The sequence below is a fragment of the Odocoileus virginianus genome, chromosome 31 (genome assembly GCF_023699985.2).
Source record: "Odocoileus virginianus isolate 20LAN1187 ecotype Illinois chromosome 31, Ovbor_1.2, whole genome shotgun sequence".
NCBI lineage: Eukaryota > Metazoa > Chordata > Mammalia > Artiodactyla > Cervidae > Odocoileus > Odocoileus virginianus.
In genome coordinates this window covers 1,659,446-1,909,169 of record NC_069704.1, presented here as the reverse complement: position 1 = coordinate 1,909,169, position 249,724 = coordinate 1,659,446, and the positions used below count along the sequence as shown (strand labels likewise).

The window sequence follows — 249,724 nt, the reverse complement described above, 5'->3', positions numbered from 1 at the left end:
CTGCACACTTGTACCCTGAAACCCTCTCCTAGTCCCCGCCTGCCAGGGCCACTCTGGCAACCACTGCCCCTTTCTAGCTTGGCTTCCTCAGACCCACATGAAAGTTACAATCAGCGTCTTTCCGTTGGATTATCTCACTTAGCTTATGACATCAGGTAAAAAGCAGTCAATGAAGGACGCCCCTCCTCCTCATGACTTGAGTATTTGATTGCACATTTCTATCTGTAACTTTTATCCATTTGTCCCATGACAAGAAGGTAGGTTTCGGTATCTTGACGATTGTGAATAACGCTGCACCAAGCCTGGGAGGACAGACATCCTTTGACGTTTTCATTACTTTTGCATAAATACTCAGAAGTGGAATTGTGTGATTGTACGGCAACTCTTTTTGAGGAAGCTGCATGCTTTTCTGCAGTGACCGCACTGACACACATTTCCACCAGTGTTAAATACTTGAGTTGTTTTCAAGAGTTGTTACTCCATTCTGTTACCTGTATGACCAGCATTCTGACAGGTGTGAGGTGATAGCTTGTGGTTTTGATGCGCATTTCTGTGATATTAACTTGCGTATTTGAAGTACATTGTAAATTACAGCTGTTTCTAGATCATAAATCGCGTTTATACCTGCCTTGCAAACGAGTACCAAAAAGCCTCCAGCATCACTGGTGCTTCTCCTCTGGGGCCTCCGGTCTTCCTCTTCTTCACCCCACTGACCCCCGCCCCAAACTGATCGCCAGAGAGCCGGGCCACTTCCGAGGGTTCGGACGAGAATCTGGCCCACGTCCCAGTTATTATTTACATTTCTCAGGCATAACTGAGACATCTGGACACACACAGCAAGCCCATGTGTCTCCAGCTGGGACTCTTCCCCAGAGGTCACCTCTGTGCAGCCGTATCTCCGGACACTGTCCACGAGGACGCCAACCTCGCCCGCCCTCCCCTCAAGGCTCTTCTCCAGAGCTCCTGGCGGCAGAGGGACACCAGGCCACCCGCCCCGGCCCCACGGCCTGCTGGCTCAACACAGGCGCCCAGCCAGCACGGGCAAGGACGCGGACGTGGAGCGCACGGGGCCCCGTGGTGGTGAGAGGCGTCACAGCGTGTGACACCGGAAGGTCCCGAGGTCGTATGACAGGAGGCGGCTCACAATCGGCTGGAGGGCTTTGAAACCCTGGAGACGGCCCATCCCTGCAGCTTCAGCTTCCGGCGGCGGGCGCAGACCCAGGTGTTTCCCTCCAACGAGCTCCGGGCTTGTGGGTGCCACTGCAGGCCCCACCACAGGGCCCCCACGGGAGGCAGCTCTTGATTCCTCAGGCCACGGGCGAGGAAGGATGGGAGGAGCAGGGGCGGCTCGGAGGCGGTCAGTCCACCAGGAGGCTGGGGCAGCGGGGCCCTCGGCCAGTCATGGACCCCAACACAAACCCCGCGTGGGCTCGTAACACAGACAACCACCACTGAGGGCCTGCTGAGGGCATGTGAACTACACCCGTGAGTGTGACCACCTACAAGAGGCGGGAACCAGAAACACGGACGCACGTGTAAGGGGGCCACTGTGCCGTGCACCCCGACACAGGGCCCCGACCACAGGCGCTGTGGGTCCAAGGCCCCCACCTGGGCAGGAAGCGCCGCGGACATCCAGACAGCTCTGCAGGTCCGAAAGCCACGCCCAAAACAGTACTGTGAATAATATTTTATTTAGTCATTTGTTTACAACTGAAACTCTGGGAATTCAAAATTAACGTCCTTGCCCGTGAGCTTCTTATAGACACCAGAAAATGTTTCAACCTAAGAGAGAAGAGATAAATCATCACAATAAAGACAGGGGACGCGCCGTCTACAGTCCCAAACGGGGCAAGCCCGTCTTTGGTGTGGGGAAAGGACTCCACACCCTCACTGAGCGCGGCTCCGCTGGGGCACTCGGAGACCCTTGGGTGACGGTTTACCAGGAATGAAGCAAAAGGACAGTTCTCCCCAGGTTCTATATTGACCACCACCCACCCAGCCCTAAGTTCAGCCTAACACACAGAGGATTACTTCACTTCCATTTCTCCTAACAAATTAAAAGAATTCCAGTGTTTAAAACATCTCCCAGTTTAACCTGATCTGCAGCCCACAAGGCCGGCGGCGCCGGGCCCACAAGGCGGGCTCCGGAGCCGACGGGGAGCGCCGGGTCGCGCTCCGCCAGCCTGCGTCTGGGCCTCTCCCCGGAGGCCGGCCACTACCTTGTGCTCCACGTTGTTCTGCTGAGCCTTGTCCAAGTGGACCTTTATGAGTCGGCTGCCATCCAGCTTCACGCGAATCCTCTTGCCCACGATCTCACTGGGGAAAACCAAGTCCTCCAGGATGGCGTCGTGCACGGCGGTCAGAGTGCGGCTTGAAGAACACAGCGACAGAGGTGAGAAACCCAGCAAGGTCTGCCTCCTGGGAACCCCAGGGCACCTCTGCAGGTCAAACCCCGAGTGGACGCGCCAGGTTCCTGAGGCCACAGCAATACGAGCTTTGTAACACGAGTCACACCCTCCGGCTCGTGTCACAGCAGAGCCGCTGTCACACGAGGAGAGGGAGACACACACGCTACCCTCTCACTTCAAAAGCTCAGCGGGTTGTAAACCACACACACCAGCTGCCACCAGTGGTCGTCTCTAGGAAAAGGACACTGGTGATGACCTTCACTTTTGGACACACCTTTAGGTTGTCATTCACATGACTCTCAACTACATCACTGCAGTAACCTCTTTTCTCTTCCAAAACAATCTTCTCCAGTGTTGTCAAATGATTATAGATATCACCACAGGCTTTACCTACCGAAGACCCTTTGAGGGCTCCCTGGCCTCTAAGATGCACCAAAGCCCCTCACTGTTACTGCAGTGGAATGAGGCGACACCCCGCCCAAAGGACACTGCTCTATCCCAGACTCTAGGATGCAGCCCCTCCCATGAGGGTCCCAATTTCAGCCCACCCCATCACAGACTGCCAAGGGAGCCCTGCTTCTCTCCTGGCTATGACTCAAGTTCACAACCCATCTGGCTGCCTGACAAGGTTCAATTAACCCCAAACTTCTAGCCTATCAGCTCTGTACCACAGGATACCAGGCATGAGAGAATTAAGAGACTGTTCTCATTCCCAGTGTTTGCAGGGCTCCCTTTCATTACGGAATGCGTCCAGGTCTTATTCACCCCTCAGTGGCTCAGACAGCACGTCCGTCTCTTCCTGTCCAGCAGCTCCGCACACAGAAGGGGCTCCGAAATGACCGAAAAGCTCACTGTTTCAAGGCCAAGAGCAGCTTCCTCACCTCCCAGCAAACAAATCAGACAGTCAGCCCCGTCACCGAATGGCTGCTAACCACTGGCTAACACACCCTTACGCGTTAGGAAAGCACCATGGATAGTTAATTATTTCCTTCAAAAACAGTAAAAAAAAAAAAACAAAAAAAAAAAAACAAACAAACCACAGAGTAGGAGGGAATCCAAGCTGGTCTCAAATTCTAGCCTGATCTAAAATCTCTTTCAGGGAAAGCAGTGGCAGCACAACTTAACAATCACGAAGCAGCAGAACGAGTCTGCTTCAGAAGGAAAGTAACCGGAACCCTGCATGTAACTCATGCAGGAGAAAGAGGAGCACAGAGACGGAAAAGAAGCCGAAGGCAGGGAAGGACTGGACATGGGTGGGATCGCTCAGTGCAGGGGAAGGAAGATTCTCGGGTCTGGACCAGGTCACTGGGACAGGCTGACGTCATCAGCCGAGAAGGGCAGACAGGTTTGGGACGAGGGAGAACCAAGGCTACAGATCTGGGGGTCAGCGCCTTCACTGTGTGCCGAGCAAAGGACCTTCACTGTGTCTGCTTTTATATTCAAGTACTAATTCAGGTTGTCAGAGCCGAGGCTATGAAACTGCTTTTATATTCAAGTACTAATTCAGGTTGTCAGAGCCAAGGCTACGAAACTACGTAAGTATCAGCATTAATAAACTGAACGTTCTTGATTATCCCTGTATTTGATCTCCTGCAAACTATCCAGAATAGCCGTTCCCCAAAAAAGTTCTACATTCCAATGCTACCCCAACTGCCCTGAAAACAAGATCAAAGCAGTTACAGTGCAAGTTCCATAACACCCGGCACCTGCCTTTCCGGCCTCCCCACTGCCTCTCCATCCTCCACACTGGCACCGGCAACACCTGTCCACAACACTACAGACCCCTCACACCCTGCTTCCAGGCACTCCCTGGTTCAAGACAAGACTGAGTTCAGACGCCAGCACCACGAACACCAGCTGAATGGAGGGAGGATGAGTGATACCCTTTACCCTGTCAGCAGGGATGCTAAAGCCCTTTCTCAAACTGCCCAAGTGCAGGGCCTGCAGGGACCCAATAAACCAAGTGTGTGGAATCAGCGACTTCAACAAAATACCAGTAAGCTAACCAAGAAGCCAACCTCCAGTATCTAGTTTACGGCAGATAACCTGCAAGTCAATCAAGTTCATAAAACATGCATCTAAAATGCCAGCAACAATAAAAAAAACACGCCAGCAACACCTTTAACCTGTGCCGTGAGCCAACAGACAAGCCCAGTTTTTCAACCTCAAATCCACAGCAAAAGTAAAATCTGAGCACACACGTATTGCCCACCTCCACATGGGCGTACTTCACCCCACCGCACTCAACCAGATGCCTCCTCACTGCTCCCACCCTTCACCCAAAGAACTGGATCAAAGTCTCACCTCTGTGAGCACAGCAACCTATGTACCACCTACGTGCCTGTATGTAATTCTTACCTCCAGAATCAACCTTAAAACATTTCACACATAGTTACAGAAACCACGTTACTTGATAAAAATCCCCATGTGAACGGCTTTCCTCCATCACCCACACTTAATTTTAAAAAACTTACTATAAATCTTACTATAAACAACCCATGCCAATCAACATTTTTGATGCTGATAAATAAAACCTACCTCCTGGGACGTTTCTGCTTATTTTTCGTACGGCTTTTTCGAGTTGGCTTAGGCAGAATTCTCCTCTGTAAGGGAAAAATTATCAAGCAACAAACTTTTAACAAACAACAAAGGACTTAATGGCTGAATAAATTCAAAGCTCCAGAAAATTAAACAACCTAGATCCAACAAGTGAGTAAGAATCTCTGAAGTACTTCCTGATCTCATTTATTCTTTCAGAACCCACAGCTTATATTAAAATGTAACTGGAAAAATGTGACTGATCCCCCAAATATTACATGCCTGTTCACATTTCATCCAACCCACCACCCACTTACAGGTACTAAGTCAGAATACTACTCCTTGACTTCCTCATCAGTCAAGCACTTAAGTCCTATAGATTTGTCTGCAGGAAGGCCCAATCTAACTTAAAAAACAAGAACAGCCTCTTAACCATTTTCTCCTTACCCTGTCAACCATTCCTTAGCATGCCTTTTCCTCCCAACATCTACATTTAATTCCCCAGGATGGTGTGAGCCTGCTGAGAAATCCCACCAGGCGGAGGAAGCACCAAGTTCACATCTTACCTTCATCACCTCTGCACAACCCACTACCTTTATGGCACTGCAGCCAAGGCAGGCACTGAGGCCGCTTTAACATTAACAGCAGTTTAGTTCAGTTGGGTCGCTCAGTCGTGTCCGACTCTGTGACGCCATGGACCGCAACACACCAGGCTTCCCTCTCCATCACCATCTCCCAGAGCTTACTCAAACTCATGTCCATCGAGTCAGTGATGCCACCCAACCATCTCTTCCTCTGTCGTCCCTTCTCCTCCCACCTTCAATCTTTCCCCGCATCAGGGTGTCTTCCAAGGAGTCAGGTCTTCGCAAACAGGTGGCCAACCAGCAGCAGTACCCCTTATCTCTTTAACCTGGTGCGAGCACCGACCAGTGACTCTACCAACACAAGCCCTCACTCCAGCGACCCGACACGACGTGCCCCGCGGGCGCACCTGGGCAATGAAGACGACGTGCTTCCCGCTGAACTTCTTCTCCAGCTCGCGCACCAGGCGCACCTGGATTTTCTGGAAAGACTTCAGCTGCGGGACGGGGACGAAGATGATGATAGCTTTCCGGCCACCGCCAACTTCGATCTCCTAGTGTCAAAGCGGGAAGAAAGGAACACACGCAGTTAGGTGGGGAGAGTGGCCCCGGCCCTCCCGGCGGCCCGAGCACGTGCCCGAGCCCCGCCCCGTCCTGGGGGGACCCGAAGCCCACCCCGGGGGCCCCCCTTGCCTTGGCGGCCGTGATGTTCAGCTCCCGCAGCTGCGCCTTGAGGTCCGAGTTCATCTCCAGCTCCAGCAGGGCCTGCGGGGCGGCAGAGGGCGCAGCCCATGTTCAGCGCGCGCAGCCTTCATTCACCCCGACCCCCATCGGGACCTCGGCTCGCCCGCCCCCTCACCTGGGAGATACCCGACTCGAACTCGTCCGGCTTCTCGCCGTTGGGCTTGACGATCTTGGCGCTGGAGCTGAACATGGCCGGGACCTGGAAGCACAGGGTACTCAGAGGGAGCGGCCGGCCCCATCTTCCCCCCGCACAAGCCATCGGGGCCCCCAGGCCGGGCAATCGGCCGCATCCCCACCCGGGGGCCCCAGACGTGTGACCCCCGAAGCCGGCAGACCGGCAAGGCGCCCACGAATCACGTACCTTGTAGAGGCGGCCAAAAGTTCTTGCCGCTGCCGACTCGAGCAGGCCTAGGAAGAGGCCTAAACCTCGCGAGAGTTCGTTAAATCCCGGCGGCTCAGGGGAAGAGGCGGGAATAGCGAGAGTAGAGAAACCGGAAGAACCACTGAGACGCGGAGGCAGCCTAGAGGGTCCCCGGAAAGGGCTCCTGAGGGCCGGAAAGCTGGGAAGGCTTTTCGGCTCGGCCGTTATTTTTGTCTCCGCTGCTCGCGGGAATTCTCGTGTGGGCTATCGAGGTTCCAAGCGGGTGGTGGGCGGGCCCGGCGGGAGTCTGTCGGGCGACCCAGGTCAGCCCGAGGAAAACAGCTTGGGCTACACCGGAGACAGGACCAAAAGTATAACTTAACACGAGGAAGCTTAGCGTCCCAGCTGAAGCAATGGAAAGGAACCAGAAACGGGTTCCGTTTGGGCTGTGGAGGACCAAATGAGATGCTTGTGAAAGCGCTTTGGGAACGAATTGCTTTACGAATAAATGTGGTTTTCCAAACCACACTGGGCTCTAGTATCGACTGCTTGGTGCGGCCGACGATTCTGAGACGTCTAGAAACACCTGTGGTGGAGGCGGCCTGGAGCTGAAAAACCACCCCAAGAGGGGAAGTTCAGCTCAGTTCAGTTGCTCAGTCGTGTCCGACTCTTTGCGACCCCATGGACCGCAGCACGCCAGGCTTCCCTGTCCATCACCAACTCCCAGAGTTTACTCACTCTTGTCCATTGAGTCCGTGATGCCATCCAACCATCTCATTCTCTGTGGTCCCCCTCTCCTCCTGCCTTCAATCTTTCCCAGCATCAGGGTCTTTTCCAATAGGTCAGTTCTGTGCATCAGGTGGCCAAAGTATTGGAGCTTCAGCACCAGTCATTCCAAAGAACACCCAGGACTGATTTCCTTTAGGGTGGACTGGTTGGATCTCCTTGCAGTCCAAGGGACTCTCAAGAGTCTTCTCCCACACCACTCCAGTACTCTTGCCTGGAAAATCCCATGGACGGAGGAGCCTGGTGGGCTGCAGTCCATGGGGTCCCACAGAGTCAGACGCGACTGAGCGACTTCACCTTCACTTTTCACTTTCACGCATTGGAGAAGGAAATGGCAACCCACTCCAGTGTTCTCGGCCGGAGAATCCTAGGGATGGTGGAGCCTGGTGGGCTGCTGTCTATAGGGTCGGACACGACTGAAGCAACTTAGCAGCCACAGCAGCAGTGTAATGTTCTAAGCATCTTCCACAGCACCTGGCCCATGTGGATAATTGCTCTGGTAAACTCGACAGGTGAGGAAACTGAAGTTCAAGCAGATTATCTCCCCACAGCCAGGTACTGTTTGCTAGGTTGGAAGGGCCCTTCTCCCTAGTGACTCTCTGGCACCCCATGGACCGCAGCACACCAGGCCTCCCTGTCCATCACCAACTCCCGGAGCTTGCTCAAACTCACATCCATCAAGTCAGTGATGCCATCCAACCATCATCCTCTGTCCTCCCCTCTTCCTCACCACAGATTAGTTTCATCTCTTCCACAGAATTCCCTGGTTTCTTAAAGCAGGAGTCCTCCTGGCCCCCTTTACTCGTCTTACTCGTGTGCACTGTTATATCATTATATACTCAGTCACACAACTTACGTTTCCTTCACTACACTGCCTTGGTGAGCTTCCCTGGTGGCCCACCTGGTGAAGAATCCACCTGCAGTGCGGGAGACCTGGGTTCGATCCCTGGGTTGGGAAGATCCCCTGGAGAAGGGAGAGGCTACCCACTCCAGTATTCTGGTCTGGAGAGTTCCATGGACTGTGTAGTCCATGGGGTTGCAAAGAGTCGGACACGACTGAGCCACTCTCACTTTCATTCTCTAAACTGCCATCTCCCAAGGGCAAGGGTCCAGTGGGTTTTCCTTATAGCTAGTACAGAACACACACCTAGACAATTATTTGTGAATTGTATTTTTCGCTCCTCTCTAGGGCAGGAAGTCCTTTACACATGTGTTTCAAGTGACAGGATAGTAAGCATTTTTCCAATAAAAAATTCTGTGTCAAATTCTTGACCCATTCTCAGGCCATTTGCCATCCCCGAATCTTTCACCACACCTGGACTGAATTCAGTTGTCCAGCTCGAGCCCTGACTTTCCCTAAGCATCCCTCATCCTCCTCCTGGAATCACGCCCTGTTTGGCCCCGGGTCTTTGCAGATGGTGACTGCAGCCATGAAATTAAAAGACGTTTGCTCCTTGGAAGGAAAGTTATGACCAACCTAGACAACATATTAAAAAGCAGAGACATTACTTTGTCAACAAAGGTCCGTCTAATCAAGGCTATGGTTTTTCCAGTAGTCATGTATGGATGTGAGAGTTGGACTATAAAGAAAGCTGAGCACCAAAAAATTGATGCTTTTGAACTGTGGTGTTGGAGAAGACTCTTGAGAGTCCCTGGGACTGCAAGGAGATCCAACCAGTCCATCCTAAAGGAGATCAGTCTTGAGTGTTCATTGGAAGGACTGATGCTGAAGGTGAAACTCTAATAATCTGGCCACCTGATGCGAAGGGCTGACTTATTGGAAAAGACCCTGATGCTGGGAAAGATTGAGGGCAGGAGGAAAAAGGGATGACAGAGGATGAGGTGGTTGGATGGCATCATTGACTCAATGGACATGAGTTTACATAGGCTGTGGGAGTTGGTGATGGACAGGGAGGCCTGGCGTGGCTGCAGCTCCTGGGATCACAAAGAGTCGGACACGACTGAGTGACTGAGCTGAACTGATACTTCTCTAATGTTAGGGGGAGAGGGGTCAACTGATAATCTCACTGGAGTCAGCTTGGAACTTGTTGAAGAGAGAAAATAGAGCTAACCTGTGATCTTACCTGGGTCGTCATTCCAAACCCCTTTGATGAACCATTTCCATTCCTTTGCCCACCTTTTCCATCTGGCTTCTGTGTCTCCCACTCCACGAAAGCAGCACTCCAGAAGTTCATGCAGTAAAATTCTTTCTGGTCTCCAGGACTTTGTTGGAAGGCCTGGTGGGAGAGGACATTCTTGCCTTGTTCCCCATCCTCAGGGAAAGCACTCTTTCATCACATCAGTGAGTATGATGTCAGCATTAAGTGTTTGTAGGTGTTTTTTATTTTTGAGGAAGTTCCCTTCTATCCCTGTTTTCTGCGTTTTTATCATAAATGGGATTATGTCAAATGCATTTTATGCATCAATTAGTATAATCATGTGAGTTTTTCTTCCTAGCCTGTTAATATTATAGACTACTTTAATGGGCTTTCAAATATTGCACCTTCCTTGAATGTCTGGAATAAACCCTGCTTGGTAAAGGGGTATAATTCTTTCTCACTGGGCTCATCATCTTAGTCTCATTTAGTTTCTCATCATCCATTTATTAATATTTTGTGGAGGATTTTTAATGTCTGTTCACAAGAGACGTTGGTCTCTAGTTTTGTTTTTTGTACTCTTTTGGTCAGGTTTTGGTTTTAGGTTAATACCAGCATAAAATAAGTTGGGTGCTCCCTTGTCTTGTATTTTCTGCAAACAATTGTGTAGTTATCAGTGTTAATTCTTCAAATATTTCGTTGAATTCAGCTGTGAAATTATCAGGGGCTGGAGATTTCTTTTTTGGGGGGATTTTACTATGATGAATTCCATTTCTTTAAAAGTTACAAGGATATTTAGATTACTTCTTTCATATTGGATGAAATTTGGCAGTTTGTGCTTCTACAGGAACTGGTACATTTAATTTATTTATTTTTTTGGTATTTTGTTTATTTATTTATTTATTTATTGGTACATTTAATTTGTTGAATTTATGCCAGTAGAATTGTTCATAATATTCCCTTATTATCCTTTTAATGTTCAGAATATTAAAAGATGTATTTTTAAGAAGATTCCACAGGAACCTTCAAGTCAGTACATTATTTCGATTTCCTGCAAGAGGAAAGTACTACGTGGAAACAGAACTTGTACGTCCCAGGATTAAAGGACATCTGGGCAGTGATGGGGAGAGCAGTGTCTGTTGGGGGGGCGGTGAACAACAAAGCACCCCTTCTTTAGGAAGATCTACCTTCCAGAGGTCAGAAGAAGGTCACTCAGTGCTAGAGAGGTCAGGTTTTTCATTTGTTCTGATAGCAGATGCCTTAAGTGTCAAACCTGGGCTTGGAAAAACTGCTGTTCTTCTTTGGTAATCCTAGGTCCCTTTATGGATAAAAGCATTAGCAAGTGGATGCTGTCTTCCTGAGGGGAGGCTCAAGAAGGAGAGCAAAGAAGCAAATCTGTATGTTGCAAGAGAGTAGAACCTTGGGAAGTTTGTAACACCCGGGTCAGCCTTCAGGATTTGTGAAGAATGAGGACTGTCAGTAAAATCCTGAGGCGTTACTGTCCCCGAATTGTTTTTTCTTTCAGGTGAAAGGGATAAGGTACTGGCCCGTTTCATTAACTGGTATACTAACGAAATGGAGATATTGAGAAATGGAATATTGCCTGCCTCATCAGTAAACAAAGAATGTCACAGTCATCAGCAGTTGCAGCCAGCTCTGGAGGTGAGTTGGCCAGCCCTGAGGGAACTCAGGAAGGAAACCGCATCAGCCAGGAGAAGCTATCAGACTGCAGCTTCTCCTTATAGTGAGCCCTGAGGAAATCAGGGTGTGAAAACACTGAGATGCATATGAAAGGAGTGATTTCAGTGAGCCCAGACTCTTGCATCTTCCCATACACAGTTGTTCAGTTGCTAAGTCTTGTCCTCTAACTCTTTTTGCAAACCCGTGGACTGCAGCACACCAGGCTTCCCTGTCCTTCACGATCTCCCAGAGCTTGCTCAAACTCATGTCTGTTGAGTTCTGATGCCATCCAACCATCTCATCCTCTATCACCCTCTTCTCCTTTTGCTTTCAATTTTTCCCAATTGGCAATGCAATAATGTCTCTGTCCAGAAGGAAAAGGCCAAAAGCAGGAAAACTCAGCACTACTTTGTCTGAAGCTGTGCTATGTGCTGTGCTAAGTCTCTGGGACCCTTTGGACTGTAGCCTACCCGGCTCCTCTGTCCGTGGGGTTTCCCAGTCAAGTATACTGGAGTGGGTTGCCATTTCCTCCTCTGGGAGATCTTCCCAACTCAGCGATCAAACCCATGGCTCCTGCATCTCTTGCATTGCAGGCAGATTCTTTATCCACTGAGCCATCTGGGGAGCCCCCATTGTCTGAAACACCCCTTCCCAGGAACCAGGCCAGTGGCATTTTCAGCCAGCTTTGGCTGAAACGGTCTGATCTCAAGATGAGACTGAAGTGCCAAAGGCAAACTCACATACAGAACAAGGCCTGAACTGGAAACAAACCTTTACACAGATCCCAAATAAAGCCTGGAGGACCTCACACACAAAGAGGGTGTGAGCTTGGATCCACAAGAAAGATGTACCTTCAAACTCCAGGGTCAGCAGGGAAAGCAGTGAGCCCAGCGGGGCAACATGGGTACCACCTCTCCTTGTTCACCCAGTGAAGGAGGAAACAGAACAGGCTCCATCTTGAAAGCAGGACTCCATCTTGGGCCAGGCTGTGAACTTTGAGCTACATGCCCAGTATCTGTGAAAACATACCAACTGGAAAACCAGGCCCCCAGAAGGAAGAGCCCCAGGGCTCACACCTAGACTCTCTGTAGCGTGAAAGAATACCCTAATTATCTGTGTAACCAAATAGAATCATAAATTCTATTATGCTTATTGGGGTATGACCACAGGCCTATTAATTGTCCACTGTTAACTACCTAGGCTTAAGGCATATGAATCACGGGTTAACTTTGATTGTATCTTTCTTTTCCTTTATTCAGACTACTTTCAGGGACTTAGGGGAGGTGGATTTGGGCATGTACGCTTAGGGTATATAAGGTTTTCATGAAAACTGGTCAGGGTCCTTGGCTATGAGGAGACTCCGCCTTGGCCCCGCTGGTGTAACAAACTGCACTCCACTATCTGCATTGTCCTTCTGAGTGAGTGTTTCCCGGAACGCGTGGCTACAGCACCAGATGTGCTCTGGAGCCTTCTCTGGCCCCTGTAGGGAGAAGAAAAGTGACGGCCTTGAACAAACAGACTGCCAGGTGTTTCTCCAGCAAAGATGGGGTTATTCGGGGTCAGCAGAGAAGTGCAGTTCAGGATCTGCCACCGTGGCGAGCCACGTGGAGTTCTGGCGCAGTGAGGGGGAGAGCGCGCTTCTCTGGAGAAGAGGGAGGTGGGGGCTGTGGAAGACAGCCTGTGGCTGTGCGCTGGCCGAGCCTCTGCCGGGAAAGGAGAGGCGTCTTCTTCCTCTTGGGCTCTGCCGTTGTCGCAGGGGAGAGAGAGCCCATTCTGGCCTCCCAGGTCTACTTAAGGTTTCTGCTGATTAACTTTTCACACTGGGTAGTTCTGGCCCAGGATAGAATACTGCCAGGGCAGAGGGCACAGTTAAACAATCAAAATCAGTTCTCCTTTAAAAAGTTAACTTGTTTATTGTATAAAAGTCCCCATGAGAAAGGATCCTGTGTGGGGAATGCTTTGTCTCAGCTCCGTGAGGCAGAAAGCCTAGAGGTCAAGGGGGGGAGAGAACTTAGACTTCAAAACAATTCTCTTCCCTGCAGATCACAACTCCTGATGTTCACAATAAAATGACAAGAGATGAGTTACTGATGAGTCCTTGAATGTAAAATGAATTTATGGACCTGCCTGTCTGATCAAGAATTAATGGACTGAATTTAACAGAAGGTTTTCTCTCCCCTCCACTTAGAGCTGGCAGGATTTTTATTGTATTATCTATCAGCCAGTGTAAGGAGCATGTGAGTAAAATAAATGTGCAAGTCTGTAATGAATGTGAAAATCTTATGCATTTAATTGAAGCAAGGTCACTGGCTTCTTCTGGAGAGTCTCAAGGTCACTTTTCCTGTATTACAATAGGTGGCCTGTAGAAATACCGGTGAACTATCAGTAGGCAGATGGTGATCGCTGAGATATTATCTAAAGTATAGAAATATTAATACATTTGACTTTTATCACAAACTGATTACTTGCTCATCTTCAATATATCTCATAAAATGCAACACCATTTTCCCCAGGCATCTTCATGAAACACACACAAGATGAAAAGAATTGGTGCATTTGTGGACACGCTGTGTATCGACCACATTATCCACACACAGTCTGGATACTCAGCCACTGGACACGGCAGCAGCGTCTCCATTTTTCAAACCATAGAACAGAGACTTTAAGCAACTCACTGAATTAATACAGATGGAAATTGTGGGGCTGAAATTTTCAGTCAATATTGTGAACTTCACAGCTCAAGGGCAGAGAGCAGCAGGTCTGGGGGGCCGAGTCACAGCCGCACTGCATCACTTCTGCCACTCAGCCCCACCCCCCACCCCTGGGCAAATATCCCCTGGCAGTATCTTCTGACTCTGGTCCAGGGCTCAGTACCTTATTGAGAATGGGCCAGTTTTTCCCAGGGTAAGTAAAGTCATACACTTGGAGCCAGAGATTAAGATAAAAAAATATTTACAGTTATCAGTCAACAAAAATGCCAGAAGAAACAGTTTTCTAATTGCAGAAAGCCACTCAGATGATTTTCTGAACATACTCAGATAATTCAAACAACAACTTTGTAGGGATGATGAGTACTCTGTGATAAAGGACCACAGTCAGCTAACTTACACAAAAAAACAAGTCTTAATTATGTAGGTCAGACCCAAGGGTCAAGCTAGTGGGAGGCGGGCAGCAGTCAGGCAGCACTTTTCCAGGGGTCCAGCCTCTTTCCTCCTCCAGGCAACACTGCAGTCCACAGCTGTGTCTATATCCTGCACAACTGTTATCATTTCATATCTGGCTGACAATCCCAGTTCTTTCCAAGCTTTGAAGATACTTGCCTTTGACTCACTGCCCTGACTTACTTCCTCTTCAGCTTCTCAATCAGAAGTCAGCTCTTCCAGGTGCCATCTGTGTCCACAGTTTAACCTGTACCACTGGGAGGAGGTAGTTGAGTGATGCATCTAAAGAAAGTAGGTCAAAAGTAACATTTCCAAGGCCCTGGTCTGTGCATACCAGGAGGCTACAGGAGCTCCCGAGCCCTGGGCAAAGGGAGAATGAACAATCTCGAGAACAGGCTCTGTGGTCGTCCTGAGAGCAGTCACTGGGCCGTCCCTAACTCTCATCATATATCCACGGAAGAGATGTGGCCATCAATCATTACTTGATTTTTAAGGGCAACTTTTTGAAAGAAGTTACCTTGAAGTGCAATAACAACAGGGACGAGCAATGGACAAGAGCCAATTTAAATTAGTAAAGCTGAAATTTTTTTAATGGATATTTATTGAGTTCACAGGCAAGAACACACTGATCACACGTTTGCTGCTCCTTCTTCCTGGAGTATCAGACTTCCTTCTCTGCCTAACTCATCTGAGTGAACGCTCCTTTTATCCTTCAAATCTTACTCTTGCACTACTGCGTTCCCTGGCCCTCCAGGCACTGGTTCACTCCCCCTGCCTGGCACACACTTTTCTCTTGAGATGTCTTCTGTCTGTTCACAGGCCTATCTCTGTCAATTTTGTATCCCTGGGGCTTGGGTCACACAGCATAGGTGTTCAGTAACATTTGTTGAACTGAAGACTTCAAGAAAGTTGTTGTTTTTGTTCAGTCGCTAAGTCCTGTCTGACTCTTTTCGACCCCAGGAACTGCAGCACTCAGGCTTCCCTGTCCTTCAGTATCACCCCGAGTTTGCTTAAACTTGTCCACTGAACCAGTGATGCCATCCAACCATCTCATCCTATGTCATCCCCTTCCTCTGCCCTCAATCTTTCCCAGCATCAGGGCCTTTTCCAGTGAGCCGGCTCTTCACATCAGGTGGCCAAAGTATTGAAGCTTCAGCATCAGTCCTTCCCATGAATATTCAGGACTGATTTCCTTTAGGATGGACTGGTTTGAAAATTAGGTAGATTAAAATTATTATTTGAAAAGGAAGGCTTGGCAATGGAGAGGACTTTTAAAGAAGTCCATTTGCTTACAGAACAAAATGTGAAATATTGGGTAGATTATAGTCTAAGAGGCCACCCTTATGGCAGAAAGTGAAGAACTAAAAAGCCTCTTGATGAAAATAAAAGAGGAGAGTGAAAAAGTTGGCTTAAAGCTCAACATTAAAAAAACTAACACCATGGCACTTGGTCCCATCACTTCATGGCAAATAGATGGGGAAACAGTGGAAACAGTGGCTGACTTTATTTTTCTGGGCTCCAAAACCACTTCAGATGGTGATTGTAGCCATGAAATTAAAAGACGCTTACTCCTTGGAAGGAAAGTTATGACCAACCTAGACAGCATATTAAAAAGCAGAGACATTACTTTGTCAACAAAGGTCCGTCTAGTCAAGGCTATCATTTTTCCAGTAGTCATGTATGGATGTGAGAGTTGGACTATAAAGAAAGCTGAGTGACAAAGAACTGATGCTTTTGAACTGTGGTGTGGGAGAAGACTCTTGAGAGTCCCTTGCACTGCAAGGAGATCCAACCAGTCCATCCTAAAGGAGATCAGTCCTGGGTGGTCATTGGAGGGAGTGATGTTGAAGCTGAAACTCCAATATTTTGGCCACCTGACGTGAAGAGCTGACTCATTTGAAAAGACCCTGATGCTGGGAAAGATCGAGGGCAGGAGGAGAAGGAGACGACAGAGGATGAGGTGGTTGGATGGCATCACCGACTCAATGGACATGGGTTTGGGTGGACTCCGGGAGTTAAGTGATGGACAGGGAGGCCTGGCATGCTGCGGTTCATGGGGTCGCAAAGGGTCGGACATGACTTAGCGACCGAACTAAGTCTAAGACATTAGCGTTCCAATAAATTTCCCCTTGGGTCTCACTGCGTTAAGTACTGGACATCCCTCTGGTTACAGTGCCTGGGTGGAGGTGGAGAAACGTGCCCCCCCACAACTTGAGGGGGCCATGAAGGCGGCGGCGGGGTGCGGGCTCACCCCCTTTCCCCCTCTCTCTCTGCCGCACCCACCCCTCTTTTCCCTTGTGGACCCCAATGTCTTTCCAGCCAGGACAATAGTGGGTGAGTAGACCAGCCCATCCGCGTGCCTGGCTGGCCCCGAGTGTACCCCGCTCCCCGGGAAAGCCCCGGAAGACGGAGGGCTGGCCTGGGGCCGGGGGCTGGGGACCCGATACCCAGCGCGCAGAGCCTCCAGTGCCCACCACAGCACCAGACCCCCAGAACGGCTGCCAGGGGCGCAGGCGGGCGAGAGCCGGGCGGCACGCCCCCCACGCAGGCCCCGCCCCCAGGCCTCTCCGCGGGGCCCCGCCCCGGAAGTCCCTGTCCCTGCTTCTGCCCCCTGGGCCCACCCCGAGACTTCCGCCCAGGCCTCGCGTCCTCAGGAACATCCGGCAAACTGACGAGTCAGAAGAGCGCTTGGCTCTGGGCCCCACCCTCGGCACCGGGATTTGCGTCATCTCCCTGCGCCGCCGCCGGACATTCGGGCACTGTAATGGCGGCGCTCGGCCGGGAGCTGAGGTGGTCGGCGGTGGCCTGGAATGAGCGATGACCCGGCTCCTGGGCCTGGTGCACAGAGTGGCTTTGGCCATTGTGGGCTGCAGTAGCCCGAGCTGCCGCAGTCTTGCCATGTTCTATGCCGTGAGGAGGGGCCGCAAGGCAGGAGTCTTCCTGACCTGGTGAGCAAGCCGCACCGCCCCAAGGCGGTGTGGGCGGCTTCGCGGCGAGGGGGCGGCAGTCACCCCCCGGAGCCCGCGGCCCTCTCTTGGGGTAGGCGCGTGGGGGCCCTGACGTCGTCGGCCTCGGTTCCCCTTCGTGTTTGCTGGGAGTATCGGAAACGTCACTTACCGTCAGGGGGTGACCAGAGGCTTACTTCTATTTAATCCTTCCTGGGGGCTCAGACGGTAAACCGTCTGCCTACAATGGGAGAGACCCGGGTTCAATCCCTGGGTCGCGAAGATCTCCTGGAGAAGGAAATGGCAACCCACTCCAGTATTCTTGCCTGGAAAATTCCATGGACTGAAAAGCCTGGTAGGCTACAGTCCATGGGGTCATAAAGAGTCGGACACGACTGAGTGACAGCACTTCACTTCTTCCCTTTGCACGGAAAGTTTCCAAACGGTGACACATAATGGAGCTCAACGCCTAATGTCATTTTCTGCTTTTAAAAAGAGAAATTCTTGTCAACTAGTGTTTATATCCCCATAACAATCCTGTGAGTTAGATGGGATCCTCATTTTTGCGTGCAGTTACTGTTACAGAAATTCAGGGGGCGAATAAGTGACAAATGTAGGTCTTGAGCCCAGGTGTTATGATTCCAGGACCAGGACTCTTCCCCCTGCATTATCGAGGTCTGTTACCTGTGGATGTGTTGTGAGTGCGCAGTGTTTCCCCCTGCGGCTATGCTTTGAGGAAGAGGCACCTCAGAAGCTGATCTTTATGTTGTAATGAAGTGATTAAAGACTCAAAAGTTCTAATATGCTTTGAGGAAGGCTACTTATGGTGTGAGTGCACTGTCTGGCTGGCACATAGCATGAAACAGGGTGAAGGGTTGGACATGCAAGATATACTACAAACACTAAGGCATGATCCTTTGCCTCCAAGGAGCTGACAGCCTCACCCTTTTTCACACTGTTCCCAACCTGAGAAAGTCGTCCATTAAAAAGTAGGGTAAAGAACAGAGCAGGGAAGTCGGTAACACTGCCCTTTGTTTCAGGGATGAATGCAGAGCACAGGTGGACCGGTTTCCTGCAGCCAGATTTAAGAAGTTCGCCACAGAGGAGGAAGCCTGGGCCTTTGTCAGGTCTGCAAGCCCCAGTGATTCAGGAGGTACTCACAGCTCACATCTTTGTGACCTTTTAGCCTGTTGAATGGAGACGGCAATGGCAACCCACTCCAGTACTCTTGCCTGGAAAATCCCATGGACGGAGGAGCCTGGTAGGCTGCAATCCCTGCAGTCGCTACGAGTCAGACAGGACTAGGCGACTTCACTTTGAAGTCGTTCATGCATTGGAGAAGGAAATGGCAACCCACTCCAGTGTTCTTGCCCAGAGAATCCTAGGGACGGCGGAGCCTGGTGGGCACACAGGGGTCGCACAGAGTCAGACAAGACTGAAGTGACTTAGCAGCAGCAGCAGCCTATTCAAAGCTTGTCAAAGCCCAGGATGCTCTTGATCTATATGTTGTGGTGGTTCAGTTGCTCAGTCTGCCACTCTTTGTGACTCCATGGACTGTAGCATGCCAGGCTTCTCTGTCCTCTGCTATGATCTACATAGCTACTCTTCTAAATGCAGAGAGGAGATATTTTGGTCGTTTTTATTTTACAGATTAGGAAATGGGCTGAAAGCATTTTAGTTTAGGGACTGCTGTTGGTAACAGTGTTAGAGACAAGCCAGGACTCAGACCCCCTACTTAGGCCCCTCACTGTGCTTAATCTCACCTTTAAGAATACGCACTCTTGTTTGTGGGTTGAATGGGCTTTAGTTGTAAAATGACGAATGTAGTTCTTTTCCCAGCATGCACCTCTGTGGCATTTCCTTTTTACCTTAGACGGAGTCCTGCAATTGGAACTTCCCCCAGTTCACGTGTTAGAAAGTAGAGTTAATTGACGTTTAAGAACTAACATAAGGGACACTGAAAGTGACTGCTTTAGAGCACAAAAGTTTAAACTATAACCTACCCTGAAGAAGTGTTTTTTATTTTTATGAACTTTACTCAGGCATTTTTTACGGCAGTGGATGAAGGCTGAGAGGAGAATATTTCAAATCAGCTTCTTTTGAGCAGTCTCTGGAGCTCACTGAGGTGCTCAAGCTTTGAACAAGTGCTCCTCTGGGCTGTTGTGACCATTTTGGGCAGAGCGGAGTTCAGGGAGAGGCAGGTCCTGCTGGGAATCTGCCCGGAAATGCGAGTTTCCGAAGTAGAGGAGACCCATCCTCTTGTGTGGCCGCTGCCTCCTCAATCTGCCAGCAGCCTTTCAACAGAGGTGTGATGTGACAGTTCCATTTTCTCCCCAGATGGGAAATCTGCTTGGCATAGAAAGCTAGTTTGGAAGTATCAGTCTTGTCTTGGCTGGGTCCTTTTTTTTTTTTTAAGATTTATTTTTGGCTCTGCTGGGTCTTCCTTGATGCAAGGCCATGCTCTCTAGTTTCGGTGAGTGGGGATAACCCTTGGTTGTGGAGCACGGGTGCTAGGCGCGTGGGCTTCCGTAGTTGTGGTGCAGGGACTTAGCTGCCCCTTGGGCCTGTAGGGCTTTCCCAGACCAGGGGTTGAACCTGTAACCCTTGTATTGGCAAGCAGACTCATAATCACTGGACCACCAGGGAAGTCCCCTAGAGGAATATTTTCAAGGTAAGTATGAGGAAATACAAGTACATCAGAGTGGAAATAAGAGTGTTGCTCTGGAGGTAGTGGAAACTTCCCTCCAGTTCTCCCAGGCTGGCCTTAGCACTCCTCTGAGACGTGTGGGGCGAGAGGCTGCGCCAGGCAGGAGGCTTCAGCCGATGCCTGTCTAGTCAGTGCTCAGTAAATGCACTGGTTTAGGGGTTAGGGTAGGAAGTCCCCTCCAGTGTTGGGTTAAGGTGGTGGTTTTCGAGATCTCTGTGTTCTTATTTCTGCTCCATGAAAGGGAAGTGCAGGGAAAGCGGCTTCAGGTCACCGAGTGCCTCCTTGTACAGCAGCTGTGATGGGTGAAGTCATTTGACGGAGTTCACAGCTGATGAAGGGTAGAGCTCAGATCGAAACCAGTTGTTTGAATCCTGTTCTCATTCTTCTGCGTCAGCTGCCATAAGTACATGAAAGAGTTAACCGAGCTATAGCCTGAGTGGGTATGAGTATGCCTTGAGGGTCACCCTCGGGTCCACTCTGGAGGGAGGGCTCGGCCGGTGCCACCCCTGCCCCGCGCGGTGCCCACCAGTGTTGTCCCCCCAGGCAGTGCCGACCCCCTCCCTCCCGTGCAGTGCCCACCAGTGCTGTCCCAGCAGGGCTCCAACCCTAATACCTTTTGGCTTCCACTTCCCTTTCTTAATACGTCTCATTGTCTGTTCTCAGCTTGTGCACAAACACTGGGTCCTTGTTTTCTCTTGGGAAGGAGCTCTCAGATTTTCAAACTCTGAGCCCTAGAGGGTTCAGCACCCATGGTATCTCTGCCGTCTGCATGGCGACCAGTGTTCTTCTTTAGCAGAAGCTTTGCTGTGGTCTTCACCCTGCCCTTGTGGAGCTTCTTAAGGAAAATTTAGAGTCACTTTTCAGGACATTAGTCTTTCCCTTTTTACAGAGCCCCACACAGGGTGTTTAAGCCTGACTTCGTGAATTTCTGGATTCTCCATCATTTCATGTTGTGTTGTTTCCAGTTTTTGAATAGACTCTTATCTTTCAGGGCAAAAAACTAAACACGTAGAAGAACCACAAGTGAAAGCAAGCAAGCGACTCCATGAGCCCCTGGATGAGGGTGAAAAGGCAGAGCTGTGTGCAAAGCACGTGAGACAGAGCACAGAGCCACCACCTCCAGTTAGCAAAGACAGCTTTTCTTACATGGGTATGTCTGTCTGGAATTTTTAAAATTTTAGTAGTGTAATTGTTTATGTGTAAAAACTTTTTCCACTTCATAAGGGAAATTTGAGCTGATGTGTAACATTCTTACCTGGAAAAGTTATTTAAAAATCTCTGAGGTCACTATTTTATAATCGATCAAATGGTGCAGCATTTTTAGAATTTTAGACATTCACTGAAAACTATTATATAAGCTACACATAAAAACTCTGTGATCTTTGTAAACACCATTGTTCTCTATGGACACAGTATTTCTGGTCCCTAAGAAAATGGAAAGACTTCAGCTCTTCAGATAAGAAAGGCCCTGGACAGAGCTCCTTTATATGTTTACTGGCACCAATATCTTAACCATTTATGTGCCATCTTTGCAAAACAGACATGATCCTGTCATCTCCTATGAAGCAAGATAGTTGTGAATGTCTCCTGTGCCTTTAACTCTAGGAATCAAGTATTTGTATTTAGTGACTTACGGTACATGGGTCTCCTTTTTGTCTTTAACATGTTTAAATAAAAAACAGGAATAAGTAGCAATTTTTATATAAATCAGTGTATTTGGGGGTTCCAAGTTTACCAAAGAAGAAGCCATTTTAAAATTCAAAAGTGAAAAAAAAATAAAATTCAAAAGTGAAGTCGCTCAGTCATGTCTGACTCCTCGCGACCCCGTGGACTGTAGCCTACCACACTCCTCCGTCCATGGGATTCTCCAGGCAAGAGGACTGTTCAAGGGAATTATAAATTCAAGGGAAACCAGTAAAAAAGTTTGGTCAGACCGTGTGGAAACTGTGTTTGAAGTTATGTGAAAAGCAGAATCAAATGGTTTAGATCAAGTGAGGCAGATACTTGTGGGGTGACTGGGAGATGAGTGTGCCCAGCACACCAGCAGGTGCCTGAAGCGCGAGGGTCCCCGACTCAGTGCCTGATGGGTCCTCACAGTGGGCACAGGGCTGAGGACTCAGGAGGCCGTCGTGCTGAGCGTCTCGTTCACTAGACCATGGTCTCCAAGGCTGCCAGCCCTGCCCTCACGCCTCACCTCCGCCCTGCTTGCCTTCACCTGTTGAGTCTGCCCTCCTTCGCCGCACAGACACAGCCTCCGCTGCCCCGCACCCCTGCTCCCCGGCACCTGGTAGTCCGGGGCCCCCGCCCTGCTGAGTGCCCTGTTGGCCCTCGGCGGCCCGAGAGTCACTGCTGCTCTGCCTTGTTCTTTATACAGCGTGGGTGTGCTGATCAGACTCTGTTTTGGTGGAAAGAAGCAAACAGGACCACAGTTCACTGTAGCAGAAGGCCCAAGACAAAAGTTAGGTCCGCATCTGTCAGAGGGCTTGCCCTTCAGGCAGGGAGGACGTCATCACCGTCAAGGCACTGGTGTCTGCAGGGGCCGCTTCTGGGGTAAACGCACCCCCGGCCCCTGTGGCGAGGGGGCGGTGGCACTGCTGGTTGGCCTCTGAAGCAAGCATTGTAAATAGCAGCAGGTTCTGGGTTCACAGAGCGATCGCTTTCACTTGAACTTGCCCAGCAGGCAGGACTGAAATATGAGTGGATTCCAAGCAGGAAGTGTCAAGTGCCTCCGTGCGGCATTAGTAATGTTCTCCTGCACAGAAAACTTCCGAAGCATAAGTACCCTCTTGAAGTAGAATGCTAACTCAACTGTAGTAAATCTTTTAGATGAATTCCAGTTTTTCATAACGCTGATCCTTGACGCGCACTCGGTCTCCCACTCACAGGGGACTCTGTGGTCGTCTATACCGACGGCTGCTGCTCCAGTAACGGGCGCAAGAGGGCCCGAGCGGGAATCGGCGTTTACTGGGGGCCGGGCCATCCTCTGTAAGTAAGCCCGAAAAGCAGTTTTTATTAAGCTTCACAGTTAACTGAGTCATGCTTCAAAACCTGGGAAAGGATGAGGCAGCGTCTGCCACTGTTTGATTATTTGGAGGCGTTGGCAGGGCTAGCAGGAGGCTCCCGAGCCCCTGGGAAGTGGTTTTTGCAAGGATGCACCAGGGGCGGGTCACCAGATTGGGACCCTGTGCCCCCGCCACTCTTGAAGATGAGTGAGCTTAGAGGTCACCCGTGGTTTTCAAAAGGCAGAGAGTCAGGGTGAGGGGAAGTGAGATTGTTCACATACGCCTGCCCCAAGTGCGGAAGAACTTGAGTAACTGATGGCCCAGAATTCACGTGAAGTAGGGATTGGAGCCCTGTGAAGTAGCCGCTCACCGGTTCCTCAGCAGCCCCAGGCAGGAGTGGGGTCAGCCGCGCGGCGTGCTGCTCTCGCGCCTCCTGGCCTGTCCGTCCTCCGCCTCTACTTGATGCCTCACTTAGCCTTGAGTCCTCCATGGGGTGGCGAGCTCGGGTGGTGTGAGCACCTGGAGGGTTAGTACCCGATCAGGACCACATGCTGGCGTGTTTCAGGTCCAGAAATTAATCTCGGGTTTTGCCTCCTGGTCCAGGGTTCTCCTACAGGACCACACCATAGTGCTTCTCAATAAAATGTAGGGTTTCTTGGTTTGATTTTTAAAGGCTGTGTTCTTGAATGATGCTTTCATGTTTCAGATAAAAAGTGTATACAAGCCTGTTAGCTATTAAGAGACTTATAGAATGAATCACTTTGAGAATTAGTGTTATAATTTTATTTTCCTTTGTACTGTTTTGAAACCAGAAATGTGGGAATTAGACTTCCTGGGCGACAAACCAACCAAAGAGCAGAGATTCGTGTAAGTTATTGAATGTGTTTTTCTAACAAATGTGTCAGTTTATTGTTCTTGACTATTGACTAGAACATATCAACAAACTCTCTACTCTCTGTGTATGTAAGATACTCAGAGTCCAGAAGTTTAGGGCAAGAATAGTCCTGATGAACAGGATATTTCTAGAAAAATAATAAAACTTGTTTCAAATAGATGTATAAACAGGAGAATTGTATGTGTAGCATTATTTTACATAGACAATATTATCTTTACAAGTAGCACAGGAAAAGGAATTTAAATTTTTTGGTAATTTTGAACAACAGTGTCGAAAGTTGAATGGTCTTTTCAGCATGAAACTGGTGTGTTTCTTCCAGGCAGCCTGCAAAGCCATCGAGCAGGCTAAGGCTCAGGACATCACTAAGCTGGTTCTCTACACGGACAGTATGTTTACCATCAATGGTAAGCGGCTACGTTTGACTCCTCCTAGGGCTTTTGGTAATAATTATGCAGGGAAGTAGGTGTTTCCTTCCCTGGAGGAGGTGTGGTGTCAGGGCGGGACCCAGGCGGTAGGGGATGGCGCTGGTGTGTTGGGGGTGAAGGAGGCCCGCACAGGTCCGGGGTTGGCCCCAGAGGCTCGGCCGTGATGGGCATGTGCACTTCCTCTGGGAAGTTCTGCACATGGGACCACGACTGCGAGGGGCTGAGGGGTTGTGGAGGAGGTGGGAGGAAGCGGGGCCTCAGCCCCAGAGCCGCAGGTTGTAGGTAGAGTGGAGGGGTGGAGGAGCCAGCGCCCGGCCCCGTGGGAAGGAAGGTCCAGTGACTGGGATGCCAGCGGAGCGGCGGTCAGAGGGCCGTCTAGGGAGGAGGGAAGAGCGGCGCGTGCAGGAGGGACCTCTGAGCGTGCGTGTCGTCCAGGCATCACCAGCTGGGTGAGGGGCTGGAAGCGGAACGGCTGGAGGACCAGCACCGGGGAGGAGGTCACCAACAAGGAGGACTTCGTGGAGCTGGAGCGGCTGGCGCAGGGCATGGACATTCAGTGGGTGAGTGCCGGGCCGCGAGGACCAGGCGCATCCGTGAACTAGAGCGGCAGGGTTTGGGGAGTGACGTGATGACTGGGTCCAGGCGGCAGCGTGTGTGAGAGCGCCCCGTGAGGAGTGCTGCCGCTGCAGGCGGGCCGCCGCGAGAGCCGCCTCTGAGCGTCAGCCCCTGGCTTCTTTGGGAGCGGCCGTCCCGTCAGCTAAACCAGTGTGTAATGTGTCTCGTTAAGAACGTAGTTGCATGCTGAAACTTTAGTAATGTGATTTTTTTTTCTTACGCTAGGTCACTTTTATTAAAATCACCTTTTCTTTTTTTTCACTTTTTGTTTTATATTGGAGTATAGCCGATTAACGATGGTGTGGTAGTTTCAGGTGGACAGCAGGCTCGGCCCTGTATATACACTGGATGTATATATATCCATATCCAATAGAGAATATATGTCCATTCTCCCCGAAAGTTAATAGTCCAGTCACTTTCTTAACCCTACCTGGCTCTCCCAGCCCAGGACCCTCTTGACCATTCGGCAACCCGTTTGTCATTTAAACTTGCCTTTCAGGGACTTCCCTGGTGGTCCGGGGGTCAGGACTCCATGCTTTCACTGCTGAGGGCACGGGTTTGATCCCTGGTCAGGGAACTAAGTCCTTCAAGCCTTGCAGTTCAGCCAAAAAATAAAATAAAAAAATTAGTAAACTTGCCTTTCAGCAGCCTAAGTGCAAACAGTGGTTCAGTTACACAGGGGCACCCCTTCCGCTTAGCAGCCCTGAGGGAGAGTAAGGGGTGTGTGTCTGAGACCTGCATATGCCATCCCTGCCTCCACTCGGCCTGGAGAGCTCACCACTGAGTGGGGGAAAACCGGGGCAGCGCTGGAGCCCAGTCTGGGGAACAGTGGGTCTCTCCCGGCGTGTCTGGGGCTCGAGTGCGGCGGGCACACGCCTTGGGCTGCTCCGAGCTGCGCTGAGGGGGCTGTGGGGGCCCCGCGCTCGCCCTCCCTGGGGGCTTGGCTCCTACTGCAGTGGGCGTGTTGTCATGCGCTGCTTGTGTAAACACTGGTAAGAATGAAAGGAAACTTTTATTTAACAGATGCATGTCCCTGGCCATTCGGGATTCAGAGGCAACGAAGAGGCGGACAGATTGGCGAGAGAAGGCGCGAGGCAGCCCGCAGACTGAGCCGGTGCTGTAGCTCCTGAAACCCTAAGCCGAGGCCCATGTCCCCTTTACTTTCCGGGGTGAAGAATAAAGCTACAGGCTGGGCCCCACCGTCTGTGGGCAGACCCACCTTTCAGACCGAACCCAGAAGGCGGGCTGGTGGTCTGTGGTGTGTGCAGTAAAGCCGGTCGGATGGTTGGTAGATTGAACATCCGTTCAGATTTGAGAATTTTGTGAGATCTTAGCATTATGCTTTATCGGGCTCGATACTGTTCTCATTAGCTGTATTGCAGTTTGGACAAAAATGTCAGGGCCTTGATTTCACAAGGACAAGGTCAACACGGGTTTAAAAACGCAGGCGAGAAGTCTAGATGTTTTCTGAAAGTGTTCATTTTCCTTCCAGTTGGCAGGATGGAGTCAGGACTCTCAGGTGGACCTGTGCCTACATGGGTTGGAGGTGGGTGCAGCGCACCACCCCCCCCCCCCCAGGACCCAGGACCCATGCCCAGCCAAGGGGATGTGGCTGCGCCTGGTGGGCATGAGGGGGGCCGCCTGCTCCCGCAGTCCCGGCTGCGTGCCCGCCAGGTAGCAGCGGTCATGGCGTCTGAAGACTGCGGTTGTAAATGGATGCTGTAAAGGTGTCTTTGGTTATTTTTGTTAAAAGCACCTTGAAAATTAAAAACTTTAACGTTTTTTTCTTCTATTACAAATATTGTCATAAAAGCATGCAGAAATGATACAAAATAAATGGACAGATTATTGAATTACTGTTACTACTACTACAAACACCGTTACCATTATGGCGATTACTGCAAGGTGAACACCCTTGTGACCACCCCCCTGGGCCAAGAAAGAAAACCCGGCCTGGTGCCTCCACACACAGCACCCCCCCCCCACCCCCCGCCGCCTCCCCGAACCAACCCCACTTCTACAGAGGTGACTTCCTGCTTTTCTCCGTGGCAATTTAGTCTGCTAATTCTTTACCTTGATGTTTCTTTTTTTTTAAATTTATTTGTAACTGGAGGCTAATTGCTTTACAACATTATGTTGGTTTCTGCCTCACAACACAGGGATCTGCCTTTAGTATACATATGTCCACTCCCTCTTGAACCTCCCCTACCCCCTAACTTGACATTTCTTAAGTTGCTTTAATTCACAGCTTCTGCCTCAATCCATCGGTCTCCCTACAGTTAATCTGTTAAAGAGCCTGAGCCATCTGCCCTGCCAGTTCCCACTCTGAGGTCTGTCACTTCCCATCTTGGGCCGTCCAGAGTGTTCCTGCCCCTCTGTTGCCTACAGGTTGGCAGCGGGGTCCGGAGGCCTGGTCGCCACGGGCTCCTCCCGTGGGCATGTGTGTCCCGGGCGCTCATCAAAAGGCGGCGGCGGCTTCGTCCTTCCCGCACGGGCAGCTGCGGCGCTCAGGGCCCAGGTCTGTTAAATCTTGCAGGTGGCAGAACGCTGATATCCTGTCATTCTGCTTGTTTATTAGCTGGAATGGTTTCAGAAGCTCCTTCCCCTCATCTGATTTTGGTTTCAGGGGGTAGAGGTCACATACAAAAGGCAGGATAAGTGCTAAGGTTGGCTCCCTGTCATCCTGAGAAGGTGACCAATTAGGGGTTTTTCTCTGTGTGTTTCTCTAACACGTAAAGATATGTATTGCTCATGAACTCACGTACTTGAGCTGCCTTGGTGGATTTCAGTCCAGGCACCCAGCTTGCAGCTGGGGGGAGCCTTTCAGTTGGCTCTTGATTGCTCTTCATGTTCACGTGCGTACATTTCCTGCTGGTCCGTCCCCAGCTGCAATCTAAGTTTCCTGTTTGGGGGAGTGCCGGAGCCTGCCAGCAAACGAACTGGTCGAGAACGCAATTACCAGAGTACCTAAGAAAAATAAGACTCAGAAAGACTTAGAAAGATGGGGTTGAGAGGGACAGAGTCAGCTTGCGTCCGACTCTGCCAACTTTATTGAAGAATACCACACCTATATATACGCTAACAGGAGTTACTATTAGATCAAAGGTTTGCACATGTGCAGAGCTACAGGCACAGGTGTTTTAAATTCCTCCACTTAAGATCAGTAAAGCATCACCCTAGCACCCAACTGAAATCAATAGAACATTAACTGGATAGAAAACAGGCTTCAATCATGACGAGTTTATCAGCAACAGGTGAACAGGTGAAAGATCGCTACAGCAATTTCCTTGATGGAGGTGAGAAAGGCCAACCTGTGCTTTAATAAATCAGGGGTGGCGGGACAGAGAGGGACCTCTTGATCTCTCTCAGAGCCAAGAAGGAGCCTGAGCAGTCAGGCTGGCTCCCCGCAGGGGAGATTTTACATTTTTGTGTCTGTGATGAGGGCCTCAGTTCCTCCTGTGTTCCCTCTGGGGTTTAGATGTGTCCTGTCATATCCCAGTGCCGGGCATGCCCTGCCAGCATCTCCTGGATTAGGGTCGTGGGGGCTGAGGGCCCCCGGGGAAGTCAGTCCAGGCACCACTGCAGTTTAGCAGTTTCAAGAAATCAGGGTCTTACAGTCAGGGATGTGTTGTTCTTTAGCAGTATTTTAACTCCTCAGGGCCTGAGAATCAGCTGCATTATTTTGGCTGGGGAGGGGGGGTCTTAATTTGTTGGCATAGGTGACTTGATCCACAGGCAGTGTCTTAGGTCTGGGGTGCTGACATCCTGCCACGGTGCACCCTGCCCTGAGTTTGGAGGGGCTTCAGGTAGAAAACAGACCCACCTTCTGCATGTCTCGTGGAGGGCGTGGGGTCCTGAGAGCCCAGGCAGGGGACGTTGGTTGGCATCTGGGAAGGGTGGTGGGGCTGGCGGACATGCAGGAGAACTACCCCACTCGGGACAAGACAAGACGGTGCTGTGTGTGTGGGGGGGCGGGCACAGCAGCTCAGTCAGGGCACAGAGCACTCCCTGGACAAACCTGTCCAGTCATCAGGGCCCAACTGGAGGACGCTGAGCTGCATGCGAGCATGGAGGCTGCAAGGGGCTGAATCATGCCCCCAGCACAGGGTGTGACTGGGTTTGGATGCTGAGCCTTTCCTGAGGCGGTTGCATTAAAATGAGGCTGTTTGGGTGGCCCTAGTCCACTCAGGACCCCGGGGACACCTGCAGAGGGAGGGCCACGTGAGCACATGCAGGACGGAGGCCGTCTGCAGGGCAAGGAGGGAGGCCTCTGGGAAGCCAGCTCTGCTGACATCGTCATCTTCGAGCCCAGCTCCAGGACCAAAAGGACAAAATTCTGTCTCAGCCCCAAGGCTGCAGTGTGTTGCTCTGGACGCCCGAGCAGACGGGACAGTTCTGTACATGGAAGTTTGGAAGGTTTCCAACTAGAAATGGTGACCACAGGCCACGGGGTTACAATGACAACTAAAGACTTTCAAGGTTGTTGGCTAAACTATTCTTTGTAATTATTCTCAGGTAACTTGTCATGTATGTTTAATACGAACACATGCAAATAGAATATAAATATTAAGGAAGGACTTCCCTGCTGGTGCAGTGGATAAGAATCCACCTGCCAGTGCAGGAGACACGGGTTCGATCCCTGGTCTTGGAAAATCCCACGTGCCTTGGAGCAGCTAAGCGCATGCACCACAGCTACTCAGCCAGCACCCTAGAGCCTGGGAACCGGAGCCCCCACTCCCTGCAAGCAGAGAGAGCCTGCGTGCAGCAACAAAGACCTAGTGTAGTCATGAGTTAATTAATTTACAAACACTAAGGAAGAATCGCCTCACCTGTCAGAATGGCAGCCAGCAGACAACTGTCAGGATGCAGAAACAAGGGGCCCCTCACACACTGTTGGCGGGAATGTCAATTGGTACAGCTATTGTATGCACCTGTATGGGAAACATTATGGCAGTTTCTCAGCTAAAAATAGAACTATCCTATTACCCAGCAATTCTACTCCTGGGTGTTTATCAAAAAAAAAACAAAAACAAAAACAAAAGAATTTGAAAAGATAACGTGCGCTGCTATGTTCATCAGTTCAGCTGCTCAGTCCTGTCCGACTTTTTGCGACCCCATGAACTGCAGCACTCCAGGCCTCCCAGTCCATCACCAACTTCCAGAGCTTGTTCAAACTCATGTCCATTGAGTTGGTGATGCCATCCAACCAACTCATCCTCTGTCATCCCCTTCTCCTCCTGCCCTCGATCTCTCCCAGCGTCAGGATCCTTCCCAATGAGTCAGTTTTTTGCATCAGGTGGCCAAAGTATTGGAGTTTCAGCATCAGTCTTTCCAATGAATATTCAGGACTGATCTCCTTTAGGATGGATTGGTTGGATCTCCTTGCAGTCCAAGGGACTCTCAAGAGTCTTCACCAACACCACAGTTCAAAACCAATTCTTCGGCGCTCAGCTTTCTTCACTGTCCAACTCTCACATTCATACATGACCACTGGAAAAACCTTTGTTGGCAAAGTAACGTCTCTGCTTTTTAATATGCTGTCTACGTTGCTCATAGCATTTCTTCCAAGGAGCAAGTATCTTTTAATTTCATGGCTGCAGTCACCATCTGCAGTGATTTTGGAGCCCCCCCCAAAATAAAATCTGTCACTGTTTCTGTTGTTTCCCCATCTATTTGCCATGAAGTGATGGACTGGGTGCCATGAACTTAGTTTTCTGAATGTTGAGTTTTAAGCCAACTTTTTCACTCTATCACTTTCATCAAGAGTCTCTAGTTCCTTTTTGCTTTCTGTCATAAAAGTGATGTCATCTGCATATCTGAGGTTATTTCTCCTGGCAGTCTTGATTCCAGCTTGTGCTTCATCCAACTCAGCATTTTGCATGATGCACTCTGCATATAAGTTAAGTAAACAGGATGACAATATACAGCCTTGACGTACTCCTTTTCCAATTTGGAGCCAGTCCATTGTTCAATGTCTGGTTCTAACTGTTGCTTCCTGACCTGCATACAGGTTTCTCAGGAGGCAGGTCAGGTGCTCTGGTGTTCCCATCTCTTGAAGAATTTTCTACATTTTGGTGTGAGCCACACAGTCAATGGCTTTAGCACAGTCAATGAAGCAGAAGTAAACGTTCTGGAATTCTCTTTTTCAATGATCCAGGGGATGTTGGCAATGTGATCTCTGGTTCTTCTGCCTTTTCTAAATCCAGCTTGAATATCTGGAAGTTAACAGTTCATGTACTCTTGGAACCTGGCTTGGAGAATTTTGAGAATTACTTTGCTAGCATGTGAGATGGGTGCGATTCTGTGATAGTTCGAACGTTCTTGGGCATTTCCTTTCTTTGAGATTGGAATGAAAACTGACCTTTTCCAGTCCTGTGGCCACTGCTGAGTTTTCCAAATTACCTGGCATAGTCCAGCACTTTCACAACAGCATCTTTTAGGATTTGAAATAGCTCAACTGGAATTCCATCACCTCCACTAGCTTTGTTCGTAGTGATGCTTCCTAAGGCCCAGTTGACTTCACATTCCAGGATGTCTGGTTCTAGGTGAGTGATCACACCATCGTGGTTATCTGGGTCATGAAGATCTGTTTTGTATACTTCTTCTATGTATTCTTGCCACCTCTTCTTAATATCTTCTGCTTCTGTTAGGTCCATACCATTTCTGTCCTTTATTGTGTCCATCTTTGCATGAAATGTTCCCTTGGTATCTCTAATTTTCTTGAAGAGATCTCTAGTCTTTCCCATTCTGTTGTTTTCCTCTATTTCTTTGCACTGATCCCTGAGGAAGACTTTTTTATCTCTCCTTGCTATTCTTTGAAACTCTGCAGTCAGAGTGGTATATCTTTCCTTTTCTCCTTTGCCTCCAGCTTCTCTTCTTTTCACAGCTATTTGAAAGGCCTCCTCAGACAACCATTTTAACTTTTTCCATTACTGCTTCTTGGGGATGGTTTTGACCACCACCTGCTGTACCATGTCATGAACCTCTGTCCATAGTTCTTCAGGGACTCTGTCAGATCTAAACCCTTGAATCTATTTCTCACTTCCACTGTATAATTGTAAGGAATTTGATTTAGGCCATACCTGAATGGTCTAGTGGTTTTCCCTACTTCCTTCAATTTAAGTCTGAATTTGGCAATAAGGAGTTCATGATCTGAGCCACAGTCAACTCCCAGTCTTGTTTTTGCTGACAGTATAGAGCTTGCCATCTTTGGCTGCAAAGAATATAATCAATCTGATTTCAGTGTCAACCATCTGGTGATGTCCATGTGTAGAGTCTTCTCTTGTGTTGCTGGAAGAGGGTGTTTGCTATGACCAGTGCGTTCTCTTGGCAAAACTCTATTAGCCTTTGCCCTGCTTCATTCTGTACTCCAAGGCTAAATTTCCCTGTTACTCCAGGTATTTCTTGACTTCCTACTTTTGCATTCCAGTCCCCTATGATGAAAAGGACATCTTTTTTTTTTTCTTGGTGTTAGTTCTAGAAAGTCTTGTGAGTCTTCATAGAACGGTTCAATTTCAGCTTTTTCAGAATTAGTGGTTGGGGTGTAGACTTGGATTACCGTGATACTGAACGGTTTGCCTTGAAAATGAACAGCTTGAGTTCTGCATTTCAGACCCTTGTCGACTGAGGGCTACTCCATTTTCTTCTAAGGGATTTTTGCCCACAGTAGTAGATGTAATGGTCATCTGAATTCACTGATTCCTCATTCAGACCTGCCTGTGTTCATAGCAGCATTATTTACAATTGCTGAGATGTGAGACAACCTAAATGTCCATCAGCAGAAGAATGGATATGGAAGATATGATGTGTATACATACATACAGTGGTATGCGGTATATATGTGTGTATGTATGTATGCATACATAGATACAGTGGAATAATAGCCGTACAGAAAAAGAATGAAAATTTCCCTTTTGCAACAACATGGGTGGGCTTGGAGGGTATTATGCTTAGCGAAAGTCAGAGAAAGACAAATACTGTTGGATATCACTTACAAGCAATAAACAGCATGTACAGCACAGGAAATAAGGTCACTATTATAACAACACTGAATGGGTATAACCTGTAAGAACTGAATCACTGTGTGTACACCTGTAACTTACATGATGTCGTACCCAGCTCTGTAACTTACGTGAAGCCTGCGCCGACTCTGCTACAGTATTTTTTAAAAGTGGAAAATGACTGAGGAAGAACAGTGCATGTAGAGCTGGGATTCCGGGCTTTGTGTCCTGCCTTCTTCAGTTGCTGCCTGTCAGACAGCAACTAGTGCTGGGCCTGGGCTTTCAGAGTTCAGCTGGGAGGGACCCCAGACCCAGTGGTGAGGAAATCCCAGGGCCGGAGCCTGGAGGAAGCCAGGCCCAGCTGAAGGGGCGTCCCTGGACCGCAGCAGGAGCAGCCTCGCGCTCAGCACTCTGCCCTTTCCCGCTGGCCTTCTCCCTGGGGGGCTCCGGTGTCTGCGAGATGCAGACAAGTCCCCGTGGCCACGGGCTTCCAGCCTGGACCCACCCCAAGCCCCAGGCCCGACTCCTCAGCACCTGCCCGGGGACATGGGCGCATCCCGTGGATGTGTGCCTGGCCAGACTGGGGGCTCTGCTCCCAGCCGCCCCGCTATGGTCCCATCTCCAGGTACCAGCCCTGACCTCCCGGGTGCTCCGGCCGAGACCCTGAGAGCCCTGAGCCCCAAGCCCGCTCTGCTGCGGCAGATCCTGCGGCCTCCTCCCTCTGGGCCCACAGCCGGCCCGCAGCCCCTCGCCCTCTGCCACCCAGACCCCTGCAGTCGCCTCCAGTCGGGGTTCCGCTTCCCCGGGATGCTCCGCCCTCACCCCTGCAGCCCCCCGCCCCACCCCGCGCCCCCTGGTCCTACACGCTGGCCCCTCTGGGCCCCCGGCCCCTCCCTCGGGCCGCGCCCGCTGTCCTCTGGCTGGCATCACGCTTTCCTCCAGGTGACCCAGCCTCCTACCACGCCTGCCCGAAGGTCACTTCACCGCCAGCCTTCCTGGCCGCTCCTCTCAAGTGCAGTTCTGCTTCCCCATGGCCTACACCGACTCTGTGTCCCTCCCTGTCCTGTCTCACACATGCGTGTGCACACACACACACGCGCACAGGGCTGGCTCCCTTCCTCCTCTTGGCCTGTGCCACGATCCCACCTGGCACCCCCTCCGTCTGCCCCATGGCTGTTGCTTTCCTGTGTGCCCCCCGCATGAGAACCCAACTCTGAGAAGGCGGGGGTGTTTTCCTGTTTGCTCACGGCTGCACCCGGGGCGAGCACAGCGCCTGACCCAGAACGGTTCTGTAAATATTTGTTACGTGGATTGAGAAACACTGTAAAGCCAGGGGCGGTTCTCAGCCCGAAGGAGATGCCGGATTGGACGGAACAGGGGGACTGAGGATGGAGTGAAGTGGGGGGTGGGACTGGGCCCTGGCTGAGAGGAGACTGCCTCACATTCCCTCGGGGGTGACCTGGGATGGCTGGGGAGGTGGTCAGGTGTTTAAGGCCCAGAGGTGCTGAGTCACTGTGCACCTGACCCGTGCGAATCTGCCACTTTGGCAGAAGTTTACTTTTCATCCGAGTGAGATTTGCTTTCTGAGAAAACTTTCCTGTAGTTCAGATTTCAAGATCTATTATTTTTACAGTCTTGTGTTTTTTTATTCCTAAGAAGATTTGGTCCTAATACTTCACTCCCTTGGCCTCAAGTTTCTACTTCCTTCCCAACGTGGGTGGCATTAAAATGAAAAATAGCCCAGGACCTCTCCTGTGGTCCAGTGGTTAGAATTGATAGCTTATGGTGAATAAGGTCAGATTCATGATCTCCAAAGAAGATTTAGCTTTGGGACCAGGGACCAGGCTGGATCACTCGAGCTTTTGTGTAGCAGAGTTATATTAAAGTATAGAAACAGAGAAAGTTTCTGACACAGACATCATCAGAAGGGGGACAGAGTGCCCCTTCCACCCCGCTAGTCTTATCAAGACCAGATATACTTTTACCGGACCCACTCCCACAACATACATCTTAAATTAACAAGATGAAAATTAACAATAGAAAGGTCTTACCCACTCCCACATAAAATGTCAGTCAGAAGGTTCTTGTTAAAAAGGAGAAATGTGTCCTGGTTGTTATATAATCCTTACTACAGAGCTTCTCTTTACTAATCACCTTCTCTGATTGATTATATTCTTTGCAGCCAAAGATGGGGAAGCTCTACACAGTCGGCAAAAACAAGACCGGGAGCTGACTGTGGCTCAGATCATGAACTCCTTATTGCCAAATTCAGACTTAAATTGAAGAAGGTAGGGAAAACCACTAGACCATTCAGGTATGACCGAAATCAAATCCCTAATTATTATACAGTGCAAGTGAGAATTAGACTCAAGGGATTAGATCTGATAGACAGATGCCTGAAGAACTATGCAGAGGTTCCTGACATTGTACTGGAGGCAGGGATCAAGATCATCCCCAAGAAAAAGAAATGCAAAAAGACAAAATGGTTGTCAGAGGAGGCCTTACAAATAGCTGTGAAAAGAAGAGAAGCAAAAGGCAAAGGAGAAAAGGAAAGATATACCCATTTGAATGCAGAGTTCCAAAGAACAGCAAGGAGAGATAAGAAAGCCTTCCTCAGGGATCAGTGCAAAGAAATAGAGGAAAACAACAGAATGGGAAAGACTAGAGATCTCTTCAAGAAAATTAGAGATACCAAGGGAACATTTCATGCAAAGATGGACACAATAAAGGACAGAAATGGTATGGACCTAACAGAAGCAGAAGTTATTAAGAAGAGGTGGCAAGAATACATAGAAGAAGTGTACAAAACAGATCTTCATGACCCAGATAATCACGATGGTGTGATCACTCACCTAGAACCAGACATCCTGGAATGTGAAGTCAACTGGGCCTTAGGAAGCATCATTACGAACAAAGCTAGTGGAGGTGATGGAATTCCAGTTGAGCTATTTCAAATCCTAAAAGATGCTGTTGTGAAAGTGCTGCACTCAACATGCCAGGTAATTTGGAAAACTCAGCAGTGGCCACAGGACTGGAAAAGGTCAGTTTTCATTCCAATCCCAAAGAAAGGCAATGCCAAGTAATGCTCAAACTATCACACAGTTGCACTCATCTCACACACTAGCAAAGTAATGCTCAAAATTCTACAAGCCAGGTTTCAACTATATGTGAACTATGAACTTCCAGATGTTCAAGCTGGATTTAGAAAAGGCAGAGGAACCAGACATGAAATTACCAACATCTGCTGGATTATCGAAAAAGCAAGAGAGTTCCAGAAAAACATCTACTTCTGCTTTATTGACTATGCCGAAGCCTTTGACTGTGTGGATCACAATAAACTGTATAAAATTCTTCAAGAGATGGGAATACCAGAGCACCTTACCTGCCTCCTGAGAAATCTGTATGCAGGTCAGGAAGGAACAGTTAGACCTGGATATGAAACGACAGACTGTTACCACATCAGGGAGTAATTAAGGCTGTATATTATCACCCTGCTTATTTAACTTATATGCAGAGGACATCATGAGAAACGCTGGTCTGGGTGAATCACAAGCTTGAATCAAGATTGCTGGGAGAAATGTCAATAACCTCAGATATGCAGATGACACCACCCTTATGGCAGAAAGTGAAGAAGAACTAAAGAGCCTCTTGATGAAAGTGAAAGAGGAGAGTGAAAAAATTGGCTTAGAGCTCAACATTCAAAAAATGAAGCTCATGGTATCCAGTCCCATCACTTCATGTCAAATGGGGAAACAGTGGAAACAGTGACAGACTTTGTTTTCTTGGGCTCCAGAGTCACTGCAGATGGTGACTGCAGCCATGAAATTAAAAGATACATACTCCTTGGAAGAAAAGCTATGACCAACCTAGACAGTATATTAAAACGCAGAGATGTTACTTTGCTGACAAAGATCTAGTCAGAGCTATGATTTTTCCAGTAGTCATGTATGAATGTGAGACTTGGACTATAAAGAAAGCTGAGCACCAAAGAATTGATGCTTTTGAACTGTGGTGTGGGAGAAGACTCTTGAGAATCCCTTGGACTTCAAGGAGATCCAACCAGTCCATCCTAAAGGAAATCTGTCCTGAATATTCATTGGAAGGACTGATGCTGAAGCTGAAACTCCAATACTTTGGCCACCTGATGTAAAGAACTGACTCACTGGAAAAGACCCTGATGCTGGTAAAGATCGAAGGCGGGAGGAGAAGGGGACGACAGAAGATGAGATGGTTGGATGGCATCACTGACTTGATGGACATGAGTTTGAGCAAGTTCTGGGAGTTGGTGATGGACAGGGAAGCCTGGCGTGCTGCATTCCATGGTTTGCAAAGAGTCAGACATGACTGAGTGACTGAACTGAGCTGACTGAACTGAATCCTTAGTACAGAGCTTAAGGAAAAACATACCCTTGAACAAGATGGGTCATTTTGTTGTGTAATCATTAGCTCTGGGCTTAAAGAAATTTAGTCTTAAAGATTGTTGTCATAACAACTCAAGAGTTTAAGAAAAAAGTGTCTCGTGTGAGTAAGACAAAGCAGTGTAGAAGAAAACATTTGTCCCTTTCTCCTCTCTAGAACTCTAGACCCCAGAGGACCCTGGACTCTTATCAACCTACCTAAAAATTAACTCTCTCAGAACTCTGCTTCCCTTGCAGGGAGCCCAGATTTAAGCCCTGGTTGGAAAACTAGGGTCCTGCATGCTGTGTGGTGCAGTCAAAATAAAAACAAAAACCAGAGACTTGCCTTGAAACGCTCCTGAGAAGACAAAAGCACTCTGGTCCTACAAACAAAGCAAGAGACCAGATTGACTTGGGTCATTTCTTTTCTTTTTTAAAATGTACTGAATTCGTTACAATACTGCTTCTGTTTTCTGTTTTGGTTTTTCCGCTGCAAGGCATGTGGGATCTTAGCTCCCTCGACCAGGGATCAAACCCGCATCCCCTGCCTTGGAAGGCAAAGTCTTAACCATGGACCACCAGGGGAAGTCCTGCCCTGGGTCCTGTCTTGCTTTCTTGCCTGTTGTCAGGAGCTCAGCTCTCTGCGACCCCACGTACTGTGGCCTGGCAGGCTGCTCTGCCCGTGGGACTCTCCAGGCAGGAGTGCTGGCATGGGTAGCCACGTCTTCCTCCTGGGGACCTTGCCCACCCCGGGCTGCGCTTGCTCCCGCCGCGTGTCCTCCATTCGCACGCAGACCCGTTACCGCTGAGCCGCCTGGGGAGTGCCATTTCCTGCTTCGGCGTCTGCAGTCATGGGGAAACGGAAATGGTTTCCCCCAAACTGGCTATGAGGCAACTACTGACCAATTCCCTGTTTTTTAAGAGACTGTGGTGTTGCGAGCAATCACTGTGAAGAGTCAGCCGTCACACCTCCTGGCTACATGCACACATGCCAGCCTCCTTCCACCTTTAGGGTGGAGTCCTCCGGTTTGCAGACTCTCTGTCTGGGTGTGTGCACAGGAAACTTGCCGATCACCTCTCTGGCACTGCATTGTCTTTACTTGTTCTGTCTGAACTTTGGACAGTGTTTACCAAGAATGTGCATTTGGAATTAGCCAGTGCCTCTCCCTGATAGTTCAGCTGGTAAAGAATTCGCCTGCAGTGCAGGTGATCCCGGTTTGATTCCTGGGTTGGGAAGATCCCTTGAAGAAGGGATAGGCTACCCACTCCAGTATTCTGGCCTGGAGAATTCCATGAACTGTATAGTCCATGGGGTTACAAAGAATAGGACACGACTGGGCAACTTTCACTTTCTTTCTCCAGAGCATGAATAAGTTTTGTCTCCAGGAGACAATTTCTCCATGACAAACTTCACTACTTCTCAGAAGGGAAATAATGCCAGCAGAGTTTCCTTCAAGTGTTTGCCCTTGAAAACCCTTTCTCGAATCCCTTTCCTCACCCTGTGTGACTTGGCGCACACTCGGGAAAAGGCTTTATTGGAGCGAGTGTTTTGGGGACACTCGGCTAGTAAAGCTGAAGATGGCAGAAGTGATGCACTGGAATACGCATCGGTTTTATCTTCATGCCGGAGCACAGAAGTTGGGATAATTTACCGACATGCTGTATACACGCCCACACCCCCCAGGACAGGGCACCTGCCGTCTTTGACCCCATTTCAAAGATATAGTAAAACTGCGAGAAACACTTTCCTTTTAATTAGTTTGAATAAAATTTTGCTGACTGGGGCCTCTAGGCAACTGGTTCCAAATATGACTTCTTTGTGAAGAAATCCAGGCTCATGCACAGACGGCTTGCTTCTCAACTCAAAATCCCATTACTTTTTGTAAAAATTAGCATCAGAAATGTTCAGATATACACACTGGGAAGACCCAGAGGGATCGGGTGGATAGGGAGGTGGGAGGGGGGACCGGGATGGGGAATACATGTAAATCCATGGCTAATTCATTTCAATGTATGACAAAAACCACTGCAATGATGTAAAGTAATTAGCCTCCAACTAATAAAAATAAACGAAAAAAAAAAAATACACAACAGAGAACAGCTTCACGAAGTTTCAGTTGTGTCCCCCGACTCTGTTCTGTTCACGTTCTCGTCCTGTTCCGGGCTGTGTTAGTGAACTTCTCATGTCTTTTCACTTGCGGGGTGTGAAACCAGTGGGCCCCACTGGATTCCTTCTGTGGCCCCTACTGTTAGCTCCACCTTTATTGACCGATGAACCCTTGTGTCTCACAGCAAACTCCTGTTTCTAGCTCTTTCCGTTAAAATGCTCCTGAAGCTGTGCTTTTTGCACAGGTGCTCCTCTGAGGCTTCTGCCCTCCTTATTTGTGGCATCCACTCTCCCTGAGCGTTTTCTGAGTATTCCAGAAGACCCTGCAGCTCCTGCCATTGAAAAGACATTCCCGGAAGTTGGGCCCTGAGGAGAGGAGTTTAGACACAAGGGCGCGGCGGACTGGGGATGCTCGGGCTCGGGCTCGCTGGGGCTGGGAGGGCGCGGCGCCCGCTGAAGACGCGGGAGGGCGGAGCCGAGAGCCGCTGTGCCTTCAGTCTCATCCTTTTATTGGAAGCTCTCCACTGGGGGAGAGTGTGTGCCCGTCAGTCTCTCCTCCCCTCCCGGGCTGCCGTCCCCCGCCCGGCCTGACAGGCTGTGACGACGCTGCCGGGCCGCGGCCTCCCCGACGGCCACGACCGGGCCCGGGGCTCCTGCGGAGACACTGTGGGCACGTGGACGCGCCGGCCACCTGGAAGCTTCCGGGAGGCCGGATGTCCGCACAGCATGCCGGGAGTGCTTTCCCCTGAACCCAAGCGAGCCTCGTTTCAGGGCTCCTGCCACTGTTTCCTGTCAGGTCCGCAAAGCTCGCCTGGCGGGTGAGAAGCGAGTCCACGCTCTGGGCGAGCTGAGCTGTGAGGGACGAGCCGGGTGCAGGCGGGCCGCCCAAGGCCAGGGCCGCCCGGGGTGAGGGGCGCTTCCGGCCTTCTCAGGCACGTGAGACAGGACCCCGTGGGGTTCTGTCTGCTCCAGCCGCTGGCTGCGTCTGTCACCTGCGCCCTAACCAGGAGAGCTCAGAGCTGGGTCTCTTTTTTTCTTTAAGATCAAAGTAGAGTTGGTTCACAGGGCTGCGTCCATCTCAGGTGGACAGCATCCTGACTCAGTATTTTTGCAGATTATACCCCATTGTCAGTCATTACCAGATGGTGAGGGTCAGTCCCCACGCCGGGTGCTTGTCTGTTTTACACGGAGTGGCTATGTCTGTTCCCGAGAGCTACATTCTTCAAGGGCAGGGGCGCCCAGGAGGACAGTTTGGTGAGGAGGCCAGGTCAGCACCTGCTGCCCCGCCGTCCCGCTAGGCTGAGCACTGCCCCAGGGGTCACACTGTTGGTGCCCTGGGGATCACGCTGTTGGTGCCCTTGGGGGGGGGGGTCAGTCACCCTGGAGGTCACTCACACTGTTGGTGCCCTGGGGACCAGTCACTGTTGGTGCCCTCGGGGGTGGGGGTCACCCCTTTGGTGCTCTGAGGGGGCCACCCTGTTGGTGCCCTAGGGGGGTCAGTCACCCTGTTGGTGCCTTGGGGGGTCACCCTTTTGGTGCCCTCGGAGGGTCACACTGTTGGTGCCCTGGAGGGGTCACCCTGTTGGTGCCCTAGGAGGGTCATTCTGTTGGTGCCCTGGGGGGGTCACACTGTTGGTGTCTCAGTGTGGGTTGGGCTGCAGCTCCAAACTACCAGCAGTGATCGTGTTTCTCACAAGACAAAACAAAACAGCCCAGTTTCTCTTAAGAAGGACCCAAAGAAGCAATCACATTTCCAATTTAATTAATCTTGACCCCTGAGGACCAGTGTTTTTAATAGCCTCTGGGACAAAGCAGGAAGTAACAGAAAGCCTCTCAGATACTGTTCAGCAAAGTGCCCTGGTGGTTTTGAGGCAGAAGCTTTTGTATGACAGCTACAAACCCATCCCGCCACAGGTAACCATGGTTATTCCAACCAGGGTGTTTGGCAGACATTCCCCAAAATAGGGTGAGCCTGTCTCTTCAGGTCCAGGGACTAAGACTCCAAGCTTCCACTGCACAGGGTGTGGGTTCAGTCCCTCATCAGGAACTAAGATCCCACATGTCTTGAGATATGGCCAAAAAAATCAGCAAGTAAACAACTGACAATATCTATGGCCAATTCAAGCATTCAAAAGAAAATTCAAACATTGTGAAACTGTTTCTGCCCTATGATGTTTACAGCTTTCCTACTCCTGGATTTTTCTGGTAAGCCTAGTGGTATTGTAGACCAGGCTGTGTCAATATTTGGAAGAGACACATAACTTTGTGTAACAGTATTCTCAAAAGGACTAGTGCATACTGTTCCACAATCATGTACAAATTAACTATTCAAAGTTCAAGACACATGGATATAACAGAGTTTGAAATCATTGCTCTAGTTGTCAGATTCCACATTGCAACTAACTTTTAGGAAACCACCAACTGTCAAATTTTGGTGTAGTAGCAATATCTACAAATTTGGTGTAGTATGAATATCCACAGCTATCCAGAAGGCTATTAAATACTCCTCCGCTTTCCAACTATATACCTTGTGAGGCTTGATCTTCTTCATACAAGTCAACCAAAATAACATATATCAAGAGACTCTTTGCAGAAGCAGAGGAGAGTCCCTCTTCCGTCTATTAAGCCAGACAAGAATTGTAGAAATGTAAAAAAGAAAATGCTACTCTTTTCATGTTTTATTTGTAAAATATGACTTCTTCACTAAAATGTTATTTGTTAAGACATAATGGTGATCACTGTTATGTTTAGATGAATTAATACATAAAAACGTATTTTTTTCTCCTTTCAGATGAATGTTAGTAGATAGAATCCACATAAGCAAAGCCCCTGGGGGTTCTGTGAATTTGTGGGTGAAGGAAGGGATAACAGCCACAAGAGAAGGTCATAAGCAGAGCCATTTTAGCTCCTGGGTGGGAGGATCTGGAAGACTGAGACTGTTGATCTCTGTTTCATTAGCTCATCCGCATTGGCCTACTCTGGGCATTCAGGAGTGAGTACCAATATGGGCTTTCCAGATGGCGCAGTGGTAAAGAATCTGCCTGCCAGTGCAGGAGATGCAAGAAAACTTGGGTTTGATCCCTGGGTTGGGAAGATCCCCTGGAAAAGGATGGCAACATGCTCCAGTTTCTGGCCTGGGAAATCCCATGGACAGAGGAGCCTGGAGGGCTACAGTCTGTGAGGTCACAAAGAGTCGGACACGACTGAGCGTTCACACATGCCCCAGTGCTGGCAGGTACCTGCCTCAGGAGTTAGGCTTAGGGATGTTCAACCTACTCGTTGATCTCCATCCTTCAAAACAACTAGTAATGAACTTTAGAGCCTACTTTTCCCATTCTAGACAGCCTCTGATTCCTGGAACTCAGAAACTATCCTCAGTGAGCCAGACTGGAGTATTTTTCATTCTCATTAAAAGAGCTCATGAATGAAGGAGCTTAGCTCATAATAAGCACCCAAGAAATACTATTCATTATTAGTAATAAACAATAATGATAATTATTATACTATTGTTCTTGGAGTTGAACACTCCAAGATGATTTTTTTTAATCTTTGTATTTAATAGGTTTAAACTCCAGGAAAGAAAATTTCTGCATCGTCAAAATGACCAAACTTACATCAACCCCGAAATAGCTGTTGCCCCCATCGTTGTATTACCTGCAAAGTTGAACATGAGGTCCCCTCCTTCCATGACACTGGGTTACTGCAGCTGCGGAGACACTGAACTGGGGACCAGCCACGCTGAGCCCCCGCGTCTGGCCTGGGGGACCATGAGCTGCTGGGGCCTTTCCTGGCTGTGCCCACCAAGTGCAGGGCAGAGGAGCCGTCCGGAGCGGACGCTAGGAGACCGTCCCCCCACTCCGTGGGGCTCTGGCGTTTCTGCACACCCTCAGCTGAGCCCTGAGTATCCCTTTTCCCAGGCCCTCCTCCAGGGATGTTTGTACAGTGAACGCCTGGAAGACAGGGAACTGGTCCCTGGAGCAAGGGCAGGACGCTTGGCGCCCAGAACAGGCAGGATTTTGGCTCCCTCTGAAGGGCAGCATGCTGAGCCCTGGGCGTCATCTGACCCCCTTCATGTCCACCCCCTCCTTAGGACCCGGTGCGTGGGAGCTCTGACAGCTGCCGTAGGAACCCTGGGCCAGGCCCACCTGTTAACCTACTCTGGGCTGAGACCCCGGACCCTCCACATCTCTTCCCACAGGCGAGGAGAATCAAGTACTTGACAGTGAAGTCAAAGTGTAATATTATCATATTTCTAAATGCTTTTGGCTGTGCCACGGGGCTTAGGGGAGTTTTAGTCCCATGACCAGGGACTGAACCCGGGCCCTGGCCAGTGAAAGCATGGAGTCCTCACCACTGGACTTCCAGGGAAGCCCCTGTAATATTATTAATGTGATACACCTGGGTGGACAGGCCCCAGCCCTGCGGCAAATCCAGCCTGATGCCTGCATTTGTATATTCCACAAGCTGAGAACGGTGGGTACATCTTAAAGTGCTTGTTATTAAAGGGCCCGCCCACCATCCCACGTGTCGCCTCCTGGCCCCCACAGCCCTTCACAGAGGAGGCCCCCAGCCCTGGTGGAGGCGCCCGCCCACCTCCTGCGTGTTTCACAGCTCAGGTCCCAGGTTCTCTGCGGCTCTGCCGTATCCACGTGGTTTGAGAGTGGACTCGGGTTGGGAGAGCTCTCAAAGCTGGGATGGGTGAAGTCTATGCAGGCAGATCTGTCCTCGAAAATCCAAACACATTCTCCCCAGCTTGCCTACATCAGTGTAAACAGAGAACAGAGGGGCCTCCGGAGACCCCAGCTCAGCGGGGACCTAGCCATCAGCAGCTGCGGTCACCGGTGAGAGGAATTGGGGTGAAACCAGGACAGGGCCCCTGTGCTCCGGTCAGCAGGCCCCCTGGGTAGTCAGGTGTCCGTCCCAGGGAGGACGTTAGCTCTTGGGCACCCCCGTCACAGTGAAGAACTAAAATCACCACTTGGGGGGCCGCTCTGGGACCAGCAGGGCTCTGTCACCGAGCCATGTGCTTGCCCGCGCGTGTCCCCAGTCGCGCCCGTGTGGACAGGCGTCTCCCTCTGCCCCTCGGAGCAGCCGCCCCAGAGCTGTCCCGCACCTACGGTCCCCGGGAGGACCCCGACAGCACCCGGGTCGCAGTTCTCAGGGGGAGTGCTTAGGTGACAAATTGTGGTCACAAAGGAGATTCTTGGGCTGCTGCTGGCTCTTCTCCTGGAAGGAGCAGCTCAAGTCCAAAGCCTCCCCTTCAGAGGAGGGCCGCGGGCCAGCAGCGCTCTCGTGACGGTGGGGAGGGCTGTGCTCTCCCGGCTCTGCCTCGGGAACTGGTTCAGGCAGCAGCGCCGGTCAGGGACTCCCAACCATCGAGCCTTTCCAGAGTGTGCTTTTTGTGACGTGAAGCAGCTCTCTGCCTTCTCCCGAGTACGAAGGGGGGAAATGCATCTGCTTGAGACCCAGGCCCACCAGTAGCGGTACGTGACTGCTGCTGCCGCCGCTGCCTCCAGGGGCTGGAAGGGGTTTTGTAGGCCCTCTGCAATTCCCGGATGCAGTGATCCCCGGCCGGAGGAGACAGGCACCCTTACTGCCCACGCTGTATTTCAGCAGTTCTGTCTACTGGCTTTTGGGCTGGGCTCCCTGAGCTCAATCGCTGCCCACCCCCGACTTCCTGGCCTTGTGACCGTGAGCAGGTGAGCTGAGCAGGTGAGTGAGTCTCCTGTCTGTCTGAAGTGTGGGTCGTAAGTGGCGCCCTCCCTGTGGTGTGCAGTGAGGGGGATCACACCTCACACCTCCAGTTGCTGTATTACCGGGCACAGGGGCAGCCGTCTTTCCAGGGGACAGAAGAGGCAGTAGGCCAGGCCAGGAGATGGCCCCGGTGGCACCTTGAGGACTGCTCCAAGTGTTTCTCGTCACACCTCTCCCATTTTCGTTCAACAAACCTAGCAAGCTGCCTGTGACACCTGGACACCCAGACGCGGGTCTTGGGAGACTGAGCAGACAGGCTCTCGGATGAGTCGAGTGGAGCGCAGTTGCTCGAGCGCTGTTGTTGCTCCGTCGCTAGGCGGCGTCCAACACCGTCACCCTGCGGGCTGCAGCATGTCGGGCTCCTCGGCCCCCCAGTCTCCTGGGCTTCGCGCGAACTCACGTCCAATCCTCTATCCTCTGTGCCCCCTTCTCCTTTTGCCTCTCAGCGATGCAAGTGCATTCATTCATGCAAGTACCATGAACGCAGGACTGATGGCCCTCGGGGAGGCAGGCGTTAAACAAGCACCGTGAGCACATCTGTCTGGGAAACCACACACCCCACCCGCTGCGTAGGCGTGTCCGGAAGACCTCTCTAAGGAAGAGAGGTTGGAATTCCCTGATGGCCCAGTGGTTAGAATTCTGAGCTCTCACTGCCAAGAACTAAAATTCCCCAAGCCTCACAGTGTGGCCAAAACAACTTAAAATAAATACATAATTTTATAAAGGGATGTTTATGCTGAAAATGGAAGGATGGAGGAGAAAAGTGCTTGGAGGAAGGGAGAGTAAGGAAGGAAGGTGGGTCAACTGCATGTCAAAGGCCTGGTGGTCAGGAGGAGCAGGAGATGCAGGCGGAGACTGGGTGTGTGGAGTGCAGAGAACAGGAGGGGAGGGTGGTCAGGAGCCAGCCACGTGGGGCTGTGGAGCCAGGACTGAGTTAGGAAGGAGGGGGAGAGGAAGCAAGTAACGTTATCTGGCTTGTGTTTTTAAATATACGCTGAGCATAGGATGGACTGGGTTTCCCTGGTGGCTCAGCTGGTAAAGAATCTGCCTGCAATGCAAGAGACCTGGGTTTGATCCCTGGGTTGGGAAGATCCCCTAGAGAAGGGAAAGGCTACCCACTCCAGTATTCTGGCCTGGGTCACAAAGAATTGGACACCACTGAGCGACTTTCATTTTCATTTTCACAGGATGAACTATTGTGGGGCAAAGAAAGGAGCAGGCGGTCAATTTTATTAGGCCAGAAGACATGCAGAAGGAGCTGGGGTGACTGCTCTTAGAGTCCAGTGTAAATCCCATAGGTTTTCCAGTTACTCGATTCCCTGTTACAGACCCTAGGGTGAACGACTGACATAACCTGACCTCTTGATTGAGTACTTTGAAGAGATAAACCTATTTGTTGCAGGAAGGGGACCCCCTTGCAGGGCCTGAAAGTGGGCTCTTGTCTAACACTTGGAAGTGAATTGTTCGAGGAGACACATGTGCTTACAAAGCAAGGGACTTTATTGGGAAAGGGCACCCGGGCAGAGAGCAGGAGGTCAGGGAACCCAGGAGAACTGCTGTCAGATGGCTTGCAGTCTTGGGTTTATGGTGATGGGATGAGTTTCCAGGTTTTCTTTAGCCAGTCATTCTGACTCAGAGTCCTTCCTGGTGGTGCAGCCTTGTTCAGCCAAGATGGATGCCAGAGAGAAAGATTCTGGGAGGTGGTTGGACATGTGGTGTCTCCTTTTGACCTTTCCTGAACTCTTCTGGTTGGTGGTGGCTTATTAGTTCCGTGTCCCTTACCAGGACCTCCTGTTGTAAAACAATTCATGCAAATGGTTACTGCGGTGCTTGGCCAGGGTGGGCGGTTTCAGCCAGTGTGCTTCCCCTGACACCTGCAGAGAGAAGGGGGACTTCTAAGCTCTCCGAAGGCTTGCATGTAGGGGACCTCGAACCATTTGCCATTCCATTTGAAGAAGTTAGTGAGATCTGATAAAATATTGAAATCAGAAGTCCTGAACTCAGGCCAATGATTTTGGTCACCCAATTTGTATTGAGGCCAGATTTGAGTACAAAGTGACTCGAGTTTATGAACCTTGAGATCAGTCAAGAGCAGAGGTTTGAGGGTTCGTTGTATGCAGGCCAAGGGACAGTTCCGCGGGACGGATTGGCTTGCTGCTGCTAAGTTGCCTCAATCGTGTCCGACTCTGTGCGACCCCATAGACGGCAGCCCACCAGGCTCCCCCGTCTCTGGGATTCTCCAGGCAAGAACACTGGAGTGGGTTGCCATCTCCTTCTCTAATGCATGAAAGTGAAAAGTGAAAGTGAAGTCGCTCAGTCGTGTCCGACTCTTAGTGACCCCATGGTCTGCAGCCCACCAGGCTCCTCCGTCCATGGGATTTTCCAGGCAAGAGTACTGGAGTGGGGTTCCATTGCCTTCTCCGGATTGGCTTGACCCCATAGCAAATGGCTAATGACTGTCCGGCTGAGAGAAAAGGTCGTCACCTAATCTTTTGACTGGGCAAACGGAGAAAGAGAGAGACTCTTAAGGAGGGAGGGGTGTCCCCCAAGTACCTCCCCAGAGGGCCTTTGGGCCGGAGGGTTCCCTGGGAATGCAGAAAGGACGATAGTCTATGCGCCCTAGAGTACCATTCGAGCTTCCCTGGGCTACTGGGTCAGGCGAGAATTCGTGGTGGATGGAGGGAGGTCGAATGGCAAAAGGCCTCTGTCCTGGAGTTGGTCAGTCTTGCAAAAAAGAGAGTGTAGAGAAAAGAGGAGGAGAGAGAAAGAGGCCGATATTCCTTGGGGTTCGTGGAAAACCAATAAAGCCCTTACCCAGGGCTTGTACCGCTCACGAAGGCACAGGGCATCTTCCCGAGGAGGTATTGAAAGCCCAGGCGGGGAAAGCGGGCTTGGCAGGTTTCCACGCTCCGAAGAGCTGGCCGTGGAGAACGAGATGGAGAAGGAACCTCAACCGCCCGGGTTTCGGCACCAAAAAATGTAGGGTAAGGGAGTTAGAGAAGGCGAGGTTTGGAGAAAGAAGGAGACCTGCACTTTACAGGAACAGATCACCTTTAATGAGCTGAGAAGGGGCAGCAGTCAGATGAGTGGGCTGCTGCGTCAAGTCAAGAAGAGAGTAGGTATATACAGAAACATATGTGCGGAGATACAGCGTTTTGAGGGGGTCTATTTTTCCTCAAGATTATTTTTGATTAGTTAACTTTCAACAACTGGGGCAAGAAATTCCTGAGACATGCTGGAAACTGGGATTGGCTGGGAGCTGAACGTAATCAATCTTAATGTCCATTCCTTTCTTTAGGGGAGAAAATTCTTGAAAGTTGAGTGCCAAAGAATCGATGATTTTGAACTGTGGTGTTGGAGAAGACTCTTGAGACTCCCTTGGACTGCAAGGTGATACAACCAATCTATCCTAAAGGAGATCAGTCCTGGGTGTTCACTGGAAGGACTGATGCTGAAGCTGAAACTCCAATACTTTGGCCACCTGATGTGAAGAGCTGGCTCATTGGAAAAGACCCTGATGATGGGAAAGATCGAGGGCAGGAGAAGGGGACGACAGAGGACGAGATGACTGACTCAGTGGACATGAGTCTGAGCAAGCTCTGGGAGTAGGTGATGGACAGGGAGGCCTGGTGTGCTGCGGTCCATGAGGACACAGAGGCAGACATGACTGAGCCACTGAACTGAACTGAACTGATAGAATGGTGGGGAGGACCTAGAGGGGAGTTTTAACTCCAGGCTATTTTGAGCCCCGGAGCTTTTCTTCAGGGACACCGCTTCGCGCCCTGAGCCTGCCCGCCGGCGGGAAGGAGGCGCTCCGCCCGGGCTTCCAGGCGTGCCCCGCCCGCCCTCCCGGGGAGAGGAAAGGAGGGAGGAGGGGAAGGAGGGGTTAGGGGTGTGGGGAGGGGCGAGGGGAGGAGCGGGGGAGGGGCGAGGGGAGGAGCGGGGGAGGAGGGGGGAGGAGGGCGGGGAGGGGTGGGGGGAGGAGGGGAGGAGAGCGGGGAGGAGGAGGAGGGCGGGGAGGAGGGGAGGTGGAGGGCGGGGAGGAGGGGAGGAGGGGAGGAGGAGGGCGGGGAGGAGGGGGGGAGGAGGGGCGCCCGCCTGCGTCCAGGTGCAGGCCCCGGGTCACCCCTGCACACTCCCGCCCAAGTCCCGCGCTCAGTTCCCGGCCCCGCGCTCAGTTCCCGGCCATGGTGCAGGCCTGGTACATGGATGAGGCGGCCGACGACCCGCGGCGGCCGCACCGCGCCGAGCCCGCGCGCCCTGTTGGCCTGGAGCAGCTGCGCCGGCTCGGGGTCCTTTACTGGAAGGTACGCGGGGCCCGCGCGGCGGCACAGGCGCCCCTCCGGCCCCCCGCGCGCCCCGCCTTCCGGCCAGAGGGGCTGCGGAGCCCGGGGGCCCGGGCTCAGTGCGCACGCTCGGCGCGGGCCTGGCCGGCCTCCGGGCCTCCACGGCGGGGCGCGCCGCGCGCTCGGTGCAGGGGATCCGGGTCGGGCGGGGGTCGGGGGTCGGGGGGCGGGGATCGGGGGTCAGGGGGGCGGGGGTCGGGGGGGAGGGCGGAGGGGTCGGAGTGAGAGGGGGGCCCGGGGTCCGCGGGTCCCCGCCGCCTCAGTGGGAGGCCGGGACCGGGTGGGCGCGGGCCTGCCCTCGAGGGCCGGGCGGGGAGGCCGGAGGGCGGTTGGGGGTCCCTGTGCGTCTCCCTGGGGTGGGGGGCGCGGCTCGACGGGAGGCGCCGTCTGTTCAGACTCCTGATCTTTGGTCTCGCTGTCCACGGGACAGTTTTGGAGGCGGAGTGGACACTGGCCAGGGATAAAGTAAGACTGTGTTTTCAGCTCCTCCGCCAGATGGAGTGGGGCGCCGCCTACCTCCCAGTTCTGTGGATGGGAGGACCCAGGACTGTTAGAATTAAACTTGTTGTATAGTTGCTCAGTCGTGTCTGACCCTTTGGGACCCCATGAACTGCAGCACGCCAGGCCTCCCTGTCCATCACCAACTCCCGGAGTTTACCCATCGAGTCAGTGATGCCATCCAACCGTCTCATCCTCTGTCGTCCCCTTCTCCCGCCTTCAATCTTTCCCAGCATCGGGGTCTTTTCCAGGGAGTCGCCTGTAGACTCGTTTGAAAGTGAAAGTGAAGTTGCTCAGTCGTGTCCCACTCTTTGCAAGCCCGTGGACTGCAGCCTACCAGGCTTCTCCATCCGTGGGATTTTCCCGGCAAGGGTACTGGAGTGGGTTGCTATTTCCTTCTCCAGGGGTCTTCCCGACCCAGGAATCGAACCTGCGTTTCCCACACTGCAGGCAGACGCTTTACCCTCTGAGCCCCCAGGGAGGCCCCGGGTAGACTTCTTTACTGCGCCCGCCAGTGCCCTGGGCCTGTTTGTCCTTTATGATGACTTAATCTTGAGCAGGACGGTAGCTGCGCATGTTTGCCTGTTGTGTATCGGTGACGCCGTAGGGCGTGGGAAGCTCTCACGGGCGATGTGAAGGTACACGGTGTGGGGCACACGTGCGCTGTGTGGGTCTGCTCATGTGGGGAGTGGTCATGTAGAAATTCACGTCTCCGGCTTCCTTGGTGGCTCAGAGGTAGAGACCGCCTGCTGACACTGGAGACGCAGGTTGGTTGGGAAGCTCTCACGTGTCTGGGGCAAGGACGCCACACCTGTCGAGCCGGTGCTCTGTAGTCGGGGAACTGCGACGCCTAGGCCCACGTCCCGGCTCGCTGCAGCTCCACGAAGCCTGCACACAGCAGTGAAGACCGGGCACAGCCAGAAACGCATGAGTAAAATTTTAAGGAAAGAAAGAAAAAGCAGCTGGGGCCAGCCGGTAGAAAGCCCCTTGTCTGCCTGAGGAGCCTGGGTTTTATCTGTGGGCTCAGAGGGCTTCAGGTGTTTCGGCTCGGGGAAACGAAGTCACCATAGAGGTGCCGTAGACACAAAGGTCAGGCAGGCTTGCAGAGGGGACAGCACATGGTGGTGGCGGGGAGGTGCCCGTTACAGGCGTCAGGCCATCGGAGCTTCCCCGGACTCCTGGTGCTGGGACTGGAAGCGTGGCGTTTCAATGGAATCTCCCTGGAAGGGCTGTTGGAGAGAAGGCAGGCGGGAATTCCACACAACTGCAGTTTTTAGCCTTTAGGGAAAGTGGGAAAAACATGACAAGAAATTGGGAAAGGAGGGGAAGAAAGGTGAGTTTAGGATTGACAAAGGACCAGATGATATTAATACAGTAGATGTGGAATATGATTATTCCGGAGATCCAGAATGTGGACACAGGACTAGGTAATGAATTCGGAGTATAATCATACTGGAGATCCAGAAAGAGACTGTTTGGTGTTTCTGTGTGTTCATGTGACCTCCTGTTTGTTGCTTGTTTAAACTCTTTTAGCTGGATGCAGACAAATATGAGAACGATCCAGAATTAGAGAAGATCCGAAAAGAGAGAAACTACTCCTGGATGGACATCATCACCATATGCAAAGACCAACTACCGAATTATGAGGAAAAGGTAAGGGAACTGTAAATTATTTGAAAAGGGGAATTATTAATTATTGCCTATTAATAAATGCAGGAGAAGGCAATGGCAACCCACTCCAGTACTCTTGCCTGGAAATTCCATGGATGGAGGTGCCTGGTAGACTATAGTCCACGGGGTTGCAAAGAGTCGGACATGATTGAGCGACTTCACTTCCTTTCTTTCTATAGTTCCTTTTGGGGAAGGAAATGGCAACCCATGCCAGTGTTCTTGCCTGGAGAATCCCATGGACGGAGGGGCCTGGTAGGCTGCAGTCTGTGGGATTGCAAACAGTCAGACATGACTAAGCAACTAACACACACACACACACACACATTAATAAATGCAAGCCTTTCCTTATTTTTAAATGTCTTTCATTTTGGTTTATATGAGAGGAATACTGGCCTTAGAATAAGCTGAAAAGTATTCCATCCTTTTCAGTTTTTTGGAAGAGTATGTCTAGAATGCTTTTACTTTTTTCTTAAATGTTTGGCAGATTAACCAGTGAAGCCATGTGGTGTTTTTGTTTGTTTAGTCGCTAAGTCCGGGGTCCGACTCTTGTGACCCCATGGACTGTAGCCCACCAGGCTCCTCTGTCCATGCGACTTCCCGGACAAGAACACTGGAGTGGATTCCCATTTCCTCCTCCAGGGGATCTTCCCGACCCAGGGATCAAAGCCTTGTCTCAGTGTCTAAAGGTCATGTTTTGTTCTTTGCGTGCTTGGTAATTATTGACTGGAGGCCAGACACTGTGATTTATTCTCCTGGATGCCGGGTACTTTTGTACCAGTAGAAATGTTCTTCAGTTTTCTTCTGGAGTGCATGCAAGCTTATCGGAAACAACTGGATGCTTGAGTGGTGTTGGGTGTTGTTTAGCCGTCAGGCCGGCTCTCCTGCGATCCCACGGGCTGTAGCCCCCAGGCCGCTCTGGTACGCCACACAAAGCCCCTGGGATGGTGAGGTTTTTCCGGTCTGACTGGCGGGACGGGCTCTGCTCCCAGGCCGGCTGGGCCGGGGGCTGTTCCTTCGGACCCCGAGGGTCCCAGTGCCTCTTTTCCAGCTGCAGCTCCTTTCCCTCCGCGTGCACAGACGGGGCGGGGAGCCCTCGGGGGAGGCCCTCTGCAGGCCTCGGGGCTCCCCTGTGGGGTCTCTCTCCTAGGGCACTGTGTCCTGCACGCCAGCTCCCCAGGTTCTCAGTCCTGCTCTTCAGCTCAGGGTGCTCCGCCTGGGTCCCCCCTCCCAGCGCCACAGCCCGAGAGCTCGCAAGTGTGGGGCTCACCTCACTGGCTTTCTGCCTCCCCGGCCACTTTCTTCCCTCTCCTGGTGTCTGGTGTTTTGCAAACTATCAGTTTGTATATTGTCTTTGCTTTGATTATTGGAGGTGGGAGGGGAGATCCAGTTTCTGTTGCCCCATCTTATATGGAAGTGGAGTCAGTGTGTTTTTTTAAAATTCTTGGTTTTGTGTTGGTTCCCAGGTGTCTGTTACTAGAGAAACTCACTCATCTTTGGCCAAGTGAGAAAGCAGACGTGCAGAGTTTGTAATGAGGCTGAATGTGTTCAAGTTCAAGGACAGCCTTGTTTTTGAAATCGTTGTCTTTGCTTTTTCGGGAATAAGGTGACTCCTTTAGAAACGGCCGTGACAACAGCAGTAGTTTCCGAATTTTTTCTGTCTTGATGAGCTTTGCCAGCTGTGTCGCTCCCAAGACTTGCTGTTTCCATCATGCTGAGCTACAAACTATGAGGCTACGGCCTTAAGCCACTCAGTGTAGCCTCTTTTTCTTACCTGTGGACACCTGGAGGGGGTGAGGACCTCTTCTTCCCCGGGTTGTGTTGGTAAAGCCAGGCCCAGAACCCAGTCCTCCTGGTGCAGAGTCTTTACCGACCACCAGGAAGGCTGCCTCCACCCACACTGTCCCTCGCTAGCTTGGGTGTCTTCTGTGTGTTAGCACCTTGCCCTAAGAATGGGAGTGGGGCAGTAACACCCAGATTGCTAAAACACAGATGTTTTCTGTGGGGTTTATCTCTTTACTCTGTTCTGTCCCAGACGATTCTTGCTGCTTGGAGTACAGACGTTATAACACCTTACAAAAGGACGAAATTTCTCACTGAGTGCCTGCAAGTCCTGATATCCTCTTAGATTGAAATTACATGTTCTTACTTGGAATTTTTGACTTCCTGTCTTCTCACCAGCGCCCTTCTTTCCATAGAAGGGGCTTGACTATTGTAAATCCTGGCTGTTAGATTATTCTTATCATTACCACCTTCTAGAACGGCTTCTCGCCTGAAATAAAATACCATCCCTAATACCAGCTTATCTCTTGTTCTTGTAAAGCACACTTCTGTGCTATCTGGTGACCTCACGGTTGTCTTAGGTTAACACATTTTGGGCAGGAATCCTGCGGAAGGGGCGCTGTGCCTGCTCAGGGCACCCCACCCGGAGGCCTGTGCCCGGGGAGGGGTGGGGGTCCCAGAGCCCAGGATGCGAAACTTGGCTAAACTGGTGCCCAGCCGGCTCCGCGCTGTGGCCGGCCGACTCGCCCCGCTCTAAGGAAGACGTCTGTGGGGAGTCACTTTCTGCCTGTGAATGTTCTGCTCGGCGTCAAGCTCGGACTCGGTGGATCTCGCTGACTCTGCCCTGAGCCCGTCACCGCGTCCCTCCAGCCCTCATCTTCCTGTACTGACTTGGCCTGGCTCTCTCCTGTCGACGCCCCTCGGTACAGGTGTGCGGATTCTCGGTTTCCTCGTGGGCCCGTGTCCATGCCCGCCGCTATCCACCTTGACGTTCAGATTGGTCCAGACTCGGCGGGGAGGGGCGTGGGGCAGGCCCTCTCCGCGGTCCTGCCGCGTCCCTGCCGTGTTCCCGGCCCCTCCGTGCTTCCTGGCTCAGGGTGTTCATGCCCCTCGGGGCTCCCTCGGCCCATCCTCGGGTCTCTCTCCTCCCACACACACCACGGTTCCCGGTGGTGGCTGCGTCCACACCGTTAGGATCAGCAGGCCTGTCCGTGGAGTTCCAGGCGAGTCGCGGTCCTGTCTCACTGAGGATATAGTCAGAGTACTGTGTTCAAAAGCACTTAGGTGAGTTTTCTCTTCCTCCTGTGGTTGTGAGCATGTGGCTTGATTCCAGATTTAAGGTCCCCCCTTCCCCCATCCCCAAGCTTGTTTTGTTTTTACTTATGACTCTGTAAGAACTAAAGGGGAAAAAGTGAAGGTGAGTGCACAGTCGTGTCCGACTCTCTGCGATCCCACGGACTGTAGCCCACCAGGCTCCTCTGTGCTTGGAGTCCAGGCAGGAGTCCTGGAGTGGGCTGCCATAGCCAGGCTCTAAAATGAAGACCACCCGAAGGCCCCTCGGCTCCCCGTGGCTGCCCGCGCCGTGCCGCGCCCTGCTGTCGGAGCCCGCGTGCGCGTTGGCTCTGCCACCGCGCTCTGCCCCGGCCTTCCGGGCGTCTCCAGCGTCCCTCAGTGGCAAACACCCCGGCAGGGAGCGGCGCGGGCATGTCTTTCTGTGCTGTTGGAGGTGTATCTTCGGGGCAGATTCCTAGACGGGCTGCGGGTCCGTGCGTATCCAGCCGTGCCCACCCCCCAGGGGCTGTGTGCCCAGCAGGGCGGGGACCTGTCCCCACGGCCTTTTCGCCCGAGAGGCTGCTGTTCTCACTGGAAATGGGGATTTTCCAAACATCTGTGGATTGTTCAGAAGGGTGGAAGCACTACGTGAGGAGAGCTTTGAAACCCCCCCGGGGCAGGAGGCCAGAGGTGGGGAATCGTCAGAAGACCAGTTAGAGGTGACGGTTGCATGGGTGTTTACTGGAGAATGCTTCCGACATTTGTGCACATTCGAGCATTTTTATCATGAAACGTTAGAGGATAGAGCCCCGAAAGACACAGGCCAGGTTGGGGTGAGCGGGAGGCTTTACTGAGCGCCTTCCGCAGATGCACACGCTGCTCCTGCCCTGCAGGGGTGACCATGTGCCTTCGCATCTCATGGGAGCAGGCCGGGTGGTCCACGCTGGGGCAGGGGTGGTTCCAGCCACCTCACCCCAGGGGGCCCCCAACTCACAGAGCTCCCCCCATCCCAGATCAAGATGTTCTTTGAGGAACACTTACACCTGGACGAGGAGATCCGCTACATCTTGGACGGCAGCGGGTACTTTGACGTGCGGGACCAGGAGGACCGGTGGATCCGGATCTCCATGGAGAAGGGGGACATGATCACCCTGCCTGCCGGCATCTACCACCGCTTCACGCTGGATGAGAAGGTGGGCTCGCGGCCGCTCTGCTGGAGTCTGCTCTGCGCGCCTGTCGGAGGCTCAGCCCCGGCAGCACTAGGCGAGGATGCTGCCTCAGCGAGCCGCCAGGGGTTCGCGGGGGCCGGGGTCTGCAGGGGCACACGGGAGCCTGCACCCTCGGGCACGTGCCCAGGCCAACGGGAGGCGCCCCTCCAGGGGTCCCTGCTCCTTCATCATTCGAGAGCACGTCCGTTGGGCCTCAGCCGTCGGGCGCTGGAGCCGTGGACACGGCCACAGAAGCAGGAGAAGGGTGGTCTGGAGCTCCCTCCGTGGGCTTGGGACTGACCTGAGACTCAGGGGTGGTTCTAGAATAGAAAACGGGTGTGCTCGGCTTAAAGCTCAGGACTTGGAGAGGACGTGTGGGGGAAGGTCGCCCCACTCCTGGCCCCAGCGTCTCTCCCTGAAGCTGGCTGCGATCAGGTCCTCAAAAGTCTTCTTGGACTCTCCAAGAAGACTTGGCTTGGCAGGCAAGCGTGTCATGCACAGGAGGCGGCGGGCTTCGGTCGGGGCGGTGGCGTCCCCCTTTTCTGCTCGCTGGGCTTTGGGATGGTTTCCTGTCGGCACATAGAAAGCCTCTGCCTGTGTGCAGCTGCCTGCTGGCCACCCTGGGACACACTCTAGTTTACTGCGTTGAGTGGAGGCCCCTGGAGATGGGTCCGCCAGCGGTCTCCAGTTCTCTGCTGTGTAAACGGCGCCGGGATAAAGAGCCTCACGCATTTGCCGTCGTGGCCCGCTGAGAGTTCCCCTGTAGGATACACCCCCGAAGTGCACCCTGGCTGGACAGGGGTGCAGGTTTCTAACCGTGCGGCGGGAGGGGCCCGCGTGCAAGGCGGTGTGTTTACCGAGAGCGCGGGCCCGGCGCTGCCCCGCGGCCGCCTGAGCGCGGGCCCTCCTGCCTTTCAGAGGCGCGCGTGTGAGACGGGGGCGAGCAGCAGGGGCGGGACCTCACGGCTGCGTAACCAGCGCCGCCGTGTCTGTGCCGCCCTAGAACTACGTGAAGGCCATGCGGCTGTTCGTGGGAGACCCCGTGTGGACGCCGTACAACCGGCCGTCGGACCACCTCGAGGCCCGGACACAGTACCTGGAGTTCCTGGCGCGGACGGCCTAGCGGCCCCTCGTGACGCAACACGGAGTCTGTCTCTTTCTCCTGCTTCAGAATGCATTTTGATGGATGGAGCTATGGAGCTGGTTGCACGCGCAATCAGCTGGAAACCTGGGCAGGTGATTCACTTCTCTGATTCGGGGTCAGGGGTCAGTGGCCCCCCCCACCAGCTCCAGCCTTCAGCTCTGACCAGTGCGTTTCATCTCCCCAAATACAGCCACTTCCTGCCTGATTCTCGGGCTCTAAACAGGCGCCGGGTGCGGCCACACCTGCCCTGTGCAGATGTGTGACAGTGGGTGACAGGATGGGTGGGAGGTCACCCACTTTTCTCCCAAAACACGGGGGGCTGGGGGGGAGCTGGCATGTTGGGGGCCATGCGCTCGCTTAAGCCACTTTCTTCTTCAAAATAAAGCAGCTGCCGTAGCACTCTGCTGGTGGTTTGGAGTCGCCTCGTATTCTGGTGCCTGTGCGTCCTTCCAGTCGCCCCGTTTGCCTCCGTCGTCTGACGAGCGCGCATGTGCACAGTTAATGTCTGTTTCTTGCGTCGGCACTGTTCCACGTGCAATTTCTAGGTTTAACTCGCTACAGTAAATGTCTTCTACAATCAAGCCTTTGAATTTTAACAAGAATTGGTATATCGTTTGTATTTTTAACCAACAATTTTAAGATACAATTATATCTCATTTGTTATAATCATAGAAAAACCCTGAATTAGCCTCAGATTTGAAGGGCAGTTTGCTTTGGGTATTCTTTTAAACTGGATTAAAACTCTTCATGTTGAAATGGATATGTCATCACTTCCACATTGGTCTTGACGTGTGTCCAGGCACGGAGGGAACCCAGGCCTCGCCGTGTGGGTGAATGCTGGACTTAGGGGGACAACACTGCCAACCCCCAGGGTTGGGCGCTGCCCCTCCTTCTTGCGGAGACGGGGCTCAGGGGAGGGAACCTGGAGCAGGGGCGGCTTCTCCTGCGGGCGTTGTCAGTCCGAGAGAGGGTGGTGGTTTATGGATTTGCTCCCAGGAGCACATGCCTGGGAGCTGAGCTGTCCATGTGGACCTAGGAACACTGCTTGTTGAGTGTCTCAACATGTTACTTGACAGACGTGTCCTCCCTTTAAAGGTGTGCAGCACTTGGGGGGTGGCATGTGGCTCGTGAACCTAGACAGCGTATTAAAGCCAGAGACATCACTTTGCCTGCAAAGGTCTGTCTAGTCAAAGCTATGGCTTTTCCAGTAGTCATGTGTGGATGTGAGAGTTGGACCATAAAGAAAGCTGAGCGCTGAAGAATAGATAGTTTTGAACTGTGGTGTTGGAGAAGACTCTTGAGAGCCCTTGGACTGCAAGGGGATCAAACTAGTCCATCCTAAAGGAAATCAGTCCTGAATATTCATTGGAAGGACTGATGCTGAAGCTGAAACTCTAGTATTTTGGCCACCTGATGCGAAGAGCTGACTCACTGAAAAAGACCCTGATGCTGGGAAAGATTGAAGGCAGGAGGAGACAGGGACGACAGAGGATGAGATGGTTGGCTGGCATCACCGACTTAACGGACGTGAGTTTGAGCAAGCTCTGGGTGATGGTGATGGACAGGGAAGCCTAGCGTGCTGCAGTCCATGGGGTCGCAGAGTCGGACACGACTGAGCGAGTAAGCATAGCACAGTAAGGAGGTGAAGTTAAGCAGAAACGTGAGCACGGGCAGTGGGGGTGCCGCACAGGCCGTGTTGTTTGCTGATTTGCACGTATTTGGGAGCAGAGCCCAACCTCACAGACCTCAGACACACCTGGGGCCGTGAGCGTCACTGTTCCTCCAGACCTGGCTCCTCGCGGGGGGATGCTGAGGGGAGCTGCTGTGCTTAGATGCTCAGTCGTGTCTGACTCTTTGTGACCCCGTGAACCGTAGCCCGCCAGGCTCCTCTGTCCATGGGGATTCTCCAGGCAAGAATACTGGAGTGGGTTGCCATGCCCTCTTCTAGGGGATCTTCTCAACCCAGGGATCGAACCATGGTCTCCTGCATTGCAGGCGGTTTCTTTACCATCTGAGCCGCCAGCGAAACCCAAGAAGACTGAAGCCTATCCCTTCTCCAGGGAATCTTCCTGACCCAAGAATCTAACTGGGGGCTCTTTCATTGCAAGCGGATTCTTCACCAGCTGAGCCACCAGGGAAACCCTCCGGAGGGGGGAGGGCACATCTCAGGAGGCTGAGCCCAGGGGGTCTCCCTCCTCCCCCGGGGACCCCAATGTTGCTTCTCCCAGGAGCTCAGGCCGAAGAGGCTCACAGGAGCGCACTTAGGTGACCCGGAGCCTCGGCCTCTGGCTTCATCCTCTGCTCCTTACGGAGGGGACTTGGTATAGCTGGGTTTGGGGGCTCGCTCCTCACACCGCTCCCTGCACAGCTCTGGTCCCCCAAAGCTGGGGCCTTCCGTGTCTGCCGAGGGGGCCGGGGTCACACAGCCTTGGAAGAGGGGCGCCAGGTGTCCATCTACTGGAGGGCCAGCATGCAGGATGCGCTGTCCCCCCACCCCCCAAGGTTCTACACTCCGACTTCCTTCCAGGGCTAGACGCCGGCCTGTCTGCTAGGGCTCCCCGTCTGCCCGGGTCTGAAACGTCCGCGGCAGCCCTGGGGGTGGCGGGCTGGTTCCGGGGAGGCCCCTCCTGGCTGCATCCTCACGTGGCGTGGGGTGGGGGTGACAGCCCTGCCGGGTCCTCCTGAGACCACCGCCCAGGGTGGTGGGGTGGGGCCCGTGAGCCGGGGCCCCTCAGACAGGAAGCTGACTCCGCAGGTGGACAAGGGGACCACGTGTTGTCTACAATGTTTTTGTTGCTGTTCAGTTGCTCAGTCGTGTCCAACTCTTTGCGACCCCATGGACTGTAGCCCACCAGGCTCCCCTGTCCCTGGGATTCTCCAGGTGAGAACACTGGAGTGGGTTGCCATTTCCTTCAATGAGATGAACTAGCCAGCACAATTCAGTTCAGTCGCTCAGTCATGTCCGGCTCTGTGACCCCATGAACCGCAGCATGCCAGGCCTCCCTGTCCATCTCCAACTCCCGGAGTCCACCCAAACCCATGTCCATCGAGTCGGTGATGCCATCCAACCATCTCATCCTCTGTTGTCCCCTTCTCCCACCTTCAATCTTTGCCATCATCAGGGTCTTTTCCAATGAGTCAGTTCTTTTATCAGGTGGCCTAAGTATTGGAGCTTCAGCTTCAGCATCAGTCCTTCCAGTGAATATTCACGATTGATCTCCTTTAGGATGGACTGGTTTGGTCTCCTTGCAGTCCAAGGGACTCTCAAGAGTCTCCTCCAACACCACAGTTTAAAAATATCAATTCTTCGGTAATCAGCTTTCTTTGATAGTCCAACTCTCACATCCATACATGACCACTGGAAAAACCATAGCTTTGACTATAGGGACTTTTGTCAGCTAAGTAATATTTCTGTATTTTTTAATATGCTGTCTAGGTTGGTCATAGCTTTTCTTCCAAGGAGCAAGCATCTTTTAATTTCATGGCTGTAGTCACCAACTGCAGTGATTTTGGAGCCCAAGAAAATAGTCTGTTACTGTTTCCAGTGTTTCCCCATCTATTTACCATAAAGTGATGGGACCAGATGCCATGATCTTTGTTTTTTTAAAGTTGAGTTCTAAGCCAGCTTTTTCACTCTCCTCATTTTCATCAAAAGGCTCTTTAGGTCTTCTTCACTTTATGCCATAAGGGTGGTGTCACCTGCATATCTGAGATTATTGATATTTCTCCCGGCAATCTTGATTCCAGCTTGTGCTTCATCCAGCCTGGTATTTCACATGATGTACTCTGCATATAACTTAAATAAGCAGGGTGACAATATACAGCCTTGATGTACTCCTTTCCTGGTTTGGAACCAGTCTGTTGTTCCATGTCTGGTTCTGACTGTTGCTTCTTGATCTGCATACAGATTTCTCAGGAGGCAGGTCAGGTGGCCTGGTATTCCCATCTCTTGGAAGAATTTTCCACAGTTTGTTGTGATCCACACAAAGACTTTAGTGTAGTCAATGAAGCAGATGTTTTTCTAGAACTCTCTTGCTTTTTTGATGATCCAACAGATGTTGGCAATTTGATCTCTCGTTCCTCTGCCTTTTCTAAATCCAGCTTGAAATGTGGAAGTTCTGGGTTCACGTACTGCTGAAGCCTGGCTTGGAGAACTTTGAGCATTACTTTGCTAGTGTGTGAGATGTGTGCAACTGTGCGGTAGTTTGAGTATTCTTTGGGATTGCCTTTCTTTGGGAGTGGAATGAAAACACACATTTCCAGTCCTGTGGCCACTGCTGAGTTTTCCAGATTGCTGGCATATTGAGTGCAGCACTTTCACAGCATCATCTTTCAGGATTTGAAATAGCTCAACTGGAATTCCATCACCCCCACTAGCTTTGTTCGTAGTGATGCTTTCTAAGGCCCACTTGACTTCACATTCCAGGATGTATGGCTCTAGGTGAGTGATCACACCATTGTGATTATCTGGGTCGTGAAGATCTTTTTTGTACAGTTCTTCTGTGTATTCTTGCCACCTCTTCTTAATAACTTATGCTTCTGTTAGGTCCCCACCATTTCTGTCCTTTATTGAGCCCATCCTTGCATGAAATGTTCTGTTGGTATCTCTAATTTTCTTGAAGAGACCGCTAGTCTTTCCCGTTCTATAGAATGGGAAAGATTAGCGATCAACAAAGTATATATTTCTTATTTTTTAAAATACACAGTATTTCACAGTATACACATCCTAATCCTGACTCTTCGAGGTTTGGGCATGCCCACGTTCACGTATCCCCAGACCTCTCCGGGAATCGCTGCGTGCACTACTCGGCTACAGAGCCCAGCTCGCTTTCACTGCCATCTTTAAGTTACTGCTTAGTTTTTAAACGCAAAACATTTACCAGTTTTGGTGAGTTTTTTCCACTGGTTATAAAAATAAAACACACACACATTATGCAGAAACGTAAGCTCAGTCATAAAAGGGAAAATAAAAATGCGTTTCAGTCCATCCTTCCTGTGACTGTAGTTTAACATCAAGCATTAGTTTTCAGGTTTTTCTATTAACATATGCATCGTGTATTATGTAAACATACATTTGAGGATTTTTCCAGGTCATTAACTTCTTAAATGATATGGTCTTGCATGAATGCCTCTCAGGAATATGTGGCGATGAATGAAAACACTATTATAAATATTTTTGACTCGGTTGCCAGTTTATTTTCCAGAAATGCTCCATCTTTTTTCTGCTCCTACAGGCCAGGTGTGAGCATGTGTTCCCACGAGGTTCAGGACTGTCCGGCTCCCTGACTGCGAGGGGTGGGGAGCATGGCCCCAGGGCTGTGGGGGGTCTCAGCTCAGCTGACGAGCCCCGCGGACAACAGCTTCAGCAACAGACGCTGACCTGTCATGGCCTGGGGGCTGGAGGCCGGGGCCAGGGCTGCAGGGTGGGCCCTGGGCCTCGCTCCTCACCGGGTCCTCTCCTGCGCACCCCTGGGCTCCATCCCACCCGGTCACCTCCGTAGAGGGCCATCTCTGCAGACAGCCATGCTGGGGTTTGGGGAGCTTCCGGGGGAGCAGCGTTTGGGGAGCTTCCTGGGTGTGTGAGTCTCCCCTGGGCTGGGACCCCCCCATCCCGGGAGGCAGGCCAACACTGCTTGATGCATTTGATTTAGAAATTTAAAGGAAAACAGAGTGTAAAGCAGGTCAATCACAAGTGTCAGCCCAGAGGCTGCGGACGCTCTGGGGGAGGGGGTCCCCTCCCTGCGTGAGCCGGAGGCGCCCCTCATTCTCTCTGGAGGTGTTGGGCTGGTGCTCTTGGCGGCCTCTCCTGTCTCTCCTATTTCACAGGGTAACTGATCCGTTTCAACAACTGCGTTGAGACCGTCTGCCCAGGAGATGCTGCGTTTGTGTGTTTACCACGGAAATGACTAGAAAGAGGGCTTGGCTCTGCTTTATGCAATACACGTTTATGTCAGAATCTTAAGGGAACTCTGTTTTAAATGCATGAGCAGAGCTGGGTAACTTAAAGGGCCCCTGCCAGGGTCCTTCAGTCCAGGTGCGTCAGACACTGTAAAGGCAGGAGTGACCATGTGAACGTGAGAGCAGACCCTGGCCCCCAGAGCTGAGAACAGTCACCCCCTGACCTGGAGCAGGACCCCCCACTGCACACGCGAGCCCGTGTCCTCGCCCCTGCCCCCCATGCTGGGAACGCGCAGGACGAAGAATGGATTCGCTCCCCCCGCACCAGACTCCTCCGCGGGGCTCAGCAGAGGCTGGAAAAGGCCCCGGGGAGCAGAGCGGAGCTGCAGCTCTGGGGCGGGGGGAACGGGCCCTCTGTGCCCGACCTCTACGAGTCTCTAGAACGTTCCGGCTCAGGGCGAGAACCGTGTGTGTTACGTGGGCAGCTCTTCCCTGAGGCTGCTGGGAATGGCCCCGGGACAGCCCGGCCGCCACGCTGTGCGCACCCCGTGTGTGCAGCCCGCCTGATGGAGCAGGCGGGGGTGGCGCGCAGGGGCGCTAGGCCAGCTTGAGGCACTGTGTGTTGAAGCAGTCGCCCTCCGTGCTGGCCACGGCCTCCAGCAGGGCCTGCTTCTTCTGCAGGCTGCGGGATGACTCCAGCTCGTACATGGTGGTCAGGTTGAAGAGCACGCTCTCATGCAGGTACTGCCGCGGGTCCCGCTGGGCCATGGCCTCCAGCTGCCGCAGCGAGTCCTTGAGGCGGCCCAGGTACAGCAGGCACACGGCCGCGTTGTTGTTGGCCTGGGGGGCGGGGGGCAGGGGATGGGGGCAGGGCTGGGCGGGGGGTGTGGGCGGCCCAGGGCCCCCCCCAGCCTGTGAGGGTGCCCGACACCAGCAGACGCGCCACCTCTGCCCGGGGCGTCTTACCACTGCATTTGACGGGTCCACCCTCAGGATCTCCGTGAAGAACCTGTGCGCTTCCGCGAAGTTATTCTGACCGAGGTGAAGGAAAGCTCTGCGAATAAGTGACACGGGAAGGATGATCAGAAGTCGGGATGCAGGCGGGTGTGTGGCGGGGACACCGAGGGGGCAGCTCCAGGAACTGGAACCTCGCGGGGAGGGCACGGGGAATGCAGCCCGTAATAAAGCCTTATCTTAGTGGGCAGACAGATCACACCTAGACTAGTCGTGCTGATCAGTTCGAAAGCCAGAGAAGGACCAGGTCACTATGCTGTGTAACAGGAACGAATGGTGTTTCAGGTCAACGACACTCCAAACAAACTCACAGAGAAAGACTCAGCTTGTGGTTCCCGGGGAGGAGGGCAGGGATGGGATGAAGCTGGGCCAAAGGGACAAACCTCCAGTTGTGAATGAGTACTGGGGTGTGGTGTACAGCACCGTGAATATCACCACCACTCTACGTTGAGAGAGTGCATTCTGTCTTTAATTTCACATCTGTATGAGATGATGGGTGTTCACTATTTTGTGGGGATCACTTCACAGTGTATGGAAACCAAGTCATCACTGTTCACACCTCAAACCTGCACTGTGCTGTCAGTTAATCTCAGTAAAGCTGGAAAACAGAAAAAACAATACACACCTGTTCATCAAAACCATGGTTTTGCCTTGTAGTCCATCCAATTTCTGTGCTACTTTCTCTACGTCTTGAAAGTACTTTTCAGCTGTTTTTATGTCTCCAATCTGCTTTGACAAAATGAAGTAGTCAATTCAGGCGATGAATGTTACATCTACATCCACGCATACAGTTCCCTAATGTCAGGTGAGGATACTGAAGACATAATTACGAATCAGGCAGGGTAAAACTTTGGTAACTACTTACTAACTATCATTTTTCATTAAAAAACAAATAGCAAAAGCCATTTAGGACCGAGCAGGATGTCAACATCTGTTAGTGCGTCAGAAAGTAAGTGGTTAGATTCTATAAAAAGGTAATTAAAAGGCAATATAATAAAAGTATTGTGATATATCTAGTAAGCAAATAAACAAACCCAAACTAGTTATTGAAGAAAAAACATGAGATAATAAGTGGAAGAACTAATCAAGGAAAAGAAAGCATAAGTAAAGCAGAATCACAGATACAAGAGGAGAAATGACCACAGGTAACATGAAGCTGAAATGATTATGAAGAGGACTGCTTTACAGAACTCTAAGCAAATACACGTGAACACATGGAGCAGATGTGCGCTCTTTCTTTCCTTTCTAAATTGCCAAGCTGATCTGAGAAACAGAGAAGAAATCTCTCCCACACATGGAACACTAAAGCTGTTAATAAGTTCCCACAAACCCCATGAGTGTGGCTCAGGCCTCTTTGAGGTCAGTTATTCACATTTTCCAGCAACAGATAATTCTAGAATTATCTGAGAACAGAGAGAGAAAAAGCAAGCTACTTCTAAGAAGACAGAAAACAGATACCAAGTGCTCCTGAGAACAGTGGGCGTGCACACACACACACACGCGCGCGCGCACACACACGCATGTGCACACAGACACATGCACAGAGACACACATGCACACATGCATGTGCACACAGTCACATGTGTACACACAGACACACATGTGCACACAGACACACGCATGCACACACGCATGTGCAGACATGCACACGCACACACATGTGCACAGACACACACATGCATGCACGCATGCGCGCACACACATGCATGCGCGCACACACGCATGTGCACAGACACATGCACACACAGAGACACGCACACACACACATGTGCACACACACGCATGTGCAGAGACACATGCACACACACGTGCACACATACACACGCACACACACAGAGACACACGCATGCATGCACACACACGCGCGCACATGCACAACCCAGACCGACTGCAGCTGCAAAGCGCTGGGCCCTCCCCTGGAGCGTGGGGTTTTGGGGGGCGTGGCCCTGAGTGTTTCTGTGGTGCAAAGTGAACACGCTCCCACCTGCTTCTGCCCTCCATCCTGGGGAGGAGGGCGTGAGGGGCCCTGGGGGCTGGGGCGGGAGAGGAGCACATGGAGGCCAGCTCCTCACTTCAACACATTTCTACTGCAACAGAGCAATGCCTCAGTCACCGTCTCTGCACCGCCGTGTAGCAAGTGGCTTCCCCATGACATCGAAGCTGGAGGCTCAACACTCAGTACAGTCAAACCAGGACCAAAAAAGAATCCGCCTTCTGACAGCAACAGAAAACTGATGTGACCCTTCCGGCGCTCCTTGGATCTACAGGACCTGGCTTGGGTGCAGTCCCCGGCCCCCCAGCCCCCCGCACCTGCAGGAAGATGCGGCCGATGCAGCTCAGCACCTGGGGCTCCTGCTCTGGGTGGAACTGGATGACCGCATGGTACGCGTCCACGGCCAGCACGTAGTCCTGTGGGAACAGGCGTGAGTCGGGAGATGCCGCTCTGTGTGCACGGCAGCCAGACCTCGTGAGCAGGGGGACACGGCACCTGCCAGGAGGGGTCGGACGGCGCAGCGGGCCCAGCTCTGGGGTCTGGGTGTGACCACAGTCCCGAGAGCCCTCCCGCTCCCGGGGGCCCAGCTGTGCACTTGGCCCAGGGGTCTTTCTCCCTCCATCCGCTGAGCAGCAAGTAGCATTTCACCCGGACCAACTTTTCCTGCTTCTGTCAGCCCCCAGGGCCTGAGCTCGGATGGCAGGCGGCCCCATCCCATCTGCGGCTCATGCTAACAGCTCACTGTCTTGATGGGCGCGGTCACAGACCACAGGCCGTGACGGCAGTTTTCTCCTGAGCCTCCGTAGAGCCCCCGAAGGCACTTCTCTTTTTTTACTTGCCTCCGTCTTCGTCTTCACACAGACCGGGCCTGGAGTTGCTAGTTTGCTAACGGGGATGTTGGATGACCGGGGAAGTCCCACAGGAAAACCAGGTGCAGATGCTCCAGCCCAGCACCTTGGAGCGAAGCGCATCCGAACACACTGGGCCCCCTGGTGCCCACGGGGAGCCGGCCACGCCCACTGCCCCTGCCCCATGCAGTGTAAGTGCCCGTGTCCACGAGAGCGAGGGCCCTCTCCTGGGGGCACAGTGGCCCCCGGCCCCCCAGGCCTGGATGGGAGCCTCGGAGCGGCTGCAGCGCTGGGCTCAGGCATGCTCCGAGGAGCCTGGCCCATAGCTGCTGTTGGCTGGAGGCCATTCAGGGAGACTGTCCTCTGCCGGGTGAAGACACGCCACCCCTTCAGGGCTGCAGTGGGCTCTCCAGGGAGAGCGCCGTTCACTCTGGTCGGGCAGCCATGGCCTGATGGTGCCGGGAGTGGCTGGCGTGCGGGGCGGCATTGACACCACGGCCTCACGCTGCTGTACGAACCGGCTCGCCCAAGGTGGCAGCTGGACGCACACGTGTGCTGAGGCTGTGACCGCAAGATGCGTCACTCCTCTTTAACGCAAGAACACCAAAGAATCATCTAGAATTTCAAATTAAACTGCATTTGGGGCAAAAGCACTTCTGAAGCACCGTACCCCCCCCCCCCCCCCGAGGGCCCAGGGCTCCCCGCCTCCGAGGAACGGTACCTTCATGAGCAGCAGGCAGTTGGCCATGGAGCACGTCACCCGGCCCAGGCGGGACCGCCACAGCTGCACAGAGGCTGCAGGAGAGGGGGGGTGAGTGTGCGGGGACGCGGCCAGCAGCCCAGCCGAGGGACGGAGCCCCCGTCCCGGGGCCCTGCCCTGTCGGAGGTGGGCGGAGCCCCCGCCAGAGGTGGGCGGAGCCCCGTCAGAGGTGGATGGAGTCTCCCATCAGAGGCGGACGGAGCCCCCGTCAGAGGTGGATGGAGTCTCCCATCAGAGGCGGGCGGAGTCCCCGTCAGAGGCAGGCGGAGCACCACGTCCCTGCGGCCCTGCCCTGGCCACGGCTTCCTGTGCCGCTCGGCCCATTCCCCGGGCTGCGCTCTCAATGGCTGCCCGGCTTCAGGGTGGACAGATCCGGACTGGACCAGGAGGTGAGCCACTGTGTAGCAGGGCCGCCCTAGTGGGCTGTAGATGGGCAGGGCTCCCTGCTGGAGGGCTGGTGGACAGTCACACGTGGGCGTCAGCACCGGCGCCCTGGGGACAGCGGCCTGCCCGCCCGAGGCCTGGGTGTCCCACCCTCTTACGTGGAACACTGGTTCCTAACCCAGCTGCCTCGCGGGCTCCGAGGGCTGGGGGGGAGCGGGGGGAGACGCGGGGTGGGAGGGTGGAGGCCGGGGCAGCTCAGGCCCCGGGAGGACCTTCCTCCTGCCGCCGGGACCAAGGGGCAACTCTGGGCTAAGAACCTCCTAGAAAAGAGGCTCGTTCCGGGAGGAAAGCAGCGAGGAGACGCGCACGGGAGGGTGAGTGAGATGGACAGAAGCTGAGACCCGGAGCAGCCTGGGCCGGCCCGTGGGCGGCACTGACCTTGCCTGTTCTCCTGCGCGATGCTGCTCATGGTCCCATCCTCCGCCAGGCCCTGTTCCAGGTTGGCCAGGATCTGTGGGACATGCAAGGATGACAGGAGTGAGTCTGCTTCTGGACGCTCTCCTAAGACACCCCGGAAGCAGCAGGTTTCTCTGCCGAGGAACGTCTCCCGGGGACACGAGTCGAGTGGTCACCGCTCGGGACGCACGGAGCGGGCGGCAGACAGAGGGGGGGCCTCTGGTTTGAGGAGGGTTAGGGCTGACGACGCCCGTAGAGCGTCCAAGGACCTCGGATGTGCGGAGGGTGCGCCCCTCTGTCTTGGAAGCTTCACGTATGGGACACATGAGGATGATTATTCACTTCTGTGGAAAAACGTCAGTCCCACTCCTCCAGGACACCCAGGTTTATGGCCCTTTGTTAATCTATCACCGAAGTTCTGAGCATCTATCACTTTACACTGTTTTTACTCTTTGGCTAATGACCGTGAATCACTTCTTTTGTGACTGTTTCCCCCGAAAGAAAGGAAGTTGCTGTCCTGGTGATCTGGGCAAACGATAGATTCTCATGGAGGGCAGGATGAGGAGAAAAAACTGTTAACAACGAACACTGTTTGCTGGGGAGAAAAATAAAGGCGTGTTAACTGGAGATGGGCGGAGAGCTCACGGTTCTGTGATGACGGGCTTCAGGCACCTGCTCTGCAGAGACACCCTTGCTCCGCGGGTCACCCCAGAGGAGAAGCTCACCGCCAGCAAAGCAGCTGCTCTGGGCTCTCACTGGCCCGGGACAGGCCACTGGGCCTCCTTGGCCTCGAGGGTCTGTGCCTCATGCCAGGAGGAGGATGACGTGCCGTGAACACAAGGCCTGTCCTACCGTGACCGCTCAGGACACACCTGCAGTTTGAAACTAACAGCGGCAAAGACGAGCTAGTTGGCCCAAACCAGGTCACTCTTTTCAGCTATTTATTAGCCGTCTACTGACCAGGAAGAGAAGTCGTGATGGGCCACAGAGTGGGGACAGGAACACAGAGAGGGCGGAGGCACCGAGGAAGAGGAGGGGGCCTGGCTCTCCCGGCTCAAGGGCCCGCCAGGCGCAGGCCTGGGTGCAGGTCAGAGGCCATGAGCCTCTGCCTCCCAGAACCACCCAGGGCGCCCAGGCTGGAAGGTCCTCGGGAAGTGTGCGAGGGTGGGGGCAGGTCAGCCCCACCCGGGCTCCGGGCCAGAGGACACCGTTCCGGAAGCAGCTGCAACAGTGGCTCTGAAAGTGCAGACGCGGCTGGAGGTGAGGCGGGAGGACTCAGGACAAAGTGGGGCCCGGGGGACGGTCCTCAACCCCATGGGCGGGCCGCGTGACCAGAGCTGCGGGGCTCGTCCTGGGCGGGGCAGGGTCACTCGTCCGGGTAGGTGCCGTCAGCACCACGGACAGCAGTGGAGGGAGGCCCGGGCCCGGGAGGCAGGCGCTTGCTTGGTGGTTGGTTCTGTCCAGGAGAAAACCGCCGGCCTCTCACGGGATGCGGGTGGGGACGGTCTAAGGACTGGGTTTACGTATGAAGTGTCCAGTCCTCAGACCCCTGGGTGCCGGCCCTGATGCCTCACTAATGACCCACCGAGTCCATGGCGGGGCTTGGATTCCCCCGGAGCGTCCTGGGAGCTTCCCAGCCCTACCGTCTCTTCCAGACTTCCGGAAAAGAGGCTTTTCAAAGTGAGAAGAGGCTTCCTGGAGCCGCCCCAGACCACTGAAGGAGCATCAGGCACTCCCAGGAGCCAAGCGCTGGTCCCCATCCATCATCTGACCCCACGACAGCCTGGAGGCGGCTGGGGACACTCCTCCTCCCCACGCGAGGCGCTCAAGGCCTCCAAGGACCAGTCATCCTGCTAGGAAGATTCTGCCTGGCTCCAAAGTCCCTCCAACCACGGCCCGTGGACGTGCCCAGCGGGTGTCATACTTTGAAACCACACTCTTCCCTGTCAGGTCAGAGTGTGAACCTTCAACGACAAGGTGAACCAGCCCCCGCTTCCTGCTGGGAACCCGGAGGACCACCCAGGAGCTCCGGAAGCGTCCACCAAGAGGCTGGAGCCTGGAGGGGCTCGGCAGGCACAAGTAACTCCACTTTACAAATCTGTCAAACGTCGCCGCCCCTGACTGCTCACGTTCACAGCTCTGAAAGCGTCCCCCCTCCCGCCGCCATGAGCACTGCACCTCAGCTACCCTGCAGGGGGTGGGACGGGGGCTGGAGCCAGGGGACCCCGAGCCCCACCTCTCTGCCCCATCGCTCAGTGGAGCAGTCTGACCTGCTGATGCAGCCCAATGCCTGCCACATCACAGCTGCTTTACAACTGAGAACAACTCGGGATGCCCTGCTGAACCTCATCTGCCTTCAGAGCCAGAATTATGAATGACAGCTGTCACAACAGTCGCCATGACGCAGTGTAATTTGCTTTGATGCTGGAACATTTTCAGCTGTTCTCTCTTTAAATCTGGCTCCAGCGCCTGTCAGACATGAAGCAGGTGCTTGGAGCCTCTGCAGGATGCGCAAGCGGCCGGCAGCCCAAGCACACGTTCACGGGTGTCAGTTCTACATGAGAGGAAACGCTTCTGCTTTTCATTTACTGACAGCACTAGGAAGAAGGGTTTCAGGCCACAAGCTTGGCCAAAACCCACCCACCATCCCCCAGAACAGCTTCAGCAAGAAGCGTGTAGCCTGGTCACAAGGAACTGGGCCACCTGCCTTCCTGGAGGGGGATGCAGAGATGGGGGTGGGAACAGGGAGGTGTGAGGGCGGGAGGAGGGGGCAGGCGGCCCAGCCGGAGCGGGGCTTACCTTGCTGCAGACGGCCTTCACCCTGTGGAGCCGGTCCAGGGCCTCCTGGGGCTTCCCCAGGTACTGCTGGAGCTCGGCGTGCAGGATCCGCATGGAAAAGGGGACCATGGAGCCTGGAAGCAGAGCCAGAGCGGCGTCAGTCTGTCTGCCATCACCGAGCACAGCCGGAGTCTGCGGACGCTCCCGAAGCAGGGGGAGCAGACCCTTCCCTTCTTGGCGAAGTACACAGTGATGCCGGTTCTCAAACCCGTCCTGGTTCTCTCGGTAAAGCGTGTGTTCCAGACGACGGCCACAGGAGGGCTGGCTGTCACCCCCTGCCCACAGCTATGCCCCAGTCGTGTGGAGGCCACCGCCTGCTCCAGAACAGGACACTCAAGGACCCTCTGTGAAGAGGCCAATATCTACTTGAGAAATTAAATCAATAAGGAATAACTTTCTGAAGGGGAAGGCACTGGGTGCAGACGGTATCACTGGTGAGCTCTACAGAACATTAGGAAGAAGAGGTGCCAATTCTCTATAGTTTCTTCCGGAAAATAGAAGTGGAGGGGATCCTTCCTAATTTGTCCTATGAGGCCAGCATTAGCCACGTATCAAAACCAGACAGTATCACAAGAAACGAAAACTACAGATCAACACGGCTGATGGACACAGATACAAAAATCCTCGGCAAAATTAGCAAGTCAAATCCAACTAAATTAAATCTACCAAAAAATTAGCAAGTCAAAACTAACAGTGTATAAGAGAAATCATCCACCATGACCAAGTGGGACTCATTCCAGGTGTGCAAGGCTGGTTCAACGTTCAAAAATCCACGTCACCCATCATGTCAAACAACCGAAACGAGAAACATCACACGATGAATCCAGGGGAACAGAGAAAGCATTTGACAAAATGTGACATCCATTCACGATGAAAACTCTCAGCAAATGAAGAGCAGAGGGAAACTTCCCCAGTTTGATAAAGAACACCTATGAAAACCTACAGCCAGCGACCTGATTAACGGTGAGAAAGCACGCGCTTGTCCTCTAAGATCCTGAGTAACGCAGGGAAGTCCCCTTTTCGCCGCTTGTACTGAAGTGGTACCGGAAGTCCCAGCTAATGCAGGCAGAAGAGGGAAGCCGAGACCGTGCGTGCAGCGCTGTCTGCTCTGGGCCCTCAGGCCGTCCTCTCTTCTCTCCACGCATCGTCTTCTATGGACTCGAGCCTCCTACCGGAGCCCACCCGCCCTGGACCAGACTCCCGCAGCCCCAGGAGGTGGACAGCGGTGGCCCTCGTGTGCGCCCGTGACCTGCGTCTGGAGTTGGGGCTCTACTCAGATCACAGTAGGAAAGGTGGGCAAGGGAGGGCCTGCATGGTGTCCCGTAACCACGCTACACTTGCCCGTGACTTTCCTGGAGGGCCCCGAGACAGCCAGGTTCTGGGGGGCGTCGGCTTCCCCCTTCTCACTTGGCACTGCTGGGCTGGTGCAGCTTACTCGTCTCAAAGGACAGAACCCAGGAGGGAAGCAGACACTCGGCCTCAAGATACAGAGAGAAAAGATGCCCCTCCCTAGAAAAACACACGGCTCAGTCAGGACAAGAAAAGGGGCAGCAGGAGATAGACCGCCTGTCACTTCTGGCCTGAACAGGTTAGCTGGGGAGCCACGTACTCAGCAGGTCTTGGTGCCAAGGACAAGCGCAGGCGCTGGACGTACCGTGAGGGGACGCGGCCACGGTCCCCAGGCAAACGCTGCAGGCTCATCAATAAAACGGCAGACACTGCTTTGACCTAAGTCAGGCCTTTCTTTTTGTTCGTTCGTCTTAAAGAAATACAAACAAAAATACCTAAGTTGGCTCTCTCAGTCCGGCAAACCCAGCCTCGCTGTGTGTGAAGAGTCACCGAAATCAGTGAAACCCTTCACGCCAGCGGAGTCTGGCAACATGACCCGCGCGGCTCCACGCCAGCCAGGGGCCTGTCTCCCCAGCAGGGAGCGCGCGCCTTGAAACAGAGCGCGTGTCAGAATCTGGAAGGAGACTGGCTTCCCGGAAGGTCTCCTGTGTGGCCATGAGGTGCCGACTTCTAGGCTGGTATAAATACTGTAGGGGCGCTCCCGTGAGTCATTTAGGAAACGCTAAGTGCAAATGCTCCTACACCGCTCATGCTCTGGAGTCCCTGGCAGGACCGCAGGCCCACTTGGCCGCCAGCGCCAGAGCAGGTGCCCCAGGAATCACAGCCCGTGCTGGGCAATGGGGGACGTCAGCCTGACCCCAGTGGGCGGCCTCCCTCAGCAGGAGCAAGACTTCCTGGTGTGGACAGGCTGGGCCTCCGGCCTCCCACTAGCCCCGTGTGCTGGGCAGGCGGCGCCTCCCCTCCAGCGCTCCAGCACCTGCACAGGACAGGGAGCTGGACACGGCCACGCTGCTGTGAGGTCCAAGGGGCAGACATGACAGCATGGTGCCTGCTGGACGCCCAGCAGAGCACAGACTCTGCGGTCAGCAGGCCCAGCTTGCCTCCGCAAAGCTGGGCGGGCCTCTCTCTGTCCAGGCGGCAGGGCCCGCTGCCTGACCGCTGCTCTGGGCTCGCTTCCCTGGACGCTCCCTGGTCTCCCTGGCGCCCCAGCTTTCTGTGCTCCGATGTGGGGACACAGGACGGGGACATCTGTGCCAGGCTGACGGCATAGTATCTCTCACACATGCTGATGCTGGAAACAAAGAGCCAGCCTGAGCAAAAGGCCAAACAACCCTCAACAAACACACCCCGACTTCAGGCTACGCTGGAAACAGCGCCAGCCCGAGCGAGTCCTAGATGACTCATTACTAAGGGGTTGTTCAGTGCTGCCCCCACGCCCTGTGGCAGACGGGGAGTTCAGAACGGGCCAGGCGCCCCGGCAGCGTCTCGGGCGCTGTGTCTGATGCAGGCAGTGGGCATGCACGTATCTTCCCACTTCTCGCGTCTGGAGGAGGGTAGAGGCGGCTTCGCCCAGGTGTCCTGATGGAGACGGAGCCCGACCGAAGAGGCCGTTATCTCTGACCACCTGTTCTAGGAAAAGACTGCAAGATGCCAGAGTTCACAGGAAGGGTGAGCCACGTGAAAGGTGGCAGGACCCCGGACCAGCCCCCTCAGACTGAGGAAGATACGCCTGACTTGTGCAACTCAGAAGAGTTCTGGCACAGAGGAAGGCGAACTGGAGCCCAACCTGCCCAGAGGACGGTCACTCCGGGGGGCGGGTCCGCCTTCTCATGGAAAACAAAGGGGTCACCTGGCATGTGCTGAGCTGTTAACTGCGCTACCGCGTGAGCTCACCTGCTGACAGTGTCTGCATCCAGCCTGGGAACTAGACGTGAGCTGTGTGATTTTGGAGGGAGCGCAGGCAAGGACTAGAGAGCAGCGGCAGCTGACCTTTGCAGACACGGGTGGGAGGGGCAACAGGGCACTCGGGCCGTCAGAGTCGGGTGTGGGGACACGCAGGCCCGGGGGAGGCATGCTCTGCTCACGGCCCCCAGACGGGGCTTGTACACCGTGGCTGAGCACAGCGCAGATGCGAGCAGCCTCTGACGCCACCTCCAGGCCCCGAGGTGCAGGGGGGCACCCACAGCGAGGAGGAGAAGCCACGATCCAGGGGGAGGACGCGGACCAGGGCCGAGGAGGGTGTCACAGGAAGCGCTCCCCAGGCTCCCAGGGGGCGTGTGGGCCCCGGCCCAGTCCACTCAGGCCTGGGTCTATTCAGTGACCCGTCATCACTGTTTCAGGAGAACAAGGAGAGAATCCAAACAACTGACTGAAAGGCAGCCTGAGTGTGTGGAAACCACACTCCCTTGTAAGGAACTCCATGAAATTGCTAGAAGTATCAGCGAAATACAGAAGACCACAAGAGTCTTCCTTTCTTGGATGAAAACGAAAAAGGGAAATTTCACGATACTAGCTCATGATTCATTATGACTTGTTATGAATACTCTGAATGGGTAAAAACTATGCCCAATATTTAAATAAAACATATTAAAGCTCATTCATAAAAGTTATTTCTTTATATCATTATAGCTTCGTTTTTACAGCACAGTTTAATGACCTGCTTTGCTTATGTATTGCAAGCTAAAATGAAACAAATGAATCAAAATCCCACATTTATGTTTGTTATACCACAAAATGGAAAGAAAAATTGGTAAACATTGAGCATACCATTATGGATGAATGTTAGCACACTTTAGCTAAAATATATGTATGATTTATGTCTATTTCGTAACTTAAATTAGCTGCTTAATGGAGCAGGGCGACCAGCTCCTCTTTATCCCCAAGAAAACACGCTGCAGTTCCAGCTGGGATGGGGACCCTGCACAGTCTGCACGCTGACAGCCCAGGAGCTGGGGCCAGGCGGGCGACGCACAGCGCCACGCCTGGGCCTGAGGGCCTGGGTTCTCACTGCATGGGAGGCTGGGTGTCGTCTCCGAGAACCCCTGTCCCCGAGCAGAGGGAGCAGGGCGGCCTGGGTTCTCACCTCATGGAGGCTGGGTGTCGTCTCCGAGAACCCCTGTCCCCGAGCAGAGGGAGCAGGGCGGCCTGGGTTCTCACCTCATGGAGGCTGGGTGTCGTCTCCGAGAACCCCTGTCCCTGAGCAGACGGAGCAGGGCGGCCTGGGTTCTCACTTTATGGGAGCTGGGTGTCGTCTCTGAGAACCTCTGTCCCTGAGCAGAGGGAGCAGGGCCGCAGTGCCCAAAAGACCCATCCAGCAACCCTGCCTGGCATCATCGGCCAGGACCCTGGGGCTGCCGAGTGCTTGGCGTGGTCAGGGCTGGACGCTTTCACTGGCCACCCTGGAAATACCTGCTTTTCCATCTCCGATCATTGTTTTTTAATAAGAACACGTTTACTTATTTAGCTGTGCCAAGTCTTAGCTGCGGCATGTGGGACCCAGCTCCCTAACCAGGGACTGACCTGTGTGCCCTGTCCTGGGAGCCTGGAGTCTCCGACACTGGGCCACAAGTGAAGCCCCGCTCGTCTCATTCCTAACCTGCAGGGGCCCAGGGGCACTGCGGCCGGGGCCGGGGGGCAGCGCGCAGGCCAGGCGGGGGCTGACCTGGCCAGAGCTGGGACACGGTGCCGAGAAACCGTTTTTCCTTTTCCTACGCTGGAGGGAAACAGCTGCTCCTTGTCAGAAGCACGGGAGAGCCCTCTCTTGATCATCAAAGCTTTCAGGTAGAATTTTTTGAACGGAAATACCCCAAACCTCCCATGTAATGTGCCCGTTACCTCTCCACAGAGCGTCTCTCCCTGTAAGAAGAGGCGACAGAGCCTGATCCTCACGGGGGCAGAGTCTGCCCACTGTCTTTCTGGGAGGGACGGACCGCGAAGGGTTGGAAATGCGGACGAGAAAGCTCTGGCCCTCACTTCCCAGTGGGGACGTGGCCCCCGACGGCCAGGGGACGCTGGGCCCCTGGATGCGCACGGAGCTCCGTGCATGACGCGCCTTATGGAGCAGAGCAGGCTACGGCCGGCGCCCCAGGCTGCGGAGCTCCCTGTGAGAGTGTGGGAGGGTCACAGAGAAGAGGGGGGCTCCCTGGTGTGGGTGTGGGGGTCAGAGAGAGACGAGGTGGGGGCTCCCTGGGGTGAGTGTGGGAGGGTCACAGAGAGAGGAGGTGGGGGCTCCCTGGGGTGAGCGTGGGGGGTCACAGAGAGAGGAGGTGGTGCCCTGCCTGCCCCGCGCAGACACTGTCAGACCCACTGGAGGAATCATGGGCGAACAAAGCCGGGTGGGCACGGCTCCCACCCATCCCTAATGCCCAGGACCGTCCCCTCCGCCTGGGGCCGCACCCCTGAATGCTGCTCACGGGCTCCTGGCTTTGGTCCCTCCCCCCTGGTCTTCTGGAGACCTGCTGGACTTGGGGGGCTGCGGGGGGGCAGGCCGTGTCACACATGTGGGATGGGCCTGCTGCCCCTCCTGAGTGCATGCCGCCCGGCAGGCTGCCTTGCTCCCTCGGAGCCACCTCCATCAGGGCGACCGCCGGACGCCTGCCCCGCTCCGGGCTTCAAAGCCTGCCTCCCCTCGTCCTCCACGAGCTGACTGCTGCCCTGCTCTGGGTTTGAAAGCCTGCCTCCCCTCCTCCTCCACAAGGGCGAAGTTCCCGCAGTCAGAAGGAAGAGACAGAATTTTAATGCCCGGGAGGCTACAGGCGTCAAAGTCGCCCGCGCTGAAAACCCTCCTCCAAGTCTGGGGAAACTCGGGGCAACACAGCCCGGCTCCCGTCAGCCGGTACGTGAGAGAGCCGGTGATGAAGGAGAAAGCGCTGAGAACTGGGGCAGCGCAGCCCCAGCCTCCCCCGCGCCCCCACAGGGACGGGGCTGAGCTGCAGGGAAACGCAGCACGGGGCAGAAGCTGAGCCTCGGCGAGCGGGGCCCGCGGGCGCCTTACCCCTGCGCCCCGGGTACACGTGCGGGTAGTACTCATAGTAGAGGTCCGGCTGGTCCAGGCTGCCGAACGGCTCCAGCTCCACCTCGGCGTTCTGGAACAGGCCCAGCTTCACCAGCAGCGCCAGCCGCACAAACCAGAGCTGCAAGCACAGAACACGAGGCGCACAGCGGTCACCCGCGCAGAGCGGCGCCGAGGCTCCCACTCCCTGCTGGCTGCTCTAAAAACGCAGGCGCCTCTCTGAGTTTCCACGTCACTTTTACTTAGGCTGTGCTGCACGGCTTGTGGGACCACTGGACAGGGAAGCCCTCGAGGCCCATTAACTCGGTGTCAGAGCTGGATTTCAAATAGATTTAAACAAGCGCTAAACTAACACTCCCTGGGGGCTCAGCTGGTGAAGAATCCGCCTGAAATGTGGGAGACCTGGGTTCGACCTCCGGGTCGGGAAGATGCCCTGGAGAAGCGAAAGGCTGCCCACTCCAATATTCTGGCCTGGAGAATTCCATGGACTGTACAGTTCATGGGGTCGCAAAGAGTCAGACACGACTGAGCAACTTTCACTCACTTCACAAACTAACGCTCTTTCTTAGCAATTTGCATAACTATAAGTTTATAAAAATGGATATAAAAAGAGACGCTCCCTCCCTGAAGGACAGCAGAGTCCAGCTGGGGTTGGGGAGGTGGTGGAAGGGGAGGCAGTTGGACCGAGCGGGGGAGGGAGGCAGGGGCACTGGTGAAGGACCTGGACTCTCCACCGGGAGGCAGGGACCACGATGGGAGCAGGGCGCGGGGCACAGCCAGCTCCATGTGGCCGGAACGCAGAGTCCCTTCCGGAAAATGACGGCCGCCAAGCGAGAGGGCAGGACCAGAGACACTGGCAACTGCTGGGGCCGCGGGCGTGACCCGAGTCAGCCTCGTCCCGCTGATGGGAGAAACGAGGTTCAAAGAGACCGCGCCACAAGGGACGGACCGAGAGGCTAGGCCCGGGGTCGGGGAGGTGGGGGGAGGCCGCCCGGGGCGGGGGGCAGGCGGCAGGACTCAGCAGTGCTGTCGGAGCAGCCGGGGAGAGAGCTGGGCTGGGTCCACGGCAGCTGAAGCTGCGGGCGTGGTCAGGGAGCACAGTGCGGATGCTATGCCCCGGGGCCTCGGAGCCCCTTCCCTCACTGGCTGTTAAGGGACCCACAGAACCTGGAGGATGGTCTGGCTGGGGAGGGGGTTCCAGGGGATGTCAGCATGAGAGACTGCGTCTGGGGCGGCAGGCTTCGAGGACTTGGGCAGCTGCCCCCTCTCCTTGGAGAGCTTTCCTGCCATTCAGAACCCCACTACCCACACCTGAACGACTGAAGCCTTCGCTGTCCTCAGGTGACGGTGGCCCGGGGAGGACGCGGTCATACCTGCAGGGAGTCCGCCGTGTGGCTGGTCGGCAGCCCACTCTTGCCGTATCCTTGGCCATGGGCCGTGAGCAGCCGCCCGCACAGGTCCACCGCAGCCCGCCAGTTCTTGCAGCTCTGTAAGACACGGACGGTCACCAGAGGGCCACCCCAGGGCCGGCCACCACGGGGTTGGTCATCCCAGGGATGGCCACCTTGGGGACGGTCACTACGGGCTTCGTGCTCCGACGCGCAGGCCTCACAGGCACCAACCACAGACACCCTTCAAGATGAGCCAAAGATAAACCCTTAAAATGTAACCCACTGATAGAATCCCAGGAGCAAAGCTCTTGTTGGAAAGCCCCACTCTGCCCCCAAACCCATCAGGCTGCTTCCTGTTTAGCAAGATAACTCCATCTCATGATTTTTTGAAAATTAAACCACAGTCAACATTTAATTTCAAGCTGTGCTGGATACGTTTATTTGTATCTAAGGTCTGCATGTGATGGTGAGTGGTTTTAAAAATGTTTAACAGAATTCTCTGCTGCCAACACGAAACACGATCAGTGAGCTGCGCTGACACATTGTGATCCAGGCCGCGTGTCCACACGCAGCTCCCTGGCAGGCCTGGACCCGCAGAAGCCCAGCTGAGGCGGCGCAGGGGCCCAAGGACTCGGCCTCAGCTGCTCCTCGCTGCCCTGAGGGACGCAGGAAGGAGGGCCACCAGGCCGATGGGAAGAGGAACAACACCAGAGGGACCGTCTGACCCCTGAAGAAGCTGAAGAGGATGCTCACTGTGCGGTCCCCAAGGACAGGCACTGCCCGCTGCCCTCAGCGCACAGACCAGGCCTTGGGGCCGCCTGCGTGCCGGAGCGGGTGAACACACCCTGTTAACCTCACGTCCAGAGAGGGAGCTGGATGTTAGCCCGTGGTGTTCTTTTTAAAGGATACTCTGGGCATTCTGTGCTTGCAAAGTGCTTCTGGAACAAGAAGCTGAGGGCGCCAGGAGAGTGAGTCTAGCCTCTGGTATCCTCAGCGAGAACTCATATTTCTTCTTACGGTGCAGCCAGCACCAGCTCCTTGAGGAGGAACCCCCTTTCCTCGTCTTCCTGTGTGTGTGTGTCTGTGTCTCTGTGCACATGTGTCTGAGTGTGTGTACGTCTGTGTATTTGTGTGTGTCTGTGCATGCACACACACCCAGCATACCTAGTGCAGCTGGATCAGGAAGCATGCTGGTGCGGCCTTACTCCAAGCTCTGCGGTGATCGGGCCATGTGCCCTAATGCACCCCACCTGACGCCCGGCCCTAGGCGCCCCAGGCTCCTCAGGGCTCCTCCTGACTCGACAGTCCACCACCGTGGGAGTCACCGCCACCCATTCACCTGCCGCAAGGCTCCTTGTGTGGGTGAGTGCTAGGTCGCTTCCCTCGTGTCTGACTCTGTGACCCCGGACTGCAGCCCACCAGGAGCCCACCGGGCTCCTCTGTCCATGGGATTCTCTAGGCAAGAGCACTGCAGTGGGTTGCCACTTCCTCCTCCAGGGGATCTTCCCCACCCAGAGATCGAACCTGCGTTTCTTACGTCTCCTGCAGTGGCAGGTGGTTCTTTACCACTGGAGCACGGAAAGGCACCTGGGCTGCTTCCAGGTTTGGCCACAGCGAGTCAGGGTGCTGTGCGTGGAGCCTGTGAGTACAGGGCCAAGGTGGGGGTGGCGGCGACTTATTCAGTCATCAGCTAAGAAGAGACTAACAGGAATATTAACACGTTTGCTTATTATCTTCAGTTAGGGAAGGAGCCACTTTTTAAAAGACTTACATTTACTTAAAAAAATGAGTATTAGGATAGCAGGTTTTTGCTTCATTTTTAATAATGGTCTGGTTTGAAATATAGAAAACACATCTTAATATAAAAATCATAGCAAGAAAAAAAATCATAGCAAGAGCTGAAAGCTTTTCACATGGTATATTTTACCATTTTTAATCATTTATTCAGCTCAGTCGCTCAGTCATGTCCAACTCTTTGCTACCCCATGGACTGCAACACGCCAGGCTTCCCTGTCCGTCACCAACTTCCGGAGCTTGCTCAAACTACATCCATAGAGTCAGTGATGCCATCCAACCATCTCATCCTTTGTCGTCCCCTTCTCCTCCTACCTTCAATCCTTCCCAGTATCAGGTGGTCAAAGTACTGGAGTTTCAGCTTCTGCATCAGTCCTTCCAATGAATATTCAGGACTGATTTCCCTTATGATAGACTAGCTGGATCTCCTTGCAGTCCAAGGGACTCTCAAGAGTCTTCTCCAACACCACAGTTCAAAAGCATCAATTCTTCGGCACTCAGCTCTCTTTATGGTCCAACTCTCACATCCATACATGACTACTGGAAAAATCATAGCTTTGACTAGACGGACCTTTGTTGGCAAAGTAATGTCTCTGCTTTTTAATACGCTGTCTAGGTTGGTCATAGCTTTCCTTCCAAGGACTAAGTGTCTTTTAATTTCATGGCTGCAGTCATGGTCTGCAGTGATTTTGGAGCCCAAGACAATAAAGTCTGTCACTGTTTCTGTTGTTTCCCCATCTATCTGCCACGAAGTGATGGGACCAGTTAATATGATCTTAAGTTTTCTGAATGTTGAGTTTTAAGCCAACTTTTTCACTCTCCTCTTTCACTTTCATCAAGATGCTCTTTAGTTCTTCACTTTCTGCCATAAGGGTGGTGTCATCTGCATATCTGAGGTTATTGATATTTCTCCTGGCAATCTTGATTCCAGCTTGCGCTTCTTCCAGCCCAGTGTTTCTCATGATGTACTCTGCATATAAGTTAAATAAGCAGGGTGACAACATACAGCCTTGACATACTCCTTTCCCGATTTGGAACCAGTCTGTTGTTCCACGTCTAGTTCTAACTGTTGCGTCTTGACCTGTAAAGAGATTTCTCAGGAGGCAGGTCAGGTGGTCTGGTATTCCGGTCTCTTGAAGAATTTTTCACAGTTTGTTGTGATCCATACAGTCAAAGGCTTTAGTGTAGTCAATGAAGCAGAAGTAGATGTTTTTATGGAACCCTCTTGCTTTTTCAATGATCCAACCAATGTTGTCAATTTGATCTCTGATTCCTCTGCCTTTTCTAAATCCAGCTTGATCATCTGGAAGTTCATGATTCATGTACTATTGAAGCCTGGCTTAGAAAATTTTGAGGATTAGTTTGCTACCCTGTGAGGTGAGTGCAATTGTGCGGTAGTTTGAGCATTCTTTGGCATTGCCTGTCTTCGGGATTGGAATGAAAACTGACCTTTCCCAGTCCTGTGGCCACTGCTGAGTTCCACGCTGCCTGCGTCTTGATGGTAATGACACATTTCTCCCGAGGGTCTCCTGCTCCTTCCACCTCACTGTCTTCCAACCCCAGTTCCCCTTCCTGCCCGGTGGCCCACCTCCACTTTCATTCTGAGATGTCAGAAATATTTGGTGAAAAAACTGTTTTTCAAAGCTAGAATTTAAATATACCATTGTAATCTTTAAGCACTGTGAAGAAAACCTTATGAAAATCTCTTCATTACTGTATATGACATGCAGAACTCTGATATCAAAGGTAGTTATATATGAGAAAAAAGATCTAAATTTCAAAACATTGTTTTTTTAAAACTAGGAAATAAGATAGAGACTCTGTTTGAGAAACTGAACATAGCTGAACATTCCCCAACTTCCAGAAGAGGAGAAAACCAGTCCAATAAGAATCACTCAAGTAACTAACAGTATGTACATAACTGTTCCCGCCGGCGACTCAAAGGCAATCATCAGTGGTACATGTGACACCAGGGACGTGGTTAAAACGTCCCTTTCCATGGGCGGCGACATTCATTTCCCCGTAAATGGCAATCTTGGAACAGTGACATTACTTAGGACAACGTGCTGAGAAACTTTCCTAGTCTTAAAGATGAGTGTGATTATTTTAGGACGTAATTAAAATACTAGGGCTAGGTAATGGGCTTTCCTGAGTACATTTCCCACCTTAAACAGGTCTCCTTGCTAGCACTGTTAATATAATTTTTACTGGCCTCAAGTATTTTCAATGTAGGAGAAAAAATCAAACCAAACCACATATACTTGACACCAAGAATAATAAAAAGACGTAACAAGTTGGCCTGAGGATTAATGACCACGTCTGTGTGTGGCTTTGTGTGTCCCCTCCGAGCTCACAGTTACAAGTCACGCTTCAAATACAGCCCCCTGCGTGTGACGCTGCCGCATGGCAGGTTTTCAAGGCCATGGAAATGGAACGACGGCGGTCGCCCCCCAAGGCAGAGGGTCATTCCACCAGACGCACGCAGCCATGCACGCCGTCAGTGCCCACACGTGCGACTCCATGGACGCATGTTGGTGCAGACAGACTCACAGACACTCACAGACGTGCTCTCCTCTCTCCTTTTTAAAAACTGAGTATCTCCTCACCTTTCCTTCCCAAAGCTTCTCATTCATGGGAAGAATTCTAGAATCACTTCAATGAAAGAAACCCAATGAAACATGTGATCTACATTTACTAAAGAAAACCACTAAACTTCAGTGTGAAAATGTCAGCAACCCACCTAAGCAAGTGTTCACTTGCACTTTCGTAGCCTATGAGAGACGCTGTGGGGCAGACGGTTTCCAGCGGCCCACAGGCCCCCGGGAGCGCCGCCCGCCCAGGTCAGGGTGCCTGCGGTCAGTCTCCCCCTCTGCTTCGTGACCACGGCTCAGCCCCGGCGTCTGCACTCACTCTTGTTAACGAACAAAGAAAGGCTTTTGTGTGCGCTTCTGGGGAGTCTGCTAATTTAGTAATAAGCCTTCTACAGCAAGTGCAGAAAACAGAGTTCTTTCAGAAAGTCAACGTACGATCACTTCACTCTAGTTATTTTGATGAAGCATATTTAATCAAAGTATATACCGTCTCAAATCATTCACATGTTATATGTGATGCTCTCCGTTGATTAGGAGTGGTTATCGGATCCAACGCAACTCCATTTCTGTGCAAGGGCTGAGCATAAAACGCTCAAAGGGACTGGCCCTCGGGAAAATACTACAAAGGGAGGAAGAATTTACACGGAACATCAAATGCACCGTGACTTACGATGAGCTGCTTCAGTCCAACCAAAGACTGTTCCACGGAGCTGGCGGTCAGCACCTGTCTCTTTGCCGCTGCTTTTTCACCCAGGAAGCGAAGCATTAAGTCCTTAACTGCATCTCCCTGGACAGAATATAAGAGAAATATGTCAGGACAATAGGATGTTAATTAAACTCAGTTAACCGAAACTCACAGCTAACCGAAATTTCTTTTCTTCTCCCACTGGTGTATGGAGGCTAAAATGCGGTTGTGGTACAGCTGAGCTGCAAACAGCCAGAAGCTCTAGCACCCCGATCGCTGGTAAGACGCGGAGTTCAGAGCGGCTGTTTCTCCCGGAGAGGAGGTGGTGAGTCAGCAGTGGCTGTGCTGCGTTGGAGGGGGCCGGGGCTCGAGGCGATGCCGCCCCTGGGAGGAGCACGGTGCACGGCGGGGCCCAGGCTGGGCGGGCAGGCCTGAGCCCTCTGCCCACAGCCCACCCCGCAGGCCCCTGGCCCGGGCCTCCAGGGGTCCCCAGGGCTCAGCCACAGCAGTGAACGGCGGCCCGGGCATGGCCTCCCCCAGGGGCCGCGTCACCCCAGCCCAAGGAGGGCCGTCTGTCGGGGGCAGCTGCGCCAGACTCTGCACAGGGGGCGCTCGGCCCAGCCCCGGGTTAGCCCCGCCTGCGCCCGGGTGAGGCCAGGAGGGAGTGGCCATCCGTGGCCCAGTGCCCGGGGAGGGGTGGGGACAGACCGCCGACACAGGGTGACGGAGGGCAGCCCGCAGCTCGCGCCTGCCCAGGGCCGCCCGGCTCCTTCGCGCCATGCCGGGGAAGCAGGCGCGCGGTGCCGCAGAGGCAAGCCTCCTCTCCCGTGACTGCCCGCACGGTCGGCGTGGGCTGGGCACGCAGCAAGGCTGCCTCCTGCTGCTGAAGGAGGGCAGGGCACAGCCTGGCAGCAGGGGTCCCGGGCCCCGAGCCTGAGCTCGGAGGCCATGCTGCACCTCCTCCGCACGCGGGGGCAAAGGCCTGGAAGCAGCAGGGTTACAGTTCCTGCTTCCAGAGAATAAGGGGAAATAGCTCAAGTGCCAGGCCCCGCAAGGGGCTAACTGATCCAGGAGGATAATCAGAGGGCGGAACAAGGAGAGCGCGGGCAGCCAGCCCCACAAAGCTCTGCACACAGGCGCCTCCGGGCAGACAAAGAGCTGTATCCGAGCAGAGGGCCTGCGAACCAGGGAAAGGCGAACTCACCCCTAAAGCCGCGGAGCAGGGAGGAGCACTGTGAGTCCTCTGACCGTGCAGCACCCTCGGCAGTGAGCCCACACTGCAGACGCCTCCTGCCCTCTCGATTCTGCCAGTTAATTAGCACAGGATGCTCGAGACAGGAGCACCGTGGGGCTGACCAGCACTCACCCTGAAAGCCCACAGACACGACAAAACGTCCCGACATGGACTGGTTCCTGCCGCGTTGCTCGGCCGGGGCGGTTCTGATACGGGGGTCCTGGTGCCTTGGCTGCGGACCCTCCACGGTCACCGGAGTGAGGGGAGTGGCCTCCTCCCTGGGATGTTTAGAGAGCTATCTCCCTGCACCTGGGGGGGGACCCACCTAGAACCCCAGAGACCCCTTCCACTCAGCAATCCCTCGGTGCGCCCAGGTCAGGGCTGAGGCAGACCGCGCGAACGGGAGTCTGCGGCGGGCCCCCCTGCAGTGTGCAGACGGCTTCAGCGGCGCCTTCGAAGTTTTAGTGGATGACGTCCACGTGAAACACAGCGGCTGAGTCACGGGCACGGCCTGTGAGCACTACCGTCAGGGATGCCTGGTCACAGGCAGCGGGGCTGGAAGGACAGCACCCAGGCACGACCAGGAAAGGGGCCCGGCGCCTGCCTGCTTCATGGTGGGACTTCCGTCACATCCACACTGTGGGGGCCGGGGGCGGGATCAGGGAGCAGAATCAGACCCCGGTGGAGGAGAGGCCTGGCCTTGGGTCTGGATGTCGGGTTCGCAGAGTCCCCTGTGAGGCCAGAGCGCCCCGAGGTGCCCCGCAGTCCCGTCACCCCTCACGGTTAGCACTGACTTGCTGCCAACTCTGGTCTGTGGATCCCCATCCCCTTCCCTTCCCGCTCACTGAACAACCTTCATACAGATAGTCTCCAACTTCCATCCTTTCCCGGTTCTGAACATTTCTGAACAGTCATCTCCCCACTGTCCATCCAGTTCATCAAGAATACAGGCCACCCAGACTCTGATCAGTTAGAAATGCCGACACTCCTCTTTTGAAGCTTCTGCAGTTGGATGAAGAGTTACAAGCTCAGCGGCTTCCACCTTAACTCACACTGCTCTAGGAGGTCACTTCACAAAGAAACAATGTAACACTTCCCCTCTGCCCACATTTCATGCCTTAAGAAGGAATGTTTAATTTGGTACCAATAGGTGAGCAATCTGGAAAAACTGCCAAGTATTTTAGAAAGCTGATGTAGTGATGCAACAGTAACAGTGGCCTGGGGAGGAACGCGTGGACAGGCAAATCCAAGAAACGCCTGGCTGACATCTTAAAAGGCTGGCGTGCACAGCAAGTTACCACACGTGCTGGACCGATCTAAGTCCTCTGGAAAATAAACACAGCATTTCTGGTGTAAACCACACAGTTTTTCTTTCCTATGAAAAGTTCTTTGAAGAATAATACACGACTGAAGAGACACAGGTGAAGAACCAACTGGCATGTTGGTTCCATGGGAAAGTCAAAGGCCTTTCAGGAACTATTCTGAATTCATATTTCAATTTACGAGGTTTCCAAAACAATCACTGTGGACTGCAAGAGGGATGGAAGACACCGCTTAAGGATTTAAAGGAAGAAGAAAGGACACACAGCATCTCCTGCCTGGCCGCAGGGTGGGTCCTGTCCCAGCAGCGGGTGCCTGACCCTGGCTAACTCCGGAATGCCTTGCTTATTCCATGATCAGCCACGTGGAAGCGTCAGAGCTCCGAGGGGCCGTCACAGACCCCTTGCTTCTCACTGGCAGAAATGGCCTCCATGCTCAATTCAGTCTGGGTTCACCTAGCAGCAAGCATCAGCACTGTTTCTTAGCTCAGGAGTGACTGACCTGCCGCACTGAAGGGCGTCGCAGGGCGTTCAGTGTCTCTGGCCCATGAGAGCACTGCGCTCAGCCCACCCTCAGGCAACCCGAGGGAAGCAGCTCTGCGCAGCCCCAAACGCACCCGAGGAGCCCTGGGCCCGAGACGCCCCGCGGGCCACGGGGTTAAGGCATCAATCCTGACAAACGCCCCTGACATCCGAGCCCATAACTGGGATTCACTGAGGAGGCCCGGGAAGGCAAATTCACTCCCAGTGCGTTCTGCTGGAGAGGGCGGGGAGGGCGCCCAGCACAGCGGCTGGCGGGCGGCGAGCCCCCAAGGAAGACGCGTCTCGTCAGCAGGCACCCCGAAGAGAGCACGCACAGGACGTCCGCATCTGCGGCCTCTCACGTCAGTGCCCCACAGAGACCTGGGTCAGGAAGATCCGCTGGAGAAGGGCTAGGCTGCCCACGCCAATATTCTTGGGCTTCCCTTGCGGCTCAGCTGGTAAAGAATCCGCCCGCAATGTGGGAGACCCTGGTTTGATCCCCGGGTTGGGAAGATCCCCTGGAAAAGGGAAAGGCTACCCACTCCAGTATTCTGGCCTGGAGAACTCCATGGAGTGTGTAGTCCACGGGGTTGTAAAGAGACTCAGAGACTTTCACTCACGCTCCCCAGAGAGACAGCAGGCCGAGCTCACGTCTCCAGAAGCTGTGCGGCTTCTCCACAGGATCGGCTTCATGTGGCTGGGGCTCCACTCCGAGTGGCTTTCTGACCTGGCCGCGGTGGGGGAAAGGGAACGCCTGCCCCGGGAGGGGCCCCTTCAGTTCCCGGAGCGGACAGTGCGGGACACAAGGCACAGACCCTGCAGATCCCACCCGACACACAGCCGAGCTCACCTCAGGTGGACGTGCACACACACCCACGGAAACGGGTACCACGTAAGGCATGCTACGTGCCTTACTGTATTTGGGCTTTCAAATTTAACAAATTATGAGTCTCATTAAATATTTTATTATAACATCATCTTCATTTTTTCACAATAAATAAAAATACTTATTTGAATATAACGTTATTTTTGTGCGTGCATGTGTGCAAAGTCGCTCTAGTCATGTCCAACTCTTTGCGACCCCATGGATTATACCCCACCAGGCTGCTCTGTCCGTGGGATTTCCCAGGCAAGAATACTGAAGTGGGCTGCCATGCCCTTCTCCAGGGAATCTTCTCGACCCAGGGATCGAACCTTACCTCTGTCTCCTTCATTGGCAGGCGGGTTCTTAGCACTAGTGCCACCAAAGAAGCCATAACATCATCTTTTCAGTCGAATGTGTACATATTCCACTGAAAAGACGAGATGTGGTGAATGTATTCAACTAGCCTCCCAACAATGGACTCCCAGATGCTTTCAGATTCTTTCCAATTATAAACCTCGCTCTGATGGGCGTCCTGAAAGCTGGCTATTCATACACCAGTGAGATTCTTTCCTCATAAATAACTACTCAGGGTGGGATTTCTGGGTCAAAGCATACGCACATTTGGACGTGCATTTTAAAACTTAAGAAAGTTTGTGCTAAATTATCAGTCCCTTCAGGGCTGCCTAAGCTGGCTATTTCCTCGCATTTTAATAGACACGGAATAATTATAAGTCAGATGAGAAAGTGAAAATAACTTTACCTTCTTTGATGACTGGTAAGATCAAACTTTTTAATGTTGTTATTTACAATACATAGTATTTATTTATGATTACATATTTATATATCTTGTGATCTATTGAGAGACCATCTGTTTTTTTTTTATTTACCAAATCTGTAACAACTCTTTCCACATAAAGCACATTGCGTGTAACACAAACACACTTTTCCACATCTAAAAGGAGAGGAAAGGGGATTTATCATCTGTAGGAGCTCAGCTGTCATAATAAACTGATCACACAGTTTACAACTTCTCCAGAGAGCTGTCATGCAGCTCCCTTGCTAGTAACTATTTCTAAGACTCTGATTAGCACCTTAAAGACCTTCGTTCAGAGAAATCAACAGGGTTCCAAACTACCTAGTGACATCAGAGCAAACACTCTCATGATCAGAATCTTGGGACCTGCTGGAAAAAATCAGGGTTTTTCAAAGCTCGACAGGCCTTTTCCATGTGAACATACACGGAACAGAGATGGGGAGAAGCGAGGAGACGTGGCTGGGGACGCTCCCGCCCGCTGAGCGCACCCACCGGCCCTCAGGCGCGCTGGGGGCCCTGCGCCCTCACCTGGATGTTGTCGAACTTGAGGCCGGGCATGGTGAGGTCTTCCTTGTCCACGAACACCGAGCCGTACTGCTGTGTGGCGACTGAGACCAGGACGCTCCTGGTCGCCTCCCCGGGGATCCAGGCGTCGCTTCGCCGGTCCATCTCGCTCATGCTCAGGGCGGTGGCAAACGGGTCCTCGCTGCCGGCAAACACCGCCTGGATCTGTGAGAACGGCTTTGGGGACTGCGAGATCTCCAGAGGCGCCGTGGAGACACCCGACCCTGGCCTCTCCACCCCTGGGGAGGAGGCAGCGTCCACGGAACCCGGGGAGCTTCCTCCCACGGGGGTAGCAGCGAGCGAAGACAGGCTTTCCGGAAGGGAAGGGCTGGCGTTGGGGTTACTGACGGAGATGAAGGTGGAGGTTGTGAAGGAATCAAAGAAGTCCGAGGCCAAGGAGCTGCTGCCGGTTGGATCGCCGAAGAACTTGCTGAGGCTGGGGCTCGGCTGGACCGCCTGGGGCGGGGTCCTGGGGGCAGCCTCGCTGGCGCCGCTGAAGCTGGGGGACTTCACCATCTGGGACTCGAAGCCGTCACGCAGGGCTGGGGTGGGGGCGCCGGGGGGCGGCTGGCTAAAGATGGTGCACACGGGCACCGGCTCGTCCTTGGGGGCTGGCTGCCGGGGGGATGCTCCTGACGGCGGCCCTGCCACGGGCACCCGCTCAGCCCCTGGACCCAGGTCCTCTGAGCCCCTGTGTTCAGAAGCAGGCGGGTCTTCCACGTCGCCACGCTCGGGGTCCTCTTTCAACGACGCTCTGCTATCAGGGGTCATGTCTGAGACGTCCTGAGGCGTGTCCCCGCCATCACTCTCACCGCCGTCACTCAGAGAGCCCAGCGTGCCCTCTTCTGCGCAGGGCCCCAGTCTGTGATCGCCACTGCCCTCGGTGGGCTCCCCCACGTCCTGCAGACACCCCAGGTCACCCGCGTCATCTTCGCTGTTGTTTGGGGAGTCGGAGATGAGTACGCTCTCCATCAGGGGCTCATCGAGCTTATCCGCGAAATTATTCGAGTCCTCGGATTCGAACTCGTCTCCACCGAGATCGATGGTCTCCTCGTGGTAAAGAAGTTGGCCCGGGTCTCCCTGAGGCCCCTGTGGAGCGATGCTCTGGGCTGGCCCCTGGGCGGGCGCGCTCTGCTCGGGCACATGCTGGTCAGCACCTTCGGCATTCTCCATGGCCACCTGAAATGGACGAAGGCACGTCAAGCTCAGCAGCTTATATCTCGGTGTTAGAATGGCTTTGTCTTATAGAAATTGTAGATGGCCTTAACTACTTCCCACAGGGCAACGCAGTAAGAGAAGACTCGTCACTAACCCATCATTACGTAAGCTGGATCCTTACAGCAAGAAGCAACGACTTCAGCAACAATTAAAGAACCCTGGACTAAACCTATGATTTTTCAAAATCTGACCTGTGAAGTAGGCAAAGACTTTTACAATTGACAGTTTTGGGGAATTTATGGGACACTTACTTATTGATAAGGGAATGCAACCTTTCTCAAACACCCTCTTCCAACAACACAAGACATGACTCTACACATGGACATCACCAGATGGTCAATACTGAAATCAAATTGATTATATTCCTTGTAGCCAGAGGTGGAGAAATTCTATACAGTCAGCAAAAACAAGACCGGGAGCTGACTGTGGCTCAGGTCAAGAACTTCTTATTGCCAAATTAACACTTAAATTGAAGAAAGTAGGGAAAACCATTAGACCATTCAGGTATGACCTGAATCAAATCCCCTATGACTATACCGTGGAAGTGACAAATAGATTCAAGGGATTAGATCTGATAGACAGAGTGCCTGAAGAACTATGGACAGAGGTTCATGACACTGTACAGGACGCACTGATCAAGGCCATCCCCAAGAAAAAGAAATGCAAAAAGGCAAAATGGTTGTCTGAGGAGTCCTTATAAATAGCTGAGAAAAGAAGAGAAGCTCAAGGCAAAGGAGAAAAGGAAAGATATACCCATTGGAATGCAGAGAAATAGAGGAAAACAATAGAATGGGAAAGACTACAGATCTCCTAAAGAAAATTAGAAATACCATGGGAACATTTTATGCAAAGATGGGTTCAATAAAGGACAGAAATGGTAGGCACCTAACAGAAGCAGAAGATATTAAGAAGAGGTGGCAAGAATACACAGAAAAACTGTACAAAAAAGATCTTCATGACCCAGATAATCACAATGGTGTGATCACTCACCTAGAGCCAGACATCCTGGAATGTGAAGACAAGTGGGCCTTAGGAAGCATCATTACAAACAAAGCTAGTGGAGGTGATGAATTCCAGTTAAGCTATTTCAAATCCTAAAAGATGATGCTGTGAAAGTGCTGCATTCAATATGCCAGCAAATTTGGAAAACTCAGCAGTGGCCACAGGACTGGAAAAGGTCAGTTTTCATTCCAATCCCAAAGAAAGGCAATGCCAAAGAATGTTCAAACTACTTCATAATTTCACTCACCTCACACGCTAGCAAAGTAATGTTAAAATTCTCCAAGCCAGGCTTCAACAGTACGTGAACCAAGAACTTCCAGATGTTCAAGCTGGATTTAGAAAAGGCAGAGGAACCGGAGATCAAATTGCCAACATCCATTGGATCATCGAAAAAGCAAAGAGAGTTCCAGAAAAATATTGACTCTGCTTTATTGACTATGTCAAAGCCTTTGACTGTGGGGATCACAACAAACTTTGGAAAATTCTGAAAGAGATGGGAATACCAGACCACCTGACCTGCCTCCTGAGAAACCTGTATGCAGGTCAAGAAGCAACAGTTAGAACTGGACATGGAACAGACTGGTTCCAAATCGGGAAAGGAGTATGCCAAAGCTGTATATTGTCACCCTACTTATTTAACTTATATGCAGAGTACATCATGAGAAACGCTGGGCTGGAAGAAGCACAAGCTGGAATCAAGATTGCCGGGAGAAATATTGATAACCTCAGATATGCAGATGACACCACCCTTATGGCAGAAAGTGAAGAAGAACTTAAGAGCCTCTTGATGAAATTGAAAGAGAGTGAAAAAATTGGCTTAAAACTCAACATTCAGAAAACTAAGATCATGGCATTTGGTCCCAGCACTTCATGGAAAATTGATGGGGAAACAATGGAAACAGTGACAGACTATTTTTGGGGGGCTCCAAAATCACTGCAGATGGTGACTGCAGCCATGAAATTAAAAGATGCTTGCTCCTTGGAAGAAAAGCTATGACCAACCTAGACAGCATATTAAAAAGCAGAGACGTTACTTTGCCAACAAAGGTATGTCTAGTCAAAGCTATGGTTTTTCCAGTAGTCGTGTATGGATGTGAGAGTTGAACTATAAGGAAAGCTGAGTGCCGATGAATTGATGCTTTTGAACTGTGGTGTTGGAGAAGACTCTTGAGAGTCCCTTGGACTGCAAGGAGATCCAACCAGTCCATCCTAAAGGAGATCAGTCCTGGGTGTTCATTGGCAGGACTCATGCTGAAGCTGAAACTTCAATAGTTTGGCCACCTGATGCAAAGAGCTGACTCATTGGAAAAGACCCTGATACTGGAAAAGATTGAAGGCGGGAGGAGAAGGGGATAGAGGATGAGATGGTTGGATGTCATCATTAGCTTGATGGACATGAGTTTGAGCAAGCTCTGGGAGCTGGTGATGGATAGGCAGGCATGGCATGCTGCAGTCCATGGGGTTGCAAAGAGTCGGACACGACTGAGTGACTGAACTGAAGTGAGCCTTTCTGAATAGCTCGGCAAAGAATAAAACTCTCTGACAAGCAATTCCGTGTTTACCAACTCACTTAAAATATATTTTTAAAGAGAACACCATCTAAAAGAAAGAAAGTCAAGTAAAAAGGAACACTCAGTCTGTAACAATATTTTGATTCTCTTCAGTAACTGTTTCCATTTCAATCTGACTTTAAAAACTAAAGTCCACCTCTTTTCTAGTGATACCTTCTACACAGATGATGCCCCATCCAGAGTAAAAATTAAATTGTTTACCATAGTTTCTAAACAGAAACTACACTTTTGTTAGAAACCATTACCAGAGGTTGAAGTGTTGGTCAGAAAAGTCTTGCAAATCAGTAATCGTTATCAGCTGAGTGCTACTGTGTCTGAGTCACTACCCTGCACTCCATGAAATGACAGAGGAAACGAAGTTAACTGCAACACACACGCCACCCCCCCGACCCCCCGCCACGAAAGAAGGAGGGATCTAGGTGGAAGTGGGCAGTAGCGAAAGTCCCACCTGTCTCCTGACTTCTTTCCCTAGAAAACCTTAGAAGGTTCTTGTCACTCTCTCTGACTCTTCTGAAGGCAAATTTTCTATAAACCATTTTTTTCAAACACTGAGTAACACAATATTTATAACCTGTGGCTGATATAATACATCCTAACTCCCTTTTCAGACCTAATATTCTGAGATCTGTCATACTCTTGTTCTTCTTTCATTTTCCTTGTGTATTTCCTCAAACAACATGTTAGATTTTTGCTTTTTACTTTAATTTCTCCTCTGCTTTTAACCTTGAGACTCACTCCTGTAAGCAGCATGAAGCTGTAATTCCTCATTTTTGCTGACGATGCTCTAGTGTGTGATGGTTCCACAACCTACTATCCCTTCTCTTTTTTTTGGCCACCTCATGTGGCATGTGGAATCTTAGTTCCCTGACCAGGGATCAAACCTGTGCCCCGTGTATTGGGAGCACAGAGTTTCAACCACTGGACTGCCAGGGGAAGTCCTGATGTATCTATCCTTCTTGAGGAGTGCTGCTATGAATACTCCTGTATGTGCCGCCTGCTGCATGTGTGAAAGCTCACTCATATTATTAAAAGTGAAGCACGTGGGGGCGTCGTGGACAGTACAATTCTTCATCAGCTAACACCGCACTGTTTCACTAAGTCCATGCCCCAATTCACACACCTGGTAGTGGTGTGTGTAAGTGTTCTTCCCGTTCAGCACAGTCACCAACGCTTGACATTGTTACACTTCTTAATATCAAGATATTAAAAATTCCTACAAATCAATAGGATTATAAATTATCCAACAGAAAAGTATCCTGAACAAAGATCTGAGCACAGTGAGAGGGACACACATTCCACAACGTTTGTCCTGGGACTTGAACAGCCGCGCAGCCTGATTTTATCAGGACGATTCCTCATTGGACCAACAGTTACAGTAAAAATGAAGCACCTCTTTTCAGTCTCAAGAGTCCTGGTTGACACAGCAATCAGAGCAGAAGAAGAAATAAAAGGAATCCAGATTGGAAAAGAAGTCAAACTCTCACTGTCTGCAGATGACATGATCCTCTACATAGAAAACCCTAAAGACTCTACCAGAAAATTACTAATCAATGAATATAGTAAAGCTGCAGGATATAAAATCCTGCACAGAAATCCCTTGCATTCCTATACACTAACAATGAAAAAACAGAAAGAGAAATTAAGGAAACAATACCATTCACCATTGCAACAAAAAGAATAAAATACTTAGGAGCATATCTACCTAAAAAAAACAAAAGACCTATATATAGAAAACTATAAAACATTGATGAAAGAAATCAAAGAGGACACAAACAGATGGAGAAATATACCGTGTTCATGGATTGGAAGAATCAATATTGTCAAAATGGCTATACTACCCAAAGCAACCTATAGATTCAACGCAACCCCTATCAAGCTACCAACGGTATTCTTCACAGAACTAGAACAAATAATTTCACAATTTGTATGGAAATACAATAAACCTTGAATAGCCAAAGCAATCTTGAGAAAGAATGGAACTGGAGGAATCAACCTGCCTGACTTCAGGCTCTACTACAAAGCCACAGTCATCAAGACAGTATGGTACTGGCACAAAGACAGAAATACAGATCAATGGAACAGAATAGAAAGCCCAGAGATAAATCCACGTACCTACAGACACCTTACCTTCAACAAAGGAAGCAAGAATATACAACAGAAAAAAAGACAACCTCTTTAACAAGTGGTGCTGGGAAAACTGGTCAACCACTTGTAAAAGAATGAAACTAGAACACTTTCTAACACCATACACAAAAATAAACTTAAAATGGATTAAAGATCTAAATGTAGGACTAGAAACTACAAAACTCCTAGAGGAGAACATAGGCAAAACACTCTCCAACATAAATCACAGCAAGATCCTCTATGACCCACCTCCCAGAATATTGTAAATAAAAGCAAAAATAAACAAATGGGACCTAATTAAACTTAAAAGCTTTTGCACAACAAAGGAAACTATAAGGTGAAAAGACAGCCTTCAGAATGGGAGAAAATAATAGCAAACGAAGCAACAGACAAAGGATTAATCTCAAAAATATACAAGCAACTTCTGCAGCTCAATTCCAGAAAAATAAATGACCCAATCAAAAAATGGGCCAAAGAACTAAACAGACATTTCTCCAAAGAAAATATACAGATGGCTAACAAACACATGAAAAGATGCTCAACATCACTCTTTATCAGAGAAATGCAAATCAAAACCTCAATGAGGTACCATTACACACCAGTCAGAATGACTGCTATCCAAAAGTCTACAAGCAATAAATGCTGGAGAGGGTGTGGAGAAAAGGGAACCCTCTTACACTGTTGGTGGGAATGCAAATTAGTACAGCCACTATGGAGAACAGTGTGGAGATTTCTTAAAAAAATGGAAATATAACTGCCATATGACCCAGCAATCCCACTTCTGGGCATACACACCGAGGAAGCCAGATCTGAAAGAGACACATGTACCCCAGTGTTCATCGCAGCACTGTTTATAATAGCCAGGACATGGAGGCAACCTAGATGTCCATCAGCAGACAAATGGATAAGGAAGCTGTGGTACATATACACTATGGAATATTACTCAGCCATTAAAAAGAATTCATTGAATCAGTTCCAATGAGGTGGATGAAACTGGAGCCCATTATCAATAACCCTATATGCAAAACAGAAAAAGAGACACAGATGTACAGAACAGACTTTGGGACTCTGTGGGGGAAGGCAAGGGTGGGATGTTTTGAGAGAATAGCATTGAAACAAGTATACTATCAAGGGTGAAACAGATCACCAGCCCAGGTTGGATGCATGAGACAAGTGCTCAGGGCTGGTGCATTGGGAAGACCCAGAGGGATGGGATGGGGAGGGAGGCGGGAGTGGGGATCAGGATGGGGAACACATGTAACTCCATGGCTGATTCATGTCAATGTATGGCAAAAACCACTACAATATTGTAAAGTAATTAGCCTCCAACTAATAAAAATAAATGGAAAAAAAAACCCAAAAACCAAATAGATGGGTTAACAATGGGAAAAAAAAAAAAAAGAGTCCTGGCTGAGACAAATACGGTCCCATTACTTATGTGTCATGGAGGAACTCCTGCACGTGGATACCATAAGCTGTGACCATGAATGCTATAAACAGGAAGTCCAAACAAAATACCGCCCTTTTCCCAAAGATTTAAACCCTGGAAACAACTGCCTGTAGATATCATAATAAAGAAACAGTAGTACACTCAAACTGCAGTGAAAATGAATGAGTTATCCCATAGCGAATGCTTCAATATCTGGACCTCACAAATCTAATTCTACACACCGAATGGGTAGAAAAATAAACAGTACGATGACTTTCTACCCGAAGTTCAAACAAGAAAATTAAACAACATATTATTTTAGGAATACAAACAGAAAAAGAAGGTGATAATGCACAGTTGGACTGGGGAGAGGGCTGGAAGAGGCCTTGAGGAAAGGTTTGGTGGGGGCAGTGCATGGGTCTAAGCTGTTGGCAACGCTGGTGCCAGAAGCCATGTCTGCACTTGACTTTGTGTTTTTCATGTCTGTTACATGCAGGCTTTACATTTCATACTTTAAAAACAGAAAAGCACATGTATCTGTCCTTGATTTGCATGAGATATAAATCCTCGCTTCTCCTACTGATTTAATAAATGCTCACATGGCACTGGTGGTAAAGAACGCACCTGCCAGTGCAGGAGACACAAGAGACTCGGGTTTGATCCCTGGGCCGGGAAGATCCCCTGGGGGAGGGCGTGGCAACCCACTCCAGTGTTGTTACCTGGAGAATTCCACCGACAGAGGAGCCTGGCCAGCTACAGTCCATGGTCGCAGAGTTGGACATGATGGACCGACTAACACACAACACAACATAAAACCAGAGACGTGGTTTTAAGCTTAAATCCAGCATCAAAATGCTAGGAAAGAAATCAGACTTTCTCCTGTCTGCTTGAGTTCTTTGCACACGAGCTTAATTAATGCCTGAAAATATTTTTAAGTGATTTATATTCACTAAGAACAATGAAAACTACTGCTCTTTAGGCTCCCTTTCTGGACACAAGACTGCAGTTAGAAATCTTTTACCAGATTGCAATAATGGAAACCATATTTCCATGAAAGAACTGTGCCAAGAGGTAGGAATCGAATTAGTATACAATTGGAAAGGCTCCCATGGGGAGAACACTCACCACAGATCAAGTATTTTACATGTATTATCATATTTAAGCCTTTAGGACCAACTTACAAAGCATAAGCTCCGTCACAAAGCAGGGGTCAAGTGATTTGCCTGATGTTGTCAATGGATACGGAGGAGATTCCTACACAGGTTTTTCTGCCTCTGCTGTCCTGGTATGGCTGCTGAGACAGGTCAAGACTGAGAGCAGAGGGTAAGGCAGGGAGAGCTTGGAATGACTGCTTGAGGCTTGGCCTTACTACCAAGTGAAGTGACTTCTGAAAATGACTTAATCCTTTAGTCTCTGCTTCCTCATCTGAAGATTGGGATCATGAAGATTAAATAGCGACGGACGCACAGGAACTAGTAACTATCATTTTAATGATGAAGCAGAGTGGTGACACGCTGTCCAGGAACAGTGAAGATCCTGTTAGGGATCACAGACCGTGAGGACTCGTGACTGTATTGCTTTATTTGCAACCGTCTGTCCTTCCCCCCAGCCCATTACACAGAGCTGACCTCATTGCCACACAGCACAGCCTCCTGAATTTGCAAAAAGAAACAGGTATTTAAATATGTTTCCAGTAGCCATAGGAAGGTGTGAAATGCAAGTCCAAGGAAATGCTTCACTGGGGTTAAACTCTTTTGTGGGCTAGGTGAGAAAAACAGGCATATAGACAGAACTTTCTTGAGCCTTATGCTCTACATGTTTTCAAGTCCGCCCAGTATCGATACTCCAGTCAGCTCTGTCCTGCGTGATGCTTTGGAAAGCGTCAGCCAGCTTTTACATAGAGACTGAGAGGCCTTTACACAGACCATCGCGTTTTGTCCCCACAATGAGTCCGCTTGGGCGGGTTACTGTGAACAGTTCATCTACAGAAGAGGCGGCCAGGAGGAACGAGTCACAGTACGACAGCGGGGCCCCAGGGCGCAGACCCTCCTGAGGTTTCGGCGCCCAGTGTGGGGGCCGCTCCAGCGGTGTGGAGCCAACGGCCGCCCCTGCAAAGGGCACGCACCCAAGGCTCGCGCTCCGGACCCTCAGGGCCATCCTGGGCCCGGAGGGTGGCGGGGCAGAGACGAGTCCCCGGGGAAGAGAGAATCCCGGGTAGGAGAGACCAAGGAGCAACGGAGACCTGGGAGGAGAGACCACCCCCCTCCCCCGGGAGGAGAGACCACCCCCCTCCCCCGGGAGGAGAGACCACCCCCCTCCCCCGGGAGGAGAGACCCCCCGGGAGGAGAGACCCCCCGGGGAGGAGAGACCTCCGGGGAGGAGAGATGAAGGAGCAGCGGAGACCCGGGGGGAGAGACCTCCGGGGAGGAGAGACCAAGGCAGGGGAGGGGAAGGAGCAGCGGAGACCCGCGGGGAGACCTCCGGGGAGGAGAGGCCCGGGAGGAGACCCTCCCACCTCAGGGGCTGAAGCTTGAGACGGCTCGAGGCCCCTCTTCACAGCCCGGGCCCTGTCCTTACCCGCCCCCCAGCCCCCCGGGGTTGGGGGAAGGGTCACCTGCGGCTGTGACCGGGGTCCGGGAGAAGCTGGAGGAAGCCGGGAAGCCAGGAGCTGACTCTGCGCCTCCCGCGGCGCCTGCGCCTGCGCGCGCCCTCTCCCGCGCATGCCCGGCGCAGGAGCCGAAGGCCGCCGCGGTTCCGGTTCCGGCCGTGGTGGGCGGGGCCTGGGGGAGGGAGCGAGGGGGCTGGGTGGGGCGGGGCCGAGCGCGTCCCGGCTCTCCAGAGGGACGTCGCTAAACCTGTGGCAGAAGGCAGCTGGGAGGGAAGTGGCTAAGCCTTTTTTAAGTTCGTGGACAGTGCATCCTTGAAATACTTATTTCCAGGGCTGTGCCTTTGTGCCTGTATGTGTTTTCAACTTTTCTTGTTGAGAATACATCCATCTGTACTACTTGTGTAATCACATTAAGGATAAAAATGATGATAATAATAATACCAATGATAGCCGGGGGGAATTGATCCAGCAGTATGATCCTGAACGCCTTAGCGCCACAACTCAATCTCAGGCAAGCGGAGCTGCCGAAGAGGATGCCCGCGTCTGTGCTTCTGCTTTCTTGACTTCCGCTGTCACCTTGGAGATACCCCGGTTCATCACCCAGCCTAAGTGTCAGGCTGGGCGCCAGGCGCTGGAGCCAGCACAGCACAGCGCAGCTGAGCCAGGCCACACGCAGCCATTTCCTTCTTATTCTCTAATGATTTAAAATATTTTTATTTATTTTGACAAATAAAAATCGTTTGTATTTAAGGTGAACAACGTGACGTGCTGATATATCTAAACATTGTGAGATGGCCACAATGGACTTAATGGTCTTATCCATCACCTCACTCATTTTTTGTTTGTGGTGAAAATATTTAAAATCTATTCCCTGCAAATCTCAAGTATAGGACACATTATTATTAACTATGTCTCCAGAACTTATTCATCTTATCATTGAAAGTTTGTATTATTAGATCAATAGCTTCCCTTTCTCCCAACCCTCAGCCTCTGATAACCAACGTTCTACTCTCTTTTACAATGATTTCAATTTTTTTAGATTCCACCTGTAAATGGAATCATGCTGTATTTGTTATTCTGTATCTGGCTTATTTCACTTAGCACAATGTCTTCCAGGTTCATTTATGTCACAAATGATAAGGCCCCATTCTTTTCTAAATTTTATTTAAATTTTTAAAATTTTCTTCCTTTTTACAGTCTGAATAACATTCCATTATATATATATGAAAAAGCATGTAAAAAAACATTGGCCAACTTAAAATAGTTTTCCTCCTTAAATAGAATGATTGATTAACCAAATCTTGAGTTACTTTACAGACAACACTGCTGCTGCTGCTAAATCGCTTCAGTCGTGTCCGACTCTGTGTGACCCCATAGACGGCAGCCCACCAGGCTCCGCCATCCCTGGGATTCTCCAGGCAAGAACACTGGAGTGGGTTGCCATTTCCTTCTCCAATGCATGAAAGTGAAAAGTGAAAGTGAAGTCGCTCAGTCGTGTCCGACTCCTCGCGACCCCATGGACTGCAGCCCATCAGGTTCCTCCGTCCATGGGATTTTCCAGCCAAGAGGACTGGAGTGGGGTGCATTGCCTTCTCCGATAGCACTACACAGATACAAAAGGGGAACCCATGTCTCCACAATGACTTTCAAATGAAAACTAACAGAAATGTCACTGGCACCTTTTACGAGGCAAGAACTCTTTCAATAAGGAAAATCTGGCTTCCAGCAGACTGACTTGATACTAGAGAAACAGTTCCCAAGTCTGAAATTCCCCTAACCCCTTAAATTTCACCCTGACGGTTTCCTTGCTGGTCAACCTCACAATAAAACTCATTCTTTCCTCAAAAGCTGATGTCACAGTATTGGCCTCTATGATAACTGGATAATGCTCCCTTGGTTGGTGCGCACACGCGCGCACACACACACACACACACACACACACACACACACATTCTCCTTTTCCATCCAGCTGTGGATGGACACTTTGGTTGTTTCCGTATCTTGGCTATTGCAACTAATCCTGCAGGGAATATGGAGTGCAGGTATTGTTTCAAGATAGTTCATTTAGGTTGGATCACAGAAGTGGGATTTCAGGATCATAACGGCAGTCCATTTTTAATTTTTGGAGGACCTCCCATACTGTTTTCCATAGTTGATATATCATCCTACATTCTCACCAACAGGGTACAAAGATTCCCTTTTCTCCAATCCTGCCAGTGCTGCTTATCCTTTAACTTTTTGATGATGGCCACTTTAATCATGTGAGGTGGTGGCTCACTGTGGTTGATCTGCACTTCCCTGATGGTTAGTGAGCCTGAGCATCTTTTCATGTACCTATCCCAGACCTCCTTACCTGAAACAAAGATTAAGGAGTGATGAGAAGAAAGTGAAATGGTCACATTGGTGGAGAAACTGTGCGTGGCCCTAGAACCTATGGAACCAGGGTGCTGAAGAATGTGCATATGGCATTCTGGGGTTACATGCAATGTTACTCCTGTCTGCCAAGTTCAGTTCAGTTCAGTCGCTCAGTAGTGTCCGACTCTTTGCGACCCCATGAATCGCAGCACGCCAAGCCTCCCTGTCCATCACCAACTCCCGGAGTTTACTCAAACTCATGCCCATCGAGTCGGTGATGCCATCCAGCCATCTCATCCTCGGTCATCCCCTTCTCCTCCTGCCCCCAACCCCTCCCAGCATCAGGATCTGCCAAAGGCACTGCCAAACGTCAAGGCACGCGCTTTGGCGGACTCCTGGACGGAGGCAAACTTCTGCAGCGTTGACAGTCCTTGGAGACCCAAAGACGCCACAGTCTGTCCACCGGACTCCCTTCAGAGGCAAATAAATGTCAGGCGTCACTTACCACCCCAGCCCTGGCAGTGCGACCCCTTGGCCGCGCCACGTACAAGGCCGGGCGCCTGCAGACATGAGCGAGCCCGGCCTCTCACCCTGAGGCTCCTGGGCCCAGCCCACCCGAGTCTGCCAGCCCAAGCGCATCCCCGAGCCCTCCACCGAACACCTCTGTGCCCATCAATGTCCCCAAAACGAGCAGCGATCGTCTGTAAAGCCTGAGGTGCCGCCTTGGCTGGTGGGCCGCAGAGGACTTGACAGCGCCTGCAGAGCGCTTCCCGGCGCCCGGCCGTCCCACGACCGCGTCAGAGCCCTAGGGGAACCGTAGGGCGGCAGACCGGGGGAGGATCCGACCTGCAGGCCGCCCGGCGCCCGCTAAGTGCGAGTCCCGCACGCCCAGCCCACCCGGCAGGCTCGCCCACCAGGCCCTCCCCTTCCGGTCCTACCAGCCGCGGAGAGCCCGGATGGAGCCAAGTGCGCATGCGCAGGATCTCGGCGCTGCTTTCGTCGGCAGCCGCCGACGGGGGCGCGTTAATGACGCGTCCGGAAAACACAGGAAGTGAACCCTACGGGAGCCGCGGTGGCTCAGAAAGGCCCCGCCGGGGCTGGAGCGCATGAATGGGAGCGGAGCTGGGGCGCGCCGGCTCAGGGAACCCGCCTTCAGCGAGGGCGCTGCCGCAGCATGGAGGACGACGCGCCCGTAATCTACGGCCTGGAGTTCCAGGTGGGTCCCGGAACGGCCCTGCGGCGCCCGGTGCCGCCGAGGTCACTGCGGAGAGGCCTCGGGGGGCCAAAGGCCGCGGTCATCCAGGAACGGCCGAGGGCCCGCGAGACGCCCGGGGGGCGCGGCGGTCCGGCCCGCGACCCCCGGCCGTGGGAGCCCCCGCTGCCTGCCTGCCGCCCGCGGCGTTCCTTGTGGCCTGCGTCTCACGGCTCGCTTTGCTGTACTTGCTTGTGTACAATTCCGAGAGCCTTGCTGTTCTTGGAGGCAGGCGCTGTATCTGTATTACTGCTACTGGTTTAACTTGGACACAGTGTTTAAATGTGCACTAAACGTTGCCAAGATGCAGGGGGAGTTCCTGCGTCCCCTTCACCGAGTTTCCCCTAATGTTGGCATCTTCCTGTGGCCCTGGCACAGTGACCAAAGCTTCGAAATTAGCTCTGAAACCATCCTGTTACTCTTCCCTGGTGGCGCAGATGGCAAAAGAATCTGCCTGCAATGTGGGAGACCTGGGGTTCGATCCCTGGGATCAGAAAGATCCCCTGGAGAAGGGCATGGCAACCCGCTCCAGTATTCGCACCTGGAGAATACCGTGGACAGAGAAGCTGGTGGGCTCCAGTCCACAGGGTTGCAAAGAGTTGGACACGACTGAGCAACTTTCACTTCAGTTCAGTTCAGTCACTCAGTCGTGTCCGACTCCTTGCGACCCCATGGACCGCAGCATGCCAGGCCTCCCTGTCCATCACTTAACTCCCGGAGTCCACCCAAACCCATGTCCATTGAGTCGGGGATGCCATCCAACCATCTCATCCTCTGTCTTCCCCCTCTCCTCTTGCCCTCAATCTTACCCAGCATCACGGTCTTTTCCAATGAGTCAGCTCTTTGCATCAGGTGGCCAAAGTGTTGGCGTTTCAGCTTCAACATCAGTCCCTCCAATGAACACCCAGGACTGATCTCCTTTAGGATGGACTGGTTGGATCTCCTTGCAGTCCAAGGGACTGTCAAGAGTCTTCTCCAACACCACAGTTCAAAAGCATCCATTCTTCGGCACTCAGCTTTCTTTATAGTCCAACTCTCACATCCATACATGACCACTGGAAAAACCATAGCCTTGACTAGACAGACCTTTGTTGACAACGTAATGTCTTTGCTTTTTAATATGCAGTCTAGGTTGGTCATAACTTTCCTTCCAAGGACTAAGTGTCTTTTAATTTCATGGCTGCAGTCATGGTCTGCAGTGATTTTGGAGCCCAAGACAATAAAGTCTGTCACTGTTTCCATTGTTTCCCCATCTATTTGCCATGAAGTGATGGGACCAGTTAATATGATCTTAAGTTTTCGGAATGTTGAGTTTTAAGCCAACTTTTTCACTCTCCTCTTTCACTTTCATCAAGATGCTCTTTAGTTCTTCACTTTCTGCCATAAGGGTGGTGTCATCTGCATGTCTGAGGTTGTTGATACTTCTCCCGGCAATCTTGATTCCAGCTTGTGCTTCCTCCAGCCCAGCGTTTCTCATGATGTACTCTGCATATAAGTTAAATAAGCTGAGTGACAATATACAGCCTTGATGTACTGCTTTCCCTATTTGGAACCAGTTCATTTTTCCATGTCTGGTTTGAACTGTTGCTTCTTGACCTTCATACAGATTTCTCAGGAGGTGGGTAAGGTGGTCTGGTATTCTCATTTCTTGAAGAATTTTCTACAATTTGTTGTGATTCACACAGTCAGAGGCTTTGCCGTAGTCAATAAAGCAGACGTAGATGTTTTTCTGTAGTTCTCTTGCTTTTTCTATCATCCAGCAGATGTTGGCAATTTGATCTCTGGTTCCTCTGCCTTTTCTAAATCCAGCTTGAACACCTGGAAGTTCTCGGTTCACATAGTGTTGAAGCCTGGCTTGGAGAGTTTTGAGCATTACTTTGCCAGCATGTGAGATGAATGCAGCTGTGCAGTAGTTTGAGCATTCTTTGGCATTGCCTTTCTTTGGGACTGGAATGAAAACTGACCTTTTCAAGTCTGGTGAATTTAGCATTCAGTAAGTGTTATTCTGATTATTATAATGAAACAGAATTCTTACAAGTGAATTCTACACAAGGCAGTATCTCAGTGCCCTGTGAGTCAGGAACTGTTGGCTTGACAGCTGGCTCTGTCACACACGGCTTCCCTGGTGGCTCAGCTGGTAAAGAATCCACCTGCAGTGCGGGAGACCTGGGTTCTATCCCTGGGTTGGGAAGATCGCCTGGAGAAGGGAAAGGCTACCTACTCCAGTATTCTGGCTTGGAGAATTCCATGGACTGTATAGTCCACAGGGTCGCAAAGAGTCGGACACGACTGAGTGACTTTCACACACGTGCTGTGTCACTCAAGACTGGGGCCTTAGAGACCAGTTGAGAATGGCGCTGTGTCTTGGGCACTCTGCTTAACATTGTACGTATATTTTGTTTAATTCTCACATCAGTCATATTGTTAGATGTTATTTTTCCTGTGGTTGGAGTCTTCTTAACTAGTAAGTGATGGGGATTCTGGCCTAGGTGGGCTTTAAACCCAAAGCAATTTCAGAGCCCTGTAACCAGCAAGTGAAACTGCCTTCTCCTTAACCCCAAGGTGCACACGTGGGTACATCCAGAGGGCACCTGCGGAAGAGAGAAGCTTCCCTGACCTTGTGCTCCCTAAAGTGTGCATCTTCTTCTAATGCTTCTTAATAACTTTTTGATCTCTTTAAGTAATCCCCCAAATAACCCAGAGGTTTTGATCTTCAGTATTGGATCTTTGAGGTAACTAAAATGTTACAAATTTGGACAAATCAGTGGAGTGGATTGTTGCCTTGGGCCTCAAATATTTTATCTAAATATCTTTTCTTATCTTAAAAGAAGTAGCTGATTGTCACACTTCTTTACACAGCTCTTTGGGCCCTGGCTTTCTTGAATCTGGAGAGCAATTACTGCATGTGGGGAAAGAAAGTTAGCTAAGATGGTGGTGGTCAGGCTCTCTCGCCCCATGTTTTGTAACTACGTGGTTCTGTAACAGTAGAGATAACTTAAAGCTCTGTGCATCTCAGTGTCCCCACATGCCCACCGCCATGTCTGTTCTGTAAGCATGTATAAGCTTCACCCGAAAAGCCCTTGAGGCTGCCTTATGACTGTGTCCCCTGGGTCAGCCCCGAGGGAACACAGCGTTTCTGCTGCTGCGCCAGTCAGGAGAGAATCAGCATGTCGGCAGTTCTTAGGGCTCCTCGAGTTTTTCTGCAGGCTCCCCGCTGGTGCTGTGCCTGCCCTGGGTTCAGTGAACAGTGTGCATAGCAAGAAGTGGTGGGACAGCGGAGGTCGTCAGCAGAGTGAACAGCCAGACTCAGGGCCAGCCCCAGCGGAGAAAAAGAGAAAGTGCAGCCGCAGTGGAGAGTTTAGAGCTGGGTCAGCGCCTGCTGAACCCACGCCTGCGGAGCCCCGAGGGTCCCCTGGGCCTGCAGACAGCCAGAGGGGACGCTCGGGGGTGGGTGACGCGCAGACAGTACACGGAGGGCCTGGGTGATGATGGGGAGAGCAGCGCTTGGGGTCAGCCACACCACGCCCTCAAGCTTCTGCTCTGGCTTGGCAGGCAGAGGATCCTCCAGGGGACTGCGGGCGTTGTGAAGGCAGCACGCGGGGTGCCGTTCCGAACGACGCCCCGTCCACCTCTTCCCGCTCCTTAACTGCTCCCTCCATGGGCGGCAGGCTTGGGAAGGTCTAGGGATGGCAGCAGGCAAAGCGGATGCAAATCTGGGCTGATTTGCTGGCAGCGGGAGTTGACAGAAATGAAACTGATAAAGGGACCACTGCTCTGCTCCTAGAGCGATGGAGACAGCTGAGACCAGAGCAGCAGTTTACTTGGTTTGGGAAGGGCCACAGCAAAAGATATGGGCAGTTCAGTTAGAAGATTACATGGCGTCTGCAGACCTTTCTTCTGATGCCCTTAAAGGCTGTGTCCTTAAATTGGATGGCTCCCCGTGCAGAGCTGTACGGTAAAGGCTGTGTCCTTACCTTTGGAAATCGGATCTCTCCCTGTGTGGAGGCACTCAGTAAAGGCTGTGTGCTGTGATGGAGGTTTAGGACAGTGTAGTGGAAAGACTGTCTGTGACGTAGGTTTAGGACAGTGTAGTGTAAAGACTGTGTCTGTGATGTGCTACTAACCTCTGAATTCTCTGGCAGATTTAGGACAGTTTGAAAGCATTTGGAATAATGTATGTGGCCTGTGAATGCCACAGATTCCCTCTTTGAAGGGGAGGGCCCAGCGCCTGTGGCAGGTTTGAAGGTCCTTAATAAAACCTGTCGGAGAAGGCAATGGCAACCTGCTGCAGCACTCTTGCCTGGAAAATCCCATGGATGGAGGAGCCTGGTGGGCTGCAGTCCATGTGGTCACTAAGAGTCGGACACAACTAGCGACTCCACTTTCACTTTTCACTTTCATGCATTGGAGAAGGAAATGGCAGCCCACTCCAGTGTTCTTGCCTGGAGAATCCCAGGGATGGCGGAGTCTGGTGGGCTGCCGTCTATGGGGTCACACAGAGTCGGACACGATTGAAGTGACTTAGCAGCAGCAGCAATAAAACCTGTGGAGGCTTTCCTGCCACCTCACAAGGAAAGCCAGCGGAGTGGACTTGGCCATGGAGATAAAGTCACTCCACGTGTGGTGGGTGACCCTTCTAGCCCCATGAGAGCAAGGACTGCAACGTGAGTTCCAGATGACACCTGGCATTGAGTGTGCTATGTACTGGGGATGTAACTGTTTGCTGTAGCATCTACTGCTGTTGTAGAATGTCCGTTCAAGGGTCAGCGTTATTCACCAAGGAAACATCACAAAAATGAACTGTGTGCAGATTGTGAGCTGAGAGACCCTGAGGGGGTAGAATGTGGGGAAGGAGCACATTGGCCAAGAGGGTTTGTGGCCAGACCCTTTTGGCCCACGGCCTCTCATTCTTGCCCCGCAATCTGTAAATGTGGTTCTCTAACAGCTGGGATCACTCACAGCGCTGTGTGTGTGCATCACGCCACTCTGTCTTCGGCCACGTCTGTCTGTAAGCGTATATAAGCTCCACTGAAAAGCCCCTGAAGCCGCGTTAGGTCTGTGTCCACCGGGTCAGCCTCGAGAGGAGGGAGTGCGGCGTGTGCGCTGCTATGGCTGTGGCCCCAGTCGGGAGAATAAACGGTTTGCAGCTCCCGCGGCCCCTCGAGGGTTCTCCTGCTTCCCCGCTCGCCCCTGCCTGCCCTGTTAGGCAAGCAGTGTGGACAGGGAGACAACTGGTGTAATCGGCAGGATGGTGCAGCAAGATGTTGACCACTGGCTGAAGGTGATGAGGTCTGGAGGGTAAGATGAGGCACCGCGGCGCCGGTAAGAGGCAGAAGGGCAGTGTGGGCGGCTGTGAAATGAGAGAGTGCTGAACACCTTCGCCTTTCTGCAGCATTTTGACTTGTGTTCATGGTTTTTGTTCTTTTTTGTGTGTTTAAAAAATTTTAAACACTCAGTGCTTTCAAGTCATTTAAGTCAGTTACTGAAAGTCTGGTTAAAATCACCAGACCCCACACATTTCCTTTCCACCTTATCTGGTGAGAATAACCTCTCTCAGTGTTTCAGAAGCTGTTTCTTCTAGTCTTGACCTGCCTGCTCTTCCCTCCCGGACATGACCTGGTGACTGGACACTGTGGCACCTGAGGATTTTCAGTTTTTTCCCCGCTCTCCTGTCTCCCGTCGGACTCTCAACAGTTGATCACAGTCTTTTGCCAAATCTTTACTCAGGTTTCCTCTTTTTTTAATTGCACAATGTTTTGTTGACTGCTGATTCAAGTAGGGTTCTCTGCCATGTTTAGCCAGCATTTCAGGATTTCTGCTTGGAAGCAGGGTGAGTTTTAGATTCAGTGCTTGTGTGTGTCCTGGCTTCCCCAGTTAATGCCTTGCTCACTAGCGGTGCTCAGGGCGCAGGTTTCTCTCCCCGGAGTTTCCACCCCCTTGTCCTGCATGCTTGTGAGCCGGTGCCTAAGTTCTTGCATTTCTGTCACCACAATGAAGAGCAGCTGCCCAAGATGGCTGTGGTCAGGCGCCCTCGCCCCCCGTTTTGTAGGCTGATTTTATAGGACTTAACAGTAATCGTCGTCAATCGGTCAGTGGATCTGCTGCTTCCAAACCAATGCACAGGGACACTGCCTTTTAACCTGATGGACTGAAGCTCAAGGCCGTCTTGCTGTTCCATTTCATAGACCTGCTGCATCTTCAGAGGTTGCGTGTGTTCCCTATTCGGGGTTTCTGTCCTTGCGCGTGGCGTGGGGTCTGGTTCACGGTCCCGCCCGCCATGTCAGCTCGGGTTCAGTTGTCTGGGTGGTCTTGCCGAGCCTCTCCAGTCTGTTCTTCTCCTTCTTGTTTGAGGAGGTGTTTGCTGTCGAGTTTTGTGAGTGTCCCTGTGTCTGATCGTGGGTTCTGGCCCTGCCGTGGCCCTGCCGTGGCCCTGCCGTGGCCCTGCCGCCTGGTGTTTGCACCTGCTGAAGCCTTTCCCCTTGTCTCCCTCCGGCCTTCCCTCCGGCCCTCCTCGCGGAGCTCCGGTCTCCCCTCCGGCCCTCCCTCCGGCCCTCCTCGCGGAGCTCCGGTCTCCCCTCCGGCCCTCCCTCCGGCCCTCCTCGCGGAGCTCCGGTCTCCCCTCCGGCCCTCGCTCCGGCCCTCCTCGCGGAGCTCCGGTCTCCCCTCCGGCCCTCCCTCCGGCCCTCCTTGCGGAGCTCCGGTCTCCCCTCCGGTCCTCGCTCCGGCCCTCCTTGCGGAGCTCCGGTCTCCCCTCCGGCCCTCCTTGCGGAGCTCCGGTCTCCCCTCCGGTCCTCGCTCTGGTCCTCCTTGCGGAGCTCCGGTCTCCCCTCCGGTCCTCCCTCTGGTCCTCCCTCTGGCCCTCCTCGCTGAGCTCCCGTGCTGTGGGCTCTGTAGGCGGAGGCAGCCCGGTCTGGCTCAGGCTGACAAGTGCTCGCGGCTCTGGGTTTTGCAGCGCTTGTTTCCCCTGGGGGCCCCCAGGGCAGCCCCCCGCTCTGCCCCACGGAGCTCCAGCCGCCTCCTGAGATGCCAGTAGGTCCCCTGCCCTGCTCTAGTTGGCGCCCCGGTGTGTGGGGGACCCCTGTTCTGGCTGGCCCCTCTGGCGGTTCCCCGGCCACGGTCCTGCTTTGCTTGGGGCATGGCCACCAGCGTCTTCCTCAGCATCTTCTCTCAGCGCTGACCGTCCCCACCTTGGAGACGGTGTTTCCCGGGCACTTTTGGACTATAGACGTCTCCACGTTTCACTGAAGACAGTTGGTTTCTGCTCTTGAGGGCCCTTCCTGCCCTTGCAGGACTTCCAGAAGTCTGAGGAGCGAGGGGCGAAGCCTTTAGCCCAGGTGACCATGGGCAGGCGGTCAGCACCCCCCCGCCCCGTCCCTCCCAGCTTCTTCCTCTCCTGGACCATGAACTGCAAGGTCCAGCTTCATCCGCCAGGCGGCAGGGCCACGGCAGGGCCAGAACCCACGATCAGACACAGGGACAGTGAACAGCTTCCTGAAGCCTTGAAACAAGCTCAGGGTTTTGGGTTGAGTTTTTCCAGTTGGCTCTGCAGGAGATGTGCCTCAAACCACCTGCTCTGCCCTCAGTGGGAACCATCTTCTGCTCTGTTATTAAGAATAATTTGTTGAAACAAGTCAATGATGTAAATAATTTTGTTAAAGACAAAATTATATATCTTTACTGTTTAATTTTTGTTTCCAGTGACAGTTGTTTCCAGATCCTTCGGAAGCACAGTTGGGTTACAGGTCGTACAAGAGTCGAGGGCCCCTCCTGCACGTTTCTAAGCTTTGGCGGACCCTCTGCCCCCCGGGGCTCCCCCAGGACGGTGCAGGTGGCGGCTGCCCGCGTGGTCTGTCCTCTGCGTCCACCAACGTGTGCCTTCTCCTTCCCCTGCAGGCGCGGGCCCTCACGCCTCAGACCGCGGAGACAGACGCCATTCGGTTTTTGGTTGGGACGCAGTCTCTCAAGTATGATAATCAGGTAACTATTTCTGACAAACGTATACATGTTAATTACCAAGCCTGTTCTTAGTTTTATAGCTATTTTGTTCTCGATTTTTCAAGTAGCATTTGAGAATTAATGCCACCCAAACAAAGCAGAGCTTTCATTGGGATTTACATAGCCAGCTGTATGTAACGACTGGGCGAGAGGAATCTAAACTTATTCTATGTATCATTGCAGCCGTAGTGTAGTGTTCTGTGGGTGCACTGGGGTCACCTTGCAAGCGGTTGAAGGTACGAGGGTACGTGGTCAGTGTCACCCCTCTGGCCCCGGCCACTGGACGACCGGTTTGATGACTCACGGCACTCTCTAGCTGAGGCTGGACGAGGCCATAATCCCCTCTCAGCATCGAGTCTAGGCTGTCACCGCTGGTGATCCCGGGGGAGATACACAGGGTGTGGCTTGTCTCTAGGGTAGGAAGAATGATGTGCTCTCACGAGGTCGGGTTCTCAGCTTGGCCTCGGCCAGACCTCAGATGTCTGGCCTTGAACGAATGGACTAACCTTGCTGGACTTCATCTTCCTTGTCCTTAGGTGCGGGATGTTGCAGAGACTCACCCGCCCGACCCTGGGGGAGCGCACGCGAGGTGGTGCCACGTGGCCAGCCCGCCTCTGGAACCCCCCCCCGGGGGGTGGCGTCAATCGCCTTGCGGGCCTGCCCCATGCGGATGGGCGTGGTGAACCCCGCTCCTATGCGGACGCACGACTTCGTGTGGGCCTGGTGACTGGGAGCTCATTTCGTGATACCGGTCTAGAGATTCGCACAGTCTAAATGTCCACAGTATTTAACCTATATTCCGTACACGGAAAACATCGAAAAAGCTTTACATACAAGGAGCATTATTGGTATGGTACAGAGGATGGGAGAAAACGGGAGGCAGCCACGCATGACATGCCGTTTGTGATGGTGCAGCCATGTGGTTACCCTGGCTGAATCGCCTTCCTTTCAGAATGGTGTTCATTCACTGCAGGCATGAAAGCTGAGTCTCCTCAGAAGCTTCACAGCTGAAAAGTTCTCAGGCCATTCTTAGATGTTAAGATCGTATGTAGTACGTGATCACTAGTGTGTAAAAAAAAAATTGCAATATATACAAACATCAAATCACTCCACTGTATAGTTGAAGCTAATATAATGTTCTGTCAACTATGCCTTTATATTAAAAAGGTACATAAAGTACAAAATTGCATCTCTGCATAGAATAAAGACTAGGAATAGGTCGAAAGGGCCCAAACGTGAGCCGTGGTTATCTTCAGGGGATGTGCATGTGGTGTAAATTGTTTCCTTATAGTTTGCTGTTTTCTGAGTGTGTGTGTGTGTTGCTGTCCTGGAAGATGTCAGATGGGGCTGATTTTATTTATAAAAAGAGTCCGCCGTGGCCGTCCCACAGGCAAGAGGAGAGTGGCCCCGTGCTGCTGGGGGTGTGGGGGGAGGAAGGCGCGCAGTGCCAGCGGGGACGCACGTGCCTCTGGAAGGGCCAGCGCAGCGTGTGATGGGGGCTCTGGGGCTCGGGCGCCGAGCCAGTGCATGACCAACTGCCTTTTCCGTATCTACTTACTTTTCAATGCCCCTCATTTCTGGGCCTGTGCCACTGACCTTTTTGGTAGAACATCAGTTTTTATTTATTTTTTTCTGGCTGCATGTGAGCTCCCCAACCAGGGTCGAACCGCTTGTGTTTTAAGATGGCGCGCCCTCCTCCCTGACTGTCCCTGCCCCCTTCCCAGTCCTGCCTTGCTTCCCACAGCGAGGGCGTCCGGGGGCCTCCCTGTGTCCCCGTGTGAGTGCTGTGTGCATCCCCCTCCAGGGAGCGCTCGCAGCCGCCTGCAGCCACGAGCTGGTGAGAGAGAGAGGCGGTGACACCTGGCCCTGGCCGGGGACACGGGGGGACCGGCGGCTGGACAGGTACCGGGGGTGTGTGGGGTGGGCAGGTGCCCTGGCCCCATCTCCAAACAGAAGACTTGGCCCTGAGCAGCCATGTGGTTCCTCCCAGGGCCCGGCTGGGATGTGGCGAGGTGGCCGCTAAGCACCCTGTCTCCCCGCCCCCCACACCTGCCGTGACTGTGAAGCTCGGCTGCTGAGGTTTGCTGTCCGGGCGGCCCCAGGGCCAAGCCCGCCTGCCCTGCAGCTGTGGCAGCGGCCATGGCTTTGCGCGACCCCCAGCCCGCCTGGAAGCCCCCTGCCCCGCCCCCGCCCAGGCTGGGCCCTTCCTGGGAAGGGGGGCTGCTGGCGGGGTCTCTGGCCCTGGGCTTCGCCTCAGGCTGTCAGCACCTCCCTGCAGCTGGCGATTCCCGGGGAAGTGCCCGGCGCTGGAGTTTGTGCTGCTGAATTCAGCTCGGCTCTTTTCCCTGACCGTTTCCGGGGCTGTCACAGTTGCGGGCTGCCCTGTGCCTGACAAGCTGCTCTGTGTTCTGTGCCTGCAGTGTCGCCCGGGGCCCTGCCTGCGCTCAGAGCTGGTCAGGCCGCCCTGGAGCCTCCTGTCGGGGGCACGCCTTCTCCCGGGGAGCTGCTCCTCCGGGTGGGAGCTGGGCTTTTGCAGCGTGGGGGTTTGTTTGCTTCTGCACCAGGCTTTCCCTGCAGAGGCCACCTGCGCGATGCTCGTCCCATTGAGGAGCGCCAGGCCGACCGCGGTGGGGTCTCCGTGAAGCCCTTTCAGGGCTGCGCCTCCAACCCACCCCATGTGCACCTGCCCCCCCACCCCGTCCTCCCATCTCACTCCCAGGAGTCGCTCCCCTCTTTGTGGTCTGGGGTCCTGGTCTCGCCGTGTTGATCGCGTCCTGTGTGTCCTTTTTGAAGCAGTTCTGCGTGTGTTTCTAGCTTGTACGTGTGGTCACGAGGAGTGAGCTGGCCGACTGTCCCTCTGACCTGGCTCGCACCCTAGCTTTTCCCTGGCCCTTGACCACGTGTCCCCTCACTGTGGGCTGAATGCTGTGTCCCCCCGCAAACCTGCACATGGGAGCCAACCCCGACGTGATGGAGGTAGGAGGGGGCCCTCTGGAAGGCGCTGGGGCCGTGAGGATGGAGCCTCACAAGGTGAATCTCCCGGCCGGCAGAAGGGTGGAGATGTGAGAGTCCCCAGAAAGGGACAGAGACGGGGAGTGAGCAGGCGCCGCTGCAGAAGGGCCCCCACTAGCCCTGCTGGGGCGGGGCCGCCCCAGACCTGCGGTTGGGAACTGCGAGGCGCCGTGGGGCGCAGCGCCTGGAATCACCGCAGCATGAGCCTGCCTGCCTGCCTGAGGCGTCGCCGCCCCGAGCTGCCGGCTGCATGGCTGGCTTTGGATCTGGACGAGAGGCAGGGCGCGCCGGCGGGGAGGCCGTGGCGTCTGCTGGGGGCGGCTGAGCTGGAGCTTCTCGCCCAGCGGCCCCATGGAGGGCCGCCGTTGGTGCCAGGAGGGCTTGTCACGGGGAGATGCTGGGGCTCTACTTTTCCTAGGGGGGAGCTTTCACTTTTTAGTTTCCAATTTTGCCACATTTTTTTTTCCCGCTGAATTTTCGAGTTTACTGAGTTCGGTAAGAGATGAAACGGACAGAGTGTGTCGGCCTGGGGTCATGTGCTTGCTCTTAGGACGGGGGCCGTTTTCTCTGAGCCCTGATTTTGTGAGAACACAAGCGGCCTTGATTAAGAGCACCTTTACAGGCTTCCTAGTAAGTTTGATCACCCCGGCTCCTAAACTCTTATAGAGTGCTGTCTACACCCTCAGCCCTGCACTGCTAAGTCCAGCTTTAAAATTTTAATAATGGTAATTCAAAATATGAGTTTGAGCTTCATTGAAAGTGAAAATCGCTCAGTCGTGTCGGACTCCTTGCAGCCCCGTGGACCACACAGTCCGTGGGATTCCCCAGGCCAGAACACTGGAGCGGGGAGCCGTCCTCTTCACCAGCAGATCTTCCCAACCCAGGGGCGGAACCCAGGTCTTCCACGTTGCAGGCGGGTTCTTTCCCAGCTGAGCGTTCAGGGGAGCCGTTGAGCTTCATTCTGAGCCATTTGAAAGCATTGGAGAAGCTCAGCAGGGGCGTGAGGACCTCCAGTGACAGCTGCACACTGCCCGGCCGGGCACGCACGTCCCCCCTCGCAGCCAGCACGCATCGCTCCGCGCTCCGCGTCCCCGTCGTCTTCTGCCCTCACCCCAACCGCAGTGTTTTCTCCGTGACGTAACTCGTTCTGTAACTGGCCTGCAGCTGCACGTGTCAACGCGTGTGCACTTGGCGTGAGCAGCGCAGGCACCTGGGTCACAGCCTCTCCCCCGGGATGCGGGGCCGCCTGGCCCTCTCCTGACCTGCTGTGGTGCGGAGCCCCGTGTTGTGGCGGGTGGGCACCTCCTGTGCCCCCACGGGGGCGTTCACGGCACTTGCTCTGGAACGAGCCACGCTGCTCCAACTTTGTCAGCCCCGGTTTCTTCCCCTGTAACCGTGGCTAGTAATGATACATCACCCTGTCATCATCGAGCTCTCTTCAGGATTAAAGGAGCCAGCGTGGCACAAATAGCTCAAGTGTCTGCGGTGTATCAGTCGCCGTTCCTTTGACCCCTGCTTGTCGGTGGTGCTGATGTCCCCTGCCCTGCCCGAGCGTGCCTGATGACAGCATCTCCCGAGGTCGTGTCCCGAGGACCAGTCTGTGATCCTGCTGCGGGCAAGGACGTGTGGAAAGAGCCTAGACTCTGAAGCTTAAAGGGCACGTCAATAGAGTGTCAGATTAAGAGAGGTGGACCTGGGGTCATGGACTCCTCCCCACCCCTGCCGTGGAGGGCGAAGGCTGACGTTTACCTGCTGAGCACCTACGTAATGGGCTGGAGGAAGACCCGTGTGGACCACGGACCAGAGCCTGGCTGGACTCCCTGCCTTCTCGTCCTCACAGGAAAGAGGCTCCTTCCCCAGGTGGGAGCGGGGACTCTGCGGCAGCGGGAAGTGCGGGGAGAGATCAGGCTGGAGGGACGGCTCCCCAGCCAGGAGCCGCCTGTGTGCAGGGGAGGGTGTGCACGCCCCCGGGCTCGCAGCCCCAAAGGAGGACCCAGAAGCCAGCGCTCCTGTGCTCCCCATGTGGCTGTCCTGACGGTGCTCCCGGCCAAGGAGGACAGCTCAGCGCATCCTTTTCTCAGCACTCACAGATGTCTGGTAAGGCGGAAACGTGTCAGATACTTAGGAAGAAGATTCTTGCTCACTCTAACAACACAGAAATGGTTCCCGAGTTTGTGTATTGCCATTTAGTCTGTGTTCCCATCTGACTGTTATAAACTTTATGTCCACCCGGAGTATTTCCAAACCCACTGCGAAAACTCCACTGGGCCATGAGTGCTGGAGAAACTGACCGAAAATCGTCCCAAAGATTAAAAACAGTATTGGTGGTGTTTAATCTCCTCACTGCCCCCGGAGAAGGGTGGCTTCTGCCTGGCCGCGTGGTCCCAGCACTCTCGGCATACACGGCTCGGGTCGCACAGGCTGCAGGGGGCAGTGGTGGGCTTTGAGTTCTGCCCAGGCCGGCCCTTGAGGGACGGAGCGACTCCGTGTGAGAACGTGATACAAGGGAAGCAGCCAAGGGCAGAGCCAGAGGCCCTGGGCCAGCAGGGGGAGGTGCTTCGCGTGTCATGGAAACGTTTTTTAAATTAGCATTTTAGTGTTTGTTCTGACTGCAAAACAGTGCTTGAAAAAAATTTAAAAATAAAACCAAACCACAAAGAAGTAAATGAAAAGCCTCTATAATTTCATCTCCCAAAGGTAACCAGTCACTTTCTGATTCTCTCACTGGGGTGTGCTTACTTTTTGGCCAAAAGCGTGTGGAGCCTTTGTGCGGTTCTTTTACTGGTTCTTTTTTCCTTTGTCCCTTGGAGAAGGGACAGGCTGCCCTCTCCAGCCCTCTCTTCTTGGGCTTCCCTGCAGCTCAGCTGGTGAAGAATCCGCCTGCAGTGCAGGAGACCCTCGTTTGATTCCTGGGTCGGGAAGATCCCCTGGAGAAGGGAAAGGCTTCTCTCTGATATTCTTGCCTGGAGAATCACAAAGAGTCTGACACGACTGAATGACTTTCCCTCTCCCTTTCCCTCTTGTATATGCTATGGACCCTTTTCCCGGCACTGGAAAGTGTTCAGAGAAGAGTGGCTGGCCTCACACTGTTGTATTACAGTCAATTGACCTGAACAGTTCCCCGTTGCCAGGCGCAAAGGTGGCTTCTATGCTTCATTGTGACGGTCAGTGCCACAGCGACCATTCCTGATTGGATATAGGTCTTTGTGCAGATCCATGATTATCAGTATAAATTGATTTAAAAAACTGTAAACTTTATTTTCCCCAGTAGCTTGATTATTGATAAGAGAGTGAATGTGAACATCATTTTCATTCCCCTAGAAATTATCCGGAAGAGCGTGGCACTAGCATGTTTAACTTTTCACTTAGTGGCTGAAACACAATGCTGTTATCACTGCTACATGATCAGAGGGGTTGGTGGCGGTCGGCCTTGTTTTTTTTTTTTTTAAGACTATTTATTTTTATTTATTTTGTCTGCACAGGGTCTTAGTTGCAACATGTGGGATCTAGTTCCCTGATCAGGGATTGAACCCAGTCCCCCTGCATTGGGAGCATGGAGTGTTAGCCACTGGACCACCAGGGAAGTCCCGGCCTTGTTTTTAGGAAGCGTTTTAAGAGGGGCTGACCTGACGTGTGGCACTCTCTCACCCCTTCCGTCCTTGGCTGCTTCCAACATGAGTTGTGTCCACTGCGGAGGGGGCCGATCGGGGCTAAGCCTGGTCCTTGGCAGGCAGCAGCGCCCTGCCCCGCTTAGCCGAGCCGCAGGCCTGGGCTGGTCGCGGCAGGCGGCCCCTTCCTGCAGACTCTGGCCCTGACACCCGCCACGGCCTTACTGCGCCACGTGTGGGGTGGGGGACGGGGCCTTTGGTGTCTCGTCTGGAGGACTGGGCGTGCGGGGCAAGGTTCTGTGCTCGCAGGCTTAATACTTTGCAGGGATTTCCCACTTGTCTTTTGAGAGGCATAGAGTGAGATGCGCGTGTAGAAGTGAGCGCTGTTAGTGCAGCATGGAACTGGTAAAGGTGTCCAAAGTGCGTTTGGTCTCCTGTTAGTCTCTGACCTGTGAAGGCAAATGGGAAGTGTGTGAGCTAATGACTGGCTCTTTCCTTGTGTCTGTAGATCCACGTCATAGACTTTGACGACGAGAACAACATTATCAATAAAAATGTGCTCCTGCATCAGGCGGGGGAGATCTGGCACATTAGTGCCAGCCCCGCAGACAAAGGCGTGCTGGCCACCTGCTACAACAAGAGTGAGTATCCCCAGGGGTCTGGGTGCCCGCGGGCCACCTGTTACAGTGAAGTGAGTGTCCCCGGGGGTTTGGGTGCCCGCAGACCACCTGCTACAGTGAAGTGAGTGTCCCTGGGGGTCTAGGTGCCTGCGGACCGCCTGCTACAACGAGAGTGAGTGTGTCCGGGAGTCTGGGTGCCCGCAGACCACCTGCTACAGTGAAGTGAGTGTCCCTGGGGGTCTGGGTACCCGCAGACTACCTGCTACAGTGAAGTGAGTGTCCCCGGGGGTCTGGGTGCCCGCAGACCACCTGCTACAAGAGTGAGTGTCCCTGGGGGTCTGGGTGCCCACAGACCACCTGCCACAGTGAAGTGAGTGTCCCCAGGGGTCTGGGTGGTGGCGGACCACTTGGTACAAGAGTGAGTGTCCCCGGGGGTTTGGGTGCCTGTGGACTGCCTGCTACAATGAGAGTGAGTGTCCCTGGGGGTCTGGGTGCCCGCGGACCGCCTGCTACAACGAGAGTGAGTGTCCCGGGGGTCTGGGTGCCCACAGAGGGATGGGTGCATGGTCCGCAAGCTGTGGACTCAGGGAAGTGCCTTCACAGAGAAGGTATGATACTGTGGGTAGATGGAGACTGTAATAAGCAGTTATTATAGTCCAGAGCCAAGAAAGGAAGCTGGAACCACAGCTGTTCCCGGAGCGTTGACCCAGGGGCAGGGGAGGGACGAGCCTGAGGGTCTCCGCCGGGGTGGGGTGGGGGCGCAGCTACCCGCATCCTCACTCTCCCGCACCCTCAGAGGGCGGCGGGCTTGCCTCTTTCTCGCTATCTCTGTGCATGTGAAACAGCCGGAGGGTGAAGGGTCGGTCTGGGAGCCACGCCTCTCAGCACGCATGTGCGTTGCGTGCTGCCACGCCCCCACGGGCTTCCGCCCAGCCCCGGTTCACCCTCCCGTCTCTGGGACCCTTTAGCATGTACATAGCCTACGTCATTACAACCTGCAGGCAGACAGCTGCTTGCAGAGTTCTGTTCTTTGTTGGAAAATGATAGCGAATTTGCAGTAGGTTGAAGTAACCTGGACGTTCAGATACTTTATCTGAGCAAGCCGCCCTCCCATCCGTCTAGCGCCCGTTGGTGTCACGGGAGGACCGGAGACATGCAGTGGGGTGCTGGGGGTCGTAGCATCAACGTGGTCTCTAGCGTGACGTTCGCTTCTCAGGAACCAAAGTGTCACGTGTAGTGTCCAGTGAGCATCGTGCTTCTGAAGGGGAAGCAAAGCGCGTGCATCTGCTGACCCCCGGATGCATGGGGTCCTTCAGACAGGTCCCCACGTCCGGCAGGCAGATGCAGGCCGGTCTGCCGGACGGCTCTCTGCCTGGCTCAGGTGTGGCCCGGCGCGGCCGAGGTGGGAGCTCTGTTTAGGGGACGGAGGCGTCTTGTGTCGCTGGAAGTGCTTGGCGATGACCTGCCCTTCTCTCTCGGGTCCTCCTCCCTCCCTGGTCCCCCTCCCAGCGGGCGGCCTCCAGGTCCTGCCACTGTTTCCTGCCGTGATGGGTTGGCAGGCATCCCTCCAGAGACGGCCTCCTCTTCCCTTGGCCTGCAGTCGGGCGTCCGCCCTGTCTACACTGGACCTGGGGGGGGGTGATGGGGGCCACAGCAGCGCCCTGGGCCTGAGCAGGCTCCTCTGAGGGGTGAAGGTGACCCAGGGGGTCCCAGTGCCCTGGCTGGTTCAGGGAGCCACTTCTTAGGCCTAGAGCCTTTCACTTGTCACCCAGTGACATGCTGTGTGGAATGGGTGCAACTATAGGCAGGAATTGTGTCCTTTTATCACTCAGAGAGGTGATTCAGAGGCTGGAGTTCTTCCTCCTTGTAAGCACCGAAAGGAACCGCAGTATAACTTCGCTCACCTGCCAATCTCTAGATCCTCAGCAGGAGCAGACGCCGCAGGCTTTATGGTCTTGTTTTTTTTTTTTTAATTGTTTATTGAATTATAGTTGCTTTACAACGTATTAGTTTCTGGTGTGCGACAAAGTGATTCAGTTATACATACATATGTATTTATTCTTTTTCATATTCTTTTTCATTATGGTTTATTCAACCGACATTGAATATACAGTTCCCTGTGCTGTACAGTAGGCCCTTGGGTATTTTACATATAGTAGTTTTTGTCTGCTAATTCCAGATTCCTAATATATCCCTTCCCACCTTTTCCCTTTTGGTAGCCACATGTATTTTTTCCTGTGTCTGTGAGTCTATTTCCGTTTTGTAAATAAGTTCATGTGTATCGTATTTCAGATTCCACATGTAAGTGATGTCATCTGATATCTGTCTCTGACTGCCTTCACTTAGTATGATCATCTCCAGGTCCATCCATGTCACTGCAAATGCCATTATTTCATTCTTTTTCATGGCTGAGTAGTATTCCCTCGTCTATAGGCACCACATCTTCTTTATCCATTTATCTGTTGACGGACATCTGGATTGCTTCTGTGTCTTAGCTGTTGTAAGTAGTGCTGTGATGAACATTAACCTGCATGTACCTTTTCGAAGAGCTGGACCCAGCCGAGTGAGCGAGCACAGCACACAGCACGTGTTCTCTTTGCAGAAATTTCTGTTTAGACTCTCTGCCCATGTTTCGATTGGGTTATTTTCTTGATGTTGAGGTGTATGAGCTGTCTGTATATTTTGGAAATCAGGCCCTTGTCAGTTGCGTCATTTGTAAATATTTTTCTCCCATTGTGTAGGTTGTGTTTTTGTTTTGCTTATGGTCTCCTTTGCTGTGCAAAAGCTTATAAATTTGATTAGGTCCCATTTATGTATTTTGTCTTTTGTTTCTGCTGCCTTGGGAGACTGTAACGTTCTTGGGTTTAATGGATTTTGCCACATTTGGTTTATAGACCTGGTTTGGTGAGTGATAACTTGCATTTAAGCTCGTGACAGTCATTACAGCAGAACCACGCATGCTTTGTCAGCAGCCGCAAGAGTGGCAGCAGCTGGCATGAAGGTTGCTGGCCCAGGACATCAGACGCTGTTTCAACGCTTCAAGGAGTGGCCCTTGTCACACTCCCATTTTACTGATGAAACCGAGGCATAGGAAGGCTAAGCGGCTGTCAAGGTCGCGTGTCTGCTGGGGACAGGGCTGGGGTTTGGCCCTGGATCCTGTTCCAGGCGGTGCCCTTGACAGCGAACAGCATCTCTTTGGTCAGAGTCCCACCTGGGGGAGGAGGGGCCTGTTTAGAGCCGCTGGTCCATCTGGGGGCCGCTCACCAGCGCAGCATGAGTCTCTGGCTCCAGATGCTACTCCAGACGATACTCCGATGTTTAAACTCACCATTCTGAGTTTTTCCTGTACTTTAGATGTGGGATGTGGAAAGAGGGAACGCCTTTCCTTCAGGCAGTAGGTGCTCAGCTAGGAGGCGAGAGGTGAGTCTTCTCCCCAGATCCAGGTGCCAAGGATGAGCACACTGAAAAGAAGTCAGAAAGTTCTCTGGGGAGAGCGGTCTCTGGGGAGCCCCCGGGAGCTCTGTGCCAACTTCAGCCCTGCAGATGTGGGGGTTCCCCACAGGGCCAGCCCTGGGTGTCCTCCCCACCCCAGACTGAGTAGAGCGGGGCAGGAAATGGAAGTGGTCTGCACCCCATTTTAACATGTACAGGTTTTCTGGGCTCTCTTGCTCTGTGGCTAACATAGATCCGACGGACTTCTCCTCACTGAGAGCGCTGTGCGCTCACCAGTTTGGCCAAAGATGACGTCGCCGGGATCAGGAGCCCGGGTGAGGGCCTGCTGTTCCGTGGGTGCCATGCGTGGGGGGCTGTGTCTGCCATGTGATCATTAGGTGTGTGTTTTGTCAGCTCCTCTTCCATCTGGGGTTCACATGGAGGTTCTTCACTGGGGTCACTGTGTCTGGTGAGAAATGGGAAGCCAGCCACGTGGAATATTATTTTGGGATCAAGTTACTGTTTTGTTCCAATGCTGTTTCCTTCAGGATGTAGATATGATTAACTATTACTTGCCAAAAAACTGCGTGTTTCTTTGTTGCCTGTCCCCCGAACGACGTATCCGTTAGTGAGGAGTAGAAGGTGGCCCCGGCGAGGAGAAACGCAGCCCCACCCGTCTCTGGCTCATCCGCCGCTTGCCTGCCTGTGCAGAGGAAGCAGAGCTTCTGCACAGCCTGGACCGAGGTGCAGGGCTGAGGAGTGGCCCGTTACAGGGCCTGGCTGGAGGCCGGCGCCAGACACGTGGAGTGTGTGCTTGCTCGGGAGATTCGGGCCGAAGCCCCACCCCATGGCTCATGGTGGGTGCTGGGCGGGTCGCACCCTGCTGCTGACTCTCACCATTGCACCATCTCGTTCTGCACACGAGGAAACGCGGTGATTTTGACAGCTACCTTTGAATGCTAAGGTGCCAGGCGCGGGCAGTTCATTTATTACGGTTTTTTCCAGTTTATTGAGGTATAATTGACATATAACCTTGTGTTAGTTTCAGCTGTACACCATAACGATTTGAGTCACATACAGTTAAACTCTCTCAGCAACCTTCAGATACGCAGTACAGATGAGATCGGGTGCATTCAGATGGTATGGCCAGAGACCGAAATATACGGTACAGTGTTGTCAACTGTGGGCTTCCCAGGGGCCGCAGTGGTAAAGAATCTGCCTACCAGTGTAGGAGATGCACGAGACATGGGTTTGATCCCTGGGTGGGGAAGATCCCCTGGAGAAGGGAATGGCTACCCACTCCAGTATTCTTGCTGGAGAATCCCATGGACAGAGGAGCCTGGCGGGCTACAGCCCATGGGGTTGCAAAAGAGTCAGACACGACTGAGATGCAGCGCGCATGGTCACCTGGGACCATGGTTACGTCCCCGGGACCCACGTATCTCATAACCGAAAGTTTGGACTTCCTGACCCCCTTCACCCGATTCTCCATGCCCCCAGAACCACCTCTGGCGACCACCGCTCTGTTCTCTGTAGCTGTGAGCTCTTTTTTTTTTCCTCCTAGATCTCACATAGACGTGAGATCATGCAGGGTTTGTCATTCTGCGTATGATACCGCATCTCACTTAGCGTAATGCCCTCCAGGTTCATTCATGTTGCTAATGAAGAGAGCCTTCTTCCTGTGGCTGAGCAGTGGTCCGCTCTGTGTCCACACCACGCCTCCTGTGTCCACTCACTCAGCGATGGGCATCTTGGGTGTAGTGGTGACCCTGCCAGGAGCGTGGGGTGCCCGGTACCTGATTTAACCCTGCTTTACCGCACTTCCAGCAGGACCTTGCTACGGTGATTCGCTGGTGATTCCAGAGCCCCTGACCCACATTCTTTCAGGCTTCGAGGACATTGTTTCTGGGGCAAGGATTTTGTAAACACTCTTTGTTATAAAGATGTTTTCTTGTTGGTTTTTGTCACCAAGAACAGACACATAATGGTCCCCACTTTTGAGTGATGTTTGTGATAATGTTCAAATCTTGGCGTTTAGAGGCCGATGAGATCAATGATCTTAACACAGGGCCCTGTTCTCTCTTTAGAAATCCATCATATTTTACAGACCCAGTAGTTTGTTGCTTGTCCCAAATGTCCCAAACCCGCTGGTGTTCTTCCTCTCAGCACCGAGCTGTGTGACCTGTACCGTGTTACCAGAGCCTGTACTGGCCTCTCACTTTTAACTGGAGGGTAGCTGCTTTACAATATCATGTTGACCTCTGCCGTACAGCATCGTGAGTCAGCTGTAGGTAAATACATGCCCCCTCCCTCTTGAACCTCGCCACCCATCCCAGTCTTCTGGGGGTCACAGGGCATCCTGTCTTACACAGCAGCTTCCCATCAGCCATCTGGCCTCTGGCTTTTGAACTGCAGGTGAGCAGGGTTCCGACTGCCGGGTTTATCTGAGCCTGGCTCACTCCTTCCAGTTTCCGATTTTGGATACAGAGGCCTGGACAGTGAGTTCGGACCACAAGGGCTGCCTGCATTGTTTTTGTACAGCCATCTGACGGGAATTAGATGGAGTTCCAGAACATGGGGGAAGTTTTTAATTAGCTTCTGTTTTTGGAGACGAAATCCTGGATTGCTTCTTACTAACCTCTTTGGATCCCATCTGCCTCGTTTCCATGTCCTCACTGACTTCCTGTAGCACCTCCAAATTTAGTATCATCTGGAAATTTAATTAATGTGCTGTTTACCGCTCCTTCCAGATCGCTAATGAAGATGTTAAATAAGATGTGGTCTCCTGGGCTGGCCGCTGGACACCTCATCAGGGCTTCATACTCTGTCATTCATCAGTGCACCTTGTTTATGGTCCTTCCTTCAGGTTTCAGGCCACGAGGGGATGCTTAGACAAAGCCCAATTTGAACTAATTTTTCCAGTAAGACTAAAAAGCCCTGTGCCTGATTCCTCCCTCAGGCCCAGCCATGTCGTTGGCCTTGCTTGTTCTTCCCTGCCCCTGCCCCCCTCCCCCTGCCTGCTCTCCCCGGAGGTGCAGGCGGGGCCGCCAGCTGCCCTGGCTTTGTGAGGCTGGACCATCTTGAGGTGGCTCCTTCCACGGTGCTCTGCCCTGCTTACAGTCTCCATCTGCCCCGGTCTGCACGGCAGAACCCACAGATGTGCGTGGACAGTCGCAGCCTGAGGTCCAGGAGTCCCCCGAGGGCCCTCCCCTCGGCTTCCTCTCATGTGGCCGTCCCTCTGGGCCTGGCTGTGTCCCAAAGCCCGTTTCTCCTGTGGTTGCCGGTCCTTTCGAATTGGGGCTCCACCCTAATGACCTCATCTGAATCGCCTCTTTGAAGGCCTTGTCCGCCTGAACCATCACATGCTGAGGTGCTGGGGTGAGGGCTTCAGCACGTGAGTGTGTGGGTCGGGGGGACATAGCTCAGTCCTTAGTGACTCGTTTACTTATGTGAGAGGTTTGGAAAGAGGTTTGGGAAGGGCTTCTGTCCTGAATTGGTTCTCAGACCCAAAGGTAGGTAACCAGCCTCCATCACTCGGCGTGTTCCTGGGTTCCAGAAGTCAGTCCACCCATCGGGTGCACCTCAGGCCTCCCTGCACACGCTTTGCTGTTGTGTTTTGACTAGAGGTGAGACCTTGAAGGCCTGCCTTCTGTTTTGATGGCACTGGGATATGGGAGGGGGCATGGCCAGGCAGGGCGTAGCCCTGAGGACTGCCGCGGGGAGGCGTGGCTGGTAAGGGGCGTGACCTTGAGAGTCCTGTGGGGGCGTGGCTGGGGTGGGCGTGGCCCTTGAGGGCCGTGGGGAGGCGTGGCTAGAAGGAAAGCCTGGAGGGCATGGCTGGAAGGGGAGGGGCCTTGGGGGGTCCCGTCAGGGCGTGGCTGGGGTGGGCGTGGCTTGGACCCGCCCCTTGGCCTGCTCTGGAGGAGCCAGGCGGCGCTGGTGGCCTCCAGGAGAAACGCGGTACTGGAACGAGTGGTGGGGGCAGGGGTTGTGCATACACCTGTGGACAGCTGGGCCGGGGCAGTGACCACCGTGTGCTCTGGGCCCCCGGCAAGAGCAGGACTTCCCGGCAGGAGGCTGGGGGTTAGGAGCAGCCCCTGGAAGGGCAGGCCGGAGTGATGCACCCTAGCCCCCTCAGCCAGGCTGTTTCGGGGTCAGATCTGCAATTTTACGAGATACCAGAGGGACGAGAGGGGGCGGAGGAGGGGGCCCTGACCCCGAGGACCGTAGGAAACCCTGCTCCTGCTTCTGTCGGTGTCATTCTTGTCACTGTGTGGTTCTCTGAGTCGCCAGAAATAAAACCCTGCAAAAATAGTCTTTAAAGAAAGGTGCAAGTACCTGAAAATGAGAAAAATCTCTGCGTGTTGGTGAAATCTCACGAAGACCAACAGACGCTCATTTTTAAAAAATTTTTAAGTGAACTCAAGATGGAGAACAAAGGTAAAAGGATGCACACAGGGGCGATGAGTTGGGGATTTTAGAAGCTCCCATCCAATTGGCGGCGGGCTCCGCGCCTCCCGCGACCCCGGGAAGGCTGGGTGAGTGGCAGCTGGTATTACCGGCAGTGGAATCAATCTCGCGCCCCCGCGCGGGGGAGAGCAGCCCACATCAGGACCAGATGAATTTTTCAGCAGCGGAAGGTGAAATGTCAGGAAGACTGTAGATCACGCCGGCGCAGGGTCCTCGGGAAATTAGAGCAGTGAAGGGCTGACAGAGCGGCAGCGGTGAAATACTGCTGCCGCGTCCCCCTGCCCCCTCTACAGTGAGCTGAGGACGACGGGGCCGCTGCGCCCTCCTGGGCCCAGCGTCTTGGGCCCATGGTCAGGCGCGCAGTTTGGGGGTGGCCCAAGGTCTTTCTGGGACTGTGGGTGTGGGTGGGAGTGAGAGGAAGCCTGAAGGGCGCTTGGGCCTGCTGCTGAAGCCCCCATGCTGAAGGGTGAGGGTCAGATGCACGTGCTGACCTCTTCCTGGCCTCACTCCCTGCTCCTCCCCCCACCTCCCGTCTCCTCTCTCCTGCTCAGGCCCCAGCTTGGGCCTTCAGGTCTCACCTTGACCATTGTAATTTGACTCCTAGAACAGATTTTTTTTTAAAGCACAGATGCAGACTCTCCCTTGGCTTCACCACCAGCCCAGAGCATCTGGGAGCCTGTCCTGGCCCCCTGTCTTCCCCTGACCTAGGGGCCCTCTGGGCCTGTGTCTGTGTCTGTGCAGCGGGAAGTGTAACTGTGGGCTTCGGGTGCCTGGTAAGGGGCTGTCCCACCTGCCCCACGCCCTCTGTGAGCCGGCCGCACGCTGCTCTTCTGCTCCCCTGGCCGCTGCAGTCTGCCAGTTCTTTGGCTGATTTTCATGCTAATCCCTCCTCAAGCATTCTTCCTCCAGTTGCCTGCCTGTCAGTCTGTCTGTCCTGAGCCAGCCTGTCCCCTCCACCACTGCACACTGGGCTGTGTGTGTCAGGAAAGGCAGGGGTGGGAGGTGGGGGCTCTGCTAAAGACGAAATGTTCTAGAGCTTCCCTGACCTCCTGGTGCTGTCCAGGTCGGGAGCAGAGTTCTCCGGAGGTGTGTCGTGCTGACGCTGTCTGTCTTCCCTGGTCCTCTCCTGGTTTGCCTCCACCACTGCTGTCCTCCTGTTAAGGACAGCATGGGTGTCACTAGAGGAGAAGGGGCTGTGGGCCCCCTGAAGGCGAATGTCCTGGGCAGGCAGCAGCTGCAGGGGAGCGCCTCCCTCCTCTCTTACCCGGCATGCCCTGCGCTTTTGGAGGTGAGCTGTTTTGCTAACAGTTTGTTGTTGGAGCATGTGCGTGTGTTTAATTCATCCCGCTGCTCTCTTTTAATCGGTGCATTGAGACTGTGTGTAAGGGTGTGCTAAGGCTCCCATGGTGACTCAGTCAGTACAGAGTCTGCCCTCAGTGCGGGTCCCCTGGGTTTGATCCCTGAGTTGGGAAGATCCCCTGGATAAGGAAATGGCAACCCACTCCAGATTTCTTGCCTAGAGGATTCCATGGAGAGAAGAGCCTGGTGGGCTACAGTCCATGGGGTCGAGAAGAGGTGGACATGACTGAATGGCTGACCTTCACTCAGACTGTTTTTGTCTAAATTACAGTGTGTGAGGGCTGGAGCGGGCCGTTCTGTTAGCTGTTTTCTGTCTTGGTTTCTCATCAGTGTCCCTGTCTTCCCTTCCCGTGGGTCACTTGAAGTTTGTGAAATCCCATTTGGTTGACTTATGATGTTTCTGAATATGCTGCTTCATGTCGTTTTCCTGGTGTTTGCTCTGCACACATGACTTTTCAAGTCTGCTCCTAGAGAAGTACGGAACCTCCCATGCAGGTCTCTGCCCTCCTCGTTAAAAAGTATAATTATCTCAAGATTTTCTTGACACGTATTGACATCAGCTGTGTCATTTTCTATGTATGTATACACTTTTGTTCGTGTTGTTTTTGTCTTTTATTTTGCCTTTGGTTAAAAATAGGGATTCAGTCTCCTAAGGGGTCCTCCCTCTGCTCCGCGCTCTCCCCGCCACGGCCCGGGGCCATTCAGCCATTCCAGTCGATGTCCTCACCTCTATGCTTGGGGACGGTGCTCATTCCTTACAGTTACAGTTGGAAAAACAGGGAAAGTATGGCAGTAAGAAAGTCTCCATCTTAAACCGTTTCTGCAGGTTAGTTTTGAGTAATAGGTTTTATGAGAATTATTCCTCACTAGTCGGTCTGATGTCACCATATAAGATTTGAAAACCTTCCATCTGAAATCAGGCAGGAGCTGTTTGCCCGGCTCTCACACTTGTTGGCCACCTCTCTCAGCGTGCTTCTGTGCCAAGTGGTGTGACGGGCGGTGGGCTTGGCCAGCCGAGGGTGGAGCTCTTCTGGGATTCCCTGTTTTTCCATCACTGGTCTGGAAGTTTCCCTCAAGCCCAGGGCAGACCACTGAGAAATCAAGTCACGGACTTATCTGGGGAGCCGCATCATCTTTTGAATTTTCTTCCTCTATTTGGGGGAATTTCCTAGGTTATTAGTCCTGTTTCCCCTCATGGAAATAAATCAAGTTTCCCGTTTCCCTTGCGGCCGGGACACAGCACGTGGCCTGGACTCCTCGGGTTGGAGGTGGCCACACGAGAGGACAGTGGGGTCGCCGGTGTGGGGGCTGCAGGGCTGTCAGCTTGGGGGCTTTGGGGGGGGGGCCGGGTGGCCGCAGTGCCGTGGCCTCCAGGTGGGAGTGGGTCCCCGGCACTGCGGTGGGCCTGGCCCTCGATGAAGCCACCAGGCCAGTCCCTGGTGTGTTTCCAGCACTGCCCTCAATGGCCAGATGGGCCCGGTTCCTGTTACGACTGAAGCACCCCTCATTCCCCTGCGTCCTAAAGTCACCTCCTCTTTCAGTCGATGGAGGCAGCTTTGTGGATGGGGCTGAGGCCCGAGGGCTGTGTGTTGTGCCAGGAGCTGGGCCACCTCCAGTTACCACCCCGGGTCTACAGGGGTGATGTGGAGGCCCAGCCCATTCCCATTCTCACTGTACCACCTAGAGCCCCAGGTGCTGGCCGCCTGCATGCCAGGAGCCCCTTGCCCTGCCCGGAGGAGACCCCGCCCTGCAGGGAGGAGACCCCGCTCTCCCGGGAGCTCGCAGTTGGGAGGGGGAGGACAGGCCCTATGTGGTACCCCGGCAGCGGTGGTGCCTAGGGCAGGGGCTGGTGGGGGCGGTCAGAGATGGGCCGTGTGCCCAGCGCCAGCTCTCCTGGTGGGGACCACTCGGCCGAGGACAGGCCTGCCCCTCCTGGACGTTCCCTCCTCCCCGTTCCTCCATCCAGTGCCAGCCGTTGCGCTTGCTTCCTGTGGCCCATGAGTGTGCTGAGAGGCCACACAGACAAAATAAGGGCCAGAGAGGAAAACCGCAGGGCAGGGAGGAGGTGGGGTGGCCTGGCGGAGCCGAGGGCCTGGACTCAGAGGAGGGGAGCTTGTGGGGGCGCCTGGGAGACCGCAGTTCTCCGTTTACTGCACATGCTGCGGTGGTGCCTTTCTGTGAGTGACTTGAAACCAAACACATCCTTCTCGCGTGTTAATGTTTGCTCTTCCCTTTTGAAGATCCGCTCTCCCTGTTACCTGAGAGGGCAGGGCCATCCTGCTCCCCGAGTGGGGGCCGGGCGTCAGCCAGGGGCTCCCTCCATCAGACACCCGCCAGCACCCACGTTGGATCCAAGGCTGGTCGAGTTCAGGGGAATTAGTTTCTTTGCTGTGGGCCCAGAAGTTTCCGAACGCCGAGCTGCAGCGTCCCCCTCCTTCGCCACAGAGATGCCCTGCGGGGGCTCTTCACCTCCCTCCCACTCTGGAGGTTCTGTGCGGCCCTGTGGACTCCGGAGCCCTGTGAGAAAGTCCCCTGGGGCTCTGCTCTAGCGCACCTAGACGTGAACTCTCAAACTGATGTAACGTGACCGGAAATACTTTCCTGAGTGTTGGTTTTTAAGTCAGTGTGGTTCAGCTGTGTTCACCCCAGCACGTGCATCCTGAGACCCCGGGTGAAACGGGCTGCCTCAGCTGGAAGGGGCGAGCGCGTCCTCCGACCCAGAGGCCTGCTTAGGAGAGTCCCCCGGCCAACGGTGGGCACAGGCCTGCTCTTCTCAGGGTCTGAGGGCCCGCCTCTGCCTGTGGAGGGAGAAGTTCTTTCTCCATCCAGTCCCGTGTGTTGCTAGGAGCCGGGTTGCTGATCCCAGAAGGCGAGCTTCAGAAGGAGGTAATTTATCATCTTTGAGTGGAACCCAACTGGTGAGGACTGGCTTCGTCATCCCCTGACAGTGCCCTTGGGGGGTGAAGGGGTGTGCGGCCTCTGAGAGGAGCACCAGCCCTGTCATGCGGCTCCGCTCGTGAGCTGACACCTCCAAAGGCTCCTCCTCACACCGTTGCACTAGGGGCTGGGATTTCAGTGCAGGAGCTTGGGGGGGGGGGGATGCAGACTTTGAGTCTGGTAACCTGTTACAAAGAAACAGGCATTGCTTCTGTCTCCCCACTCGGGTCCTCATCCTGGCAGAAGCTGCCGGAGTGCAGCTGGTCATTTTTAAACCTGTTGTCTTAACGGAGGTTACATTGTAAATACTTGGGTAAAACTTTTAAAAATATACCTTTTTTATAGTATTATTTTGACCTGTATCATAAGGCATTTAGCAAGCAGCTATCCTTCCTAGCTCCCCTTTGAAAGCAGAAAGGTTACAAATGATAAATATTCAGGGCCCAGCAGACTCAGATACAGAGAAGGCACTCAGGTATGTAATGAACTGTGCACTGTTCACATAAGACGCCATCCCATTTTGCCTCCATGTGAATCCTAATTACAAAAAAATTGAATTCTTGACCTCCAAGTGTCTGAGTGGTGACGCTGGGTGTGACCGTGAGCTCTCTCTGAGCTGCGCCCCCGCCCCAGCCGTCCCCACCACTGCTGGCACTGGCGCTAACACCCGGTGGGCGCTCATTCCTCCACGTGGAGGCTGAGTTCAGGACCACTAAGCACCCTCATCGAAGCTGGGGAGTCTCGGGAGCTCAAGAGAAGCTGAAGATCAGGTCTCTTGACCGAAAGTGGAGGCCGGCTCCCTGAGAGTGGAGAGGTTCCCCAGGCCTGCGTGCTTCCCCTGGGAGCCTCCACTCCTGGCCTGGCCTGCAGCGTGAGGGGACGAGATGGGCTTCCTCCGTGTCCCTCTTGTGGCAGAAACGGACGCACATGGTCCGGTGGCTGTTAGCCCGGCTGGTCACAGAGGGACGGGGGACGTGGTGTCCTGCCCCTGCATCTTGTCCCCTTTCTGTCCCTGCCTTCCCTGGGCTTGCTTTGCCCTCGCCCCATCACCTTCATCCGGGGCAAACCCTGGGGCCAGATTGAGCATGGACGGCCAGGTGGCAGCCCATGTCTCGAAGCCCGAGTCGGAGTTAATACCCCCTAGGAAACACTCCCAGTTCCTGGCGTGATTCCGTCCTGTGTGGCCGCTCGTTCGAATAGCAGGCGTTTAGTTCCGTCCGGCTTCTCTCCCACACAAGTGCGTGCCGCCAATCCGTGGGGGATTCAGTGGACGTGGACATGAGCCCCTTGAGGCCTCAGGACTATCTTTTCGGTTGTGAACTAAAGGCTGACAGAGATTATCACTTCAAGGTGGATAATGTTGAAAATGAGCACCAGTTATCTTTAAGAACGGTCTAGGGGCTGGAGCAAAGGATGAGTCACACGTTGTTGAAGCAGAGGCGATGAATTATGAAGGCAGTCCAGTTAAAGTAACACTGGCAACTTTGGAAATGTCTGTACAGCCAACGGTTTCTCTTGGGGGCTTTGAAATTACACCACCTGTGGCCTTACGGTTGAAGTGTGGTTCAGGGCCTGTGCATATCAGTGGGCAGCACTTAGTAGCTGTGGAGGAAGATGCAGAGTCGGAAGATGAAGAGGAGGAGGATGTGAAACTCGTAAGTATATCTGGAAAGTGTTCTGCCCCTGGAAGTGGTAGCACGGTTCCCCAGAAATAAGTAAAGCTTGCTGCTGATGAAGATGATGATGATGATGATTTTGATGAGGAAGTTGAAGAAAAAGCTCCAGTAAAGAAATCTGTATGCGATACTCCAGCCAAAAATGCACAAAAATTGAACCAAAATGGAAAAGACTCAAAACCATCAACACCAAGATCAAAAGGTCAAGAATCCTTCAAAAAACAGCAAAAAACATCTAAAACACCAAAAGGACCTAGCTCTGTAGAAGACATTAAAGCAAAAATGCAAGCAAGTATAGAAAAAGTGCGTTGAACAGTCCTGGGCACTACTGGTAAATTAAGCCCAAAGATGGGGAGAGGAAAAGGAGAGACACATATAGTCCAAACTGAGTGTCATCAGCAGTCCAGACTGAAGTCTTCTATTTTAATCTCGATCCCCTTTCCTGATTGGCCACCCACCCATGCCCCTTCCAGGCTGGAGGCAGTCAGCTGACCTCCTAAAACGCTTCGCCTGCTGAGACTCAGCGAACCTCACACTTTGCTCTCTGTTTGTGCAGCTGCCTCACCTCTGACCGTGGATTTCCCCAGCTGCTCAGTAAATATTTGAATAAAAAAAAAAAAACCACTCCCAGAGGCGTCAGCCGGAGTGGATTGCTGTGACCGTGGCTTAAGGGAGGTTTCCTCTTGACCATGTTCTGGTTCCCCGGGAACGTCTGACTTTCAAGTTGCAGTCTGACACTCCGCCCCGCCCCCAACATGTATCAGTGACAAAAACCACCTTCATTTTAGGGGTCGTTGCTTTGTACCCTTCTGTGTTTAAAGGCGGGCTTTGCGTCTCTGATGTGACATGGCGACGACCACTTGGCTCTGTCCTGGGCCGTCTCCACCTGCCGGCCCGGAGTGGACCTGGGGGTGGGCACTGGCTCACACGTGAGTGTAAATACAGATCCTGTGGAGGGGAGCGTCGGGGAGGTGCACCGAGAGGCCTGGGCCCCGCGAGGCTGGGCGTGGCTTGGGGGCAGGCTTCTCGACGACGAGGCGGAGCTTGAGCTCCTGCAGGAGGGGGACAGTGTGTGCGCGCGTGTGTGCGCGTGTCACACCCGTGCAAGGTCTGGGAGACTCCCGCTCCAGGGGCTGCCTGAGCTGGGCAGCGTGCAAGAGTCCAGGGAGCGGGAGCGGCTGGGCCGCCGCGTGGGGCGGGAGGCTGGTGGCCTGGGTTCTGGAGGGGCTGGCAGGCCCAGCCCTCAGGACGGTGGGACATGCGGTGGGGGAGGGAGGTGCACACATCTGTCTGTCCCCCGGGTGTTTGTCCAGCGGCTGCTTGCTCTGCATGTCCAGGGTTCGAGGAGACTAGGCCCTCGGAGCCTCCCCCCATCCCCACCCAGGGACCAGTGCTGTGGGGCAGAGGGTGGACGTGGGGGCCGTGCCAGCTGGGGCCTCTGGTATGTGTGATGCCCCATGTCAGGAGAGCCCTGGCCCTGGTCCTGATCGTGGAGGTGGGATGCCAGGGAGCCTGGATGAGGAGCGGTTCAGGTTCAGCGCTGGACAGGGAAGCGTGTCCTGCATCCGGTCACTGGGCTGCAGGGAGGTGGGTGAGCTGCCGCGGAAAAGGAGGTGCCGTCGGCATCTCTGCGGGTTGAAAGTCAAGTCGCTGGCCTGCCTGCGGCGAGGACGGGGGGCTGGTTCCGTGCCCCGCTGTTAGGAGTCCAGGCTCGCTCTGCTTGCTGCAGGACAGGCTGATAATGGAGAGACGAGCTGGCGGGGCAGAGAATAGCGGCTTTACACAGAAAGCCAGCAGACAGAAGACGGTGGGCTTGTGCCCCGCAAGGAACCATCTTGCCAGAGTCAGAATCTCTGCTGCTTTTATACTGAAAGGGCATGGAACAAAGACGCTTCCTCCTGCCCTTTGGGCCCCCAGGGGAATGTGTGAATTTCTTCCTCCTGGAGCCGTTCACAGGTGGTCAAGAGAATTCCTGTGAGCTAAACCAAGCTCACTTCATGCTCATTACCTGGGAACAGGGTTCCTGGAGATGGGCCATTATGGATAACTGAAGTCTGGAGGCAGCATCTCTTATGAGGAACCTGTGATGGACCGCAGAGGTTCTTCCTTATGACCCTCGGTATCCCGGCTAGGGCATCAGCACCCAGGGCACTCTCAGCCCTCGCCCACCTCGTGAGTCTCCGTCTCCTCCCCAGGTTCCTGCTGTTGGTTGTGGAGGTGTGGTCCTGGGTGTCTGGGTCATGTCAGTTCTCCTTCCCCCTGTCCACTTGGAAGGACGGGACATTCTGAGGCTGGTGTCCTTTGTTTAAAGCCAGATAGAAGGCGGGAGTGGCCTCAGGGTGGCTGAGAAGGGAGGCAGAAAGTGGGTGCCCAGAGGCCAGGGAGGATGGTGGCAGGGGCCTGACTCCAGCCTCCCTCGCCAGCCGGTGGGGAGATGGAATAGACAGCTCTGTCCCGGGAAGAGAGCCCCGCGGGCAGTGAGCGTGGCAGAGAGTGAGCCTGGGTGGGAATCCTGGGCGTGGAGTCTGCTCCAGGAGATGGTGGGTGTGGGCGGTTGGGGGGAACGCACTGCGGCTGCAGCAGGGTGGCTGCGCCCCGTCCACGTCCGGGTCTGGGGACGCGGTGGCCCTGAGGGGGGTCCAGGCTGCGTTCTGTGGGTGCCCCCCTCGGCCACTCGCTGAGTCGGCTGACGAAGGCCCTGGGCCCTCCTTTGAGAAGCCCCCCTCCCAGTAGACTTCCCGCGTGCGCAGGGCCCGCTGTTGTGCGTTTGGAGTAAAATGAGACTGTTTTTAGAGGTCAGGCTCTGAGGTGGGGTGTGTCTCCGCCATCCTGCAGCGTCTGACCCAGTTTTCAGCGGAAGCTTTTCTCCGAGATGGTGAGGATTGCCCCTGGGATCTTCACGTTTGGACTCAAGTGTCTGCCACCCAGACGTGGCTGAGGGTCCAGGAGTGACGCTTGAGAAGCCCGAGGGAGGGCGGGGGAGAGGAGGGGAGGTGGGCCCTGTTGCTGAGTGACATTTCCAGCCGGCATCTCTTCTTCCAAGAACCTGGCCGTGGCCTGCGTTTGTAGTGGGAGCACAGTCGTCCCTGCATCACTGATGGCTGTCATCTGCTTGATGATGCGGGTCAGAGAGGCAGAAGGACTTCCCAAACACCCTAGCAGGCCTTTTCCCAGTCGTAACGTTTGCTGTTTCACCATGGTCTGTTTTCAGAGAAGTTGGGTAACTAATGAAAATTTCTGAAACTACTGAAGGGTCTTCAGATCTGGTTAACGTTCAGTGCTTGAGCTCCCTTTCTGTTTGGGGATGAGGTTGTGGTCTGTTCTACGGGACCTCTGTGTCACTTAGCAGAGGTCGAGGAGCGGCTGGAGGACGTCCTGCTTTTCCAGCAAGGAATCCGGGTCGTGTGTGGCCCTCCTCCCCTGCAGCTCCTCAGGTCCTCGCTGCCTACGCTCACCTTGGAGATCTCTCTGCTCCTGTCGGAGGTGACGGGGGGACAAAGCCCTGGATGGGGGGACACTGGCAGGCCCCCACCCCAGAGGCCGCGTGTCCAGGGTTTCACAGGAACCGCTGCTGGAGGAGGGACAGGACCGGTCTCCGGAGCAGCCGTGGGGTGGGGTGCAGGTGACTGGGGTGCAGGTGACGCTGCGCAGAGCCCGGCGGCCTGGGCGGGGCCGGGGGCGGGGCCAGAGCGGAGCTCGGTGTTCCCTGTGGGAAGGGCCTTCCTGGCCGTCCTCTGCTCTCGGGAAGACAGGCGGCGCTTTTACTCAGCTTTCTGGTGGCTCCCCGCGCCATGAGGGGCATGAGGGGGGCTCCAGGAAGGGGCCACCGTCCTGAGGGCAGCACTGTGGGAGATGCTGCAGGCAGGGCAGGGCGGAGCCTGGAGACCGCGGAGGGGGCGGGCGGAGGGGCCGGCGGGTGACACATCTGCGGGCAGGTGAGCGGAGGGGGCATTCAGGCCCGTCTCCCGCGACCACGTCTGCGGACTCGCAGCCGTCCACGCAGCGCGTCCCCACCGTGTCACCTCTCGCAGGGGAGGAGGGTCAGGTCAGGTGTCAGCAGGCAGTGTTGCCTGGGTTCACCACGCAGACACTCCCCCACACCCGCCTGCTTCTCAGCCCTCCCTGTCAGGAGCTTTTCAGCAGGAAAATCGCACAGTGTGACTAGCTTCAGCTGCCTTTGGGCTTTGCAAAGATCTGAGCGCTTGAAGCTTGTCCAGGAGAAAGTACTGTAAATATGTAAAATGTTATCAGACCTTACGAGTAACTTATGTGTATGTGTGTATGTGTTTCCAAACAGTGACCCTGTTCATTTAAAAAAGACTGATGATCAAACAGACGTGGTTTCAGTTAGTCTTACTTTTGTGTTTTGGAATCCGCCCTACGTGTCCTGTGCTTTGAGCCATTCTCAGTAAAATAAAGAAGGAAGGAGGAGCATTCCCAGTGAGATAAAGGACGGCCCATCGTTGCAGGGCTGTGCGCTCGTTTCTAGTTGGCAGGGGTGGTTTTATGAGTGTGCGGGGCAGAGGTGGCTCCTCTCCGCCCCGTGCTTTGCTGGGCTGGTGAGGGACACTGTGTCTGCTCATCAGGCTCCGAGGTGAGCCTGCCTATCCACGGGCAGAGTCAGGCTTCTGAACTGGTGCTGGCCCCATCACCCCAAGAACAGTAATGGGCATCAGCGGGGTTCCCCGCGCCTGGGGAGGGCACATGCTTCAGTGGCCATTCCCTGGACAATGGCGCCCTGAGCCGGCTGGCTCCATGCCCGCCCAGCAGCGTGCACACCTGCCAGGAGCCGCGCCGCAGCCGTGATGTCTGTGGGCTCCGGTCTGTGCGTTTGCAGTCAGGTGTCAGGGTCCTCCCTGGGCGGCGGTTCTCGGGGCGCTCGGCCGGACACGTGGCCGCAGCTGTGGGGTGCTGCCTCTGCAGGAAGTCGGGTCAGAGAAAGGCAGAGCTCTCCGGGGTCTGCAGCGGGCCTGCTGGAGCGTGAGGCCTCGGAGCAGCCCCACCCCGCAGGGCTGCAGGGTCGGTGGTCAGGAGGGGGCTCTGGCTGGCCCTGACCTGCTCCCTGCTGGCCAGCAGCATGGGGGCTGGGTGTGTCCCTATGGTCGCTCAGCGCCACCCATGGGCGCTGCCGGACAGACTTGGTGAGTCAGGACGGCGCTGGGGCCACGTGGAGTCCAGCTAGGGCTTGAACGTCTCCGGGGGTCTCAGGAGTAAGGACGAGGGTGGTCCCAGCAGAGTTGGGGGCACAGGGCTGGGCTGGAGCTCTGGGGTGGGTGAGGTCATGGGTTTGCACCTGTGCCTTTTGGGTCGCTTGGCTCCACCTGGCTGAGTGTGGGGGTGATACAGGCCTGAGGAAGGGCCAGTAGGCCGGCTGGGGTGGGCAGCTGGGGCTCTGGGCTGGGAGGCCACGGAAAGGTTGCTGCCAGCTGGAGGCAGCAGGGGCCCAGAGGGATGAGGGTTCTGGTCCACTCGGGGGTCAAGCTCCCCGGACACCTGGCACTGCACCACTCACGGGACCCCTTGTAGAGCCTGTACCCCGCAGTGCCCAGACGCTTCGACCGGGAACGCCAGCAGGATGTTCCCGGGCAGCTGCGTGGTTGTTACGGAGCAGGCTGCGCTGGCGCCTCTGGAGCCGAGAGGGGAGCGTGCAGTAGGCCGCATCCCAGCTTTGTGGGCTGCACAGGCCCTTCCCGTCGCCTCTGAGTCTCCTTTAAAAGCGGCCCTGTCCTCTGGTGGCCCCCCGAGACAGGCAGCCCCCCGCCTGGGTCGGTGGCTGTGGCAGGGGCATGGGGACGAGGCGCTGGGGGCCGGGAGCCACCCGCCTTGCGGCAGTGGGCTGGCTGCTGGTGGTCCTCCAGGAGGCCGCTGTGTGCCTGCGCCGTCTCGTGTCTGGGACAGCAGCCACACCGGCCTGGGGAGCCGCCTCCTGGAACCTTCTGCCGCCTCGCAGGTGCCCCGTGGGTTTAGCGCGGGCGTGAGGAAGCTCCGCACACCAGGGGCCCCCAGACGTGCTCCGTTCCCCAGCCCCACGGTGTTCTGAGGGGAAGAGGATGCCCCCCTTCATGCCCCACTGGCTCTGCTGTTCCTGGAGGGGTGGGGACCCTGCCCCCTTCCCATTGTACCGTCTGGAGTCGGGCACACGGTGCCTGCTGGCCCTCTGAGAGGGGGCCTGGGCCGCCGTGTGTGGGTCTGACGGTGAGATGGGGTGCTATGTGCTGGGCGGGGACTGCATCAGCTCTCACGGGGCCCTTTTCCTCCTGCCGCCACTGCCCCGGGAGTGGCTGGGTTCTGGGTCCTACAGGACATTCTCGGGGTGGTGCTATGGGGTCGTTGCCCAAGGGAGCCCAGGTTTCCCAGAAGGCAGGGCCCTGGCCTGTGAACCTTCTCAGGAGCCGAGTGAGAGGCTGTGACTCCACCGTGGGGGCTCAGGGCAGGTCCCGCCCGGTCCCAAAGTCCTTGGTCACAACCCCCAGGCGCTGGAGGACCTGGCCCACCTCCTGTCTCCTCTGCGCTGCCAGAGCCCAGGACTGGTGTGCTTCCTGCCTGTGCCAGCTGGTGCTCATGGCCTGTGCCCCCGACCCTGCTCCTGCGGCGGCATCGCCCCACCCGCCCTCAGGCATCTCGGGGTGCAGGGCTCCCACCGCTGGGGGAGATGCCTGTCTGCCCTTTGTTCCTCGCCGCAGGCTCCTTCCTCCTGCAGCATGAAGGCCGGGGCTGGTGAGGGGGCGTGCCTCCCTCCCTGGATGCTGGTGGGTTACACCAGCTCAGCCCGATCCTGCCTCATTCATCCTGCTCAGCCCATGTCAGCTGGCGGAAGTCTCTGAAAATAGCCTCGGATTCCAAGTCACTGTGCCCCATGGAAGCCTCCTCCCCCGCCGCTGCGGATCAGACTGTATCCCTGGTTGGGCTTTGCTCAGGCTTACAAAAGCTCTAATCTCCTCCGAGTCCGTGAAGCCTGGCCTCCTGCTCCCCACCGCAGTCTGCGCCCTGCGTGGGTGCACTTGGCAGCCTCAAGTGTGCTGTTTCCATGCATTTGCCTGATTATCTTTTTATCTCATTAAGTAAGTGCCTTCAGACTGAGTATTACATGTAAAAGACAGGCTGGCATCAGATGGGCCTTCGAGACACAGCTCACAGCACACGTTTTCTCCTTCAGAGCGCTGGGCTGTCCCCAAGCCAGGGGACTTCGGTGGGCTTTGGTCTGGTGCGAATGAGCCCCGTCAGCCAGGGTGGGTAGTTGGGTCCCTGGGCCTCAGTCTCCTCAGCTGAGGATGCGGGGCATGGTGGGGAGTTGCCTGCGCCGGGTCGTCCGTGGGTCTGAACCTGCGGTGGAGATCGGGCTCGTAGGAGGTGGCCCTGCCCGTGGGGCGGGGGGCTCCCGGTCACCTGAGAGGAGCAGTGAGTCCGGCAGTTACACCGCAGGGCCTGACTTCAGGGTAGCTTTGAAAACAGAGATAAAAGAAGAACGCCTCAGTGGTCATTACAGCATTTTCCTTCTAAAGATCGGGTTTTCCTTCTTGAAAGCACCTTGGTTTCTTTGATAGCTGGTGGATGTGTGTTGAATGCTCAGTTGAGATCCATATAGATATGGAAACCCTCAGAGTTTCAGAGCCAATTTGCGTGTCTCGATGGGTATACCTCCAGCGTTTCTCATTTAGCACTGTTTACCTTCCATTTCATCTGCTTCTGTCTGACTTGGAGAGTTTCGATAACGCCTACCGTATTCCTTGGACCGAGAGTGCACCCTGACAATACTCTGCAGCCCTGCACATCTCTCGGGCGGGTGATCTTGGCAGGAGCCTCCCATAGGCCCTGAACCTGGTGGCTTTCTGGTCTTCCTCAGGATGGTTCTGGTGTTTGTCTTTCAGTAAGGGGCTTTGGACTTGCCTCGTGTTGATGGAATTCTTCCCAGCAGATGCAGTGTGGTTTCAGAATTGCTGGCCTCCCTCCCTGGTCTGAAGCAGGCCCTCCACACGCCTTGACTGGTCCCTGAGTCCCCTTCTGGTGTGCTCCTTGAAGGCTCCAGCCCTCATTTCTCTCGGCGTTAGTTCACCTCGTTCTGTCCCACATGGGAGCGTTGGCCATGCTCCACGCCCTGAGGTCCCCGGGCCCGCGATCCTGCTCAGAACACCTCTGTGCGCACTTCACATGCCCACACCTTCCCGGGAACACGGGTCAGGTTGCTCCTGTTCCCAGCAGCTTCCTCTGACTCCCCTGCAGGGAGGGCATCTCCCTGCTTCAGGCACCTCGCCTTGACTCTCACGGCACTTGCCGACCTGGACCTTATGTTATGCAACCATTTGATGATGTTTTGCATCCTTGTGGGCCGCTGGGCTCCCTGTCTCAGTCTCCCGGTCTTCTCCTCTGGGCTTCTGGCCAGACCGTTGGCCTCCAGCCTCAGGTGCACGTAGTGAGGATGGGCAGGGTGTGCCTGTCCTCTTCCCGGCCCCCCGAGTGCATCTGCTGTGTGGCTGCTGTCCACAAGGCCCCAGCCCTCCATGCCCTTAACCCTTAAAGTAGGCCCGTGTCTCCACTGCCCTTTGACAGGGAGAAGGACCCTTTCTGAGGCTTCCACCCACTGACCCCAAAGGCCACGGGGCGGTGGGCCTTTTACCCCTTGCTGTATGTCCGCCCTGTGGGAATGGCCTGTCTGGGTGGGTCTGCAGGCCTGGCGCACCTACTGTGACCTGGCTTTGTTCATTTATCGCCTGGCCCCCCAGCGCCCCAGTCTAACGGGGACATGGGACACTTTGGGTTCAGTGAACCTTGAGCTGCCAGGTGTGGCCCTCTGCCCGGCGTGTGAGCCCCAGGTAAGCAGCGGGAGGTCCCTGGAGACTGACGGGGGTGGGGGTGTCTTGTTACACACCTGCCTGGTGCTGCGGGGCCCTGACCGTGGGGCATCCGGCCACGTTCCCATCAGGGGTCCCGTGTCTGAAACCGGCCGAGCCCAGGCCTGGGTGAAGGACTTTGACTTCAGTGGGGTGACTCCCCTCAGCCTCCTGCTCATTCACTCCTGTGTCCCTTGGCCTTGTGTGGATGCGTGTCTCTGTGTGGGGGGCCAGCGATACAGGGGCGGAGGGCCATCTGCTCCACTCCTTGGAGGATGTCTCCTGTTGTCTGTCCGCCAGTTGGCCTTCCTTGGCTGGTACCCTGGCCTGGTTGGTCATTAGGATAATTGCTGCCCCCTGGCTTCTGGCAGTCACCTACCACCAGCAGGCCACTCTCGCTTTGGGGCCAGGTTTAATTGCTGGGGTCAGAGAGTGGTCACAGAGCCTGTTATCAACAAGCCACGCTTCCCGACAGCTTCTCCTGAGAGCAGGATGGTGGGTCACCTGGTATGTGGACGTTCAGCTGCCAAAATGTTTTCCAGAATGTTTGAATTATTTTACACTCTTTCTAGCAATACTGGAGGAGTACAGTTGCCTTTACATTGACGTTAGCCTTTCCGGCAGGTATGCAGTCTATCTTGTTTTGGTTTTATTGTGCGTTTCTCCAGTTACTGCTGATGTCGAATGTCTTTTCTGGAGCCTTTTGACCATTCATGTTTTCTTTTGTGAAATGTCTGATTCAGTCTTCTGCCTGCTTTTGAAAATTGGGTTACTTGTCTTATTATTAAGTTGTAGAAATTCTTTATATATATTAAATACAAGCCCTTTATCAGGATACAGATATATGTATTCTGAATATTGTCTCCCAAGTTCTGCATTATTTTTAAAGCCAAGTCTTTCCAAGAGCGGCAGTTTTAAATTTTGATAAAGTCCAATGTCTTTTGGTGAATGAAGTTCTTAATTATAAAGTAGCCTGTTATCAGTCTTTTTCTTTGTCATTTGTGGTTTTTCTGCCTCAATTAAGAAGTCTGCTTATTCCAGAGTTAGGATATACTACTGTGTATTCTAGAAAGATTTGTATGGTTTTATCTTACTCATTTCGATCTCCAGTCTTTCTGGAGTTAGTTTTTGGATGTGTTGTGAAGTAGAATGCAGCTCATTTTTTTTTTTTTTTCACATGGATACATAACTGATCCAGCATCTTTTATTGAAAAGATCATCCTTTGTCCACTCCAGTAAGTATCATTTTGTCATTTTGTTTTAAATCAGGTGGCCATCTCTGTGAAATCTATTTCTGGATTCCCTTTTCTTTCTCTGGGCTATTTATCTCACTGGGTATCAGCAATAAATTAATGCCAGATTGTAAACCATCCAGTTTTGTTCTTCTGCATGACTGTCTTGGCCATCTGGGTAGTTCACATTTCCATGTAAATTTTAGCATTTCTTCCAAAAAAAAAAAAGGCCAAGTAGAACTTTGAGGATTCAGGGCTCTTTCCAGTCGAGAAGTTTCCCATCTATGAACATGGTATGCCCCTCCAGTTAGTGAGGCCTTTGCTCTGTTAGATATTATTGGATATTTCATTTTTTAATTAGATCGTTAATAGTTTTTCAAATTTTGTTTTTAAGAAATCTTTGTGAATCTATAGATACCAGTTGAATTTTGTACATCATCTTTGTGTCTAGCAGTTTTGCTGATTTCCCTTTGTATTTACTGTCTATGTGTGTGGATTCTAAGGTTTTTACACATATAATCATTGCAAATAACAGTACTTTTATCCTTTTCTTGTTCTTACAGCTTTTATTTTTCTTGCCATGCTGAAGTAGTTAGGACCTCCGGTGTAGCACAGAGCATTCTCGTCTCGTTCCTCTTCTCAAGGGGGAAGCATTTAACGTGTCACCCGCGGCAGTTAGGTTTGCCTGGTGAGCAGGCAGCTGTAGGAGGCGTTACCTGCCCGACTCCGGAGCAGGATTCTCGGAGGGAGCTGGCCGCCGGGGCTCAGCGCTGGCCGCCCCTCCCGCACCAGCTGTTTCTGCCGCGTGTCACCTGCTGTCTCGTGCACACAGTCAGCGTTTCGTTCTCAGGTCACTCGCCCCATCACTTTTCAGGGTAGAACTTTCTTTTTCTGTCATGTAGGAAGATTAAAATAACCTGTGCCTCTGCTGGGTGAGTGTTTTGGGCATTTGCTGCTGCCTTCCAACTCAGAGTTACCAACTGCCTCTTCAGTTCATTTCTCTCTTTTCAGGAGTTCTGTTGCCAACCCCAGGGGCTCTGCAGTGAGACTGTGAAAGTTAAAATCTCAGCGAAAAAATCCATTTCGCTCATAGACAGAAACTGTCATGCTGTACTCTGCATGGTTAAAGGTGGATGTGTTAACACTGAATTTGTATGTAACATCCATGATTCTTTAAGCTGCAATTCCCTGCTCTGTCAGACCCAGTCAGGTACCTGAACAGAGTGCTGAGATAGGGATCAGAGAGGCGTGGTTGAAGTTCTGATCCTCCTGCTGACCCTTTGATCGTGGGTGATGATGGTGTTGTGATGACAGCACCCGGGGGGCCGGGCATCTCCCCTGTGGCTCCTGCTGTGGGGCTCCTGGCTGGTTAGTTTGGTGTTTAGATGAAGGACCACTGCATGCAGTGAGAAGTGGGACGTTTTCTAATGTGTGGTAAGGCCCTTTCCTTCCCCTCTTAATTTTTGTGTAGGAATTACTGCTCATGGGGCATTGTTTTCTACAATTATTTCATATTCTTCACTTGATACCAGTTACTGATTTAACACTGAAGCCTATTCATTCTTTTATTACCATTTATTAAAGACCACTTTTAAAGGGGAAGGTGCTTGGCACATGTGCTGTTCAGAACCAAGCAGCACATTTTGGAAGAGTTTACATTTAAGAATTTGTGGTTCAGCTTTTAATCATGTGACGTTAAATCTGTTTCTTTCATCTCATTGGTGCCTTTTCATCTTATTTTGTGTCTCACTGCAAAAATCTGCTCACAGAAGAGGACTTTTTTAGAATGCAGAAACCTGGAGCCAGCACGCTCCTTGCAAAGAGGGAACCTGCCTCTCTGTCCCCAAAGTGGTTCTGCGTCGAGGTCGGGCCCTGGGCTGCTCTCTGCCAGGGCTTGGCCTGTGGCCCCCGGCCTGTGCTCACGGCTTCAGTGGACTGAGGGGCCTGCACCCGCACGGACACCATTTAGCACATATGTGTGAGCACCACACATGTGCTCCCCTGCCCCCGAGCCTGGCGCTCTCACCGGGCTTCCAAGGAAAATGTGTTTAATGTGGCCCTTAGACCCTCTGCACCCACAGTGATTATAGCTTTAGCTGCAGCCCATCCCCACCCCCCACCCCGTCTCCCTCCCTTGTTTGAAGAACTATTGAAGAAGAACAGGAGGAAATCAATTTTGAGGAAATTAAATTTTCTTCGGCAGCAGGATGACGTGGGAGCAGGGAGCAGTGGCTTGAGCTCCGCGGTCGGTCCAGTTCCTTGGGGCAGGGGTGTGGGGCGCCGCCTGCAGGGTGGGGGGGGGCAGCGCGCTCTGCTGACGTCTCCCTTGTCCTGCTCCGCAGCTGCAGACAGCAAAGTGGTGACCTGCGCCGCTGTGTGGAGGATGCCTGCGGAACTGGAGCCCGGCGGCCAGGAGTCCCCCGAGGACGCGACGAGCCCCGCACACGCCCTGGAGCTGCTCTGTCACCTGGAGCCCGCGGCCCGCGGCAGCACCGCCTGGTAGGCCCCCCGCCCCGCACGCCCCTGGGGGCAGGTGCCCCGCAGAGGCCTCTCTGCCGTGTGCAGAGGAGGTGGCAGTAGCTCGCCTTCTCTCTGTTCAGTACCAGCTGTTACCCAGATGACGCGTCTCCGAGGGCCCTGCTGCACACACTCTGGGTGGAGCTGTGTCCGGGGCCTTTCCTGCTGACGTCCGTCCTACTGGTACCTTCTGGGAGGACTGTCAGGCGCCGGCCAGCCCTGAAACACTCCAGTGCTTTCTGCTTCATAAGTGCACGTCTGCTCCGCCATCCTGTGCAAACGCTGACCTCTCTGTCGGCTTGGGCTGGAGGCTTCTGGTGTCACTTTCCGTGGACCCAGTGGATGCCCCTGTGCAGGTCATGTGGTGTCCCAAGTCCTTGGAGGCTTTGTCCCGAATTTATTTCCCCAAACGTCCCGCACAGTGTCAAGACAGACAGACGCCTCCGGCCTCCCATCAGGGCTCCCTGGCACATGGCTGCCCATGTACGTGGTGACGGGGTGGCTGTGCCTCTGGGGTAACGCACAGGCCAACCTCAGAGCACGCCCAGCTCACCCCTCAAGAAGCCCTGTTTCCTAGATGTGACGGAGGGGTGCCCTTGTGATGGGGGTGCATGTCACAACAGCAGTTCTTGATACAGTAGCACTCCCGAGTGTGTGTGCATGCACAGTCCCTTCTCGGCCACCCCCTGACAGTTACACGCATCTAGTCCAGCAGGTGATTATTAAGCACCCACTGCACACCCCGCCTTGCTCCAGGGTCATGGCCCAGGGACCTGGCCTCCAGGAGTCAGGCTCTCTAGGGGGGTACGTGGTGTCAACATCTACCCAGGACCTGGGCGGGCGGGCGGGGGCCAGGCTGGAGTTGTGAGCCCTGTGCATGGGCCCCGAGGGAAGAGATACTCAGGAATTGGCGAGGGGGTCTCTGAGGAGGTCTGGAGCTGGGGCTGATCCTGGTCTCCCCATCTGGGTGTGGGAGGTGGGGAGCAGAGCTACAGCCTGGGAGGCCTGTCGCCTGGGGGGGTGGAGGGGTGTCAGCACCCGCCAGGCCGCGCGGGTCTCTCTCCCCAGGACATGAGCCGTCTGTGCAGCAGGGGTGTGAGGGCCTGTCCTGTCCCCCAAAGCACAGCTGCCCGCACCCCACATGGAGCTGTTTGGAGGCGTGTCTCAGATGGCAGCCCCGTCTCCCCAGGAAGTGTTTGCACGTGTGTGTGTGGTCCTGCTCAAGGAGGACCCGGGGGGATGGACAGCCCATGGACGCGTGCCCGTGCAAGCGCCTCTGGGTCCGCAGCTTTGGGCTGCTGTGAGCCGACTCTCTGAACAGTCTCTGCACACCCAGGTCTCTGCTCCGCTGCCTGGTGCCGGGGGCAGCTGCTGGGCCGGGAGGTGCCGTGTCCGTTTTGTGGAGGTGGGGGCTGCTCCTGCGGTGTGTGCGGGCCCCATCTTGGCACCCTCGCTGGGCTGGGCAGCGCCGTGTGTGTTTTGTGGAGGCGGGGGCTGCGCCTGCGGTGTGTGCGGGCCCCGTCTCGGCACCCTCGCTGGGCTGGGCAGCGCTGTGTCTGTTTTGTGGTGGCGGGGGGCTGCCCCTGCGGGGAGTGCGGGCCCCGTCTCGGTGCCCTCGCCGGCACGAGGGGGGCGTGCACCTTCTCTGGAGTGTCTTCAGTGCAGTCAGTATCCTCCTGACGCACGAACTCGAGTCCGGGGAGGCGTGGGGGTGAAGGGTGCTGCTGGTGGTCACGTGCATGGCAGGCAGTGGTTCCGTTCCCTTGTTGCCCTTCTGAATTGTTACCTGTGCTGAAAGCAGATCTAGGAGTGCGGCTCCCAGCTGTGCTGACCGTCCTCTGCTGCTGCCCGTGGGGGCATCCAGGAGCACTGCACAGTCCCAGGGCCTCAGAGCGTGGCTGTGTCCACCGGCCGAGGCACGGGCTCCTATCCTCAGAGCCACCTGTCCTGAGCAGCCGGGACACTGGGCGGACAGCCTCCTCGCCTCCACTGCAACAGGCAGGGTTGGGCAGTGCCCGGCGGGCAACGCTCGTGTCCTGAGTCCCTTCCAGGGACCGGCCAGGACTGAGGGGGGACGTTCTAGAGGGCCTGTGGCTCTGTGTGCTTGGCGGGCACACGCTACAGGGGCGAGCACTGATGTGTCCCGTGTGGGCCCGGGCCCTTGTGCTTGCCTGTCCCAGGTGGCAGTAGGGTCACTGGAAAGCCACCAGATTCTCTAGAGCAGGTCTCCATTCCTGCAAAGGAGGTGACGTTTCTGGTCGTGGCAGGGCCCCTGGATTTGTGGTACTGTCTGTAAATGAGGCAGTGAAGGGGCTGGCATAACGTACACCCCAGACCCTTCGGGGCCTGACTTCCTGCTTCTGCCCGTGGGGACACAGGTCCCAACGTGGCCTGGAGGGGCCGCCTGGGGAGATCTGCAGCCCTTGACTCCCATGGGCTCAGTGTCACCTCCTCAGGGAGGCTCTTCCTAACGTCTCTCCAGATGAACCCTGCTCACCCCCACTCAGGCCCTTCTGTCGTTTTGCACGATTTCATCTTTTGTCGCATCCGTGGTCACCACTGCCTAGTTCGTGCTCCTGTGGCGGTCTCTGTAGACTGAGCTGCTTTCATGGCGGGGCTCTCAACCCTAAGGACAGCGCCTGGTGCTGGGAGAGAGAAGGAGCGACTTTCAGCACCGACAGCGCCTGGTGCTGCGGGAGAGACGGGGCGAGTTTCAGCACCAAGGACAGCGCCTGACGGTGCGGTGGGAAGGGGCGAGTTTCAGCACCAAGGACAGCGCCTGGTGCTGCCGGGGAAGGAGCGACTTCAGCACCAAGGACAGCCGCCCCCCCCCCCCCCCCGGGGAGAAGGGGCGAGTTTCAGCACCAAGGGCAGCGCCTGGTAATGCCGGGGAAGGAGCGACTTCAGCACCAAGGACAGCCCAGCGCCGCCGCCGCCCCCCCCGCCCCCCGCTGCGGGAGAGAAGGGGCGAATTGGGACCACTTGGGGCCACAGTGATGAGGCTGAGTCCTGACCGGGCCCTGGGCCCTGGGGGCGGGGTTTATACGCATCGCCTCGTGCATGTCTCACAGCGACCCCGTAAATGGGAACCACCACAAACACCCCTAGTTCCCCGGGGTCCCTGCAGCCCACCCGTTCCCTGTTCACCCCGGTGTCTCTTGCAGTCCCACGAGGGGGAGGTGTTCGGGAACGCAGCAGGCAAGAGCAGGAAGGGATGGCGCTCTCCTTCACCGGCTCCTGTGAGATCTCGGCCGTTTGACGACTGCCTTCGGCCGGAGTGCTGAGTAGCCTCCACAGGGTGACTGCAGCCCCGCGTCTCCTCCTGATGCTGGAGAGGCTCTCAGGCTGCCGAGGGGGTGGACCTTGGCTGTGGGCCTGTCCCCCCACCGAGCTGGGGGGCAGAGTCCGTGGTGTGGGAACAGGGCCACTTCCCGGGTGGTGTACGGGGGCAGGCACACAGATTGTGGGGTCTTGTGGGCGGTGAGACCCATTTGGGTGGGCATCTGCTTAAAGGAGGCGTCACTGAGATCAGAGCCCAGCAGTTTTGGGGATGCAGTGTGGTTATGACAGTTGGCTGCAGCCCCCTCCCCACGGGCCCTGCTCCCCCCTCAAGTGAAGGGGCTGAGATGGCTGGGGAGCCTCACCCCAGGCTCAAGCTGGGTCTCCCTCAGGCCCTCCCAGATGCTCCGGGCCCTCGATGGGGGACCACCGGCCTCTGCTTTCTGCGCCAGCTTTTTGGGGAAGGTTCCTCTTTGGGGTAGGCGGAGGTAAATGTCACGCTGATGTGCCAGCCTGGCTGAGGGTCAGGGATCTCGGGAAGTGGCATCCACATTACTCGTCTTCATAGGAGAAGCAGAAAGGCACAGGTGTTTGGGTTGAGTGTGGAGGAAACACAAGAAGAGAAGCTTGTGCGGGTCCCCGAGCACTTGGGGTGTCTTGGCCAGAAGAAGGGACGGGGCCTCATCTCTGGTTTTGTGGTTCTCCATTTCAGTCCACAGGATGGAGGAGTGTGTGTTGGTTCAGGTGAATGTTACACGGAGTGAATTCTAAGCTATCCTTAATATCTTCCAAAGCTGTCTCAGAGGATAAGTAGAGAGGATGTATGAAGTTTTCAGAGAGCCAACCGTTGACTCTGCTGTCAGTGAGGGTGGAAAGGTCTCCGTGGTTACCACAGCGTTGTCACGGGAGACTTAGCAGGTTTTTATAAGACCTGCGTGTGTCTTCCTCCTCTCACCCTACCTGAATGTCCTTAGGTGTAAAGCTTGTGAACTGGAGCCAGAAGTTGCCCTCCTGGTTCCTGGCTCACTGCTGGAGTGGCCTCAGCTTTGAGAGAAGTCTGGAAAGATGCTTGTGTGTGTGTATTAAGTCGCTTCAGTCGTGTCCGACTGTTTGTGGCTCCATGGACTGTAGCCCACCAGGGTCCTCCGTCCACGGGATTCTTCAGGCAGGAATACTGGCCTGGGCTGCCGTGCCCTCCTCCGAGTGTTCTTCCTGACTGAGGGGTCAAACCTGTGTCTCTTAGGTCTCCTGCGTTAGCCAGCAGATTCTTTACCACTAGTGCCACTTGGTAAGCCTAACAGCCCTTACTTTGTGCAGGGAAGGAACAGTTGGTGGTCTCACAGGACAGTGTAAAGACGCCCTCCCCCTTCCCTGTGGCTGATGTCTCCACGTCAAACGGGATGGTTGTCAGAGCCGCCCTGCAGAAGGAGGACAGGACGGGAGCCCCAGGGGGCGGTGTCCATCGGTTCCACGTCCACCCTGTGTTGTGATGGGGCCTCAGACGAGCCCACCCAGGGGGCTTCTGGGGAGGGCAGGTCCTCCTACCCGAATACCGTCCGTGGCTGGACTCTTAGTGCGAGGGTATCTTTCTGTTGAGCCCCGCACGTGGGTGATGGAGCAGTGAGTCTGTGCAAGCAAGCAGCATTAGAGTAAACACAGACCTTCACTAAGTAGCTCACTGGTGCCCAAAGCCCACACCCGTCTGCTGTGAGTAAGGGGGCCCTGTTTGGGCGTAAGCGGTCATGTCAGTACAGGTGTCCGCGTGTCACTGCCGTAGGAAGCCTTGCCTCCGTAGACTGATCAAAACGGGCTTCCTGGCTTCAGGGTGTAACTCTTGAAGTGCTCTTTTTTTTTTTTTAAATCTTCGTAGCATTTACGAAAAGCTAACTTACATTCTGCTGTAAATTTTTGAGCAGGAAGAAATTAATCAGGTTGCCAAATCTGTATTTTAAGAGAGAGATATAAAAATTGAGGAAATAATGTATTACATTCTCCTTGTAAAAGGTTTTCAAAACTTGACTGGTAACGACTGACACAATCACCAGTGACTTAATAGTTGTGTTTCTTACTTAAGGTTTTTCCCTTTCTCAGTAAAGCAGCAAATGGGAGAGTTTCGGAAAACCACTGGAGCCACAGTCCCTGCCTAGCTGTGCGCTCTGTCTTCAGCTCTGCGGCGAGCTCTGACTGCCGTCTCACGTGTCTCATGTTTGGTGGTCTCCGTCCTTTCAGCAGCTATGCTGCCCTGGCAGCCCCCCTGCCTGCCAGAAGGGACTGCAGGGAGTAGGTTGGAGAGGTAAATGACGTGGATTAAAAGTAATCGTAGCTCAGTTGGTAATGAATCTGCCTGCAGTGCAGGAGACCCGCGTTTGACCCCTGGGTCAGGAAGATCCCCTGGAGAAGGAAACGGCAGCCCACTCCAGCGTTCTTGCCTGGAGAGTCCTGCAGACAAAGGAGCCTGGTGGGTTTCAGTCTGTGGGGCCGCCAGAGTTGGACACGACTTAGCCACTAAACCACCACCAAAGTAATCTTGCACTGAGGTTGTTTGAAGGGTTTCTCGGTGTCCTTACCACAGGTGTCGAAATCTAGCGTGTGAATCACTCATTTTGAAGCCACTTGTCTGAGGGAGAGAAGTGAGTCTCGTTTGATCATGTGCAGCCTGTGAGACCGGGACCCTCACCCCTGCTGTCCTGGCCTTGTTAAATGCGCACAGAGCTTTCGTTTCTCTGGCTTGGGTTTGTTTGCAGAGACGGCCCTTTCCTCCTGTTTCTCTCTCAGTGATAATGAGGGGGTGCAATGTACATACATTGGCTGCGTGCTTCCTGGCTCCTGACTTGTTAATACAGGTTTATGTCGCTCACATCCATGGAGAGAGAGTAAAAAAAAAGCAGAAATGTGGATGACTTTTATGAACAAAGAAATAAATGCCCTAGTTTGGAGTAGCAAGTGTGGCAGAAACTCTGGGTTATTTTCCTATGTTTATAGCACTAGTTCCCTGGTGATGATGCGTGATGCAGTAGAATTTCCTTTTTTATTGCACTTTGCATGCCCCACTTATTCCAGTCTCTCTTGATCACGGGGGTTGCTCCCTGTAAGCCCACCGCACTTACTGTCAGATGCGTCACCCCTGGGTGGGCAGTGAACAGCAGCTCTGGTCGGCGGCCGGGCCCTGGTTGAGAGGGGGCGTCCCTTCTGGGGACAGTCTGTGTGCCTGCACCTCAGGCTCGCCCTTCTGCAGCAGGCACCCCGGTCGCCTGGCGTGCCGGCTGTCTGTAGACGGATACACACACACACTGGGTTTGTTGCTTCCGTGGGGGCAGAAGTCGTAGGACCAAAGGGAGACGCCTGGGAGGAGTGCAGGGGGAGAACATGGGAGCCGGGAGCCGGGGCGAGGCTCGCGGGCGGAGGCGGCGGTTTGGGGCGTGTTTCATCCGCAGTGACCGTGCGGGACGGTCCACACGTCTAGACAGCGGCCACCTGCTCAGTGGCCTGAAGAGCGCCCTTGTTTTATTTACCTCCTGGTCCTCGGTCCTGGTTTTCCTTGACGCAGCTTTGAGTAGCGCCTCTGTGTGTGCTCCCGTGGGGTTTGGTTTCTTCTTACAGTTTTTGACAGTGCGCTGTCCAGAGTCACCCATCATGTCAGCTTTGGCAGACGCACGTTCTGACCACAGCCTCCCCCAAACATGCTGGGTGCAGGCCCCTTTCCCTTCTGTTTGGGGTGTCTCTCCAGGCCCTGTGTGGGAGCCGGGCCTGCGGCAACAATGAGAACGTGCCCCAGACCTGGAACGGCGTGTTTGCCTGTCCTTCCGTGCCCTCCCCGCAGCCTCACACCGGGGTTAGACGGGGCCCAGGTTTCCAGCGTCCGGGCTTTCTCTCCATCCCAGGACAGCTGGGGGCTTTCTCCCTAGTCCCGTCTCTTTCACAGGAAGTTAACAAGCTGTTACTGACAGGATTCGTGTCAGTTTTCTGAAGTACCTGATTTTCTCTGCTTTTCTATTTTGGGCGTCTCTGGTCATTCAGGTGGGCCGCCAGGGGGCACAGTGGTAAAGAGTCCGCCTGCAATGCTGAAGACTCTGGTTCAACCCCTGAGTGGGGAAGGTCCCCCCGAGAAAGGAATGGCCACCCACTCCAGGCTTCTTGCCTGGAGAGTCCCCTGGACAGGGGAGCCCGGCGGGCTGCAGTTCATGGGGTCACACAGATTTGGACCCAACTGAGTGACCGAGCAGCAGGCAGTGTTGTGATAAAAGCCGTAACAGCCCGTTGACGGTCCTGAGGGGTCGTATTAGGGAGGTGCCCCCCGTCGGGCAGTGTTGTGATTTGTGTGGAAGAGAAGCCGTGAGGGTCTCCATCCATGTCTGCAGTGGCCGTGTGTGCGAGGATGTGAAATGAAGCTCTCTCCATAAGCTCTGAAGAATTTCATTAGGGAAGACAGAAATTCATTCCTGTGGTCGCGCTGAAAAATTCTCGATCTCTTCATGGTTTCATCACATAGGCGACGTGATTTTTGTCTCGTTAGTTGTTCAGATATGCATCGCGTCAGTTAGGATGGCTTTGGCTGCAGGTAACGGGAAACCATGACTCACGTAGGCTGAGACAGAAGAACGTGATCTGACATCTCGGGCCTGGCGGTTGACCAGGACTCTCAGCTTTGCCCTCCCAGGAGGGGGCAGTGGAAGATGTGGGCACTGGCCACCTGGGCCCCTTCAGACCCAGCCCCCAGCCGGCCCCCGTGCATCTCAGTGGCCAGGGTCTGTCAGCTGTCTGCGCCTCAGGTCCTGGGAGAAGCTGTCAGCGGTGCCTCAGCTCAGGTGCCTTGATGAAACCGACAGCTGGGGGCCCACAAGGACGCAAGAGTTGACTGCTCACAGTTCTCGGGGCTGGAGAGCTGGGATCAGGGTGTGGGCAGGCCAGGGGCAGGAGCGGGCCCTTTTCCCAGCTTGCAGGTGGCTGCCTCCCACTGTGTGTTCTCAGGACAGTGGGAGAGAGACGGAGAGAGAGAGACGGAGACGGATAGGAAGAGAGAGAAGCAGAGAGTCAGAGATGGAGCCTGGGAGCAGGGTCAGTCCCCACCGGGGCACTTTCCCCATCACAGGCCCCATCCTTCTGACCTCAGTGAACCCTCATCACTTTCCAGACGGCCCCCCTCTCCCACCCAGCACCAGCTGGCTCTGGGGGAGGGACGCGGGCGCTCAGGCCTCAGGAGTGTGGCAGCTGCCCCGGGTCACGCTGCCTCCCCCTGCTGACAGGCTGGGCAGGGCCTTGCCGAGGGCCGGGTGTCCGAGCTCCGGGCCTCGGGGTGGGCATCTTCTAACGCTGGGCTCCCTCCTTCCCGCAGCGTCACCTGGGAGCCCGCGGGAGACGGGAAGAGGGTCATCTCGCTGGCCGACAACCACATCCTGCTGTGGGATCTGCAGGAAAGCTCCAGCCAGGCCATGGTGAGTGATTTCAGGCCACAGGGCTTCTATCTTCCGTCTTCTTGATTAGACCCTTCAGGTGAATTCACAGTACATTTGTCGGTTCATATACATTTAGAATCTTGACACTGATTGTGCAATAAGTAAGAAGCAGACTGGCTCGTCGTCGGTCGGATGACTGACTGTCTCCTTCGGGCAGGAAGCCTCCGACTTGAGTCTAAGAGCCGTGTGCAAAGGAGACACGGAACCTGGGTGTTGACGAAACTCTCCCCTTTGGCCATAATTTGCCCCAAGTTGTGGTCTTCTGTTTCAGGTGTGAGTCTTTTTAATGAACGGTTTTCAGCATATATTTGGTTAAGGTCACCTTTAACAGAGGAGCATTTGTGACATAAAGGTTTCATGGTCATGAAAATGACTGTTGACCATGACGTGGTGACCCCTCAGCCTTTCAGGGTGTGGCTGTCGGGCGCGTCTGCCTTTCTGTCCATGTGGTATGCACGCTGGCTGCTGTCCTGCCCCGCCAGGCGCCCGTGTGTCCCCTGAGGTCTCGCCCTGCGGCGCGGGGGCAGCTCTGCTGCAGGGCCCCGACCAGGAGGCGGCGTCTCCCCCGATGGCCCGTTCACCCCCAGACCTGCGCAGTACTCTGCCCCAGCCTTCTTGGAAACCAGTCTGGCTTTCACATACTCCTCACTTCAAATAGTGTGTTTTTCACAAACTAAATATTCTACCCGTTGGTATGTATTTTTTTCATACGTGATTCCTTAAAATGTCCTCGTATCAAATGTCTTGTTTTATATGCATTCATAATTTCAGTGCATTTGAGAAAATGAAGCAATTTGACATGACAATGCCTCTAATGCCGCCCACACCTGGGCCCCTCTGCCATACCCGGGGGCTCGAGAGGCGTGCCTCTGGGAGACCCGTTCAGGGACCGTGTTCACTTCTGCCCGCTCATGACCGGGACGCGCGCTCAGTTCTTTTGCCTCGTGTCTTCACCCTCTGGGTTGAGGTTGCGTGTGTAGTGATTGATTGTTCATCGACACACAGCGCGGAAGTCAGACCCGTCCCAGTGTGGAGTGACCTGTCCACACACACAGAAGGACCTCTCACAGGCTTCCGCGGGAAGTTAAGAGTTGGCCAGCTTTCCTAGCACAGTCATAATGCTTCAGGAAAAAAATCTGTCTTTATTAAAATTAAGAAAAAAATAAGACATCTCTCAATCCTGGAGCAGAAAGCAGATTTCACCCAAACTGAGGCCCAAGTGGGAACATGAAGGAAGCTGGCTCCTGACGTTGCCCTGAGGCCCCCTGAGTCCGGGGAGACGCCTCCACAGTCTCCCCATGCCTCCGCCTTCCGGGGGACTCGGTGGGGTGTCCAGACCATAGTGCAGGGTGTGGACTCCTGCCCCCTGTCCCCACCTGCGCTCAGGGGGCTGTTCCTCGAGACCGCCCTTGAGCCCAGAAAGGGACGAGGCTGAGCAGTGAGGGTGCCGGGCCTCACGGCAGTGCTGTGCAACGACACTGGCCCCGGTCCAGGGATGTGCGGAGTGACGGAGCGGCCACCGCCCCCCCGGAAGGTGGTACCCAGGGGGGTTAGGAGTCCACTGCCCTGGGGCCCCCACTCTGCAGGCCCATCCAGTCATCAAAGTGTGAACAGCTCTTCAGACCCTCTGTCGTCTCAGAATGATTTTACGGTAGGGTGATTAATCTGTAACTGATTTTCTGCAGGGACCAATTTCGTTTCTCTCCCCCTTTTTTATCTGCTGTCAGCAGTTCTGTCGATACCACTTTGCGACCCTGGGGCCGGAGTATTTAATACCGAAACCTTCCTATCGATTCCAGCCATCTTCACACCCGGCTCCTCAATTTTTGTCCTTATTGTTTGAGGATATTGCCTTCTGCGGTGAATCTAATCTTATGCTCACTGCATCATTACCTTTTGCAATTAAATCGGAGGCTCTCTGCCATTTGTAATCATTAGCGGAGCCCTGGGGAGGCCTTGGAGGGGGTGCTCCGTGGGGCCCGGGACCCCCACGCGGGCCGATGCAGTGCCCCCCAGTTTGGGTCTGCGCGTGCTCATGCCCGGGGTCTTGGGCTTTCCCCGGCTGCGGGAAGAACTAGCTTCCGTGGGGCGGAAGGGCGGCTGGCGTCACCCGCCCGCGTGCAGGCCTGGGGGTGGTGCCCAGGGGAGCACTTCCTGGGAGAAGAGGACAGGCTTCAAGGACCCGGTGTGCTTCCAGAAATCTCTCGTGCAGGGTCTCACGTGTGCCGTAGGAGGCCGCAGCTCCACGTGGGAGCTGCTCCCTGCAGCCCTGCCTGCTCTGCCTGAGCCGCAGGCGGGCTCACCGCCCGGGGACAGAGGCCCAGGCTCCTCGCCTCCTTGCCCACAACCCTGCTTCCCTCTGCTTCCTGGGCTCCGCGCATGGGGAGTGGGCCAGTGGGGAGAAGGGCCGGCTCCTGGAGCCCCCAGGTAAGAGTGGAAGGCGCAGAGAGGCCGTCTCTCTAGCACCTCGCTCGTGGCTCCTCTATGGGACAGGAATACCCGTTACCTTCTCGCCCACCTCGGCCAAAGACCTTGAATCCGTCCTCCGAGCCTTCCCTGTTTCGAGTCTGTTTGGAGCCGAGATCACACCCGCATGGTGGGTGTCAGACACGTCTCTGTCCACGAGGAGGGGTTGGCTTCGGTGCGACAGAAGGAAAGCTCTGCTCTCCTCTTCCTGCAGTGGAGTCAGCCCTGCTTGAAATGAACTACAGATACATCGGAAATGACCTCAGGTTCCTCACCCTTGCTGGCACCTGCAGTTGTGTGTGCATGTCCTAAACACAGGGACTCTGGTTTCCAGGAGGCCGCTCTCAAAACCTGTGGAGCCGGAGCACTCCTGGGGGGCAGAGTCCTTCACGGGGGTGGGAGCTGCCAGCCCTGCGTGGGGCTGTCATGGGCTGGGGCAGGGCACGCAGGGGGTTAGCCCGCCTGCCCTGTGACCCCGGGGCGGGGGCGGCAGGACCCTTTCTTCCCGTCTTGAAGGCAACAATGGGGCTGGGGTGTCCAGCCAAGTCCTGTTTCCACGACAGTCCTGAGTCCTCTCCGCGGGCCCAGAAGACAGCGCCCCCGTCCCTCCCCCGGCTCCCTGAAGGCGGAGCAGATCTGCGGGCAGGGGCGGCGCTTTTTAGGGGTTTGTCTTGTTGAATCCTCATAAGCCTTGGGGGCAGATTCTTTGATATCTGTCTTAAAAATGAGACACAGGGGAGAAAGTTAGGCCTCAGAGAAATGCAGTAACTCGTGGTCACTCACTGGGAAAGTGGGGACCCACTCGGGGGTCCGGCTCAAAGGGGAGCTGCCCTTCCCTGGAGGCACCCCTGATGGCGTTGACTCAGGGGCATCCTGGGTGTTTCGTTGAGAACGCATTTGGCTTCAGGACATAAGAAGTGACTTAGAGAGGTTTTATTGTCTGCCGAAACAAGAAGCGTGGAATAAAGCCCCCCGGGGTTGGTTGATTCAGGGTCTTCATCAAATTGAGGGCCCAGCAACTCTGCATCTTTCTCCTCTGCCATGTCCACCTGTCACTGCTCTCTCCGTCGTGACCAAAAGGTGGCTGCAGACATTCCAGCCATCACATCCAGGCTCCATAGCATCCTTGGTTTGTAAGGAAAGCCTTTTCTGGGAGTCCTTTTGTCTCTTTTTCACGTGTGACTCTGTGTCCGGGCCTAAGCCTGTCTTGGAGAGGGGAACAAGCCCACCAGGCCTGGCTCAGGGCTCTCTTAGTCCCCGGGGGCCATGCGGGGTGTTCCAGGGAGAGAGGCTCCCGCGGTGGGGGCTGCTGTGTGACCGGCAGCCAGGGCCAGGCTCACGGTGGGCTTGCCTGCGTGGACGCGGCGTCTCTTGTGCTGGAAAGGCCCCTGCCCTACAGTTGCTTCCTGTTGGGGGCGGGGCGGGGGGAAGTAGGATGGTGGCGCTCGCTGAGCTCTCTGGCCCCGAGGAGTGTGTGTTGGGCCCCGCATCCTTGAGTCCTGCCCCCAGCCCAGGTCTGCCCAGTCCTGCCCGCTCCACGCTGAGTCCTGCCCCCTCTCCACGCCGTGGGGCTTGGTGATGGGGCTGCTGCTTGGGTCTCTGGAAACCTCACGCCGACACTCTCCTTGAACTGCCCCCGCCGGCTCGAGTCCCAGCGTTTTGTTCATGGGCGGTGCCTTCTTTGTTCTTGTCCTGCGCCAGTCGCTCTTCTGAGAGGGTTTGGGGGAGCCTTTCATCACTCCTGCTGGACCGGGAAGCACTGAATATTTCTCTTTAATGCTGGGAAGCAGATTACCATGTGCACTGCACCCTCTGGAGTTCTTGCTGAGTTCTGTCTCCGTGTCACCAGGAAACCAGAAAAAGTGATTGATTAACCTTACAACTTGCACCATGCTGGCTGCCCCACGTAGCCCCTTAAAAAATTGATGGTGAGCTGTCTTTCAGGTTTTCATTAAAATCTGCCTCGCAGACTTCTCGGCACCCATGGGCACGGCGCTCTGTGGGCCCGGTGGTTCCTGTGTTTGAGTGAGTGGTGGAGCGGGAACCGGTCCGTTTTGCAGGGCGGCTGTGACCTCGGGCGGGGCCCCTGCCCTCTCTGCGTGACCTCGGATGGGACTACTGCCCTCTCTGTGGGTGGGGGGCCCTGCCCTCTCTGCGTAACCTTGGGCAGGACCCCTGCCCTCTCTGCATGACTTCGTGGGGTCCCTGCCCTCTCTGAGGGGGGTGGGGGGCCCTGCCTTTTTTGTGTGACCTCGGGCGGGACTCCTGCCCTCTTGGTGGGTTGGGGGCTGGGCCGCAGCCGTGTCTCTACTGCTGAGTTCACACGGGGTCTTATCAGTTATCCATGCTCCCTGACAAGCGCCCACCACACTGTCAGCACTTCCCACAGTGGCCATCACGTGGTTTCTGTGGGAACAGTCAGAAGTCTGGAACCTCAAGGCCTGTGAGGCTGCGGGCCAGGTGTCAGTGGGGCTGGGGTCTCATCGGAGGGCTCTCGGACGTGCATGGACAGAGGGCCTGGGTTCCTCATGGACTGTTGGCCGGAGGCCACCTACATGGGCTTTGGAAGCAGGCTGTGCTGGTCAGTTTCGCGCACTTTCCTTCTCTTGGAGCCCGACGGAGTCGGAGTAGAGGCAGCACGGGGAGCTTGACTGGCAGTGACATTTCGTAAGGGTTCGACCTGGCGCTTGCTCCCGATCATGGAGTTGGGGGCAGGGCGGGCGCCCAGGAGGGCTCCCTGTGAAGCTGGACGGTGCAGGACCATCTGCAAGTTTCCTTAGAGATGAGACGCTGTCCTGACCCTCCGACCTCTGTCTGGAACTCAGGGTGTGGACTCCAGGCATTCGGTCCCTGGGAGAGGAGCGCGTGTGCCTGCGCGGACTGGCGCCGAGAAGGGCTGGCACGCAACCTGTTGTCCACGTGGTTTGCAGAGTCGGTGAGGCGGGAAAGTGGGTTTTGGGGAGAAAGGTTTTCTGGGACAGGTTGAGACTGTCCAAGGAAGAGGTGAGGTGCTTCCAACTGGTCAGTGCCTCCTTCACGGTGACCCCTTATGCGGCGGTCACTACGTAAATGGGGCCCTGGCTCAGAGTCATTCTTAAAGATGTCTCTGCTATCAGACTTCTTAACGGGGCCAGGCTCCTGGGAGAGGAAGCCATGGTTTTCCCCAGGTTCTGATCGAATACCCTTGCACTGACTGCCTCATGGGCCACAGCTGGTGGGGCTGCGTCTGGGGCCTCCATCCAGCACTGGGCCGCGTGCAGAGGTTCTGCAGAGGGCGAGGCTGGTATTCAGGGTGAAGTGAAGTGAGTTACGAGGGGCGGGTGTCTGAGGGCCACAGACAAGCCCGGCGCCCCCGCGTCCATCCCCACAGACAAGCCCCGGCGCCCCCGCGTCCATCCCCACAGACAAGCCCGGCGCCCCCGCGTCCATCCCCACAGACAAGCCCGGCGCCCCCGCGTCCATCCCCACAGACAAGCCTGGCGCCCCCGCGTCCATCCCCCCAAGTGACAGGCCTTTGTGCGTGAGATCGAGGGCGGGTGGGCAGCGGGATGGGGTGCCGTCTCCCAGGCTCGTCCAGGGCCAGTGCTCTCCAGGGTCTCCTCTGTTACCCACTGGGATCAATTAACCCCCAAGTAACAGAGCTAGAGGCCCTTGAGGCCGGGGAGGGACTGTCTGAGCGTGTGTGTGGTCAGGTCGCGGCCGTTGGTCCCTTGGCACCTGGGGCCGCCCGTGCAGACCCCTGCCGCCTCATCCTTGTCTTTGGAGGAGGCCGATGCTCGGGCTCTTCTGTATCATTGCCTCAGATTTGAGCAGATCCTCTGATCTTACACCGGCAAATCCTGTCTGAGAGATGCTCTATTAATACCCTTGCTATTTTTTTGCTCTGCTCCATTTTGTAAATAAATAAATATATATATACACATTTTTGGCAAATATGGTTCAAACATTCTTGCCTTTTAAGGGGAGAAAACAAAGACAAAGCTTCCTAATTATTTTCAATAATTATCTTCTACGGTATCCTATACAAGATATCCTCTTAAACGTTCTGAATAGACTTCAAATTACTTCTGTTTCCTTCTTCCTTTGAAAACATCACCAAACCCATAGCTGGCCAGCTCAGCGTCGCTGGAAGGGAAAGGACAGCTGAAGTTCACTACAGGCCGCTGGAGCCCACATCACAACTGCTCCCAGGTGGCCACGGCGAACGACACGGCCATCCGAGGCTGGGACACGCGGACCATGAGGTCAGTGAAGGCCCGAGCCAGACTCGCGCAGGTGCCCCGCCCACGCCCCGCCCCCCGCACCCCGTGCCCCGCCCCCTGCGCCGTGCCCCGCCCCCTCGTGCCCCTCCCCCTCGTGCCCCGCCCCCTCGTGCCCCGCCCCCGTCCTCCAGGCTCGGTTCGGGTCAGCTCTGTTGGGAGCCACGCGGCCGGTCTGTGTCGGTCTCGGGGTCGTAGGGAGCTGCACAGCCGCCTTCCTCCTCCGCCCTGCCTTCAGTAACCAGGGGCTGTGGGTCCGAGCCTCTCACCGGTGGTCTGGCTCCTCCGGGTGCCCTTCGGTGGCCGCAGTCTCCCCTGGAGATCCAGGTCAGGCTTTTGCAGCAGCTCAGGCCCGAGGCGGTGACCGCGGGCTCCCGGGTCCTGTGATGGGTGACTCCAAGGTGAGGGCTGCCGTCTGTGGCTCAGCAGCTCTGTGCCTCCGGCGCGCACGCCCAGGGGTGATCAGAGTTTGTCACCTAAGTCATTACACAGACAGCCCGCGCTGCTAACGGAGCACAGAGAGCAGCTTCTCCGTGCCAGGTGTGGTGGTGACGGGTGCGCTCTGTTGTCATGGCAACGGGAGCCCGGCAATCTTTTCTAAGATACAGTTTATCCCCGCAGCACACCGTAATTTATCACTAAGCTGCAGAGACGGAGGTCGGGAAATAACTCGTGTTGCCTTCAAGGGCGGCGGCACAGCCTTAAATCTCGATCTGGGGCCCCTGAAAGCGCAGGGGGTAATCCATAATCGAGGTGTGTGTGTGTGCTGGGCTGTGCTGGGTTTGCTGTGAGGCTGAAAGCTGCGGGTTTGGATGGTGGGGACTCTGGACCGGAATGCGTGCCTCCAGGGCACGTGGCTGTCTTTTCCTGTTCTCATCGTTCCTTGAAGGATGTGAAGATTTTTGGGGTCTATATGAAAACCTCGAAGGCTAACCTCACAGACCCCGAATCCAGGGTCTGGGGGGTGGTGTCCTGCAGCCCCCTTGCCCGCCGTCCCTGGAGGGCGTCCCTGGGATGCTGGGCAGTGGGTGCACCAGACTCTTCTCCGCACAGTCCCTTTCCTGCAGACAGCCTCTATGCCTCCTTGGTCTTTTTCCTGCCCACTGCGTGTGCCTCCTCGGCTGGCTGCTTCCGGGGGTGCACGGGGCTTTTGTGTTCAGACCGCTGTGCCCAGAGCTGGCAGGAAAGCCTGAGTCAGCACTCTGCAGGCCCCAGGACCCTGGCAGGCTTGTTTTATCCATTTCCCTACTTCCCTTGCAAGATCTTGAGGCTTGGGCCTCTTGTTTAGGGAGAAATTACTAGGCTATTGGAAAGGTACAGGATGTAGAAACCAGTTCCAGATTTTAAAGTGGCTTTGGGCTGGAAAACCCAATCTGGGAGAAAAGATGAAAAGGACTGAAGTCGTTGCCATGAGCAGGAGCGTGGAGGTCTGGGGTGCCAGGTGAGGCAGCTGCCCCCTGGGAGCTGCAGAGAACATGTGACCCCCCCCCCCAGCAGGATACGGAGAGGGCGGAGTGACGGGCATGTTGTGGGGCCGGGCTAGGCCTTGTCCATCCTGCTGGACGCAGGCCTCTTGTCCAAAGCCGCTGTCCCACCTCAGGATGACCGCTCCTCTGGTTTGGGTGTGTGACGTGAGAGGGGGTCACTGTAGAGACAGGACAGTGTAATTCCACACCCTATGAGGGGTGGCTTGGAGCTGGGCGGTGGGGAATCAGTCAGGTCTGTGCACCTGTGTGTGTGCCTGCTCTTCTGTACACACGCGTGTGGGCATGTACACCTGTATGTGTGGGCACATGTACCCATGCGGGCACACACGTGTGCTGTGTGCATTGTGTACACGTGTGCTGTGTGCACTGTGTACACGTGTGTGTATGCACACAGCACATGTGCAAATGTGCACTCTAAACAGCTGTGGCCGACTCAGCCTCTCCTGCCGCTGAGTCGACACCCAGGCTGTGTGTATGGATGAGGGATGGCCCTGGCCGTGACAGGCAGTGTCCCCCTCAGTGTTTCTGTAGCTTCTCCTGCTTCTCCTTCCTATTCTGTCTCTGCGGCTCCCGACAGCGTCAGCACTGTATCCTTGTTCCACGCACTTTCTGTCTCTCTGGTCCTTCCCGACGTGGGCTGTGTGCGCTGTCCAGTCTTGTCTCTGCTCATCCATGACAGTTCCCTCCCTCCGGCTCCCTCTCATCAGGATGCCAGGTCGCCCCATTGAGAGCCGCCAGCCAGCCCGTCTGCAGGGTCAAAGGCGCGGCCAGCGAGCAGGAGCCCCAGCCCGGACCCCATGCTGGCTGGGGTCTGGGAGGGGGCTGTGGGGGGCAGTGCTTCCCATGTCCCTCCTCTTACCTGTGCATCCCCGCCCCCAGCCAGATCTACTGTATCGAGAGCGCCCATGGCCAGCTAGTGCGGGACCTGGACTTCAACCCCAACAAGCAGTACTACCTGGCCAGCTGTGGGGATGACTGCAAGGTGAGGTTCTGGGACACCCGCAACGTCGCCGAGCCCGTCAAGACCTTGGAGGAGCACTCCCACTGGTGCGTGCCTAGTGGGGGGGCGGTAATTAGGTGATTTATTTTGCTGATTACATCACCATTTGGAAAGGCAGAAACCAGCCTAGTTTGTGCTGCTGTGACTCATTCAATCAACCAGTTTTATTTTTCCTAAAGAAATACTAATTCCAAATCTGAATGTGCTTCATAAATGTAGAAAAAGAAAAACATTAGATTCTGTCTTCTCTTGAAATAGTGCTGGTTCACATATGCAAAAATGAACGTGCACAGATGTTCCTGGGGCCTTATGTGCCATGCGTGGGGTGGAGACCCCCAGTGCCCAGTGGTAGGAGGGCGGATGTCAGTCCAGCAGCATCCATGCGGGGCACGGTGAGGGCGTGAGGCAGGGCTGGGCGTGCAGCACGCAGTGCACCCAAGACCCACCGTTCTCCCCAGCGTGTCGTTTCTGTGTGTTCACCACGTGCTGGGGGCTTTTTGCTAAGAAGTGAAAAGGATCAAGTCGTAGAAAATCAGGCATAGTGTGAGCCAGTTTTTATCCATATAAAGCACGTTTGTGCGTGTTTGTGTGCTTATGTACGTTTGCATGTATGCTTCTGTCTGTGTGCATATGTGTGCCTCTGTGTGCTTATGTCTGTGTGTTAGTGTGTACCGCTGTGTGCGTGTACACATCTGTGTATACACACGTGTGTGCTTGCATCTGTGTGCGTATCTGTACTGCTGTGGGCATGCACACATCTGTGTATACACACGTGTGTGCTTGCATCTGTGTGCATATCTGTACTGCTGTGGGCATGCACACATCTGTGTATACACACGTGTGTGCTTGCATCTGTGTGCATATCTGTACTGCTGTGGGCATATACACTTCTGTGAGTGCACGTGTGTGTATTTACCGTTTGAATGCTGGAGCACAGTGTAGACAGTTCAGTCATCCCTGCAGTCCGGGAAGAAGCTCCCGTCCCCTGGACCCGAGTGGGCTGTCCGGCTGTCCGCTGCCCACCCCCCAGTCCGAGGTCTGCAGCACCTGCCCGGCGGGCGGCCCAGCACAGCGAGCTCGGGTCCTGTGGGTCAGAAGGAAGCAGGGCCTGGTGACCAGAGCAGACGGGAGGGCAGCCCTGGCCGGGGCAGTGTTCCTGGAGGCCGCCCGGGGCGGGCTCGCGTGTCGGTCGTCTCTGGTCTGCACTGTGCTTCGGGCAGTTACGGCCTTTGGTGCTCCGGGAGGCCTGTGTGCACACTGCAGTGAGGCCAGTGAGTCCCCCCGCGGTCCCTGCTGCCGTGTGGTCACGTCTCTGTCAGTCAGGATTTACAAGGTTTCAGGCTGTGCCATGAGCCTGCCCCCGCTGAACACCACCTGGTGTTGGCCTGAGCGGGACGAGGCTGCCCCGTCTGGGGGGCCGGTGGTACCAGCGCCCTGTCCCCCCAACCCCCCCCAGGGTGTGGAACGTCCGCTACAACCACTCGCACGACCAGCTGGTCCTCACGGGCAGCAGCGACAGTAGGGTCATCCTTTCCAACATGGTGTCCATCTCCTCCGAGCCCTTCGGCCACCTGGTGGACGACGATGATCTGAGTGACCAGGAGGAGCGCCGTCTGGAGGAGAAGTACGTGCTTGCGACAGGCGGCCCTGGCGTGCGGGAGTGTCTCCGGGTCCCTGTGGCTAGTGTCGGATGCGTCCACACGGGGAGGTGCGAGGTCGTGGGTGATGGAGTCTGGCGGGTCAGCAATACCGTCTGGTGTGGCCTCTGAGACATGTGTCTGTCCACGTTCTTACTGAGCTTCACGGGTAAGGTTGTCAGGACTGCGGCTGGTCTGTACCTTCGGGAGTGAGCCGTGACCCCCGCTGGCCCTCGGGACACCCTGTGGGGGAGACTGCGGTGGGTGTCCCTCCTCGCTGTGCTGTCCTGGGCCAGGCTGTGGCCCGTCTGTCCCACTGGCAGGTAGCAGGGCAGGACCACAGGCCCAGACCTGGTCCGTCCCCCACGCCGCTTCCCCCGAGAGCCCGAGGCAGTGCTGGGACCTCCACATGAGGCTTGTCCTGACAGCCGCACCATGCTGTGGTAGCGTCTTTTCCCTGAACCTTCCAGCCCTACTTGCGTCTCCTCAGGGGCCCTCTCTTCACCCTGGGGCCCAGGCTCCGAGACTCATAGGGCCCTGGGCTTTGGGGCTCACACAGGGCGGCGGCACCCAGGAGGGCCGGAGCCCTGCGTTAGCAGCCTGGGTGTTGAAGGAGACGCCCCTTGTCTCTGGGGAGGACGTGTCTTCATGTGCGGTGGCTGCTTTCTGGTGTGAGGGAGCCTGATTCAGGCCTCCCTGGAGTCGGATCCGGGGTGGGGGCTCTGGAGTCAGGCAGCCTGAGCCCCGGAGCACAAGAGGGCTTGTCTTTCTGTCCTGAGCATCCTCACTGTCTTTCGTTGTCTGACTTCTTCCGCTGCCCCCGACCTCACAAGTGAAACTGAAAGCCCCTCAGTCGTGTCTGACTCTTTGGGACCCCATGGATATACAGTCCATGGAATTTTTCAGGCCAGAACACTGTAGTAGGTAGCCTTTCCTTTCTCCAGGGGATCTTCCCAACCCAGGGATGAACCCAGGTCTCCTGCATTGCAGGTAGATTCTTTACCAACTGAGTTACAGGGAAAGACCCCCGTGTGAGATGCTGACTTGGTAGCGACCTGTCGATCGCCTTCCTTGATGCTGCCGTCCTTCTGTTCAGACGCCGGGAAACGGCATGCAGGTGCAGCTGCGCTGGCTTCAGCCCAGCGACCCGCCCCGTGCAGGGCTTGGGCCTTCTCTGCTGTCCTCCCTGTTCTCGGCAGGCCGGGGTCTGTGTCCTGTCTGTACAGCGGACACAGCCAGGGGTCCCACCTGCACGTGGCAGCTTCAGACAGGCTCACCAGAAGTGGAGGCAGGCGTGTGGCTGGCAGGCGTGCCCGGAGATGGCATCATGGTGAGGTGCCCCATGGTTTCCTGCCAGCCTGCTCCTGGGATTGGTCCACACGTCTTAGTGAATCGGGAAACGGGATCCCCCTGAGGACTTATATGAAGGGTTTGTACCAGGCTGCCCGCTGACCACCGCAGGCTGGCTTCCTGGGAGGACAGGGCCAGGGGATGAGTGGGATCCTGAGCCCAAGACCAGGGGGCACGTGGGGCAGGGTCTCCCAAAAAGGGTCTCCAGAGCCCAGGAGGAGGGGCATGCTGGGCAGGGTCTCCCGAAAAGGGTCTGGTAGCCTCGGACCAGGGGGCAGGCGGGGCGGGGTCTCCTGAGAAGGGTCTGGTAGCCCCAGATCAGGGGGCAGGTGGGGTAGGGTCTCCCGAGAAGGGTCCTGCGTGCTGAGAGCCCTGTGGGCAAGGAGCGCTGGCGAGATGGGGGCAGTGCCCCGAGGCCCTCTGGTGGAGAATCTGTTGGTGCGCTGCAGGCCTGTGGTCTCTGCCTGCTTGCAGGCGGCGCAGCTCCGCAGGCTCCCGGGGGTCTGCGTGCGTCTGCGTGTGTCTGCCTTCCGGCCAGCTTCCCAGGGAAGGGACGCGGGAGTCCTGGTTGTGGGGGTTGATGGGGAAGTCACAACCCCAGGCAGGACCTGCTGGCCCTTTGCACTGGCTCCGGCCAGCCCCGCACCTGGTCTAGGCTGGGGCTGCCTCCACCCACCCCCGGACTGTGCTGTTTGGTCCCCAGGTCCCTCTGTCAGATGCCACCAGACCATTAGCCATTCTCCGCTCAGCCACTGTCCCCTGAGCACAGACACGTCCTGCTCCAGGGCGAATGGAGGAGGTGTCGGGCAGTGGATGGCACCCCACCGTGGCTCGTAGGCCCTCTGGGGTGGCCCTGGGCTCCTGCCCCCAGGAGGTGTTGGGCAGTAGATGGCCCCCCAAGGCCCTGAAACCCTTCTGGGGGTGGCCCTGGGCTCGGAGGCATCAGGCAGTACACAGCCCCCCACGGCCCTGAGACCCCTCTGGGGTGGCCCTGGGCTCTGCCCCCCGGAGGAGGTGTCGGGCAGCAGATGTCCGCCCCCCTCGCCCTGCCCCTCGGCGGCTGGGGGCAGGGCGCCCGCCTCTCACGTGTGTCGGTGCCTTGCAGGAGCCAGGAGCCCCCGCAGGACAGCGTCATCGCCACCTACGAGGAGCACGAGGACAGCGTGTACGCCGTGGACTGGTCCTCAGCCGACCCCTGGCTCTTCGCCTCCCTCAGCTATGACGGGCGGCTCGTCATCAACCGCGTGCCCCGAGCGCTGAAGTACCACATCCTGCTGTGAGCGCCGGGCTGCCTCGGGGCCCCGGCTGTCCAGGCAGAGCCCCGTCGGACGCGGGCGCCGTGAACAGTGGCAGGGCCTCTGCCCGCCGACCTCTGCGCCCCTCCGTCTCTGCCCCGGAGACTGACACAGCTGCCCAGACCGAGTGGGGCGCGCTCCCTCCTCCCGCTGAGAGGCGCTGGGCGTTTCCCTGTGATTTGTTTCCTTGACGTCGACGCCGTCTTCTCGCGAGATTAAATGGAATAAAAGCAGCGGGGGCGGCTGTGGAGTCCTCCCTGGGGCTCCGCCCCGTCTTCCCGCCTCCGCGGGGCCGCTGACGCTGCAGGTGTCCGGGGTCTCCGCCGGCCGAGGCCCCGTCCCTGGGCGCCACGTGCCCCGGGGTCCTGCGCTGTGAGGCTGACGGCCCCCTTGTCACCGCGCGGTCACGGCCTGCCTCGGTCACCCGGACGCCTTCCCGCTAAGTCCCAGGTTGTCGGTGAACCCCCCTCCCCCGAGCGCCCTGAAGCCCCGAGCCCGGTCCGCCTCCGTGGGGCGGGCGCGTTCACCTCAGAGAGGCTGGCCCTGCGCGCTCTCCCCTGACTGGACACTGGAGGACCAGCGCGGCACCTGGCTCACACTGAACCCGTATAGACTCTGCTGGATTGGTGCTGGGATGAGGCCCGGGCCGGCCTTCCGGCTCTTCTCAGCAGAGGGCCCCTCCGGTCCGCGGGCCACGTAGGACCCCAGAGTCAACGCAGAGGGGAGGTGGGCTACAGACCCTCGGTCCTCAAAACTCAAAAACTGAAGCTTGCTCCCTGGCGGCTCCAGCCCGAGGTGGACTTGAGCCCTGCCTCGGACCGTCCACACGGCCACAGCAGGGCAACACCCAGACCCACTGCACCCAGGAGGGGCACCCCCCACGTCCAGCAGTCCTGACTCGGACACGCGGTGACCCGGGCTTTCCAGCGTCGCCGTCACCCAGTCACGGCAGCTGCCCCCCCACCGGTGTCTCTCAGGTCCGCCTCCCCTGCTGTCCCCGGCCGTCCTCTGAGACCGAGTCCGGCTGTCACCTCTCCTCTGAGGCGCCTCCTAGGACTCCAGCCCCTCGGCCAGCCTCGCGTCTTCCTGCCCGAGTCGTGTGCAGAGGTTCCTCAGACAGCCCTTTGCCCGCGTGCTGGGTCCAACAGGACTGCAGGAGATGTGCCCCTTCCGCAGGGCCGGGCAGAGACAGTGATGCCCCCCCCCCCCCCACAGGGTTCTGGGGCGCAGGCTCAGCCCAGTGCCAGCCACGGCGTTTCCCTGGGGGTGCCTCGGTTACCTCCCATGAGAGCTGGATGCCGTCACAGCTCTATGCGGGAGTAAATCAATTTATCCTGTAGCGCACTTAGGACCCTAAGTGTGTATGACCATTAACGGTCATCTTAATAGGAACACATGCAGGTCAGTCCATTTTAAAATAGTTTAAAATTGCAAAAGATCAGAGACCATATGTGTTGGGAAAGGTAAAATCTTCTCTGTCCCCTTTCTAGTTTATTCTGTCTGATGTAAGAATTAACCCGAGACAGATGACAGGAGAAAACCAGATTTAATTACATAGGTGCAGAGTACCCGTGAGCAAAGCAGGACCCAGGATGGGCTGGGCAGGAGGCTCCTGAGCGTTGGGAGGGGAGGGTTTCACGGGGAGGAAGCAGGGAGATGAGTGTCTGGTGAACGGTTGCTGAGCCACGGGTAGAGGCAGGACAGGACAGGACTTCTGAGTCCCCCTCCCCGCCTGCCCCCGGCCGTGTTCTGTGTGGGCATCTCTGGTGATTCTGCACTCCTCCGGCCGGACTCCCCTAGACAGAAATAAAAGCCAGACTTCCTGGCCCGCAGGCAGGCTGCCTGGGCCCAGGGTGGGCAAGAGGAGACGTTCTCATACCGCCAGCAGGGCGGCGCCAGGCTTTCTCGGCTTGGCTGGGGCTCCTACACTTAGGTATCCAGTTGGGAAGATGATGAAATGACGATTTTCCAGGTTTCACATGAGAACAGAACGTGTTCCCTGGGTCTGGCTTCACTCAATATGTTCCTTCCTGAGCCGGTGTGTCCAGGGCTCAGCGTGACCCCCTTCCCCCGACTCCCACCCCAGGGTCAGCAGGAGGAGGGCCAGCTCCCGTGATCGGGATGTCAGAGCCCGGAAGGTTCCAGGAGGACGGCAGGTTCTCAGCACCCGGCCGGCGTGTGGCTGTAAACTGAGTTGCTTTCACCAGGCGTCAGTGTTGGCAACATCGGAGCTCACTGGTCCCTTTGCTCTGCCCACTGGCGGTGCCCCAGCGAGCCAGGTGACCCTTCTGTCTCCTGAGACCCTCATCACCCCTGAGTGCAGGGCTGGGATAGGGAAGACCCCCACAAGGAAGCCCAGTCCCGGTGGAGCAGACCCAGGCCAGAGACCGGTCAGAGGGTGTCAGATTACAGAGCCCTGCTGGCCAGCGTGGTTGCCGTCCTTTGGCCTTGCACATCTCCAGGGGCAACAGGTCTGATCTTGGGACACCCCCGTAAAGTCTCCCCAGGTTATCAAGCCTGGAGGGACGTCGGGCAGGAGGGGGTCGGGGGCATCTGTGGCTTCATCTGAACAGGGCCGGGCTTTCCCACCCGAGGTGGGGGCATCCAGAGGGGCTTCAGCGGCGGGGGTGTGTGTGTGTTCCGGGGGCGGAGCCCTGGCCGCTTTGACCTGGGATCCACGTGCTGGGCCGTGTAGGGTGACTTGGACTTCGCCAGCATAGCTGTGTTCTTTGCTCAGCTAATGAGCCCCTGGCTGGGGCTGAGAGCTGCCCCTGCCCTCTGCCAGCCTGGAGCCGCTGCTGCCCTCCCAGGACCGGCCTGTGGGGGAGAGGGCCATGGGTGGGGGGGCCTCCTGGGCCCCAGAATCCTGCTCTGGCTCTCAGGTGTCTTCACGGGGTCAGCAGGGACCACTGCTGTCCTTTGTCACTAGCCTCCTCAGTTAGGGGAAGCGGGGGTGCTGTGTACGCACCCAACATTAGAGAGATGGGCCGGAGTGACCCGAGTCCCACGCACGTCCTAGGAAGCCCCTCGTTGCCACGACTCTCCTGGCTCAGGTGCACCAGGAAGTGTCCTCGTCTGCGGCTCTGACTGTCTCGTGTGGGAGGCGCTTGCCCTAGGGGCGGGCTGTGAGCAGCAGTTCAGAGGGGCCAAGGCAGGGGACGTCAGCCTGTGTTCTGTCACCACAGGCCACGAGCCGCTCAGGCTAAAGGGAGAACCGCTCATCGGCCTGGCCTGGAGGGGCCGGTGTGGCGTGGGTGAGCCCTGGGCCCGCGGCTGCAGGGAAGTGAGTGACTGCCTGAGGCCCGCCCTCCCCCAGAGCTGGAGGGTGTGCAGCGGGTCAGCTGTGTGGATCTGTGCTTTCCCTGCCTTCCAGCTCTATCGCCTCTGACCAGCTAGATGTCAGAGCCGACAGGAGGCCAGGGTGCTTGGCAGGCGCTGAGCCCTGGGTCTTGGCGGAGCTCCCTGCACATGGTGGGATGTGACGGGCCCTTGGGGTGTGAGGGAGTCCCCTAGGGCCAGGGGGCTGGTGCCGGGCCCGGGGAAGGGCTCCGCGGGGTCATGAGCAGGTGCAGGGACGTGAAGCCTGTATGCACCGTGGAGGCCACGCCGGACCCTTGGACCATGTCCGCCTGGCGGCCCTGCCCCCTGGTACCCCACCTGCAGGGCCATGTACAGTGGCTTCCTTCTCCAGCCTTGTTTTTTAAGCACGATAAGAAACAGGATATTTATCATCCTCTCCAGTAACAGAATCCAGACCCGGAGAGAGGAGCTCGTGCGTGCTGTTCCCGCCCAGCAGCTGCCTCATTTTCAGCTATCGAAGCTGATGGCCCATCTACTTTCTGATATAGCCATGATGGGTTTAGGAGATTTAGACAGGATTTTTTTTTTATAAGCGTGCAAAAAGAAAAATAGGACTGCATATATGATAATGATGAATCCTCCAACTTCTGTGTCTAAAATTGCTTCGAGGCAGGAGTTCTGCACAATAATTCACGCCCTGTTGTGTCTTATGCTTAATAAGCGTGTGGAAAACGGTTATGTCAGAAATGCCTTTCCCTTGTCATTTGGTGCCTTCTCAATGGTGCTTGCGTGGTGGTTGTGGCGGGGGGTGCTGGGTGCCCCAAGAAGAGCTGCTCAGGGCCGGGAACCCGCGACCGGTGGGGCGGGGGAGACAACTTGGCTTGTGGCGGACACTCCCTTTCCTGCCCCCAGGTGCGGCTGAGGGCACGGCCAGCTGGCCCCTGACGTCTCTCCAGGCTGTGGGGCGGCCTTCAGCTCTGACTGTGACCGGGGATGTCGCATTCTCCCTGGGAGGCACGCAGTCCTGTAAGACCGTCCTGGAGCGGGCCTGGGCACAGATACTCATGTTTATATAGGGGACCAGCTCTGCCACCGGCCCCGGGGGTCGTTCACTGTGTTCTGTTTTGATCCGACAGATGGAGACAGCTGCAGGGCTCCGCGGCGCCCCCGAGGGCAGAGAATGGCAGTGCTGCTGCGGGCGGGTCCCTGATGCCACCCGGACCGCTGTGCCGCCTGCCTGGGTCAGGGCAGGCTCTGTGCTGACCCCAGGGCCGTTCACACCCAGGAGGGGGCCTGACGGCCCTGCTGACCCTGCGCCTCTCATGCCCACCTCACAGCATCGTTTCAAGCAGAGATGGGGAACGTGGGTTTGCAGCCGGAGGGCCTGGGTCAGGCTCACAGCCCCTTTGCTGATGGGCACTCGGAGGCATCTCCGTGTCCCAGGCCATGGTTTCCTCGTTTGTAGAAAGAGAAGGCCCTCGTCCTGAAGGCACAGCTTAGATTGTTTGATGAACACAGGTCCAGGTGTTCAGTAAACTTACTCCAGATGTAATGACTGGGAGGGTTTTGGTGACTGGTTCAATTCTTCTCACGGTCGGTCTGTGTTGATTTTCCACTTCTTGGTAGGTTGCGTGTTTCTAGGAATGTTCCCATGCCTTCTGGTTGCCCCATTTGTTGGCACTCAATTGTCAATAGTGATCTCTTATCCTTTGTATTTTTGTGGTATCAGTCATTACACCTCCTCTTTCACTTCTGTTTGTTTAAATTTTCATCCTCTCTTTTTTTCTTGGGGAATTAGGCTAAAGGTTTACCAGGTTTGTTGAATTTTTCAGAGAAATGGCTTAGTTGTGTGGATCTTCTTTATCATCTTTCGGGCTTCTGTTTTATTTATTTCTTAACCTTTGTTATTTTCTTCCCCCTGCTAACTCTGAGCTTTAGTTCTTTTCTCTAGTTCCTAAAGCTGAAAAGTTGGTTATGTGAGAGTTTTCTTTTTTCTTAATGGGGATATTTTATGCTTATCCTCAAATCATCTGTACCTAGCACAGTGCTAGGCAAACTCTGGGAGTTTGGGCAAACTCTGAGAGATAGTGAGGGACAGAGAGGTCTGGCCTGCTGCAGGCCATGGGGTTGCAAAGAGTTGGACATGACTTAGTGACTGAACAACACTTGTGGCTCAGCTGGTAAAGAATCTGCCTGCAATGCAGGAGACCTCAGTTCAGTTGCTGGGTCAAGAAGATCCACTGGAGAAGGGCTAGGCTACCCACTCCAATATTCTTGGGCTTCCCTTGCGGCTCAGCTGGTAAAGAATCCGCCTGCAATGTGGGAGACCCTGGTTCGATCCCTGGGATGGCAAGATCCCCTGGAGAAGGGAAAAGCTCCCCAGTCCAGTATTCTGGCCTGGAGAATTCCATGGACTGTATAGTTCATGGGGTCGCAAGGAGTCAGACTTCACTCACTTGCTCATGAACAGCAGCAGCAATAATAACAACATGGAGCTGGGCCCATAAACCTCGAGTGAGTGTCGTACGCAGTGAACAGACTTCACACCAAAAACAATCTGCATCTTAAAACTAAAAAATTTTAAGGGAATACTGTTAAACAGTGGAATGACAACAGTTAGCTTGATGTCTTGCAGGTGTTCAGGGCAGAGTGCCAGAGGATGGGTCACACGGGGTTGTGACAAAGTAGCATTGAGGTCTTCCCTTAAGCAAACATGGACTTCCCAGGTGGTCAGTGGGTAAAGAATCGGCCTCCCAATGTAGGAGATGCAGGTTTGACCCCTGGTCCGGAAGATCCCCTGGAGAAGGAAATGGCAACCCACTGCAGTGTTCTTGCCTGGAGAATCCCATGGACAGAGGAGCCTGGCGGGCTGCAGCCCATGGGGCTGCAAAGAGTCGGGCACGACTGAGCCTCTGAGCACAGCACTGGAGCAGACGTATGTGGGGCTTGGGCCCTGGAGATGTGGAAATACTAGGGACATAAAGCAGATAAAACTGTGTCCTGGCTCTGAAGAGCTCACAGTTTAGTATGTTCATTCAAAGCAACGGAGGGTGTCGGTTGGGGCACCCACGTTAGGACACTGAGTCTGAGCCCAGGGACCCCATGCCCGAGCGGCGATGGTCCCCATGGGGTGCTGTTAGGCGCAGCGGGGGTCCCTGGGCCCTGCCCTCCTGTGGCTGCTGGCCTGCCTGCCTCCTCCGGGAGGTTCCAGGGCTGCCGCTTGGCGCGCCCGTGCCTGGGTGATTGAGATACGAGTAACTGCCTCACAAAACGCTGATGGGAACAGGACCCCACAGACGTTTGCACCCCTGCAGCCGGTGCGGACCCCAGCTTGCGGGGGCCGCGCAGACTCCCTGGGGACACAGCCCGTCAGGCGCACACACCGCGGGCACTCTGTCTTCACGACAGTTGGGCCGCATCCATCATCCTGCTGCAGGGATAAATCCGCGTGACCTTCACACATCCTTGTCTAAAAACTGCTAATGTGTGCTCCTTTTGAAATATTCAAGATGTTGGGTGTGATTAAATGGGAGACAGGTTAAGGTGAGTTATGGCTTTATTTAAACTTCAGTGCGTTGGGGTCGACCTATTATGTGGAGGGACTGAAAGCGCTTAATAATCCAAGAGGGCAGGCACGGTGGTAGATCAAGACGTGATGCATCGCCGTGCAGGCTGGAATCCATCCCAGGCGCCTTCAGACAGTCGTCCTGCCGAGACCTGGATGGGAGCCTGGCCGTTGCATGCCCCCTAGAGGACTGGGCCTCATCCCCCGTGCTGCTGGAGGCCCAGGATGGGTGGGTGGATGTGTGACTGGGGCTTAAGGCTCCAGGGCAGCATCCTGGAGCCCCAGAAACCCCCCGGCCTCACATTCTTGGAGTCCCTCCTCCTCCAGACCATGTCCCCAGCCAGTGGCAGACCAGCCTCCGAAGAGCAGAGGGTCCACCCGCAGCCATCTGAGTTTCGTGAAATCCTCACCTTCAATCTCCCCGCCTCGTGCGTTGGAAATGTCCCCTGACCCCGGGGCCCCCTCTGAGCAGGAGTGCCCCCGGGACCCACTCCAGGGGAGGAGGAGCTGGATGAGGACTGAGGAGTCACTGTCGGCATCTTCACTGCGCACATGCGTCTTCACCCACGAGAGGGGAGGATTCGCTCGGCCCGCCCGTGGGGTCACCGGAGGTTCCAACAGGCTCTGCATGTGCGGGGGACCTCGTGGAGCTGGACTCTGGCCTGAGCTTCTTGCCGGCAGGTCGCCACCTCCTGCGTGCCTCTGTCTCCCCATCTTCCTGTGGGGACAGTGGTACCCACGGGCACAGCCGTGTCCTCGGGGTTCATGGTGTAACATGTGGGAAGGACAGCGCCTGGCCCGGTGCAGAACCTCAGCAGGCGGCAGCTTCTTACAGGCGGTCCCCATGAGGGCGCGGTCGCTGGGACCCTCGCCCCCGCTGTGCTCAGAGACCGTGCCCGGGACCCTGGCTCCTGAGGACAGCCCCTTCCTGACGGGCCGTGTTTCCCAGGCCGAGCCGCTGCTCTGCTCTCTGTAAGGGCACACACGGCCCCCACAGCGTCTTACCTTGTGCATCCGGCAGACTCCCCCGATTGGATCCCTCTGAAGTGTGTGTGTTATGCCGCCCCCGTCCCCGCCGCCCGACCCCGGCGCGAGTAGAGTTCATTTCCTGGTGGAAGCAACCAGGGCGTCTCCCCCAGCTTCTCCTGTGACGGGTCAGCTCTGATTGGCTCTTCGTAGTTGCACACACTGGCATCTAAATGGCAGGGACAGAGTGAAGGGACAAAAAGGTGATGAAATAGTGAATCCCACCGGGTGACTGTAAATAGAAAGATACGGAGACCCCTGTAAGTAGGTGATCCCTCAAGAAAGCAGGTTCGCTCACCCACAAAACCACACAGGCTTGCTCACCAACAGAACCATAAACCGTGCCGCGGAGGCCTGAGTGAAGTGAGTCGCTCAGTCGAGTCTTTTTGGCCCCGTGGACTGTAGGGCCCATGGAATTCTCCAGGCAGAATACTGGGGTGGGTGGCTGTTCCCTTCCCCAGGGGATCTTCCCAACTCAGGGGTCGAACCCAGGTCTCCTGCAGTGCAGGCGGGTTCTTTACCAGCTGAGCCACAAGAGAAGCCCAAGAATATGGGACGCCTGAGACGTGTCCCCAGACAATGACACGGGTGGCGTGAGCCCCACATCTTGCGCAGTGGGCTCAGCAAGTTCATGATCCCTGGGGGTGGTAGTCGCTCAGTCGACTCTGCAACCCCATAGACTGTAGCCCACCAGGCTCCTCTGTCCTGGGATTCTCCAGGCAAGAACACTGGAGTGGGTTGCCAGGCCCTCCTCCAGGGGATCTTCCCGACCCAGGTCTCCTGCATTGCAGGTGGAGGCTTTACTGTCTGAGCTACCAGGGAAGGGCCCAGGACACATGAAAAACAGTATGTGTGGATCTAGCTTGACCATGCAGGACAAGAAGACTCCCTGCCCAACCTGGAGGAGGAGCTGATGATGGAAGCCTGACCTCTACTCAAGAAAGAAGGTCTTCTCCCCACCCCCACTTTGTCACGTTGATCACTGATGTTGGCTATTGTGGCCAAGATGGAAGACGCATGTGAATCAGTCTCACTCAGATGTCATTGCTACACACTTCCACCTGCTGGTTTACTGAAGTCAGGACTCTGCAAGGCCGCTGATTTAGCACTCTCACGGGGCCCCAGTGGACCAGCTCCCTCCCCGGCCCCCGGGTCTGACTCCGGTGGATCCAGCATGAACCGTTCCATGCACAAGTCTGCACCTCTCTCCTCCTCTCCCCATCCACGGGGGAGACAGACAACTCTCATTTACGTCTCCTGCCTGCTGTGTGTAAACTGTTTCTTCTTGTTATGAAAGAAAGAGGATTCTGACTTACTGCCTTGGAACGACCCAAAGACCAGAAATTCCAAGTTGGGATCAGGCCCGGGGGATGAGGCAGGGAGGTGCCGTTGACCCCACGCCCTTGGGCCCTTGCGAGCGTCCTTGCAACCCAAGCTCTGGTGGGGTGGGGACCTTCGGGACGCACTGGGGGGTCCCAGGGGTCTGTCAGGGAGGGCCGCTCAGCCTTTCACACCCGATGCCATCCAATGGGGGACGGCTCCCACGAGTGACCTTCACCTTCCTCTGGCTGCTGGGCAAGGTGGGGGTAACGGGTGATGGGGTGAAGGGTGCTGCCTTTTGAGAAAAAAACGTGAAAACGTTCCAGAGTGAGACCTCTGCTCTCACCAGGGCCTTCAGTTCAGTCACTCAGTTGTGTCCGACTCTTTGCGACCCCATGAACCACAGCACACCAGGCCTCCCTGTCCATCACCAACTCCCGGAGTCCACCCAAACCCACGTCCTTTGATACGGTGATGCCATCCAATTACCTCATCCTCTGTCTTCCCCTTCTCCCGCCTTCAGTCTTTCCCAGCATCAGGGTCTTTTCCAGTGAGTCACTTCTTTCCATCAGGTGGCCAAAGTATTGGAGTTTCAGCTTCAGCATCGGGCCTTCCCTTGGCTGCTTTCAAAGCCTCGGTGCGCTTCCCCGGGCACGTCCGCTGCCCGCACAGCTACAGGTCAGCCCCCCACAGAGTCAGTGCTTCTTTGGGCCCGCTCCCTGCAGGGATCCCCAGTGGCCCCTGAGCCCCAGTTCTTTGGCTGGAAAGTTCTTGTTCTGCTGAGTCTTAGATCCAGCCCTCTCCTTCCTAAGTTGCACAGGACTGGGTGGTTTTCAGGGCAAATTGCAAGAGGAAAAAAAAAGAAAAATAAGCAAGGTTCCCCCCCCGCCCCCAAATCCTTTGGGACACAGGGGCCAATGTTCCAGATCCCCAGAGAGAGGCGGGTTTTTTTCCTGGGCATTTTAGGCGCTTCCCCCCGTGGCTGAGACTAGCTTCGTGGGTGGAGCCCCCATGGGGCAGGCTCAGGAGACAGAAGGGGAAAGGGACCCCCGGGTGTCTGACCCTCTGCCTCTTGGAGCCCCTCCCACGTCCTCCCGGCTCCCTGAGGTTCTGAGCCGGGCTCATGGGGCAAAGCTGGGGGAGGAGGCGCAGCCGCGTCCTGGGCCGGCTGCTCCCTTCTCGCCCCCTCTTTGCAGGCAGCCCTGTTTCTCGGGGCCCTGCATGGCCGTCTGGGTCCCATCCGGGAGTCCAGCTCTGATCAGGGCCGGACAGCTCGGGGGGGGACCCGCTTCCTCTCAGCTGGCCCCAGAAGCAACTCGCCGTCTTTGTGAAGAAGGGGGAAGGGAAGGAGTGAATCTGGGGGGTAAGTAGGCTCTCTTTAGAGATGAGTGGACCCTGTTTTCTTCTCTGGCGAGACTGTGAAGTTCCGTGTGGGTTGGCACGAGGTGTTTTTCATGTTTGCTCCCCCTCTGATGTGCTTCCTGAAGAAGGGGACGAGTCTGGTAGCAGAAATGTGGGGGATGAGACGGCGGACGCGCCCCTCTGGGTTCGGAGGCTCGCCTGCGTCGTGAGGCCTCGGGACTGAGGCCCAGGCCCATGCAGTGCCCTGTTCCGCGTCCCACAGGCCTCGTCCTCCCTGCCGCTGGGAGGTCCTCACTGCCGGCTGAACATGGAGGGTCAGCAAGGCCTCCGTGGCCAGTCTGGTCCAGCCACGCGTCGGAGGAACCGTGGGTCCCTGGGGCCTCATCAGCCTGTGGCGTGAGCGGCAGCGGGTGTGACACGGGCTGAGACCTGCAGATGTCTGCTATGCATCAGGATGTCTACCCTGACAGACACCGTCTTATTGGCCAATTGCAACCCCTCCCTGCATGGACCCCTGGGGAAAGCAGCAGCCTTCCGATGCATTGCTTTCCGTCTCATCTCAGTTTAGCCCCAGCTGATTGGGCACATGAGTCTGACCCTTTAGTCTTGGGTTTTTTTTTTTTTGGCACAGCAGTGTGGCAAGATAAGCTGCAGCAATCTCTGGAATGTTTTGAACTCCTCAGAGCAAAGACTTCATAAGACAAGGTCTTATTATTCTCATAATTTTGAAGCAAGTACCAATTTGCCAAGTACACAGAGAAAAATTATTCATCATCCCTTAACTTGGACAGAACATAAGTACAGCCTTTGCCACTGGGATCTGTGGATAATTAAAAAGCGTGGAGCTCTGCCTGCTGATTCCCACCCTACCCCCATCACCGCCTCGCCCTTGAGTCCCACCCTTCGTGGGCATTGAGCCCCCCACAGCCGTCGGGAGCCCAAGATGTGGATCTGCTTGGGGCAAGCCCAGCACGCACAGGCCGTCCCTGCCGCTGGTGAGATGCAGGTTCATTAGGCCAGGCGGGTCTGGTGGGGAAGACCGCGCCACCCGCCATTTGATGAGTGAGGTGCTTATTGTGTTTGGAAGCTCCTTAAAAAAGCCAGGTGCTGAAAGTGATCAGAGGCCTCCTGCAGTAGCCTTGCACGTGGACATGGACGCGGACGCTGCCCCGTGGTCTCCTTCCCGCGTCCCTGGTCTCCTCTGGGCTCGTCTGTAGCACCTCACGCAGGTCAGAATCGCTGTCATCAAAAAACACCTCCACACAATAAGTGCTGGAGAGGGTGTGGAGAAAAGGGAGCCCTCCTGCACGGTGGGTGGGAATGTGAACTGGTGGAGACCCCAGGAATAAACCCACCCTGTGACCTGCAGCCTAGATGTCCATCACTTTCTGAGCGGTTTTATGTATCCGCCCCCTGCCCCCCAGCTGGGAGACATCTCCACCCTGGTCTGCAGCACCCAGAGCACCCAGGGGACGGGGGCGGACCCCGTGAGGCTTTGCTGAGCGAACCGTCTGGTGAGGGCTGTGAACCTCTGCACTGAATCAGAGTAATCAGGACGCACTTGGCAAAATATGTGAGACCTTGCAGAAATCTCATCCAGCCACACGGTGTGAGACGGTGTGCAGTGAGCCTTTACTGACGGGAGGCATGGGTCTGTCCTGATGTACGTCTGTGTGTGTGATGTGAGACAAATGCAGGTGGGTCTGCGTAAAATCATTAAAATTTAAGGTCATTCAAAAAGTTGGCTTAAAGCTCAACATTCAGAAAACTAAGATCATGGCATCCAGTCCCATCACTTCATGGGAAATAGATGAGGAAACAGTGGAAACAGTGGAAACAGTGGCTGACTTTATTTTTGGGGGCTCCAAAATCACTGCAGATGGTGATTGCAGCCATGAAATTAAAAGACGCTTACTCCTTGAAAGGAAAGTTGACCTTTCCTAGACAGCATATTAAAAAGCACAGACATTACTTTGTCAACAAAGGTCCATCTAGTCAAGGCTATGGTTTTTCCAGTGGTCAGGTATGGATGTGAGAGTTGGACTATAAAGAAAGCTGAGTGCAGAATTGATGCTTTTGAACTGTGGTGTTGGAGAAGACTCTTGAGAGTCTCTTGGACTGCAAGGAGATCCAACCAGTCCATCCTGAAGGAGATCAGTCCTGGGTGTTCATTGGAAGGACTGATGCTGAAGCTGAAACTCCAATACTTTGGTCACCTCATGCGGAGAGCTGACTCATTTGAAAAGACCCTGATGCTGGGAGGGATTGGGGGCAGGAGAAGAAGGGGACAACAGAAGATGAGATGGTTGGATGGCATCACCGACTCAATGGACACGGGTTTGGGTAGATGTTGGGAGTTGGTGATGGACAGGGAGGCCTGGCGTGCTGCGGTTCATGGGGTCGCAAAGAGTCGGACATGACTGAGCCACTGAACTGAACTGAAAGCGTCTCCAGGCTCCCACTGCCGGGACTGACACGGGGCTACTTTTGTTGAGTTGCACTGAAGTTGGGGATCATCGGTGGACGTGTCCCCCTGGAGATGCTCTGGGCACGCTGGGATCTGGTCTCTGTTTACCACTCCCCAGGGAAGGGAAACACTGGGATCCATGTGGGAGGCTTGTTCAGTCACCCGGCCTCATGAGGCTTTGGACCAAAACAGCTTGAACTCAGGTCCTGTAGGAACAGAGTGTGGAGCATGGACCTCTGTGTCCTAACCGCGTCCAGCAGCATTTTCCCAACGAGGGACTCCTTGCCTCCTGCCGCTGATTGGGCGGCAGCTGTAGATAGTAACCTGGTGCTCGTGTGGTGTCTGGAGACGGCTTAGATGTACTTCCAAGAGTCCTGCCTTTGGAGCCAAGCAGACGCAGGTGCAAGTCCCGGTCACACCATTTGTCCTCAAACCCCAGACTCAGTGCATCAATTTCCTTTGTGTGCATTTTAAACAAGGATGCTCCTTCTTTCCTGAGGAGCATGAAACATGAGAGCACTTATGAAAAGGCCAGCACTGTGCTTGGTCTATAGTTCAAAGAGGTCTCCAGGTTTCTGACCCTTAACTGGCAGGAACCAGAAATCGTCTGTGGAAACCAGGGCTGGCCTTGGCCACTGGCCGGGTAAGGAGGGACCGCCACTGCAGTCTGCCCCTGGGACCCTCTCTTCTGATGGAGGATGTCTGACCTGGAGGCCGCCCGCTGCACGGTGTCAGGACTCATGGCCACAGATTCTGGCCTGTGGGCGGAGCAGGTGGGGTGGACACTTCTTCCCTCTGGGTGTCCCGGCAGGCGGGTCCCCGAGGGCAGGTGCCGTCCGTGTGAGTGACGTGATGCCACGTCCCCCCACCAGGCCCTGGGACTCCTGCTCGGCTGGAGGCGGACTCCCGGTGTGGGGGGCGAGCCTCGTGGGGTGGGTGCCCTTTATGAGGGACTCCGCGAGCACCCTGCTCCTTGCCCGAGGTGAAGACATGGCAGGAGACGCCCTCTGTGAACTGGGATGACGGTCCTCACCGGACTCGCGTCTGCCTGGCTCCATCTTCAGGCCTCAGAGTGGGCGCTTCAGCCCTGGCGAGGGGCATCCCGTGCCCGCCGCCGAGCAGGAGGAGAGGGTGGGGGAGGCTTTTATAATCCATCGAGATGCGGATTGCTGCTTTATGAAAATTCATATTATTTTTGGTTGTAGTTGACCGTATGCATCAAGGTGGGCATTTTCTGGGGGAGGCAGCATGTGCCCCCAGCCCGCTGCCGGGAGGGGCCCAGGCCCCCGGCACACTGCTCCCCCCTGAGACAGGCATTTCACCACACACATCCCAGGGCTGTGTGAGCAGCAGCTCCTCCCCTCCTGGTGCTCCCCCCCCACCCCCATCCCCTCCTCCTCCTCCCCTCCTGGTGCTCCCCCCACCCCATCCTGCTCCTCTCCTCCTGGCTGTGGGGTCCCGTCCTGCTGCCTGGTCTGGTCCTGTGCATCCTTTCCCATCAGCTGAATCCACCCCCCGCCCCCCCGACCGTGGGGTGACATGGGTGAGAGGTCATCACTTGAGCACCCTGTGGGTCTTTCACAAGGGTTGGAGGTGTGTGGCTGGCCTAGCAACCTGCCTGAGCAGGTGAAGGTCACGTCAGTGGACAGAGGCCCTGACCCCTGGGGCCCGTGTGCTGGGGGTCACTGCCACCAGGACGGGGGGGCCTGGGGGTGGGGAGCAGGAGGCCGTGGCCCCTCCCAGGACTCCAGGACTGAACATGGGAAAGTCTCCAGAGACGGGGAGGCACCCAAGCTGGCGTCCCCAGGGGAGCAGACCCGAGGCGGGAGGGTCAGGCAGGACTCCCAGACACGGTGCTCGCCTCTGCGGGCAGGGAGGGGGTACACCCGTCAGGGAGCCACGAGGGGCCCTGGGTGCTGAGAAAGTCGCTGAGTCCTGGTGCTTTGGGTGGAGGAAACCAGGGCGTCTGCAGGGCGCCTGGCTGCATCACTGCAGTGGAGTGGAAAATCGCAGCTGGGTGCAGATGCATATTTAATAAAACCTTTCTCTCCCCTCCAGCCATCAGCCCGTGGCCTCTCCGAGCTCAGAGAAGTGCACGGAGGGGGCATTTGAAGGTTGCTTGGCTGCTGTTCTCATGGAACCGAAGAGCACGAATTCGGCTGTTAAAAACGTAAGAGGCAGAAAGGGGCTCCCGAGAGATCAGGGTGTCAGAGGCCAGGCTGTCGTGGGGCCGGCGTGGTGGGCGAGGCTCCTGCCAAAGCTGCCGTCTCGGCCTGGGGTCCTGGCGTGGTCTGCAGACTGCCTGTCCTCGTGTCCCTGCTGTGGGGAGGGACCCTCAGTCCCTCCAACAGGGCCCCTCCGGCTCTCGCTTGACCTCCTTGTGAGCCTGTGGCCCCAGCAGAAGCCCAGCATTCATGCTGGTTCCAAGCCCACCCTCTCCTCCTCCCTGGAGGACGCGCCGGCTCGGACACAGACCTTGGCCCCCCTCACCCCCACCGGTGGCTCCAGTGCCTGCAGGGCTCAGGCCAGACCCTGAGGTGGATGCTGGCAGACAGCGTGAGGCACCCAGAGCATCGCAGACACGCGGCGCCCTCGTCTCAGTTCCGTTCAGTCGTTCAGTCGTGTCCGACTCTTTGCGACCCCATGGACTGGTGGTCTGTGGAGCAGCCTTGAAGTTCTCTTCAAGGAGCTGCTCACGGTTCTCTTCTCTGCTCCTCACAGCAGCTGCGTGAGCTCCGACCATCACGTCTGTATCATATACAGGGGTCGAGGCAGGATCTGGGCAGCAGTCTCCCTGCTGTCCTGGTCTTGGCCTGCGGTAGATCCCCGAAGCCCCGACTTCTCTCGGGACGAGTTTCTGCCTTGGTGAGACCTGCAGGGCCACTGCTGGGGGAGGAACACTGGAGGATCAGCCCGTGGTTTGTGATGACTTCTCTGGGAAAACAAAAATGGGCCTGCTTTTCCAGCTGCCTTAAAATGCCCACCAGCTACCTGTCCACCGTCTGTCCACCTGAGGGCCGGGCCTCCCGCTGAGCGCCAGGGGTGCACAGACCTGCAGCTAGGCTCTCGGGGCCTGTGTGCAGCGAGACAGGGAGCCCTTCCCCTGGACGAGGCCGGGCACCACCCCCAGCCTGGTGACGGGCACTTCCAGGGCCCAGGCTCCCGGGCTTATTGCAGTGTGTCTGGCGGGGACAGGTGGCCAGGACAGCTCACTGGGATGGGGTGGGCTGCCTCCCTGAGCCTTCCTCACTGCTTGGAGGAGGATGCCTGTCCTTGCCCACCATCTGCAGCCCCCCAGCCGCCGTGGGGAGTAAATCACCAGGGCCGCTGACGTTTCCCAGCTGGAACCGCGAGGTCGGGCAGCCGGGTCCATGAGTGGTGGGGACAGTGCTGACCGCGACTTTCTCCGAGGGCAGGGGTCAGGGGCCAGGGGTTGTGGGAGGGACGGGGCCATGATTGATGCGAGGTCCTGCACGCTGAGGTTTATCGAGTGTCTTCATTTATTTATGCTGGTTCATTTCACCGAGGGCTCACCCGGCTGATGGAAAACAGCGTAAAGCAACGTGCGGTCAGTAAGTGATGAGGCTCGGGTCTGGGGGGGGAGGGGAGGTGGGAGCAGGAAGGCAGGAGAAGCACTTTTGCCCTTGCTGCTGCCCGCGCTGGGGTCAGAGGTGTCCATGTGTCCGTCGGGGCCCCCTGAGCTCAGCCCCGTGCGCCTGTCCCGTCTGCAGGCCAGCCCTGAGGGGCCGATGCTGCTCCCACCCCCCTGGACAGGCAGGGAGGTTGGACCCTGGCCTCGCTGGGTCACACGTGGGCCTGACTCGGTCCAGGCCGCCATCCCGGGAGAGCTCCCGCCCCCACCCCCGTCCTGCCACGCGACTGGGATAGGACTGCTGAGTCCCGGTTCCCTGGGGCCAGGCAGTGAAACCGGAGGGACGCCGTCACATCTGCACTGGGACAGCGCGGCTGTCACTGGCTCCTGCCTGAGGACCTGCCATCCGCGGCTTTCCCGACGGCCCTGGAGCGGTGCGCGCGCAGACCGTCTACCGCCGGGTCACCGAGGGCGTGACTGACCTGCTCCAGGTCACACTAGCGGTGCGTGCAGAGCTGGGAGCGCAGCGTGCCCTGCCCCAGATCCAGTCCCAGGAGCGCCCACCCCCCCAGGCTCAGGTGTCGATAGGGGGCCTGTCTTGGCTCCAGGCGAGTGTCCAAGGAGGTGAGGACTGTGGGGACACTCAAAGGCCACGCAGAGGCCGGCCAGCTTGTGTGGCCTGGGGCCCTTTCCCAACCACCGGGCTAGCCTCCCCTCCTGGGTGGGGCCACGTCTTCTGCCCACGGCCAGCCTCGGGTGCTCGGACGGCTGGGTGTGCTGGCGCCACCCCTTGCCAGCCCAGCCTTGTCACGGGGGGGGGGGGGGTTGCCTAGCAATCCCACTCTTCCTCTGGAATCCTGGCCCCACCCTGTCCCCCTGGAGAAGGACACCACGTGGACAGAGAGAGACACTCCGCCAGAGAACAGATGTGCTCCAGGGACAACCCTGGCAAGACCCCGTGGGTGGGAGGAAGCCGGAAGGAAGCCTCTGGCCCGCTAAGCCTGCTGCAGACACCTGTCCAGGGATCCCGGCTGAAATCGCTGACCCGCGTGTTGCGAGTGATGGTTGGTTGTGTAGGGAAGCGCTAGGTTGTGCAGAGGTTTTTAAGAGATAAGCCTTGTGCATTAACTCACGGAGGACGACAGGCAGACGGGGGTAGGGTGGCGGCTGAGCCATCCTGACCTGTCCTGGAGGAGGAAGGAGTTGGACACACACCCAGGGGCCGTGTCTGAACTCCAGGCATCCGGGGTAGGAGGGGAGGTGGGCTTCCGACTGGCGACCGTTCGTGGAGGATAGATTCAGACTCGGAGGGGAGAGGCAAGCTTAGCACGCGGGCCCTGGAGGAGATCTCGGGGGTCTCCCACCTGGCCGCCTCTGCCCCAGACCGGAAGGTAAGCGAGGGCCTCCAGGGCTCAGAGGGGGAAACAGGCCATCACTGACCGAGCCAGGAGCCAGGCGTGGAGCAGGCAGTGAGCGCCCTGCCTGGCTCCGCAGCGAGGAGGCCTTGCCCCCTGGGCATTTTCTCAGCAGGAAGGCTGTGTCCCAGGGCGGAGACAGGACCCTCTCCATGGGGTTTCATTCCTGCTGACGCCCTGCAGAGCTTGAATAAGGAGGCCTGGTCCTCGAGAGGCTGAGGGTGGGTTTGCCAGTGAGTGGGTTTGGAGGCCATCAGCTGCTGCTAGAGGCGCTGAGAGGCTGCAGGAGAACCTTGAGCTCCTGGGACGCAGGCCGCTTTGTCCTCCCTGCAGACCCAGGGAGGGTTGGGGGACGGGGGCTCGGGAGTTCTTAGTACTCCTTATTGGGGAGGACAGTTTTGAAGGTCAGACTGAACAGAAGCTCGGAGTTCTTGCACCAATAGCAAATTGGTTAGGAAATTCTCGCTTAGGGCTTCCTGCAGTTTCAGTCTCATTTCTCTTTAAGAAGCTAGTTCATTCTTATCTGAAGAGCGTCCTACCGTCTGCCTGCCGGCTCCCCAGGCCGTGTTTTGTGCTGGTCCCTGCGCCTTCCACGCCCTCTCTCCTAGGAATTCAGCTCTCTCCTCCCCCTTGTGAGGCTGAAGTCCCTTGACAGCCTCTCAGCAGCTCGTCCTGAGCACTGGGGCCTGCTGTCTCCCAGGAAGCCAGGCTCTGAGCATCGGATCTGAACTTGAATGCAGCCTAATCAGGGCTTCCCAGGTGGCTCAGTGGTAAAGAATCCACCTGCCAACGCAAGGGATGTAATAGTTGCGGGTTCAGTCCCTGGGTTGGGAAGATCCCCTGGAGAAGGACGTGGCAACCCACTCCAGTGTTCTTGCCTGGAGAATCCCGTGGACGGAGGAGCCTGGTGGGCTACAGTCCATGAGGTCACGAAGAGTCAGGCACGACTCGAACGACTGAGTCCCTACGCAGACTAACCACCTTGAGTGCACAATTAATTACCTTGTTTCCCCGTCTGTCCGATGGGGTTGTGATGAGTACAGCACAGGCTGTTTTGAGATGTAAATGAAATTAAGTCACCAGTACGCCCTCAACACCATCCCTGACGTGTGATAAATGCTCAGGAAGGCGCCATCTTTCTTGCTGCTCTCGCTGTAACGATCAGCCTGCTTCTGCCGCCGTGATGCGGCTCACAGCATCTCCGATCCCAGAGGGGCCGTGCGTCTACACCCCGCAGTGCTGACCCATCCGGGAAAGTCGTGTCTATACCCGCAGTGCTGACCTTGCCAGGGAAAGTCACATGGAGATGAAGAGGGCTGAAGCCATCTGCTGGTCCCACGCCCCCTGGAGTCTCCACGGGCGGATCTGCCACCTCCCTCCTTTCAACCAATGCTGTGATTTCGGCTGTGACTCCTGTCTCTTTTCTCATAAAAGATGCATTTCGTGTGACAGCCGAAAAGGAAGAAGGAAAATTGGCAGTGAGGAAGAGCCGTAGGAGCCTGAGGGTCCCGCAGGCTCAGCATCCTCTGACGATCCCCTCGCGCTCCTCTGAAGGGAGTGGGCTTCACGACTAAGGTTTCCTTTCTTTCCTGCTGTAGCGCTGATCCTCACCTGACAGAAGGGGCGTGACGGGGGAGGGAGGCCCTGGCTTGCTGTCACTGGAAAGCTCACCTGCTCCTAGCGTACAACTCAGTGAGGGTTCGTATGTCTGCAGGGGTGTACAGCCAACCCCAGTGTAATTTCAGGACTGCTGGCTTCCTGAGAAGTAAGATCAGGTTGTTTATGTTCACTCCCCGGCAACATCAGCCCTGGCTTAAAACTCAGCCTTCAAAACATGAAAACCGTGGCAACCTGCCCCATCACTTCATGGCAAATAGATAGGGAAAAGTGGAAACTGTGACAGATTTTATTTTCTTGGGCTCCAAAATCACAGTGGATGGTGACTTCAGCTATGAAATTAAAAGACATTTGCTCCTTGGAAGAAAAGCTATGGCAACCCTAGACAGCATATTAAAAAGCAGAGACATCACTTTGCTGACAAAGGTCCATCTAGCCAAAGCTATGGCTTTTCCAGTAGTCATGTACGCATGTGAGAGTTGGACCCTAAAGAAGGCTGAGCACTGAAGAATTGATGCTTTTGAACTTTGCTGTTGGAGAAGACTCTTGAGAGTCTGCAATCGTGTCCGACTCTGTGACCAGTGGACTGCAGCCTGCCAGGCTCCTCTGTCCATGGGGTTCTCCAGGCAGGAATGCTGGAGTGGGTTGCTGTGTCCTCCTCCAGGGGATCGTCCCAACTCAGGGGCTGAACCAGCGTCTCTTCTGTCGCCTGCACTGGCAGCCAGGATCTTCACCACCAGCACCACCTGCTCTTTACTAGGGACCTCATGTAAGTGAAGCCACATGCGCCTGTCTATTTGTGACTGGCTTGTTCCTCTGAGTAGCATGTCTTTAAGGCTTATCCATGTTGTAGCATGTGTCAGAATTTCCTTCCTTTTTAAGCGTGAGTAGTATTCCACTGTGTGGATGGACCACATTGTGTTCGTCCGTTTATTTGTAGACACGGGCTTGCCTCCACCTTGGGCTGTTGCAGGAATGCTGCCGTGAGCTCAGTGTACATGTGTGAGCCCCGCCCTGAGCTCACTGGGCTGCGCTCAGGAGCGAGGTGCTGGCTCACTTGGCAGTTCTGTTTCCGCGTTTTGAAGAACATCCAGTTTTCCGCAGTGGTGCTTTCCCTCTAGCCACGCCCAAGGGTGGACGCGGGCGTCCTGGACCCTCCAGATGTCCACGGCCTGAGCTCCCAGCTCCAGAGAAGATGGTGAACACTCGGGGGTGGGGGTGCCTCCCACTCAGGGAACTCCTAGGTCTGGGGCGGCAGTGGGGAGGGAGCAGACGGTGTCCCGCTTGTGTCGGATGTGCCTCGTGGAAGGTGGGTTGGCGGGGCCGAAGCTAGAATCACGGGTCTCCCTGATCCCGGAGCCCAGGCTGAGGGGCCAGCATCCCAGGGCGGGCAAGCAGACGCTGCTGCTGGGGTAGGAAGGTGCTTTGAGGTGCCCACGGGGCCCCTGTTACGTGGTTGCTGAACTGTGGAGCCCCTGCGTGTGGAAGGAAAGCGGGTTAAAAGCCCGTGTCTGCTGAGAAGCGAGTCTGACTGTGAGGGTCTCCCAGCCTCAGCTTAGTGAGAAAGACAGATGCCCGCCAGCAGTGCTCAGCGAGGCAGGGCCGGCCTCCAGCCCTGACGTCTCGCACAGACCACTGGCCGAGGCCCGCCAGACGCCCGCCAGCTGCCAGAAGCCCTCGTGTCACAGCTGGGGATCGTGGGTTTTGTTTTTTTCTCCAAATGAGGCGGGTATTGTGGGGCCCGGTGGCCGACACCTCTCTGGAGATGAGTCATTCCAGCCGTCAGTTAGGTGCGCATGTGTTTACACGTGTCCACATGCATGTACACGTGTGCAAGCACGTGAGCACGTACACACGTGTTTAGGCGTGGGTGCGTGCACATGCACGCGCACTACAGGTGCCTACACGCATGCACACACATGCACATGTGTGTATACACACGCACACGCACATGTATGTGAGTGCATGTGTATATGCACACGTGCGTGTGTGCACATGCTCGCACATGTGTGTACACACGTGTGCGTGCGTGTATATGTGGGGGATATGCATGTGTGTGCATGAAGCTTGTACTGTGCTTGGACAGGACAGGACTCAAAGAGGCAGGTCTGTATTTTTTCCATTTTCCATTTTACCATTTTAAGGAATCCCAGGGCTCCTCGGCTCCAGCCTGGCCTGTGTCTGGACCCTGCCGGTGGAGTGTCTGGCGACCCTGAAAGGCAGACATGGCCTCAGGCGCCCCTTCTCAGGGTCCAGTGCTGCCCAGGGCTGTGGGCCTGCTCTGTCCCCAGGGGATGTGCTGATTTTCTAAGGTGGAATGTCCTACATTGTAGAAACCAGAAAAATGTAAAAAGGCAGGGCAGAGAGGCAAGGAGGGCTTGCCCTCAAGGTTTCTGAGTTAACGAGTTTTTCACCACCTTCTCTAGTCGGGCGGCGTGTCTGTGAGGAGACCCGCCTGTGAGCGCATGCTCTGAGGTCACAGACCCTGCAGCTGGAACTGACCCTTGTGCAAAGCTTCCCCTCTAGTCCAGCTATTGATTCTTTAATGGTGTCTAATGATGTAAGGAAGCTGCTGGCTCCGGAGTATCACTGCCACTGATCTCTCCTTAAAGGGTCACATGGGACCCATCCCGTGTTCTGAGCCCCCATGGGCCCAGCCTCACCCCAGGGCCCCACCCCATCCTCCCAGCTCCCCCCACCCCCCACCCCCGTCCTCCCAGCTCCCCCCACCCCCACCCCGTCCTCCCAGCTCCCCCCCCCCCCCAGGGCCCCCGTCCTCCCAGCTCCCCCCACCCCCACTCCAGGGCCCCCGTCCTCCCAGCTCCCCCCACCCCAGGGCCCCCGTCTGTCTCTGGTGTGGGTCTCCGGCCCCCGGCTGTGTCGCTGCTCCCCATGTACCCAGGGCACATCCCTCTTCATCTGTCTCCGTTCTACCTGCACTCTCCAGACACATCTCAAATATCATTTCAAATGTCAACTAACAGAGTGATCTTTAGAAAATATAAATCAGATCATGTCATTCTTGTGCTTAAAGCCTTTAATGTGCTGGTTGCTCTTTCCGCCTGGCCCGAGGCCGCCCTGCGCCCAGGCCCTGCCCCTGGCTCCCACCCGCTGCAGACCCCCTGGCCTGGTCCAGCCCCCAGGCCCCCCGACGCTCGCCTGCCCTGGGTCCTTGCTGTCCCTGTGTCCTCAGGGGTGTGGCTCCACCTGTTCTCCGCATGGCCAGCTCCGTCTCCTACAGTCACGTCTGCATTTAAACCCCTGACCACCTGCTGGAGGGTAACCCCTCAGAGCAGGGCCCTCATTTTTGGCTCAGCAATGCAGCCACCATGTCCGGAAGTTGCTGTGAGCTGCCTTTCGGGGGGTGGGAGGAAGGTCCAGGTTCTGGAAGACTTGGTCAGGCTGTGGCCTGGGTGGACAGATGCCTGCTGCGCTCCAACACATCGCCTTGGTCTCCTCTGCCCGGCGCTGCCTCCGACCAGCCAGCCTCCTTGGCCGCTGCTGGCCGTGCGGGTGGAAGTGACCGTCAGGGGCAGGGGGGCCTGGTGACCTCAGCTCCGGGCGTGCGGCCAGTGCCCCCTGAGAGTGCCCCGCACACCCCCCTGACAGCAGCTCCGTCCAGGTTCCTCCGGCTCTGTGAGGTTGATGGGGAGTAATCTCAGGGACACGGCGCTGTGTGGTGGTGGGATGGTCTCCAGGGGTCCATTTATTTACAGGAGCAGACGGTCTGAACTTAGGAGAGGAGCCAGGTGGCCGCTCCTCCCCGGGACCCGCTTCCTGTCCAGCCAGCAGCGCCAGCAAACCAAAGACCAATCCTGCGGAGGAGGCCGTTCGCCTTCCTGAAGAGGAAACTGAAAGCGAGGACACAGTCCAATCCAGTTGTTCTGAGCCATGCGTGTTCATGTGTGCACTCTGTCCCCGCGGGAGCCCCGGAGAAGTGGGCGCCATGGGCTCCCGGAGGACGCCAGGCCTGGGTCTGTGTGTGCCCGCGTCCGTCAGACACTCCAGCGAGGGCATCCAGCAAGGGCACCGGCTGCCGCTGCGCCCTGGGCGGGCGTCTCCCTGATCCCGCGGGAAGGCACCTAGACGCAGCTTTCTGACTTCACGACCCGAGGCTGTCGGCCCAGGTCAGGCGGGGACGGGAGCTCTGCCCGCCCCGGTGTTCGGTGCCTGGAGTGGCTGACTGGCCTGGCAGAGGCCACGTGCCCTCAGCTGTCCCCGAGTTGCCCAGCGTCTCCGCCGACCGTGGCCCAGCTCAGCCCAGCCCGGCTCCAGGGCCACCGTCCGGCACCTTTCATCAAGGAGTCAACCTCTGTTTCCAATCAATCATGTCCAAGACCGCGGCCTGTGGACGGGCCCTTATTTCCTCTCCTTGACTGATGACAATAGACAATTGATTTCCTGTCTAAAGCTGGGTACTTCAGCGAAATTAAAAGAGTCATATCTCTACGGAGAATAATATTCTAATCTCGCTCACCCCATCGCCAGCAGGAGGCCCGCATTTCATGTCTCTGGAAGCAGGCTTTCATTTCCTGTCGGTTCAAACCCCGCTGCTCCTGGGACTGAGGTTGCGATGCTCACCGCCGCTGTGTGTGACTCACACGACCTCCTCCCTGACCCACCCAACCCCTGCTCTGACCTCCCAGAGCCACTGTCCGACCCGCGTGACCTCCCTCCCTGACCCACACAACCTCCTGACCTGCACAACCTCCTTATTGAGAAGAGTCAGCCTAGCGATGCGGGTGGGTACTGGCCCATTCTACAGATGACGGGTTTCAATAAATTCACAGACTCTGGCTGGGCCAAGATCTTCAGACAGCGGGTGGAAGGGGCCGAAGGGAACCTCGGTCCTCTTGTGCAAATCCTTTGGCGGCGGGACCACACCTGTCCCCTCCCTCCTTACTGCATGCCCGCCCGGGGCCTCCTCCACCCTGGGGTCAGTCCTTGGCCCGGCCCAGCCCTCGGTCCTGGTGGACGGCGTGGCACGGAGAACCGAACCCACTGCCCATCCTTACGGCCTGACGGTCACGGAACTCCCACCAGATGATAAGAGGGTCCTGACAAAGAGGGCGTGGATGGTGGGGGTCGCCGGTCAGAGCAGGGGCGTGGGTGAGAAGCGGATGGGAGAGGCAGCCTTTCCTGCCATCACCCGGGACCCGGGCTCTGAGCACCTCCCTGGAGCCCCCCACCCCTGGGCCCTGGAGCAGGCAGACCCGGGCCCCTCCTGCGAGCCACGTGCTGGCAGAGCTCTGCTTCCTTATCTGAAAGGTGGGTGCACGGCTCCTCTGGGGGATGGTGTGATTTGCTAATGTGCATCTTCCGTCCCAGAGCAGGTCGCTCTGGGGGCCAGAAAAGCTGCTGCCCGGGGTGGGGGTGGCTGGGGAGACACACAGGAGGGAGGTGCTGGGGGGCTGCACCTGAAGCAGATGACCCCCCTTCTCGTGTTCACCTGGGGATGGCTGTCATGTCAGTCACGGCCATTTGTTGATTTTTAAAATCCATCACGTCCTTGCCAAGGGCACGGCGTCTCCAGGGGCCTAGAGTCGGCTTGACTTTGGGGTTGGCACCCCCCAGGGATGAATCTGAGAGCCTCCAAATCAGCTGTCAGGCCGGGGGCTCCTCTGGAGACTGGATTCACGCTGTGCCATTTCTTCCTCTTATACCACTCTTCCTGCAGTGTCAGACTTTAGTGCCTCGTATTTCCTGCAAATGGGAGCCGTGAGCTCCCAGTGCGGGGGGTGGGTGGGGGGATGCTGGGGGCGGGGAGTCTTTGCCGGTCCACATCCATCACAGCCTGGGGCAGGGTGAGGGCCGGAGCTCCCCTGAACACAGCACGCACGCTCCGGGGTCCAGGTAGACTTTGTGGTGCTAAAGAGGAGATGCGCTTCCTTAGAAAATATATTTTTTTAATGTGGAAAGAGGATGACATTTATTGCATATAGTTTAGTTTTTCCATTATTGTTTTCTGAAGCTTCCTGTAGGCTAAAAGTGGAGGGCAGAGGAATTCCTAACCTTAGGATGGAGATTGTTTCTGCCCTGACGTGTTGACCTTCGCTTTGGGTTTGTGGAGGGCCTGGATCCCGTTGCGTTGACCTCGGATAGAAACTGACCTCTCTCAGCCTTTCGAGGGCTGCTGATTCGGAAAGCTGCCGCCTCTCCCGGTCTCCCATCTTGCATCTCACCCCCTCCCTGCCTGTCTCCGTCCCCCGCCTGGGGGCGTCAGCCTGAGCCCCATCTGCCCCCGCGGTGGGGGTGCGTGTGAGCACGTGTGGGTCCTTCACTGTCCACGCGCTTAGTTCACTGCCTCTATTGCTTGTCTGTTTCACGTCACACATGCACTGTAGACCTCTCTCTGCGCCAGAGGCCCTGGGGAGGCTTTCACTGTGGACGCTGCGCCCCTGGCTTAAGGGGTGAGGGAAGGGCTCACCCAGGGGGCTCGGGGCCACCTCGACGGAGGTGGAGGCGGGTCCTGCCCAGCTGTCCAGGCGGCTGTCCGGGCTCCTGACCGACCTCCGTGGTGCCCGGGGCGTCACGCCTGATGCCGGCCCCCAGCGTGCTGACCACGGACAGCCGCTCTGAGCCCTGGGGCCCCAAGGAGCAGGGTCCTGGTGCCTCCAAGTCCTTGCTTCTCCTCACTTGCCTTATTCTTGGAGCCTTCATGGACGGCTGACTCTACACAAACAGTTCCATTGCAGTTTTCACTGAGTTGCACCAAAATCACGAGTTAGTTTGGTAAGCGTGTGCATATTAATACTGGTCTTCTGATGTGGAAAGTGTGTTAACAGTTGCTCAATTGTCTCTGACTCTCTGCGACCTCATGGACTGTAGCCCGCCAGGCTCCTCTGCCCATGGACTCCTCCAGGCACGAATACTGGAGTGGGTTGCCATGCCCTCCTCCAGGAGATCTTCCCAGCCTGGGGATGAAACCCGGTCTCCCCATTGCGGGCAGATTCTCCGTCTTCTGAGCCACGAGGCCTCCTCTGATGTGGAGTACACTGTATTTATCCACTGGTCCAACCTTTCTCTCTGTTATTCTGCTCCACACACATGTGGCTTTAATCCTCTGAGCCCGACGTACATTTTGTGAGGTTAGTTTCCAGATAGTCAACTTCACTACTGCAAATAGGATTCTTTTGCCATTTGCCCAAACTATTGGGGCTGGTCAGTACGAAAACTATTGCTTTTTTATGTTTGTTTTCGTGGAATTTAAACAGTGTGCATCTTTGGATTTTTTCGGGTAGACAATCACAGCATGTTTGAGTGATGACAGTTTTGCTTCTCCCTTACCAATTAAAAAAAGGCAGAATTATCTCTCTGCAGCTTTTCATTCTTTTACAGTCTGTTTTCGCATTCCTCATTCTGTTGTGAGGCTGCAGGACGTGGGCCACAGTCGGCAGCAAGGTCTTCCTTGTGGGTTGATGTTGAGTGTTGGCTGTTGGCTTTGCGGTTCGAGGATGTATTCTTAATCTTGTCAGGAAAGCCTTGCTCTTCCTGAGCCTACCTGGGCATTTTTTAAAGGGAGACTTCCGTCTCTGGCTGCGCTGGGTCTCACCTGCCTCTCCAGTCTTTCTCTAGCTGTGCAGAGTGGGGTTGCTCTCCGCGTGCGATGCACAGCTTCTCTCTGCAGCGGCCCCAAGGCGTACGGGCTTCCGTCATTACTGCACGTGGCTCAGTAAGCAGTGGTCTGCGGGCTCCAGAGGGCTTCCTCAGTAGCTGTGACGCACCAGCTTAGTTGCTCCAAGGCCTGTGAGATCTTTCCGGACCGAGGATCAAACCACTGTTCCCTGCATCACACGGGGGACTCTTTAACCACCGGACCACCAGGGAAAGTGAAAGTGTGAGTCACTCAGTCGTGTCTGACTCTTTGCAACCCCATGGACTGTAGCCCACCAGGCTCCTCTGTCCATGGGATTCTCCAGGCAAGGACACTGGAGTGGGTAGCCATGCCCTCCTCCAGAGGAGCCTGTATCAAAACGTTTTAACAGATGTATTCCCCCGTCTATTGACGCAGTGGTACCTTCCTCCTTTCCTTTGATTTTGGGATGAGTCATCAGCCGGTGTGAAAGGCCCCCGCTCCGGATCCATCCTTACTGGTTCACCTTCGTAGCAGGTGTGGTCTAGTTAATACACCGCTATTGACCACTATTGTTAACACCGCCGTTTCCTGTGCAGTTTTGCATCTGTCTTCGTAAAGGACGCCTGCCTTCAGTCTCCTTTCCAGCCTGTCCTGGCTCGTGTCTCTAGGATGTGCTGGCTTTGGGAGATGAACCGCTGGGAAGTTCGCCATCTTTCCGTGTTCTCTGGAAGCGTTTATCCAGCATGGAAACGATCCGCTCCACAGCACTTGGGAAACCTCGCCTGTGAAATGTGGGGCTGGTGCCTCGTGAGGGATAATTCTTCAACAACACTTTCGATTTCACACACAGCGTTTTCTATTGCTTATTGATTCGATTATGGTGACTCATTTTCCTAGGAAAGAGAAAAGCACATGTTGTCTAAACATCGACGTTAAGAATGAAACTTGTTTATCGATCTTGGCTCTCCAAATTGGGCTTCCCTGGCGGCTCAGATGGCAAAGAATTCACCTGCAGTGCACGAGGCCTGGGTTCGCTTCCTGGGTCAGAAAGATCCCCTGGAGAAGGAAATGGCCACCCACGCCAGTGTTATCGATCTTGTATAAATCGAGGGAAGTGGTGCATTTATTTTTTGACCTCTCCTTCTAGCTCCGGTGTGTTTCGCCTTTACATTGTCACCAGGCTGTCAGATTTTTACATCAAAAGTTTTCACTTTCAAGGAAAACACACAACAGGTGCATCTAATTTATAACCATGATGCAGAGTTGTTTGGTGACGTGTGTGTGAAGCCATCGTGTCACCTGCTCCAGCTCGTTCACCTCCGTGACCCCATCTCCTTTCTGTCTCCAGAAAGCGGCCCAGATACCTGGTCCAGATACGGCCCTCTCTTCCCGCGTTTTAGCTCTAGTGCGGATTCAGGGGCTTCAGTGAGTTCTTGCTTTCATGCAATAGAATCTTGGGAGTGGACAAGGAAAATGCACGTGCCAGTTGGACTGTTTTGAAAGAAGAGTTCAGTGGGACAAGGATCATTGGGGAAGATGGAGAAAGGTGTTTGGAGAGCAGGGAACGGCTTAGACTGTGATGCTGGCTGTGATGGCCGCCCTGCAGAGTGCATCATGTCCTTTGGGGCGGGAGGTCAGAGGGCCCTGCACGGAGGGAAGGGTCAGCTCCTGTCCCGGACCCAGCTGGGTTGGCCGGCTTTCTTGTTTCTCTCATACCCCTTACCCCATTTCACATTTGGAAGATTTTGTCCTCTGCTTACCTGGAAGAGAATGGGTCCCAGCTACCATGGGCCCTCACATCTTCCTTGGAAAATATGGGGGGTAAATTAGTTAATTATTGTTTTCGAATTGATGTGCTAGTCAGGCTTCTGATTTATAATTTAATTGTGCTGCTGTAGGTAGCTTCCAATTTTTCACTGGATCCATTTGAATAAACTTTGTGTTGTATCTCAGTGTTAGCCAAAGGAAGATTAAAAAGTAAGCCGGAGAGTTTAGTAGCTTTGTAACAATAGCATAAAATGTGGAATAATGAACTGTAAATGTGTCTAATTACATAAATAATGCATTTGTGTAATTGTCAAGTAAGGGGGTGTGCTAATGAATCAATTATTTTTAATTGTAGGATGCTTGATTGTTTCAGAAATATAATTGATTGTAATCAAGAATCAATTAAATGTTGATAGTAATTATGTTTATCAAGCTTAAATACATGACATCATTACACTGTAACTGCTTCAGGAAGAAGAAACTAGGATGAGGTTATTATAAGTGAAGGAGGAATAGCTTATATTTATGCCGGCAGCTCGGCAGTGGTGGGTGCACCATAATGAGGTAGAAAGAGACGCTCTTCAAGGCTTATCAGTCAAGGCTGATGGAGGCGAACTGCTCCAGCTGTGAGCTCATCACAGCCCAGAGCCGGGCGAGCAGCTTTCTGCCTGGGGGCGGCCCTTGGAGGTGAGCCCCACAGGTGCCCCGCGGGCACGGTCCTCAGCCGCGTGGCCCCCGGCGAACCCCGCGATCCCAGGGGTATCTGGGCTCTGTGGAGTGGGTGGCGTCTGTCTCGGCGCCCTGTTTGACTCACGACTCAGTGGCCCCTGGCGAACCCCGTGATCCCAGGAGTATCTGGGCTCTGTGGAGTGGGTGGCGTCTGTCTCGGCGCCCTGTTTGACTCACGACTCAGTGGCCCCTGGCGAACCCCGCGATCCCAGGGGTATCTGGGCTCTGTGGAGTGGGTGGCGTCTGTCTCGGCGCCCTGTTTGACTCACGACTCAGTGGCCCCTGGCGAACCCCGCGATCCCAGGAGTATCTGGGCTCTGTGGAGTGGGTGGCGTCTGTCTCGGCGCCCTGTTTGACTCACGACTCAGTGGCCCCTGGCGAACCCCACGATCCCAGGGGTATCTGGGCTCTGTGCAGTGGGTGGCGTCTGTCTCGGGCGCCCTGTTTGACTCACGACTCAGTGGCCCCTGGCGAACCCCGTGACCCCAGGAGTATCTGGGCTCTGTGGAGTGGGTGGTGTCTGTCTCGGCGCCCTGTTTGACTCACGACGCTCAGCGCTGTTGAGGGCACTGCCAGGGGGTCAGGCAGCAGGGACGCACTTAGCCTTGTGAGGAGGTGTTGAAACACTTGCGTGTGTGTGTGTGACCCCAGCACCTGGGCACAGGAGGGAATTTACAGACCGGTCATGAGTCGTCAGGTCGTCAGGGTGTTGCTGGGGGCGGCTGCCTTTGTCCTCAATCTGACGCTTGGCTTCCCCGGGCTCCTGGCCTCATTCACTCATTATTCCTTGAGCACCTGCTCTGTGCCCAGAGGTGTGCCAGAGGTTCAGCCTCTATCATCTCACAAGCGAGGATGGTCCTTTCCCTCGTGAGTTCACCGTGCAGAGAGGGAAGCAGGTAACGAGCACTGGCTCGCAGTGACCTGGCCCAGCGGGGGCTCGCAGGGCCGCCCGTCCCGCGGGCACAGGTGCTGGAGCGGGGGGCGGCTGAGCCGGTCTCCCCGCCACCGTGCGGCGTGGGGTCCTCTCTGGCCTCGTGTTGGAGGCCCGCACCGGCTCTGCGCGTAGTGGCAGCTCCCCTGGGAGCACACGCCCCTCAGTGCTGGGAAACCTTCTTGCGTTAATTCTTTGATAATTTCCTTCTCTGCTTTTCTCGCTTTCCTGCTGCTACTTTTTCTCCTGATAGTGAATCTCCTGAACCGTTGCTGTGCTTTTCTTGTATTTTAATTCCAATTTTCCACCTTTTTTGTGCTGTTCTGCTTTGTATTCCAAACTTATTATTGTATTTTCAATGTTTGCTATTCTGCTTTTTAATTTCCAAGAGTTGTTTTCCTTCTCTCTGATTTTTTTTGGTAGCATTTGTCGTTCAGTCGTTAAATCGTGTCTGACTCCCTTTGACCCCATGGACTGAAGAATACCAGGCCTCCCTGTCCCTCACCATCTCCTAGAGACTTCCCAAGCTCAAGTCCATTGAATTGGTGATGCTACCCAACCATCCTTCCATAGAGTGGTCTCATTTTGCAAATTCATTTTCTGTTTTTTTTCTTTGTGAGCAAATTAATGATAATTTCTTTTAAAATTCTTATATTCCTATTTCTAATCTTTTGCCATTCCCCACCCCCATTTTATTGAGATATAATTGACATATAGCCCTGTATATATTTAGGTTGAACTATATAATGATTTGATTTAAATAATGTAATGATTGTCACAAGGTTTAGCAGACATCCACTATCTGTGTCATCACCTTATATAGATATCATCTCACATAGACACTACACATATGTATCATCTCACATGGATTCTGTGTATATATCACATCACACAGATAATACACACTTATATTATCTCACATAGATAATACATACATATATCGCCTTACATAGATATCATCTCACTTGGATTCTGTGTATACATCACACAGATGATACACATGTTATCTCACATGTATACATATGTCACACTACATAATGTACTGTGTACATATATATCATCTCACATAGATGTGTATATCCTTGTGATGATAATTTAGGATTTACGCTTTTTTCTTCCTGAGTCCTTTTGTGTGTGTGTCCAGGTTTTGCCTGCTTTCATTCTTGTTCTTTTGTCTTAGACGTTCCCCTCCGATGTCTGGCGACAGCAGCCCTCCTTGTGGTTGCGAGAGGCTTGCTGCGCCCTGGCAGGGGCTGCGTGTGCCTGGCGGCTCCTGCCGGGTGCGGGGCTTCATCCCAGGTGTCGGGTGTGCGGCAGGCGGTGACTTGGGCCGCGGAGCCCCGGCTCACAGACCCCCTAGGCCGCTCCCCTCGGGCTAGCCGGTTCCCTCCAAGGCGGGCTTTCCAGGACCTCTGCTGAGGGGAGCCTTGCTGTTAGCTCCCGGGAGAGCCGTGTGGGCGGGGGCCACCGTCCAGCGGGTCCAGCCGAGCCTCCTGCCCCCTCTCCCTCCGCTCCCTTCCTGAGAAATACAGTCCTGCAGACGTCAGGTGGGGTGGGCCTGCTGGGGCTCAGGGACCCCCGGGAGCTCCCAACGGTTCTCGGGAAGACAGTGACAGCTTTCATTCTCAGAGACTGTCGTCCCATATTGAAATGAAGAGCCCCTGATTTTACGTCAAGAAATTGAGCTGGGAGCGAATCCCTGAAGCTCCCACTGAAGTCTGGCAAAGCTCGCTTGTCATTCCCCCTCCTCACTGAACGGGCTGGATGTTTCTGGGAATCCATAAATCGTGAATAATGCATGAAAACCCACTTTTACAGGAGTAGGGAAAAAAGATAAAGTGTATCCTGTGAGGCTCCCTGGAGAAGACAAGCGCATGTAAATAAAATGTATGTGAGTAATAGAGTGCTGCCCTGAAGCCACGTCGGTGGAGGTGGGTGTGGGAGTGGGGGGCAGGGGGCTGACCCCAGGGACGGTGGGGACCCCGGAGCAGGGAGCGGCGGGGAGGAGGCGGGCAGTCCCCAGCACTGCGGCGTCCGCCCTCCAGACGCCCGGCAGGCTGGTGGGGCGGGGCACTGGGTGTCCTGGGCGGAGGTGGGCACCATCCAGGGCAGGGTCGGGCCCCCTCCAGGCGGACAGGCCTGGCCGCGCCAACCGTGGACCTGCCCCTCGCTGCCCCCTTCCCCTTCTCCCTGCCCTCCCTTCCCCTTCCTCACCCCTTTCACCCTCTCTCCGTGGTCTGCTCTTTAGATTTTCCCTCTTTCTTGCCTGGAACTCAGGCTCCAGTTTGAGCCAGTGGAGGGCTCGCTCCGAGGCTCCCTCCACAGCTCCAGCGTGCCGGCCCCTTGTTTCAGCATCTCCGCTGCCGGCCCCTGGGGGTGGGGTGGCTGGGGGGGCGCCCGGCCCCTCAGATGGGGGGGTGGTGGCTGAGGGGGGGGCGCCCGGCCCCTCGGATGGGGGGTGGTGGCTGAGGGGGGGCGCCCGGCCCCTCGGATGGGGGGTGGTGGCTGAGGGGGGGCGCCCGGCCCCTCGGATGGGGGGTGGTGGCTGAGGGGGGGAGCCCGGCCCCTTGGATGGGGGGTGGTGGCTGGGGGGGGCGCCCGGCCCCTCGGATGGGGGGTGGTGGCTGAGGGGGGGAGCCCGGCCCCTCGGATGGGGGGTGGTGGCTGAGGGGGGGCGCCCGGCCCCTCGGATGGGGGGTGGTGGCTGGGGGGGGGGGCGCCCGGCCCCTGGGCGGGGGCAGTGGCTGAGGGTCTCACCCTGGCTCTCCGGGGGCGCAGAGTGCGCACAGCCACGGCCAAGAGCTCAGGCCGCCTGGTCCACCAGAAGGGCTTCCGTTCTTTGCTCGCCCTGCATGCGCCTCCAGCCACTGCAGACTGTGGGATGTGCCCACGTATAAATGGGCAGGGGCTCCCCCCGGTGTTGACAGCGTGGGGCCCGTCTCTCCCGGGGGCTGGCCTCTGAGCAGACCTGTGATTGATTTCTGCTTCGTGGCTGGATCTTCTGAATACGTTCTTTAACTTCCCCGGGGAGACGATGGCCCGCACCCCCAGTTTGCCTGTGATGAAGGCCGGGGGTTCCTGTTTCAGCCGGCAGCCCCGAGCCGGCGCTCTGTCTCTCTGTCTCTCTTGGGGTGTGTGGCATTGTGTTCTGTGTGCCCGGGGCCAGTGTGGACCGAAGACTGATGACTCAGCCGTGGGGTGGGCCGGCCAGAGGTGCGGTCACCTGCCCCCCGACCAGCGCCTCCTGACATTCTAGACGGTGAGGTCCTTTATCTTCTCAAAAACTTCCAGTGCCCCTGCCCAGCGCTTTTGTTGGTTATCTTTAAACACTCGCTGATTGAGAAGGAAGAAAAAGCTAAATAAAAACTATAAAAAAAAACCAAGTAAATAAAACTACCATGCATTTTATTTATACTTTTAAAGCGGAAGTGTATTTCATAAAATGCAGCAGCGTCTAAACTCTTCTGAAAACAGTCTGCTATTTAGTTCGTGGCAGTTTCCTGAAGTCACACAGCTTAGTGGAGCCTCAGAGAGACTCCGAGGGTGTGATGCCTCTGAAATCTGCAGGTTGGAGTCTGTTGTTTCAGGTGCTTTGAATGCCCCCCTTAGACGGAGCCGGACCAGTGAGGCCCGCCTGTGGGCTGTTTTATCAGCCCTCCGTTCCCTCCAGAGATGTTCCTCTGCTGAGTTGCATTCTGTGGTGATGCTGTTGGCCTGAGGACACCACGGGGGATGCTGCCGCGGAACGTGTCTGCAGTGAGAACATGTCAGACGTTGTTACACGGATCAGACAAGGTTCCTGCGCCAGCGAGCCTGGCTGAGCCCGGAGAAGAGTGCTGATTAAAGACACAGGGAGGACTTCGGCTTCTGGCCGCGGCAGAGAAATTGGTCCTGGACCGACTCCATGCATCCCAACAAGAAAGAGCCAGGAATCTCCACGCACCCTAACAAGAAATAGCCAGGAATCTCCACACATCCCAGCAAGAAACAGCCAGGAATCTCCATACATCCCAACAGGAAACAGTGAGGAATCTCCACACACCCCAACAAGAAATAGGAAACTCCACTCACCCCAACAAGAAACAGCCGGGGACAGGGCAGCATTTATGGGACGCTGAGTTCAGCCGTGGACGACGGGCAGTGGGAGACTGTGACCTCCAAGCCTGTGCCCCATGGCTGCCCTGGTTCTTGGCCTGGTTGAAGCTCCCCATCTGGCACCAAAAACTGGAGTCCAAGGGGGCAAGCTGGTCCCACTGGGTTGAGAAGGCCGAGGTCGGAAGTGGGGGAAGCTGAGCCCTTGGGATCAGCAGAGCAGGGGCGGGCGAGGAGGGGGCCGTGCAGAAGGGGCTCGGGGTCCAGTGTGGACTCTCCCTGCCATCCTGGTCGGGGCCTGGATGCGTGTGCCCATGCAGGACCACGTGGGGCCTGCGGGGGCAGCTCCTGTGGGCAGCGGCTGGACAGAGGTTCTAGAGGTCAAGAGTGGGAGGGCACGTCTGGGCCCGGTGCAGACAGATGCTGTTAGGCTCTCTTAGCGTGGTGAATGTGGGTTAACAGAGCCACGCCGCACAGAAGGGTGTCTCCCCAGCAGAGAGGGAGACCCTTGTTTCGCCTGCTCTTCCCTCCACCTGGGCCAGGCGGTCACGGAGGGTTGGCCCGCAGAGGGGCTGTGATGGAGCTCGTCACGGGGAGGGGCAGGGAGTCGGGTGGGGTCGGGGGGAGAACCCCTCGAGGGGGATGAGTGGCAGAACAGCTGCCCTCCACCCAGAGGCTGCAGTTATCTCCTCAGCTGCCCAGCAAGTTACCTCCTGGCAACGCTCTCAGTTTGTATAGAACTGAGATTCCTTATGGTGAAAAATGATGTTTATTCACCATGAAGGTTAAGAAAAACAGCCCTTGAAAGGGAATGAGCTTTTGTCGGAGGGAATTTTTTTTTTTAATGAGCAGGATTATGTTTCTACAATAGTGCCTTTTGCGTGCACATTTTTCCTAAAAGAATGAGGACTTTTCAGAGCAAAATGAAATCCTTTAATTAACAGGCATTTGAAAAAGCAGAACAGGAAATAATACCACGCTCCAGCCCTGCCTGTGTCTCCTTGGAGGCCTGACAACATGTGCCAGATTGTGGGCTTTCTGCAGAAAATAACCTTGTCATCCGGGAGCTGCGGCTTGGAAAGAGCAAGGCCGTTGGGATGGTCTGGATGGGACGGAGCCTCAGACGTGTGTGCCCAGCGATACAAGCACGGTCCCCGGGCCGCACACGGAGGAGATGCTGGGAGGGCGCTCAGGAGGCTTCGACGGTTTGGAGAGGAGGGGACTGCTGAGGGGCAATGGAGTCCTGTCTGACGGAGGGGGTGGGTCTGGGGGCGTCTCTAGGCTCCCTGGACCCAGTGGGAAAGTGAAGACCCCACGGGGCCATCATTCACCAGATCGGCGGTTCTCAGCTGGAGGCAGTTTGCCGGTTGGTGACGCCTGCAGACATTTTGATCCTCGTGGCTGCAAAAGGCACTACCAACATCTGCTGGGTGAGGCCCAGGAAGCTGCTAGACATCCTCCAGGGCTGGAAACACAGTGGAGAGTGTTAGTCCATCAGTCATGTCCAATTCTTTGTGATCCCGTAAACTGTAGCCCCGCCCGGCTCCTCTGTCCATGGGATTGATTCTCCAGGCAAGAATGCTGGAGTGAGTAGACATTTCCTTTTCCGGGGGATCTTCCCAACCCAGGGATTGAACCTGGGTCTCCTGCATTATAGGCAGATTCTTTACATCTGAGTCACCAAGGAAGCCACCAGCCCCCCACAGAGAATCATTGCGGCTAAAATGTCACCAAGGCCACTGCTGAGAAAATCCAGTCTAAAGCCCTGAAATCCTGACATGCAGTGCAGTGTCTTTGCTAGAAGGTTCTGGTTGACTGAGAAAGCAGGAGCACACCCATCTGGGACTCACCTGGGAAAACCTGAGGGACGAATACTGCCCTTCCGGGGGCAGCGCTGGCCTTGCAGGGCACGTGAGAGCCGTGTGAGCACAGAAAAGGGGGCTCGATTTCAAGGGAACCGCCTTCTGGCCGCCGCACACGGCCCCTCTCAGGCTCTCGTATGTTCAAAGTGCCAGCTCACAGCCAGCACCAAGCTGATGGAGCAGCTGGATGCAAAGGAGCTGGGGTCCCCACTCCTGCCAGCCCCGAGGTGAACTGGGGTCACTGGGAAGACAGCCTCACCTCCCTCAGCGGCGAGCCAGCCATCGGCACCTGTTACTCACCTTCCAGACTCCGTTCTGGTTTTAAAGATGGTCAGTGTGAAAATACCCCAGGCAGTGGTCAAGTGGAGACTCTCAGTACCCTTTTAGCCTCTCCCACGAATGAGCCTATTGGTTCCAGGCCGTGTTGATCATTGGCTTAAACCAGGAGGATTTCCATATTGATCGTTGGCCGAAGGTCCTGAAGATCAGACAGAAAGTTTCTGCCAAGTGTGGGGCAGGCTCGGCTGAGAGGAGAGGATGGGGAGGGTCTTGCGGGTCCCAGGAGGTGTGGGGCCCAAACTGGACTCCGAGGAGGGGGCTGACCATGGCCCGAGAGGCCCCTTCCTGCTTGGACTTGTTCTGGGGGCCCGGGCGGAGCTGGGAGCAAAGCAGGAGCTTCCGGAGGCTGGGTTGAGATCGCTCGCGGTCCCTGCTGGGGGCTGGGATGCCCCCTGCAGCAGGAGGCCTCCATCACTGCGAACCCCTGCCAGTGTGGGGGGAGCTGCCAGTGTGGCCCTGCGGCTGGGCCAGAAACCTCCCAGGGTCCATTTTCCTCTGGAAGCCAGTCTTTCCAGAAAACCGAGGATTCCGGGGGGATGTTGAAGACCGGTGACTCTGTAAAGCGGACCGTCACACCGGCCTTCAGAGTGTTCTCCAAATCTAACCTCCGTGTGGCCCCTCTTGTCCGAGCCGCCGCCGCCTCCTGCCTGGATGCAGCCGTGGCCCCAGGCGGCCCCCGGGGCCCTTCCCCGTCCGCTCTGCGGGGACTCCCTCGTGGACCGTGTGGCTCCATCACCGGGCCTTCCAGCCGCTCCGCCAGCCCCCGCTGCGTCCGTCGGCTCCCTCCTCTGCCCGTTTCTTGGCGATGCCGAGCGCGTTGGCCCCGGATCCTTGCTCTCGCCGTGGTCTCTGCCGGCAGCCTCTCTCCTGTCTGCGAGGCCCGTCTCTTCAGCTCACTTGAACCTCCACGGGATTGTCATCCCTTCAGAGAGGTGTTCATCTCACACCTCGGCGTTACTCTTCTCTCTTACCCTTTCCTTTTAAAGCACTGGAAGCTGCATTATTTATTTATCTGACTGCCTTTTGTGACCTAGTTCCCCACTAAATCTTCCGCCACATGTTGGCGAGAACTTTGCCTTTTTCATCCATAGTCCTGGTCACTAGGGCAGGGTTTGGCACTTGTTAACGCTAAGCCGACATCTGTTAAATCTATGGCTGAATCATCAGCAGAAGGAGGTGGGATAGAGATACTTAAATAAATGAACTTAAAAATAAAATTTAATTAAAGAATGCAGTGAAACAATAGAACTTTGTCAATAAGTGTAGGGTTACACCCTCAGGAGACTCTTACACATGTGAGGAAACGAGCACAAAATTGTGTATTGCAGAATTGCTTATAATCACACAAAATCAAAGCAGTCTACGTGACCGTTGATAGATAAATGAATACATTATGATATACTGAGAGATCAGTTTTATGGTAATTAAAATAAATGAGCCTAAATTCTCTCTCTCTCCATACACATGTGTTTGTGTGTGTATAATGTAGGTAAGCTTCAATAATCTAATGGTGAACAAAGAAAGCTAATTATAGAACAGTCCCTACAGCCTGGCCCATGCATGTGCAGAACTGGTTTAACAACACGTTTGGAGGGATAAATGCCAAGTTCAGGAGAGTGGTTCATTCTGAGGAAATGAGGCTTACGGACACTTAGAGGTGGAAATGAAAGTTCAATTTTTATCACTGATGTTTAAGTATTTTTTTCTTTTAATGTAAATCATATAAGGCAAAATGTCACCATGACAGAACTGTGTGGAGGACATATGAGTGTTTTTTTAAATTCCATTCTCTGAATGTTTCTGCATGTGTTTAATTTTTCACAACATGTGACTGATTTCTAAATGGGCTGAAATAAATGGGTGCACGGAGGAAATAGTGTTATTTCTCTCCGTAGATTCTTTTCTTAAAAAGGGTTTATTTTTGGCTCTGCTGGATTTTCGTTGCTGTGCAGGCTTGCCTCTGGCTGTGGGGAGCGGGGGCTGCCCTCTGGCTGAGGTGTGCGGGCTTCTGCTTCTGCTGGCCTTCCTGTTGTGGGGCGCAGGCTCCAGGGCTCGTGGCCTTCAGTATTTGCAGCGTGAGGCTCGGTAGTCTTGGCCCCAGGCTCTAGAGCACAGGCTCAATAGTCGTGCACGTGGGCTTCGTCGCCCCGCAGCGTGTGGGGTCTTCCCAGACCAGGGATTGAACTCATGGTTCCGGCAGTGGCAGGAGGATTCTTTATCACTGAGGCACGAGGGAAGCCCTCCATAGATTCTTTTAACCGTGATTCTCTTTCCTCGCACTCCAGGCTGATCTCACAGCTTTTGAGTTGCCTTTTTTGTTGTTGTTTTAAAATAAATATTTATTTATTCATTGATTTGGCTGCACCTGGTCTTAGTTGCGGACTCGGAATCTTTAGTTGTGGCATGTGAGCTCTCAGACGCAGCCTGTGGGATCTAGTTCCCTGCCCGGGGACCAAACCTGGGCCCTCTGCTTTGGGAGCACGCAGTCTGAGCCTCTTGACCACCAGGGATGTGCCTTGAGTTGCTTTTGATTCCACAGCAGAGTCCGTCCTGACGAGCGCCCCTCAGTTTCAAGTTTTAAAGGCCCGTGGAAACACTGGTCCCACGTCCAGGTCCTGCGCCCGCGTGCGTCCACCGTGCACGGCGCTTCTCTCCAGGCTGCTCTGCGGCTGCCCCTGCAGCAGGGAGGACCCTTTCTTTCTCACGGCCTCCTGTTCTCCCTCTTCTTGCTCCTCCGGTGACGGGGGATCCAAGAGCAAGCGGCGGGACGTGGTTCTCCGCGGCTGAGCCTGGCCGAAGCCTTGAAGGGAGTCGGGGAGGGTCGGGGTGCTCCAGCCTCCTCGCACAGTCAGGACTCCCAGGACGGGAGCGGACGCCCCGGCCCTCGTCTCGCTGTCCCCGCCCTGCGGGAACGCAGCCGTGCCGGTGGACGCTCCCCTCCGTGCTGTGCCGGCGGCCAGGCCGGGTTCGGCTGACATCCAGCAGGGAGTGGGGGGCAGCCGCCCCTCCTGCGGGCGCCCCAGCTCCCGCAGGAGCCCTCCTTGCTCGCCTTGCAGGAGGTGGGGGACCCGCCACTTTGGAGAGAGAGGAGGGGAAAGCCTTGCGGTCCTTCCGAAGGACCCTCTGCCCGCCTGGGCTCTTCCTGAGGTTCCAACATACTCCCACTGCTCAGGGTTCCTCTCGAGTTTCTCTTTTCTCTCCGTGTGGTTTGCTTCAGATAATGGAGTGACAGCAGCTGGACCCGTTCTGCCTTTCAGTAAATCCAAAATTCAAGACACAAGCAATTTCTGTTCAACATCCTGTGACAAGGAGAAAAACTAGACTTGATTAAAGCCTGACTACGTGAAACGGTGGAGAATGTTAGGGCAGGAGCCGTGGCAAGCCCTGAGGGTTAAGAAAAGATTAATATGTGATCATACATGTTGTAATTAGTAATTAGAAGGCCCAGTTAACCCTGAGGAAATAATTGTACTTTTAACCCTTGGACATAGGATATTTGTTTATGTTCAGTTTTTCTTTCTATTGTGTGAGGTTTTCAAAATAAAGAAACATATTTAGATTTTTAAAGTGCACAAGTAAGACATTATACATTATAATTTTGTCATTTGAGGTAAATATGGTGGAAGTAACTTGAAGATGCAATATTAGAGATTCACAGTGACCCACGTGATAGTATTTACTAAAGTGTAAGTATGACTTATTTGGACACATGGCTTGCTTCTCTACACAGAGAGACACCCAATCCTTTGGCTCAAGCTGGAAACAGTGCTTCCTTGAGATTTTCTCTGTAGACGATCATGTCATTGATATTATTTCTTCCTTTCTAGTCTGTATGCCTTTTATTTCTTTTTCTTGCCATAATCATTTGAAAACTGGCCATTTAATACATAATAGCATGGCAACTGTGGAAATTACCCCTGTCCCTCAACCAAGGTTTTCTTGTTGCTCTTGTTTGGATTTTTTAAAGTGATTTTTTTCCTAAATATTTTTTGTGAGGACTGTGTTCTTTGTCATGTATGGTCACTGCCGTCTATGCCCCATGACATTTGTGGTCGATGGATGATTTGGCAGAGATTTTCTTAAATGCCTGGAGCCAAAATCAAAGAAGCCAACCCACCAAATCTCTCCGGGTGTTTGCAGACTGGCTGTGTGTTGGTGTACTCCTTTAGTGCTTAGCGAGGCTGTTCACAGCGCGGCCATAATCACCTCCTCTTCTCAGGGAGCCTGAACCTCAGGCAGAGGTGAAGTTGATGGTCCCCTCACGTTGTCCAGCCCTGCACATGTCTGTGGACCTCGAGATTCCCTGGGGTGTGAAGGCGCTTTTCAAAGCCCTGTTCTCCTAAGGGTCTCCTCCCTTCCTTCCTGGCATTCCAGCGTGTCTGTTGCTCTCCAGGTCAGGCACACCTTGCTCCAGGTGGCTTCAGATACCACATGTGGCTTAAATACTTTGGGCAAATATCTCCTGGGCGCTGGGTCATCCCTGGGAGGGGTCGCAGGCAGTGGAACAAAGGCTGGCCCTGAGTCAGTCCTTCGGGGCCACCAGGGCGGGAAACCCAGGCGCTGCCCCTTCAGCAGGAGGGCCATGCTGCCCCTGGGGGCTCCTCACTGAGCTGGGGGCAGGGGGAGGTGGAAGCAGGTCAGTTAAAATATCAAAACACTTTTCCTGAAATTCAGCAACTTCCTTCTTCATTAAGAAAGATGCTTCCCCTGGGTGCTGTACATTTTTTATTAGATTCCCAGAGTTTCCAGAAGTCAACCTGTTTTTGCCAGTTTAATCATTGCCTTAGTGGAGAGAGAGTGTTTGGTATTTCTCTCCTCTGCCATTTTTGGTGGCGACAGATTTTTGACAAAGGTACAGAAGCAATTTAATGCAGAAAGCATTGCTGTTTTAACAAACAGTTCTTGAGCAATTGAACATCTATATGTTTTAAAAAAGAAATCTGATCAAAACCTCATGCATTAGAAAAACTAACTCAAAATGGATCACTGACTTAAATGTAAAATGCACAACTATAAAATTTTTAGACAAAACCAGAAAATTCAGGACCCAACACTGGCTTTTACACTTGACACCAAAAGCATGACCCATAAAGAAAAAAATGGATAAATTGGACTTCATCAAAATTTAAAATTTTCCTGTTTGGAGAAGAAAAATGACAGACTGGGAGAAATATTTGCAATCCGCGTGACTGAAAAGGACTTGCATCTGGAGTGCATAAGCATCAGTTTGAAGAACCACCCCCACCACCAATCCACCTTGAAGAAGAACTACCCACACCGATCCACCTAGAAAATGGGCCGAAGACAGGAACAGTCATTTCACCAAAGAGGCTAATCAGATGGCAAATAAGGTCATGAAGAACGTAGAAGGTCGTTCTCCATTGAGGAAAGCAGATCAGACCGCATGTGGTGAGCTTTCAAGGCATACCTATCACAATGTAAAATAAAAGGTTGACAACACCCACTGCTGGCAAGGGGGTGGAGAAGCTCAGGCCTGTGTCCTCAGTTCAGTTCAGTTCAGTCACTCAGTCATGTCCGACTCTTTGCGACCCCATGGATCGCAGCATGCCAGGCCTCCCTGTCCATCATCAACTCCCAGAGTTTACTCAGACTCATGTCCATTGAGTCAGTGATGCCATCCAACCATCTCATCCTCTGTCGTCCCCTTCTCCTCCTGCCCCCAATCCCTCCCAGCATCAGGGTCTTTTCCAATGAGTCAACTCTTCACATGAGGTGGCCAAAGTACTGGAGTTTCAGCTTCTGCATCAGTCCTTCCAATGAACACCCGGGACTGATCTCCTTTAGGATGGACTGGTTGGATCTCCTTGCAGTCCAAGGGACTCTCAAGAGTCTTCTCCAACACCACAGTTCAGAAGCATCAATTCTTCGTCACTCAGCTTTCTTCACAGTCCAACTCTCACATCCATACATGACCACTGGAAAAACCATAGCCTTGACCAGACGACCCTTTGTTGACAAAGTAATGTCTCTGCTTTTTAATATGCTATCTAGGTTGGTCATAACTTTCCTTCCAAGGAGTAAGCATCTTTTAATTTCATGGCTGCAGTCACCATCTGCAGTGATTTTGGAGCCCCCACAAATAAAGTCTGCCACTGTTTCCACTGTTTCCCCATCTATTTCCCATGAGGTGATGGGACCAGATGCCATGATCTTAGTTTTCTGAATGTTGAGCTTTAAGCCAACTTTTTCACTCTCCTCTTTCACTTTTATCAAGAGGCTTTTTAGTTCCTCTTCACTTTCTGCCATAAGGGTGGTGTCATCTGCATATCTGAGGTACTCTGCATATAAGTTAAATAAGCAGGGTGACAAAATACAGCCGTGACGTACTCCTTTTCCTATTTGGAACCAGTCTGCTGATCCATGTCCAGTTCTAACTGTTGCTTCCTGACCTGCATACAAATTTCTCAGGAGGCAGGTCAGGTTGTCTGGTATTCCCATCTCTTTCAGAATTTTCCACAGTTTATTGTGATCCACACAGTCAGAGGCTTTGGCCTATCCTAGTGGGATGTAAATGGTTCAGCATCTCTGGGAAACTGTTTAGTTATTAATAAAAAACTAAACATGCAACTACCTTATGATGCAGCAAGTGCACTCCTGAGCATTTATCCCAGAGAAACAAACACTGATGTTCATGCACAAATCTGTACATGAATGTTCATAGCAACCTCATTTGTAATAATGGGAGACTAGAAAAACCTAGCTGTGGGTGAATGGCTATCCATGCCATGGATACTACTCAGCAGTGGAAAGGGACAGACTAAGCTTTCTTGCAAAAGCCTGGATGAATCTCAGGGGAACTACACCAAGTGAAAAAAGACACCACAGTCCCCCAACTGGTGAAGCTGGAGAGCTCTGTGGAGTTCCTGGCGACAGCTTCCTGCTGGTGACACCGCACCTCACTACGCGGTATTAGGATCAGAAAACTATTGTTCCCAGAATCTGCCTCATGTCGTCACCCCCTCCCCCCAACGCTCCTCCTTCCGCCTGTCTTTCTAGATTACTCTTGTTCCTCAACCTTGCTCAGCCCAGATCCTCCTTTCCATGAAGCCTTCACACCCAGTTGCTGGAACATGTTTCATTTTCAAACTTCATCTTTTTGATTAAGTTGATAATTGTGGATTTTTCTAAATGTTTGTTTTTTTATCTTTAAAAAACATATTTGTCTGTTTTATTTTAAATATTGACGACGTCAAAGAGGAGAACAGAGGTAATCTCTGAATGTCTCCACTTAGACATTCACCCAGCTGTCTCCTAGATGAGTGGCTTTCTCTCCTTCCACTCTGCTCTGTCTTGAGAGCTTGCCCTGGGCGGTTTGGGAGGAAAGCGGAGATTGTGTGACCCCAGGGTCTGCCCTCCCCTCCAGGAACTGCTCTTGAGCCCATGTGAGGTCGGGGTGCAGAGCCTTCCAGGTCAGGGCTGGGGTCCTGAGAAGGGGGCTTGCGGGCCCTTGGGGGAACCTGACGTCTTGACCGGAAATCCCACGCTGACTCTGCACCGCGTCCAACCAGGGACACTGGTGGGCCTGTCTGAGGTGGAGAACACGTCCGTTTTCCTCCCAGCACACAGGTACAATGGGAGAAGATTCTCCTAGTTCAGGAAACACAGAAGGAAAAATAAAATCCATCCCCCCTGCTCCATCTCACCAAAGTCACCTACCGAATTCCTATGATCCTTTCCCAGAGAGAACTGTTACTTATTGTAAAAATGTTTAAGGGAAAAAGCATAATGTACAGCACTGTCATCGCCTCACTGGCCTTTGTCCTGGGACCTTCCCGCGCTGACCACACCCCTCTGCTCCTCACGGCTGCAGACGTCCACCTCCGCCCAGCTCCGTGCCTGTGTCTATGGGCGCCTCAGTGGTTTTAGTGTTTTCCTATTTCAAAGAATGTTGCAATGAATGTCTTTCTTTTTTCATGTATATTTTGGCAAATATTTCAGAGCATGTGCGGTAACAACTAGCAATGGACAGTTAAATTACTTTTTTTGAAAAGGAAAGGTTAAGTCAAGCTCAAAACTGAAGCATCAATTGTGTAGTCATAGAGTAAAAAATACATTCTCTTCCTGTATACACCCTGGGCCCTTCTCTCCCCTCGAAGGGAATAATCTTTTCTTTAAAAATAAAAGAAATTCTTTATTTCTTTAAAAAACCCCACATCTTTACAACATGGCTGCATGCATAACACATTGCACTTGATAAATAAGTCTCAGTTGTTCAGAGATGTAGATTTTGTGAATGAGAAAAAAATGCACAAGAAAAACACCGCCATGGGGGGTTTACATCTCCAAACCTGAGGCAAAGAGGGATTCCCAGGGGCACGTGAGGAAAGGGGGGAGACATTACCAGGCCCGCTTCCTGGCCCTGAGCTGAGACCTGAGGTCCACACGAGACATGAGGTGGGTCCTTCCTCGTCGGCTTCGGGGGCCGGCCTGATCCCGCGGATGCTCTGGCCTGCCCGCGGCTGTCAGGAGCCCAGAAGCGCTGAGGGGGCGCGGGCTTGATGTCAGAGGGTCGCTCCCTCTGCTGAGGAAGGGCTTCTGACAGCCTGACGGGGAGGGGGGTGGGGGACGGCCAAAGCACAAGGACTCGAGACCTCATGGCTCAGGACAGAGCCCCCCCGTCCCCGGTGTGTGTTGGGGGGGGTCTCTGATAGATGCCCCGCCGTGTGCCCAGCCCCCCATCCCCGGGTGTGTGTTGGGGGGTCTCTGATAGACGCCCCGCCGTGTGCCCAGCCCCCCATCCCCGGGTGTGTGTCGGGGGGTCTCTGATAGACGCCCCGCCGTGTGCCCAGGCCCCCGTCCCCGGTGTGTGTTGGGGGGTCTCTGATAGACGCCCCACTGTGTGCCCAGCCCCCCATCCCCGGGTGTGTGTTGGGGATCTCTGATAGATGCCCCGCCGTGTGCCCAGCCCCCCGTCCCCGGGTGTGTGTTCGGGGGTCTCTGATAGACACCCTGCCATGTGCCCAGCCTCCTGTCCCCGGGTGTGTGTTGGGGGGTCTCTGATAGATGCCCCGCCGTGTGCCCAGCCCCCGTCCCCGGTGTGTGTTGGGGGTCTCTGATAGACGCCCCGCCGTGTGCCCAGCCCCCCGTCCCCGGGTGTGTGTTGGGGGTCTCTGATAGACGCCCCGCCGTGTGCTCAGCCCCCCGTCCCCGGGTGTGTGTTGGGGGTCTCTGATAGATGCCCCGCCGTGTGCCCAGCCTCCTGTCCGTGTGTGTGTGTCGGGGGGTCTCTGATAGACGCCCCGCCGTGTGCCCAGCCCCCCATCCCCGGGTGTGTGTTGGGAGGTCTCTGATAGACGCCCCGCCGTGTGCCCAGCCCCCCGTCCCCGGTGTGTGTTGGGGGGTCTCTGATAGACGCCCCGCCGTGTGCCCAGCCACCCGTCCCTGGGTGTGTGTTGGGGGGTCTCTGATAGACGCCCCGCCGTGTGCTCAGTCCCCCGTCCCCGGGTGTGTGTTGGGGGGTCTCTGATAGATGCCCCGTCGTGTGCCCAGCCCCCCGTCCCTGGGTGTGTGTTGGGGGGTCTCTGATAGACGCCCCGCCATGTGCCCAGCCACCCGTCCCCGGGTGTGTGTTGGGGGTTCTCTGATAGACGCCCCGCCGTGTGCTCAGTCCCCCGTCCCCGGGTGTGTGTTGGGGGGTCTCTGATAGACGCCCCGCCGTGTGCCCAGCCCCCCATCCCCGGGTGTGTGTTGGGGGTCTCTGATAGACGCCCCGCCGTGTGCCCAGCCTCCCGTCCCCGGGTGTGTGTTGGGGGTCTCTGATAGATGCCCCGCCGTGTGCCCAGCCTCCTGTCCCCGGTGTGTGTTGAGGGGTCTCTGATAGACGCCCCGCCGTGTGCCCAGCCTCCTGTCCCTGGGTGTGTGTTGGGGGTCTCTGATAGACGCCCCGCCGTGTGCCCAGCCTCCCGTCCCCGGGTGTGTGTCGGGGGGTCTCTGATAGATGCCCCGCCGTGTGCCCAGCCCCCCGTCCCCGGGTGTGTGTTGGGGGGTCTCTGATAGACGCCCCGCCGTGTGCCCAGCCTCCTGTCCCTGGGTGTGTGTTGGGGGGTCTCTGGGGGGTAAGGGGCAGCAGGTGGGAGACAGAGCGATGAGTCCTCGGGTTTCGGGGCCTCACCTCTCTTCCCCTTTGGGCTGTAGCCGGAAGCACCTTGCTGCGGGCGGGCGTGATCTCCGGGTTCACGGAGGAGAGGAGGGAGGCCCCGGGGGCAGAGAGGCAGGTCAGCCTTGGGTCACAGAGGTCACCTGAGGGCGTCATTACACTCCGCTTCAGGAAGTCAGGGCGGGCCCCCAGAGGGAAGAGGTTTCCAGAAGAGCCTCTGACACAGCTTTGGGTCCCTCGAGGGTGCATCTCCTACACCCCCAAATGGTTGCCGTGGAGGTCACTGTCTCCTTGGCACTGAGCCTCGGGCCGTCAGCTTCCCCTGGGGGGCCAGGCATGCCCGGAACAAGCTCGGGGCTACATCCTGATGCCCTTGGCGGGCGGGGCTTCTTATCATTTGGGGTGCTCTGCTGGGGGAGGTCTGGGGTGCTGAGCACGCACAGAGATCAGGCAGTTAGCCCCGTGCGTGGGGGTCCTGGGATGAGTGGTCCCAGGAGCCAGGCCTGCCTGGGGAGGGCAGCTTGTGCCCTGAGCTGAAACAGCTTCTTATTTAGAAATGTGCTTTTAGAAAGGGCTTCCCAGGTGCGCTGGTGGTAAAGAACTTGTCTGCCAAGGCAGGAGACAAGAGACACGGGTTTGATCCCTGGGTCAGGAAGATCCCCCGGAGGAGGGCATGGCAGCCCACTGCAGTGCTCTTGCCTGGAGAATCCCAGGGAGAGAGGAGCCTGGCAGGCTGCAGTCCACGGGGTCGCAAAGAGTCAGACACGACTGGGCAGCCGAGCTTTAAGGAAAATGGAAAGAGAAAAAGCTCCGGGCTGGGGATGGGGTGAGGTTGACCCCTTGGAGGCACTGTAAGACCCCTGCGGGGGGGTTCCCCTGATTTTGCCCCGCCCCCCCACATCTGGCTCTGGGTGGTGAGGGACTCCAACCTGGGAGGCCCCCGGAGTCCCCCCTCCAGTCTAAAGGGACTGGAGCCGGGGACAGCGAGAAGGCTGTGGCAGATGGCGGCGGGGAGCCGCCCGCCTCTGTCAGCGAGGTCGCCGGCTCCCCACAAGCCCCTGTCGTCTGAAGCACCCAGGCGTCATCTGTGCGGCTCCGGGAAACAGCCTTTGTTCCCCCTGGGCCTGGAGAAGTGGCCTCGGTCCAAAGCAGCGGCCTGCCGCTCGCGCAGGTTTATCCTTCGATCCTGGCTGTCCTCGCGTTCCGGCCTGTTGCAGAGGCCATCTGGCTCCCCGTCCCCGGCAGGCGATGACATTGCGGCCCCGTGTCCTCAGCAGCCCGTGTGAGCTGTGACACTGACCCGGTGCCGCATTCCCAGCGCAGTTAGGAGGAGCCATGAAGAGCTCAGGGTTTAGGAGCCGCCGGCTGGAGGAAGCAGTGCTCCCGGGGGCTGGAGGGTCCACGGTCCCGTGACCCTTCCCTTCTGGCCGTGAAGTGGCCCGGGCGTGCAGTCACACCTGTGTGGGTCTGGCCCAGGACACACTGCCGGAGTCATGGTCTTTGCTGGTGGGTTTGCCAAGGTGTTGTGAGACCCGCCCTGTGGCCAGGAGGGGTGGGGCACGGGGCCGGATTTGGGGGGCTCGCCCTATCCCCTCCAGCGGCTCCTTTGTCTGCGAGGCCAGCAGCTGCTGCGAAGCGTGTCTGCTACGCTTCCCGTCTCGCTTCTCCACCCAGACACTCAGCCGCGTGGCCTCCCCCTCACTTCTGATCCCCCCTCCCCGCTCCCCCCCCCCCAGTCTTTCCCCCTCTATTGGCATTTATTTCAGGCAGGAGACAGGAAAGGAAATGACTCCGTTTCATCAGCACGAGGCATTGACTGGCAAGTGTGCTTCGCCACCCCAAAATGGTCTGTCTATTTAGAGCAACGAGGAGAATTTCACTGGTCTTTGTGTCTCTGTTCAGCATGAGGCTTTTGCTGTTTTGCACTGCATGAAAAATAAAATTTCAATGAACTGCAGGTTAGCTGTGACTCTGGTTTTTGCTCGGCACTAGCTGTTGATTTGCATAGTGCATGATTTGTCAGTTATCTGTGGCTTTGGGGTGACCTGTGCTAAAACAAGTGACCACTCCTGAAGTGTCAGGACTGTCAGCCATCTCGTGATGGAAGCGCTGTGGCCGAGTTTGCACACACACCATGGTGCAGACGGTGTCCCCAGTTACTGGACACATTGGCTGCAGCAGCCCCAGGACTGTGAAGTCCACAGGCACAGAGAAACCACTGATGCTGGGCCTGTCTTTGAGAGCTCCCAAGTGTTTTCATGTGAGTGCGGTTTCTTCTCCCGGTTGCTGGCTCCTCTGTGCTTCTGGGGAAAGGTGGCCCTCCCCTCTGAGCCGTGGTGTGGGCGAGACCCTGGTGTTAACGCGCAGAGACGAAAGGGCCGGGCGCTTGGTCTCTGAGGGTGTGCCCTCGGCCCCGGTAGGGCCGCTGCTGTCTGTGTGGTCTGAGCAGGAAGCGCTTCTCTGGTTTGCCTGCCAGCCCGCCTGCCCTGGCCCCTCTGGGGTCGCCCTGCGGGGTGAGGGCCTCGCCCCTGCGCCCAGATGCTCAGGAGGCAGGCGATGCTTCGGGCCTCTTTCCATAGGGTCATCTGTTATTTGCATCGACTCGACTTCGCTTTTTCCTTTGCGAAAGTGTTCATAGTCATCTAGTTTCCCCTCTGAGTTAAGCCATAGTTAAAAACACAAACTAAAGCCCGCTCCCTGCGGCAGTGTTTCCTTGGCGCCCAGGTTTCGGATCGATTTTGCAGCGGCCTCGCTCTGCTGTGGATGCAGACTGTCTAGAGTTCATCAGAGGGTCCTCAGTCAATAACCCGGCGTTCCAGCTCCGAGTCCTGCGGGGCAGTGCACACAGCAGCTCGGGAAGTGAGAGAGGCGTGTGGTTTCTGCCAGCCCCAAAGCCTCCCTATAGGATTAAAATCCCATTACACTTGAGCTGTACTTACCGTCATCAAATAATAGCGCCTTCCATTACTTTTATGTGCTGGTGTTTCAAAACCTTCAGTTGCAAGAAGGTCATAGGATTCCTTGATAGAGAAAGACCAAGGACCCATGTGAGTGGAGTCCTCAGTTTACCAGCAGTATCTGAAAAGCTTTTAAGAGTAAAAATCATGAGGCCTTCATATCACGACTTGGCCTTTCTATTTCTAAATACTTTCAGGGGTTCTCTTACATTCAATATGGATCTGTTATTTCTTTATGTTTGCCTTACTCCAAAAGGTTTCAGGGTAGCTTACAACATTAGATCATATGTGAAATAATGACCATAATAATAAGGATCAATAGATAATAATACATAACAAATTAATAATCATGAGAAGGAGGAATAAAAATATCTTTCAGGATTGGAAAAAGTTGCTAACACTGGATGCTAAATTTTGCTCTCAGCTTTTCAATAGCCAAATGAGAAGGAGGCAGGGAGATGTGATGACGGACAGAATGACGGAGCAACACGGAGAAGGACCGTGAGGGAGACGGCGGGAGGGAGGAAGCGCTGTCCTGAGACACAGACGCTCCCCCTGACTCCTGATTGCTGCTGTGTTGGTCAGCTGCCCAGCTGTGTCTAACTCTGCCACCCCGCGGACTGCAGCGCACCAGGCTTCCCTGTCCTGCACTGACTCTTGGAGTTTGCTCAAGTTCATGTCCGTTGAGTCCGTGCTGCCATCCAACCAGCTCATCCTCTGCCGCCCTCTTCTCCCCCTGCCCTCAGTCTTTCCCAGAGTCAAGGTGTTTTTCCAGTGAGTTGGCTCTTCACATCAGGTGGCCAAAGTATTGGAGCTTCAGCTTCTGCATCAGTCCTTCCAATGAACACCCAGGACTGAGCTCCTTTAGGATGGACTGGTTGGATCTCCTTGCAGTCCAAGGGACTCTCAAGAGTCTTCTCCAACACCACAGTTCAGAAGCATCAATTCTTCTGCGCTCAGTTTTCTTTATTGTCCAACTCTCACATCCACACATGACTCCTGGGAAAACAATAGTTTGACTACATGGACTTCTGTCAGCAATGTGATGTCTCTGCTTTTTCTTAATACTCTGTCTAGGTTTGTCTTAGCTTTTCTTCCAAGGAGCAGGTGTCTTAATTTCCAGGTTGTAGTCATTATCTGCAGTGATTTTGGAGCCCAAGAAAATAAAATCTGCCCTATCCCTTCCTTGAAACTAGAAAGCAAATGAATAGGATTAGCTTTTAAAGGATGTGCTGAATCGCAGAAGCAGTTTCAGGTGAGTGATCTGTCCTGCGTGGTGGTGGTGAGTGAAGAGCCTGTCCCGGTGGGTGAGGCCGGGGCTGGGGCAGCAGAGTCAGGGGTGGCCGGGTCCTAGAGGGTGGGCCTGGCGGGGGGACGGGCCCCAGTGGAGGCGTTACAGCGAGAGTCCAGGGGGTGAGCGAGGTTGGGCCTCGTCCTAGGGACTTGTCGGCTGTAACAGACACGCTGCAGACTGGGGCTTCCCCAGCACACGGGGACTTCTCACAGCCTTGAGGGGGTGGTCAGGGACAGAGGTGCAGCTGTGGTCTCTGGGCAGGAGTTCCTGGCTCACGGACGGGAGCCTCCCGGCCATGTGCTCACGCGGGCGCGGATGAAGCTCCAGACTCTCTCTGCTCCATCCAGGCCACCAACCCCATCACAGGGCGCTTCCCTCGTGACCCCATCTAACCCTGATCACCCCCCAAAGGGCCCCCAGGACCACACACCGAGGGCTGGGGCTTCAGCCTATGCTTGAGGAGGGACACAGACATGCAGCCAGCGACAGGCCCCCCGAGACCGCCTGGGATGACTGACACTTCAGACGTTTCTGCTTCTAACAGTAAGCAGCCCCATGGTCTTGAGTGGTTGGACCAGCTCTCTGCATCCTGCCCCCGAGTCCATGAAACGGCGCAGTAAGTCGGGTGGAACTACATATATTCATTAGGTCCCCTGGTGGCTCAGAGGTAAAGAATCTGCCTGTAATGCGGAAGATGCAGGAGACACATGGGTTCGATCCTTGGGTCGGGAAGATCCCCGGGGGAGGGCATGGCAACCCCTTCCTGTATTCTTGCCTCTTGCCGGACAGAGGAGCCTGGTGGGCTGTGGTCGATGGGGCTGCAGAGTCGGACACGACCAAAATGACTGAGTGTGCACATATATTCGTTGGGTGGAAGGATTAAATCTGTAATTGAGTTTCATCATGGGACAGACGACTGCCCGGCTTTGACCTGACATCTGCACTGCTGCGGTTCCTGAGGACCAGGCGCAGTCTGGCACAGCGCAGATGGGACCCAGGGTGGCCAGCCCTTCTCCTGACCCTTAGCCGGGAGTCCTGCCATGTTCCTTCAGTCACGGGGCATCGGGGTGCCTGTGGTCAGGGAGCTCCTGCCTGAAAGCCCCGGTTTTGCTCTGGACCCGTGGGGGCAGGGCCCGATCAGGGTGTTTTCCTAGAGACCCCTAGAATTTGCAGTCAGCACCCGCAGTTCACGCAGGAGTCCCTGGTGATCAAGGAGATTCCCGGGCGGGGGCTGACGTCACCCGTGTGCCCCGTTGGTGGTGGTTTAGCTGGATTAAACCCAAGTGGGGGGATGCAGGGGGCTGGGGTGAGTTCAGGCCTCGGCTCTCCTTGCTTGTTGACCACCTGTGACCTCAGGCAGGTCATTCAGTTTTCCCGCCTGTCAAGTGGGGGCAACAAGGCTCACCCCCACCCCCAGATTAGGATGAGTCAAATGATGCCAGATGGAAAGCTTGCCCAGGGCCACCGACCACAGGGACCCCCAGGCGAGTCTGCCCCTTCCCATCCTCTGTTCTCAGGGCGGACTCCATGGCCTCGGGGTCACCCGCCCGCACCCCAGCTCTCAGCTGCTGTGCCCGCGTCCCCACCAGGGCCAATGTGGCCAGGCCTGCCCCAGCCCCTGAGATCCGAAGGGCCTCCTGGGCCCGCTGTGGGGCCTCTGGGGGACGCTGACCCCTGGGGACTCAGACCCGATGTCTGCACATTTCGCTTGCCTGAGTTCTGGCAGATTGTGCAGTTTGGCTGCTGAGAAGGGGCCGTGCAGGGGGTTTAGGGGTGGGGTCTGGTGGGTGGGCTGGGGGGAAGCGAGTGGGATGTTTGCGGGGCTGAGCCCAGAGCTCCCCGCAGGCTGATTCCACCTCCTGGGGTGCAGACGCTGTGCTGTGGGCCACGCCTGCCTTTTTATTTGCCTGTTCTCCAGATGTAGGGCCGTGTGGGCCTGATAGCTGGGACACCGCATCCTGAAGACGGTCTGGGGGCACCGCTGAGTGAGCTGCGGAAGGGCTGGGTCTGGGGCTGCAGGCACCCGTCAGCCCCGGAAGTGCTGGATGTGCAGGGTGGGGTGTGGCCCCCCAGTGATGGTGCCGTCTGAGCCGTGGGCATTGGAAGAGCCTGCGGGGACCCGGGCCTTCGTCCCCAAGAGCAAAGAAGACACGTCGACAAACAAGTGGTCGTTGTGAGGATTCACTTAGCACTCTAAGGCATTAGAAAAATAGAGACATAAAACATTAAAAAAAGAAAAAGTCTAATTTCTGACTGACAATCCCCCTTTAGACTTTATTACTTTTAAAAATTGCTTTCTGTGTCCCGAAGAAAAGGATCCCCACAGTGACAAACGGCCTGCTTGTCGCGGGATGCAGTTGTGCCCATGTTAACTGGTAGAAGCATTTGGGTTAATATCAGAAGGCCTTGGAACAGCGTGCTTTTCTCTAAACCTGTATGGGATTGCCAGGTGTGCCCGTCAGGGGTGCCACAGCCTCCTCTGTCCTGTCTCCATCCCCTTCCTCCTCTGGGACGTGAATCTCGCTGGCCCCTTTGCCCACGTGGAGAAGACGCAGCCCCAGGAAGCTGGCGGCGGAAGCAGGGGCACGGGAAGCTCAGTGCCCGGAGGCTCTTTAGGGAAAGAGGAAAGCCGCCTGGGATGACTTCCGCCCTCTGCACCGACTTGACCCTCTGCTGGTTTGTCCTTCCTGGGGGTGGCTGCGTGGTCTCGCAAATGCAGGACCCCTGCCCCCTTTGTCCCCTACCGACCGCTGTCCTGGGCAGCATTTATGCCTGATTTTCTTCCCTGAAAGGAAAAGCAAGAACGTCCCCTGAGAGCGGTGATTAGGAGAATGCAGGATACGGAAGCCCTGGGTCTGATCAGGCCCTGTGACCACCAGCTCCCCTTTCAACCTATTTACACGTTTTAGCAAATCAGTGTCCAGGGCAGCTCCCTGGAGAGGGGCCTGGGGATGTTTGAGGAGAATAATCAACAACCTGATATTCCCGTTTCCCTGTGTGATAGCTTCCCCACCCCGAAAAAACCCCGCTGTAAACAGAGAACAGAGGGGCCTTCGGAGCCCCCAGCTCAGCGAGACCTGGCCATCAGCAGCTGTGGTCACCGGTGAGAGGAATCGGGATGAAACCAGGACAGGGCCCCGTGCTCTAGTCAGCAGGCCCCCTGGGAGTCAGGTGTCCATCTCAGGGAGGACGTTAGCTCCTGGGTCCCCCCTTCACAGTAAAGAACGAACATCACCACTTGGGGGTCTGCTCTGGGACCAGCAGGGCTCTGTCACCGAGCCGTGTGCTTGCCCGCGCGTGGCCCCAGCCGCGGTCCGTGTGGACAGGCCTCTCCCTCTGCCCCTCGGAGCAGCCGCCCCAGAGCCGTCCCTCACCTACGGTCCCTGGGAGGACCCCGACAGCACCTGGGTTGCAGCTCTCGGGAGGAGTGCTTGCCTTTAACCTGACAACACCCCCTCCGCACACTGGTACTCGTGGGAGGAACACCCTGACCATGCCCCTCCCAGAGGCGAGGAAGCTACAGAGCCCCCGGGGCGGCCAGGCTGGCCTGGGGGCAATGGACTGGGCCCCGGGGTCTGCACACTCCGCCCGGGGCGGCCAGGCTGACCTGGGGGCGATGGACTGGGCCCCGGGGTCTGCACGCTCCATCCGGGGGCCCTGGCTGGCCTGGCTGTCACAGGTGTCCCTCCCCTCGGCCCCTTGAGGCTGAGGTACCGCCTCCATCACTGTGTGCGCCTCCCCTAATCAGCCTCGTACGGGCAAGGGGCAGAGACTCTGAAAGTCCTGAGAATCCAGAATTTATCCGTGGGCAGAGGGCTCCTCTCCACGCTGCCCTACTGTGTGCCCCTCACACTGCCCTGTGCAGCGGCGGCCTGGGAGCTCTGCACCCCTAGCCCCGTCCCTGTCCTCCAGTGATGGGGCACCCAGCGGGGAGAGGGTGGGGGGGGCACAGGGTCCGCCCGCAGTCTCCCTGGCAGCAGCCCTCCCCTTGTTCCCAGGGCCAAGGACCACTGTCAGCAGCCCGGGTGCGTCCTCATTCTGTCCTGTCCCCTTGGACCTGCCCGCACTGATACAGCGGCGCCTCTGATAATCTCAATTAGCCCCCTTTGGGCTATGCTGGTCACCTCTTGCTGGGATCCCCCTGGACGATGAACGGCTCTGGGTCTGGTTTGCTATTTTAGAAGATGCCTCTACTTACTCCTTTGAGAAATAAATGTAGGAGGTTAGTGAGGAAACAGAGTTCTCTCCTGGCAGTGTAGCCGCTCCGTTCTGAGCTTGAAGCACAGACCTTCCAGTCCTGGGGCCACCCGGTGTCCTGCTGACAAGGTGTTGGGACGGCTGGTGATGTAAGTCAGGGGACATCACTGCCCTGGAGGGGCTGATGGGGTCCAGATGCAACTGCTTCCATGGACCAGGCTGCCCCCTCTGATGCAGACCCTGCCTGTCCTCTCTGGACAGGCCTCCAGCAGCGGAGGGAGGGGGCGGGTGTTATTCCATCTCCTTCCAACCACTACCGGGGACGCGGCTCCTGGATTCCCGGCTGGGATGTTTGCTGAATGGATGCTGAGTCCAGGAGACGCCAACACCCAATTCCACATCTTCCTGAGCCAGGCAGACGCCCCGCCCCCAGAAGGAAGCATCCAGGTGCTGCTGCAGCCACGAGGCACATGTCGTCAGAGACGCGCATTTTAACTGACCGGGTGTAGCCCGTCCAGTTCAGAAAGCACCCCGGGCGATTTACCTCCCGAAGACGGTTTTCCAGGATAAACTGCAGTGGACAGAAGTAATGAAGTGCGGCACTAGTCCTTTAAACGTCACGTAGAACGTAAACCGTGAAGAATAGAAGGCTGGCAGAAGTGTGAAGTTCTTCACGTGTGTCTTTTGTCAAGCTGGGTGTTGAGACACAAACAGGCTGCCTGTTAAATTAAAGGAAAGCAACTGTGTAAAACGAAGCACAGACGTTCCCTGTTGTTTGTGATCATGGGTAATATGATTTATATTTTCATTTTAGATACTTCAAATCCATATATGATTATCACTAATAATAATTCACTATGTTCGAGACAAAAAAAGCCTGTCATTTCCTATCTTGCAAGCCCCATGTCTTTAATTTGGGATTGCTGGGTGAACTGCTCTGCAGAATTGATAGTTTTAACTTTTAATATCTTTTTCATTGGATGCAATGATGAGCATTTGTGATTCCTTTGCCCATTAATTAGAGGTATTTCAGTCCCACTGAGAAAAAACAGTGTGCATATACATTTCCATTTAGAAAAGTCATACCAACATTATAAGAACTGAAACTAGAAGAAAGAGAACTTAGAAAAGGAGAGGGAGGTGGTTGGGGGAACCACATGATAACATCATCATCATCATTACTGTCACCATCATGAACCTTTTCATCACCACCACCATGACCACTGCCATCATCATCATCACGACCACCATCACCAGGGTCATCACCACCATCACCATCACCACCATCACCATCACCATCATCACCACCATCACCATCACCATCATCATCACCACCACCATCACCAGCATCACCAGCATCATCACCATCACTACCATCACCACCATCACCATCACCACCATCACCACCATCACCATCACCACCATCACCACCATCACCATCACCACCATCACCACCATCACCAGCATCATCACCATCACCACCATTGCCATCACCAGCATCACCACGATCACCATCACCAGCATCATCACCACAATCACCATCACCACCATCACCATCACCACCAGCATCATCACCATCACCAACATCACCACCATCACTACCACCATCACCAGCATCATCACCATCACCACCATCGCCATCACCACCATCACCATCACCAGCATCATCACCACCATCACTACCACCATCACCATCACCAGCATCATCAACCATCACCATCATTATCACGATCACAGTAATGATGGTACTCCACGTTTACTGACCACTTATTCTGGGGCAGGTGCCGTTAAATGTGTTTCATGTAATATACCTGTTTTGCTGTAACCTTTTTGGGCAGGTAGATTCTTATCTCTATTTTACAGATGAGGGCTGTGAAATATAAATGGAAAAGATTAACTAAATTGGTCAAAGTCTGTCACCTAGCCAGGGGTAGAGCTTGGAATTAAATACAGCTGACTGAACCCAGAGTGTGTTCTTAGTGGTCAGGTTACCATCAGGTATGTGGTGCGGGTCTGCACATGCCGTCGTTTCACAGAACCACACCTTACACAGGACCGCACCTTACACAGGCCCACACCTTACACAGGACCACACCTTACACAGGACCACACCTTACACAGGACCGCACCTTACACAGGACCACACCTTACACAGAACCACACCTTACACAGGACCACACCTTACACAGGACCGCACCTTACACAGGACCACACCTTACACAGGATCACACCTTACACAGGACCACACGTTACACAGGACCACACCTTGCACAGAATCACACCTTGCACGGAATCACACCTTGCATAGAACCACACGTTACACAGGACCACACCTTGCACAGAATCACACCTTGCATGGAATCACACCTTGCATAGAATCACACCTTGCATAGAACCACACCTTACACAGGACCACACCTTGCACAGAATCACACCTTGCATGGAATCACACCTTGCATGGAATCACACCTTGCATAGAATCACACCTTACACAGGACCACACCTTGCACAGAATCACACCTTGCATGGAATCACACCTTGCATAGAATCACACCTTACACAGGACCACACCTTGCACAGAATCACACCTTGCATGGAATCACACCTTGCATAGAATCACACCTTGCATGGAATCACACCTTGCACAGAATCACACCTTACACAGTACTGCACCTTGCATAGAATCACACCTTGCATAGAATCACACTTACACAGGACCACACCTTGCATGGCACTGCACCTTGAGTGGCAGGCCAGCCAGGAGTGATAGCCCACCTGCCGCAGCAGTCAGCCAAGACTCAGGAGCATCTCCGGTTTGTTTTTTCGTCTCTGTACCTTCCCTTCTCTGAACTGTCTCGTTCCTCTCTGGCACTAACTTGGCCACTGTTTCCCTTGCCTGGCAGTGGAACAGAGCACCCTGATGTCCGCAGAGGCACAGGTGGGGTGACTTCCTGCCAGCATGGCCCTTTCCTCTGGCCCCGCTCTGAGAACATGCCAGGTCAGCTGGCCGGAGGGCGGTTAGGGGCGTGTGGAGGAAGCTGAGTCCTCTGGGACAGGCCAGACCCGACAGCAGGCGGGGGTCTCAGAGCCCGGCTGAGCCCAGCCAAGATCAGCAGACTTCCTGGCAGATGTGTGATTGTTGAGCAGTAATAGGTGGAGGGTCTTTAGAGCACAAGGTTTGGGTGGTTTGTTATGCGCCGCTGTCACTGCTGAAGATAAGCCATCCAGCACATAACAGGACCTGGAATCTTATAACACAGAAACGGGGGTGCCTCGCAAAAGAGCAGAGCTGTGGGCTTTGCAGGGGCTGAGTGGGCACAGCAGGGAGGCCTCTGAGCTGCCCCCTTCCCCACCCCAACTAATACTTCTTCGTCTCTCTCCATCAAGTGACCTCTTCACCCGGTGCCCTACTTTTATTTCTGTCCAGGCAACTGTTAGATTCTCAACGGCAGGCACAGAGAGGTTGAGAAAGGTGGCGTGGGGGAAAGGTGGGTCCAGCAGGAGGACGGGTCGTCTCCTCACCGGCACAGGGGCCGCTGTGAGCACCACCAGTGGTTCCTGGGGCGGAGGCGTGGGCGTGCAGACGGATGCCGAGGGCAGTGCTGTCCCTGGAAACCTCCTCTCAGGTGGCTGAAGGGCAGGCAGGGTGCCTTGGGGTTTAGCTGTCTGAGTAGCCCCTGGAGCAGGGTCTCCTCCTACCGCCTGCGCCCCCGGAGGTCCATCCTCTATGGCTCCTCCATCACTGGGCCCCTGAGATGTCCCTGCTGCCTGGATCCTCCGTGTCCAGTCACAGGGCCGTCTCAGCTTTGTGATGCCAGGGGCCCCGTGGAAAGGGGTGCGGAGCGTTCTAAGACGGGAACAGGAGCAGAGCTGGGACAACCCGAGGTGGGGCCGCAGGACCCCAGTGGGCTGACCGCTGCACAGACCGTGGTTCTAGAAGAGTCTCTAGGGCCTCTGCCTCCCTTTGCCCTCCCTGACCCTAGTCTGTCTATTTCCATTTTCCTGGTTTAAATTCCTAGCACGTGAGACTCCGTCAGTTACAGAATCGATTACACTGGTGACAGCAAGGGAAAGGCAGGACGAATCCTGCTGGAATGACCTTTATGTGAATCCTTAAAGTTTATCTCGAAAAATTAAGGTGACTGAAATCCTCCTGTTAAACTCAGTCAAAACCCTACGGAAGGATGCCCTCTCTATTTTAGTCCCTGGAAACGGTCGCCCTGTTGATGCTGGTTCATGGGGCCTGGTGAAGGATGGTGTTGACATGAGCTGCTGGTCTTCCAGGTGTTGGCATCCTGCAGGACACGCATCTGGCCAGGAACCTCGGGTGTGCATCTTACTCACAGGGCAGAGCACCAGTTGACTTTCTCCATCCTGCCAAGCGAGAAAGATGTCAGGGGGATGGGCTTCAGGCACAGCCCTGCTGCCCTCGCATGCCCCACCCCGGCTCTTCTGGGCTTCAGCCTGAAATGGGCTTCTCCAGGGGCCACTGAGGTGACGACTGCATGCCTGCCTGCAGGCCCTTCAGTTGTCTGACTCTCTGCGACCCTGTGGACTGTAGCCCGCCAGGCTCCTCTGTCCATAGGATTCTCCAGGCAAGAACACTGGAGTGGGTTGTCATGCCCTCCTCCAAGGGACCTTCCCGACCCAGGGATCAAACCCGTGTCTCTTATGTCTCTTGCATCGGCAGGCTGGTTCTTACCACTAGCGCCACCTTGGAAGCAGTGAGGTACCTACTGGCTGCCAGACCTCACTCAGCGACGAGAAGGGACTTCTCACGTTTTAGTTCTGCCCAAAGTCAGAAGGAGGCCGTTCGTGGCCTGATTTGGGTCTCATGCCTGCAGGGCAAGCAGACAGCCTCATGTGGGTGTGGGTGGAGGTAAGGGTGGCCCAGGGTGGGCTGCGTCTGGATGAAGTGCACTGGGCAGGATTAGTTTGAGGGAGGGGTTTCCCCATGGGAAAGGATTCCAGCTAGACAACCACACTTGTCATTCAAAAGGGACCACGTTTTAAAATAAGGTATTTGGAAAAAGAACTCGGGGAAGTGGCCCCCACACTCAAGTTTTGGGTCTCCCATGAGACACTGATGTGTTCTGTGAGCAAAAGGAAAGAACTCTGATGTGATTTAGGGTAAAGGACTCTCATGCTAATGAATCTTCAGAAGGTCTAGTGACAGCGATCGACCCATCAGCGGGCACCCATTAAAACCCTGGCCCTGTGTGAGCTGCGAGATCGATCCGAACAAGACGTGGTCCCAGCCCTAAGAGCTGTGTAAACGACCCTAACTCCGTGAACCAGCTGTGAAGAGTAGGATTCAAGGCCTAAGTGTTTTCCCGGATCGCTGCTGTGTTCTGCTGGAGCGTGGAGTTGAGTGGGGAGGGAGGGACATGGACGGGCGCCCCCAACGGTCCTCACAGGAGAGCTCTGGCCCGGGTGTCAGAGGGGCAGGGCTGGCGGGGAGGGGTGAGCCCTCACGCAGGGCGGCACTTGGCCTTGCGTCCACTCCCTGCCTGGACGGTGGCGTCTTTCCGGTGTGATCTGAGCCTGGCCCTGACCAGGGTTTATTTCACTCTGCTTGGCTTTGTTGTGGATGCTCTGCCCGAGGTTGTGCGTGGTGACACTCAGCCAAGAGGTCCTCACACCACCGCTGCCTTGTCATCGTTGTTCAGTCGCTCAGTCTTGTCCGACTCTTTGCAACCCCATCAACAGCAGCACGCCAGGCCTCCCTGTCCTTCACCATTTCCCAGAGCTTACTCAAACCCATGTCCATCGTGCCGGTGATGCCATCCAACCGTCTCATCCTCTGTCGTCCCCGTCTCCTCCTGCCCTCAATCTTTCCCAGCATCAAGGTTTATTTCTAATGAGTCAGCTCTTTGCATCAGGTGGCCAAAGGATTGGGGCTTCAGCTTCAGCATCAAGAACAAAAGATCCAGGCCTTTCAACCAGCGCTCCGTAAGCCCCTTCCCCCTTCTTGTGCCCTTGACTGCATTAGCGGCCTTGGTGCAGACAGGAGAGGGTGGTCTGTGGTCTCCGGGTCTGTAACCTAGAAACAATAAGCAAGAACCTGTGTTGTTCTCCTTATGAACTCGGGTGCGCCCCAGACATCCATTCCTGCAGAGGCTGTAACGCCCCAGCCTTCTCTGCGGGGTGAGAGCGCTGAGCCCCGACGCCCGACTCGGGGAGCTGCATCCCTGCTGTGTCGGGCTGACCCGGAAACAGCCGCTCCCATCATGCTGTGCGCGCCCCATCCTCTCATGGAGCCTGGTTGAGAAAGGGTGCAATGGATGCTCGGGCTGACGGCCCGGAAACAGCCGCTCCCATCATGCTGTGCGCGCCCCATCCTCTCATGGAGCCTGGTTGAGAAAGGGTGCAATGGATGCTCGGGCTGACGGCCCGGAAACAGCCGCTCCCATCATGCTGTGCGCGCCGCATCCTCTCATGGAGCCTGGTTGAGAAAGGGTGCAATGGATGCTCGGGCTGACGGCCCGGAAACAGCCGCTCCCATCATGCTGTGCGCGCCCCATCCTCTCATGGAGCCTGGTTGAGAAAGGGTGCAATGGATGCTCGGGCTGACGGCCCGGAAACAGCCGCTCCCGTCATGCTGTGCGCGCTCCATCCTCTCATGGAGCCTGGTTGAGAAAGGGTGCAATGGATGCTCGGGCTGACCACCCGGAAACAGCCGCTCCCGTCATGCTGTGCACGCTCCATCCTCTCATGGAGCCTGGTTGAGAAAGGGTGCAATGGATGCTCGGGCTGACCACCCGGAAACAGCCGCTCCCATCATGCTGTGCGCGCCGCATCCTCTCATGGAGCCTGGTTGAGAAAGGGTGCAATGGATGCTTGAGAGCTGGGCTTGGAGGAGCTCGATTTGATGACCTCCCGTGCGGGCATTGATTCACGGGCAGAAAGCACCACCAGGTCTATCTTGGTTCTGACCACTGGGCATCTCAGTCAAAAATTTTAAAAAAATGTCTTGGTGAAATAAGAATAGGGCTAATTCCTTAGGTTTTTTTTTTTTTTAAATCCTCATATTGTTATGACTTAAGAAATAAAATCTTCTCTTCTGAAAATCTTTCTTAGTCAAATGAAGTCTTGTCCCTTCTCTGTAGAGCCAAATACCCTTTGTTTGCAAGTCAGACAAGCCTAACCTCTCTGGAGGCTCCTGCAGGCCGACGGGACGTCAGGGGGACTCTGCTTCAGCAAGCATGGGGCCACTCAGGCAAATCCCTACGGGAGGGCGTCGGGCCTCGAGAAAAGCGCCTCAGGAATCAAGCAGGCAGATTATTCGTATGTCTCAGATCCATGCTCAGCTTCATAATATGCTTCATTTCCCTGGATTCCATTTCGGGCTCAGCCACGAGGCCAAGCTTTCATCCCCAAAGTTTAGCACCAACCCTTCAAGTGCTTGTCTCTGGGGATGAAGAAGGTGTTGAGAAGGTTCGGATGCCTTGGCGCTTTCGTGTTGGCCGGGAGTCACCCCGCAGTCCTGTGCAGAAGCCTTCCCTCTGCATGAGCTGTGGCCGCAGGGGAGGGAAGGAGGCGGTTTGCCTGGTGTTCCTGCTGCTCACCGGCTCCGTGGCCTTCGTGGCCCCTCTGCTGTTTGAGCCTTACCCTCCCGTCCTGTAACATGACTCATTATCTGCCTCGTGTGGAGGGAAGAGGGTCAGGTCTGTCCCACCCCTGCTCTGGACCTTGACTCTGAGCAGCACCATGATCCCCCAGCCTCGGGCCTCCTGGGCAGGAGGGACCCAGTGACCAGCCCGCCCTGGCAGGGCCTTCTGCTCAAAGACCCAGTGCTCCACCCACGTCTGCCACACGGAGCCCGGGACGTCCAGGTCACTCTCACCTGGGTTCTCGGCCTGGAGAGACGTGGGGGTGCCGGGCCCAGAGGTGAGGACCGTGACGGCAGCACACACATGAAGACATGCACAGGCATACAGCACAGATACACACACATGAATACATACATGCACACACATGAATGCACACAAACATGCATGCACACACATGAAGTCATGCAAGGCATGCACAGATACACACATGAATACACACATGCACACACATGAATACATACACAAACATGCATGCACACACATGAAGACATGCAAGGCATACACACACATAAATACACACACACACATGAGTACACGCACATGCACACACAAATGGATACATACACAGGCATGTACACACACATGAACACGTGCACATAAATGCACACACAAGTACATGCACACACATAAATACACAAATACATGCACACACATGAACACACACAGATAGATACATGTACACACATGAACATATACACATGCATATATGCACACACAGATGCACACACATAGATGCACATGCCTACATGCATACACATGCACACATGTACACACATAAATATATGCATGTGTACATGTACACACAGGCATGCACACTTGGACACACACACACACACTCCCCTGCAAGACTGCAGCTGGGCAGTCTCTGCGACAGGATGCTTTCTTGGGGTGCTGCCTCATTTCTGACCAGAGGCTGCGGTCACTGGAGGAGCTTGTTCAGGGGTTATTTTCTGGCCCAGTAAAGAACTGACTTTGATCTGCATCATTTTCCGGTGTGTGTGAAGCACATCTGACAAGGGTGTCTGATGCCCATGGGGAGGCTGAGCACTCAGGAAGGGTTCAGAGTTAGAGGTCGCGGGTGTCCTGAACGCTCTGGGCTGATCCGCAGGCCTGCAGCTTCAGGGGGAAGCTGTCGGGTTGGCAGGTGGGCGAGGTGCATAACCAGCAGGAACGGACACTGCATCTCATCACAGCTGTTGGTGAACACAGACCCAGAGACCACACGTCCGGACCGGGATGCCTGCAAAGACCCGGATGGGGCTCTTGCAGCTGGAGTGGGCCATCGCAGCTGGGGTCCCTAAAGACAGAGAGACACCTTTGTAAATATTTTTGGAATTCTTTGGTTAATTTGTAATATTGTCAAATAAATTGTCTCATATGTTATTCCAGACCACTGGAGTTTGAAAATTATAAAAAATACAATGAAACTATCCATTTTTATTTTCATGGCATGAGTAGCATTTCAACACTCTGCCTCAGTTCAGTTCAGTTCAGTTGCTCATTCGTGTCCGACTCTTTGCAACTCCATGAACTGCAGCACGCGAGGCCTCCCTGACCATCACCAACTCCCGGAGTTTACCATGTCCATCAAGTTGGTGATGCCATCCAACCATCTCATCCTCTGTCGTCTCCTTCTCCTCCCACCCTCAATCTTTCCCAGCATCGGGGGCTTTTCCAATGAGTCAACTCTTCGCATGAGGTGGCCAAAGTACTGGAGTTTCAGCTTCAGCATCAGTCCTTCCAATGAACACCCGGGACTGATCTCCTTTAGGATAGATTGGTCGGACCTCCTTGCAGTCCAACGGACTCTCAAGAGTCTTCTCCAACACCACAGTTCAAAAGCATCAATTTTTCGGCGCTCAACTTTCTTTACAGTCCAATTTTCACATCCATACATGACCATTGGAAAAACCATAGCCTTAACCAGATGGACCTTTGTTGACAAAGTAATGTCTCTGCATTTTAGCTTGAAGTATATAACCTTGTGTCCTGGACCGGCTGGTCTGGTTGGGAGAAGCCAGTCCTCAGCTCTGCTTGTCTCAGGGTCCCCTGGGTTCTCACCCTCTCCCTTGAGCACCAGGCTCCTTCCTGCTTCATGGCCTCCACCCCCCTGCCCCCCACCCCAGGCCCAGCCCCCAGCTCTTCCCTGAGAGGCACCTTCCAACCACTCAGGCCCCTGAGGTCAGAGGCCACATCTGGGTGTATTTCAAGAAGGCCTGGAACCTGGAGAGCCACGCACCTTCCCCGCAGTGGTCTCTCCAGCGTTCAGTCATCACTGGTGGTGACCTCATGCGGGGGGTGACCCATGTAAATAACCCCCGGAACAGGTTGGTCCTCAATAATCACGGGGACCCTCTCCTCCTCCTCAACCCCCTTGCCTGCTTGCCGAACACTAAACTCTCTAACGGGCTTAGTGTGAACGTCACCCGGTTACTAAGGCTTCCAAGCCCTGTGGCATCATTGGACCATCCCAATCTCAGGAAAGAAAGGTCCCTGCCTCCAGCACTGGAGACATGTGCTGGGATGAGTCACCTCAGGTCTGGTCTGTCCTGGGGAACTCGGAACATAAGTGGGAAGATCTTTAATTTCTGTCCTATGTTATTGCCAGTTGTCTTCATAATTAACCATGAGATTGTAAGTTGCGTAGTGATGCAGATACAAGAGAATCAGTATTTTAAAAAAACTTTTAAAATTGAACAATAACACGTGGATTGATTTTTCAGTTTTTGTTTTTAATTAACTTTTTATGATGCAGTCACTGCAAATCCACATGTAGTGGTGACACAGGTTTCAGTGGGATCCTGGGGACTTTCAATGGTCTTCCCAGGGACGCCGTGCACAAACCTCACAACAGGGTGACTGACAGGCGTGCTGTCGAGAGGCAGAGCATCGCAGCCAGGACCCGCCTGCTGCCTTTCGTGGGAGCGCCTCTTCCCTCCTTCTCCACTTCCTCCTTCATCTCTGCCGGCCACCAACCTCTCTTCCACTTTTATGGTTTTATCACTTCACTAATTCATGTAAATAGAATCAGACCGCTTGGGTCTGGCTTTTTCCACTGGAAATTCATTCGTTCAGATTGCTCTCTGCACTGAGCGTTATGTTCCTTTTAATTGCTGGTGTGGACACAGTAATCTGTTGAACTGTTCGTTCTCTGAAGGACAGCTGGGTTGTTCTCTGTGTCTGGTTATTGTAAACAAAGCCCCTGTGAGTGTTCATGGGCAGGTCTTTGTGTGAACACGATTGTGTTCGTTTAGCAGCACAGGTAACCACACACGCGCCGGGGGCTTAGAACAGCAGAGTGCGTCGCCTCACAGCTCTGCAGACCAGAAGTCTGAAATCAGCGTGTCGGCGGCTTTGGTCTTGCTAGAAGTTCTGCTCAGAACGGTTCCACACCTTCTCTCGGCGTCTGAGGGTGCCTGCGGTGCTCGGGGCTCCTGCTTTGGAGACGCGTCACTCCAGTTCAGGCCTCCGTGTCTCTGGTGTTCTCCCGGCATGTCAGTCTCTTTTCTTCTCACGAGGCCAGTGGTCATATAGGAGTTAGCGCCCACCCTGGAAGCTCAGCTGGTAAGGAATCCGCCTGCAATGCAGGAGACGCTGGTTCGATTCCTGGGTCCGGAAGATCCGCTGGAGAAGGACAGGCTGCCCACGCCAGGATGCTTGGGCTTCCCTGGTGGCCCAGCTGGTAAAGAATCCACCTGCCATGCGGGAGACCTGGGTGTGATCCCTGGGTGGGGAAGATCCCCTGGGGAAGGGAAAGGCTCCCCACTCCGGTATTCTGGCCTGGAGAATTCCATGGACTGTACAGTCTGCGGGGTCACAAAGAGTCGGACATGACTGAGCAACTTTCACTTTCACTTTCACCCAGAATGACCCCATCTTAGCTCAACTGCATCTTCAAAGTCTCTGTTCCAATCCTCCCTGGTCTAGTCTGACTTCCTCGTAACCAAGTGCATCTGTAAAGACCTGATCTCTGAATAAAGCTGCAGCTCAGGTACTGGGGGGAGGCCTTCAACATAGCTTTTGGGGGGCACGATTCACCCCACAAACAGGGAGAGTGGCCACACGAGGCTGGGGCCTCTCCCGCGTGGGCACTGTCACTCTTGGGGCAAAATGTGGAGAGGCTTTTGGGGGAGGGTCCTGGCCACAGGAATGGGACTTCAGACACTATCAAAATGGTCTCAGAAAGAACTGAAGTTCTGAACCAGCGGCTGGGGCTTTCGATCAATACTTTTGTCTCTGTCCAGAATTCAAAGCCCCTTTGCAGGTCACCCTCCACCGCTGGGGCCAGGTGTCTGAGCTTTGCACACCCACGTTTCCCGCCTCCCCATCCAGCCGGGGGCCGAGCCTACCTGTGATCCAAGATGGAGACACAGCGGCTGTGCCTCAGAGCTGGTGGGAGGCGAGTTTGTTTATGCAGATTCTGTTTTATTTTAGTCTTTCCGATGACTGCCTTGGGGCTTTAGTTCTCTGTCAAGGGCGGGAGAGAGAAGGCTTTACTGCTTAGATGCAGGCATTTGGGATAAGAGGTGAACAAACATCGCTGGGTAACGAGTGATCCTGTCCTGGGCCACCCCCTTCCCAGCTGGGCTGGGTCTCTGTTCTCACCGTGAGTCAGGCTCTCGGTTCCTCTGTAATTCCACAGCTTCATTTAGCTTTTGGAACAGTCTTTTCAAATGCATCGTGCGATTCTAGCACACATTCCCTTCGTCTGTGATTGTCCTGAGCCCAGGCTACAACGAAGAAGAAGCCACCACCGTGATGGGTCCACAGGCACTGACGTGCTTATAAATCTGCCCTAAACACAGGCCCCATCTTTCCAAACCGCACATCAGGAGTAGACAGCCAGGAAAAGGACACGGTCATCTGTCAAATCAACCTGCTTAATTAAATGTATGAATGTGGTAAAGCGTGAAAAGCACGTCTAAGGTGAGTGAAAAGTGCTGAGGGAAGCACATATTCCTTCTCTGGCAGAGCTTCGGGAGACAGGGTGCCAAAATGCAGGGTGAAGGCGGGGGGCCTTGGCAGGAGCCGTGTGGAGGGACCCGGTCTGTGCACAGGACCCCCTGCAACCCCGATGCCCCAGGACCCCATGACCGCGTGATCATCTAATCCGTGTTCTCCCCAAACCTTCCCAGACCCTCCAGCCCCAGAGGAGATCCCCCTGGGGAGGAGAGACCCCTTTCCTTACAAGGCCACGTCAGCCCTGGGATCAGGACCTGCTGCTCTGGGGCCAGGCTCAGCCTGCCCCGCCCTCTCACAGTCTGACCCAGCCCCGCCAGCGCTGGGGTGTCGGAGGGGTCAGAAGGGCTGAGAAGAGTCTTTCTGGACTGTGTGGATGGGATGGGTCCTGCTTTGGTGTCTTCAGGCTTTGGCGGATCCTCAGTGTGTGGTTTTTTATTTTTTTGAGCATTCTCAGATCCCCGTCTTGCCCCTGGGGACATCTAAGAAGAGATTCAGGGAAGCCCAGGATGCAAGAGGGGGCTGCTCACACGCAGGTCAGGTGAGGGCTGTGCCCAGCGCCTGTTCGTTTTAAGACAGATAATGATTGGGATGCACCTGCTGTTTGCTGTGGTTCCTGCTGCCAGTCCTCTGACGGGCACTGCCTCCAAGGTCACACCTGCAGCCCCTGAGGACCGGAGCCCCTCCTGACCTGCTGACTGTGGGCCCATCCGGCAGCCTCCTGTGAGAACCATTGTGCAACGTACTTTGCAGGCACATGCACAGAACTGACACGTGCAGTGTAAAGGATAAACTGTATCCACCAGGAACTTAAGGGAGGGGTGTTACCCGAACTTTCAAGGGCCCGGTGTACCCTGGATCCTTGTCTGTCACGAGGACAAGTAGGTAATCCACCTTCTAAGTTCTGTATCACACAGTTCCTGCCTATTCTTTCAAGGGTTCAGTTCAGTTCAGTTCAGTCACTCAGTCGTGTTCGACTCTTTGTGACTCCACGGACTGCAGCACGCCAGGCCTCCCTTTTCATTACTAACTCCTGGAGTTTACCCAAACTCATATTCATTGAGTCGGTGATGCTATCCAACTATCTCATCCTCTGTCGTCCCCTTCTCCTCCTGCCCTCAATCTTTCCCAGCATCAGGGTTTTTTCCAATGAGTCAGTTCTTTGCATCAGGTGGCCAAAGTATTGGAGTTTCAGCTTCAGCATCAGTTCTTCCAATGAATGTTCAGGACTGATTTCCTTTAGGATGGACTGGTTGGATCTCCTTGCAGTCCAAGGGACTCTCAAGAGTCTTCTCCAACACCACAGTTCAAAAGCATCCATTCTTCAGCACTCAGCTTTCTTTATAGTCCAACTCTCACATCCATACATGACCACTGGAAAAACCATAGCCTTGACTAGATGGACATTTGTTGGCAGAGTAATGTCTCTGCTTCTTAATATGCTGTCTAGGTTGGTCATAACTTTCCTTCCAAGGAGTAAGCGTCTTTTAATTTCATGGCTGCAGTCACCATCTGCAGTGATTTTGGAGGGTAACAGGTTCTAAACTTTTAGTTTAGTTTTGGTGAATTTGATCCACAAATAATTCTGAACAAGTCCGTCACAGATTTGCCTTTGTCCACCGAGCATTTGGTTGCCGAGATTCGCGCGCGCGGACCACGCTGGACTATTCTGGGTATCTGGTTGTTGCTATAGGACCCCACTTCTGTGGGTGCCCTTGGGGCTGGGGGCTTTGAAGGAGGGACTGGGGACTGGGGAGGGGCTGTGTGGGGGCACAGGTGAAGCGGGGACGTGGTCTGTGAGAAGCCCATCTAGGCTGGCCGTGCGGTGCTCAGTGCAGTGGCTCCTGCCCTCCCGCAGAGGCCGGATGTGGGGCTCGTCAGCGTCCGCTGGAGCATAGGCAGCTCTTCTGGCTCCCAGAGTCCCTCAGGCCCTGCAGAGGCGTCCAGGCTCATCGCAGGGGTGTGGCCTGGAGTTGTTAGAAACTAGGTGAGTGTTTGTTCAGGTTATTACAGGTGCCGTTGAGGGTTAGTTGAGAGGTCGGAGGGGCCTGGCTGGAGTTTAGCCAAGAGAGTCTTTGCTGATGCATACATGTATTTACGTTTATATTGACCTTTGTGGTTTTTGGTGAGGTTGCATAATTTACTCCACATAGCCTTGAAATTTTTGTTGCATTTCTTACTAGAGATCTTTCTTCCTTTTGCTACTTAAATAGCATCTTTTCATTTCCTACTTTTTGAAAAACTAAAGCCTACAGTGAAGTTACTAAAATAGCACTGTGAGCGCTCACATGCCTTCTCCAAGTCCAGAGCTGGGAGTATCTCGTTATGCCCACTCCTGGTCTCTCTCCCCGTCTCTCTCTCTCTCTCTTCCTCCCCCATATAAACATATGTGTACATTTTGCCAGCCTCACACCACTTCATGCTAGCTTGCATTAGCTAAGAACAAAAGCATAGACACAATGCAATGATCACAGGTGGGAAATTTAACATTAATGCTTTACTATCCAGTACATAATCCACATTCAGGTGTTGCTGATGGTTCAGTGGCAATATTAATCATGTTTTTTCCCTCTGGTATGATTTAGGAGCTGACCAAGGACTCCTCTCTGCTCTGAGCTGTTCCTGAGAGTCAAGTTGCCGGCCCAACAGCAGCCCAGGCGAATGTACAGGTGAGCATCTCCCCCGCCCATCACAGAGGGAGGCAACCGACGTCACTTTGTCTCCTTTCTGGGGTGGGAGGTTTGTCCACTTGGTTAGGGTGGTATCTGCCAGATTTCTTCATGATAAAGACATCTTTTCCTGTTGTAACTAATAGGTAATTTGGGGAGCGATTCTTTGAGACTTTGTGAAATCCCGATCCCTGCGTCTAGCACCTGGTGGTTTTCACATCCCTTGCTAAGTCCGTGCTGGAGGCAGAGCCGCAGTCTTCTGTTCCATTGTTTCTTCTTAGTTATCAGCATTTTCTTGAAGACTTCACTCCCCACACTTCCGTAATGTTAGCATCAGAATAGATTGACGCGTTCTTTTAGTTCATCCAAGAATCACCGTCCATTCTGTTGTCATTCTTTTTGTTGTTCAAGTTATTCCAAACTCAGCCCGCGGCTCCCTCTTCAAGGTGGCCTCTGGGTCCTTGTTTGTGTCCCAGTCAGCGTTTGAGAAATGAGAGGTGTCTTTTTAAAACTGCATGTTCTTTTTTTAAAATTTATATTTTATTTTTAGTTGTAGAATAGGTACTTTATAGTACTGTGGTGGTTTTTGCCATGCATCAGCATGAATCAGCCGCGGTATGAGAGTGTCTCCTCCCTCTGCACCCGTCCCCTCCTCCTGCCTCTCCCCAGCCTCTCGGTCGTCACAGGGCACCGGTTTTGGGTCCCCTGCGTCAAACAGCAAACTCCCGCTGGCTCTCTATCTCGCCTATGGGAACGTGTACATTTCATGGCTGTTTTCGCACATCGTCCTGCCCTCCTTCCCCCACTGTGTCCAAATATCTGTCCTCCAGGTCTGAGCCTCCTGTGCCGCTCCGCACATAGGATTGTCAGTACTCGTCTTTCTAGATTCTACGTACACATTAATATGCGACATTTCTTTCTCTTTCTTGCTTCCTTCACTCTGTATAATAGGCTCTAGGTTCACCCACCTCATTAGAATTGACTCAGATGCGTTCCTTTTCATGGCCAAGTAATATTCCGTCATGTATATGTACCACAGTCCTTACTGCTTCATCCATTGATGGGCGTCTAGGTTTGTTGCTTGTGTAGCTGACTTTGCTACATTGATCTTGCATCCAGCAACCTTGCTGATCTCTTCAACTAGTTCTAAAATGGTGTCTGGAAATGATTTTGATTTATGCATTGATAGAGGAAGAAATGGCAACCCACCCCAGAATTTTTGCCTGGAGAATCCCATGGACAGAGGAGCCTGGTGGGCTACAGTCCATAGGATCGCGAAGAGTTGGACATGACTGAAGCAATTTAGCACCACACACATAACCATATCTCTGTGCATAATGACAGTTTAATTTCCTCCTTTACGATTATATTTGTATTTCTTTTCTTATTGATCCGCCTGGACTCTCCTATAAAGGACAGTTCCGTGTAAGGAAAACACTTGCAAACACCAAAGTCCTCTTTCTGACTTTGAAGTTTCTGTGATGTTTGCTGTGGGTTTTTACTTGGTACCCTTTCCCCCCACTAAGGAAGCTCTCTTTTTTCACTACTGTATTTTTAAAAATCTCTAATGGGTTTGTAATTTTACCAAACAATTTGTTGTGCATTTGCTAAGATGGTTATACTTTTTGTCTTCTTTAATATATTAATGTGGTCAATTACAATAACATTTTTGAACAAGAACCACCCCTGCATTATTGCATAAACTTTATTTGATATTTTCAATATATCCTACACTTAGTTGAGCAATATTTTGGTTAGCCTTTTGGTGTTTGTACAAGAGACTGGCTTATTTTTAATGTGCCATGTGTCTCTGTTTTTCATGACCTTGTTGTTGGAACCACTTGTATTTCAGCAGTGTGTGTGTGTGTGTGTGCGTGCGCGTGCTGGCCATGGGCGGATGGAGAAGTGAGTGTGTGTGTGTGTGTGTGTGTGTGCGTGCGCGCGCGTGCTGGCCGTGGGCAGGTGGAGAAGTGAGTGCGTGTGTGTGTGTGCACGCGTGCTGGCCGTGGGCGGGTGGAGAAGTGAGTGCGTGTGTGTGTGTGTGTGCACGCGTGCTGGCCATGGGCGGATGGAGAAGTGAATGTGTGGTGTGTGTGTGTGTGTGTGTGTGTGTGCTGGCCGTGGGCGGGTGGAGAAGTGAGTGTGTGTGTGTGTGTGTGTGCGCGCGCGCGCGTGCTGGCCATGGGCGGGTGGAGAAGTGAGTGTGTGTGTGTGTGTGTGTGTGTGCTGGCCGTGGGCAGGTGCAGAAGTGAGTGTGTGCAGTGTGTATGCGTGTGTGTGCTGGCCGTGGGCGGGTGGAGAAGTGAGTGTGTGTGTGTGTGTGCATGTGCGCGCATGCTGGCCGTGGGCGGGTGGAGAAGGGAGTGCGTGTGGAACCTGGGCCCGTTTCTCGCCCGGGCGGCAGGGAGCGTCTGAGACACTCGTGCTGCTCCCTCGGGGGTGCACTTCCGGGCAGGCGTCCAGGACGCTGTGAGATGGGCCCCGTGACCCCAAGGGCCCGTCCAGGCACAGACCAGGGGGAGCCAGCCTCGGGCTGGCGGGGAGGCTCGGGAAGGGGGCTGCCCTCAGGTTCCCCCAAGCAGGAGCCCCACGGCGCCGGCCCCAAAGGGCTCGGGCGCGTCCACGGGCCCTCGTGTGCCTGCCGGGCAGGGACCTGCTCCAGCGCCGGAGCCTCGGGTCCTGGATTCGGCTGGGCGGGCGGGGGCTCTCAGGCCCCGAGGCGGGGAGGAAGGCTGGGTGCAGGGCGCTTCGGGCTCCTGGCCCCTTCCCTCAGGGACGCCTGGCGCTGAGGATTCGCCGCCCTCCGCACGTCCTTAGGGCCTGAGGTCTCCAGCTCCAGCTCCTCTGTGCTCCTGGTTCTACCCCGAGGCCTCGCCTGCTCCCTCTCCTGGAGCTGTGGGACCCAGCTCTCAGGGGTCACCAGGGCTGCCAGCCTCGCGGCTCCGGATGGTGGCCCCCCCATGCAGGAGGGTGCGTGTGCGTGAGTGTGAGCGTGAGTGCAGACGTGTGGGAGTACGCATGTGTGAATGCGTGTGTGTGAAGGCAGGTGAGTGCACTGTGTGTACATTTGTGCGTGTGTGTGTGTGTGTGTGTGTGGCCGTGGCCATGGTGGGCCCCGCCTTGCATGTTCCCCTCGCTCAGCGCTCCCTCTGTGGTTCAACGTCCCCCTGCCCAGCGCCCCCTCCACCCAGCATCCCCTCTGTGGTCCAGCACGTGGCTGACCCGGGACCCGCCCAGCGCCCCGGGTCCCTGGCTTTCTGACGGCTCTCTGTGTCAGAGAGCCTCTCCTCTCCCTGCCGTTCTCAGAGCTGAGATCCTCCTCTGTCTTCAAGATGCAGATGAAACGCCTGTTCTCCCTGATAGACCCCAGCCGGGGATAAACATTGCTTCCTCTTCTAAGACTCAGCCCGTCTGCCTTGGATTATACATGCGCACCAGGAAGGACCCCTTCAGGACAAGGATTCTGACTTACTTATCTTCACATTTCCCCGTCACCCCTCCGCCCCAGCCCCTAAGGCAGCGTCTGGTGTGTGGAAGGTGCTCAAGATTATTTATTAGAGTGGAGAGGAATGGTTCCTCCTGGTTCGTGGGCTCAGTGAAACTGTTCAGTGCAGGGAGAAGTGGTTCAGCCTTGGGAGAGAGAGGGGAGCCTTCTGCCTTCTGCCCCGAGGCTAGAGCTGTCTCCGGTCTGTCGACCCCACCCCAACCTTGCTCCGGGTCTCCCCACTCCCACCGCCTGCTCCTGCCTGGTCCCAGCCCCGTGGGCTCCCAGCGCACGCGGGATCCGGCCCAGATGTGAGGGGTTTCCGTGAAGCCTCGGAGCAGCGCTCCCAGGCCGGGCGGGGAAGTGCCGCTATCTGCATTCTCATGCCTGTCACACCTTCCCACAGAATTAGCTGAGCGGCTTGAGAAATGATTCCTCCACCCTGCCATGCCTTGAACCATCCCAAGGGGTGCTGGAGGTTTTCAAAACAAAGCTAATTGCAATTCCTGATAATCACACACATATTTAATGCCACACCACGCCGAGTCTGAGAGGCATGTACAGAAATTGAAGTGTCAGAACTCCAGGAAGATGGGGGTGCGGAGCAAGAGAATCAGTCTCCTCTGAAGAAAGAACAAAGCCCCTGGAATGGTCTGACTGGACACTCCTGAGAGCCCGACAAGCCCGCATGTGGTCAAGAGGAAGCCGGGGGCCAGGAGACCCGTAGGGCCCCGTGGACGCCTGCTGGAGCCCTTCTGAGCCACGGTCCTCCTGGGGCCCGTTGCCTGGGATTTCAGACGTGTGTTTGATGGGTACGGTATTCAATCCTATTTGCATTTATTTGGTACCTATGGTATGCAGTGTTTCTGGAAATGCTGCTCACTGGGCCGTTACATGGCATTTAAACGTGCACGAGCAGCTTCTGCTGGCCCACAGCTCCCTCTCGGCCACAGCCCCTTTCTTGCCCGCCTGCCCCCACCTCCAGGCACCCGAAGCTCACCCGCCCTGTGAGCTGCTCCCTAGGGCGACTGTCGCTGTGTCCGTTCTAGTGGTCGTTGCGGTGTTCACTTCCTCAGGACCACCATCCGAGGCACAGCTGTCCCGTGTGGTTGGTGAGGGAGAGGCGTTCAGCGGGGTCACAGGGCTCACCCATGTCCTCCACGGGATTGGGGACCGGCTGCATGCCCAGCCCCTCACTGAGCGAGGACGCGCTGCCCCCCCATGGCTCCAGGTCACCCTTCACCCGTGTGACGTCACGGCGCCCAGCCCCGGGCCCCCCCGGCTCCAGGCGACCTTCCGCTGTGCCCAGCCCCGGTCTCTGCGGGGCAACACCCTCCCCACTCTGCCCGCTGCCTGGGCGTGTCCCCCTCCCTGCACCCCCAGCTCCAGCTCTCCCTTTCACACGTTGCATCCCCGGTCCTCTGCCTGCAGCTCTAGGCGGCGGAATCTTTGCTCAAGGTGACCCTCGACGTTGCCGTCCAGTTGGGACTCTTTGGGGAAGAAATGGGAGCACTAATGTGACTCCTGCAGAACAGCCCTGGTCCCGGCCACCATGCTGTGGGGATGCCCTGTCTAAGGGGACGGCCACGTCCATTCTCTGTTTTCCCAAAGCGCTTAGAACGCCTCTTCGATATTGGAGATGACAAGCCCCTTATAAGTATATTTCCCAAATGAGTGACAGACAGGGCACCGACGGGCCACGGGAACTAGAATGTGCTGACCTCTTGATGTCCACTGGGCAAATTGTCAGATTTTCAGAGTCTGGGCGCCCGGGAGGGGGGACCCTGTTTTCTGGTGAAGAAAGTGCTGCCCAGAGAATGGAACGCACAGACCTCCCGGATGCCGAGCGGGCACACTTCCTGCTGAAACTGTCTAATAAAAGATGAACACGTCCGTGGTCTGATGCAATGGATCGTGTTGATAGGGTATACACACAGTTATGGCGGTGCCCTTCATTTGGGCACATAACTTGAACAGATATTGATTTGTTGTGGCTGTTCACTCAGTCGTATCTGACTCTTTGTGACCCCATGGACTGCAGCACGCCAGGCTCCTGTCCTTCACCATCTCCCAGAGTTTGCTCAGATTCATGTCCATTGAGTCGGTGATGCCATCCAACCATCTCATCCTCTGCCGTCCACTTTTCCTTTATCCTTCAATTTTTTCTAGCATCAGGGTCTTTTCCAATGAGTAGGTTCTTGGCATCAGGTGGCCAAAGTGTTGTAACTTCAGCTTCAACATCAGTCCTTTCAATGAATATTCTGAATTGATTTCCTTTAAGATTGACTGGGTTTAATCTCCTTGTTGTTCAAGGGACTCTCAAGAGTCTTCTCTGCACAATTCAAAAGCATCAGTTCTTTGGTGCTCAGACTTCTTTATGATCCAACTCTCACATCATACATGTCTATTGGAAAAAACCATAGCTTTGACGACATGCACCTTTGTCAGCAAAGTGGTGTCTTTGTTTTTTAATACACTGTCTAGGTTTGTCATAGCTTTCCTTCCAAGGAGCAAGTGTACTCTAATTTCATGGCTGCAGTCACCATCTGCAGTGATTTTGGAGCCCAAGAAAATAAAATCTGTCATTGCTTCCACTTTTCCTCCTCTTTTTGCCATAAAGAGATGAGATCAGACCATGACTTTAAACAGAAATTATCTATGCCTCCTCCAAAGCCATACATTTGGAAATCAAACCTACATTTGGGAAAGGGTCATAGTAGTCACGGTATGATCTCATTTCATAAAGTTACACGTGCGAGTTCATGTGTGTGCACAAGGACACGGGAAAGATAATTGTCAACAGTGGCAGATGGTCATTTCAGAGTGGTGAAATTTAGTTTTTTAACAAACTTTCTTCATTTTAAAAAATTTAGTCATTGTGTCCATAGCATACAGTTTATTTATAGAATTTTTATTGTGAAAGTAATTCTAAGTGTTTGTTTTAAAGATAAAGTTGAGATACAAAATGTTTTGTTTCAGACAACAATGGATGCGCCACGCAGCAGAATGGCTAAGGGATGTTCAGAGCCTTAAATAGACACATTGAAGCACAATTACTTAATAAACCGGTGTTCAGTTGAAGAAAGTAGAAAATGAATAGCTGAATAATTTCCAAATAAATGTGAGGGAGAAACTGATAAATACAAAGACGAGATGAAAATAAAAAATTAAGGGTCACTAGAGTTGGCTTAAAAACTAGCTCTTCCAAAAGTCAAAATGAAAATATCAAATCAAGAAAAAAGAGTGCATACAAAGCCACATTAGAAACGCAGAAGCGCATGAAGCCCCGAGTGCTGGCTGTCGGTGGGGTCAGCGAGGCAGTGCGCGCGAGCAGTGCTTGGGAACCTCGTGGGCATGACGGACAGTGGCTCCTCTGCCCCGTCTGAGCCACCGGCATCTCAAACGCATTCCTGGGCTCCTGTTAGCCTCTTGTGACGTTTAGGAGGGCGTGCGTGCTAAGCTGCTTCAGTCGTGTCCGACTCTTTGTGACCCCGTGGACTGTAGCCCAGCAGGCTCCTCTGTCCATGGGGTTCTCCAGGCAAGAAATGGAGGGGGTTGCCGTGCCCTCCTCCAGGGGATCTCCCTGACTCAGGATTGAACCTGCATCTCTTGCGTGGGCAGGCGGGTTCTTCACCACTGATTAAGCAGCACTGGTTCTCACTGGCATTGCCCTGGTTCGTGTCTGGCTCTGAACACGTGATTGGAGCTGAGCCCAGGTGGGGTCACAGCCTCCTCGTCTCTGAGTCTAGCTCTTCATCTTCCGAGCGGAAACGGGTGAGCAGAGCTGACGTGAGAAGGAAGGAGAATCTGGATGCTGAAGCAGTCGTGTCTGTGAGTAGGCTGGCAGGAGGTCTGGGCTCTTCTCGTGCATGCTGGTCCCAAGAGTAACCAGCACATGAATATTTCAAAGATCTAGTTCTACTATTGATTTGTGACCTGTCAGTATCCAGCCAGTTAATTTCATACGATGCAAAAGCACAAGGATAAAAAAAAAAGCACAAGGAATTGGGAGCTAACCCAGTGTCTGAGCGGGGAGTCGGGCAGAGCGTGTTCATGATTGGAGAGAAAGACTCTCCACCTGCTGGTGGGGAGAGAAGCGAAGGGCAGAGGCTCTTCCGTCCGCTTCTGTGGAGGGCGCACCCCTGTAAGGTTTCCAGAGAGGAGGACTTATTTTCCTTTTCCTAAAATGGAGTGAGTTCTTTATACACAAAAATATTTGAATTACAAAAACCGACTGACCACACCCAGGCTAATGTGAACGACCAATTTTTAACACTGTGTTTTCAAAATAAAACTCTCTCTCTCTTTTTTTAAATAGGCTTGTATCATAGTGCCTTCCTCCCCTACTCCCCCAAGAGGCTCTGTGCCTGAGCAGAGGGTGAATACGTTGGGCTCTGGAGAGTTGAAACGCCAAAGGAAATTTGCAAATTTACACAACAGGCAGGTGATTTTACAGTTTCTTTGATTCGTCTTTGATCTCCGCTGTTTATTCTTCAGTTACTTTCTAGATTATTTTTTAAAGTTTGACAGCATCAAGAGTAACAAAAATTCTGTTTGTCTGAAAGTGGTACCATTCCCAAGCATTCCCCCTCTTCTCTTATTTCCAACAAGGGTTGCCTTGCATGACATCAACCCCCAGGGGGCAGGCAGAGTTTTAGCAAACAACCTACATCCTTTTGAAGGAAAGGACTCTCTCTTGACAAAATGGTACCAAATTCCCATTTAGAGAAACAAAAACACGTGTGCATGAGTAACAGCTCCTACCAGCCGACAGAAGCATTGCTCATAAACATAAAAGTCTGAGGCTCTGACCTAGGACTTGAGAGAGGTAACTGGTTAAATATGTTTCTTTTTTTATAAAGGTGGGAAAGTCTAGTTCTGGCAGGTAAGCTAACAACTAGGGAGACATTTTCTAAGGCAAATTGGTGAGTGTCTCAGGAGGACAGAATCCTGAGCTGGCCCTGAGATCCCTGCCATACGCAAGTGTATAGACCTATGCAGTGTCCGCCCTGTGAGTGTGGAGCACCCAGGACTGTGAGAGCCACTTCCTGGGTTAGGTTACGTCCTGAGACACAGGTGACACCTTTGCATCAAGTAGGACTCCAGCATCAGAGTCTCCTGCCGCCTTGAGGAACAGGCCAGGTAAGATCTTCCCACCCAGAGGCCACGAGCCAGGACCCAGGAGTGACCTCTAAGCTGAGAGCGGTCTCCAGTTAACAGCTGAGGGAACGGGGGATCTCATCAGACAGCCACAGGCTGAATTCTGTCAACAGCCACAGGGATCTGCATGTGGTACTTCTTTAGCTGAGCTTTCAGATGAAAACGCAGCAAGTAGGCATCTTGATTTCAGCCTTGTCAGACCCCGAGCAGAGGACCCATGAGAATGGGCCCATGGAAGCTGTGAGATGGCAAATAGACGTTGGTGAGGGTTGCTGTGCTCCTAATATGTGTTACCCAGCAGTAGAAAACACGTAAGAAAGAGGTCTACTGGACTTAAAAAAATTGCCTTTAATGTACTATTTTTGTTGTGGTTTTGTTGCTAAGTGGTGTCCAACTCTTTGGGACCCCATGGACTGTAGCCCGCCAGGCTCCTCTGTCCCCAGGATTTCCCAGGCAAGAACACTGAAGTGGGTTGCCATTTCCTTCTCCAGGGGATCTTCCTGACCCAGGGGTCAGACCCGAATCTGCTGCGTTGGCAGGCATGCTCTTTACCACTGCACCACCTGGGAAGCCCTATACGTAGTAACCCTGTTCTATCAAGGCTCAGATTAAACAAATACTGCGTGTGTTCACATGTGCTCCTTGTGCTGTGGAAAGAACCTAGTGCCTAATATCTGCGTCCCCTACTTATTTTATTAAAAATTTTTTTTTATTGAACTATAGTTGATGCACAATGTTGCGTTAGTTTCAGGTGTATAGCAGAGTGATTCGGTTATATACATATATATTCCTTTTCAGGTTCTTTTTCATTATAGGTTATTACAAATTTGGCCACCTGATGCAAAGAACTGACTCCTTGGAAAAGACCCTGATGCTGGGAAAGATTGAAGGTGGGAGGAGAAGGGGACGACAGAGGATGAGATGGTTGGGTGGCATCACCGACTCAATGGACATAGGTTTGAGTAAACTCCGGGAGTTGGTGATGGACAGGGAGGCCTGGCGTGCTGCAGTCCGCGGGGTCGCAAAGAGTCGGAGGCGACTGAGTGCCTGAATTAACTGATCACGCGGCATCGAGTGTGGTTCCCAGGGCTGCACGGCAGGTCCTTGCGCCGCTGTCCTGTGCTTACAGGAACTCGAGGGAGGAGGCGGCATGTCCCGCCTCCTTTCACCGGGATGCATTCAGGCTTGGCTGTAGCCGTTCTTCTGCGTGTTCATCCACCTCGGGGTGGACAGGAGGCCTCAGAGCCCTGGGCTTTCCCTTTCCCTGCAGCTCTGGCCCGTCCTGGGGTCCCAGGGCGCTTCCTTCTCTGCGTTCCTGCTTCTGCCAAGTTGCCTCAGCATCCGGGTCCTTTCAGAAAGGCACTGACCATGGCCATCCGGTTTCATCCATCGATGGTCTGGCCTTCATATGGACACACCCGTGAGGTGAGTCTGCTCTGAGAAACTCCGCCAGGAAGTCTGGAAGAACAGGACGGATGGGGCCAGGGAGGGTCCGAGCGCCCGGCCTTGGCCTGGCCTCCAATTGTGGGCAGACTCTGCCAGGAAAAAAGTGCCTCTGGTTTCCATCGGATGAGATGGGAGCAGCGATCACTGTCCGCCGAAGGGGGAGCGGTGATCAGTCGGCACGTGCTGCATTAAATTGTCAGAACGATTTTGCGCCTTCCATCAGGAATCGCGGTGCTCTCTAGGAAGGCAGGGCCACCGGGAGGCCAGGGCTGCAGGCCAGACGGTGGGCTTTCCGGCAGCGCTTCCGCTCCCTCCCCCTGCTCACCCGGGAGGGCCGCGCCGTCTGGGTTTGGCGGTTCCCCTCGGCTGTGGGATCTGTCCCGGGGCCGCTCTCACGGTGACGTCTGGGGAGAGGGCTAGCGTCCCGCTGAGGGGTTCTCAGGCTCCGTCTAACGGAGCGCCCCGGCATCTGCGCGGTGAGCTCCCCAGTGGACACCACCCCGTCCAGCCCTCGCCCAGGATGCCCTTCCGGGGTCCTTGTCTTCTAGCTCCGGACACAGGTTCTCAGACAGACAGACCCCTCACCTGAAAGCAGGCTTCACGACTGCCGCGTGGTCCTTGAAACACCCTAATCTTCGTGGTGGAAAGTGCTTTTTGCTGGGCTGGGCGTATAGTAGGATGCAGTAGACACTCACCTTCTTCCTTTAAGGGCTGGAATCCGCGCCCTCTGCGCTTGGTGAACAGATAGGCAGAGTGCTCTGGCTGTCTCTGACTTTGAGGAAAAAACAGAAAACTACTTCCTCCGGCCTTCTGCTCCCCGACTTTGCTGAGGCTCTGGAGGATTGTTCACCGTCAAGTGGGAATACTCAGATCGGATTAAAAATGACCCATTGCAGGACAAATTCTAACACTGATAATGTCCTTGTGATGTGTGGTGTTATTATGTGCTGTTGCTGACACATTTGGGAAAGCAGCCGCCGGTTCCTTGCTGGGGAGGTGGGTGGGGGTGCAAGGGGCGGTTTGCGAGCCCCAGGAAGGGGCCCCTAGGCCCCGGAGGCTCTGCTCTCCGGCTTCCCCGAGGTTTGCTCTCCACGGGCTGGAGGCTGCTCAAGTGGCTTTGCTCCTTCATTATTCTTTGTCTGAGGTCAGACTAAGGCCCCGGAACAGACTGTGGGTCCTCGCTGCCACTTACAAGGAATCCCAGTTTCCCTCTTCCTTCATTTGTAGAAGCGAGGCAATTTAAAGTCAAGCGATCCGCGTCTCTGATTCTGGCGCTGGCTGCTAAGCAGGGTGGCTCCCCCCCGCCAACGCAGGCCCTGCACGTGGCACCCGGAGCCCCCGAGAGCTGTGGGCACCCGGAGCCCCCGGACCCCACCGCCCGCGATCACAGCTGGAGAAGCGGTCAGCTCCACCGCCGTTTCCGCTGTTAAAATCTGCCGAGAAAAGGGAAGCAAAAGACTAACACACCGAGACGGCGCGTGCGTAGGCAGTTTCAGCCCCTCTGTACCGCCTTAGAAGGAGTGACGGGCCAACCCCAGGGTCCACACGAGGCACACGTGGAGGCGGCCGCCCGGGAGCCCGTGGAGGCCCGTGCGGCTCTGGGAGCGGAGGCAGCTGGCCCCGCCGGCGGTTCCGGGGCAGGACCACGCCCGCGGCGGAGGGAGCCGGGGTCAGCCCGGGCGCAAGGCCGTGTCCCCGGCGGCGCTGGTCGCCGCGGAGTTTCTGCCTTCTCCACACCGTGTGCCGGCTGACTTGGAAGTTTGCTAGGCACTTCACTTGATCATTATTTTATTTACATGTTTTATTTATTTGGCTGCCTCCGGTCTTTGGTGTCCTGTGGGATCTTCTGTTGCCCGCACGGACGCGTGGGCTTCGTCGCCCGAGGCATGTGGGATCTTAGGCCCCCAGTCAGCGATAGACCCCTTGTGCCCCGCATTGCAGAGTGG

The 249,724-nt window shown here is 54.7% G+C and overlaps 5 protein-coding genes, 3 long non-coding RNA genes and 1 pseudogene across 16 annotated transcripts; 5 read left to right on the top strand and 4 right to left on the bottom strand.

Moving 5' to 3' along the window:
• Positions 1-1,672: 1,672 nt before the first annotated feature.
• On the bottom strand, positions 1,673-6,741 carry RPS7 (ribosomal protein S7). Its single transcript, XM_020893591.2, has 7 exons — positions 6,633-6,741; positions 6,387-6,470; positions 6,221-6,292; positions 5,938-6,081; positions 4,947-5,011; positions 2,220-2,370; positions 1,673-1,782 (listed from the first exon to the last, which is right to left on the bottom strand). Exons 2-7 carry the CDS (start codon positions 6,459-6,461, stop codon positions 1,705-1,707), a joined length of 585 nt encoding a protein of 194 aa, XP_020749250.1. The 5' UTR covers positions 6,462-6,470; positions 6,633-6,741; the 3' UTR covers positions 1,673-1,704.
• Positions 6,742-17,086: 10,345 nt separating this feature from the next.
• On the top strand, positions 17,087-26,743 carry RNASEH1 (ribonuclease H1). 3 transcript variants are annotated; one of them, XM_070459171.1, is made up of 9 exons: positions 17,087-17,303; positions 18,341-18,453; positions 20,999-21,157; positions 22,893-22,992; positions 23,822-23,876; positions 24,224-24,308; positions 24,765-24,889; positions 25,968-26,058; positions 26,437-26,743. In XM_070459171.1, exons 1-8 carry the CDS (start codon positions 17,173-17,175, stop codon positions 26,052-26,054), a joined length of 855 nt encoding a protein of 284 aa, XP_070315272.1. In that variant the 5' UTR covers positions 17,087-17,172; the 3' UTR covers positions 26,055-26,058; positions 26,437-26,743. The 3 variants fall into 3 exon arrangements, with proteins under 3 accessions (XP_070315272.1, XP_020749249.2, XP_020749247.2); XM_020893590.2 differs by having other exon boundaries at positions 25,968-26,743; XM_020893588.2 differs by having other exon boundaries at positions 17,215-17,303; positions 18,341-18,427; positions 25,968-26,743.
• Positions 26,744-27,024: 281 nt separating this feature from the next.
• On the bottom strand, positions 27,025-43,940 carry LOC110137321 (uncharacterized). 2 transcript variants are annotated; one of them, XR_002313901.2, is made up of 3 exons: positions 43,103-43,940; positions 29,774-29,875; positions 27,025-27,846 (listed from the first exon to the last, which is right to left on the bottom strand). It is a non-coding gene; the product is annotated as an uncharacterized lncRNA (long non-coding RNA). The 2 variants fall into 2 exon arrangements; XR_002313902.2 differs by lacking the exon at positions 43,103-43,940 and adding an exon at positions 33,076-33,710.
• Positions 43,941-49,294: 5,354 nt separating this feature from the next.
• ADI1 (acireductone dioxygenase 1) lies at positions 49,295-57,524 on the top strand. Of its 3 annotated transcripts, none has more exons than XM_070459169.1 (4): positions 49,295-49,509; positions 51,580-51,699; positions 55,782-55,961; positions 56,980-57,524. In XM_070459169.1, the coding sequence occupies exons 1-4, from the start codon at positions 49,390-49,392 to the stop codon at positions 57,097-57,099; spliced, it is 540 nt and encodes a 179-aa protein (XP_070315270.1). In that variant the 5' UTR covers positions 49,295-49,389; the 3' UTR covers positions 57,100-57,524. The 3 variants fall into 3 exon arrangements, with proteins under 3 accessions (XP_070315270.1, XP_070315271.1, XP_070315269.1); XM_070459170.1 differs by lacking the exon at positions 49,295-49,509 and adding an exon at positions 50,139-50,213; XM_070459168.1 differs by lacking the exon at positions 49,295-49,509 and adding an exon at positions 50,220-50,418.
• Positions 57,525-62,293: 4,769 nt separating this feature from the next.
• On the bottom strand, positions 62,294-99,532 carry TRAPPC12 (trafficking protein particle complex subunit 12). Of its 2 annotated transcripts, none has more exons than XM_070459166.1 (12): positions 99,410-99,532; positions 89,416-90,630; positions 84,119-84,235; positions 79,046-79,159; positions 77,655-77,793; positions 71,273-71,385; positions 68,456-68,528; positions 67,595-67,668; positions 66,343-66,441; positions 64,658-64,758; positions 63,985-64,072; positions 62,294-63,858 (listed from the first exon to the last, which is right to left on the bottom strand). In XM_070459166.1, exons 1-12 carry the CDS (start codon positions 99,515-99,517, stop codon positions 63,616-63,618), a joined length of 2,484 nt encoding a protein of 827 aa, XP_070315267.1. In that variant the 5' UTR covers positions 99,518-99,532; the 3' UTR covers positions 62,294-63,615. The 2 variants fall into 2 exon arrangements, with proteins under 2 accessions (XP_070315267.1, XP_070315268.1); XM_070459167.1 differs by lacking the exon at positions 99,410-99,532 and adding an exon at positions 97,977-98,865.
• On the bottom strand, positions 86,477-89,409 carry LOC139032384 (uncharacterized). Its single transcript, XR_011484906.1, has 2 exons — positions 88,408-89,409; positions 86,477-87,962 (listed from the first exon to the last, which is right to left on the bottom strand). It is a non-coding gene; the product is annotated as an uncharacterized lncRNA (long non-coding RNA).
• Positions 99,533-102,795: 3,263 nt separating the features above from the next.
• EIPR1 (EARP complex and GARP complex interacting protein 1) lies at positions 102,796-167,155 on the top strand. Of its 3 annotated transcripts, XM_070459164.1 has the most exons (9): positions 102,807-102,974; positions 110,904-110,987; positions 118,134-118,266; positions 144,522-144,678; positions 153,308-153,407; positions 160,002-160,138; positions 162,520-162,687; positions 164,097-164,264; positions 166,733-167,155. In XM_070459164.1, the coding sequence occupies exons 1-9, from the start codon at positions 102,933-102,935 to the stop codon at positions 166,905-166,907; spliced, it is 1,164 nt and encodes a 387-aa protein (XP_070315265.1). In that variant the 5' UTR covers positions 102,807-102,932; the 3' UTR covers positions 166,908-167,155. The 3 variants fall into 3 exon arrangements, with proteins under 3 accessions (XP_070315263.1, XP_070315265.1, XP_070315264.1); XM_070459162.1 differs by lacking the exon at positions 162,520-162,687 and having other exon boundaries at positions 102,796-102,974; XM_070459163.1 differs by lacking the exons at positions 102,807-102,974; positions 118,134-118,266 and having other exon boundaries at positions 110,901-110,987.
• Positions 131,602-132,740, top strand: LOC139032382 (nucleophosmin pseudogene; annotated as a pseudogene).
• A 7,698-nt stretch (positions 167,156-174,853) lies between the features above and the next one.
• Positions 174,854-191,035, top strand: LOC139032383 (uncharacterized). The gene is made up of 2 exons (XR_011484905.1): positions 174,854-187,355; positions 190,303-191,035. It is a non-coding gene; the product is annotated as an uncharacterized lncRNA (long non-coding RNA).
• Positions 191,036-249,724: the final 58,689 nt, after the last annotated feature.

Bases quoted from the DNA above. Each gene is read 5' to 3' on its own strand.
- RPS7 (XM_020893591.2), bottom strand. From the start codon at position 6,461: ATGTTCAGCTCCAGCGCCAAGATCGTCAAGCCCAACGGCGAGAAGCCG. The intron at 6,082-6,220 runs GCAAGGGGGGCC...CTTTGACACTAG, and splicing joins TGAACATCACGGCCGCCAAG to GAGATCGAAGTTGGCGGTGG. The intron at 5,012-5,937 runs GTGCGCCCGCGG...TTTCCCTTACAG, and splicing joins ACGTCGTCTTCATTGCCCAG to AGGAGAATTCTGCCTAAGCC.
- RNASEH1 (XM_070459171.1), top strand. From the start codon at position 17,173: ATGACCCGGCTCCTGGGCCTGGTGCACAGAGTGGCTTTGGCCATTGTG. The intron at 17,304-18,340 runs GTGAGCAAGCCG...CCTTTGTTTCAG, and splicing joins GCAGGAGTCTTCCTGACCTG to GGATGAATGCAGAGCACAGG. The intron at 22,993-23,821 runs GTAAGTAAGCCC...TTTTGAAACCAG, and splicing joins TGGGGGCCGGGCCATCCTCT to AAATGTGGGAATTAGACTTC.
- ADI1 (XM_070459168.1), top strand. From the start codon at position 50,221: ATGCCATCCAACCGTCTCATCCTCTGTCGTCCCCTTCTCCCGCCTTCA. The intron at 50,419-51,579 runs GTACTGGAGTGG...AAACTCTTTTAG, and splicing joins GTGGGATTTTCCCGGCAAGG to CTGGATGCAGACAAATATGA. The intron at 55,962-56,979 runs GTGGGCTCGCGG...GTGCCGCCCTAG, and splicing joins GCTTCACGCTGGATGAGAAG to AACTACGTGAAGGCCATGCG.
- TRAPPC12 (XM_070459166.1), bottom strand. From the start codon at position 99,517: ATGCGCGGGAGAGGGCGCGCGCAGGCGCAGGCGCCGCGGGAGGCGCAG. The intron at 68,529-71,272 runs GTAAGCCCCGCT...CATGTCCCACAG, and splicing joins TGAAGGCCGTCTGCAGCAAG to ATCCTGGCCAACCTGGAACA. The intron at 63,859-63,984 runs GTAAGACGCCCC...CCCGCCCCCCAG, and splicing joins TGGACCCGTCAAATGCAGTG to GCCAACAACAACGCGGCCGT.
- EIPR1 (XM_070459164.1), top strand. From the start codon at position 102,933: ATGGAGGACGACGCGCCCGTAATCTACGGCCTGGAGTTCCAG. The intron at 118,267-144,521 runs GTGAGTATCCCC...CCTGCTCCGCAG, and splicing joins GGCCACCTGCTACAACAAGA to CTGCAGACAGCAAAGTGGTG. The intron at 153,408-160,001 runs GTGAGTGATTTC...CCAAACCCATAG, and splicing joins AAAGCTCCAGCCAGGCCATG to CTGGCCAGCTCAGCGTCGCT.